General features: G+C 42.1%; 11 protein-coding genes across 14 annotated transcripts; 6 read left to right on the forward strand and 5 right to left on the reverse strand.

Annotated features, from left to right (window-relative positions):
* The first annotated feature begins 48162 nt into the window (after positions 1 to 48162).
* On the forward strand, positions 48163 to 50205 carry jun (Jun proto-oncogene, AP-1 transcription factor subunit). Of its 2 annotated transcripts, none has more exons than XM_080472645.1 (2): positions 48163 to 48314; positions 48515 to 50205. In XM_080472645.1, the coding sequence occupies exon 2, from the start codon at positions 48515 to 48517 to the stop codon at positions 49487 to 49489; it is 975 nt and encodes a 324-aa protein (XP_080328771.1). In that variant the 5' UTR covers positions 48163 to 48314; the 3' UTR covers positions 49490 to 50205. The 2 variants fall into 2 exon arrangements, with proteins under 2 accessions (XP_080328771.1, XP_080328772.1); XM_080472646.1 differs by having other exon boundaries at positions 48560 to 50205.
* A 6597-nt stretch (positions 50206 to 56802) lies between these two features.
* On the forward strand, positions 56803 to 60940 carry LOC308116067 (uncharacterized protein). The gene is made up of 5 exons (XM_080474043.1): positions 56803 to 56936; positions 58000 to 58040; positions 58133 to 58207; positions 59389 to 59578; positions 60275 to 60940. Exons 1-5 carry the CDS (start codon positions 56870 to 56872, stop codon positions 60817 to 60819), a joined length of 918 nt encoding a protein of 305 aa, XP_080330169.1. The 5' UTR covers positions 56803 to 56869; the 3' UTR covers positions 60820 to 60940.
* A 2273-nt stretch (positions 60941 to 63213) lies between these two features.
* faslg (Fas ligand (TNF superfamily, member 6)) lies at positions 63214 to 65220 on the forward strand. The gene is made up of 4 exons (XM_080473945.1): positions 63214 to 63572; positions 64070 to 64112; positions 64212 to 64274; positions 64368 to 65220. Exons 1-4 carry the CDS (start codon positions 63294 to 63296, stop codon positions 64787 to 64789), a joined length of 807 nt encoding a protein of 268 aa, XP_080330071.1. The 5' UTR covers positions 63214 to 63293; the 3' UTR covers positions 64790 to 65220.
* Positions 65221 to 94224: 29004 nt separating this feature from the next.
* On the reverse strand, positions 94225 to 98668 carry LOC308116107 (uncharacterized protein). Its single transcript, XM_080474100.1, has 3 exons — positions 98428 to 98668; positions 96754 to 96796; positions 94225 to 96647 (listed from the first exon to the last, which is right to left on the reverse strand). The coding sequence occupies exons 1-3, from the start codon at positions 98665 to 98667 to the stop codon at positions 96280 to 96282; spliced, it is 651 nt and encodes a 216-aa protein (XP_080330226.1). The 5' UTR covers position 98668; the 3' UTR covers positions 94225 to 96279.
* Positions 98669 to 101473: 2805 nt separating this feature from the next.
* Positions 101474 to 116126, reverse strand: fam20b (FAM20B glycosaminoglycan xylosylkinase). The gene is made up of 9 exons (XM_080472727.1): positions 115905 to 116126; positions 113847 to 114140; positions 112916 to 113163; positions 112743 to 112829; positions 112539 to 112648; positions 108057 to 108228; positions 106156 to 106347; positions 103404 to 103463; positions 101474 to 103313 (listed from the first exon to the last, which is right to left on the reverse strand). The coding sequence occupies exons 2-9, from the start codon at positions 113973 to 113975 to the stop codon at positions 103082 to 103084; spliced, it is 1230 nt and encodes a 409-aa protein (XP_080328853.1). The 5' UTR covers positions 113976 to 114140; positions 115905 to 116126; the 3' UTR covers positions 101474 to 103081.
* A 6672-nt stretch (positions 116127 to 122798) lies between these two features.
* ralgps2 (Ral GEF with PH domain and SH3 binding motif 2) lies at positions 122799 to 196922 on the reverse strand. 2 transcript variants are annotated; one of them, XM_080473266.1, is made up of 21 exons: positions 196659 to 196922; positions 177556 to 177632; positions 175788 to 175918; positions 175346 to 175453; positions 174636 to 174686; positions 166190 to 166273; positions 162284 to 162373; positions 162071 to 162163; positions 159727 to 159853; positions 136533 to 136670; positions 135472 to 135562; positions 135033 to 135100; positions 134687 to 134825; positions 134386 to 134537; positions 133725 to 133779; positions 133014 to 133091; positions 131821 to 131926; positions 129335 to 129427; positions 127655 to 127760; positions 124725 to 124816; positions 122799 to 123446 (listed from the first exon to the last, which is right to left on the reverse strand). In XM_080473266.1, exons 3-21 carry the CDS (start codon positions 175845 to 175847, stop codon positions 123417 to 123419), a joined length of 1761 nt encoding a protein of 586 aa, XP_080329392.1. In that variant the 5' UTR covers positions 175848 to 175918; positions 177556 to 177632; positions 196659 to 196922; the 3' UTR covers positions 122799 to 123416. The 2 variants fall into 2 exon arrangements, with proteins under 2 accessions (XP_080329392.1, XP_080329393.1); XM_080473267.1 differs by lacking the exon at positions 133014 to 133091 and having other exon boundaries at positions 122801 to 123446.
* On the forward strand, positions 138651 to 156816 carry angptl1a (angiopoietin-like 1a). Its single transcript, XM_080473268.1, has 6 exons — positions 138651 to 138963; positions 148896 to 149140; positions 149268 to 149888; positions 153782 to 153975; positions 155103 to 155373; positions 155456 to 156816. Exons 2-6 carry the CDS (start codon positions 148951 to 148953, stop codon positions 155641 to 155643), a joined length of 1464 nt encoding a protein of 487 aa, XP_080329394.1. The 5' UTR covers positions 138651 to 138963; positions 148896 to 148950; the 3' UTR covers positions 155644 to 156816.
* A 1342-nt stretch (positions 196923 to 198264) lies between the features above and the next one.
* On the reverse strand, positions 198265 to 202838 carry coa7 (cytochrome c oxidase assembly factor 7). Its single transcript, XM_080473019.1, has 3 exons — positions 202178 to 202838; positions 201920 to 202060; positions 198265 to 200580 (listed from the first exon to the last, which is right to left on the reverse strand). Exons 1-3 carry the CDS (start codon positions 202281 to 202283, stop codon positions 200135 to 200137), a joined length of 693 nt encoding a protein of 230 aa, XP_080329145.1. The 5' UTR covers positions 202284 to 202838; the 3' UTR covers positions 198265 to 200134.
* On the forward strand, positions 202601 to 213154 carry zyg11 (zyg-11 family member, cell cycle regulator). Of its 2 annotated transcripts, XM_080473017.1 has the most exons (18): positions 202608 to 203072; positions 203165 to 203330; positions 205246 to 205457; positions 205547 to 205864; positions 206017 to 206130; positions 206227 to 206343; positions 206424 to 206564; positions 206944 to 207120; positions 208033 to 208097; positions 208299 to 208398; positions 210164 to 210214; positions 210319 to 210480; positions 210904 to 210951; positions 211041 to 211238; positions 211342 to 211394; positions 211977 to 212074; positions 212661 to 212860; positions 212969 to 213154. In XM_080473017.1, exons 1-17 carry the CDS (start codon positions 203049 to 203051, stop codon positions 212849 to 212851), a joined length of 2235 nt encoding a protein of 744 aa, XP_080329143.1. In that variant the 5' UTR covers positions 202608 to 203048; the 3' UTR covers positions 212852 to 212860; positions 212969 to 213154. The 2 variants fall into 2 exon arrangements, with proteins under 2 accessions (XP_080329144.1, XP_080329143.1); XM_080473018.1 differs by lacking the exon at positions 210904 to 210951 and having other exon boundaries at positions 202601 to 203072.
* Positions 213155 to 216246: 3092 nt separating this feature from the next.
* Positions 216247 to 225034, reverse strand: echdc2 (enoyl CoA hydratase domain containing 2). Its single transcript, XM_080472619.1, has 11 exons — positions 224747 to 225034; positions 224159 to 224226; positions 223914 to 224001; positions 221345 to 221431; positions 221110 to 221202; positions 218878 to 218934; positions 218710 to 218772; positions 218471 to 218595; positions 216845 to 216895; positions 216717 to 216764; positions 216247 to 216520 (listed from the first exon to the last, which is right to left on the reverse strand). The coding sequence occupies exons 1-11, from the start codon at positions 224985 to 224987 to the stop codon at positions 216443 to 216445; spliced, it is 999 nt and encodes a 332-aa protein (XP_080328745.1). The 5' UTR covers positions 224988 to 225034; the 3' UTR covers positions 216247 to 216442.
* Positions 225035 to 232588: 7554 nt separating this feature from the next.
* Positions 232589 to 256292, forward strand: lrrc52 (leucine rich repeat containing 52). Its single transcript, XM_080474284.1, has 2 exons — positions 232589 to 233884; positions 254459 to 256292. Exons 1-2 carry the CDS (start codon positions 233236 to 233238, stop codon positions 254815 to 254817), a joined length of 1008 nt encoding a protein of 335 aa, XP_080330410.1. The 5' UTR covers positions 232589 to 233235; the 3' UTR covers positions 254818 to 256292.
* The last annotated feature ends 14072 nt before the right edge of the window (positions 256293 to 270364 follow it).

Consider the following 270364-nt stretch of genomic DNA (forward strand, 5'->3'; position numbering starts at 1 on the left):
CTACGTACGAAAAAAAGTTTCTGTTGGCTTTAAGCAACTTTGAACAACTCCTTCATGATGTTCGGCACACTATTCTCAATTCAATACAGAGAGATGTACAGGATCAAGAGTCTGCTTGGACTAATTCTTTTTTTTTTTTTTTAACCATATCATTTATTAGTCTAATCTGGGCTTCTGCTGATCTGTGATAGTTAGAGCGCAGTGCAAAGCATGTCGAGTACTTATGCCGCAGCCCAAACGACACTTTAGTGCTGTGGGACAAGAGTTGGGTTACATGGGGGAGGTGAGGCTCACTTCAATTATGTTAGAGAGCAATAAGGAGAGCGAGAGATGAAGAGTGGTGGAGATGGACCCAGAGGAGAGGAAAACAAGTGTGTGTGCGCGTGCGTGCAGTCCTCCTTACAGTGTAAGGTAATTTGACTACTTGAGGGTGGAGGCTGTTGCTAATGTTTTGAAGAGCCTGTATCAGGCTGATGGGGTCTTTTATGATGTTATGGCCATTTTCAATTATTTAAAATTATACAACATTCTGAAAAAAATGTATCATATGCACGTGCGAAAATACAGACTGTATATATCACAATTAAACCAACATTTTTGACAATTAAAGGAGGTTTCTTCTCTCTCTCTCTCTCTCTCTCTCTCTCTCTCTCTCTCTCTCTCTCTCTCTCTCTCTCTCTCTCTCTCTCTCTCTCTCTCTCTCTCTCTCGCTTTCTTATCACTGACACGCTTTCACAGAAACCATTAGAGATTAAGGCAAAAAAGCTTCACTTCAAAAACACACCACTCCTCTCTCATCTCGTTTCTGGAGCAATTCTCCTGAAATCACCGACCCACAAACCCAGAGCCAACCCAGCCGGAACTAAAGCAAACACCAGATTCCCATCAGGGACGTATAAACCACCGTGCGGGCATCCTCCAGGGATTGCTGGCCGACGACCACGCATGGAAAGTATTTAACATCTTTTCATACGGAGAACATTTTTCATTCACTGCTACAAAGCCAGCAGGCGCTGCTCTCAGTGACGGGCCATAAAGTCCATCAATGAACTGTGCAGCTATGGTCGCAATGTGTTTATTTAGTCACACTCCCAGAATGCACTGGGCCCAGAATGCAGCTCGACCAGCCGGAGCATGAACTGCCGTCCAGTTTTGAGCAAGACTTGGGGCTAAACTCGTAACTTACCGTGAAGCAAACGCAAAAGTCTGCATCTGCACAACTTTCACACTCCTGTTGCCGACGACTTCGTCATCATTCAGTTTCCTCTGAAGAGGAGAGAGAAAGTGCAGCTGTATTTTATTATCTACAGCTTTATTTTCATTTGTTACTCACACACTTCAGTGATCACCAGCTATTCTTCCATCCATCTGTCTTGTATTTTGCTTTAAGGATCCTGGGAGTTGCAAGTGGCTGGAGCTGACTTGGGGCAAAAGGCAGGAAACGCTGTGGACAGGTCACCAGTGTATCACAGGAAAAACTCTCACGCACGCGCACACACATATTGGCAATTCAGAGTCATAAATTCCAATAACTAGTTTTTGGAATGTGAGAGGAAACCAGAGAACCTTGAGAAAACACATATGCACATGAGAAAACATGCAAACTAATCACAGGAACTATACATAATATTATTTCATTTTGCACGTATAACGTCTGTATAATAATTGGCATATGTCATGGAGCTACTGTTCCTTACTGTGAATTTATTGAATATATTCACTCTATAATCTTTCTATATTTCCTCACGCTATGTTTTGTTGCATTGTGTATACATTATTATATGTGTGCGTGCGTGTGCGTATATGGCAATATTTCATACTTCTTCAATTAAAAAAAGAAATTTAATTATTTAATGATTTTTTTGGGTGCTGCAACAACTGGAATTTGCCTCACCGTGAGACCGTTTTTTTGGAATATCTAATACAATAGAATCACATTTAATCTAATCTAATCTAATCTAATCTAATCTAATCTAATCTAATCTAATCTAATAAAAAAGTCCCGAAACCCAACACTGACTCGAAACAGGAAGATTTTAACTGTGAGATGAAAATGTAATATTATTATTTTTAATCCCTCATTAATTCATGTCCACTGTGAGGCCAGACAGAATGCTACTCGCTTCTTTTAAAATTGTAGTGGGACAAAATGTTGGAAGATGAAGCATTGCCAAAACATGTTTTAATTACAGTAAAACATTTTCAAGACACACCTTTTGTGTTTTCAGGTTGCTGGTAGTTGCATGACGCAGATCTTTAATTTGAAGTTCATATTGGTTCACTGGTTTTCACAATGTTCATTCAAATAAATGTGTTGTTGCTTTTTTTGAATTAACTTTAAATTTCACCATTATTTGCTGCCCTTCCATGTAAGATATTAAAAGTGAGTTGTCTTAAACCACAGAGCAGTTCAGATTCACATGAAACTATCGCTATCAAACACTCTTGATATAACACCCACAAGGAGCCACTAACTGGTTAGTCACTCACCACAGTGGTCGAAGCCCACAAGATCTACATGTACTATAATGGAGGAACATGGGCAAGTAAAACATGTCAAGGAAACCACTCCCCCTCTGATCGATGCAATCCCCCCCCCGATCTTCATCACAATAATTGTATGTTAAAGTCTCAGTGAAGCATTGCTGTGGAGCATGAACGTTCTGAGGCTTCTCCTCTAGTCTCACAGTCACGACAAATGTCCTCAGGAATTTCACATAAAAAATGTTTTTATTTATTTATTTGTTTGTATGCATGTATGTATGTATGTTTGTATGTATGTATGTATGTATGTATGTATGTATGTATGTATGTATGTTGAGAGCGATTGGGTCAAAGGTCAAGGTCTAGGTCATAAAAAGTTCAAAACCATGTTTTGTCATAGCGCGGTCAGTTTTTATCCAAACTAATGCCAAAATGATCAGTTTTCAATTCCTTAACCTTTGATATTCCACATAACGCCGTGACATCATTACCCTGGTTAGCATTTGGGGGTCAAAAGTCATGGGGGTCACACGGAAATTGTAAAATGTGTGTACATCTGTGTCAAACAGTGATTACATGAAGCAATACAAACGACTATGACAAATGATGAAGGGAGTGGTGTGGTGGATCGAATAACCTTGTAATCCATTGGTTTCCATGGTGACAAATTGGTTGGTTGGTTGGTTGCTAGCGCTCACAAATTTTAATCTGGAATAATTACAGTTACACCACTTTCAGTTATAAAATTGTGCTTTTCAATAAGATAAATAATTTGAACTTTGCTTTTTAATCAAACCTTCTTCTCAAAAGAAAAAACTAATTACAGGAAATTGAATTAGCTTTTTTTTATGTGTGAGATTGCCTGTGACTGAGTAGGAGTGAGACAGCTGGGTGCAAAAGTCCTGCCGCAGCAGCAGAAGAAAAGAACGAATTACATCGGTATAGACTGTGATCAGTCACACCAACTCAACACGCTCTGCAACCGCTGACATTTGAATACTGAGCCCCGTTTCACCCAAATCCACTTTGTATCAGAGCTACCAACACTGAACACACGGGCGGACATGTGAAGGTCGTCTTTCACTGTGAAGGTGGACTGACTGTAGAGAGAATACACATGTTTCTCTTTACTTTCCCCCCTATATGATAAAGACACACATCTGTTTCGTGATGTAATGATTTGTGTCATATAATTCACAGCTATGCTGCAACATACTATAAGTTCAATTCACGATAGGAACAGGAGGCACACACACACACACACACACACACACACACACACACACACACACACACACACACACACACACACACACACACACACACACACACACACACACACACGTAATTTCTGGGAATGATTCTCCAGCAGCAGGGTGCGTGTTTCCCGTCAGTCAGGTGACCGGCTCAGCGCAGGGATCTCCCGATGGTCACATGACACTTGTCTCATTCCTGGCCTCTCCCCTCCTCCCTTTTCCTTTCACTTCTACCAGCACCCTTCTTGACACCCCTGATGTAACATTACACTCCCCTTCTGTCCCGTCTAATCAACAAATTTCCCCTCAGTTTCTCATTATTAATGGACTAAAATCCCCCCTGTCCTTGTGCTTCACCCCCCTCTCCTCCTCCTCCTCCTCCTCATCTATTGGGATTTAATCCACTATCTGTCCATGCTGGCTCTTTGAATTATTCAGTGGAGCGCTTCTGCTGCTCGCCACAATGAGCCATCTCTGAGACAGAAAGCGGGTAAGTAGCGGAGGGAGAGCTCGATGGCGGAGTTAGGAGGGAGGTGGTGTGAGCCTGAGAGAGTGATGGCAGCAGATGTCTGGTCTGGGAGCTTCCCAGGAAACCCCACACTCATCTTCCTCATCCTCCTCTGTGTTCATCCTGGCAGCTCTAATCGCATAACCCGGGTTTATAACTAGCTGTCATGGCAGGTCAACTGGAAATAGACGGCATTCTTGACGACAAGCTTGACCTGATACAGAAACCAGCCGGGTAAGAGGGGGTGTCGTATGTCCTCAGCAGCAACCGTGACGAAGCAAAAATGATCGTCAAATGTAAATAAAAGGAACACTGCAAACGGTGATCATTTACTTCTTTTGAAAACTATTAGCCTGAAGTTCAGGAGAGACCTTGTGTTATTTTAGACTGTCCAAATAAAGGATTTACTAAGCTGAAGGGCTTTAACGTCATGACACGTGCTGACATTTGATTCTGGAATTGCACAAAGTTGTTGGAGTCTCAATGAAGCGTCATTTGAGTCAATGTCTCTTGATCTTTTCATGTAGCTGTACCTTTTTTCTATTTTTTTTTTTCTTCTAGAAATTGGCTCCTTTAAAGGATTTATTGTTCCTTATGAGAAAACTGATACTGTGCAGAACAGGAGTGTCACATTCAGGGGCCACATACAGTCCAGTTTGATCTCAGTATGTCAGGACCTCATATGATTATGACCAGCCGTGGAATAAAGAAATTATAAATGTTCACATTGCAGCAAATAAGTAGTAGTTTTCTCACCTAAGATTTAACTGATACTTGAGTACACGGTCTAAACTACTCAGCTACTTTAGAAATTACAAGTTGCTACTCAGTGTGGCTACACTTTGAAGCCATGTTTTAACATTTTGATTTGCACTTTTGAAGTTAATAAGGCCATCAAATCACAAACAGGTCAATTGGAACTCATGAGACAAGAAGAAGAAAACTCGGGGGTCTGGAGGTAACACATATGCATGTTGGAGGAACACAGTCGATAATGACTAAAGATTTTTGGGGGACAGACAGTGAATGAAGAGATGAAAAATGACTGTTTTGAATGTACGAAGAGAGAGAAGGAGACCACATCCAGATGAAATGAAAACTTTGTTGATATCAGCTTACTTTAGGCTTCAGCTTCAAATCTCATGAAACACATTTCGATAAGCGTTTTTCCGACTGTATTATATAATTTAGATGTTTTATATGGTGATCAATTTGATTAAGGGGACGTCTATAAAGATGTTGTTATAAAGATGTACACTTATCAGTGATGCTACAGCCTAATATTTGAACAATAGTTGTCATTTTGCTCATTTGAATATGTAATTATTGAACGTTTTCGTACCATTCACGGTCGAGAATTAATCCCATACGTCACTATGTAGTTGCAACATATTGAGCTAACCACAGACCATGTGTTTACCATACAGAGTGGTAGAGAGTTCCAAAGAAACTAACATTATAATATGTTAATACGTGATCTACTGATTTTCCTTCAAGAAGCTTTGTGTAATAATCTTTTAATACATGAGACTAAGTGTTTTTCAGAAACCCTCTCAAGTTTACGAAGCTTTATTTGAAAATTTCTAAATATTGAATACCTTACAAATATTTGCAGTGGATTGGTACATTGTACTATTTTGTGTTGTTTTAACAGATAGATGCAGGAGACCACTGCTTTCGATATATCAAACAAGCAGGAGCTAATCTAAATGTATAGTTTGTTTTCCCTTATCGAACTGTTTTGTTGAGTGGAGATTGAACTAAACTGAGCAACTTGTGGAAAAATGTGTATAATGATACTGTGATGTAATGTCTTTTGTTTTCCCCCACAAAACTGTGACCCCCACTGTCTCAGTCTGTGAGGACTCCTAATGACGACACCCCTCAAGAAAGTCCATTTCTACAATGTGTTGCTTTGGAATTGAGCTCACTACAGACACAAATACAACAAGGGATGCGTGCAGTTACCGAACAGCACAGTTTATTACACATTTATTACTCTTTGTGCTGTCTTTTTCTGTTTGAGGGAAAACCCTGTGCCATGCAAATGTTGAGGGGGAGAGGTGGCAGAAAGCCCCTCCTAGAAGCTTCAGTGCTTGACTGAACATTAGTGCTGCTGTGGGAGGTGACACGGTGTCAGGAATCGTACGTTCAGGAACTCCTGACCTTTTTCATGTCAACTTTCTGTCGTCTGACACCTGTACTTCGCCCTGTGTCATCCTGAAACGTGAGAGGGTTGGGACAAAGAAATAAAACAGAAGAGGAGCACTGGCAAGAAGAACGTGTGTGTGTGTGTGTGTGTGTGTGTGTGTGTGTGTGTGTGTGTGTGTGTGTGTGTGTGTGTGTGTGTGTGTGTGTGTGTGTGTGTGTGTGTGTGTGTGTGTGACAGACAGAAAGTGAAAGGGGAATTGAGAGAGAGAGAGAGAGAGAGAGAGAGAGAGAGAGAGAGAGAGAGAGAGAGAGAGAGCACATCACCTTTTCTTAGTAAATATATTTCTCAAGATGATATTGACATAAAATTTTCACCACACATTAGTAACAACCCATGTACTCCACATATATGAAGAAATCAAAAGATAGATGTAAAGGAAGGTGCAAAAAAATGCATGGAAAACCAAAACACCAGCTAAAATCAATCAGTAATTAGAAAGCAATCCTGCCCGTTGTCAGTGTAAATTCATATCGGCTGGTTAAGTCCCATACGGATGGCCTATAAGAAGGTGTGTCATTGCCACAGTGTCACACAAGAAACATTGCATGATGGGTAACGGCGAAGAGCTCTCTCAAGATCTTAATGACCTTATTGTTCAAAACGTATGGCATTAGCTCCAGAAGGATTTCTAAACTTCGAAATGTTCCAGTGAGCACTGTTGGGGCCATGATCCAGAAGTGGAAAGAACATCATTTCACCATAAACCAGCCACAAACAGGCGTGGCATGTTAAAGCTTGTTTAAAGGTTGCTGCAAAACATTTGGACAAGCCTGTGAGATACATGTAGAATATAGTCCGGTCAGATGAGTCCAAAATTTAAGTCTTTGGATGCCATGATACACACCATGGTTGGAGGACAAATGACACTATGACACTGCACATCACCACAAAAATAGCATACCAACAGTGAAGTTTGGAGGTGGGAACATTGTGGTGTGGGGATGTTTGTCAGAATATTGTTCTGGCAAACTTCCCATAATTGAAAGACGGATGAATGGATAAATGCACCCAAATATTCTTGAAGAAAATCTGCTGCCATCTACCAGGATGATGAAGATGAAACAAGGGTGGACATTTCAACAAGACAATGATCCCAAACACAAAGTCAAGGGAACTCTATTGGTTTCAGAGAAAGAAAATAAAGCTGCTAAAATTACCAAGCCAATCACGTGACTTCAATTGAAAAAAAAAACACCTGAGCAATGCATGTGACTAGTTTCTCCACACAGGAGGCATCTGGAAGCCGTCAATACCAACAAGGGCTTCTGTACAAAGTATTAAATCCATTTCAGTGAGTGTGTTCAATCCCTTTTCCCTGTGTCATTTCACATTACTAAACATAATTTATGGACAAGTATGGTTTGATTTCTTTGCATGTGTAGATTACAGGGGTTCTTATGAACATGTGGGGTAAATTAAAAGCACCTTGGAGATGGTGGAGACAGAAAGTGCTACTGAAAAATATACAGCGAGTGCTGCATGAGGTGATGTTTGGGGGAGATAGTGAGTACGGTAATGCCCCAGACTTGGTTATTCCTGTACTATCTGTAAGCCAGTGTGTGAATACTTGTGTACGTCTGGGTGACTCTCTGTATGTGCGTGCGTACGCGCGTGCGTGCGTGCGTGCGTGCGTGCGTGCGTGAGGGTTTTACTGAGCTGGTGTGCGCGTGATGTAGACCCTGCAGAGTCAGTCAGTCTGTGGTGGGGCTGTGGGGGATTCCTCTTTAGTTTTCTGTGAATGTCTGGACGCTCACTGCAGGGAATGGGCGGGGCTGCTGGGTGGGAGAGAGAAAGGGGGGGGGGACATACTATTAGTTACCCTTGATGATGTGAGCAAGTTTTGTGGTTTATAGTTGTTGTTTTTTCTCTCTCTCTTCTCACAGCATATTCTCATTATCAATCTTCTTAAAAAGAAATAAGTAAATGGTCAAACTTTTTAACGATTAAAACCCACACTCATAGACCTGAATTTATTGGGACTGTAATAAGAGGGTTAAGTATCAAATATCAGATAACATAACTTACCAAATCTAACACGAGAGGAGTCATAATTTTTATTTCCTATGGATCGCAACAATCATTAACAATGATGTCCTACATTTTGAAAAAACTTAGGAAGTTCAGAATTGGACTTAACAAGATCTCCTCAGGGTGAAATGTGCCGCGTGAGCATTGGAGGAGAGCTCCATTGTTCAGTCCCAGTAAGGGTAGTCTCATCCGCTCATACTTTGAAGATTCCCTGGTCTATATCGTTTTACTGACTTTTTCTTTGCTTTCTCCTGTTACATCTGCACACCATGAATGGATATGCAGACTATGTGACCATATCTTTTTTTAAAGTTGACTAATCCACCCATAAATCTTTTCTATAATTCTATGTTTACGTACATACACCTGTCACAACCAATACAAAAATAGCCCCTGATTAATGTGGAGAGATTTGATACACTGACATTTAAAGATAATCTGATACCATTTTACTTCAGGAAAAGTGATAGAGAACCAAATGCCCACATGAGTACTACTTAGCTTGTCTTGAATCTGGCGCTTCCCTATTAAGCGCACGTCACCTTCTTAAATTAGCCGATTTTGTGATGCCGTGCTTTATTGATGGCTGCAAATGTGGCTCAGAGATTATAAGTCTTGCGGTTTCCTCCGCTGTGAGAACATTGGGAATGACTTCAAGCTGGAACATGATTGAGAAACAAAGCAATTTGACAAAAATACATGTAATTTGGGTAATTTAAAAAAAATTTCATATCAATGTAACGGACTCTTGTACTTATTTATCACCATAGCTTTCAAAACAGGTCTTCCATTATGTTGACAACAGATAAAGCTCAGCAACTGAATCTTTTCTCATTATATGTTTCAGTTGTATAAGTTTAAGCTGATAAAAAATAAATGTATAAAATATAGTTACACAACTGAAATGTTGTGCAGGCTCTCTGCTGCCACACACGAAGTAGCGTGCATGGTTCTCACACGCAACTTCTGCTATTTTACAGCCACATTCTTTACTGGCTTGTTTTTCTTGTGTGCAATTTTTTTTTCTCCCACATTATCTCTGCTTTATCTCCTCTGCAGAAACCACAGTCACACCCTACCCCCTCCTACATTGATTTCTGCCTTCTGCTGTGTGAAGCCCGAAATCTCCGATATGCACGCTATACCTCCTCACAACCTCAAAGGGCCACTCAGGGGTCAGAGGTCAGGCATCTACGTCTGCTCTTCACAACCTGACACTCTGGACACATGACAGCTGAGACCAGGATGTGTGATTGTGTGTGTATGCTTGTGTGTTCATATGTGTAATTTGAAACCAGAAATAACAAAACCACAGAATGTTCTTAGGAGGAACTGTTTATTTAAATGGAGGCCCGCTGCTATTCGAGCATGTGTGTGAATCGTGTGCATGTGTCATTTTTGTGGGTGTCACACGCCGCTGTGATATTGTGAACAAAGAGAGTGCATGAACACATCTCCAAATGAGTGACAATTTGACACAAGCAAGAGTGTCTATTCTCTGAGGAGAGGGCAACGTCTTTACATCGCCTTTCACGCGATGCATGCTGTGTTTTTTTGGCCAATCTGTCAGTTTGATGCACATTTGCACACAGAAGCCCAGAAGTGACACGCACACACACAAAGAAGTCCTGCTGTCAATCAGTGTTCAGTAAGGGGCAGGAAACAGACAGGCTATTCTGTCCCTTGGCACCGGGCCCTAAACGGCTGTAGAGAGAGCACTGTGTGTCACACGCTACAGATACAGGCGACCCTCTGTCATACACAAATAACTCCCCCCTCGTTCTCTGTCTCTCTCACTCTGAGGGGTTCACTCTCTGACACACCCTCGGCGTATATCTGTATTTACATCCATCTTCATGCATTCGTACACGTCTCGTAGAGAAAACCTGGGATAAAAACCTGGAAGATAAAACAAAGCAGGTGACATAACTGCTTTCTGATACACTTTTAAAGAAATCGGTCCAACCAGAGCGCAATAAGTGGAGAAACCTGAGGGTGAATGTTTGCTAAAGGATGGGATTATTTCAAACATCCATCAGTTTTATTCGCCGCTTCACCCTGTTCAATGTTTTAGGATGCTGGAGTCAATTCCAGCTAACTAAAAGTGAAATAATAATAATAATAATAATAATAATAATAATAATAATAATAATAATAATAATAATAATAATAATAATAATTTCTAAATATTATTATTATTATTTTGTGGTTGGCCTTTATAATAGATGAGACTGTGTGTCGAGAAATAGAGTGTTTCTGCACGTTCTGGGATAGTACAGTTGGTTATAGTTCTACCCGGAGGCTCTTCTCCTCTCTTCAGTCTCTCTGTTCTTTAATATGCTCCAGTTCTTTGATTCACACTGTTCATGAAATTTGTATCAGTTGATGTCATAGCAGTTGTATTTCTGGAGCAGTGGCATTCTGGCAGTGAGCAGAGTAGCTCCTTCAGCCGTTACCTCACATTCCAAAACATTTACAAATACAAACTTACCGACACGCGCACTGCATGAAAACGCAACCACATTGGAAACACAGGAGATGGATAATCGAATATCCAGGTGCAGATTGATCAGATTTACCTGTCAATTATTTCCTCAGGGGATGTGAGGTACTGACTATTCAACTTGGTCTGAACAACAAGGAAAATTTGAAACATGTCTGAAAATCAAAAGAGTCTGGGATCTGCCCAGAGCTAGAAAAGTATCTACAAGTCCAGAAAACAGGTGAATTAGATTTAGAGTGTATTTAGACCTATGTGCAGTCCAGGGTCTGCATTTTGATACATTCCAGTCTGTATATGGCTGCACAGCAATATAGTTAGCACTCTCGCATCAATGCAAGAAGGTTGTGAGTTTGAGTTCCTACGTGGAGCCTGCATGTTGGTTTTCGGAAGGTTCTTCAGTTTCCTCCACAGTTGAAACACATATATGAGTGTGAGAGCATATGTGTGTGTGTGTGTGTGGTTCTCTGTCGCTCTGTGTCCTGCGATGAACTTTACAGTAAATTTACTCTGCCTTCACCCACAGTCAGCTGGGATTGGCTCCAGCGGTCCCAAACACCATGAACTGGATAAAGCTGTAGAGAAAAATGGAGGTACAGGTTCATTCAATAACTAATCTTACTGCCTTAACAACTGTGGAGATGTTCACTCATCTATATCCTGTTTTCCTCCAAGTATTCCATGCAGCTTGTCAGACAAAGGGCATTGTTCGTTTTCTGCACAACTTCTTCCCATTTCATTAAGTGCACTTTAACATAATCCACACAAAGATGTTTGGGCTTTTATGCGGCGCTGTTTCACAGAGACGCCTCTTTGTATGAAGTGTTTACTGAACACAGCTTTTACATCACTGATTTTAGACGCTGTTGATGGAAGTGTGTTTATGAAGTTATTTGAACAAATTTATTGAGGCCTTGAATCAAGGTTTGGCTGTAAGTTGTTGGCGTTTTCTTTCATCCTGTTTGAGCGTCTGTGATGTGTTCATAGAACAAGCCACAATGCATAGCTCAGTGGGGGCCTTTTAAGCTCAGTCTTGTGGACTACAGAGGGTGGTTGTTGTGTGTCATACCAGTCTCCATGCTGCTGTTGCAAGTGTTGAGTTGACACATAACCTGCTGCACAGTACATGGTCCTCAAACTAAACTGACGTAAAGCACCTTTTCAAAAAGTACTGATGCTTTAGGAAAAAAATTCAAACAAACCAACTGATAAATCAATGAAGAGACATTAATAGGCTGCTACAGTCAGGTGTAGTCATAGCAACATAAATTTCCTGAGTGGCTTTTCTTACACACTAAAGGTCCAATTTTCTTGCCCAGTTCTCTTTCAGAAAGGGAAACTACAGTGGCGAAGCTGGCACTGACCATCAGGGCGAGTCTCCCCACCACATCGGAGCCATAATGAGGCTTTTCCTTCCAGAGTCTTCGCTGCAGCCACTCTGCGAACGACCGCAGGAAATGGAATCTTCTTAAAGGATCAAAACAAGTCGAGAGTTGTAAATGGTTTGAGTTTCCGACAAAGACAATGTGCCAGATTCCAGCGCCTTGAGGGACACGGCCATATCACAATGAGTCCTCTGTCTGCTTAAAATGTGTGCACAGGAACACACCCACAGGGTCTCTTTCTCCCTGTCACACTCACCCTCACGCATGCACACATTGTATATATGCATTTACAACCCAGCCCCCCCCCACCCCCCCCTCCCCACACACACACACACACACACAGTGTTTATTAATAGCCGGCAGATCCTGGGAAACAGTGAAGTATTCCAGTGGTTTTCCAGTGGAATCTTTTTCATACCTGTATGTCAAGACTAGTGTGGTACATGCCCCTGCATATCCGGCACTCTCATTGTGTGCGTGCGTGTGCGCATGTGCATGTTTCTGCAGTGTTTTGGGCCTTTAGGCAGCTTTAGATTCAACAGCACTCTGCTTTTGTTTGAGACGAGGTTCAGGAAGGTAATGGAGGATTTCAGTTTTTGCCTATGTGTAGGTGTGTTAGTGTGTGTGTCCGGGGTCAGGCAGCCCATTAGCGAGACATCCCTTGATCTAATTGCCTACCTCCAGCAGCCCCTTTGACAGCTCTGTAATCTACAGTTACTCACAGGAGTCCACATGGTGGGTCGGTGTGTAAATGAGTGTGAGCGCATTAAAGTGAGTGCGTGAGTGCGTGCGTGCGTGCATGCGTGCGTGCGTGCATGCGTGCGTGCGTGCATGCGTGCGTGCGTGCGTGCGCGCGCTCATGCACTTGGCTTGTAAAACAAGTTGCAGATTAACCTCAACACTTCCTCCTGCAATTTATCTCTTGTCACATACATGTGCGAATGTGACACTGAAGTACATGTGTTGTGCCTGCAGCAGGATTTAGTGATATACAGTATGTAGAAAATATGCCTATAAATCTTCAGCGATGCACAGCATGTGAGCAAACATGGAAAACATGATGATGTCCAGCTGCGAAACCTAAAGCTGTCATCAAGTCAGGCCTGAGAATGTTTTACCTCAAGTGACGAAGTATACAGGTTTTCATCATGTAAGACAGTTTATGTATTTAATCTCCACAATGACACAAATATGGAAAGATCTTAAAATGAGCGTTAATTTGCCTGCTGAAAGGAAAGAACAGAACAGAGCAAACAGTTTAGGTGCCAGAGGTAGAGTGAGTACACTTTGGAAAATTTTGACATAAATGGTGTTTATTTGGTCATTTAACAAATTCCCTAAAACCTTTAGTGGCCTCCGGAAGTGGATTCATCAGAACTAGTAAAAGATTGTTATTTCTCTGGGTGCATGTTTAATGCACTTAATGTTTGAATCATAATTTTCCATAAACATAGATATTTTAATTTAATTTACATTGATGAAAATGTAAATAACAAACCAGACAACGTAATGTGACAGACTGATCACTTATGATCTCCTGCTTCTTGTAAGAGGTGCACTTTTCTAACATCTTCCTGTTTACAGCTTTATATACCTCGATTACACAGTTGATGTGTGAATGAACAGGTGAACGTCACTAAAAGTGTAACGCGCTTTGGGGGCTACTCAAGAGGTGGAAAAGCACGATATAGGTGAAATCCATTAACTTATCTGCTCAGCCAGGTTAAGGTTATAATGGCTGATTGTTGCAAGATGCAAGATTTCAAACGGAACAATTTCTCATGACATGCACACATTTTCTCGAACTCCAACACACTCACACATAGTGCTCTTGAAGTAGGAGAGTGGGAGGGGAGAGAGAGAGGAACAAAAAGAGAAGTCAGCTTTTAAGGGAATGCTTTCATCTTTCCCACAGGCAGGCTGGGAGCCGTCTTATCTCTGAGGCTTGGCCCGGCTATCTAAAGTAAACCACAGTGTCTGCAGAAAGACCTAAAATTGATGGTGCAGTCCAGTTTCTCTCTGTTAAACATTAGTCCCAGAAATCCCCCTTGGCTTTGTGTGTGTACATGTATGAGTGCTTACAGCCATCAGGAGATTTCCAAGAAGATAGCACCTGTTCTGTGGAACTGGGAAAAAGACATTCCAGAAAACCTGATGTCTTAGAGGAGTTAGGACAAACAAATCTCAAAAGAGCAGTCCACACAGAAACTTTGAAAGTACCACAAGAAAAGAGGGGCCTACATTCAAATGGATCACACAGATAGGAAGAGACAAAAGACAGATTAAAGAGTGACAAGATGTCAACGGATTTGACCTCTTCTCTTCCACCCGTTCTGTCTTTCCAACACATACTCTTGCTGCTCTGTGGACTCCTTGAAGAAGTTAGCAGTCCTTCGGCTACAATAAGCATCTTTGAAAACGGTTCAATCAGTAACAGAGTTCATCCACTGAACACAACACGCATGCACAGACTCAGTCACTGAGGCACACACACACACACACACACACACACGCACACACACACACACACACACACACACACACACACACACACACACACACACACACACACACACACACACACACACACGCACCTGCATGTTGAAGCAAGTCCACTTCGAAACTTGTATGTCTATGCTGTGCTGAGACATAATTGACTGCCCATCTGCGACGCCGGCAATTAGCTTTTTTTTTTTTTGCTTTTCTTGATTGTGAAACAGAAATACAAGAAATGTGACACAACAACTTTTATGAAAGTCTTCAGGTTCAACCCAACCACTTTCCCAGGGCTCTCTCAAAACATTGTTTCCTAGTCTTGACAGTTCGTACTGTCCGTGTGTGAAACAAACCGCCTGTTTCAACTGGAGACTCCAGCTTTCTGAATCTGTTTTATTTTGCTGTTTCCCAGCAACAGAGCTGTTTCTGCTTACTTCTCTCTCTCCACCCGCTGGCCCCAAATCCTGCTGGCTGCTCCTCTGTGTGTGTGTGTGTGTGTGTGTGTGTGTGTGTGTGTGTGTGTGTGTGTGTGTGTGTGTGTGTGTGTGTGTGTGTGTCACACATCTGCTTTGTATTTTGGAAGATCCTGAAGTTGGCCACTCGCTAAGCCCCTGATTCTGTTACACCAAGACGGTGCAGGCAGCACACGATGGAGGCTGTGGTGGGTTGGGCGAGATGGGTGAAGACGGAGAAAGAGAAAGTGGAGAAACGAAAAAATAAAAAGACAGAAAGGAAAATAAGGATAAGATACCAAAATTTTACAATAAAGTCAGAGCAGCTGGAGCACACGTGTAAAGAATGTGACAGGAGAGAGAGAGAGAGAGAGAGAGAGAGAGAGAGAGAGAGAGAGAGAGAGAGAGAGAGAGAGACAGAGACAGAGACAGAGACAGAGAGGCAGAGAAAGAGAGAGACAGAGACAGAGACAGAGACAGAGAGAGAGAGAGAGAGAGAGAGAGAGAGAGAGAGAGAGAGAGAGAGAGAGAGAGAGAGAGAGAGAGAGTGTGTGTGTTTTGAGTATTATGGTGCTATAAAAGATTTCCAGAGTTTTATGCGGGCAGCAGAAGTTCCAGTGTTTTTGCCTCCTGCAGGGCTGGCCTGAGCTCTCGGGCGGGGCTGACTCACACTGCTCTGCTGGACTGGGCTGAGGTTCAGTACATAAGGTGAGGCTCAGAAAGGATGGGCAGGGCCAGGCCAGGCCGGGCCGGGCCGGGACGGACATGTAATATTGCTGCCAAACGAGGAGAACATCAGAATGGGAAAGCACTGAGGTGAGGAGAGCAAGGAGAGGGGTTAGTGAGTTTGTTTGGTGTCGGTGTGACTCCATCACCTAGTCAACTCCCCTCTGTCTGCCCTTTCTTATTCTCACTCTCCACATCGATATCAACCCATTCCTCTGGGCGTATCCTCATCTGAATAGCCTTCTCACACTTATGCCAGCTAATTATTAGCCTTGCTCTGTGAATATTTATTGCACACAAAGGAGGCAGCGAAGTAGAGAAGAGGTGAGAGAAGGAGTGAGCTTACATGAGAAATGGCTGCAGTCAGTTCACCACTGCAGTGAAACATTTGGCACGGGCACTGAACAATCAAACCTTAGGGATGTGTGTGTGTGTGTGTGTGTGTGTGCGTGCGTGCGTGCGTGTTAAAGTGCAGTGAGTTAGTCTGGCATGAACCCAGAATATCAACTATAAGGTGCTTGAACTTTGGAGACCCAAGACACTGCCAAAAGAGCATTGTGTGCTCATAAAAAATATCATACAACAGCTGCATTGAGTGTTTGCATGTGTGTTTGGTGCACTTGCATGATCATGTGTCTGCATATGAGTTTGAGTGTTTTCAATCAAACTAAAGTGGAGAAGGGAGAGCCAAGAGAGCACTTTAGCTCTCAGATGACGAGTGATGAGAATAGACCCGTAATTACTGGAGAATTCTTTCACTCCACAACTTCAACGTAAAAATTTAACAAAAAAACTGAACCAACACTGATTGTATGAGTGTGTATGTGTGTCTCATTCTCTGTATATTCTGGGTCAAATCTCAAAGCCCATATTCAAATGTCTTCTGACGTGTCAATGGACTATAAAGTAGACATCTGAAGACTTCTGTACTCAGACAAAAATTATTATTCACAAAATGCAAAAAAGATACTTAAGCACAACAAAATAAAACATCATATCATACAACACTGTGGCAAGTGCCACTGAAATCCATCACTAATACCAGGCTTTTTCCACTATTACCAAACATCATGATATAAAAAATCCCATCATAACCTCCCATCTCATCCCCTGTGAAGTCAGTGTCTGTCTCTTGAGTGTCTTTGGGTGTTAATTGACTTTAGTTGTCTGTGTGCTTGTGACATGTGTTGTTGTGTCTAACACCCCTCATGTTTCCAATAATCCAATCGTGTGCTTTGTGTGCCCATTAACCTCATGTGTGTCACCTGTGTCTTCCCCTATTCATACCTTCCTCTCCCAGACATCCTTGTGTTTCTTCCTCGTGTTTATCTCGTTGCGCGTGTTTTTTTGTTTTTTTTTAACCTTGCCTGTTTTTGGATCATGCTCTGCCTCACCCTTCAACCTACCTTACCTACCTTGGACTTTGTGAGACGTGAACCCTTAAATCTAACCTTTTTGACTCCATCTGCTTTTGGGTTGACAACTTTCATCACAATATCACCATATTGTATGGTTCCAATATGACCTGATAAGATATAGACAGACAAGTCACAGTATATTATATGACACATTATGGTATGATACAACATGACTGATTGCAGTTCAGTACAATACTTTATAACATCAAACATATAACATATACAGTATGGGACAATACAGTATTAGACAATAGTGAAGAAAAAACACTTCAGATGTTAAAAACCCAACTATATGTTGATGGCATCAGAATCAGAAATGCTTTTATTACCAGGTACTATAAGAAATGTACATTTCCACAATACAAGGAATTTCTCTTGGTGTAATGGTGCAAAACACAAAATGGTGAACATCAAATATGTGAACTCTAAAAATAATGACAGTCATGATGTGACTAATATGTGTTTGTGGATGGAGGGGTGTCAACTGGGGGGAGTTGGGTCACTGTTCATCAGTCTGACTGCAGCGGGGAAAGAAGCTGTTCTGGTGGCGTGAGGTCCTGGTCTTGATGGACCGGAGCCCTTTGCCAGAGGGGAGGACCTGAAAGAGTTTGTGTCCGGGGTGAGAGGGGATCAGCTGGAATCTGGGCTGCTCGTCTCCGGGTCCTGGAGGTGTACAGCTCCTGGAGAGGTGGAAGGTTGCAGCTGATCACCTTCTCCACAGAGCGGATGACCAGCTGCAGCTTGGCCTTGTCCCTGGCCGTAGCAGCGGCAAACCAAACTTTGATGAAAGAGGTGAGGATGATGGCAGAGTAGAAGTTCACAAGGACATGAAACTTCTTCAGCTGCTGTAAAATGTACATCCTCTGTTGAGCCTTCTTGGTGAGGGAGTTGATGTTCTGCCCCCACTTGATTCTGAATAGGAGTGTGTTATTTTTTTATTGACCTGAATGTATTGTAGATGTCGTAGATATTGTAGATATTGGTTAAGAAAGACACATAAGAGACTTGTGCGAAAATACTTTGGGCTTGTGTTGCCAGAAAACCGATAATGTCAAGTTATACTATCAGAAAATAACCATACAATCTTTAATTGTATGTAGTCTTTTTCATTTCAGATTTGATCATACTGCACACAACTGGCCAACCAAGAAAAGCACACAACACCACACATTGTCCTCAATAAATCAATTATAATTTGCAGCAAAAATAAATAAATCATGGCCCACTTAGCACTCTCCTCAACAACTTTGAACTTATGAGGAGGAGTCACAACTTTAGCACTTGCCCCTAAACTAATCGTCCCAAGCAAATAAATTCATCCATACAAACATTTCACACTTAAATGCATAGGCAAACAAATTTTCCACAGGCAGACAGCATATGCAACATTTATTTGCCCGTTTTTCTTAAAATTTGTTCCCATTTACCCTTCCCCTATGATTTATGTACATATTTTCCCCTGTCTACGTTGTTCGTGGGGCCACAGCCGGGTCACCATAAACATCACGTCTGTATTCTTCTGACTTCACTCATCCAGCACTCAAACAGTCTGAACATGTCCACACATCCAACTCTGTCTCCCCTAAAGCTCAGACTATGGCTTAGTTTAGTGGCAGAAATGTTCTGGTTGTATTTTTAAAATGGTATTTACTGATGTGGCTTTTTGAAGTCTTGAATGCACTGACAGAGACGGAGACACAGAGACTCAAATTCACACATGGATGTGGTTAATTTCCAGGTGGACTGGATGTTCAGAAGGTCTAGTTCAAGACAAAAATCTGCTTTTTGTCCCTTCTTGACCTCAACACACACACACACACACACACACACACACACACACACACACACTCACACACACACACACACACACACACACACACACACACACACACACACACACACACACACACACACACACACACACACTGGTGGGCTAAAAGCCTATGGGCAGTAATATCAGAGACAGTTGGTGTTTTCGCAGCACTTAGCAGCCCAGTATTCCCTTACCACAACAACATCCAATCACCTGCCAGCTCCTGACCTTTGACCTTCACAACAGAGCCCGGGTTAGAAAGGGATATGGTGCATACCGCTGTAGGAAAGAGGGATAGGGTGGTCCACAAGCCACTGAGTTGAAAGGCTATGCACTGCCTTCAGGCAAGAGAGCTCAACAAAGCCTGTAACCTCTCAGCAAACATGAGTGATTAGTGTGGGGGGTGGCTCGGGGCGGGGGAGGCTGTTAGTTGTTCATCGATACACTACATTAGACGAGTACATGGATGACTATCTTTTCATTACATATGTGGACAGATGAACCTCCCTCGGGGATTTCCCCTCCTTTCGCTCTTCCATCTCTGCATCTCAGCCTCCTCCACATACTCCATCCTCAACCACCCCCAACGCCCACCCACCCAACTTGCCCCCGTTCCCAACATGCAAAACACTGCATATCTTCTACCTATCCACCCTGTCTCTCTCGCTCTCTCTCTTTCAGCATATGTTTCATATACTCAAACTTGGTTTTAATCATATCTACTGCATTTTCCTTGGTTGTGCAAATAAAGCATCAGGTAATTGAGCCAGCAGCTTGATGCCATAAAATTGAAAAATCTGTATGGAAAACCTAAATAACTAACTTTTTTTTTAAATTACAGGAGTTTTTGCTTTTTAAAATTTACACACCTTCACTTTATTTAGCTTTCAAACAGTAATTATAAGGTCCTACCCTGCGATGCATTAGCTCTTGGACATGAAAATTAATTAATCACTAAATGGCACTGGATAATAGTGCCGTGTTTATAGGAAATGTATTACGTGTGCATGCATGTGAATATTTGTGTCCAATGGGAATCAAGCTGAGAGACCATCAAGAAAACAGCGATTGAATTTTTGGGAGTGTATTCTCAAACCACTAAGTGGAGTGGATGAGTGCATTGTTTCTGTGTGTGTGTGTGTGTGTGTGTGTGTGTGTGTGTGTGTGTGTGTGTGTGTGTGTGTGTGTGTGTGTGTGTGTGTGTGTGTGTGTGTGTGTGTGTGTGTGTGTGTGTGTGTGTGTGTGTGTGTGTGTGTGTGTGTGTGTGTGTGCATGTATTTCTATTATTGCTTTATATATTCATGCATGCAAACAGTCTTGTTTACCAGCACTGAGTGCTTATCAGACGTAAACATCTCACCATGCTGCTCCCTTTTTCTTTCTCTTGATAAGCACTTATGAATCTGTCCTCTATTCCCTGGTATCCAGTGGAAGATGTAAGGATACTGTCTGGATCTCCCTGAATGTGTGAGGTGGAATGTCATCATGATATTCATTCAACACAAAACATTTCAACAATTCGACAATTGGGACAACATGCAGGCACCAAGTAGAAAACATCCCCACTGCCTGTGAAATAAGGTTTTTCTTTTCTTTTTACCTCATTAGTGAAGCACAAGACTAGTTTGATTTAACTCATTATATTCATAAATATTTGTATTTGTATTTATTTTGATCTCCATTAGCTGCAACAACTATAGCTACTCTTCCTGGAGTCAGCTGCATACTTCTGTTGCACCATCTGTGTCTACATACTAGGTAGAAACTTAGCAAGGCATTATTTAAATAAAAGCACAGGCAACTTCCTGTCTTCTTATCATTGTATTTAATTTTTATCAAAATACATTATTTGCATCAGCATGCGTGCATGCATGCATGCCTGCGTATACATACAGTACTGAATCATGGTGATTCATATTCTGAATCAGACATGAAAGAATCCGTGAAATGTACTTTTCCCTGTTTAGATATGCAATAAAGTGTGTGTGTGTGTGTGTGTGTGTGTGTGTGTGTGTGTGTGTGTGTGTGTGTGTGTGTGTGTGTGTGTGTGTGTGTGTGTGTGTGTGTGTGTTAAAGTTAAGGTTGTAGGAGGTTGGACTGTCAGCTCAAAGCTGCAGCTGTCTGTCTGATGGCCCCTCGCCGTGGCTCCATGTCCCTATCCCAGCATGTCAGAGGGCTATCCAGAGCTAAATGGATATAAGTGAAGGATTAAGCACCTGGACATCACACAAAGCGGCCTGTCCACCCCAACATGAGATGGATGTCATCACCTGGATAAGTGATGTGGGGGGTGAGAGTGGGGGCAGAGAGCTTAGAGCAACAAAAGAAACCGCAGGCAGTAGAAAGAGGTGAGATGCAGAAGTTCAGTTTTTCTGTTCAAGGAAAAGGCAAATTGTTTTCACATTCAAAATCGTATGTTAAATCGACATACAATGATATTTAGGAGGCTGTGAATCAAAACACACAAAACAGGTAAACATGCTGCACATGTCAGAAGTGACACAGAAGGAGAAGAAAGGGGAGGAAAGGAAAGGAAAGGAAAGGAAAGGAAAGGAAAGGAAAGGAATCCCCCCTAGCCCCTCTAGCACCACTTGGCACTACTGTGTGATGTCATCAAGCTGAGGGTCGCATTTTCATGCCAGAGTCTGGTCTTGCGGTCAAGTTCAGCCACAGTAGGATCAGCATTGTCACTCCGTGGAAGATTGTTTGTTATCCCCAGCTTCCTCTTCTCTAAGAGGCCAAAATATTTAAATAGTCAATGTAAAGTAAATGCACAATACTCCCCAAAAAAACCCTGTCAAATACAGGGTGGTTTAAGTATTTCAAAGGGATCACAGAAATAAAAAAGATTGTCCTTCTGTGTGTATATAAGACAAGCTGTATAAGCTCACTGTAAATTTCATAGTAACATCCTCCACTGCACATGAGCAATGACTTGTACTGTCCTATGGACCAATCGTGCCTTTACCGATTCATTCATTAGGTTATAAGGAAGTCTGACATTAACCCTTGAAGTGGTGCTTGGTGCTTTAAGTGGATTCAGTGTGACTATGATAATAGTGCACTTGTCAAATATAATGTACCACTCAGTTTATTAAACGTGTCATGGATACTATCACCTCATCGTGGTATTATTTTTAGTCCAGCCAAGACTTTCTTTGTGGAACTTGTGTGTTGTCACTGTGTGGGTTTTGCTCAGCAGTGCAAAAACATACATGGGAGGTTAACTGGTGATCCTAACTTGCCTTGTATGTATGAATGTGAGTGTGTGCAGTTGTCTGTGTTTGTGACCTGTACAGTTTGTACCCCACCTTCACCAACTATATGCTGGATCAGCTCCAGTGCCCAACTTCCCATTGCTCTGAACTGGATAAAGTAGTATAGAAGATAAATGGATGAAATTAATAGTCACATGGTGGATTTCAAACTGATTTGAAGATGTAGCTATATATGTATGAATGTTAACATAGGGACAGTGTGATGACACCACAATCATGACGTTGAACCTGTCCATCAGTTCTTCCACTGCCAAATACCCCATAATTGTTGCCAGCAGTGATTGGTGATGAGGGAAGCAGACTCCAGTAAAACAGCCTTGCTTTGTTACAGCAACTTCAGTTACGCTGAGAAGGTCTTTTTTATTATGGCGGGAGGGTTCTGCACTTTGAAACGTTAACCTTGCTGAAAAACCTAAATGTCCAACTAGACTTGAGTGTTGGCACAAAATCTTACCACAGCAATGCCGATTGATGTTTACAGTTTTCCATCCAGACCTTGAAGGTGGAAAAATCAACCACGGGACCAGCACTAGCAGTCCAGAGCCAGTATCAGTATTCCTGCTGTTTGCGTCGCATTTATATTTTTGTTTTGTTTCATAGTAAAACTTGGGTTGCAAACACTTACACTTGCTGTAAGCAGGGAAAACAAGCAAACACTCAAGCAATGTTGCTCATACCGTGTAAGTCTGAAGTAACCGTGAAGTAAGTCTTGTTCAAAGATGTAACACCTGAAAGATGATCCACAATATAAATTACCTGGTGCATGTGCTACAGTGTCAGAGTTTGCGTGAAGGTATTCAAGAATGCATGAGCACTTGTCTGCATGTCTCAGTGATGGTATGCACTTTGGTCTCTTCCTTTTTCTATTTAACTATCGTGCTACAGCAAGTCAGGTGAACTGTTATTGACATCTCGCTCCTCAGCTGCTCAATATCAATAGCCAGTGTTTTCCTTCGTAGCTGCATGTGAGAGAACAGCAGGTACACAGTTATGACATCTCAGCCAAATGTAAAAAGTGACCACAGGGTCATTTTTCAAGGTTGACACCATAAAAAACAACAAGAGTTACATGATTAAAAGTCAGCTGAGAGTGATCTATTTTTGCAGTGAGAGCAAAGACTTCCTCTCTGTACGACACTCTGACTGCAGAACAGTGTCAGTGTTGTTGGGCAAACACGGTCAGTAGCAAACTTGTTGCATGCAAAACTTAACAGAAACTATCTACTGCATGCATAACTTATTTGCATGGATGTGTGCATCACTGCACCATGCATGTGTGTTTTTTTTCTTATAAATAGAGGGAAACAAGGACAGTTGTCTCTCTCAGCAACAATCTTGTGAATGTGCACATGGTATTGCGTTTCAGGTCATATTCTACCCTATGTACAGCTTGCTCTGAATAATATCATTTCTCTGCCTCATGCCTTTTTTTTGTGGTGGTAGGGAAGAAAAACTGTCCTCTGTAAATGTTTACCACATGAGAGTCGGTTCAAGATGTGGCTCGAGAGTGATAAACATAAAACATCTGGACACCAACCCAACATCTGCTGCAATAGGTTGACGTTGTGAGGAGAAGACTAATGTTGAATTAAAAGATATGAGTGAAGGACAACAGGAATTTGATGTGTGGGGATAAAATATTGATTTAACTGAAACTACACACTACAAAATAGTCTGTGTATCTTTTCCATGCCACATCACTGCGTTCCTCTTTTTGCCACAGAAAAACAGCAGAGTTTGGGAGTCCAGAACCAAGTGTAAGGGTGGGCCGTGTAGAATAGAGAAAACAAAGCCAATGAGGAGCAGATGTTCAAGAAAAAGCACACACACACACACACACACACACACACACACACACACACACACACACACACACACACACACACACACACACGCACACGCACACGCACACGCACACACGCACACTTAGGTGCAGGTTGGACCTTGGGGGTTCGGTTTAGGAGGAAACTCTTTTTCTAATTTTCCTCATACTCTAATGAAGACTAATGACGGAGCAAGGTATGTGTGTGTGTGTGTGTGTGTGTGTGTGTGTGTGTGTGTGTGTGTGTGTGTGTGTGTGTGTGTGTGTGTGTGTGTGTGTGTGTGTGTGTGTGTGTGTGTGTGTGTGTGTGTGTGTGTGTGTGTGTGTGTGTGTGTGTGAATCTGATGATTGTTCCTCCGTAATCTGCCGTCCGTTCAGTCGACTGATGTTTAAATGAAACAACACACGAGGTGATGGATCATTGCCGCTGCCGCCATCGTCCCGCCATCGTCCCGCCATCGTCCCGCCATCGTCCCGCCATCGCTGCTGCTTCCACCCTAATCATTTCACCTTTTAGCCTCAAATGAGGGATTGAAACGATGACGTTTGTTGAAATATAGTTGCTGCTTAATTGTGTGTCGATCAGGTTTGATTTTATCATCATCCCTTGTTACTTTCTTCTTTTCCTGTTCATCCCAATGCTGTGCTGAGGTGGAGGAGGAGGAGTAGTGGGTGGAGGTGGTGTTGAAAGCTGAGGTGGAGGAGGAGGATGGTCAGTAGTGCTGAGTCAGCTGACGGAGGAGGTGGTTGTTCATTTTCACCAGGGATGCTTCAGTGTTTTGGATGGAAAATTCCATCCCGAATGACCCATCGGTTGCAGCCGCACAGAGCAGCGCTCAGGGGGGAGCTGGGAGGGGCGGCGGTCTTGCCCAGTGAACGTTTTTTTGGGGGGAAGTCATCTCAATGACATGAATCTTCACAGAATAAAGCGGACAGCGCTGGACTGGCAGCCCCACTGATACTGACGGCACAGAGCTCAAAGAGCACGTCTCCTGAACTCAAGCAATCAGCCAAACAACAGATATAATGCTGCAGGTCATTTTGACAAGCAAACTGCAGAACCACACTGGTACCGTTGTCGTGTACCAAGCAAAGGTCGCTGCATGAGTGACTGTCCACCACAGCAAAGCGTCCAGCCTCACAGACGATGGTTGAAGTGTGGTCACACATTGTCAGGAGAAATGTACTGTACTGACTGAAGATCATCTCCAGTCCGTTTCTCAGACTGATGAACACACCCACATCGATGAACTCTCCTTTAGTCACATCTATATCACCTGACACAGAGTTACCAGGAGTAAACTCTAACACCTGCTCATCTATCTCCAGCTGCTTTGGCAAATCTGGGACAGACAGCAGGTATGAAGAATGAGTAAAGATGTGGTTGTCATGCAAAGTCGTGTACAACTCATCACCTAACTCCATAACGTGATCAAGATCACACCTCTCCCACGAGAACACGCTGTTCATCGTGTGTTTGGCTAAGCTGACAGCAGCTATCGCCATGCACTGGACTCCTCCATACTTAAAGCCCTGGTACCCCTGGTGAAACGATCCGCACACCACCTTCATCTGCATAACGCCTGTCCTGTCGTCAGCCTGTATCGCCACGGGAGCAGAGGGAGACTCCAACCTCTCTGCACTAATCAGCTAAGAGTCCAACTCTACTTGTTTGGACTCCATCGCTCTGACCGACCCACCCATCCATCCATCCATCCATCTTCTTTCCCACTTCGTCCGTTTGAGGTCGAGGTAGCAGGATCAAGAGTAGAGAAGCCTGGGCATCCCTCTCTGCCAAAACTTCTCCCAGCTCTTCTGGGGGGACCCTGAGACGCTCCCGGATCAAGCCAAAAATATAATCTCCCCAGCGAGTCCTGGGCCAACCTTGTGGCCTCCACCCAGATGGACGTGCCTGGTAGACCACTACAGAGAGGTCACCAGGGGGCGTCCTAATCAGAAGCCCGGACGACCTCTCAATGTAGAAGAGGGGCGGCTCGACTCTGAGTCCCTCTGGAATGGCTGAGTTCAACACTCTTTCATCAAGATTGACGCCCGCCAACCTGCGGAGAAAACTCATCTGGGCCTCTTGTGACCACGATCTCATTATTTCGTTCATGACTAAACCTTCATGACCATAGGTGAGGGTGGGGATGTAGACCGGTCGGTAAACAGAGAGATTTGCTTTACGGCTCTGCTCCCTCATCACCACAATGATCCAGTACTGTGCCTGGATAACTGCAGCTGCTTCCTCCAGCTTCATCACCATCATCCTCTCCTCCTCAGCCTTGAACTCCTCCAGTTCATCCAGGAACATCTCCAGGTTGGTCGTTGCAACGTCACCCTTAGCCTTCAGTTCTTTTTTAGGTTCTCACACTCAATCTCCTTACGGTCCAAGGCACATTTGAGTGCAAACACTTCTCCCAAACACAGGTCTTGAGTGTTCTTCTCACAGTCACTCCTGTGCGCACGGTATTTTTCTTCCTGATTACGAAAGGCGTGCAGCAGCTCACCAATTAGGTCGTCTCGCTCCTGCACCTTCCGCTCAGTTTCTTCACTTTCTAACTGGAGACTGTTTACCAAGGCCTGAAACTCCTCTTCCATGTCTCTCAACTCTTGGTGGTTGTCATGGAACCCAGAGTCGAACTGTTCTGGTTTGGACTCCAAAGCAGCCATGGACTTCTCTAGTTGAGCCTTGGACCTCTCTGATTTATCCAGGGTCTTCTCCAGGTTGGTCCTGATGGTCGATACATCGTCCTTCAGTTCCTGCAGTTCCTTTTTAAGGTTCTCACACTCGGTCTCCTTCAGGTCCAAGTCACTTGTGAGGGTGTCCACTTCCAATTCAAGCTCATGAGTGTTGTTGACACAGTCCTCTATGTACTCATCGTGCAATTCTGCCTGATGACTCAAGGCATACAACAGCGGGGGGCCCTGGGGGAGGAGTGCCTCCCCCTTTCTGTTAGGGGTGCCCGCTGCAGCGCCGGGGGTGGGTCCTCCCTCTGGCTCCCTCCCCTGGTGGGGCAGGCTGGCCCCTGCTGTCGCGCTCCGGGTCTGCCTCGCTCCCGGATCTGGGGGAGCGGGGGACAGTGGGGCTCCGGATTCTGGATGGACAGTTGACTGAGAGTGACCTCCAGGGCCTGATATATGGGAGGTGTGTGTGTGTGTGTGTGTGTGTGTGTGTGTGTGTGTGTGTGTCTGTGTGTGTGTGTGTGCTCGCACTGGGCCCTGCGGGTCTTAGACTCTGCTGTCTGGCCGTTGGGTGGGATGGGGGCTCCCTACCCGGGTCCCCTTACGGCGCCTTGTTGGGGGGGGGGGTTGTTCCCCGGGTCCTAAGCTGGCCGCTCGGGGGTGGGGTGGGGCAGCGCGGGGGGTCCAGCTGGGCCATGGTCCTAGCGACGGGGGGACACCCTCCCTCAGAACCCTCTCTGCCTTACCTCACCTTACATCACTCCACAATAGGGAACAGTAGGGCGGTGCCTAGGGACGACTTTGCACCACCCAAGATTTTAACCACACCTAGTCACGCAGGGTCTTGTAGGGGTAAGCCGCTTTCGGGGTTCTGTCGCTTGTCAGCGGTAGAACGCCCGGGCCCCCTACCCCCCAATTTTAAATGGGGCGGGAAAGTGGGGGGGTGGATTATGAGGCTCCTGGGGGTGGAGAGTTGACTGTCCTCTGTCGTCATATGCTCAAACGCTCAAAGTCATGTTCCTCTTTTTTTGTTGCCTCTTTGTTAATTCATGTTCCTGCTTCATCTTACTGTCTAGAGAGAGCTGCTCTGGCTGGTTAATCTAGGAAATCATCTTACTGTCTAGATAGAGCTGCTCAGGCTGGTTTAATCTAAATAACAGTTGTAAAGTATTTGGATCAGTGTGATAACTGCAAATAATATATGTAGGACAACAAGGGTATTGTATATTATCCCCTCCCCCCTTCCCCTCAACTTCTCTTCTCTTGTCTCTCTTCCCTTCTCTCTCTCTTTGTGCGTTCCCCCGGTCGTGTACGGCAGCCATGCCAACTTCTAATAAAGGCAGCAACAGGAGGAGACTCCAGGTCTCTCCCTGTTGCAAGAGCAAAAACTATTCTGACTCCGAAGGCTCTCAATTACATCATATTGTTGGCCCAAGCTGCCGAACAGGACAAGGGCAAAAGAAAAAAAAAAAAAAAGAAGATGGTGAACACATTTGATGACAGAGTACTGTCCCAGCAAGACAGGACTTTTTAGAAACCGTTTTGTCCCATGGTATGTGTGCTTTTTGTTGCTTTCCTGAAATCCCACCACATGCGTTCGTGTGTATTCAGTCAGATCCATGATCATTGGAGGAAACAGCTGCATGGACCTGTGTGGGCTGAAAGGGGGGGGGGGGGGGGGTTGCTGATAACCTCTGTCTGCTCGAACAGGAAGCTTGGAGAGAACCTCAGGAAGTTACTCTCAGGACCGACGTACAAAACAAATCCTGCATGTGCAGCAGGAGCAAAAATAAACACAGCTTTCAGGTGCACGAGTACAATGACTCTGAGTTTGTGCATATGCAGTTTGCCTGCAATTTTACTGCGTGGCGCAGTGCACGTGAAATAACATAAGATCAACAAGCTTGTGGGTTAAGGATACGACCAGACAGCCACATAATAACGTGGTGTGTTTTTAATATGTGTTAATATAACACCTGAACAACTTTAGCTACACTCTGACAAACAAACTCATTAATCAATCAGTCAACAGCCCATCATGCTGTTTGCTCTGAATGTTCCCAAACTTTAAGCAGTTCTCTATAAAAAACCCACCGCGGGCTAAGGGAGGGGAAATTGGCACTGTGCCTCTTTTTTGAAAGCCTCTGTACAGAAAGGAAGCAGCCTGTGCAGCTTCATTGTGAGTCCTTCCTGCAGTTCTTGAAAGACCTAACCACGCTGCGTTGAGTCCTCTCCTTGTCAGGAGTTTGTTTATATTGACCACATGCAGCACATGTCAAGACTGCCCAGTCATCCCTGGGTAGCGCATGCACGGTAGTATACTGGCACACAAAACCAGCTTTATTCTAAAATGCCACTGATAGTCCTTTGTCCAAACAAGCTAGCAGTGCATTCCTCACATGCCTTAAGAGTCTTCCTGTGCAAGACGTAAAATATCACTGTCATCACATATTATTTCAAACATTTTTATTCAAGGTGGTTTTAATTTCTGCTTCTGCAAGATCGTAACTGTTGCTGCAAAGCAAAGAACATCCGTTACCAGAAACAGCAGGCCTGCGAGGCGGCTGTAATCGACATGGAGCTCTTTCTGTCTGTGAAATTCATATTCTGCATGAAAGAGGAGAGGACGATAACGTCTCTGAGGCCACGCTGGTTTCACTTCTCCGCTCTGCAAAACCACACACACAGAAACAAATATATCCCCCTGTGCAACCACAATGAAACACAAATGCGTGCACGCACGTCAAAAGCAGGCAGTGGAATACTACTTTGCTGTAACGTCACGCGCCCACTGCTGCCCGTCATGGCGCCTAGACAGATAGAGACAGCGAGGCGCTTGTGATGAGTTGAATGAAAGTGTGTGAGTGTCTGAGGGCTCCTACAGCGACCAGCAGTGACGTCTGTCTATTCTCTTCGCTTCCCTCTGTTTCTGCGTTTTTCCATCCCACATGCTAGACAGAGAGCACAATGGGAAGAACATAAGCTCGAGAGCAGAAACTGAAGACCAATACTTAAGGGAAACTGGAAAAGCAATCATAAAAAAGGAGGGGGGGGGGGGGGGGGGGGGTGTTCAGTTCTCGTGAAATCACTTGCAGACCCAGGGGAAAAAGACACAGCTGTGTTATCATTGGGGTCTGAACTGGCCTGTCAAAGACTCACACATTGACAAGCATACATGCACAATGGGTAATTACTGCCAGTTAGTCCACTCATTTGTTGCTATTACGCCAAAATGACTTCCCCCACTGCCCATTTGAATGCACATCAGTCTGGAAATAGCATTTACATGTGTGGGCTTGACAGACCAGCCTCAATTTAGCAATTAAAGTGAATTTATCAATCTGGTGCATTTGGGTTGCCACCACCTGCTTTAATGTGTTCAAAAGTAGTGACAGCGCCTAAATACAGCGTTTATTTCATTACCCCTGCAAGCTCGGACACAGAGCAGCCATTACTAGGCTACAGGCAGACAGTTGAAACTAAAAATGATGAAATGAGTACTTTTGAGCTTCTGAAAAACGTTAGAACACAAAGACAAAACAAGAACACTTATCAGTGTGTGACGTGCAAAAGACATTTTGCAACGTTTTCAGACGTTAGTTGACTTTCTGAGTGTCTGTTCACACACTTGTTGCATTAGGTCCGGTTAAAATGAACCCGGGTATGATTGTTGCATAAACTGTTTTTATTTCTATCAGCTACTCTTTCCTGTTTCCTTTTAACATTTCCTTATGTTTGTATTTGTGTCTTAAGTGTGTCTTAAATATGTGTTGTATTTTATTTTTTGGGGCCTTGTGAAACATTTCTGTCACCGTTTAGGACAGACAATAAAGTTTATCTCATCTGTGCAGTCAATTTCTGAACTATGAATACTGCAGTCTGAACATTGGTTCACACTCAACAAAAGGAATAATGCAATTAAAAAAAATCTGTGTTGGTTGATTTAAAGCACAGACCAAAGATCTGCAAATAGACCAAACACAGGATGTAATGGACTTACTTTTATAGTCTTCTGAGTGCTAAACAAATATCATGCAATGCTAATTTGGTTCCGTAAACAAATGTGGCGCTACTGAGAGCCCGTTCAAATTTTAAACATGTTTTGATCCTATGTTTAAAAAAAAACAGTGTGACCAACCAGACTTGAGTATGAACTTTTCTTTATGATTTTTTTTGCTTGTTTTCATTTTACCTTAGTCCTAGGCATTGTGAGCACAGTGTAAGACAAAAAGATTGATAACTAACCAAATTGAATTTCACTAAACAGTCTCCTAGAATGTGGATAGGATTAATTCTCTGAGCAATAAAATATTGTTTTTTAGATTTACCATGTCAACTAGACAACTAAGAAGAAAAGTCTTCTTTTTTACAGCAAAAAACACAAACACAAGTGAGTGTTTCAAATTATAAATTTGTAATGATTTTTATTGTTATTTTTCAGTTCTCCAGTTCTCACATTAGCTGGGAGAGTTTGACGGCCAAATCCAAACACAATTTATGTTTTTTATTCTTTCATTGGTCTCTGAACAGTATGTGCAGCACACTATGGATAATTGACTGTCAAATTACCCCAAAGGAATGCAATAATAATTGGTGTATAAAATCAGCTTCCAAATAAGTGCTATAAACTTATTTTTTGGTTTTGTTTTGTTTTTTTAAACCATTATTCACATGCATGTGTTTGCGTGTGTTGTGTTTAAATGTGAATTCTCATTTTAAATGGAAAGATCCCCAGTGGCAAACCACTGTCTGGTAATTGCATCTAAATCAAAACACAGTTTATGTTCCTCATTCTGCCGTTGGTCTCTGAACAGTATGTGCAGAGCACTGCTGACAAATGACTGTCAAATTATCTCATAAAGATTGCTCTAATAATATGTATACCAGATGAGCATCCCAATAATTGCTGTGCTTTTTCAAACTAGTGCAGTCATGTGCGTTACTGAGTTGACATTTGACTGATTACCATTTTTGCCCTGCGACTGAATGACCCGAGTTAAACCCAACTGCCGTAAATTTCACAAGGGGTCTGAATTAAAAGTGCCTGTTTTCAATTAAAAGTCACATACTGTTTTATATACACTTCACCAATTTACTGGGTTTCACCCTAGTCTTGTTTAATGTGAAATAGCACAGTGTTGGAGAACATTAGGCCATGTAATAACGTCTGCACAATGAAACCAGGGAGGCATTCCATACCAGTTACATGCGGCAAGGATCTTACCTGGTGTGGCACTGGGTACTGTTTCCATCAGAATCAGACTTACAAATATATGCCCGTAGCAGAGGAGATCGACAGTAGTTAAGGGTTAGGGTTAGTTTCAGAGCTCATATCCACAGTCTTTCCCCAGATAGAGAAAATACTTTACCATACATCCATACCAAACTATATATCAATCCATCTTCTATACCGCTGTGCAGGGTTGTGGGGCGCTGGAGTCAATCTATGTATGAATGATGGAGCCAGTGTATGGAGCAAACTACGAGTGAGGGCAGGATAGACTCTGGACAGGTCGCCAGTCCATCACAGGCCAAACACACAGAGACAGACAACCACACACACTCACATTTAGACCTAGGAGCAGTTTAGGATCATCAATTAATCTCACATGCATGTTTTTGGATTGTGGGAAGAAACTGTAGAAAACTAACGTACACATGGGGAGAACATGCAAATTCCACACAGAAAGGCCCCTGACCATGACCATGACCTTCTCGCTGTGAGGTGAGAGTGTTAACCACTGCTCCACCATGCAGCCCTACTTTACCAAACCCAGAGGAAAATTCTTTACAGTTGCTCAACACAGACTAGAATAGGATATTAATAGAATAGAAAATCAGAACATCAAATAATTAGGAAAAAAATATATAACATGAGAATATATTAATATTTACAAGGTAAACCTTTAATAAATATCTACACAGTGAGGGGCTTGACAGTAAAAACTATTTACAAAGAAGCAATCAGCTGATCCTGTTAACGAGCTGTAGCTGGTCATACAATGTTTTAAAAAAAAAAGTGCTCCAAAACATTCTATTATGATCTAACCTTTACATGTAAATGAAGTTCATGTGAAGATCTTTCTGGATAAAATACCTTAATTATTCTTCAGGACTTCAGGAGAAGAAGAGGCGCTGAGGCCAGTGGAAGATGCACCCAGGGATGGACTGCTGACGCTGAGTGTGGGAACTTTATTTTTAGCTTCTTCTTTTTTTTAATAAGCAATTTATTTATTTATTTTAAACAAACTCATTGTCTTTTGACCCTCTAAGTATTTGTGTATTTTTGCTCAATCCTGATCCAAACAAACCTGTAGCCTTTGAGGTCTGGTAACCTCGTACCCCCGCGTCCCACCCTCGTTCATTACAGTTGGATACATATAACTTGTTTAATTTATTTGCTGATTATATATTTTAATTCCTTCCATGATGGTGAGGCTGTGCTTCCTCTGCCTCTATTGACTGCACGTCACTGTTCCATACCCAGGTTTACATGGTTGACCTGGATTTGAAATGGGAAACAAAAGGAGCCAAACAAAGGCCTCTGGACATATATTATTAAAACATCCCCGCTAAATTGCATTATGGCACCTTAGAGAAAGACAAATGAAGAAACAAGAAAAATGGCACAGAAGAAGGAGACAGCAAGAAGAACAAGAATGTGGATCGGCCTGGTTGCGTGTTGACCTCAGGTAGCCTGGGAATGAGGGGGCTGCAAAATGCCTCCCAGTATGACTTTCAGCTGTCTGCCAACCTCAAAAATCTATTAAACATGAGTGAAAACAGAGCTTCTGGGAGCTGTCTCAATAACTTTGGAGAAGTCCTTAATTTTATTTTGTGTCTGTCGTAGGCTCATTTGAGTGAGCATTGCTATCTGCATGTGTGCTGTGTTTACTTTACCAATCAGGTTTTCATATTTATTATGGCAAAATAAGACGTACAAGTCAAACAGTTAAACACTGATCAAGCAAAGACATTCTGACTCTTTTGATTAGGAATTACTGTATTTGAAGGGTTGGTTTTTGGTGTTGTGCAATTTACTGGAATTTACTACTTGATTACATTTAATAGTTAATACTACTTCGACGCACAGAGAAGTTACAGAATTGTAAGCTAAAGAAGTTTCTTGTCATGTTGTTTAACAACAAAGTGATGCAAGAAGCATCATTCAGAACTTTGCAGAACACCTCTCCTTGACAGAGATTGATTTATTAACTAATGACAATCACAAGAAGCTGTAAAGAAACTCCATCTTATACTAATTGTGTTTTACACAAACATGAATAGACAAGTTTAAAGAGGGTATACTAATGTCATACCACATGTAACGTCGCAGCTACTGTGAAAACAAGCCACTGTTGATGTTATTCGCGGTCAGGCATCTTTCATGTTGCTGTCGGAAAAAAATCATTTGAAGAGTGATGAGGAAGTGTTCGTCCAGACAGCGTAAGGTTTGAAAAGGAAAACGAGTGAGGCAAAAGCTTAATCTGAGGCTAATGCTAACAGCCGGCCCAGGTAGGATATAATGATAATCATAATAATAATACATCAAACTTATTTAGCGCTTTTTTTCACAGACACTTTACAAAGCAAATACAAAACATATGATAAGAAATTAGCTCCACAGCTGCTTTTTTTTTATTATTACAAAAGTAATGGGTAATGCACCATTGCCAGCTTTCAAACATTAAGCATGAGACCCATCATTTCACTTTTAACTTAAACTACACGCTAAGCAGCAGCTTTTAGCTTCATGGTGTACTTCTTATCTTATCAAATTGAGAGGTGTTGTTTTGACCACTTTTACATGTCATATGAATTGATTTGTATTAGTACAATATTGAAAATCATGTCCCTGTCTTATGATAAAGTGTTAATCTTGTGATTTACAAGTAAAGCAGCATCACACACAAAGGTGAATGCAGATGAAAGGTCACAGACAAATACAAAACTTACCTTTAGACCCAAGTGGGATATGTCTTTATTTTTATGCCTTTTAACTTAGTTTCCACAGCTGCTTGCAATCTCCTTGACACAGGTAAGTGATCAAAGTGTGGCTCAAGGATACCTCCATCCTGGACCTACTGAGAGTAAACTCTGAACTTCCAGGGTGGCCTGTATGCTCACCAACTTAAATTCACCTGCAAAAAGACATCCAGCATGCTTTTACTAATGAATCCCACAAAACCTACCAGGTAATTAAAGAAGTGCTCATCAACTTCCCAGCTAGGGTATTCATCCGGCCAGCATACTTCATTCAAATATACAGATATCTCTGGGCCCCTATGGCCAGACCACCTGACCTTCGACGCCATAGTAATGGTCTGCCTGACAGAGCCAAAACACACAGCCTGAGCAGTCCCAAGGGCCATTCTGTGTTTCGTCAAACACACACACACACACACACACAAACATGTATGTGCACGCATAGTCCCACTGTGTGATAAGAGCCTTAGCCCTTAACCTTCCGAGATAGAGAACGTAAAGTGCAGACAGGAATCCCACTCCTCCATCAGTCAAACAGTGTGTGCGTGCACAGGAGTCAGTTTCGACTGAGACTATTTTCTATTTCTCTCTGACAAACCAGTCTGACTGCACACACACACACACACACACACACACACACACACACACACACACACACACACACACACAAAGATAAACACACATGTAAGAGTTCTAAAGTAGAGAGCTGGATTGGGAGATATTTCTCACGGCCCAAGTACCCACAGATCTACACTGAGCAAATACAGATTAATGATTGGTTGAGAGGGTGGAAATACATTCCACAGAGTTAGCCACTGATTACACCACCTCAAACACAAATTGTGAGGTTACGCACTTATACTTAAGCTCCACCATCACTATCACTTCTGAGAATTTTATAAGAAAATACTGAATGATTTTTAATCTGCTCCACTCCTCACTATTTCATTGAACATTCATTGAAATGGTTTAGTGAGAGGAAAACGTCCACAGTATATATGAATGTCCCCAGTAGCACCCACGTGTATTAAAGAAATTTTTGTCAACAATCACAGTCAAAGCAAATTAGATCATGTAAACTAACATTTGACTTACTGTATGTGTACAGCAATAAATGGAGCTAACAGAATAAAGTCAGAATTAATACGAAACTCCACATTTTGCTGCACATTCAGGCATACATATGTTGGACATACTTGTTAAACGCAGTGAAAACAATAAAGACGAGGGAGCAGGATGCCTCCTAGAGCTCCTGGCATCCATTAACAAGTTACTGAACTGTACGATACAACAGTTACGCCGCTCCTGAATACAAGTGATTGCACCGGTTTCTCAAACTGATTTCACCCAGTGTTTGTGCGACGCATTTGTGTGCCAGGTACCTCATAAATCTCTCAGGCAGACACAATCTGGGACGCCACCTGTGTATCACAAGTCAGAAGTCTCAGATTTCTTACTCATGGAATTGATTGCTTTACCGCAGGACAACGATGATTCAGCTAAATAATGTAATAGTTATCATTGAATCCGCTGATGGTTGATATCAAAGGATAAGGAAACAGAGAAAAAATTTAAATAAAGCAAAGTAGCATAGCATTACTGGAAGGTTCTTATGTTTCATTTTAAGTTAGAGGTCTGGAATTTTAGTGTCGTTCTTTCACAGCCACACTGTACACGAGTGCAGCCAAGAGCAATATAACATAGAACTATAAAAAAATAAAAACAAAAAAATAGTTGAAAACATTGAAGATGCAATGTGCACTTTGAAGGGACAGTCATTCCCTTCCTGACAGCAACTTCTACTAATCTCACTGGTTTACATCATAGCTTATTTCACATCTTTTAATGTCTTTGTTACATTTATAGCACAACTTTGTCCTGGAATCATCCTTTTCTTAAATCACAACGTATAATTGTTCAACCCTGCACTTACAACTTGTTTACCATGATTTCCTATCAAAGATTATGAGAAAGAAGACATGTACGGATGCCCCAGTCTTTTAGCAACTCCGAATGAAGTCAAGGTTGCCTGTACTGCCTGGTGCAAGACTGAAGGAATAAACCAATATGCGACTTACATTTCCATCCTAAGTTCTTTCAATAAGGCTGATGTTTATGTTTATGTTAGGTCAATGTTTAATGTAAACATTAGGATTGTTTGGACAGCTAGAGGAAACTTTGGGCTGGAGGCCTCAGCATAAGGTGCACAGTCATCAAGGGCTTTTGACACATGATAATGATGATTTGTATAGCAGTTTTCCGCAAAGTATAAAATCCATACATAAATGATGACAAAGTACATTTGCATGGTAGTTTTGTGTGTGCGTGTGTTTGTGTTCGTGCGTGCGTGCGTGCGTGCGTGCTGTTGCTGCTGCTGTTAGCCAGAGCCACTTGTCGTTTTCAAGTTCATTTCACCAGGAGACAAAGAGACTATTTATCATGAGCGAGGCAGGAAAGAGAAGAGGGAGATTGTGAAGGGCAGCAGTGAGAGAGAGAGAGAGAGAGAGAGAGAGACAGAGAGATGCCTTGCAGGAGTACTTTCCAAAACAGCAGATTCTGGAATGTTGGTGGAAGGTGCGACATAACTCCAAATATTTGTTGTCAGGTTGGCACGACAACCGGGCAACCAACATGTTTATTAACAAATCCCTACAATGATATCGGAGAGTGGAGAGAGGTGGAAAGAGGAAACACCCAGAGTGAAAGAATACCAATAGTGTGGTGTGGAACAGGAAAAAAAGAAAAGAAAACAAAGATGGTTGAGCAAGAAATAAGTTGCTTCTGAGTTTCAGTGTTGACGTTTCATCCTGAAATGGAGGCACACGTGTCGCATTCATGCTTCACTGACATTGACAGTTTCAGGAAAACAAAGGTAGTACCGTGTAAAAGAAACAAGCTACTGTCACTTAACAATGTTGTTGTTGTTCCGTCACTCAGCCTTACCCAGTGTTGCCCTAAACAAACACTTAAACATCTGGGAGTGCCAAACCCTGTTATGACAGTCAACACTAATCCTAACCACATCTCTCTCTTGTCACACAGAGTGGGACCTCACATTTTGGGACCAAAATCCTATTCGGAACCCCATAGCTTTGGGATCTATAGAGTTTTTTGAGCCAAAACCATTCACACACACACACACACACACACACACACACACACACACACACACACACACACACACACACACACACACACACACACACACACACACACACACACACACACACACACACACACGCCCCCCACGTGTCTCCACAAAGGTCACTGGTGTTACCATGTCTGATACTACATGCAGCAAGGTGATCAAATTATGAAAAGGACAGTGTGGTCCACTGAGTTCACTATTTTCCAGTGCTGGAGCACACCATGGCAACTTTGCATAGCAAAATAGAACATAAAAATAGAAAATCTTTCCAGGTTCTTTTGGCAGTCAGTGTGCTTTCTCCTGATTTAACCAAGAGTTGGTTTAATCTCTACCCAGATTCAGTTTTGTTGCTTTGGTTACGGCCATTACAAGCAGTGGCTCCCGTAAACACAGAACAAAAGTCAGTTTGTGTAAGTTTGAGAGGCGGAGAAACAAGTCAGAAATGTTTCGCCTGAAACAAAAAGTTGAATTTACAGTTTGCCAGTTTATCAAACTTATGGAGTTTATCTGTTACAGAACCCCTTCTTCTGGTTTGACAAGAACCTAACGGGAGCTGTTGTTCTGTGGGGAACATTTTCCTTTTATTTGAACCCCACAAGCCACTTTATATACATATAATAGTTAATTGATAGTATATTATGGGATAAAGAAAGAATGGACAATTTACCTATATTCTGATCTGATAAATATTTGGAATACTAACAAATTGTATTGCTGAATATTTGAATATCAAAAATACCAAATGAATGATAAGCAGATCTAATGACCATGATTGTGAGATGTACAATTTGTTATTTTCGTTGACTCGCTATTATCATATATTTTTGTTGTGTCCACTGCCTTCTGGTATATACAGTATCTGTCTTCTGGTTGCTGTGGCATAATGGAGATCAGAGAAGCCCAGACATCCCTGTCCCACCGAAGCAACCTCGAGCCCTTCTGAGGGGACCCCAAGCTGCTCCCAGACCAAACCATGGATGGAATTTCTGAAGTCCTGGGCAAACCTTGGGACCAATTCCTAGCTAAATGTGCCCGGTAGACATCTAATGAGAGGAGGATGGGGGACATCCAGATTTCTTCTTTGATGACTGAAATTCCATGATCATAGGTGAGATTGGGTATGTAGCCAACAGAAAGCTTTGCTTTATCACAACAATCTGTCACATTGACCTGCATTACAATTTGGTAGTAAGGTCAAATGGTCAATGATCAGATAGAAGAGCATCCCTGCTCTGGACTGTATTCTTGAGACTTTTGTATAAATTGCGCTAAAATCCTTTGTTCAACGGCCAGGCAACCATGAAAAGTCTGATGATGCCCCTCCCAAGCAACTATCATACCACCTAATATTGATCTGTGATCAGGTTTCATGGTTGTCTCAGAGGAGGGTTGTGATTATGTTTGAGTGTGTTCATGTGCACTGCTAAACAGAGAGAGAGAGAGAGAGAGAGAGAGAGAGAGAGAGAGAGAGAGAGAGAGAGAGAGAGAGAGAGAGAGAGAGAGAGAGAGAGAGAGAGAGAGAGAGAGAGAGAATTCCATTTTTACTGCTGCACATATCTTCTTTCATAGGACAGCTCTTTAACAGATTGAATTTACTTGTACTGATCATATATCCTGCAATGCCAGAATATAATTTAAGAGAAATATTCACAAAACCCTGAGAAATATCATACTTATCTTGCTCTATCTAACGGGCCTACATTTATGTTCCCTTCTCCTCAGTAAAGGCAAAAGAACAAACATCCATTCTTCCCTTATTCAGCCTCTCTCTCGCTCTCCCACAGACTGCTCGCCTTAAAACAATCGCTCAGTCCTGTCACTCTCCTCCGAACTCCCCTCCTCCTCCCTCCTCCCCCACCTCCTCCTCTTTACTTTTATATTGCCTCTGAAAAGCCAGGCTAGAATAACCAGCAAGTCCAAACACACCTGACAACCTCCCAGTCACACTCGCTCACACAAACAACACAAACACACAAATGCAGCCCGAGACACACTAAAACAAAAACACGTACACACCGAGTGCCGCTGGTGAGGTTCTCCAGCTTGCAGAGGTAAATGGACTGGAACAGGTTAGCATTGCTGCCTTATAGTGTCCCACCTGTACAAACACCGTGCTTGATCATAACTACACACACACACACACACACACACACACACACACACACACACACACACACACACACACACACACACACACACACACACACACACACACACACACACACACAGTCCTCCATCTGGACAGTTGCACCGCTGGGTTTTAATAGCTATCGATCATTCTCCCTGGTGACACACTCACACACTCGCCTCCCTGTTACAGGCAGCCAGCTGAGGACTCTTACAGGTTCCTGAGTGTACACACACACACACACACACACACACACACACACACACACACACACACACACACACACACACACACACACACACACACACACACACACACACACACACACACACACACGCACACACACACACACACGGGTAAAGTAAATTACTTTTTTGACACTATCAGTGTGTTGTGCGCACACGTGCCATAGTGTGTGTGTGTGTGTGTGTGTGTGTGTGTGTGTGTGTGTGTGTGTGTGTGTGTGTGTGTGTGTGTGTGTGTGTGTGTGTGTGTGTGTTTGTGTAGGTACATTTATGAGAGTCCTGCTGCAACTCACTCTGCCTTTCTTTTTAGATGAGGCTATTTAATTTACATAATGAGGCCCAGACTCACTCTCATAGATTGAATTACTCTGGGACAACAAATAAAAATGCTTGCAGACAAGCACCCCCACAAACATACAAATCCCACTATGTAACCCTTTATGTAGAGCTGTGCTCTCAGTTTGGCCATGATAAAAGAGCATCTGTAACCTAAAATGAGAATGTAAAGTCAGACTACCTGCACTATACCCACCCGTCATCGAATGATGTCATTGTAGTACGGCCAGTGAGTTACGATGTGCTGAAACACTGAAAACCAGGGAGGGCCAATCGATATTCTATATGATTCTGACCAATAAATCTAAGGCGTGATTAGTCCTGGTAGTTAGTGACGATTAATTGTCAAAGCTAATAAACTCTTTTGTGGCTGAGGGTGCCAGAAGGGCTGCTGGGAATCGTGGTTGATTTTATGAGCAAATTAATTAAAACGCTGCCTGAAAAACCCTTGTCAGAGTCGAGCATCAAACCCTCAATTCTGCACTTGGTGAAGGGCGTAACAAAGAGACATCACTCAGGGAGATTCAACATCCATGTCTGAGTGCATGTAATAATCAAACACAATGATTCCTTCCTTTCTTCCAGGTCATAAATCCAGAAAGTAAAGAGGGACATTTGTCATTTAGCCATGTCTCTGCTCTTTCATTATAAAAATGCCTGCCACAGTCTCTTATTAATGTGTAAGTGAAGATAGGTGTGTGCACACGTGTGTGTAAGTGTGACACACATAATTCAGGAAAGATGACAATAGAAAAGTGCCAAACATTTGACTTTACATTGTGCAAGACAAATAAGGGCAAAAAACGAAGTGTACAACAAACTGTTTTAACAGAATAAGTCAAATATGTCCAGATGATGCAGCTTGTTTTTGTTATGTTTGTTTATTGCTAAGGAGAGAAATGTCCGTATTTTTTAAATTATTATTTAGATTCCATGTTTTATTTGAATTACTTGATTGCCAACCAGTGCCAACCTGTTTTCCGTGTTAAGTGGGGGTAATAAAGCCGCGCCCCTCTTCAGGTCAGTTGGTAAACCGAGGACCGCTTTAAGAAACCCAACTTTTTTTTATCAATATTGCTGCGATTCAGCATGTCATGTTAGCACAAACTGTGTTGTGATGTTGCTTTTATAACATGTAGAAATTCCTCTAAATTCTCTCAACTAATTTCTTTAAAATTGTTTCAGATTGTATGATCTAAGAAGTGAATATTCTTAATGGGTTTTTCATTTCAGGAGTCTTTCCACAAGCCCTGATCTTTTTAAAATCATCAGTGACATATGTCTCAACACAGAAAGTGGGAAAATCTAATGCCTTTTCTAAATTACAAGAACGTCTCTGTGTCGACCAGTAATTTCAAGTCTGAGCTCAACTATTTACAGGTGGAGTTCTTCAAGGCTCCATCCTGGGGCCACTACTCGTCAACATAGATGCTCCTACTGGCTCACATTTTAGCTATGCAGATGGCACAATGATTCATATCACTTTCTCACCAGGATACCTTGGTAAAATACAAGCACTGAATGAGTTTATTGAGCAGATCAAACATTGGATGTGCCATAATTCTCTTCAGCTTAAACCCGCAATCTTGGTGCCATCATAAATGACCTGATTCTGAACAGGCATATTGAACCAGTCCTTTAAACAAAAGCTTATTCTCAGGTGAAGAAGATAGTGGGGATTAAAGGACTGATGTGTCAGCAGGACTTACAAGTTAATTAATGCATTTGTTTTCAAGTTGAATATTGTAACCGTCTCTTTACCGGTCTTCCTAAAAAAAAAAAAAAAAAGACAGCTGCAGCTGATTTAAAATGCTGCTGCCCGAGTTCTCATAAACATCCAACAAAGTGGACCACATCAGTTCATAGCTGAAGTCTTTGCAGTGGATTCTTGTCACACAAAGAATAGTTTCCAAAGTATTTCTCCAAATCTCTGAATGGTTTAGGCCTAAAATACATCTCTGATCTTATGTTACATTAGAAACCATCCAGACCTGTCAGTTCATCTGGATCAAACTCCCAGAAAACTGCTTTACAGCAGCAACTGTGACTTCTCTTACACCACGGCTGAAGACCTTTCTGTTTGCTGCTGGCTTCATTAAGAGGAGTATTTATTTGAAGTGCACTGGATCTTTAACTCTTTTTTAAAATGTATATCGATGTGTTAATGTTATCTTTCTTTGTTTTTTGTAGTTTCTCATTGCTCTTGCCAACTGTACATATATGAATACAAGTGAGTTAGATTTTCATTGTTACTAAATGTCCCATATACGTACCTAAAGCTACCTTGCCCTGTCTTTTCTAAATACAATAGTGGATGTTTTCATTATTTAAAGACAGTCAGTGTCCAGTTCAGGAAACTGAAAGACCGACTGGCAGACGTTGGACAATTTTCTCCCCATTAAGTCTGGGTTGTTTGGTTTTTTTTTTTTTTTTTTTGACCTGGTTGACCTGGTATACCTGAATCACTCTATTTGGACTTGCTTGTGAATGATTTCACTGTATTTGCAATGTGTTGATTCAGGTTATCCAGGCTACAATTTTCTAGTCGAAATCTAGTTTCCATCTAATTAGATTTGCTGAAATACCGTTTGCAAAGAAACATTGCACTCACACAGATTCAAATTCATGCACTCGCAACAGTGGCAGACGCAGATATGTGCATGCACGCACGCACGCACGCAAGCACGCACACACACACACACACACACACAGTGTGTGAGCCAGATTACATCTTAGCCAGACACACACAATCTACACAGCTGGATGCTTTTTTCCTTTGTATAACAGCTGAAAAAACATTTGTTCTCATAGGGTAAGACCATTGTGAGTGTGCACGGTCTCATCTCAGAAATTTCAACAGTCTGTCTACCCATCTCTCATTCACTCACTAAACCTCAGGTTTACGTTTCACGTGCTTGTTGTGTAGTGTTTTATCCAGAGAATTGCTTTTTCCCTACTGATACCAAAAACACAACATAAACTTTGCAAACAGTCTCATATTCAAGTGAAAAGAACGGTGGAAGCAACACAATTATAGGCTGTTGCCTGTTTCCATCACAGGGGAAATCCTGCTGCCTGGCTGGCCGCTGATAGGAGTAAGATGAGAGGAAGAGGGACGAGGGAGAACCAGAGAGGAGGAGAGGAAAGATAACAGCAAGGCAGTGTGTGTGGGGGGATAGAAGAGGAGGACATCTGGGAACCAGTCCAGTGGGAAAAAATAGTGCAGATGTAATAACATATGGATGGGAGTAAGAGGTGAAGTTGTACAGAGTCAAAAAAAAAAAGAAAAGTCGATAAATAATCAAGATTACTTGTTTTAATCTCTTGAATAAGTGAATTTTACTGTTTGCCAATCTGTTTACCTCGATAGAGTTGAAATAACTGATTTTATTCAAATGAATTTAGTGCATATTTCATGAAGACAATACAGTACACGACTTCTCATGCATTATATTCAATTTGAGTTCTACTTAGACTTGGGGGGGGGGCTTTCAGTGTGGGGATTGTATGTTCTCCCTGTGCCTGTACATGTTTTCTATGAGTTTACCAGTTTTCATCCACAGTCCAAAAACATGCTTCAGACAATACATGCAAATTCTAAATGAATTGTCATTGTAAATGTGTGTATATACGACTATCTGTTTCTCTGGGGTTTTTTTTTTCATAAACTCAAACATACTTGCAACTTGACAAGCCTGAAATTAGTGTTCTGGTTTACTTTAAGGGGGCCTACTTTCTGTGAGTGAATGGGTGAGTGAGAGATATAATTTTACTGGTGAATATCTGTGAAAGCCACAGAAGCATCGTTAAACGTAAACAACTATAAACTGGAGATTTTAATATGACGCATGTTTTCATAGGGGTTTGTCAGATAGTATAATTTACTTAGCTTTCTAAACTTTTAAACGGCACTGACCTGAAGAGGTAGATTATATTTTACTAGCCTGTTTTGTTTTTATGTAAACTCAGAAAAAAATGACTGAAAAAAAAGAAACATTTTATTTCTCTTGCAGCTGTAGTTTAATAAACATGGCCACTCATATACATGCACTTCAACTGAATACAGCCCTTTAGCCAGTGCTTTGTCATATTTCATTACTCCTTGTCAAAATTTTATTTTCATGTCAAAGGCATGAATACTGGTCAGCACAGAATTTTTAATCTGACTGATCATTTAGTCACGTTGATTAAAGTTATTCACAAAAAATTACACCTATTTTGCTGGTGTTAGTGAATTCAGTTAAACCTTGTCTGCATATTTAGAATTACTAAATTATTCATGTGTAACACTGAACCCAACAGACCATGGACAATTGAAAAGTAGTCATCATCTTTAGTTATGCAATTACATTTTTCCCCTCATATATTTTTTTCAACTATGGATATACCTGATTCAATTGCCTGTCCTCCCTCGGTCTTTCTACCACATTTGAGGACAATACTGAATAAGCACTGTACAACTCGAGTTGACCAAGCCTTCAGGCCCTGAACCAGGCAGCAGTGGGATATCCTCCATTCATGGTAAATAATCTCTTAAACAGCAGGGTTCCTCCACGCTAATTTTCCCATACATTCCTACACAGAAAATGACTTTGGCAAACTACCATGCTGTGGTTTCCCTTTTATATCTTTACGCATGGCGACCAGGAAAGAAAAGCAGACCCAGTTCACCAAGCGCTCCAGTCATATTGAAACATTTAGGGGTTTGTATTAAACACCGTTTGAAAGTATATAAAACAGAATTAACCAAGGTCTGACTTTTGCCATGGGATTTGACTCTGAGAAGAGCTTTAATTTAAATGGGATAATAACTTTAAATGGCATCGTATGTTTTGTGTTTGCCTTTTTCATCTGTTTAGGCATTCAGCAAAGTCTTACATACGGATCCCTGCTGTCAGGTGGAGAGCAATAGACCACCTATGATTTGTTCAAGTGCTTTAATTTAGATGAAAAGATGTCATGAATAGATGAATGAGACAAAGAGAATAAATATTTCAGAATATGCTGCTGGAACATTTGAGTGTAAACAAGCAATGAAACAACTCATGCTTATGCTTCTTTCTCTTATTTCATCCACTGAAGTGATTGTTATAAAACTTTAGCAACGTGAGTGACACTGGCATAAACCGACAGATTTAACGTGTATTATAATTTCATCCACAAAACCCAACAGATCCTGCCCTATAATGTGTGTCTGGATCATAAAAAAGCAAATGTGACATGCATTTAAATAAATAAAAAAAAAGAAAAGAAAAGAAACGGCTTCAAATCAGTTAATCAACCAGTTAGATCAGATTATATCTGACTTTATTGATTGCCATAGTTTGGCATATCCAACAGTACATAAAGGCAACATTAGCAGCCATAAAAAGTCAGACTGTAGTAGTGTTTTATGATCTGGTTCATACTCTTTAGGTGCCTCTTCTGAGCCAGCCAGCGCCGGGGACTGATTTACTTGTCACACAAGGGGGACATTTTTAGACTGGATGTGCTAGAGAGAGTGGGCAGTAAAGCTGGTAGGGCAGAAAATGACCCAGACAGTGAGAGTGCGGCCGACTTAGAGGGGAACACGTAAGACACAACGGTTAACCTCCTGCCATTAAACTAGCAGTGATTTCTAACCAAGGGCCAGGGGACAATGGACTGTACTACACTAATTACACTCTCTGCCATGGATAATACCAAAGGTACTCAATCTTTATGAGGACCAACAGACGTCTGTAGATCTGTCTTTAATAACTTGGAGTTGTAGCGAAAATAAATGGTCTTATTATTTTTAGGTTTTTTGTTTGCTGATGGGTGTTCACAGAAGTAAAATTCAATTTCTGGCGATTTCATCTTTCAAAGGAGTTGTTAGTTCAAATGATGTACCCCTATACTCACTGTATTCCTGGCACATTACAGAGCTTTAGAGCTATATCTGTATTGTTCTCGTGGTAGATTTTTTTTTTATCACCATCAGCATAAACACAACACTCACAACTATGTTTGTGTGATACAAACAACATCCAAACAACAAAAGACTTTTATATCTTCAAATTAAGAAATACATTGGATGAAGACTTTCAAATGTGAGAGCACATATAGAAAAATAGAAGAAACATAAAGTGCTTCTTAACATAAAGGTTTCAAATATTACACTTAAATTTTTCCAGTTAAGCTCAGATTTGTTTCAGTTTCAGATGCCATGGTTCGGCAGCAGAACAGAATAAAATAGAACAGTGATGCATTGGTTAGACCTTTTGCTTCTCTGTGAGAAGCAAGCAGATTTGAGACTGAACCTGAAGCAAATAATGCATGTAAGGATATTTGGTGATACTAAAAGTGGCTGTAGGTGTGAATGTGAGTATGTGAGACTGCCTGATGGATGGATGGATGGATGGATGGATGGATGGATGGATGGATGGATGGATGGATGGATGGATGGACTCAGCTGCTCCCCGCAGCACCCCGCCAGTAACAGGATGTGTCAAACACAGAGAACTCCGAAAGATGGTGGTCTCGGGGCTGGAGAAGAGTATTTGGGATTGAATCCCACCAGTGGACAGGTCGCCACAAGACACTTGACCCCAGAACACTCTAATGTGGTTGCCCACTGCATCCTCAAAATAGGATGGGTAAATGCAGAAAAAAGGACAATCCCCAGGGGGATTTAGATTAGTCAGTCAGTTAGTTAGTTATAACAAAATAATAATTCCTATTGGACACATTTTTGGAAAGCTTGGACAAAACAGAAAATAATACAGAATTGTCGTCATGAGTTCCCAGTCTTTTGCGTGTATTCACTTTTGTCAAATATTCTGATTCTGGAAAAGTTTCTTAGATAACTGTGAACCGAGTTGCATGCTCGAAGAAAACGTGGTCATTTTAACCTCCTGGAATAAAAAAAAAACAGGTGTGCATTACAGTCGTTTGCCGTCAAAAGAGATGGTAAGAGGAGAGACACGGAGCTGCTCTCTCCTCTGCTGCTGCTTCGCGACTGACAGTAAAGCGGCGGGTAACCAGATATTCAAAAACAATACGTCATCCCACAATGCACCAGTCTTACGCTCTCCTTACAACATTACCTCATCCCACAATCCACCGCGAGACTCCGAATCTTTCGGGTGGTCGTCAAGGCAACGCGCCTTATCGGTCGGCTGAGGCACGCCCCTGGCCACGCCCTCCGACCAATGAGAGAGCAGCGTCGTGACATCATGGCTATTTTTAGAGCGGCAGCGGCAGCAGATAAGGTTAGCCTCCACGCTGCTCGGCTCAGAGTGTATACACACACACACTGGCGGAGGAGCTGTACAGACGTTTCTCCTGTCCGACAAGGAAACTTACTTTCATTCACGGACTAAACACTAAAGCTTTGAGAACTTTTACACCTCAGCATTGAACGAGCGGCCATCGGCGAGTTAAAGAAGTAAGTCTCGATTCCTGTGTCAAGAAAGTGCGCTCACAGTTTGGGAGTTTTTCTCTTCTTTTTTTTACGCGCAGAGAAGACGTTTGGAAACCAGTGTTTTCCTCGGTAACCACGAAGAAGAGAAGAGGGAACGAAAAGTTGTTCTGTACAAGATCTTAAAAGCTTTTTTTTTTTTTTGGTTCACGTCTATGTATACCAAGATGGAAACTACTTTCTATGACGACTCACTCAACGCTTTCTCCCAGCACGACAACGCCGGCTTCGGATACAGCAACCCCAAAGCGCTGAAACACAACATGACACTGAACCTCTCCGACCCGACCGGCTCCCTGAAACCGCACCTACGCGCCAAAGTCGGCGACATCCTCACCTCCCCGGACGTGGGTCTGCTGAAGCTGGCCTCACCGGAGCTGGAGCGCCTCATCATCCAGTCCGGTAACGGCCTCATCACCACCACGCCGACCCCGACCCAGTTCCTGTGCCCAAAGAACGTGACGGACGAGCAGGAGGGCTTCGCGGAGGGCTTCGTCCGCGCGCTGGCTGAGCTCCACCACCAGCACATGCCGGGCACGACCAGCGTGAGTGTCACGTCTGCGGCTCAGACCAGCGTCAACGCGACCCTGCCCCCGGTGCCGTCTGTTACCGGCGCCACGGTTTACAGCAGCAGTGCCACCACCATGCGCTCTGACTCGCCGGTGTACGAGGACTTGAACACTTTCAACCCGGCCATCAGCACCGTGTCGGCACCGAACTACACCACCTCTGCCCCAGCCATGTCTTTCTCTGCCGCCCCGCCTCAGCTTCCCATCTACGGCCAGCCCTCCTCGGCTCAGCTGCCCAGGCTCACTGCGCTCAAAGAGGAGCCCCAGACTGTCCCCGAGATGCCCGGGGAGACACCCCCTCTCTCCCCGATCGACATGGAGAGCCAGGAGCGCATCAAGGCTGAGAGGAAGCGCATGAGAAACCGCATCGCCGCTTCCAAGTGCCGGAAGAGGAAACTGGAGCGGATCTCCAGGTTGGAGGACAAAGTGAAGACCCTCAAGTCCCAAAACTCTGAGCTGGCGTCCACCGCCAACATGCTGCGCGAGCAGGTGGCCCAGCTGAAGCAGAAGGTTATGAACCATGTCAACAGTGGCTGTCAGCTCATGTTGACGCAGCAACTCCAGACCTTCTGAAGTGGCGTCAGAAAGAGGACAAGACTGTAGTTGAAAGAAACGGACGCTTCCCCGCGATGGCGAGTGACCGTGCCTCCCCAAATCATGATGGGATTCGGGAAAGATGTGGCGCGGCACTGGCAGGACCGGGGGGGCAGCACCGAAAGTTCCTCAGTGCCACGAGCTCCCCCCGGTGGCGTGTCCTCGAGATGAGCTCGGGACAGTGACAGTAGCCATGAACCGGTGGGGGCATGGCACCGGGAAGAACACCTTTCTGTTTCGTACTGTTTGTCACAGAACTGGACAGGACTGACGTTTTCTTGATTTACACCCAGCTCTGCATGGACTTTATCTTGACCACCAATGGAGAAGTTCAGTATTAGGGGATTTAACGACCTGCAAAACAGACTTTTCTTGCTGAAGCCATAGTGGCCCTCGAAATTGGGCTTGTTGGTAAACTACAAACAGCTGAAAAGTTGTAACAAATGCTGCCTGAGTTCTGAGTTACAGTACAAAGTACGTTTTCTTAATTGTAAGAAGTTAAGTTAGAAAAGCTTCAAGATTTACTTGTTTTTTTCTAAAGTTGTTTAATGGGGTTTCACTCATTGTTATATGTATATAAGATCAACTTGGAGTACTTATGTTTACCATTTGTAATAAGAATACTGTATAATTTTTTTATGTTTGTGTTCTGAGCACTTCAGAAACTAATCAATATTTAAGAAAATAAACCTGATAAAGAAAAAAAACAACAACATTGCCTCTGTTCTTGTAAAAGAGTCTGACAAGGGAAGCAGTGGGTGTGTCGTTGCAGAAACTCAAACAATGAAGCAGGTTGCAACATGTTTGAAGCGCTGCTAGTTCTGAGTACCTCAAGGTAAATTCCATTAGTGCTCATATATTGATCCACGCTAAGTGATTGTGTTTCAGCTGACAAGCTGTGGGCTCACTACTGATGGGAGACCAATTCTACAAACACTATGCCTCACACAACAATGTCATAAACACAAATCTACAAAACGTGACTGCAACCAGGTTGCTTCATTTTACACTAAATAGATAGAAACTAACAGAGTGGCAAGACATTACAATGAGCAATGAATAACAGGCATCACTGCACTTAAACATACCCGTCATAGTTCATCTTCCAAGTTGTTGCACCACTTTTCAACATTTCTTCCAGATCTGTTGTATGTTAAAACATCAATATTGAAAAAAGTATCACTGGGGTTCTGTGAGTAAGTGAGAAGCTTTGTTGTCATTATATAAAACTACAATAAGTGTCACAGTCACATCACAGGTTAAAAGGTTATATAAATATTAATTAAATAACTTGTGCATGTGAATATTCCCAATCAGTGCTGTCCTGTTATGTAAATACTTAATGCCAATGTTGTGAGACTTTTCTTGAACAAAAGAAAAAAAACACTACTAACCAACTGTCAATCATTTGGGCATAAAAAAAACCCACACAAAAGTCAATTTTTTCCACATATGTCAGGTTTGTTACAGTAGTATCTCAATAAGGGAAAGGAAGACCATGTTTAGACAAACATATTCCCACTGCAGGTAAGTGTCAAGATGGGAGCAGTTTAAGATCAATCAATCTTTTACTTCATCCAGTTAAGGGTCACGAAGTGCATCGAGCTGATCCATCACATGCTCACATTCACACCTACAAGCAACAGAGTCTCACCTGCATGTTATTGGACTGAGGAGTACCTCGGTATGTCTGGATAAAATGCAGGCACTAGAGGAGAGGCCCAGCCCGGTCTCAAGCATGACACTCTCCCTTGGAGGGGAAATAACTTATTGGTCCTACATCATTGTGTGTATTTATGATCAAAGTTATCAAGTATCACCAAAGATCCTAATATGAGCTATGTATGTATTTCTAAGGGTAACAGAGGTTAAAACACAGTATACATACACTTAAGTAAAACGGACCATTACATGAACCATATATCCGCATTGGGACAGCAGGTGCATAAGTCCGGACAAGTCCTGTGTGGCATGCCTGGAACGCAACAGGCCGCTTGTTTTTGAGACACTAGAGGGCGCCATTAAGCTAAGGGCGGCTTTACCTCAGATGAACTGTGAGAGTCTCGGGAATCTGAAACAGTAAAAGTACACTGTCATTACAGGCGGATCAGTTGCAGAAACCTTAAGGATACACACACACACACACACACACACACACACACACACACACACACACACACACACACACACACACACACGCTTAAAACCTCAATCATTTGGGAATATACAAAAAAGAAGAAAAAAAACAAAGACATCGGTTTGCGGACTATAGGTATATTACAGGGTTTATTACCATATCCAAATAAGGAAAAGGAGAACTTCAGACCAACACTCATGTCATTATAGCAGAAATCCTTGTAAAATATAATCAAGGCATGGTTTCCAAAACCTTTTAAATATTTTTAAATATCATTATTGCCTAACATGCCACCACACCATGTGAATGGGCTTTATCATAAATCCAGTGCTGGGACCAAATGTCGCAATAATATACCGTTTTAATGCGGCCACTGTGAATATTCAGAACGTGTTCAGAACCGTGTTACATTCGACTTTAGTTTCTTTCTCAAAACTTTCTGTATTTGAGTTGTATATTTTCTGTATTGTATTCCTTTTTTTTTTGGTATTTTCCAACAGTAGAAGTGAGTAAAATCGCAATCCCTACCATGGCATGGATTGAAAATGCAGTCAAATCGACTGCGTTCTTTAAAATATATATATATATATATATATATATATATATAAAAAAAATATGAGAGATTTCAACACGCATAATAATTAAAGACAACGCAGGAATTGACAAATAAGTTTGGTGGTGTCCATCAGTTTGGTCTCTGATGACTCAATGGACATGATCAGCACCCATGTTTTTATGAGGATTTCTGTTTCCCACGTCGATTTGTCCAACCTGGAGCGAGCGGACATGATTCCGGAAAGCGGAGTCCTTCCTACCATATAAGGAGAGGGACGACTCGGAAGATCTACGTCACGACGGAGGAGGCGTGTTTTACGGGAAGTGAATCTACTTTGTAATCTGCTCTCAGGGTTTTACTGAGCCCTGAGAAGTTATAAAAGTGGATGGATTTACTTTCTAAGGGCGCACTAATTAAAACGCATTACTACGGCAGTGTGCAGAAGAGCGGGATTGCAATGAGAACTCTGCATTAATCCGCTCTGATATAAGCCTCACGATGCATGATGTTTATATCAGCACGTGATGTTTGTCGTGGTTCAACATCAAACAAACAGGTATTATAAGAGGCTGCCTGTCTGTTTTTTTTAATGTGTCGAAAATAAAGGTGTGGGAGTATTTCAGGGTTGGTTGCATACATTTTCATTCATAAGACTTGTTTATTGTACTCATAGGTGTCTAATAATTTCAGTAAATTCAAAATACCCATCCTCAGTATGGATAGAAAATTAAGTTATATGTACTATGTACTCAGGAGTTTTATAACATGCAACAAAGTCGTGGAGTTCTCTGCAAAGAACAAGACAATTTAGATCAATATTTATTGTAAGGTGGCCAGAATTGTGAAATAGAAATAGAGGACATTTGAAGCATAATGATCAAAAATCCTTAAACGTTAGCATTAAACAAATAAAAACCTCAACAATCATTTTTAATGTATTTTGGCATTGTTTGAGATTTTGAGCCAATGAGAAGTTCCAACCTCTCGTCCTCACTTCTTGCTCAAGAAAGGCCAACAAAATTACAAAATTTGAAGTCACTGACAAATACTGACATCATTGTGTCCTGTTCTTTCACTCTTTCCAGCTCTGTATCCTTTGCCTATGTGTTTCCGGTTGACATGCTTATGCCGCTGCATCTGCTGCTCTTTCATAGAAACAGCAGCATGTTTGTTCTCCTGATGGCACTATGTGAACAAATGTAATGTTTTCTACTATTTGCACATGTCCTATTGTGAGAATTCATCATACTTGAAGACACAAAACAATATGACTTAAGAATAACAGTAAATGTGAGCTTTTTTCCAACGTGATGGGGAGCTCCTCTTAAGAGACATTTATTTCAAAAGAAAATCCAGCTATTAGCACGTCTTTCACTTTGTCTGTCTTCGTCTTGCTCTCAGTAAGTGAATAGAATTTATTGACATTGCTTATGGCATAGTTCATTTTCTGTGTTTGCATATGCTGTTACATGTTCTCTGCGGTAAGTGTGCTTCTCCTCTGTTTCATGGCAACATGTTGAAGGCAGAAGAGAGGTCATCATAGGTTGCCTAATGGAGTTTTTTGGAGAGTCGGTTGAGGTCAGACTGCCAGGTACAGTTTGAAAATTTAAGATTTACTGTTTATTATTATTCTCACCATTGTAAATCTGTCTAACCTAACCTACTGCTACTAGTTTTATCTTTGTTCAGCTGAAGAAAACGTGGAGACATCTGCTCAATATACTCACTCAGTTTTTATTGGATAGTAGTCTCCTGGTGAGAGTGATGTCAATATGGGAAGTTATTTAGTAATCATACTTTTTTAATTCCCTCTGGGAGATTTCTTTACCGAATCGACCAATCGGTGGACAGCCACTGTATGGCCTGTCCCTTGTGGGGATCGAATCTATGGCCTTCTGAGCAAAGGCCTGCCTCTCTAGCCAATTGGTCACCACTGCCCTATTAGGATCAATTATCAAATTTAATAAGTAGGATTTCTCATCTTGAGCATGAAAACAATGGTACCATGAAGGTTGTGTAAGGGGGGGGAAATAATCTCTTCATGTCATAGCTTTTTCTGATTGAAGCCTTGCAGCACTGCAGGGATTTGACGTGCCAGAGGAAATAATTCCAAAAACAGCCTGTAAAGCTGATTGTGTCATTGGAGGACCTGCTTGAAGACACTGATAGAAACACCGCAGACTCGACTAGCAAAAGCAGCCAGGTTGAACGTACTGCACATGGAGAGGCTGGTTTCACTGCCCTGCACAGATCAGCCAGCAGAGGGCACTCTAAGAAGTTCATATTTCTCACAAAGATCGGTGCCTCCATTCACGTGACCGATTTAGAGGTAAAAACTAGCAAATAGAAAACCTGTACCAGAGTAATGTAGAAGATCTGATGAATGTGAACAGGAAACACAAGAACACGTGCCATCGATTCCCTGGATAGAGCCAGTTCAGACTCACAGCTCATAGATATTTTTGTTTCATATCTTCCAGCAAGTGAAGTAACTACCTACAAACACACACACACACACACACACACACACACACACACACACACACACACACACACACACACACACACACACACACACACACACACACACACGCACACACAAAAGAGCGAAAGTTGTGATGTGTGCTGTTCTGAATTAACCATGCCCACGGCAAACATCAGCCTGATCACATAATTGTTGTGGAGAAAAAAGTTTTGTCCAGATGTGTTGAGAACAAGCAGCAAACTCTCCCAGGGCAGCAAGAAAATAATGACATCATTACTTTTGTCCCAGTTCTGGGAAGAAGAGAAATATCCCTGTTCTTGCTAAGTAATAAAGTCCATAACTGTTTCATCTCAAAGTTATTAGTAAAAATCACTCATTTTACCATTGTTTTTCCAAAATAAAGCAATGAAATGAAATGATTGTATTCTCACGTTAGCTCTGTTGCTTCATAGCAACAACTGGTTCATTTGTGATCCTAACTTGCCTGCAGATCGGAGTGTGTGTGACGATCTGTCTCTTTGCTCTGTGATGGACTGCTGACCTCTCCTGCCTATTCCATTGGTTTGAACTTCATCACCCTGTGACTCTATATGGGATAAAGTCCTATCGAAGATGCGTGGTACATTTTGTGTAGGTTCTGACATAAAAGATTTATAATTTTAAATATGTGAAAAAGAAAAATGGGCTCCCGAGGCTGTTTTTTACTTGATTGTGATGTTTGGTGTTGGAATGATTTTGAAGTATTTGTATTTATGAAGACATGCTTATGTCTGCCTTCTTCTAATTAAAAAAAGGGTGGTTTAAGCTGAGGTGAAGCAGACATGCAATACTTAATAAGATCTGTGGATAAAAAAAAAATCTATAAATTGTGTTGTCAAGATGCACGTTTACCTTTCCTGTTACTCGTTTCTTCCTATGCGATCGAGAGCGTGAAATGGGGCTGAAGTGACAAGTCACTGACTCCAAAACCACAAGTTTAAAAAGGTCATGAAGTTTTGTTTTTTTCACAAAAGGCAACATTTCAATCAGAGTCAGCAGGACCCTTGAAGGGACTTGTATACTTCTGGAGAAGTTCCACCGGTGGTCTTCAGACTGGTCAATAGAGAAAGTGAAAGCTAATATAAATATAAATATGAATACAATATGGATAAAAATCAGTTACCTTTTTCAAATTATTAATTACATAATTTTTAACCCTTTTATTTATATTTTAGAATCTGTTATTTTGCATTTCAAAAGTTCCATACAAGTCTATAACACAGTATAAATGGATTATTCCGGTGTATGTTGGTCCAAAGGATTGTAGTTGTTTTAGAAAACATGGTTACTTCTTGAACTTGGTGATAAACAGAAAAGTCCTTTCACAACAGTATGGACTATATGTGTTTACTTGGTCATCTTTATAGAATGATCATGAGAAGGCTTTCTCAGCATTGACTTGCTTTATTATCAACACCAATCAGCAGACAGGAGTCACAGCAAACATAGTGAACATGTGCGTTTTCCCTATTCCCCTATAACGCACCTTACACTACTGTAAAACATCTATGTTGTGAACTGTCGTAAAGATAAACATTGATTGTGTTTCATATAAGCCATATGAGACACTCCCCCCGCCTTTTTTTTTTTGAATGTTGTTAAAAATAAAGTACAAGAGGGAATTTACAAGAGTTCTAAACTCACAATATAGGGGGAAAATGAAATCATACAGGTATGTTTAACCAGGGAAAAACATATGAGATAAAAGTACACTGGATCAAAAGTAACCTAATTGTATATATTATTTTTGTCTATTGCTAAGACGAACAAGTAGTTTCACGGTTTAATTTTGCTTAAATCATTATCAGTGAACCAACAAGCCAGCGGAAAAGCCGCCACCTCTGAGTCTGGTTTCTGCAAAGGTTTCTTCCTGTTAGAGGGACTTTTTCCTTCCCACAGTCGCAAATAAATCTGCTTGCTCATGTGGATTCGTTGGGGTTTTCTCTGTTAAAAGCGCCTAGACATGACTGTGTTGTATTTGGTACTTTATAAATAAAGGTGAATTGAATTAAACCCTCATGACGTCACTTCCGGAGGCGCTCTCGCGATGAATTGCTGTAACGTCATTGGTTGTTGTGTGTCACGTGGTATTGTTTAGCAAATGTTTTGGTCTGAAGTGTTGAGACTGTTTATGGTGTCAAAATGGCAAGAAACGAAGAGAAACAACAGGGTCGATTGAACAGACTGTGGCTCCAGAAAGAGAGAGAAGGTAAAAAAACACCCAACAACAACAGTAACCTCCAGTTTAACTGCACAGTCAGGATTATTCATCTCGTAAGGAACAGCAGACAGCTCGCTAACTATTAGCTGCTATGTCAGGTTAGGTGATCGTGAAATAAAACTTAATTTTGGCAGAAGCAGACTTCCAACGAATAGAGACTCACGGGGGGCAGGTTTCTGGTGGTTGGGGTGAAGTTCAAACGGGGAACAACTAACATGAAACACGATTCCCTTCACAGTAGTCATTTACTTTCTTCCATCCTTCCATCCTCTACACCACTTCATCCTGTTCACGGCTGCAGCGTGCTGGAGCTGATCCCAGCAAACTATTGGCGAGGACAGGGTACAACATGGACAGGTCGCCAGTACATTACAGAGCAAACAGAGAGAGACAGACAACTACACACATTCACATCCACACTTAGGGGCAATTTAGGGTGAGTTGGTGGTGAGCATTGTCTTTTATCATTGTCTATAATTGTCTATAGTTTATACGAGAACATGTCACCCAATTTACATGCAGGAATGCTTTTCTCTCCAAGAGTGGCGAGGACAAACACAGCTTCCTATACAGACACAGAAACAGCCTGTCCTCAGGAGAGCTGAGAGTGGAGTCGTACTTTAAAGCCCTTTCTATCAGCCATGCTTCCTCCGTAGCCTCCGTTGTTTGAACCAGCAGCCTCCGACATCATTACGCTTGTATGCGTGCAATTTTGTGTTCAAGTGCGGCTTGGAAAATCGCCTTGTCTTCCACTCCCCCACAGTCACAAAGATGCATTTAGTGACCGAAACATGTTTGATTCACAATTCGGTCGGTTGTGCCTATAAAACTACAGAATTCGGTAGCTATGGTGCATGTTTTTGGACTGTGGGAGGAAAACCATGCACACATGGTGAGAACATGCGATCTTCAAACAGAAAGGCCCCGAGGCGAAAGCGCTAACCACTGATCCACTCTGTTGCACATTTACTGCCAGTGTCATTTAAATAATATATTGGTATGAATAGCATTTGTCATATTACCCTTCAATGTTTGGTTTTTTTCTCTATAGAGGGACGCCTCAAAGATGTTCATGAAAAAAGACCCAGGCTGGTAATGACCAAATGAGTACTTCCTATCGATTTGTTAATGTATGAACTATGTGCTTTGCTTGCTGCTTTTCACTGACGACTTTTCTTTCACAGTCATCTCTCAATTCTGCATCTTCTGTGAAAAAATGGATCCCCAGCATCAAAAAAGATATTGAGTATTATCTGCAGGTAAGCTACATGTTTGCAATGTGTAAGATACTGTCACGACCGGAAAAAGGTGGCTTGCCCCCTTCAGGTCGGTGGAGAGCCCTTGTCCCAAGTGGAGGAGTTCAAGTATCTCGGGGTCTTGTTCACGAGTGGGGGGAAGATGGAGCGTGAGATCGACAGGCGGATCGGTGCAGCGTCTGCAGTTATGCGGTCGCTGTATCGGTCCGTCGTGGTGAAGAAGGAGCTAAGCCAAAAGGCGAGGCTCTCGATTTACCAGTCGATCTTCGTTCCTACCCTCACCTATGGTCATGAGCTTTGGGTCATGACCGAAAGAATGAGATCCCGGATACAAGCGGCTGAAATGAGTTTCCTCCGTAGAGTGGCTGGGCGCACCCTTAGAGATAGGGTGAGGAGCTCAGTCACCAGGGAGGAGCTCGGAGTAGAGCCGCTGCTCCTCCGCATCGAGAGGAGCCAGCTGAGGTGGCTCGGGCATCTGTTTCGGATGCCCCATGGACGCCTGCCTCGGGAGGTGTTCCGGGCATGTCCCTCCGGTAGGAGGCCTCGGGGCAGACCTAGGACACGCTGGAGAGACTATGTCTTTCGGCTGGCCTGGGAACGCCTCGGGGTCCCACCGGAGGAGCTGGAGGACGTGTCTGGGGCGAGGGAAGTCTGGGCTTCCTTGCTTAGACTGCTGCCCCCGCGACCCGGCCCCGGATAAGCAGAAGAAAATGGATGGATGGATGGAAGATACTGTCACGACCCACAGCAGCAGGTTGACTTTTCCAGTACTAGGTTGGACCCCTCACATCGGATCCCTTTTTTTCTTTGTGGCATCGCTTCAACAAGGTGCTGAAAATAATAATATCATATAAGGCTTTGCTCGACATGGACAAGATTTGAAGACATAGTTGCTACAGATTTCAAGGCTCTACATTCATTCTCTGAATCTTACATTTAACTACGTTTCAAAGCTTCTCTCCTGGATTGAGATGTGGAGGCTGTGGAGGCCAATTGAGTCATGCGACTGTGGATTTATGACATGGTGCACAAATGGGAGTAGTTGTTAATGAGAACATCATAGTAGCTTGGTAAAAGACAGTCCTGTCTAACATGTGTCCCTGCTGTGATGAATAGACCCTTGTCTATCTCTTGGTGTGCCAATGACCATATTTTCTCTCTGCGTGTGTCTTTCTTTTCTACAGCAATCCCAACTTTCCCATTACCCCGAGAGGAAGATAGCAGAGTTCCAACTACAGATTGACACTTTGGAAAAAGAGTACAAAAGCTTTGTTTCCAAACTACGAGTCCTTGATCCCTCATGTAAACATAAACCGTGGACCCCTCGGGCTTATTGCAAAAGGAGAGCAGACCCACAAGACTCTCCGATCAATGGTCAGTGATTGAGTGATGACTAATCTCCTACACAGGGGGGGTGCTAGTCTTAAACATCACTCAGTCTTAAACCCGCTCCGTTTCAAACAGGGAAGCCCACTCGTAAATTTCGGATTTACAAATTAAAAAAAAGTCACATGACTCTGAGGAGCAGCAACAAAGAAAGCTGATCCAGGCCTGTGTGGTGCTTCTGTCTGAAGGTAACGTGTATGATGTTCTAGACGTTGCTGAGGACTGGATCTCTCGTAGGCAGCTGGGACCATTTTTTTCACATTATGATGGTCATGCTCGTGTGGTGTCATTGATTGTTGATGCGTGTTATTCAGTTTTTCAGAAGAAACTTTGCACATGTTAATGTGGATTTGTTGTGGTTTTGATGCAGATGTCTTTTTAAAGAAAAGAGATTTCATATTTCTGAAGACAAGAAAATGATCTTGATGATCTTAATGATCAGCTTAGGAAGCCCATTGAAAGAACTGGAAGATTTTCCATTGGCTCAAGATTTCTTCTGATTTGTAAATGTACTGTAATTTCAGAGCATATGCAAAGATATGTTTAGAAATGTCAAGTTGAGAAGCAGCCGCGTGACTTTTTTTTTACTGCTGTTACTTTGTCGAGTGAAATGTTCCATGAAGATAACAATAGAAGAAATTTGTATTTAACATTCCAGTGTTTGTGTTTACTTTCATCCAACAGTGAAAAACCCTCGGTGCACGGAGTCACATGACGGCGGCAGCCAGCTGAGTGGAAGTGACACTAACTTTACCAGCAGTCGATTCAGAAGTTTGCAGTCGTCGCTCACTGAAGGACATCCCACCTTCTCAGGGACTCAATGTCGAACATCTCTCAGTACAGACTCCCTCTCTGAAACCTCACTGGGGGTCTGTGCCGTCCAGGACCAGCCGCTCTCTTTTGACCAAACCCGGCTTGCTGTTGCTGCTGCTGCGTTCAGAGGTCCGTCAGTACCAATCAGTTCCTCTCAAACACAGAAACTCTCCAGGCTGTTGCAGTCTGGGCTACCAAATCTTGGTCATTTCCAGTCCAGACAGACGTTACTGGGAAGAGACACAGAGAACAATGAGGCCCCAGCACAGCATCCCACTGTTGGCCAGAATAGATCAGACAGTAAAGCTGAGAGGATACCTGGAGAATCGTCCATTAATGGAATAACAGAGGAGCGGACTGGTCATGTCCTGGGATTAGATTATTACTCTTCTTCGGATGATGACTGTGACACGTGATTGCGAAAGACAATTATACATATTTTCTCTTGACTTTGTATTGTCATTTTGACTATTATTAAACAATGGTATTGTTTGACGTGTCATTTAACAGCAAGTATGTTGCTGATTTGAAACCACCAATGAGGCCTTCTCAATTGTGTTTGCATGTTCTCTCTTTCCCTATATGTTTTTTTTTGTTATAGTAATCCGGCTTCTCACTAACTGAGGACAAGCTCGTTAAGTTAAACAACAGGTTCACAAAGGGGTGAATGTGACTGTATGATAGTTTGTTTCAGCCCGGTCATGGACTAAATCCTGTTCAACCCCACAGTTTTCAACCATTGTTGGCTGGTATCGCCTTAATGGAACCTCTGTTATGCTGTGTGGTTATTGATATTTGTGTATTGGGAACTTGAGATACAAGTAAGTAGTTTCACTTCTGAAAAATCACATAGTATTAGTTTTTGTCTAGTTTTTTAATTGGGGGTTTATTTCTCTAATCTGGCCCTTTCAGAATGGTTACAAGTACTGAAGCAGTCACACATTGACACGGTTTGCTGGAATAACACAATTACTTGCTTACAGTCTTTTGATTGATTGGGGAGGGAAATATAAAATGTGCAGAATAATGGAAGTTGTGTTTCCAAGAAGCCATGAGTAATGTCAGCTATTTCAGGTTGAAAAATTCATTTTAATCTTCCGGCATCTTGCTATTTGTACAATCAGTCATCATGACCACAACTGCCTCCATTATGCACTAGAGGAGACACCGTGAGAGAAACTGTCAGCGATGAAGATTCCTGCTGACTCAGTGATTCATTTGATTCTCATTGTCTTGGTATGATGAGATAACTGGAGCAGCAGACCCCAAAGCGCCCAACCCCACCCCAACCCACTCAGCTGCTACTGCGCGAACCGTCAGCGAGACACTTCTGGGAAACAGACACATCAGCTTGTCGGCTACACGCAGTTTGTGCAGGTTATGGTTAAGGTTGACGTAGTCACCCTTTTATTCAGAGCTTGGTTTTCACTCTGCAGATTGGGGTTTCACTTTGTGTCTGCATGAATATGGACAAACGAAACTTACCTCTCAACTCAGTGGACAGGACCCAGGCTTGACAGTTTCCTATGGAGTTTTCAAAAACCACATTATGTACATTTTCAGGGGTGTCCTGTTCCTGGAGAGCCCCTACCCTGCAGGTTTTAGCTCTCTCCCTGCTTCAGCACACCTGATTGTACCTGGTGATGACAGAATCATTAGATTCAGGTGTACTGAAGCAGGGAGCAATTTACAACTCGTAGGACGATGGTTCCCCCGTCAATAGAATTAGGCACCCCTGAACCATTATGAAGCTGTCAGGCAGAGTTTCATTGTGGCTGCTGCAACCCTGTCAGCTGCAAAGTCGAGTGGTGTCTGATGGAATGGAGGCTAAAAACCACAAAAACCCAACTGATAATTGCAAGCTGACTGTCTTGAATAACCAAAAGCTGAGAGCCGATGTCTCATGGAAACTGTTGCACCGACTTGCTTTGCATCCTAGAACACCAACCCAAACGCGTTCAGAAAGACCACAACGGCATTAACTATTGTGTGAGTGGGGAGGAAGGTGGCATGTGCAGGTTCAGCTTTCCTGTAAGCTTGTCTCTGAGGTCTTCGTTGGGGTTAATTCTCACTTCTCCAGAGCATCAGAGTCTCTCTCTATCAAATCTTCACAAACCTCGAGTGCAGACTCAGCATATGTGCGTTTCATGTGGCAGCAGCAGCTTCTCACCAGCACTACTCTGTGAGCTACTGAAACTGCAGCCTCACTGTTTACAAACAAACTCTGCCCCGTTGAGTTTGAAATGTAATGACCTGAATTTTATGATTAGATATCATTTGTAGTGATGACTTTATTCTACTCAGATTTAGTCTCACAATAATTTCCGCTGCAGTTTTCAAGAGCTACACAGATATGAAGCTAAAACAACCAGAGAGAAAAAAAACCACAATTGTGAAATAAAAGGTTTCCTGCGTAATGGGCTTATTACACGGGTCTAAACTCTCAACAGGTAACCTGAAGTTGTGCAACATTTCCTTTCGTGGAATTTATGAAAAGGTCTTGATCTCTCTCCGGTGGTTACTGAGGTGAGGGTCAGCTGAAACCTCAAGCTTCCTTTCTATTCAGACTCGGCTCCATCACTGGGCAGTGCACAGCACAACACAAATTCAAATGTTTAATAGACAAAGGTTAAGATTTGTTGGAAAGCTTCGTAAACTTTGGAGGTGAGAATAAATACCAACAGATAAAATGAGCTATTGTATGAGTTTTTTGGGGCTTATGGTGCTTGAGATGCACCTTTCAGAGTATGTGTGGGAGGGGTTTGTGGGAGGTGAATGTCTTGACAGTTCAACTTGGGTTCTTTAAGTCAGAGGTGCTGAGACAAGGACACTCCTCCTGTCTGCAGGGGACATAGTTGCACAGAGTCAGTCTCACAGTTGTCCTTGCATCATGAGTTATGATCAGACCTACCCGTTCCCACAGGTGTTCCTGGTGGAGGGAAATGGAGATCCACAGCACCCTCCGCAGGCTCCAGGTCTGATACCCTGCTGGTCCTTCCCACCTGCACAGGAGAGGGTGAGACACCGTGGGAAGAGCCGGGGCTTCATGGGAGTGAGCCCTGGCCTGGCCATGGTGGTCTTGCTGCTGTTCCTGCTCACGTTTGCAGCCCTCGGGTTTGAGGCTTACCAGATCCTCAACCTACAGAAAGAACTGAGGGAAATGAAAAAGGTAAGGAGTCACTTCACAATGCAGAGATGTACAGAAGATGATTACAGCTGTGCCGGGAAAGAAGTAGATCTTAAGATGCTGATTCAGAATCCTGAAAAATTTAACAAATCAGAAAGTCATAAAGTAGTGAAGTAACAATTGAATATTTTTGGATGGGGGGGGGGGGGGTTTACTGCTGCAGGTGGGACTTTTATTGGCGCAAACCTGCAGACCTGACAGACTTGGTGACTGAGGTGGGAGGTGTGAGTGTGGAAATAATGCAAAGTTTTAGTGGATTGGAAAGTTTAATAATTAATTCAGTGTTTTGTGAGGTATACATGTCAGCTCTGCTCTGACATTTAAAAATGCAAACCGATGGCTCAGTTGTTCCGTCTGTGGTCGCTGGTCAGTGGGACAGGATTTCCTCAATCAGATGTGCTCTCAGAGCTCGTGCAGAAGAAAGAACTGACATGCAACAATAACTGTGTAACGTGGTCTTTGTTTCTGCTTCTTTAAAGGTTGAACCTGTGGCAGAGGTAATAACGCCTCAGAAGCAAGTTGGTAGGTCTCCATCATCAAATCACCTCTAAATAAATGACATTTTTCAAACTGATGTACCTGTAAAAGGGAAGGGTGATTCTAAACGAAGACTTGTTTCAGGTTTTTGGAAGCCGGAACAAAATGACGAGAACAAAGACAGCAGACCTGCAGCACACGTGATAGGTAACACTTTAAAAAAAATAAGAAAAGAAAAGCAAGCCTTGTGCTGAGACTTTCTCAGTTCAACAGGTTGTAAAATGTTGTTTCTCATTGCAGGGCGGATTGAGAAAGACAAATTTCCTCACACTTTGCGATGGGAGTCAAAGTCAGGCCAGGCGTTCACCTCAGGAGAAGTGAAATACTGGGTTGAAGATGGTGCTCTGCAGGTAAACGAGACCGGGCTCTACCACATCTACTCACGGGTGGAGCTCCTCCTCAACAACTGCTCGCCTACATCTTCATTTTTTCACTCAATTTTTGTGAGAAGAAACGGAAACTCCCCGCCTCTCGGTCTGATGAAGGCCCACAGAGCTGGTTTCTGCTCTCATCAAAAGCCGCACCTGTCTTGGACCACAGAGAGTTACCTGAGCTCTGTGCATCAGCTGAAGAAGTACGACCGGGTTTACGTGAACGTCTCTCACCCTCATGAACTGAGTCACTCACATAATGGCAACTTCTTTGGTCTGTACAAGATCTGAAGTATCTGAACACCGGATTTGTGTTTCTCAGGAATGTCGAGAGCTCACCTCAACGTTTCAGGCCCAAGTGAAATTACTCATCACTTTACCAAATGACTGGATGAGAGTCTATTCATAAAATCATAGTAACTTATCTGGATAACATTGTGTGACATGCTTTGTGCTGAAAATTGGGATACTGCACATTTAAATTGTTAGCATCTAAATCGAGCACAGAAAGTACAATGGTGGCTAAATGAAGCATTTAATTAATTTGCATGAAGGAATGTTGGCCCTTTCACTGATGTTTGAAGAGTCAGTCAACACTAAGGTCCTAAGTTAGTTGTAGCATTGAAGAATATTTATTATGGTGTGAATCTGACGTTTGTGATGTTTATAAATGGAGACTTTGATATTAATAAAGAAATTATTTAAATACATTTTCAACTTACTTTCAAGACTTTAATTTTCAAAGATGAAAGTCTGTCATGTTAAGGAGTCTATCTTGTGAGGAACGTGAACATTAGCTTTGGTTGTGACTACAGGAAGGTTATTGCATGAAGGCACCGGCTCACATTTGCTCCTGCTTATGAGTTTTATTTCCATATATTCCACTGACGCACACCAAAAGTCTCAAACACAATGATCTGTGAGAAGCTGCCACTTCGATCTCAAAACTGGATTGCAGTTACATTCTCAGGTTAATTCCCGGGTCATCATAGATTTAGAAACCACAGAGCAAATGTATAGTCAGCAGTACTTCTTGCATTTTTTTTCTTCTCCAGTTTAACACCCTCAATGCACCACAAACACGCATCGTATCATTGCATGGTTCGACAATGCGCATGCTGGGCACAGGCGAGGGGACAAGCCGTGCTATGTTTGACGTGTGCTTCCTTCCTGTGTGATTACCGTGAGGGTCTTGCATGTCTGCAGGTGGATTATGGTAGAAGAGTTTGCGTTGGTTTGAATTCACTTCACAGCCAAACAAATTGAATGCAGCGGGGACTTTGAAGAAAGAAAAGAAATCTGTTTAAAAATTTAAAAAAATGTTCCATATATTTTCTCAGTAGCAATTTATCAGATTTTTCCGTGGTTTTCCTATTCGATGATGATTCACTCAGTTGTTGCGTTTTTTTCTTTCTTTCTAAAACCACTGATGTGAGGGCGTTCAAGGTTTTACTCAGCAGCATAATGAAGTTATGTCAATTAACCACATCGTGTTCACCTTGGCTTACTTTTAATCGTGGTGTGATTTTCCTTTAAACGCATTAACCCTTTATTCTAAAACATATCTGCTTCTGATCAAAGCTTTTGCCCCAGGGGAACTGACAAAACAAGTTTGATAAATCTAGATTAAGCAGAGCCGCCTAACTCTAAAGGCAGATGTACTCGGTTCACACAGCATTCGAGTGTGGCTGCTCCAGACAGAAGTAATTATGGCAGTTTCTTTGATGGTGGCAAAAAAAATCTGTGGTCTTCAGTTGGAAAAGAGAGATTAGTTTGTTCTATGAAAAACACTTCGCAATTTGACGGTAGCAGCATTTTGCATGTAAACAAAGTTAACCTTTGGCGAGAAGGATGATTATCAGCCTGTCACATGTACAATAATTAATCCAATTATAGTTGAGCAATGTAAATACTCCTATCTGATACTTGGCCCTATACAGTTTTAATGAGGAGGCTTTGTGACCCAATTTATGATCTATTCAGACTCCAAGTTAATCACACATCAGTTTGCTTCCCATTCCCATCGTCAGAGCTTCGTGGACCTGACCTGATGTTTGTGGAGTTGTACAGGCTCATTTCCTCAGGTAAAGGCCGGCACACACTACAGGATAATTGGGCCAATTTTAGTCCTGATCTCCCCCTCCCCATCATCGGGAGCACAGGCCCGATTGTCAGATGTCTGCAAAAAAAGATAAAAAATCGTGTCTGATGTTCCTGTGGTGTGGGGAGTGTTAAGAGTGATTTTGTCGGGTCCGCTCCTCTCGGAAGGTCTCAGAATGAGAGATCGTAGAAAATGAACATTTTCCATATTTGCGATGAGAAATCCTGTAGTGTGTGCCAGGCTTAAAGCTGTGTGTGTGTGTGTGTGTGTGTGTGTGTGTGTGTGTGTGTGTGTGTGTGTGTGTGTGTGTGTGTGTGTGTGTGTGTGTGTGTGTGTGTGTGTGTGTGTGTGTGTGTGTGTGTGTGTGTGTGTGTTAATGTGTACAGGCCACAATAGACCAACATCACAGCGCAAAGCATTGTGGGACTGAATTCTGACGGTGACCCACTCTCCCAGCTGAGCCAACTCACACTGCTACCAGTACCAATGCAGAGCAACTTATCTTGCAGCTTCAAAGGCGGCCGACTGCAGCAGGAAGGAGGGAGAACATTTCCTCGTCATTTCTATTTGCTTCTAACAGGTTTTAACAGCCTCGCTGAGGGAGAAGCACAGAACTACACAATCAAGAGTACCCTGCTCAGAAGGAGAGAATGTAACATCACTTAATGAAAATAAGAAAAATAAAATAAAACTGAAATAAAAAGAAGAGATCATGTAGATGCAGCTATTGTTGACGAAGACAGCAGCTTCAAATTATCTTGAGTCAAATGCCGGTGTATATGTTATGTACGCACTGAATGAGGATTAATGATTCACCACTTTCTCACTTAAAATCCCACAAGGGCTCATTGACAAACAATTTCTTCTTCTTCTTCTTCTTCTTCTTCTTCTTCTTCTTCTTCTTCTTCTTCTTCTTCTTCTTCTTCTTCTTCTTCTTCTTCTTCTTCTTCTTCTTCTTCTTCTTCTTCTTCTTCTTGCACTACCTAGCTGGCCCTCTGATCTGTTCATTCCTAATCCAGTCCATCCTGGTTCCTCCTAATGAAAACCTCAGCATCTTCATCTCAGCCACCTCCAGCTTAGCCTCCTGTCTTTTCGACTGTTGCACTGTCTCTAGACCAAACTGTGTAGCAGGTCCTCATCGCTGTCTTGGAGATTTTCTCTTTGGCCCAAACAGAATCTGATTCATTACAGTAAGAGGAGAAACTTAAGGTAAGAGCAAATTATGTAATCAGAGTACATTGACTGTCCAAACCTCCCTAAAAAAGTGTCCCCTGGTTTGGCTTCCAAGGTTGCAAGGTTGCATTGTGTGTGTGTGTGTGTGTGTGTGTGTGTGTGTGTGTGTGTGTGTGTGTGTGTGTGTGTGTGTGTGTGTGTGTGTGTGTGTGTGTGTGTGTGTGTGTGTGTGTGTGTGTGTGTGTGTGTGTGTGTGTGTGTGTGTTTCCTCCCACAGTCCCAAAATATGCATATGAGTTTAATTGGTGATTAGTTATATTTCTTCCTACCCCCTTCTCGAACATGTAAAGCACATACAGTATATTAAAATTGGAGTGTGTCTCTTAAACTCTGGTTTAATCATTTGTTCATTCTTCTTTTTACTTTGCTTCTTTTGTTCCAATTCTTTGTACATTTTTGGAAATAAAGATTCATTCATTCATTCATTCATCCATCCTAAATTGCCCAAAGGTGTGGATGTGAGTGTGTGTTTGTCCTGTGATGTACTGGTAACCTGACCAGGGTGTATCTTGACCTTGTTCAGAGTAAACTGGGACCGGCTCCTCCAGCACCCCATGACCCTGAACAGGATTAAGATTGATGGATGGATGGATGGATGGATGGATGGATGGACATTAACAGCCTTCAAAGTGTGAAAGCTATGACAATATTAGATCCATACAATATTAACACTATTATACTAATTGTCAACAATTGAAAGAATTGGGTGAAGAAATACGAGCAAAAAAAACCCAAACAAACTTGGGCACTTCGGCTTTGGGCCATGTGATAACTTTATGCCTCAGTGATGGTGTTTTATATCTGTGGTTTCCACTGCATGTCTGGTACTGCTGTACTCATGGGCTCTTGGAACTGTAGAAACCAATAGACCCCAGCAGAGGGCGCTGTGCCACTTACCTCCACCCTGAACTTTACTGACAGCATTACGTGGTTTCCGTTCCTCTGCTGGGCTCTCTGCCTGAGGATCTCCCTCATATGTAGTGACATGGCATTATCTTGTTGGTCCCTTGTCCCCCTGATCTGTTGTTTATCCACTTGCATCGCTGTGGTGTCTTGTTGTGTTTATCTTTCTTGTCTCTTTGCAACCTGTTGTTTACACACTGGACACAGATATTTCATTTATTTCTTGTCTGATATTTTCACACATATTTGTATTTGTCAGTTCTCCATTAACAACAACAACAACAAACACGATGTTCAATTACTGCTATGATTAATATAATTATGAATATTCATGGTTTACTTTGAGAAACAAGCAGATGTTTTGGGTCATTCTTGGAAACCTGTAAATAAAGCTTCATCTTATGTAGAAACTGATTTTCCAGTAGAATTAACCAAAAAGTTAATCGAATAACACAAGAACTAACAGGACATTTGCAAGCTGTAATGTTTGCTAAATGGAGACTAATTGGAAAAAATTAAAACGTTTTTAGTTCAAAGATCTTATTGAGTTTCATCCCAATTTTTTTATTTTTTTATTATTTTAAATGTGTAATATCGTCAAAAAGAAAAGAGGGAATAGTTTACTACATGAAGGTTTGAAGACCCGCCACGAGAGGCCGCTAAAGGTTCTATCTTCGGGTTGAGTGACAGTTTAAACAACTTTCCTTTAATCACCAGCAGACTAAACTAAAGTTACATTACTGTCTGACACAAAGTGCAAAAACGTTTCCAGGCGGAATTACTTAAACAAACACCACACTGAAAGCATACTTTATAAATCCCTGTGAGGAAATGATCTCCCTTTATTAAACACATTGTTTGGGGCTGTCGGCAGCACGTGGGGAGCTGGGGGTCTTGCTCAATGAGTCAGTTGTGGGGTTTGAACCTGTGAGCCTGTGATTAATGCTTGCTTAAGTCCACCCCATTCAAGCTGAATGTTTTGAATTCCATTCAGAAACACAGATTTTAGTCAGAAAAGTGCTATTTAAACCCAATGCATCATTATTATTATTATTATTATTATTATTATTAAAAATTATTATTGTTGTTGTTATTATTATTATGATGATGATTTTTTTATTATTATTATTATTATTATTATTATTATTATTATTATTATCATCATCATCATCATCATCATTATTCTTATTCTTATTCTTATTCTTATTCTTATTCTTATTCTTATTCTTATTCTTATTCTTATTATTATTATTACATAACGGACCGTGAGCGAAAGAAAAGTGAGTACAGTGCATGAAATATTTAAACTGCGAGATGTTACAAGTCAAAGCATGTGTTTGCTGAGGATACAACAGATATATATGTTTTGCTCATTCACATTTTTTTGAATCAGTACACATTTCAAATATCAAAGCTCCTTTGCCTATAAAGTATCCACATCAGTATTTTAACAACATGGGCAAACAGCAACATATTCCGACAGGGACATTTCACTCCTCTGTCATTCACAATGGAGGTTTAAGATGAAGTCAGCAGAAGTTTTTCATAAATAAGAAAAAAATAATATGCAGCGGTGAAAAGTCGCTTCTCTCTCTGACGTCCCGTTTTTCCATTGCAGTGATCACGCTGTATCAGAGGTTTTGAAACAGGTTTGCCAAAGTAGGCTCTTGCCGTTTGCCCCGAGGTGCAAGGGGGCCCCCAGAGCTGTCTGGTATATTGTCACTATCACAGGTAACAACACAACATGAAATCCCCTCAATGAAATGTTTGGAATGTCCCTAACTGGGCCCCTCCTATAGCTGCTGGTGGTGTCGTGCCACTGCTAAAATCAGGTTGAAATGTAGTTTAATGAACAGGCAAATAAATAAATGAATAAATAAATAAAATGAAAGGAAGACAAAATAGAACATCTTACTTTTGCCATATCTATGCTTTGCCAGACCTTGCCTCCACCTGCCTAAATCGTATTATCTTTAATTACACGCACATTAAAAAGTAGGGGACCCTCAAGGGGCCTCTTGCCTGGGCCCCTGAGAGTGTCCTGAAATACCCTCATCGATAGTTTAATATTGAGGTGGTACAACAGACAGGATAGTAAAAAATAAAAGAAACACACATAGCAGAAACTGGAAAAAAACTGATAAAAATACAATATAATAAAATAGAAATAGATAAATATTAAATATTATCCACACAGTGCATATAAGTGTGGACATGTACAGAATATGGGGGTGGATGTATTGCACATAATAAATACGATACTGAAGTATCTCTCCTTCAGACACTGTGGTGTGTCTCTGTGATGCTGTGTCTCTGTGATGGACAGATTAGAGTCTTATTATCATCTGACACTGATTAGAAATAAAATTAATGACTACAGTCACAAATTAGATTGACAACTGAACAAAACGTTTGAGTCCGATAGTCATTGGAGTCAAACAAAGCTGATTTTGTTTGTTTCCTTTCAAGAGTTCCAAGTTACGGTAAGAATAGAAACACTTTGAAAATAAAAGAGAGCATGCAGATTAGGAAAATCCCCCCCAAAATAAAAATTATAATAAATGTGACAGGCTGCTTCTTATTAAAGAGTGATGCATTTGATGTTTATTTTGGAGGTTCAGACTTCAAACATTCTGGAGTCGTTCATAAATATTTTCGATAGTCACACATGAGGCAGAAAAAATATTGACTGCAACCGTAGTGCTCAGCGTGTGTTTCCTGTTCACATGGACACGGATATGTTGGTGTTTCAAAAAGCTGTTTTCAAATACTGACGTTCTCAGAGTGTAACGTTGTTGTCTAACCGAACGGCCAAAACACAACAAATGTTTTCTGTTTTCATTTAAACACGTTGTTGTGTAGACATGGGCTGAGATTAATTAATGAATAGCAAACACATGGTGCGATTATCCGAGAATACCCATGCATATAGAGGGTGAACGTGCAAACCTGCACAAAAATGACCCCAAGCTCAGATTTTAAAGTTTGTTTCTCATGAGGTGAGAGTGCAAACCACTACGGCGTCACGCTCTTGCCTTTACTTTTAAACAGATAGATTGTTATCTTACTACCTTTACTGTCACCCCCTGAGAAATAATGATAAAAAAGTTTTGCTTTAACATGACTTCATCATTCCCATTTTTAGTGTTTCGTTCAGATCCACGGCCTGGAGACTGCCTGAGGTGTTCGTGCAACAGCTATGTAATATCAGCAATTTGCATTGTGGGAAGGATTTTAGAATATATATAATGCAGAAAATAAAGTGACTGAGTCACTGAGGTGTTGGGGAGATCATCAGAACAGCTACAAGTCTCAAAGAATGTGGTACTAATAACCCAATGGTACACGGGCGCCCTCTAGTGGAGCATACATGAGGGGTAAAGAGGTGCTGCAGGCTGAGTTCAAGTCCCAGTTTTGTGCAAAGTTTCTCTGTTTAGCAAAAACAATTAATAGATGATCCTCCTATCAGGAGTGAAACTGTCCCCTTCTGAACTGTCTGATTGGGTAAGCATCAGGTCGGTCATCCTGTATTTGGAGAGGTCAACATTTAGGTGTTACACATTGTAAAGAGTTTGACATTTATAGCCTCATGACACTGAAAATCCATGCAGACATATGATAAGGTGTGCACAAATGTTTACATTATCAGTCTGTTCAGGAGAGAAAACATAGATTCAGAGAGAAGTCAAAAGTCACTGCTGCAGCTGCTGTGAAGAAAATAGTTTAACTTTCCTTCCTTTGGTTTTCTGTCAGCTTCTATCTATCTACACATTTCACATCAAGCACACCTTAATAAAAGGTCACCAGCTCATCCTCACCAATCAAAAGTCCATTAGTCACAACATATTTTGAGATGAAAGGGCCCTCGCGACAACATGAATCATATAAAACAAAGCTGCTATAAAACTCAGTGCTGGAATCCAAAACCTGACGTGATAACTCATCATCCAGGTGGCTTCAAACGTTTTCAGTTGTGTAGAACAGCTGCTGAGTGGGAGTCCCTTTTGGTTACAAATGACATTAAATGAAATGTTAAAAGACGAAACACTGAGCTGATGGGAAGTCTAAAGTGATGTGATTGAAATACTTGTGATTGTGAAGAAACACAATAATAGCCCTTGAATCATTATACAGTATGGTAAGCAGGTAAAAAACTAAACAAAAAAACCAGACAAACAAACACATACACATACACATACACATACACATACACATACACATACACATACACATACACATACACATACACATACACATACACATACACATACACATACACATACACATACACTTACACTTACACTTACACATACACATAGTTTACACAATGTTATATAATATACATGAAGATTGCAGCTGGCTGAGGTTTAGGCTTCCCTGAGACCTTTTATTAAAATTGTTCCCTCCTTTTCTCACTCTTTATACATTCATATTATGTCAGCACGTCATGTTATAGCCATTATATTATATTATTATATCGTGTCTCTCTCCTGGAGTCCATCACTCTGTTCTCTGTCTGTGTACTCGAATGTAGAACTGTAAGTTCTTCATCAGCAGTCAGACCATTTGCTTGCTGTCTAATATCAATATGGAATAAACTCCCTATGAATAAACTGAATTGAGTTGAATGAATGTTACTGCATTACTGCAATGCCACTGCACTTGCGCGTGAAGAGTACACTAAACGAATATCTTCAAATTAGTGGCATAGTTGCAGTTATTGAGGTTTTGTAGGTTTGTTACTTGTTACTTGTTACTTTTGTTCTGATTTCTGTAGAAATGTTGAGGTCGTCCCTCGTGCTCCTGAGCTGACTCAGTTTTATTCATTATTCTAAGCTGCTGTCTCTGGTGAAGACCAAATCTTTCCATTTCACCAAACTCAGTTCTATTGGAGGTGGAAGATCAAATTAAACCTCAATTATATCAATTGTCCTCACAGAAACATTGAAGATGTCCAACTGTAAGTCACACCCACAATAACCCGTATAATCAGGGTCTGTCCAGCAATAAACAAGAAACATTGGATTCATAAGCTTTGGAAGACCTCTCTGTTGCTGTAATCAGATAAATGAATCAATGCAGGAGTCAATTTATTTATTTATTTATTTTTTTTACAAGTAGCAAAGTTTTTATTTGCGTTAATTTGGAAATTGTGTAATGATCTTACTCAACTACTCATCTCCAGGACCTTGGACAACAAGGTCTTTACTTACATATGTTACGTATATTTTATCCTCACTCTGCCTGATCATATGCATGCATTTTAAAAAAAATAAATAAAGATTAATTGAGGACAAACTGGAAAAATGAGTTTGTTTGTTTTTTTAAATTTGTAACTCTTCAGTGTTTTTTTTTATACAACCAGCATAAAACATTGTCATTATTTTCATGTCCTGTCCTGTCCTGTTGTGTCTTGTCTCATCTGGCTTTGTTTACATTGTCTTGTCTTCTCTTGTGTCGCTTTCTTCTGAATGTCTTTCCTTGCAGATTGTCTTTTCTGGTCTGGCTTTGTTTTGACTTGTCTTGTGTTGTTTTGTTTTGTCTTGTTTTGACTTGTCTTGTGTCAAGTTGATTGTGTGGACTTGTCTTGTTTGTCTCATCTTGCCCTTATCTTTTGTCTTTTCTCGATTTTCACTCATTTCATATCGCATTTGATTTATTTCTTGTCATCCTGTGGTGGACTTGTTGGTGTTTGTAATGTCAAGGTCCTGAAGACTGATCTTGTCCACATTTAACTTTCATGTCCACTATTCAGTCGTATGAATAGTTTGTACATGAATCAGTGACTGAAGTCCTTGAAGTGGTGGGTCATCTCTAAATCAAACCATTTTCAAATATTTGCCACTCACTAATTCATTCATTCATTTTCTTCAGCTTATCCGTTTCCCGGTCGCGGGGGTGACAGTCTGAGCACTGTCACCCAGATCACAATGCACCGATTAAGAACCTTCCTGCAGATGGTGAGCCCACTCACTAATAGTGAAATTACTTTGAATTACACTGATGAGGAGATTAAAATTTTCTAAACTTTATTTGGTCAGCATCAAACGGGGCTTTTTCACCAGAAAACAGTAACTTTGATGATATGTGTTATGATCGCTGTCTTATACGCTTCATTTTTTATATGGAAACATTCAATTTGTAAATAATCAATACAAGCATGAGGAAAATACTACGATCAACACACTGGACTTTTTATGCATTAAATGTTTGGACTCCAAACCAGATTATATTTTCCCACACGATAAACCATTTGAAACGAACATCGTTCACATATTTGCTGGTTTTACTGATGTCGTCAAACAAGCAATTTTCCATCATGAGTGATTTCTTGCAACTGCACTGTACAAGTGGGTGTTCGACTTTCCAGATGTTTGTAACAACAGCGGGGGGCGTTTGCAAAATTCCTATAAAAATTCTTAATTGATCGTTCAGCAAATGATTCATATTGGAGTTTGAGAAAACAAGGAAAAACATTGTAGGAGCCTGGCAAGATGATATAGGCATTATTCTATATAATACCAGAGTATAATAGGAAATATACACAAATATTTAGTGTTTACCTGCGGGATTTGACTTTTTATCTTCTCACCATCATTCCACATTGTTCATTCCAAAGCGAACAAGCTGATCCTTCGTACCAGGAGTTAAAGGGCTCATCTGAAACTGAGAGCACAACTTTCTCCTACAAAATGCTACAAGCCATCTATCAGTTTCAGGGACTGCACCTTTTTGCTTACCGTGTGTTAAACGACAGCCCTCAGGGGGTCCACCACTGTTTATTATTTCAGTCAGCATGTGTGTTCCTGGAACTGGACAATATGCCTTAAATTATTATAAATTGCTCATAAATGCTTAAAGCATTCAGGTTGTTGCATGCTGGAGAGGCTCACAGATACGGGCAGAGAGTATGTGAGGGGCCTTCCCCAAACCCTCATCACTTTGTGTGAGCCTGCTTGGAGGAGGTGATTCTGAGCACAGCGAGCTGCACACAGGAGCCCACTCATGATGCAAGATAAAGTGTGGAGGTGAGATAAACAAGACCTCTGTATAGCTGAGTCTGCGTGGGGGAGTCCCCACTCCACATGGTGGGAAACGTACCGATTTCTTTTCATCTCTCTCCTTGTTTTTCTCTTAGTCGGTTCTACGCCCCCATCTCTAATGCTGAACTCTGTCTGTCATTTCCTCATTTTCACCTCACATCTGCCACATAAACACTTTCTTTTATTTAATTTCTTTTTGACAGAGAGCTGTGAGGTGTTTATCTAGGTCTCAGTCACCTTCCCCTCTTCAGTGTCCCTCTGACATGGTCTTCTCTGATGTAATAAGCAAGGTTCAGAATGACTCAGCCAGCAGCAGAATGCTCTTACACACAGCTCTCCCTTACCACAGCCATCGCAGTTGCAGTTTGGGGAGCACTGTACCAAAAACTGTGTGTGTAATGTCCAAGAAAAGTACCTATCTCCTCCCTGTGTGAATGAAATGGAAAGTATGAATTTACCAGAAATATAGGTTGCTGATCATCGGATTAAATCAACTCTAATTAAAAAAAAAAATAAAAATAGCTATGCTTTTTTCCAGGCTCATCCTCAGTGAAAAGAATCATGATTGTGAAATTTGAAAGGCATCACTTTTTTTAAAAATTATTTCAAATCATCCATGGCTGTGGACAAAGCTACTTTAGTTACTCCCGAATGGTTGCTTTATATCGTAATGGCAAAAATACATACTAAAAGAAGCACATTGAACACAACAGTAACATGGTGCTGTCACCCAACAGAAGGGCTTCATAACTGTCAATAACTGTTAAAGAAATGCACCAGCAAAATCCGGTTTCACCTTCGAGCCAGCCATCGCTTCACCTCCATTCGGTGATGAAAGTTTCAGTGAGATTTGTTCAGAGTGGGTGGCTGGATTTACCCTCAACGCTGTGGGGATTATAGTCACTGGTAACGTTCAAGTGATTCATCCAAGAAAGAAACTCCTGCATGAAACTCTACGACTCTACTGCGAAGTTTTCCTGCCCAGCGCTTCTACTTGTATATATTGTATTAATTGATTTGATATTTTATTGTATTTGATTTTATATCTAAATTTGCTGCATGTTGGACCATTTTGATTACACTTCTAACAAACTTTTCTCCCGGAATTGATGAAGTATTTCTATTGTATTTTATTGTCATGTAAAGCTGAGATTGGATGTGGTAAATTGTTTTCTAATTGTCATTTGTTAGATTGATATGTTCTAGGAGAATGTCAGCTTAGTTTTTATCTCCTGGTCAGAAATCAATGTGACTTGTTTTGCAAGGGGCTGTCTGAAGAGGGATTTAAACCTGCAAACACAAGTTCCATAATCCAGCCCCCAGGCCAGCTCTGCTTGACCAGTCCTCAGGGAGTCTGTGGGTAATTATCAATCAAATGAAAATTACTGTATGAGATACATGCAATACTAGCAAGCTATTCTTGGATTTATTACATTTTAAATGGTCACATTTTTCAAAATATTGGTCATTTTTACAATATTGTTTGTGTCTAGCAATTGCTACTTCACAATATTGGTGTTTCACACTGGAGGGAAAAGATGGCTTACGAAAAAAGTTTATTTTTGTTTTTCTGATTTACTGAACTTTAAATGTAAATAAATGTAAGCATGATTTCCAGACAAAGACTGGGAAAGGAAAAGTGATGCAGAGCAACAGGAGCTCACAAAAGTTGTGTGGAATAATGGCTTTCTATCAAGAGATCCTTCTTATTGAGCAAAATTCAAGTCAACTTACATCTTGGCCCCCAAAAGTAGTGCTAATTGAGATATTTAATTGTCCACAGCTGCTTTAGACCATCACTGCCCTTTGTCACATGAAGGCTACAGAAAGTACATGGTGAAATGTGTCCAGTACATTTAAGCCACGTTGAGGAACAGTGGGGAGGTTAAGGGTCTCGCCCACAGTGGTGACCTGTCATATTTGATCAGTAATATTGCGGCTGCGGCTGGGTTGGGGGGGTGTACAATGTTAAGTGATTTCACATTATTTTAAAAAACTTTGAGGTTGCTTCAATTTGCATTTGGAATCCCTGGAACATTTAGGAGATCAGAGAACAGAAAAAAGGTTTGATAACTACCATCCAAACAAAGAGCTGCTTGTGAATTCTGAGGAAATTCCTGTTTTGACATCATGGGGCCACTGACAGAAATGAGCTCGGATCTCAAAAAGATTGATCTTCAGACGGTGGTGCATCTATGATGGTTTCATCTGCAAAAACAACAAATAATATGTATGTAGGCAGAAACATCAATGTCCCGCTCATTTGTCACACCACACCTCCCCCGTTTGCATGAATCATTCTGGCACTTTGGTACTTTAGGGGTCGGTTACCCTTGAAAAATGCCACCAGCTTTTTTTTTTTGTGCTTCAAAAGGAGTTTCTCTGACCCACATGATTAATCTTACAGGAAGCTCTTCTTTAGCACTTTTAACAATTTATAACAACATCCAAACTTCGCTGACTCACACTATCCTCTAGAATCAAATAGCAATCTCCTCTTATTAAAAGAAAGAAGTTTAAATAGACTGAATCTCTTTGGGGCAATTACCATGAAACAGCTTGATTATGGGTAAGTGGGAGGTGTAATAAACGGGCATTTGCAGTTGCTTGTGCCCCCCCATACACAACATATCACTTCTCTTCTTCCATCGAATGAGAGTGAATCAACTCACTTCTCAACTCAACTGAAATATTAGATGACTCTATTAGTCAAGCTGTAACACGTGGGTCAATTGAAAGTCCATTTATGATGCATCATGAGAACACTGAAACCCCTTTCAACAGAGACGAGCAGCGATCAACAGGAGACAACATGAAGTGCAGGAGAGAGCCGGACCTGCGTTCAATTCTCAAAATATTACTTTCAGACTGACTCAGTAAAAACTGACAAAAACATTCGTAAGAAAACTTTGATCTACCTCAAATCTGAGAAAACAGCACAAGAAAGTAACTCGGTGAGAAAACCCCGGACGAGCCCGGGTTCTTTAGTTAGTAAAGTAACTGGATTACTGACTAATCACTATTAGTGGACCAACACTGCAAGGGACTGGTGAAATAAGCTGCTCATGATTAGTAGCCAAGTGAGTGAACAAGATCTGGTTTGAATCAATAAAGTTGCTTTGAAATATCTTCATTTTCTGCATGTGTTGGTCAGGAAATGTAACTTCTTCTACTTAGAAGGCACAAGAACATGGAGCACAATGTGCTGAATCCACAATCTTCCACAGAGCCATGAAGAAGTGACGGAGCGGCTCGGAGACGTGAGCTGAGGCGTTGATTTGTGACTGGTTGAATCTGTGGAGCAGAGCGGCGGTGCTGCACATTGGTGGAAGGCTGACAGGAATGGTGAGGAGGTTGTCTGACCAGACTGAAGGATGAAGAGGTGATGAGGACGTGATGAGGAGGTGATGAGGACGTGATGAGGACGTGATGAGGAGCTGAAGTGCTCTGAATGGCTGAATCATTATTATCTCAAGAGCAGTGAGTGGAGGCTTGTTAACCAAGGAAAAAACGTGGGTGGGAAGAAAATTGCACAAAAATGTGACATTAAAAAATAAGTTTAGGTCCGATTATTATCAGTGAATAATCTCTAAAAGAGATGGAATAAAAGTGGCTTATTGAAATTACAAAATTTTGATTCATTTACAGATTTCCGATGGACATGATGTGAAGACACGCTGCTCATTCCACAGATATGTGAGCGGTTGTTGTTCTATAGATGTGACATAAGTGTGAATGCACACTGATGTGTGAGAAGAAAAACTGAGGTTCCCGTTGGGACAATCAATGTTTTTTAGGTGACCTATTTCAGGATCCGGCATTGGTTCGGGTTATTGTAAAGTAAAAGTAAAGGTTGAAGTTGGGCAAATTGCAGTTGCAGCTGTTTTTAAGAGGATGTCTGAAGGAAATTAATGTAAATTAAAGTTTTGTTTTACTTGTTTTATGTTGGGGCCAAAATGCTTTACCCCATGTTGTGTCACGTCAATTAAAGATGTGGTTTGGGGGTTTGGTGTGAGTCTGGGACTGTGTGACAACCAGTTGAGTTTGTTGTTGCCGGTTCAGGCTACGCATTGCATCTGTAAGAAAACCCTGTGTCTGTGTGGTGAATATGTGGTGAATTCAAAGCGTCTACGTGGACACCTTGTTCACCTGCCCTGAGCACCAGTCGGTGTCACAGAGGAAGTCAGCTGGCCTGTGTGGTGCGGTCTCGGTGTGTCATGACGGAGAGGCTTATGTGTCACAGCGGAAAAAAAGCTGAGATATCATAGACCTGCTGTGTTCCAAACTTCACCACCCCCGGCAGAGGAAATATAGAGGTAATGGATGATGGTGGGGAGCCTGTAGGCGGACACTCTGCCACAGTGGGGGGATATGTAGAGCTGATGAGATGGGCAATCTAATGGACTGTGGTAGCGATGGAAAAATAAATGGCTTGGTGACGTACGGGAGCTCACCACAGATTCTTCAAAGTACCTAGGAAGGGAAACGTCAACTTCTTACTCCTACCTTTGTGTGTTGGTGCGTTGAAATGGTTGATGATCTGCTCATTTAGCAAATATGATGTGTAATAGATAAACCCTATAAAAACTTGCCCTATATTTTTATGTCTCAACTCAAACCATATCCTCATTGTATTATAATATGTGGCGCATTCACTTCAGTTTCTTGTATTTGTGTGTGTGTGTGTGTGTGTGTGTGTGTGTGTGTGTGTGTGTGTGTGTGTGTGTGTGTGTGTGTGTGTGTGTGTGTGTGTGTGTGTGTGTGTGTGAACGTGTGTGTGTGTGCGTGTGTGTGTGTGTGTGTGTGTGTGTGTGTGTGTGTGTGTGTGTGTGTGTGTGTGTGTGTAACATAAAAAGTGGAAAGATGCTACACTGGATGGATTTTAGAATTTGGTGATTCACTTCAATGCCGCTGTGTTTGAGGCTTCGAAAAATGGTTTAAACATGCTTGTAACGAAGCTGCTCCTGTTTCATTTATTGTGTAACGTTCATGCAATGAAGTCCACCTACAGATTAATAATGACATCAAAAATGATCTTCAATTTTATTTTTATTTTTAAGGAATTCTTTGTCATCTCACGAAAATGGCCTCGATCTGCTTCGAGGGAACGAAAGCTTATGCAATCTGAATCCAGTATGACATGACAAGAGGAAACGAATCCAACAAGGACGGGACTCTTCATTGACCACACACCTTTTACTGTCAGTCTCACACAAATATTTCTGGGGAAAATGACCAAAGCCTCTAAAGATAGAACAATGTGACTGGAAACCAAGCAGTAGAATGTTGTGTTGTCAGTTACATTTACTGAAAATCCATCCTGAAACACTGTGTTGTGGTAAAACACAGCTATACTTCTGCTTTTTATCTACCGAGGAGCCATCAAAATCCTGAAACATAAAATATAAACACGTCATGCACACGAACAAACAATTATATTTTGACAAATCTTACACTCTCTGAGGATGTAGCTTTAAAAAAAAATAATTTAAATACAAAATTGGAGGTGAGCCAAGAGTTTGATGTGTTTTTAAAATGCCTTGTAATATTTTTTGTATTTCCGCTCATCGAGAGCTGTGGTATGATACAGTACTACTGTCTATGACACTGCGACTGCTTGTAGCTGCAGTATCAGGATTTGCCAAAGCTCACTAAGACAAACTGCATCTGTCAGAGCAACAGGACTTTGGTAGTTAACCAAATCAGAGACGCTATAATGAATAAGCTCAAACTCCACACTCAAGACCTTCTGCGAGTGCGCATGTGTTTACATATACTGTGTCATTGTAACATTTGGATCAATTTACACATTCATCCCAATCATGTCTGCATAACTGATGCAAAATGATCTTTTATGCACTTTTTGCGTCTGTCTACACCAACAAAAACGTTAAAGATGCTCTACCATAAAAAATCTTTATTATCTAAAAAAAATAAAATCTAAATTATTATTATTATTATTATTATTATTATTATTATTATTATTATTATTATTATTAATAATAATAATAATAATAATAATAATAATAATAATAATAATAATAATAATAATTATATCTTGCTAGAAAGATTGAACTTTCACACATTCCCATACACAGTGGTAAAACGTTCCTCTTGCTTCATTGCACTTGACACATGTATCAGGGATGTAATAATTAAATATGTGCAATTTGACTGGGGTTATGTATGTACGAATCAGCCATTTATACTGAATCCGTTTCAAAATGTTGTCAATTGTTTGTTTCTGAGCTTTCATACACGCTCTGTTCCAGTCTTGTGGTATTTCCTCACCTATAACTTCCACCCACACACATAAATACATCATTTTCAAAACTGATTAATGTTCAAATATTTATAAGTGTAAAACCAAATGTCGGTCATATTTGATACAATAGGGTTGTCTGTATTTCTCCTCAGCCATCTGCTGAATATAAAAACCGGTGAAGCGGTAATCTAGGCCTCAACGAGCAGGATTCCAGGTCCATCCAGGCAGGGGTGTTTTCAGAAGAGAAGGAAAACATAATGGACTGCAGCTGAGCTGCCAAGTAGTACCACTGGAGGTTTGAGCACTGAAGGCCTCCACGATCACATGAAAGATACTATATATTAAAGATAAATGTAGTCTTGTATGTTTGTTTTGCCAAATAAATTTAGTAAACAGTCTTCTAGTTCTAGTAAACAAGCAAGAGGGAGGTGGTCGTGGGATATTGGCATTGAGGCACAATGTTCATTTTTTGGGATATTTATCTGCCAATCATTGATATTGGTGATGATGCCCATAGTTCCAGAGACGAGGTTGTACTTTCCTGCAGTGAGTCATAGTTTATTTGAGATTTTTTTTTTTTAGACCCAAATATGTGACGTTGTCTGTGGAGTTAAAAGGAGAGACATTAAGCATTACCATTTATGCTCCACTTGACCCTCCGAAGTTCCATAAATAGCTGTGGTACTATTGCAAGAATAAACAGTAATGGAGCTAGAGGGCTTCATGTGGGCTTCGAGAACACATTAGTAGTTGAGTCTCCTGCAGTACATCCTGCACATGCCAATCTGACCCATTTACAAAATCTATCTCCAAAGCCAAAGTGGCTCAGTGCTTGGAACACATAAGGCCAGTCAACAGGGCCAAAGGCCTTTTCCACATCAACTGAAAGCAAGGTTGTGTTTTTCGCTGTACTTTGACTGTGTAAAATATTCAATACTCGCCTGACATTACGGAACCCTCGTCTAACTTGAATAAATCCATTTTGATCACCTCCCACCAGCCAAGGGAGTCGACCTCCTGACCTTCTTACAAGAACATAATATTTTTGTATCTGAATTTAGGAGGCTAAGTGGCCGCATATCTTTGCGTTTTGTGTTTGGTTTTGCCGGATTTGGCAGCGGTGTGATGAAAGCAACCCTTATGGAAGTGCGGAGGAGACCTTTCCTGAATAATTCCTGAAACAACTCCCAATAAGGGTGTCAGTAGTTTGCATTGGAATATTTTCTATAGATCAATGGGAATGCCATCAAGGCCTGGCGCTTTTCCAGCCCGCATAGAGCCAACCACTTCTGATATATACTGTTGTGTTATTTTTCAAAAATAGGTCACTGGCTGACCTTATAAAAGTTCCCTGGTAGTGATGAAAACATTTTGCTTCCGTTTTGGTTTTGACAAGATAAAGCAGGGCCGCCGGGGTGTGTGTGGGTTGAAGCTGCATGGGGCAGGAGAACCAGAGGTGTTACTTCTGAGGTTTCATCATCATGATGATGACACGCATTCTGCATTAAAACTTTCACTTCCTCTTTGCATAAGAGAGATTTACAGCAGGTACTATCAGCCTGGAAGGCCGTCACTGAGTGTGTGGGCACCAACAAAGACTGAACCAAACAGGGGTTGTTAAGTACATTAACAAGGATTTGGGGATTTTACAGATAATTTACGGGTTAAAAAACAAAAATGAGTAAAATACAGATCATTGTGCATGGAAGCATTTTATCTGCAAAAGTGGGATGTGAATGGAGGGTAAAAGGGTGATCATGTCAAAACGAAGATGATTTAGTGAAATAGTGGGTTATTGTTATGGTTATGTCCGCTTTTCATTTAAAACAACAGCTTTGTACTCAGTGAGCAAGATAAGGAGAGTCTTTACTCATTCAATCAGTTTTAGTTTGTAGAATATGATCTCCCTCTTCGTATCTCCCACAAAGATGACTCCAGATTCAAAACAATCTCAATACTCTTGAGTCTAATATTGAATAGGACACATTAAATGATTCAATCCAACCTATTGAACTAAAACAAAAGAACAATAATAATTCAAATCACAAACTCTAATACAAAGTGGCAATAATTTTATTTTACAATATCAGTGTTCCAACAGATGTGCACTGCTCAGTGAGTGAAACACTGACTACAATATCACTTATATACAGCGGTGAACCAATGACGACAGTGGCAGCTGATAAGATACACAATAAATACAAGAAATGTCACAATTCAGAGCAGTTTACAGAGAAAATGACAACTTTTGATATGAATTCGACAGCTTTAAATCTACCTGGTTTTACTCTGAGCCATTAGGGATTTAAAAACATCAACAAACATGTGTATTTGATAGTATTTACAGAGAAAAAATTTTAATAAAAAGGATTTCCCTTGGTGGATTAGAAAGAAGCTGCTGCTCTGCTCTACAGGAGAAGCGCCATCATTCCTTTCCACCCACGCAGTCCTCAGTGGACGTGACACAATCATGAAACTGCTTCACCTCTCAGAAAACCAGATCAAAAGCACAAATAGGGGGCCCAGTGAAACTGTTGAACATGCAATGCGACAGGTTTTAGGAGTACAGTAAATGTACCACATGCATTCATGAATTCCCACCAGCAGTCTGTGTTTGGAATGACTGAACGCAGCCTGCTCAGAGTTCATAGATATGGAAAGAGCAGTCTGTGTGGGCACCTATTGTTATTCTTATTCTGGTGTTATTTACCAGTTTGGCAGTATCAACAAAGAAAATCACCGTCTCATTGATCATCATTGGCTTGATCTCTCCTCTGCTGATGCTGTTGGTGTCCATCAGCTCGAGAATGACACTTTCTTTGGAGGCCTTTTGCCTCACCACTGATCCGTATAACAGGTAGCTTGCAGTTTTATTTGCTATGAAGATGTCGTATGTTCTGTCTTCACTCTCTACAGAAAAGGTCAACACATTTTCTATCAGCAAACTGAACATTTCAAATGTGATGCAAAGTTACAAAAACAGACAAAACAGAACCTTACTTTTGAGTTCGTATGTCATCTTGATTTTTTTCACCAGCGAAGCCCCCTGTAGGCAGACAGATCACATTAGTTTCCATACATGGCCATACAGAGAGAGTAGAAATCGCTGCTCACTCTCTTTCATTGCTTGTTGGATGTTTACTCACCTGGTTGCAAGATGTGAAGTAATGATATATGAAGCCGGCCACCAGAACCACAATGATAAACCCCATCACTGCTAAAGCAGCGATGCACTTGAAGTGGCCATGCGACACTTTGGGTTGTTGAGAAGCACCGGACCTCTGTGTTTCCACCCTCACCTCCATCAGTAGCTCTTTTCGTTCTGCCTGATGCTCCGCCATAATGCGCTCTGTGATACCTGGTGTGTTGTGACTGCCTAATATAGCTCATCTACCCACGCAAAGGTAAAGTGGGAATCCCAAGTTAACCTCCTCCCCCAACAAGTGAGAACAGGGCGGAGCGAGGGAATCCCTCCACGCCTGCACAACAGGTTTAATAATTACACTGAACTACACTACACTGTTTGAGTCTGTGCCAGAGGTTGTACAGACCTGAAACCTGATAGGTGTATTGAAAGTAAGAGGCGCTTCTTTCAGCATGTGAAACTGTAAACTCAAAAGTTCATATCAAGTGCGATGTTTAATTGAGTGAAAATGCAACAAAAGAATCATGGATTGTAAAGATTGGAGCCACGGTACCTTAACAAAAGTCACTCATGCACAGAGAGAGCAGACAAACGTCACCCTGAATGTTTCTGGATGATGAATTAATGGTGTGGGAAAAAGTTTGTTGCTGGTAAAGTTGATTTTATGTTTTTCAACTGAGATTGGAGATGTCCAAGGAGGTTGATTTTGGTTTGCTTTGCTTTTTTTTGTGTTAAAGTGTTTAACCTGTCGCTCAGATGAAAATCTGAAGGATTTCAATGACTAGGTTAGGGTGTGCTGCAGGTTTACAGTATATTAGTAGATGCTATTGGGACAGGTCCGAGATGCTGTCAGTTGGTGTCCAGTGAAAAACAATGACTATTCAGTTAAATTTATCTACATCTACGTGTCCCCATGTGCACACCTATCCGAGCTATAACTCTGTGATGACCCTTCAACAATACATGGACAGAGATTAGCAACTTCAGGATGAAGATCTTCATTTTTCCTCATTTAAAAAAACATTTTGTTTCTGATTAATGTGGGCAGATGTCGATTTGCTGAACAATACTGTAGCACCTGATGCTGCTGCATTGTCATCTCTGGTGTCTGCTCTGAATTGCTGTGTTTTAGTTCATCCCACTCACAGTGAGGGGAATTGTCACAGCAGCACAGTTGCACGAGTGAGACCGTGTATGCTATGTGTTTGTGCAACCGGACCAGTTTCACCTGAGTGCAGAGGTGGGAGAACACAAAGCCTGACAGAAACACAGATCTACACAAAAACCATAAAGACAGGAGGTCAGCAGTCTCCGTCTGTCTTTCAAGAGAAACCGAGTGCTGTTACATCACTGGTGTTGTCCCACTCACCTCTGGAGAGATCTTGCATCAACACTATTTTTGTATATCCGTCTTGGCTCCAGTCCACACTACTGATACTGTTGAAAGATATTTTCAGAGTTCAGCGAGCACACACACAGTGAAACACACCCTCGCCCACGCTCGTGCTTCTACAAGCGAGCATCAGGACTACTACGTTTACATAGTCCAGGAATTTCCTTGTCATCTGTGTGTGCTTGTCCATGCGTGCATGTGTGTGTTGTCAGCGTTATCCTCGCTGGGATTCAGTTTTACTTTGTCTAATTCACTTTGTTGGATTCATCAAAGGAAAGTATGGATAACCAGACAATTCTTTTACAGTACTGTCACATGATGTGTCCCCTTTCTAAAGCGTCTCCACCGCAGGCAAGTGACCAATGGAAAGTTTCCATAAACTTGCTCCAGGTGAGAGGCTGCAGAAGTCAACATCCTGTGTGGCGCTCGTATAACCTGCCAGTTAAATCTAAGAGGTGTGGCAACATGTAAAATTCCCCTCCACTACTGGAGAGAGTAAACTCTGTGACAGCGACTTTAATACGACATAGATTTCAGGTTTAACGGTCAGAACAGTGTTTGTGAAACCAAACCAGTTGTAACAAAAGTGTCTGAGGTATTTATTGTTTGTGGAAAACTTTCCTTGAAGAGTTTGTTTTTTTGTTAAGCATTGACCCTGTTAACTGTGACAACATACGAGAGACATAATGGTTCACCATGCGCCTAAACTATATTTTCAAGCTTTACTAAAAGACCTCAGAGAAAATTCACAGACGTATTGAAGGAGGAAGTGGTTGGAGATGGTTGGTGTTACAGTAGAGGAGGCGGGAGAAAGCGCAAAATGAAAAGAAGAATAAAAACAATAAGATCAAAAAGCCTCAATTCCATTGAATACAGTAACTTTCTCACCAAATCTACAGGCGGAAGACGCTTTACATTGCACAGGGTGGACAAAGTGTGTGATCAGGCAGCGTCCACCATGCATGGCGATTAGTTATTCTGAGATGACCATGATTATCTGGGAACCCAAACACAATCAACTGTGTTTCTTCAATCTGATGAAGCTTTGTGAGGTTTTTACATGCAGCCTTTTCAATCGATTAATGGGCTTCCAATAAATACTGATTGTTTGTTGAATGTTTTCCTGTCACCTCGTGGTTCAACTCTTCGGTGACTGAGCGGCGTTTAGAGAAGTGGGAGCAGTAAGTTTCCTCTATGAAGCCCGACAGTTGGTTAGGTCCACCATCAACCCAAAGCACAGATTTGCGAAGAGTTCCGATTCTCTCAGTTTATTCTGAAGACTTGACGCTGAGATGTTTCTGATTCTTCCCTCTGAGAAGCATTGCTGGTGACGTTGGCTCGGCTGAGCCACTGTCGGTGGTTGATTCCTGAGACTGATTAAGACGGGTGGACTTCTTGTATGGCAGAGTGATCTCCTGGTCTTCCCTTCGTGAGACAATCCCAAAGAGAAACAGTGTGTGCGCAACATTTAGTGTTTATCCTCTCAAATATTTAACTTCCATGTTGACCGTAGGTTATTTTTTCATAGGAGCAACATTTCTGCAACAAAGGAATTGAAATACATCAACAAACATGAATGTCACAACAAATGTCGAACAAGGTGAGTTCAGTAAAAGCAAGGAAAATATAAGAACATCACAAAAGGTAAAGAAAGGAATACATGAGTTGAGGATGCAGCGCAGCGTAAATGCTGAATGGAATAATATGATAGTTGATCTGAATTCCCCTACTCACTGTGACAAGTTAGAATTAAATTATATAAGTATAATTACAAGCCACACCGGATAACGTCATAAAACAGGTTTGTCAATCATGTGTGAGAGTTTCATCACCACTCACAGAGACAAGAATACAAAGCTGACAGATTTGTTTTTGTTATTGAGTATCTTAATTTGCTGACGACATAATTTTCAGTTATTTATATCCATGTGAAATTATAGTTCGGCAACAATATACGAAACTCCCACCTATTACAGTTACAGCGGCACGTCAAACATTAACATTAACAGACATGAATTACAAATAATAGGATTTACTACAGGAATCACAAACACGCTTCCATCCTTATTTAAAAACAAAGAACACCGCAGACACTGAACATGAACGAAGTAATCGCTCACCGCTACATTGTTTTGTGACAAATTCAACTTATTAAGAGACTTTGTTATCTGGATTGACAAACGCAGACATTCACAATCCTTGATAAGTGTCACTACGAAGCTGGTTATCACCTCGCTCCATCAGCCCGGTGTTTTCCCACGGGGAACAGTGTGTGCTCACATCAAAGGGTCTGAGTTTGCAGCGTCCGACCAACACAGACAAACTCTGCAGAGCAGCTGATTTTATGATGGAGGAGGAAACAATTATCCTTCAAATATATGAAGAATTCAAACGCGTCACTTCTTTTTTTTCCCATGTGCACCACACCTTCACATGCATTGATTATTTCTTGATTGATATCCCGCTGATTTCAACAGCGTTGTCTTGCTCTTATGCTGTTATTGCTCTGTCGAACCACGCTCCAGTCCTGATAGAACTGCCAATAAGAGGCTGCCATAACATCTGACCACCTTGGTGCAGGATGACTTGTCTGCTGTCAAATGAAGATTTTGTCACTTTCATTAACCAGCAGATGGATTTCTTTATAGAACTTAACAACACAACGGTGGTCGCAGCGTCCCTTCTTTGGGAGACGCTAAAAGTTTATCTTATTATATCTCATCCTTTTGTTTTGTGCTCAGGAGACCAAAACCAGAAAGATGTGATGATAAAGAAATTTAACTAAGCAGAAAGATTCATGATATTTATTGCATCACAACATCACCAGATTTATATAAAGACCATATTTTAAAACAAACTGAATTTGACATTCTGTCTACCACCCTCACTAAAGAACTTGAATCTAGATGAGCTAATTATGAACATGGAGACAAAGCACACCAACTGTTGGTCCATAAGTTAAGACAAATATCAGCGTCACATCAAATACCAACAATCCAAACCCCTACTGGTGTAACCGCTGATCCCAAACAAATTATTGAGCATTTCAAAAATGTTCATTCCTCTTTTTACTCTAGCGAACTGCCCAATTATCCCCTTTCTTCAGTACACTGGGTGTTCCCAAGTTTGACTTCTGACATTAAATAAACCTGTTACAACTGAGGAGCTTGACAAAGCGGATATTACCGTGCAAACTGGTAAACGGTCCTGATGGCTCTCCAACTGAACCCACTGATATTTCCCCCAAACCCTTGACTCTCACAAAATGCATTATATCTGCTATGTATAGTTTAACATTTTCACTCTGTCCCTAATCATTCCTAAATATCAAAGAAAATTGAGAGGAGGGTCTGGGAGAGAAGATCTCAGAAGAGCAATGGGAGTTAATTCTCACCTGGATCCCTTCCTCCTCAATCTGGGCAAGATTCAGATTAATTGGCAGTTCACCATTTTGAGTACACGTCACCAAAGCCAGAATCTACGATGATATACTGTAGATCCCACCAGCAACAGATGCCATCAGGCTCCTGCCACACAGGGTCACATGTTCTGGTTTGGCTCAGACGTGCAGAAGTTCTTGTCTGAAATCTTTGTAATCATTGCAAAGTTGTGTCAGCATTCCAATGAGACCGACGGCTGTATCAGCTTGTTTTGGTATTCCACCCACTGACATGCCACTTCCGCAATCCCAATAATGATTTAGTGAGCTGTCATTGCCCGGCGCCTAATTTTACTTTGCCGGAATCACCTGCACGCCATGCTTATTCTATGTGACTCAGACATATTTTGCACTTTGTAAAGATGGAAAAAAATAGTGAACTTAGGACACAACTGCTAAATCCTATAAAATCTTTGGTCCCTTTTTCACTTTCATTTGGGAAAAGGTGCGAGTTGAAGAACCATGACGCACACGGTTGGCACACTGTTCACACGTGCATCTCACAATTATTATTCCTATTTTTTTGGTCTGCTTTTGACATGTTTTACATTTTTATTTACCATTTTGGTTATTTTCATTTCTCTGTCTGTAACTGCTTTTTGGTTTTATTTTCTCTTGACTTCTATCCTACACTTGTGCCAGTGTGTGTGTGTGTGTGTGTGTGTGTGTGTGTGTGTGTGTGTGTGTGTGTGTGTGTGTGTGTGTGTGTGTGTGTGTGTGTGTGTGTGTGTGTGTGTGTGTGTGTGTACATGGACACGTGAACGTTATGCATAAAAAAAACTATTATTTGCCCTTCACTGAAGTGACTCACTGCACCACTAGACTGTTTTTTTGGGGGGTTTTGTTTTGTTAAAATAAATTGTCAATAAACAGAGGTATGAAGAAAAACAAACAATTACTAGTAATCGTGTTTGCGATGCACTTCTCCGTTTAACCTGCTTTTCAGCTTGTAGACGACCCGTCGGATCTGAAACCATTGAAATTGAAACCACGGTGAAGAGTTCACTCACTTTGCCGGACACCTCTGACATGACACGAACCCCACCTGAGTTTGGACCCCATCGAGCAGCCACAGCAGCTTCACTTTGTCTTTGGTGGTTTGTTCTCATCACATCCAGCAGCCCCCATGAACCCCTGCATGGATGGTGGGAAAAGTGAGGTTGGGAATGATCCAACCTCCCAGTGGGAAATATGCATCTGAATGCTGTGAGGAATTTCACACTGGGAAGGTTGCAAGTTTCAAACAGCAAGACTGACCGACTCAAATTTCAGTTGTTCTGGTAAAATTTCTAATAATGCACTTCCATGCACAAATTATATATCATTAAATATTAAATACTGTTGGAGGTCTTGAGAGTCGAGATTGGAGACGTGGATTGTCTGTTATACTACAATTCCTAAAACTCCCAGACATTTGTGATAAATAAACAAAAGGAAAATACGACAAAAGTAAATAAGACCCAGCAGTGCGACATGTGCGCTCACAAAGTTATATGAAACTCGCATTAGATCACACGGAGTTTCTGTGAGTTTGCATTTTTCTGGCAGTTTTCATTTCATTCAACTATCTGTTGTCCTTTGTACTTCCTGTGGGTCCAAGGTTTCATCACCGTGAAGTTTCAGAGTTCAGAGCATGCGTGGATGATAAAAGAGAGTCTGCAAGCTCAGGTATACGATACTACAGACCTCATTATCTAATGGAAATTCAACAGATATGATAAGGCTGAAGCATTTGTTGTATTTATTGTATTTTTACTGTGCTGTAAACTTGCATCAGTGTAATGTTGGCCTCACGTCTCATGTAGAAGCGAGTATTTTGTGTTAGTGGATCATGCACATCATAATGTTCTGTACCGTGTTGTCAGTGGTATTAACAGATTTAGATCATAAAATGCTATCAAAGTAGTGTTGCATGAGCAGTTGTGTGTGACTAAGCGTAGTATGTCCTTGAGTTAGTGGAGTTTATGGAGGTTCTGAATGTTCAAGGGAAAGAAATGTGAAACGAATGTAACAGTGTGATAAAATACAAGGATAAAATGGTGTCGCTTTTTTCAAACCACAAGAATCAGTGTGTACAGGAAGTCTCAAAGGGAGCTTTTGCATGCATTCCCTGTTTGTTTGATTGTGTTCAACATGAAGTGAAATCACAAATGTGGCACCATGGGGTCGGACGTGTTGGCGGAGTGAGATATCGAACAGAGCAAAGCATCACAGCAAATTAATCTGAATGTTGCAAAAAGGAGAACGCAACATGGAGGACGATTTGTCAAACGTTAAAGTTGAGGGAAAAGAAGAGCAACAGAAAATATTCAGAATGGAACCAAGAAAAGATACGACAGAGAATCTTTGTAAAGCTTGTCAATAAGAGTCTCGGGGGGCCAGCTCAGGAAATGCATCCTGCAACAATACAAGCAGCATTTGTGCACATTGTCTTGGTTTTGGTCTTTTTTTCAATCATTTTAAAATTGTATAAGACTTATATAACACTTTTCCACCATATCAACAGTCCTCAAAGAGCTTTACACTGTTAATCCTATTCACCCATTCACACACACACGGAGGCGGCTGCCATTCAAGAAGCTCACTTCATCAATGGACTGGGCATTTCTCATGTAGTTTGTGACGGAGTGTCTGGGTCTGCTGCTGAAGCCTCTACACGTATCTGTCTGCAGTACGAAACAGCTAAATTGTTTGTTTTTAATCTGCTTGTTGGGTCTTGCCTTTGAATGACCGCCGCTTTCGATGATAGAAATACGGAGGCATAGGAACGGGTTTGATTGTCTTGTCGCATGTGACTGGATCCAAGCGGATGTTTAGAAGTCTGCCTCCTTTTCCAGGTTGGAAAGTTTTATTAAACAGGTTTTGCAAATGACAAAATGAGGAGCGGTTCATTATTCACGTGGTTACTTTCTTCACGGGCAGGTACCATTAATGCTCAAGGCTCGACTCAAATGCATTTCTTCTGTCACTCTGTGTGAAACTAAACCATGCGAGACAATAAAAAGGTGACGTTTGCACGGCCGTAAAGTTCACAGCTGTGAAGTTGTGTGCAAACTTTGCCTGATAAAGTTTGTTTGGGCTGCAGGTTTTTTGTTCTGTCTGGTTTCAATGATATTGACACAGAAATGTTTGCTGAAGAAACTGCTGACCTGCTGGGACCTGGGAAACTTGAAGTTAGAATATTTCTGGACTGCAGTTAGAAGACAAAGGTTGTTGCACCTGCATTAATTAGTGAGTCCATACATGCACACAACTTCTGGAGTCGTCAGATGATTCAAGCGATCATGTAAACAAGATTCATAAGACATGCATTAACAGACAGGCAGTTTTCCACTGTGAGGAATCAAGTTGTGCGATTTCTTTACTCTAGGCTATTTTTTTTACATCTGCACAAAAACAAAAAAATCACGAGAAGAGTTGATGTCCTCCCAATGCGAGGGGAAGACAAAAGACAACACTCCGCTGGAGAGGACACAAAGTGAGATTGGACGGGAGAACACACCACCTTGCACGTGACTGCTGAAGTAATTTGGCGAGACATTTTGAACTCCAGTTTACACCCAGTTTAAAAATGAACCTGAAGACGTGGGGGGGAAATCTGAGCAAGTTTAAACCTGACCGATTTCCGGAATAAGGAACAATAGGTTTGCCCACACATTTTAGGTGAATTTTCCAGAAACACATTGGAAAATTGGTTGCGTCTCGACATATTTTTGTTGGAACGATTTCAGGAAACTTTCTGCCTTTGTTTCATTTCTGTTGGGCAATCTTTAACAGACACAGTCATGATGCACGCCTCGCTGCCAGACTGTGTTTACCATTAAAGAATTTCAAGAGGTGAGCCGTGATACTGCCACCTGAAGGTCTCGAGAGGACAAGCCGCTGCTCTAGGTCAGGTACCTGTGGGGCGTAACCGCGACTGTTGCAGAATCACTTTCACTTCTGGTTCAACACCATTAAACTGTCAGGTAATGATGATGAAACTGTTCACTCTCACAGCAGGGAGACACAAACACATTATATCTGTCTGCGGTATCTATTGTCAGGGCTTATTGATGTTCTCGTGGGAGCATTAAGAGGAAACAAGATGTTTTTCAATTCTACCTTCTACAACCATTGAAAACACAACTGATACCTATTTATTTTTCCAGTGTTTGAGTGACTCAGATGTGAGGTTCCTCCACACAAACACACATTTGAGTTTACGCGCTGTATAAAATGCTTTATTACAAATTCCACCAATCAGTGCAAACTTGTCAAAACAACAGAGCAGATGCAAAACATCTGTCTGGCATTACAATCGTAACAACAAGGATTTTTAAAATACCAAAGGTTTAGGTGATACAGCAGTAGGAGATCGGACAACATTGGCCCAAGCCTGTTAGCTGCATGAAAATCAAGAACGCACATAATAACAAAAAGTGTGCCATCAAGTGAAAGTGTGCACACAATCAAGAATCCGTCTTCCCACTTCACTCAGAATCTCGCTGGTGTTCTCTCCGATCCGTGTGTTTAGCCTGAATGCAACATCACACTAGGACAATCAGTCAAGTGACATTCAGTAGTATTCAATGAAATAAAACAAAAAAAAACATGCATGCACACACACACACACACACACACACACACACACACACACACACACACACACACACACACACACACACACACACACACACACACACACACACACACACACACACACACACACACACACACACACACCAGAAATCTCTCTCCCACATGCGACTGTTGTAGTCTTGAAGTCCATGTGAGGTAAGAATGTTTGCTGGCCTCATGCTGCACACAGACAAGTTTATGGGAGTTCAATCAAAGCACCAGAGATGAAATGCACCGAGACAAAATATACATTCATTAGGTACAAATGATACAGTGGAATAAAATACAAAAGTACATCAGTCACAATGAAACAAAGTACTGAAAACTGTACAAGTGAGCAGTGCAAACACTTCTAAATCACTTTAACAAGCAGCATCCCAGAAACCAGAAAGGATTTGTAAGATTATTTAGAATAATATCCAGTTAAATACTTAACAACTATAAATTTGTTCATAAATCTTGACAAGAGAAACATCAAAGAAAAAAATATTCTCTTTGTTCACTAGATTTTGCTTTAAAAAAAAATACTTAAATGATTATTTAAAGAATATTTTGAGCTCTTATCAGCTGCGAAAAGGTTCACAGATGCTCAGTTCAGTGTCATATCAAAATAACTCCTTTACATATGAGGAGTCTGAAGCATTACAGCTGATATTTATCTTTAAATAAAAAATTGAAGAGGGGCAACAACTTGTATTGCTTCATCTGCTCACCTGTAGTGAAAATAATTTAATTTGTGTTTATGTGCGCAACAACAAAGGGATTGTTAGATTATTTTGAAGGGCACCCATTTATATACTAACATAATCAAAACAAACTTGTTATTGAATTATTTTTCTTTACGTTAGACGGTGCCATTTTTAGGAATTTGAATCATTCACCCATTAAAATGGGTTATTTTTAGACTCCTACTGTTAAGCTTTGTTTCTCATCTGTCAAGTCCCAAAAGAGTTGAACTGAAAAATGTCCGCATTTAAAGTTCATTGATTTTTGATTGATTTGATTTTTCTCTTCAGTGGAATTTTTCTTTTAAATAAGTTTTTTTAAAGTGGAATTCAAAGATTTGTGTTTTCAGTCATGTGTTATATTCAATAAGGCACTGATGATCAAAGTTGTACACCAGTGAAATGACAATAAATAACTTCATCTTCAGACGTCTTACTTCACTGGCTGAACTGTGATGAGCGTTCGATGTTTCACAGAGCAAAGTGAATCAAATAATTATTAGATAATATCACAGAATCTTCAATGGGATTCTGGAGGAAAAAAAACAAGTTTGTCACTCAAAAATGATAGTGAAGCCCAACATTGGGTCTTCTGTGTAAAAATAAAACTCTGGTTGGAAAAATAAGTTGGTCTGACTTGGTCTCACTTTGTTTCTATAAATATCTCAAGTAACAAAGTCACCGTGGATCATCACCACCAAAATCCCCATGTTGGCTTCTGCCCAGATCTGCAAGGCTCAGTGCTCTTCTTGGCTGCAGTAATAAATAAAAGGCAATAAAAAAGAAGGAAGCCATGCCATCAGTGAGACTCAGTCTTGCTGTCGCAGTGTGAGATGAACCCACGTGCTGAGCTCTTTTCCTCATTGCAGAAAAACACCGACCTTTGTCTTCTGGGAACTTTTACAGGCTCTTTATCAGTAGACACACTTTTCCCCCTGCAGGTACCTAAGGCCCACAGTCATATTCCTGATCTTGAAACCCTCTCTGGAGGACAGGTGCACACTGGCCAGCTGCTTCCTCTTGAGGTAGATCATACTGTGGAGCGCCCTGCAGACCTCGTGCGCAGGGTCCAGTGTGAACGAGGCGGCGGGAGCCTTACGGTCCGCCGTCTGCAGCGCCAGTGTCCCCGTTCCATTTTGGCTCAGGCTCGTGTAGCACACATGCACGTGCCAAAAATAGAAACCGGTGCATTTGATGGCGATCTGGTCTTTCTTGTCGGTCAGGTCCATCAGATAACTGCTGCCAATCTGACTAAACTGCACGGTCGCGTTGCTCGAGGTTGCTGGAAGATTGAAAGGAAAAAGAGGGAAGTGAGAAAATGAGTGAAACTCATTTATCCTGGTCTTTGTCAGGAAGTAATGCAAGAAACTGAAAAGTTCATTTCTTACGTATGACGGGGCTGAAGCGAATGTGTACAATATCTTCAGATGCCTGGAAAGAAAAAGTGTCATTAGTCCTTTATGTCTATTGACCTTCTACTGCTGCCAGTATGACAGTACCATCAGAAGTGCGGCTCAGTCTAAATGTTTTTGAAAGGTCAAGCAGATCTGCTCTGAGATCCGTTAACGTTTCACTCTAGGAGGCACGAAGTTTGTTTGTCTGCAGCGGTTAAGTGATGTGGAAAAAAAAAAAAAAAAGCAGGCTGATAGAAACCAGGGAAAGTCTCACTGTGGGATGATTAATATCAGTAGTGAGAGTAGCAGAGCAGCGATGAACGGCTCAGACTAAAAGTAGAACAAGTGTCAGTCATTAAGTTACCATCAATATACAGTAACTATAAACACATGTCTAAGTCACTTATTCAGGTCAGAGGAGATCTGAAGAACTTCTGGAACAACAAAACAAACACAGTGAAAGATGCTTTCCATTCATTCACATGTCTTTTACCAGAGATTGAGAGCAACTCTTGAAAGTAAAAGCATTTCTCACTGAGCCTGTAGCTAAACATCAGATTAGACATGAACTTCAGTCCACATCCCAACAATAATTCGTTCAACTCCAGTTTAGTGATGCCCTGGTCCTAGACGTTGGGTTGGCGTGCTCTGGAGGGCACCGGAGAGCTTCAGGTTTTTTTAAGACTGAGTATATTGGAAGTGTAATGTGGATGGATTAAGACTATTAAATAAGCTTTTGTACAGAAACATATGTGGAACAGTTGCATAATGTTTATAAATATTTGTCAAATATTTAAAATGAAGGAGAAGGAGGAAAAGGAGGAGGAAAAGGAGAAGGAGAAGGAGAAGGAGAAGAAGAAGAAGAAGAAGAAGAAGAAGAAGAAGAAGAAGAAGAAGAAGAAGAAGAAGAAGAAGAAGAAGAAGAAGAATGCTGTAATACTCTGATGAGCATCTCTGCTGAATGTCAAACATATAACCTGACGTTCTGCTGCTGTGTCTAAATATACATTTTTCTATACTTCTTTCCTTGGTCAAAATTCATATAAGCGCAACACAGATTGTTATCATAGAGAGGAAAAATTTACCGCAATAGTAGCATCCTTTTTTATTTATGTGGGCGTATTTGAAGAATTGCAACTTGTTTTCCTTCAGTCTGCAGCCCTCTGCCTGAGCACATGTGTATCTCCAACACACGTGGAAACAAAGCTGTTCTGAAGAGGAGGTTTCCTTGGTAGAATTATATATAGACTCTAACTGAACAATCATACCTGCCTCATCATCATCGTCCTAAAATAAACAATTATAAGAATGTCGCATTGAAGGGGGGAGCTGACACGAGTAAAGAAAAAAGAAGAGGTAACTTGAAGGAAAGTGTAGAGAAGTAAGGTTTGTGTTCATGAGATGAATAAATCCTCACATCCTGCTGGTCTCAGGGTTCAAGCTGACAGCTTTAGTTACAAGTTGCATGACAAAGAGAAAATTGTTTTAAACATACAAAGCTCGTCTTGTCAAAAATAAATACAAATAATGATAAGTCGATCTGTCCATGATGTCCTCTGCCTTCACACTTAGTTTGGACCCGCTCCATGATGGAGATTAATAAAGCCGCACAGAGGATGGATGTTCGGTTAACAGGTCGTCCCTCAGCGCCGCTCGCGGTTTACTCACCTGCGTCTGAAAGTCCCGGACCTGCGCCTGAAAGTCCCGGTAAACGAAGAAAGTGACCACCAGACAGACCACCACCAGCAGGTTCTGCACGGCCACCACCACCGCCAGCTTCCCGATGCGTCTGTTGGGCTTCACGGCGCGCGCCGCCTCAGCATCCATCCTGCTCCGCTCCATGAGCCCAGTGCGCGCCCCGCGAGACCCGCGGGGTTTTTTAACTGCGCTGTCACGAGTGGGCAACATGAAAGGAGGGGCGTGACTGGAAAGGAAGCGCTCATCATCCACGCTTTGTTTTCTCTGTTTGTGCGGGCAGGTGGGCGGGTGGGTGTCCTGGGTGCGTGCAGGCTGCGAACACGCCACGAGCATTAAAAAAAAAAAAAAAAAAAGGCGCACCGCGATGTGATTGGCTGACGGTGTGCGTCGTGGCGCGGCCGCTCACCGAGATGCTGCCGCTGGTCCGCAGTCCGAGCGGCGACCTCCCACACGGGGATGGCTTCTATCGGGGTTCAGAGGAGCCTGATCCCGCAGAGGGAGGTCTACTCAAGTCTGCGAAGAAATGACAACTCTGCAGTTTCCCCCGTTACCAACTGATCCGTCCCCTCCATTCACTTTCACTCAGATAAGCGTTGCGATTATATTAAGACTACGTGTAGTCTATGCAGAGTATAACCTTTGTAATTAATCTAATACTTTAGAAGGAGCCTGGCACTGTAATAAATGCCAGAGAAATGAAAAACGGTGTGAGACGCACGCGGCTTAAAAGAGGTGTAAATACCAGAGAGCATCGACAACTATTCTTCAGTCCACCGTCGTTGGTTTGATTGTTTTCTTTATAAATTTGGTCTCTGTAATAAATATTCTAAAGTTGAGATTTGAACTACGACTATTTGATGTGTGTGTTTGTTTCTCTCTCTGGTTCTGGAAGTTCAACAGCTTGTAAATATTGATGGCTTTTTCCATCTTAGATATAAAATGTGTTTGATTGTTCGAACTCGTTTCCAGCTCCACAAGTTATCAAGCAGATATCTTTGTTTTTTTAAAAGTCGGCATTCTGCCTCTGGTTATCTGATTTAGACGGAAGCCAACCAACAGATCGGTGGAAGTGGGTCAATCTTTTTTCCTTTCCCCTAATTGGAACGTGGGTCAGACGTTTATTCATTTTGATAGAAATATGAGGCTAAAACTTGAGCTTTGTTATAAGTGAAGAGGGAAACATTTTAGCCCAAGTCTCATGTTCTATCACTAGTTCTAATGGACTTTTGTAACTCACTCATTTGTTCATCAGAGCAGGAGACACTTTTTGTGCTGCAGAGAATCTATAAACTGTTATAATCTATAATCTGTTTTCTACTTATAAAGGTGCTTCATCTGTGTTGCACTGTTTCAGACACGAGTTTGAATATCCAAGCTTAAGTTACTTGACAACTGCCAAACTATCATGCTGAGAGACTCCAAAAAAAATTAAAAAAAAATGGTTTGAAATCATGGAACTAAAAGAAAAAGGAAGATAATAAATACAATGACTAAGAAAAACTGGACTTGATGTGAATAAAGGAACATTCTCGGAAACGTGTTTTTGTATGAGATACTTGCTATAAATGGTACATCTTATCATCATCACCTTCAGCAAGTGTCTCCTGTGGACATTCCCCTTTCATGGTTTGTTTTGTTTCTTGAACTTTTTTTTTTCTCCTCTTTTGACATAAAGTTGCTTGTTTGCCATGACATCTGGTGAAGATGTTCACATAGGAAACAGAAGAAAGGGGAAATCCACACTCAGATAGACCATGAGGACTCCACACTCTTGCTGTGAGGCGTGACACCATGAGCATGAGCTGGGTGTAGTGGTAATAATGGATGGATGTGGGCTGTTGATAGCAATGAGAACAAAACTGCTTCTACCTTCTTAAATTGCAGGAAAATGCGTACGTGAGTGTTAGAAGTTGATCGTTGCACGTTGCACGGATCAACTTGAGAGAAGCATCACACTGATGAATTCAGTGTTCTGTCAGAAACATGACGTGAAAGTAGTAGAAACAAGCTTGTCGCGACATGCCCCGGCAGGATGCTCTTCATCAAAAGGTTCAATGTTTTGGGACGTGTCCCGTGTGAAACACTTGCTTAGCACAAATGAAACAGGTGTCCTACATCACCCGGCGTGTTGCACCTACACAGCCACAGAATGTGACAACAGCAGCAGCCAGCTGAGTGCAAACATCTGTGTGTGGGGAAGGAAGGGGAGGTACCGGCCACGTGGTTTCACAATGGAGCCTCCATTCAGCAACTCAGCAGAGCACCAATAATCCCCACTGACACCACAACTGCGGTGTGGTGAAAGCTGACCGGCAAACAGAAAGACGGCTCGGATGGGGAAATCCATAACCTCAAGAAGAAACACTGGGACTCAGTGGAAGGAGGGTTATACTGCTTCTGCTCCCCTCTAGTGTGGGTGTTGTTTTGTTTGTCTTTGATGGGAGAACCTTTACCCATGGGACTGGGCTGAAAGTTTGCTTCAAATGACCTTTTAGTGAGAAGTTGACAGTAAGATTAAGACATGTTTCAGTTCATGCAGGCGATTTCACACCAATAGAGGAACAGTGTCAACCACATAATCACCAGCAGTGTACATTATGTCTGTACGCTTTACATGGAAGACATTGACTTAAACTGTTTCCCTGCAGACCACTCGCCTAACCCAAACCAGTCCAACCCTCACAGAACAGAGACTCACCCGCACTTTGGTTTGAGTTGATGTGGTAACTCCACGAGCATTTCCTCTACACATGTTTAAAGTGGAACCAGACTTTCATCAAAGGTGTGGCCAGAACACAGGCTGACGTGTGGCTGAAAAGTGTCTCTCCCAGGGGTTACAAACACCCGGACCATCAGCGCAGACGAATGACGTGGAAATTAAGAGGACATCTACTGCAATTTTGCAATAAAAGAAACAGACTTGGAACTTGCCGCCAACGTGGGTTGCAGTTTTACCAACATGACTTTGTAGACCTTGAAGAAACAAAAAAACAAAAAACAAACTGACAATGATATTGTAAATGTTTTTTTCTTAAAGCAAAATTGAATATACATCAAATCCTACTGCTTGCAGAAACCTCATAGCCTGAAAACATTGATCTGAATGGAAACAAATATGCAAATCAAAAATGCAATATTTGAGAAATCCCCCACACAACCTGTGACGATACTTACCTGACTGACGTCGGCCTGCTGTCGCTTGCATTTTGGATGAGCTCAGTCTCTGCTGCTTCTTCCCGTTATCAGTTTATCGGTGTGTTTCTATAAATAACTGCCGGCAGTCACAGTTCAATGTCGCGGGCGCTCGTGCAGTGGAGCGCTTGCAGTTGAGAAAAGCTGAATTTAATCATGACTGAGCGTGTTCATGGGATTAAAAATCTGATAACTGGCAGCAATCCGACGATCGCTATAAGCAGATCTGATGTGCTGACATGGACTCTTTCTTTTGGGATGACAAACGTACATAGTGACACAAGAGTCAAAACTTTATTTCCCAGGAAGCTGTTGTGTCACTATGTACGTACGTATGTGATGGCCAGTGTTGAAACTGATGGAGGCCCACTCCACATCGACAGGCATACGTGCATGAAGTGTGTTGTGGAGACAGGTGTGTTAATCTCATATTAAAATAGCTGCGATTATCTGATGACGTAAATCAATATATGCGGTCGATCACTTAATGGAGGCAGGATTTCACATTCTTCATACCAGGGCTGGTAAAAATATTTTTAAGAAGTAATTTTTCTTTTCTTTTAAAAAATGTAGAGAACAAATTAAATAGATCATAGTTTAATGATGAAGATGAACCCACACACCCAACGTCTGTGTCCCCACTCTTCAAGTCGTTCACGTCAGTAGCTTTTCCTATTTACGGCACAATATGGCAATCACCCGTCATTCACACACGTCACACAGTCCGTCCCTCACTCGCGCACGCACGCACACTCTTAGGTTGTTTTTATATTATAATCCACAAATCTATACTCTTTTGTCCCATAAGTCTATCACTATGAAGGTAATTATGTACACACAGATGAGACAAAGCTGAATCAATTTTCTTTTTCTTCCAAAGACAAATTTGAATGAAAAGAAAAGAAAATCAGGTTAAAACAATCTTCTGTTGTTTCTCGGACTGTAAGCTCCAGACAGCCTGAAACTCGGCTTGGTGGTCTCTGTCGTCAAACGTTGGATACATTTCTCCCTCCGTGGCTCTGTGTGTTAATCTCTCCGAGCTCCGTCCTTCTTTACTCACTCCGAGGAGAAAGTGTGATGGGAGAGGAGGACATGGCGCAAAGGCAGGAGCAGCGTGGAAACCAGTAGTAAAAGACAGAAGGATTCTTTACAGTAGATACTGTCCTGTAGTGCACAACAATCCTGAGACAAAGTCTGTGTAGTTGAAGCTGACACATTTCCAACGCAGTGATTCCTTGGAGGACGACTCCTATTTAGTCAAAGAACAAAAATGGGCAAAGTACCGACACATACGGAGCCGCTTGGTTCCACCCAGTCGACTCATTTGCTCCCCCTGCACCTCCTTCCACACCAGAGTTTATCCGTCTGCTCCCTCTCAACCACCGAGCTTGGAAAGTGAAGTCCTGGCTGCTTTGTCCCTTCCAGCTTGTGTTTAAGGATGAGGGAGGTTCATTCGGTCCTCTATTAGCGTGTTGTCCGGGCCCTGCGCCTCCATGCATTGCTTCACAGTTGCTATGATTCCCGACAGACGCCGATCCAGAGCTGCAAGGTGCGGCTCAGCCAGAACCGGGTGGATGGGATCGAATACCAGAGCCTGCCGCATGGCGGAGCTCAGAGCTCCGCCTCTCAGCAGGTTTAATCTGTTCCACGTGGACACTCGAACCCTGAAGGAAGGAGCGATAGAGAGAGGGAGAGTGATGACGTAAGTGTCCTTTTACACTTTTATTTCCCAGTTTTTGTCTTCTCTGACTTACATGCAGCACTGATAGAGAGGCGCGAGGATGCTTCTCTCATCCAGAGCTGCATTCCCGAAGCTGAAAAGACACAAAAAGATGAGATTAAATAAACTGAATGAATGCATTGAGCTGGACAAGTAGCCGAGTATGAATGGTTGAGACAGGCCCTGTCCACACGAGCCAAAATGATCTTTTTTCTCTCCGGCATTCTTAAAAAAAAATCCCGTCTACACGTCACTATGAACATGGCTCAGCACGATGTAGTACATATGCCAAGCCTTTGGGGCGCGCTGTGACTCACCAAATACAACAAAACCGCAGGAGAAGACATGGAGAACACAAAAACAGAGAAGAAGACACAGAGAATACCCCTGCTCGTCTTCGTACTGGACAAAATCCAACATATCGGCTGAATAAACCGACATTACATCAGTAGCTTCAGCAGCATGACCCGGAGCGGGCGGTCCGCCATTGTGGACAGGCCCTCACAGATCTTCATTAGATGAAACAGTAACATTCGGGCGGGACTGCTCTCTTCAACAGGGGGCGACAGGGTCATTTCCCTTCAAACTCATTTTTAACAAACCGACAAAACGATGATGGCAGCTGCAGTGTTGTATGTGGTTCTATGTAAATAAAGTTCAGTTGAATTGGGTTGGTTTTTGCCTCCGTCAGTTTTATGGGCGGTTTCATAATTTGATGGCAGTAAGGTGTGTCTGCATGAGACAGCAGGTGATTTCTCAGGATGTGCTCACACCGGTGAAGTTTGGTCTGGTTGAAACAAACCCTGCTGTGACTCCAATATGAGAAACAAATATATATATATATATATATATATATATATATCTACAACCAAACAGGACGCGTTGGAAAGCTGGTCTTGATCGGTTTGTAAATCTACTCTATCGTGGTTTTATTAAAGTCTAATTGAAGATCTATGCTGAATTAGTTTCAGAACACAGAATTGTTATAGAAATAATGTTGCAGATTAAATATATTTCGTTTCTTTTTTTTTTTTTTTTAACCTTGTCAATTTCTGTTAGATTTATCTTAGTTTCTTTGTTTCAGAGCAGGGAGCCAAATGGAAGCACCGCTTTAGGGTCAAGGAGCCAGAATCTACTACTTCAAGATGAACCTGAGGCCAATTTCCTCTTGGGTAAGAATCTGGGCTTAAATATTAACAACCCACCCCCGCCAACAAACTAAACAAAAAACAATAAATACTGAGCAAACTGTAGGGAAATTTTGATCGTCACCTTGAACGTGCGGCTGGAGTGACAAAGCCAAGTTGTGTAAAATGATAAACCAGTTGAAATTGACAGTGGTAATCAGCATGTCAAAAAAGCTCTATTGATTTTGTTCATTTTTCCAAGTAAAGCAGTTGGTCTCTGACCTGCTCTAACCTCATCCTGCCCAGTAGAGAACATTACTTAGAAAACGTTCCACTGTTTGGTTTTGGTTATCAAAAACAAACCGTCTTCAAAGACGAGCAGCTCGACATCCTCACTTCATGAAAGAGGGAGTTCACCGTGAGTCAGCCCATAAACAGCTTCAGCAACACGAAGTGGGCTCTTGAAATGGAAAAACTCTGGGAACTGTCAGATCGAGAACTGAAAATATAATGAAACTTAATAAAAAAAAAAAAAAAGAAAGAAAAAGAAATTACTTGTTGGAAATGATCCGAGTGCAGTGAGGATTTCTAGAACTAAGTGCAGACTTCCTGTAAGTCAGTGCAGCCGATTCATTTCTCAGGTCAAAGTTTTGAGCAGAATCGGTGATGATATTTAGCTCAGATTGCTACTTACAGTATAACGACAAGGGAAAAACACAGCGCTTCCTGTTGTAGGAAAATATTAAGAAGGTAATCTGACTAAGTTTAATGACATTTTTGGTTTTTTCTTTAACATTTAGAAAATAAAGTGAGTTCGGTAGTGTAAATACACTAAAGGGTTTTTAGTGTAAGCTTTTCCCCGAGTTACAGTATTTATTGATTGACAGATTACAGAGTTCTCTTCAACCTTTCATTCAACAAATTCACTGTATGTGATCACTTGTGCATCTATTTATGTTTCCTTATAAACCAACAATGATGAATTGAAGAAAATACTACAATACATAAAAGGCAGCTAAAACTCACCGATAGGAAAAGTGAGTGTAGAAATATCCCGTAACGTCTTAACATCGTCAGTCAACACGTGATTTAGAGAGAGCGCGCTATAAAGGGTTATACTATTTACTACTGCTAATAATGTAATAGTATTTTTCAGTTTCTTTTATTACGATAGCAATTACTATTATAATGTGAGACTGATTCTAATTTATTAAGAAGTCTTCACCGTATGAAGAAATGGAGATATCTATTGGGATTGAAGTTCGATTTGAACTTTGTAAATACTGTACGACCAGATACGACCAGTTCCATAAATACTGAAATTAGATCTGAAGCACTGATGTTTGCATCAGTGCTTCAGATCTAATTTGAGAGTATTCACATCAGGTTCTGGGTGTCTTCCACTTTCCTAATGGAGTAAAGATAATTGGACAAATGAATATACTCACAAATTAAACTGTCAGTTTTAAGCCGGAGCTCTTGAAACCCCTCAGTCACTGGTAGTACCCTGATGGTACCTGTAGTTACCAATAGAGTCAATTCTATCGGTTAATTTCACAAATTACCGTAATGATCGTATCAGAAACGACGCATGTTGACAACAGTCACGCCGGGCACCTGAGATCAGGACGTTCTAAAACACCAGAGACGTTCACCGACCTCTTTGCGTTGTCGAGCAGGATGAGCATGCTGGCTCCTCCGTCGTCCTGGAAACTCTCGTAGTGGTGGCGGTCCGCGTTCCCGATGAGATAATCAAAAATGGCCGTGTCGATAACATCCAGCAGCCTCGGCCCGGCATCGTATGGGGACATCTTCTTCACCGCCTCACAGTAACTCTCATCGTATTCCCACCTGGAGGATTAGCAGACATGGAAATGCTCAGAAGTCAGATCACAAACTCCGTCACACTAAATACTCCCTACACAGACACAGTTGAGAGTCTTTGAGGAATACTCAGAGGATCTCAGAGGAATACTGTAAGAATCTCAATAACTTATGCTGGTATATTACAACCCAAGTCACAGACCTGAACTGAATCAAGAACCTTGTTAAATGTCGTACTAGCTGATCATTTCTTCTGGAATCCAGACAAAAAAAAACAAAAAAACAAAAAAGAACTGTCTTAGATGACTGATCTGTGACAAAACAAAAGTGACCTTTGAACTTCAGAAACGCCCAAAAAACCAAACTCAGCAGGGAGCATCATTACCACGGGGTTTTTTCAGTCACACCACAACTCTGCGTTCACATTTAGCTTCAAGTCAGCAGGTGCACTGCACTTATGTGAAATTCTGTCAAATTTCAGTCCTCGGTTATCCTTTAAAGTCTGTGTTTGCTGAATATTTCATGACCAGTGAGACGGGATTGTCACGACGAAGGCAAACTCTCTCTGATGATCTGTCAATATTATGTGCTGATGGTTTTCTCTGCCCCGACATGAAAGCACCTGCATGCAGAAAACCTCTCCCGACGTGTCCCGGCCAAATTCATTTTGAAACCACAAAGAAAGCGAAGCCTGATCTGTTGCATCAGCTCAGTTTTTTCAATGATTTTCTAACTTCAAAAAATAAAATTTGGAACGTCTGATGCAACTTCTAATCATCCGCAATGTTCCTAAAGAACAAGTACTATCGATTCAAATAATAACTGGAGTGTCCATTATCCGTTATCGACACTATATTAGCAGGGATTCTCTGTGGTGAATCTGCTGAAATTTTACAATTGTGCTGCCATTTCAGTGCACACTCGCCTGTTTTATTTCATTAGAGATATTTGTTGCTTCCTAAAATAATAAGTAGAACTATTTTACCAGTAACTAAAAATAAACAGAACTTGCTACTGGTCAAAGTAACCCACGAACTAACGACCACACTGAACAAAAATCTAAATGCAACACTTTTTTGCTCCCATTTTTCAAGAGATGAACTCAAAGATCTAAGACCTTTTCAATATACACAAAAGGCCCATTTCTCTCAAATGTTGTTCACAAACGTGTCTAAATCTCTGTTAGGGAGCACTTCTCCTTTGCCGAGACAGTCCCTCCACCTCACTGGTGAGGCATATCAACATGCTGATTAGACGGCAGGATTATAGCTCAGGTGAGTCTCAGGCTCACGAACACAGATTCAGACTAATTTGTGAAGAATACTAGAAATAGGCCTCTTGTTTGCAGGGAAAAGCTCATGAAAAAATGGGAGCAAAAAAACCAAAAATGTTGCATTTCTATTTCTGCTCAGTGTTTATTTACTATAATGAGGTGGACATAGCTTTGACACTCAGTCATTAAGTTCAGCAGGAGTTGGTTGGAAGTGAAATATTATTATTAAAGTCCAGTATTTTAAACAGTAAACGCTCACTTCCACACGCGCCCACGAGACTTGTCCGATTACCAGGATCACGCAGAACTTGGCACAACACCTGTTCTTAAGAGAGCTAATCATGATCAACACAAACACAACCAGTACTTCAGAGCCACGTCAGAAACAAATACTCATTCATGTCGCAATACGTCAACCAACGCCGGAGACAAACGACGACTGAAACGGCAGCTTCGATCTCACCTGGCCAGTTTTCCTTCTCTGTATGTGCGTCCCCAGGGGTGTCTGTGCTTCTGCAAAGGCCAGACGTCGGGCAGCCAGAGAGTTAAGGACCCCTCCATGATTTCCCCCTCAGCACATGCTGGCTCACTCTCTCGACAGTAGTAACACTTTCCATAGAAACACGTATTATTATCTGGACAGAAGAAAAAATAATACAAAAAACAAAATTAATCACAAATGAATGTGCGCTTGTCTTGGGCTTTTATCAACACAGTTTTCTAATAAGCTGCAGGATGTTTACTAAGTTTTTTAGGAGGAACAAACAGTCAGTAATGAAGCATGAAAACACTGGGCAATGACGTCTTCACACACGGAGCATGACGAGCATAGAAAGACACACCTGTACTTTGTTGACATCATACATATTCATGCAGTTGGCTTATTTGTTCTGACAATACTTCTTATTATGGGCACAAGCAACAAGTTTTTACATTTGAATAATAAATAAGAGAAACGGCGAAAGTTTGGTTCAATTACAAGAGGCTGGATTTCATTTTGAAACCATCCGTCTTCTAACCTGAGAGCAGCCACAGCTTATTACTTTTGCTCATTTCCAACTGGCTGTTGATAAAATATACAACAAACACGGGCTGAACGTAAACTCCAGCAGAGCGTCACAAGGACACAAGTCCCACGTTCACATATGAACTTAATCTGGATTATGGTTACTAAAGGCTGAAGACTGAGCTGAAAGGAAGGAGGCAGGTCAGGGGAGCAGGAGGTCGCAGGTTTGAATCCTGCTATGGTGGACCGATTCCCTCAGTTGTGTCTACGAGTAAAATGCATCACTTATTTTCTGTGAAATCTCCAAAAGCTGGTAACCACAGAGAGTTTCTGATCTTTGGTGTCCATCTTTTTCTGACATGACTACCTCCTAACCACAACCAGTCTATTCTGGGTCAGCACGAGGATTTTCTGTGGTCAGAAGTTTTTTTTACTCAGTCATTCATCTTCACTGTCACCTTTGCTTGGTTATGTGGTATTTGATTATAGGTTATTCTATAATTAATTATGATGGTGAGTGCAATGAAATATTCCTATTAAAACTGAGATCAACTCATAAGGAGCCCATTAATAATATGACAGTCAAAAAGGAGGTTTGCTCAGAGATGGACTTTCTGACTAACCTCTTGTAGTTTTCTTGTTATGACACGACAGTGTTGACCACTAGACCAACATGGCAGTACGCTTTGAGAAAACACTTTCTATTTTACTAGAAAAAAAACGATTCTGCGGCGGTGCTGAAACCTGGTCTTTGAGCTCCTCTGTCACGCATGTATTTGCTTCTCCCTGCTGACTGTAATGAGTGACTTGTTATCAGGGCCGCCAGCAGGCGCACAGCTGGAGCAGGAAAACCTTGAAAATCAGCAGGACTTTGGCCCCGAAGAACCATGACTTAGTTCTTCCGTGCTCGATCGTCCAGACTGTATGATTTTGTTTAACCACGTTCCCAGCTGAATGAGATTTTTATACCAAACAAATGACAAAATCGAGCCTCTGCAAAATGCAAGCGACCAAATATTGTACCTTAAAGGTATTACATTTTAAACAGATTTCAGGCATCAAGGGCCTATTTCAGTGTTATTTCGCAATAAGCTGCAGTTAAATATAGCCATTTCAGAATGAAAATGAAAGCTGACACTCACAAATACAAACATAAAGAACAGGAAAAACCAGGAAAGAGACTAACTGAGCGGTTGTCAGTTTGTGAGCTCATACCAAGCCTTCTCTCAGATATTTTCCACATGAACGCCACCATAATGTGTTTAGCAACAAACGTCAACTGAAGAATTTACAAGTGTGCTCACACTACGTCTATGCAGGTGTGCACTCTGCTCGCGAGGCTGCAGCACCACCGCCTGTAGGGTTTGTTTAACCAACGAGTGCAAATCAACTCAAGATCTTAACTGAACAATAAGCTACACACACACACACACACACACACACACACACACACACACACACACACACACACACACACACACACACACACACACACACACACACACACACACACACACACACACACACACACACACACACACACACACACACACACACACACACACACACACACACACACACACACACACACACACACACACACACACAAAAAGGTTTAACAGCTGTGCAATTTGATGGGCAGTCCAGTGACGAACGCCTCCACTTACAGTTTGTTTTTGTTTGGCGTTCGTTACATGTTCACATGCTACCAAGCAGATAGGACCTGTACTGATCCCACAAACTCTAAAGTGACACACGACTTTATGGCTGTGGAGGCGACTATCAGGAAACATCTCCATATGAGCAACTGTGTCTTTATTAATGCGTGTTAATGATTTGGTGTCTTCATACGTGACTATGGCACTTAATGGTCTGGAATGTTTCTGTTAAAAGTTAAACATTTGGTTATACGTTTCCATGGATTTGGAGGATAAAGGCTGTGGGGAGGGGGTTTGTGTCTTTGGCTTTTGACTTCAAGCATCAATATTTGTCCACAGTCTTAGACTCGAACTCAAATCGAGGATTACTGTACAACCAGCTGTACTTCTATCCACGGCCCGCACAAACAGTGTCGCACAAACAGGAAATACTGCATAGTTTAACCAGTTTGGAAATATGCTCAAGGGGTTAATTCTGACACTCCATATCACAAAGGCTGAAGGCAAAGAGACAAAACATACTGGTCAAATCTGAAGCAGGTGAGGCCTTGTATTGTAATGTGCATAATTGAATTGCACACATTGTACTTGTCAAGTGCTTCGTCTTTCATAAAGCCAAGTCTTCTTTGATTCATTTGCAGTCAAGGCCAAAGTGGGCTGGTTATTCAACACTTCAAAACCTGATTCAAAGTCACAGAAAATGTCATTGATCAGGTTTCACAACTTGGTTCCTCGTGTCTGTTTAGCTGAACTTTATGCATCATCGCTGGATAGAGCATTTGATATCATTGCAGAGCTCTTGCAATATATTTTTTGGTGTTTCTGCTGTGGAGTCTGCCGCCTGCAGTCTTGTAACTCATCTTTGCAATAAGACGGAAAGATAGCGAAGAGCAAGAATCTCAAACTCGTCTCAGTTCAGGGGCCACTGACAGCTAAAACATGTCCAGTGAGCCAAAACAGTACAATGGTGGCAACATTCCTATTGCTTCCGACTGCTTGTCCTTTGTTTTAAAGCAAAGGTGGACGAGTATTCAATTATCTTTTTACAAAAACTGAAACAAAATGAAGTTTCGATGAAAAACTATGCAATTTCAACATTATTTCATTATTAATGTAAAATTACAGTAGAAAAATGTTCAAAAACTACACCCTTCATTTGCAGCTATTATTTTCACTCTAAATATTGTTGAGATCAAAACCATTTAAAAAAACAAACTGCACATTGAATTTTATTTAGCAAATCTTTTGAAAGAATGAATATGAAGATTACTTTATAATCTTTACACATTTGCTAACCCAGAATTATCGTTCAGGATGTAGAATACATGTTTGACACCTGGAGGGTCTCGTTTCAATGGCATTAAAGGTCCCATATTGGACAATTTTCCAACAATTTCACGTACTGTAGGTGTCAGAGGTCCAACAACATTGTATTTAAAGTGTATTTCTCCAAACAGCCTTGGTCCTGAATTTCAGGGAGTCTAAAAGTCGCTTCCGTGAGCTCGATGGAGGACAGGCTGTTTCTGTGTCTCTACTCCAAGCTGTTTCTGTCCACATCTTTCTCTTCCACTAATATTTATGTTGGCTTTACGGCTATGGCTGGTAGAAACGCTGTTGTTCAACCAAAACAGTTTGTACCAGAGTCTGACCCAGAAGGAGAGGCCACTGAAATAGTTCAGATTCTGCAGCTGCAGCAGGACGTTTCAAAAGATTACTGTGTTGTTACAGTTAATACTGTTACGTCTGCTATCTGTAGAGGTATCTGTTAGTTTTTTCATATTATACTGAATTTAGTCAGTAAGTCATTCATCTTTGTAAGTTTTTATCTACCTGTGAGTATCCTCTACAAGAGGGAGTGATTATTTCCCCTCATGAGGTCATGAAGGGAAAATCTTGACATCGCCTATTTGGGAACAAATTCACTAAAAAGTGAAGCAAGCGAGGGAGATGACAGACTTTCTTCACTTCTGGGGCCTTATCTATAGGCTGTGTGGACACAGATTACTGTTAGAAAACCATTAGAAAATGGATTTTGAATAATATGTGACCTGTAAGGCACTTTGTATGAGTTGTCCTAGATTTAACATGATCTTATGAACTGGGCCACACCTACAAACCATATATCAATATCTACATCAACTCAGTGTGCTGACTGAGAAAGCCAAATAAAAGTGAAATATAAGGAGGTGAGACAGAGAGTGTAAGTGCAGCTGAGAACCGAACAAGTAAGAGAGTCAACATATGAGCAACAGTGGACAAAAAAACGGCAGGAGAAGCTCACTGTGTGTGAGGAAAGTGCTGAGCAGCTGGTCTGTAGCCACTGGTTTGATCTCTGTTCGCAGGTTGACGTATCGACCAACTACCAGAGGTGCTCTCCTAAACCCGAGGATCCTGCAGAGAGAAGGGAGCAACAGTGCCCAGAGGATTAAAACAAATATATTGCACCACTGGGAATGTCAAAACTCGGAATGCTGCGTTAACACACCTGTCTAGGTGAAAAGCAGCCACTTCTGCATTGTGCCTGTCATAACCTGCATACGGCTCCCCTTCAATTACATAGTCTCTCTTGTATCTGAGGACGGATGAAAGAAACAACATTAAAGAATCCGTCGGAAGTCATAGAGCATAACGCGTAATTGTATTTTCTAATCTTCTCACCTCTTGGGTTTGAAGACCACTTTCTGTCCTCCGTCCAGAACAAGCAAAGCTTTGAGCTGTGTGCCCTTGTAGCCCACGTCTGCCCGTTCTATCCGGGCAGTGCTGAGGGCGGTGAGCACGGCAGCCAGCTCTGGGGTCTCCTCGGGGTACACCTCTCTGGGGCCCACCCACTGGCTCGCTATTTCCCATGGGGACTGGAGGGTGTGTGTGAGTCGAGCTCCCCGAGATAGCGTAAGACCAGCTTCCATCTGTTGGTGAATTAGAACAATAAAACTGTGGGAAATGATGTTGATGAAGATGGTCTAAATACATTCTGCCACTGCTTTTTACAACTCAATACCAGCTTAAGACTTTGTACATCCTGTCAACGTCCCTGTACGATTTTAGCAAGTCTTACGGGAAATGTACCTGCGACACTGGGTGATGCACATTTCTTATTCGTTGAAACGACACAGTTTGACAGCACTGTGTCACCCTCTAATGAATGTGAGGTGACAACTACAGTGAAACATCATTAAGGAAGAACAATGACACCCCGGTATTTCACTGGTGCCAGCCGGAGATAAATAAAGAAATAAACAAAGGAACCAAGAATGGAGAAATTCTTCGTGTTGTGTCTATGAACGGAGAAATGGAGAGGTATAAAAGAACAGAATGAATGTGATCTACAATCATACTTTTTTTTTTTTGGTGTTGCAAATATTCCTGCTCCATTTTTCTTATCTGCAAATAGACAAGGCACGTAGCAGCCAACCTTTGAGCTTCAGCTCAATGAAGGATAGGAAATATTAATTATCAGTCCACCTTTGGTTGTCCGTCATCCTTAGTCTCAGACGGATGAAAATCACAGCGTACAACCCCTTAGTCTCATCTGTGGTGTTCATTTTTGAGAAAAGGTTTTAACAGAACTTTGTAGACATTGCACCCTAACCTTGCGAAATGCTTTGAAGTCCCGTCGGCTGGCCGCAGAACCTTCACCTCCATCCAGCAGGAAGATCTTGGCCAGGCCCAGCAGGAGGAGCACGGCACACAGCACCACCATGCGCTGTTTGAGCTTCATCTCCACGCTGACCGGCCCCCTCCTCGCCCGACGCTGTGTGTGTGCCCCGCAGTGAGTCCCCCCTCACCCCTGATGCATGGCCCTTGCAGGTGCCCGTCACCTACCCACACACAGGCCCGCCGTTTTCCCCGGAGCTACAATCCGACCACCGAGCAGACGAGTCACCTAGAAACGGAAAGAGCAGGACAATGAAATGAGAGATCCAGAGGACCGGGGGAACAAGAGAGGCATGAAAGACTGACTGTCAATAATGTGTGGTGAAAACTGATTAATTGGCTGGTTTGTTTCTCTCCAGGGCAGAGGATGACCCAGCGCCGCAGCTCAGCTGAAAACTGTCCAGCATCAGTGTGACTCGGTCTGCTATTTGTAACGTCACCACTACAAAGCTTTTCCAGAAGCTGATTTTTGAAATATACGGTACTGTGCTAAAGTTTTTGGCTGGTGCAATATAGCGCTACTTATCCATCATCTAACTCCAGCTGGAAGGCATTTTGAATGGCTCCAAATTTATTCTGCTGCAGAGAAAAACAACACCAAACACACAGCCAAGTGTTTCAACTACGCTCAGCAAAAAGAAGAACAGGGGGTCCTGGAGGAGGTGGTGTGGGCCCCCATAGTGTCCTGATCAGAACATAGCAAAGTCTGTCTGCATCTGCATGACGAGAGGGACGCATCTGACCCACAATGCATCTGCAAAAGATCCACGCTTCGTTCTCAGAGGCGTTTTGAAACAACTTGCCTGTGTTCTTCCAAAAACTGTGAAGGCAAAGGGTGCTCATACATAAAAAGTGATTTATCTCTCAACAACTCATTTTGCAGTTTGCAATAAAAGATGAAAGTCATCTAGCCAACACATCCGGTTTTAGTTTTTTTTTTTTTTTAAAGCGCTCCCGTTTTGCAGCATCAGCCTAAAACGTTTCACCGACACTGTCGGCAGTCTGGTGAATGTAGTGGCCAGCTCTGTTGGGAGAAATCCCAGGTTCAAATCCAAGCTTGAAATCTGCACAGTCTGTCTGTGTTTGAGGTTTTTCCAGGTGTCCACTGACATGCTGTTGATCTTGAAATGGGGACGTTGGCCGTCTCTTTGCGAGAACTCTGTGGTGGACTGGACATCAGTCCAGTGTGTGTCCTGCCTTCATCATCTGCTGGCCTCCACCCACCGTCCCCGTTACTTGGATACAGAAAGATGAATTAACATGCATTCAAACTTCCACCAAGTCAGGACAGTGACACATCCCTCTGACCGACTGGCAGAAGTCCAGTCGGTCTCTGGCCCTGTCTGTTTCCAGGGAGGAGATGATGGATGAGATGATGGACACACCGTCCTGCTGTGGTGCAGGGGGGGGGGTCAACTGAGGTGGTGGACCACCTTCATGGTCCGGACACAGATAGCCTGAACACCCCCTCTCTCCCTCCCCACGGGTGTTGCTCTCAAATCCCCATCTTCATCCCGGTAAAAAAGCGGCTGTGACGGGGCGTCACTGGGTAGAGCGTCGGTAGTTAAGACCACCGCCACGTCGCCCACCCCCCCACACCCCCCACCCCACTGACGGTGGAAGCTGCCGTGAACGTCCTTAATGTCTCAGACGGTGACATTTTGACTAGAAGTGAATCTTTTTTTTAACAAGTTTGGACACGATGAAGGACGTGAACGCAGCCGCGCCGGCGGAGGTCTGGCCACGCAGGCAGTCTCCTCTCCCGGACAATCGCTCTTTCATGAAGCCTTCACTCCCGCACCGACAGCGCCGAGCCCGCGGGAAGCCCCCGGAAAGCCGCTCGCCTCCGCCAAGCACGCCCGCGTTAATGTGGCCGTGTCAGAGCGGACCCGGTGAGGTCTGTGCGGACGGATGGAGCCGCTCGAAGCGCCGCACACCTTCCAGTGCGCGTTAGCTAAAGCTCGCTAGCTGCGTCGTCTGTTTACGGACTTACCGCGTCCGCCGCTCCGCCAGCGTCCGACCGCCGCCGTCGCTCTCCCGCAGGACTCAGACTGGACGTGACACAACGGCGCGGTGCTGCACGTCCCGGGGATGTGTCATTTTCTGGAGGTTCTTTCGGTGGCTCCCTTCCTTCCACCCTTTTCCTCGATTCCTTCTCTGCCCCGCTGCCGTATTCACTTCCGAAACACTTCTTCCTCCTGCGCGGCCTGGAGGCGGCCGCCAGGGGGCAATGTGGCGCTTCTGTGTCGGTCAGTGGCACCAGGGAGCAGGCTGGATGAGAGTGACGTGTGGAGTGTCCACCTGAGAGTGGTCTATGGAGGAGTGTCCACCTGCAGCCTTTAAGCTGGGGTGGGGGTGCACAATATAATTTTTTAGGAGAGGAAGCAGTGAATCACTAACACTACAAATAAGAAGTGTTGATGATGCACACACTTTATGAAGAATGATTGAGCGTTATTTCCTATGAAGGTTGGGCCATGAAGGTCATGTTTTGTCTGCGTGCATTTATTTATTTGTATTCACTTATATAGTGTCTTTCAACCGTGAGAGCAAAGCACTTTTCATTGTTCATCACATTCACCCACACACCATGACAGGAGCTGTCACTCCAATGGGAGCAGTTTGGGCTCCAGTGACTTGCCCCAGGACACTTCAACATGTGGACAAAGAGATGGAAATCGAACCTGCAACCTTACAATTGGGAGATGACTGCTCTACCAACTGAGCCATGCGTACATACATACATATGTATGTGTTTTATGTATGTGTGTACTTTACCATGTATGTATTTTACCAGCATTTCTCAAACAATACTCACCCGAATTGCATGAGATTTTCAGGGATGATTTGTCATGGATTAGATTTTGGGACGTTAACGGCTAACCGTTTCTGAATAAATCCCAAAAAGTTGCGGAAAGAACGTGTCAAATCCATGGTGACAAATGTGGCATTGGCAAAGGTATGTGCTCTACCAAGTGGCAGTTCTAGTTTCCTGTGTAAAAGCAGATCTGTGGTATTTATTCACATCAGTAGGTATTGAATCACTTTCTACTTTTAATGAAGTATTTTTAACAACAAGATTTTATTTGTAACTGAGAACAGAAAAGGCCACTTGAGTACAGTTTGTCAGCGCTGGTTTGGGTTTTAAACAAGACATAGCTGTCTGTGTGAGCACTGTTTTGTTTTTAACCTTTTTTTCCACTTTAACTCCCTTCAACCCCCATTACTCATTCAAATGAAACAGTAAAAAGATGCCATTGACGTTTAAAGAAGTGAGAATGTTTTGACATTTTCAGACTTTGTGATTTAAGCAGAGATAGAAAGAGTACTGATGATTCACAGTCACTTACAATTACCATTATATTGCTTTAAATATACAAATTATAACTGAAAGTACTTAAAAATACACAAATAAATGTACAAAAAGCACATTTCTGACACAATGAAGTGTATAAAAAATACAATAAAAGCAGATGTGAATTGTATAAACAGAAGATAAGAAGTGTATAAAAAGATATTTGTTTAAATGGAAAATTAAAACTATTAAAACTATTAAAGCCCCCAATCTACTATAATTATCATTCAAATATCAAATTGTAATTTGAGCATTTGTATTTTGTAACTTCCACCACTGCTTCAAGGGAAAATGAAGATGAAGTTTAGTTAGTAACCTTTCCTTGAAAGAAACCACCCTTTCCCCTTCTACAGCCTTGTTCATTGTTTCGTAATGAAAGGTTGACACAGGTAATAATCATCAGTCTTGCTCATGTTGATTTTTGCCACACTGTAGCAACACTGAGCAGGATATATGTGTTAATATTTTAGCTCCTTTGCCGAATAAAAGCAGTAAAATCTCTTTTATAATAAAAGTACTGCAGAGTGAGTTCTCTGCATGTAATCCATCCCCGAGAAGCAGCCACTGCGCCGCTACACCCGAGGAGCTTCTTTAGGGTTAATTGCCTTGCTCGGGGTCACTGCCTGTAGTGGTGACCTGTCAAGAGTGGGATTCAAACCCACCTCTTTGACACACTTCGCCACTCTTCAAGTATCTATATTTATTTTTGCTGCACTCCTGTTGGAGACTCCTGCTCTCTCTCCCCGAGGAGCAGCGCCACTGAGCAAGCTCCCCTTTGACCAAGAACAATATTTTCCTGAACGGACTCCACGGAGGAGACGCAGAGCAAACAGCTGTAAATAACATGCAGCACGTTGGAAAGAGGAAGTCACAGCTATGTAATGGAACGTGCACCAGATTAATTATCACAGGTATCTGAACTTGCTTCCAATAACATCCAACAACAGGACCAATGTCGATCATTCTGAGTGCCACAGGAATGTCATCCTTATAAGGCCAAGAAAGTCCAATCATATCCCAAAGGTGTGACTGTAAACAGGCTTTCCACAGTTTCAAAACTTATGATTTTCATATTCTGCAGTATTACAACAGCAGCTTTGAATGAATCACATTAGCAGGTTTAAACACAAAACTTTAAGGAGTTGGATTTTCTAATAAAACTATTATAAAGTATTGCAACAGCTGTTTTGTCCAACTAATTATTCCATCAGTACATTTGGTAGTTTATGACTGGATTGATGTGTTTTAAAATGTCGTCACATTTGAAAAACAAAACCTGGAGGGATGTACAATCCACAAGCAAAATATATTCCGTTCCAGTGAGGACTGGAGAAACCCCCCAAAAATTATTAAACTTGACTCTTATTAGAGTCACTACATCATAAGTTTAGATTTAATTAAACTTCAGGTGCTGTTGAAGACAACTACTAACCTGATGTTTTAGGACTGGGCGAGGCAGTAATGCAAACTGCTACATCACCTCACATTTTTAATATTTCTTTTTTGTTGCTGTAATCATCCATCCATCTTCTGACCCACCGATCCCAGCTGTGTTTGGGCGAGCGCAGGATCCACCCTGGACAGGTCGCCGGTCTCCCATGGGGACAACATGCAAACTCCACACACTGCGTACTTGAACCCACAACCTTTTCGCTGTGAGGTGAGCGCGCGCTAACCACTGTGGCCCAATTGTAGTCATACAGTCACTTGTGATTTTCACATCTGCCAAGGATGAAATAAAATAATCAGCGCATATTTATGTTTGTATGTCTGTTTGCAAGATTACATCAAAACTACTGCAAAGATTTTGTCGAAATCTTCACCACAGATAGACGTTAGGCCATGGAAGAGTCCATTTGATTTTGGAGGTGAACTGGATTCTGGATCAGGATTTTATTTTATAGGCTTTTAAAGATTACGTCAAAACTACATGAACCTTTGGCGGATGCCAGAAATCTCTGATTGATCTCGTCTATAACTCATTCAATAGATTCAACTGTATTTTGTAGTGCTTATAGTTTTGTAAAGATTTTATTAATTGAATGTTGGAAATACTGGCCTCTGGCAGCAGTGTGTCTTTTTCTATTTGACTTATAATTGTAAAAAAAAAAAAAAAAACTGCCAAAAAAAACTAACTAAGCTTAACAAAGCAATTAAAAAAAAAGAAAAAAACCAAGCAAGCTTTAAAAAAAAGATAAAGTTGCTGCTCATCCTGAGTTGAATTAACTCGGTGGGCATTGAAACGGTAAAGACCGAAGTGGACGGTCATGTGATGCGACGTGAAGAAGTGGTAAACACAACAATGAGCATAAAACAGATGTGTGGAGTAAAAAAGGGCAGAGTGTTTATTGGTTCTCAGTTCTCACACTTGGCAGCACATCACTCTTGTATGAGGTCACAGCGCCGACCACAGTCATGACACAGACACGCACAGAACCAGGTAAAAGGGCGAAGGTCAAAGGTCGTCTAAACATCACCCCGTCAACGTGGATGACTGGAACGTAGGCGGCTATTGTTGTTGTTGATGTTGTCCTTGGTAAACAGTGAATGATGCCTGACTTGTGCACGGGAGGCACATATTCACACTGGTTTCACTTCTCCACCAAAATAAACCAAAAAAAAAAAAAAAAGAATCTTCATCTCAACTGTTCAACATTGTTACATGACCGTGAAAAACACTGAATTCAGAAGGTGATTCACTCAAAACAGGTACAATTGTGCATTTGCAGCAAGTGTGGTCAGGTTGAGGGAAACAATGAAAAGTTGTACTCTAGAAAAAAAAACTAAAAAACACTTTTCATTCATTTGAATTTTCTACTCTCACCAAAGAAAGATTATCAAAGGGAAACGGTGCGAGTAGTGATTGGCTTTGAAATTCAAAAACATGACTCAAGTGAAACATCCCAAAATGAAATGTGTTCCAATATTTCTGACCATACACTATACAGAAATGATGCTAAAAATAGAACAATGTAAACTCAGGTTACAGTGAGGTTTTTACATGAGCTTTTCATGAAGAGAAAAAAAAGTCAGTTTGTCATAACCAGACATTTCTCAAAAATGAATGAACCTTGAAAGACGTCCCCCAAAAGTGCTCCTCAGCTCTGGCTGGGTGTGAATCCCTAAAACCAGAGGATCCACACGTATTTCAATACGTTTCCATTTCATGTGTGTTTCTCATCACCATCAGTGAACATCAGATAAAGCAAATAGGGGAAATTGTTTAGGACGCTGCCCGTCAATAGAGCTCAGCTTCTTCTCTCCAGTCATTCAGACCCCCCCAGAAAACTTCAGGCTTTAGTTCTTGCAAAGCCTTTTAAATCATTGCAAGGCGATGTCAGGCGTTCCTGAAGGTTGAAAGAGAGTAACGAGCATCCGCAGACAAACACAGGCAAACTCTCAAATCATCCACCACTACCTCCGTCTCACAGCCCTCTTTCGATTTCTGACTGATCAGCAGCATTTAAAGACTGCTCGTCATCCATCCAACTTTTCCGATTACCCCCCCAACCGACGTGTGTGTGTGTGTGTGTAGTGTGAGCTGGTTACTCTCACTGCTCAGCAGTGACGGCAGCCTCGGGGGATCGCCTGATCCAGGCTCGATTTACAATGTCTTCAAAAAATATTGAGCAGTACGCACAGGCACGCGCATACTTGCAGTGACCGTCTTTGGCTTCCTCATTCATTCCTCCACAGGTTCATCCACCATCACGTCTCCTTTAGGAATAATACAAAGGACTGAGCATGTCTTCAACGACACTGAGCGGAGTCTTCCTCAGCAGCGAAGTTAGATTGTACGTTAGATTGTGTTGAGGGCCATTTTAATACATGGGTGTGTTACTATGGACTGGACATAAACCTGGAGAGAAGGGCTGCCTGCGAAGCACTTCAAAGAGGAACCGACCAGCACGGATATGTTCATTGCTGCATTCCCTCGTCCAATATTGAGTGACTGACACTCGTTCTGACTTCAACGTGATGCCATGAACAGACGGGACAGTTGCTTCCATGTACTACAGTTCCTCCTGAACACAGTACATGTGGAGCAGTGTGGGATCTGTGATACCGGGATAAAGATTGTGTAAACATACAATGTAAACAGCTGCTTTAAAAGGTCGATTTAAAGTTGATTTCAGAAGAGTAAGTCGCCACTTTCTTGCCAGTGTTTTTACAAAAACAAACGGCAACAGCCTGTGGCACACTGAAAACTGTCCCAGGTTTTATGCACTGAAACATCCTTTTGCCTCCACTTGACAAAACTGTAGCTCTCACCCCCTTCTAATTTTATCCTTTAAAAAAAAAAAAACAAAAAAAAAAAACGGTGATGCAACTTCACTTGGCACTAATTACAACCAAGGTGCTTATGCTATTTTCAAATCAGATACGACATTGTTGAGGGCCTAAAACTGACATGGGTCCTGGTTAACAGTACAATGGGGCAAAATGGGGGAAGGAAAAAAAACAAAAAAAAAAACATGGGAAAAATAAAATTCACGTGTACACGAAAAAAATCTGAATAAATGTTCCATTAAAGAAAAAAGAAAAATGCAACAAATAACAAAAAAGTAACATTCGAATGTAACAGACAAAACTACATTGTCGTGCAACCATCTACTACATGGTAATACTGTGAACTGCACCATACCTCCCAAAAAGGAAAAGAAACTAACAACACAAAACAACACAAACAAGATTTAAAATAGACTTTGTATGGCTCCAGGTAGCTTTGCGAGTGTCTGCTCCAGACCACAGGCTCCAACCATGGTAAGCAACGAGGAAGGGATAAAATCACGTGTCATGAGTTCTTGTTGCTTTTAGTCGTGGACTCTTTCACAGTTTCAAGTCTTTAGTGTTTGGTGTGTGCGAGTCCGGTGAACCGAGCGTTGCCTCCCTGAGCCGGCGGAGAGCAAACGACACTGGAGAACAAAGTGATGCAGAGCTGAAAAGTAGTACGTCCTGTTTACCCAACCGTGAACTTGTCTTAGCTTAGATCCTGGGATTATCGTACCAACAGGGAACACGGACAACGGTGTCCAAAGTCCCCCCAACCAATGCACGCACTCACACACACACACACACACACACACACACACACGTACAGAGTTAGTATATATGACAAAAAGCAGGGCTCAGTTCTGTTATAAAAACATTCAGAAGGAGTGGGAGTTGTTTCTGCTGGAATTGATTGCAAATCAGAGCCCTTACATTAAGAATGATGGAATCAAATAGGTGTGTGTGTGTGTGTGTGTGTGTGTGTGTGTGTGTGTGTGTGTGTGTGTGTGTGTGTGTGTGTGTGTGTGTGTGTGTGTGTGTGTGTGTGTGTGTGTGTGTGTGTGTGTGTGTGTGTGTGTGTGTGTGTGTGTGTGTGTGTAATCGAGTGAGTTTAAGCCAACGTGACTGAAGAACTAAAAAGTGTGACTCAAGTGACTAAAATGTGTTTCTAAACCCTCCACAGTCCAGTGGGTCGTTCCAATGCAAGTGTCCGTGTTGTGATTGTGTGTTCAGTCGAATAAAAGCTGGAAATCTTGCATTTAAGCAGGGACACAAAAACATTGTTTACTAACTGGGGAAAAACAAAACAAAACAACCCAGCAACAATAAAAGTGAATATTGTTTCCGTCCCTTTAGGGACAATTTGTGAGAGAGAAGAAGTCAAAGGGGCACCACCGAAGTGCCCAACAAATGACGAGGAAGCAAGTGGGAGACAAGAGCAGTGGTGCAGGTCCGTGTTCAGTAGTCAATACATCCAGACAGTCAATTCCACCCACACCACCTCGCATTCTCTCACACACACACACACACACACACACACACACACACACACACACACACACACACACACACACACACACACACACACACACACACACACACACACACACACACACACACACACACACACACACACACACACACACACACACACACACACACACACACACACACACACACACACAAAAAGCAGGGTACTCTGGTTAAGGCAGTGGTGGCAGGTGAGGCTGCAGTGAAGCCAGGGCTAGAATTGGAGAGTCTGCAGTCAGGGCTCATGGCAGTGAAAGCTCCCACTTCTGAGTCGGCGCTCCTCCTCCTCCTCCTCGACTGGTTCCTCTGCCGCCTCTCCTTCGCTCAGTCGCACTCCCCAAGCAAAGGTCACTCAAATGACATCAGATTAGCTGGCACCTGTACGGAAAACAGAGTTATGGTAACGTGCGCCTGCTGGTTTTGCTTTGATAGTTGCGGGATTGCATTTAGCACATTTTAAACGTATCTAACACTTTTAAGACTTCACATATTCTAGTGTACAGAAAGGTTCAATTTCAGGGTTTGACACTTTGGGTGTGTTCACACCTCACATTTGGGTTCAAAGGAATCCTGCTACGATTGCTGTTCAAAAGTTCAAAAAGCAGGTCTGATTGGATTAACCTCAATAAAGAAAAATTTTTTTTTCTTTGAATCTACAACTGTACATTTTTTTAAAAATATAACAAAGACTTGTCATCACACTTTACATGAAGCTTGCATTTTTCATATTTTTGTTACCTTAAGCCAGTGGTTCACAAATTGGGTGGGGTGCCCCCTAGGGGGAGGTCAGTGCCATTACAGCTCAAGGATATGATGACCAACATAATCACTACATTAAACATTTACAAGGCCACTTTTTATCTGGCTGTGTAAAGCGTTTCACAGTGACAGCTAGTGCGTCAGAGTTTTTTGTCTCGCTGTGCCGCCTGCTTGTGTTTTTAAAAGCCATTTTTGCACAGAGAAGCAATTTTTAAAACATGTTGAAAAAACAAAACCGTTTTAAACTTTATTTAATGTGTTTGATATAAATTTCAATAATTTGAAATATGCCCTCAAGACTCTATAAAACTAAAATTAAACAACTTTTTTTGGCACATGCTACTGCAGAGAATCAGAAATGAACAGAATCCCAGTAATTGAGAATGTATGGCAGTGAATGAGTCTGTAAAAACTTGATAAAAGAAGGTCTTGTTACTGTGAATGTGCTCCGGTGCAATTTGATTAAAGTCTGATTGGAGTGTGGACGCAGACCAAAGAGCGTGACACCGGACAAACAGCACTGACTTCAGAAGCGCCGTAGCCGATGCAGTTTATTGGAACCGATACATCTAATATCACATTTCCTATTGCAATCTTTACTCCTTCACACATTTTAAACACGAGTCGGGGACTTTGCAGAGGGTGAAAACCCACAATAATCCAACATACCATGTGCAAAGTTGTGGATGTTTTGATGCAGAATAAACTTCACAGCAGCAGTGCACAGTGCGTTTAGTTTACGTCTTTTCAGTGCGAAACGAACAGGACAACAAGAGCATGAACTCCAGACTTAGGAAACAAACACTACCTTAGTTATGGTGGTTAATGTTTTATTTAATGAATCATGTGATTAAGTGGACTCTATAATTATTGCTGTGTGTGTGTGTGTGTGCATACCTGTTGCCTGTTGCTCTGACAGGCTGCGCTCAGATGTTTGAACCAAAGCAGAGCGTTCACTCTGTTCCCGGCCTGGTACTTGTAGGTGTTACCTAGGCAACGGAGACAAACAGCAGGAGATCAGCTCCCAAGTCTCCCGTTTCCACCTGCAGCCTCGGCGGCCTGGAAAGATGGCTGAAGCCTCGCTTGACCTTGGCTCACAGGACCAAATGAAAACACAGTCGCAGCGAAAAACTTCAGATCGACGTCAGATGATTCACAAGCGTGTGCTTCAATAACTGAATATAAATAAAATAAATAAATAAATCCCAGATTTAACTAGCAAGCAGTGACTTAAATTTACAGGGATGGTTTGACCCTTTGTGACCGAGCACTAAAAAAAAAAAAAGCATCAATGGCAAATAATACATTGAAATCACCTAAATATGTCTCTTAATTCATCTTCGTCTTTAGGCTGCTCCCTTCAGGGGTCGTCACACTGAATCTAGGAGCCACCGCCTCCTCTACTGTTACCCCAACCATGTACACCTCTATGTTCTCCTTCACTACACCCATGAAGCTTTTGAGGTCTTCCTCTTCTCAGCTTCATCGGAGCTGTAATTGTCCTTCTAATTGTGTTGTTCTTTCTTTAAAAAAAATAAAAATAAAAAAATCATCTGCTCTTTCACTCTTGCAGCCGTCCTTCTGTCACACATCCGCCCGGACACTCGTCTCCACTCACTCCATCCTGCCAGGACTCTCGTTCCTGTGCATTGCTCGTGATGGTTAACTCCAGGCTATTTTTCACCTGCGCTCTCCTCTCATAGTCCACAGAAGCTCATCGGTGATTCAATGTATTGTCTATCACCTGTGCAAATCAGGAAAGTAACTATTAAATGGGTTTATCAAATCGACCTGTATATTCTAATATATTGCCTATAAATGTAGTGACACAAGTCTTCCTCTGAAATTCACCTGAGACGTTGATAAATAACTGTTTTTTGGAAACTGTTTCTCGGCCGCTTGAAATGGGCCTGGAGATGCCATACAAAACAGACTACACTAAATAATGTCTACAATTCAATATCGCTCATTCACCATGGATCTGCTGGTAAGAGGCCTTTTGTGATGATAATGAAAGCATGAAGCTGCAGTTTTTCAGTTGCTCGGGGTAAAGAGCGATTCTATATAGAAATGTCATGTTATTACACTAAAAGAAAAAAAATTATTGATATAAAATGATATTATATGAAGGTGGTGACATTGTTCTGATGTGTGTTGATAATGACATTACAATCATTACTAAATGCTGCCGTAGTGGACAAAACTATATATTCTATGTATTACTATTTGCAATATAACAGTAATATAATCCGGGACTTTCCTTTAGTTTCTACTGAACATTGAAAGTCAAATTATTGTGTTGGTCTGAATATAAAACAGGCTTTTTGTTGTCTAAACGCAGGTCTGAAAAAGTGGCGTCTGTGTAAGCAACAGCCTGAGGACAAAGGGTTCTGTAAATTGTAATCCAAACTTTAACCAGGAAACTTCTGAAGGTCGATAGTTGCATTGCTAACCGCGAATTGTGTCTAGGTCCCGTTACTGGTGTTTTAACAGCAGTTGTGTAATTCCATGTGTATTGATTGCCTTTATACAGAAAATAAAATTCATTTCTTCATTAAAAAAATAAAAAAATAAAAAAGCTTTCAAACCTTTTGCCAAAAATGAAAGCGGGGGTGGTCTTACAATCAGAGTCTTATATTTGGACCAATATGTTTTTGTACAACTCTATGTTCGTGAAAGAAAGTACTCTGTCATTGAATTGTGACGTTTTAGAGTCCTACAATACATAAATTGCGTTTACATTTTGAGATCGGTTTTATTTCTTTTGCATGATTTTGGAGCTCCCCCAGCATCAACATCAATTCATCAAAGAGAAAATGAAAGCAGGATTCCTTCGTGGATGTATTACATAAAACGACACAAACTACATAACCAGATGGAACAAACATGCTAGAAAGACATAACTTAAAGACAAAATGTCCACTGAAGAGACGTCTTTGACAGAGCTATCGAGAAGCCACATCCCTGGAAGTGAACCGGAAAACACTGCCGACAGAGCAGATTCACATCAGCTACAGGTTCTCTACAGGTTCTCCACAAACGGCTTCATTTAGGAGGACATTTTTGAAGTTACGGTGTCGAAGAAAAGCAGGTTTGAAGCAAAGGTTAGATGATATGTCCTTCAAAGGGCCAATTTTCACTTTTATACCAGATCCACAGCACATTTCAGATCTTTATATTTTTACTTGAATTAAAAGTCTTACCTTTCAAATCAAACTTGATTTAAATCACACTTTTCAGACATTCTTGTAGCACAAAAACCTTTACAGACATTTGAGACTGCCGTGAGACTAGCAAGACTACTAAAATGAAAAGAAATTGAATTAAAACATTGGCTACATCATGAAAATAAAAAGTTAGTAAAATAATCAATAAATTAAAAGCTTAATTAAAGAAGATGAGACTGCTTTTAAAAACACCAACAGTCTCTGAGGCCCTCCGGCAGGCTGTTCCACAGATGTGGGTCATAGTGACAGAACAAGGCCTCACGTCTTTGATACTTGTGGAGGGAAAAAAACCTCAACATTTTATCAGTTTATTTTCGCCCACAAGTGCAGTTTTTGTACTTATTCGATCTCTACTAATTTGGCACTAATGAAAACTTCACTTCAGATAAAGATCTGATGACTGCTGCGAGTGCACATGATGGTCATGATGGTAAAAAGACTTAAACTTGCCGAAGTTCACACTGGTCACCAGTACAGGTCACTTTTGAACTGTTCTGGTGGTCTACTTTCAGAGTCTGCTCATTTAAATCTAAATCGCCGTTGTTCTGCGCGTGTGTGTGTGTGTGTGTGTGTGTGTGTGTGTGTGTGTGTGTGTGTTACCGTGTTCAGAGTCAGTCAGCAAGAAGACATCAGGATGCTCGTGATCGTCCGCCATCATCGCCATCAGACCAACCACACACACACTCTTACTGGATATGGACTTGAACTGCAGAATAAAACCATTATTAGACATTCCTTCTATTAAAACTTTAAAAGACATTACAACATGGGTTTTCTGTGTGTTTCTCCATATTGTATGTGTGCTTCACAAGGTTCTCATTACCCTATGTCATCGGGCTCATTGTTCAATGAGTGCTACCATCTGTCTGTTCGCTTGACACGCACGCACGCACGCACGCACGCACGCACGCACGCACGCACGCACACGCACACACACACACACACACACACACACACACACACACACACACACACACACACACACACACACACACACACACACACACACACACACACACACACACACACACACACACACACACACACACACACACACACACACACACACACACACACACACACACACACTCTAATTGTTCGTCCTGCCTATTTCTCCTCCCTGCTCTCCTCTGAGCTTCTGTACTGCTTCAGTGCATGTTCTTGTCAAATACCCATCCAGCCAGCTTTTTTTTTTTTAAATCCTTTCAAAACCCCTGAAAAAAAATGTGTCATCGGCTGATTTTCTATTCTCTTTGTCTAAGGTACAAAGCACACAGAAAAAAAAATTTGATGAATCATTACAGGATTTCCTCTAAGTTTATTTGGTAGTCACGTCTGTCATGAGACAGTAGTGGCTATCATGCGCAGTACATTTTTGAAAATTGTTTGCATTAGGATCATTTTGTACATTCACTCGAACTTATATGAACAGCTGGAGCTGAAAAGGAAAACATCCTCCTCTGTTCAAGCATGCAATGCCTTTCTAGCTTTCCATCACTGAAGCAGAGTGAGAGACAATGAACATTTTACTTTGGGAGTGTCAAACTCATTTCAGTTCAAGTGCAACCTCCATTTCCATTTGATAACAGGGCCCAACCATTAAATGACAGCATAAAACCCTTCCAAAAACACCCTGAAAACATTCTCCTTTGTTTAAGTGCAAAGCGGTACTTTGTGTTCTGCAAATGTTCATACTTAAAAAACAAAACTCTCAACAGAACCAATTATGGGAAACCAGAATTTTCTTCTTAAAAATGTTCTGAAAATTCTTCTCATCACAAAAATTCTCCTCAGATTAATCTTGGTACAAACGTCATGCATGTTTTCACAACTTAAATCTCAATGTATGGATTGTGTGTCTACGCTATTTCAGCAGCAAAAAGTAGCTGGTTTTCACTGTAGCCTCTTGTTGAAATCGGCAACTCTGGGTCTAACTGTTGTGTATCTCTGGTATTCTTACTAAAACTGTGCCCTGCTCAGTGGGAAAACAAAATATAGATACGATATATAAGATTTAGATAAGACGTAGTAGTTACTTTAATAGAAAATTTCCAGTAAGACCTTTTCACTCATTGTAATGCTGCTGAAAAGGCTTGAAAATACTCCGACAGGCTTGTTTTGGCTGGTGGACCATATGTTTAACACCCCTGTTATACATCATTAAATCAAATTTCTTAGTCACTTCTGAATAGAACCGTAGGGTGACACCACTGCCTTAATCAGAGGGTGGTGTGTGTGTGTGTGTGTGTGTGTGTGTGTGTGTGTGTGTGTCTCTCTTACATGTTTTCTCTCAGTGGGCTTCAAGGACTTGGCAGGGTAGTAGTAGAGCTGGGTTCCACAAAGAGCGACCCAGTATTTGGTCCAAGATGCCACCTGGAGACACAAAGGGAAATCTGCTCACACTCTACTTCAATCAGATTGAATCAGTCAAAGGTATACAGTGTGACTTCAGTATTTTAAGAGATAAAGGTGGAAATACAATGATGTGCAGCGGGATTTGTTCAGAACTGCAGGTAACGTCCTTCTGCAGAAACATATAAAACCATCTGGTTCTTGATTTAAGGAGACGTCATCAGCCGGACAAAAGCCAAAACAGCCTTCAAGAATCTGTAAGGGGTTTCTGAGCAGGAAGAAACAATATGCAACCATGCATTAGATACCACGGCCTGCACAATCCGCTAGAAAAACCACAATTTGATGGTGTGGGATGAGCTGGACCACAAAGCACAGGAGGGAAAAGCAGGCAACTCATGCTTTGCATATGTAGTAACTCGTTCTGCTGGAGAAGTGACCAGTGTCTGATGATACTGGTGAGGCTATTGCCAGTATTTTGCAAAGTGTCATCGACACAGGGGCAGCTTCGAGTAACTCAAAATCCTAAACATATTGTTTGACACCTCGATGTACATTGATGTCTTCAGCGATGTTGCAGCATGCACGTTCACAGTTTTAACTGGCACGGCACATATACCCTCAGCAGTCACAAAAATCTCAATAATCCGGATGATCCAATGAGCCTCCCACATGGCTGTAACCCAAAGCTTTGTAGACATTGTCAACACCACTATCAGAATGTGAAACAACATTTATTAAAGTGACTTTTACTGATAACAGACCAGCCAGTGTAAATATTTGAAAAACTTTCTGATCTAACAGGATTCTCCACTCAACTATCTTAAAGGTCGACAGCAAATGATTGAAAAAAGAGAGAAAGTCTCCAGCATGAGGCAGTTATGATGGTGATGGATTTGGTGTAAGCAGCAATGATCCATCCTCATGTCAATGGTTCAGGCTGCTGCTGCTGGAGTGCTTTCTTATACTTATGTGTTCATGTTGCTCACCATGTCCATCTCCCTGAGAACCACGTTCCAATAGTTTCTACCAGCAAAGTAACACATCAAATCACAAAGCTGCAACCATCAAACTGGCTTAACAAACAACAATGGACTCGACTTTCCTGCACTGGCACAAACCTCCAAAAGAGCACCTGTGGAATGTGAGCAAATACACCACCCACATTATGAAAGTGCAGTTGATTCATTCACGAGATCTGTAAGATGCCGTCACATCAATATACAGCATCTCTGTGACATGAATGAACAATGAAGGCAGGTTTGCAAACAAAAAGGGGACCAATCTACAAACTTCCCATTTTATTGGTAGTAAATATGCAACTGCACAATGACTCTGTTTGTATCTTAACTTATAGTCGTCGTTGTGTCTTTCTTACGTAGGGATTGTTAATGCAGCAGCTGCACAGCGGTGTAGTGGTTAACACTCTCGCCTTAACAGTAAAGATGAACCCAGATTGAATTCTGTGTAGAGTTGCATGTATTCCATGTCAAATGTTTTCTCTGGGTATTCTGATTTCACAAGAAAACAAGACAAGAAAAATTAAGATGTATGCGCCCGACAGTTCTTTTTCACAAAATTTGTGTTGAGATTTTCAATATATTTGTCACTTTGGCACTGGGAAGAGACATGAATCATGATCACTCGTTTCTCTGACATATAATTTTGAGGATATGAGTATACAGTGTCTCAAAAAAATATATAATGCACAGTGCACCTAATGCCTTAGTTAATGAGACTAGTAGTCTCGGTTTTGGAACAGCATTCAAGTAAAAAAGAAGTAGAAAGAAGGTGATTTGCAGAACTAAAAGGCCTTCTTGTTTGTATTTGATTAGGTGTTTGAAAAAAAAATAAAAATTAAGACACTAGTTAATAAACTAACTGCAAGGCTGAAAACACAAGTAAAAGGAAAGTAATGGGATGAGGCGGGAGGAAAACACAGGAAAGGAAAAGAGACCAAGTGAACCCACTAATTATTACTCCTGGTGTGGAAAGACCGGCCAGAAACGAGGAAAAATAAATTAGACATGTTACATCATCAAAGACTCTCGTAAATCAACTACACTTCCTATGACAGTTTCAAGCTATTTTAAGTCATCGAAAAGCCTCAGATTTGTTTCCAACCAAAACAGAACAGGATAATCTCTGTTCAAATACGATCATGGCTTAGAGAGGATAAGGAAAACAAAAGCATTGGGTGAGAAAATCTCACAGTCAGACGGCAAAGAACCTACAATGAGTACAAGGAACAGACAGAAACAGAGACGTTCTGTGGGCTGAGGAGTCTCTGAGGTCCTATCTGTGTTTGGCAGGCAGACTTTATTGCCCATATGCCTCTGTACAGAGCACATGTATATATGAGCAGCACATGGAGGATCGCTAGTGTATGGTTCTTGATGCGTGTGTGTTCTTACAGTTGGTTTCTTGCCCTCTTTGAGCATAGTCTTCCGTCTCAACACCCCCTGCACTGTGACCGCTCCGGGGTACAAGTGAACTGCAAGCTCCTCCGACTCAGCAGAGCTAGGACAGGACAAAGACAAACATTACATAACCACAACTCTACAGATGAGGAAAGAGACACGTTATCATGCCAGCAAGGAACACTAAGTAAGAGAAAGTAGATAGCCTAAAAGGAAAGTCAGATTCAACCTGCAAAGCTCACCCATGACTCACCCTGCTTCATATGCTTAAGTAACATTTTTTTAAACTACACCCTTTTTCCTGTCTTGTTATGACAGGAGTGGATTTCACAGACATAAATCACAGCACTGATATCTGCAGAAGAAAAGCAGAGATGGACAAGGTGGTGTGCAGATTGTGTCTGTCTGGAGGATCAGAGCAGGAAGCTCAGCTCAGGAGCCCAGGGAAGCCTGGTCGATCACAAAAAAAAAAAAAAAGAGAGAGAGGAAAAACCCAGAGAAAAAAAGTGAAATATGGTGAGACCATCCCTGAGAACTGGCTCCAAATATCCTGATGAGACTGTTCTTCTCTACTTCAGGCATGGGGATGTAACATTTTGTTTCCAGTAACACATGGAGCGCAGTGTGTCTGTGGAAACTCATTTCTAGCTCCAAGCTGTGGAATACCTTGGAAACTTATCACAAGGAGAGGTCTAGGTTGACTACAGTCTCATCTGGAAAGATGGGGCAGGGACCACATGGTAATCCTGAGAGCTTTGTTAAGTTTTTAATAAAAGCCCATTTAATAAGGTGCAGCAGCTTATTAAATTTTTTCAATATCGCCATGTGCTCTCATCGTTCCAGATTCAACCTCAGTTGTCCTATCTGTTGAGTCAGCGCTTTAACCTCTAGCTAGTCAGGCATGCAAGAAACTCAAGAAAGAAAGAGGTAGTTTATAGATGGTTTGTATGAAACTTAATTATGAATAATAACCCCAAACAGTGTTTTACCCCATCACCTGGATTGGTGATTTCACCAACACACACACACACACACACACACAGATTTAAACCCAGCACTACACACACTAAGCACCAGCACACATCAGTCCCTGGGTAGCGACTTAGGGGCAAAGAGTGACGGGAAAGAGAAGTAGTTTTTTTCTATTTGGGTTCAGATCGAGTTGGTTCCGGTCAGCGTGGGTATACCTGCTGGGCCTCAGGACTCCTCTGTAGGGGATGCGGGCCACTCGTGTCACTGGGCCCAGAGAGTGATAGAACCGAGTCCTGTTCAGAATGGGATAAGATAGGATAGGACAGGATTGGGGGAACGGGACACTGTTAAGGCTGTGCGGCTGTTTAACTCGTTGCTTTTGTTCTTCCCTTTAAATTGCATGACTTAGGGCTTGATGGGCTGCAGTCACTTGGTTAGAGGAGTTATGGATGGATGCGTGTTCGCGGGGTTATTGAAGAGTTCAAAGAAATAGTGTTTTTGCAAAAGAGGTTAAGATGACTTTCAGGCCAAAAGATTCTTCAGCTGAATTTTATTTTGGCTTTTTTCCCCCTACTCAGATCCGGTGAGTATGACTCCATTAATTTATTGGCACAGGGGTACTACTGGCTAGGGTACTTAATTTGTTAAGCACTTGATACACTTCAGGCAGCTGGAGAAGCAGAAGCATATTCACATTTTTGTTAAGAGCAGCAATGGAGAAATGAGGTTTGCGATAAGCATGGCTGCACATGGCGTGTTTGAGTGAGCTTTAATGGCAGATGGTTTTGCATTACTGCCTCTTGAAGCAAAAGCTTTGAAGATGAGAGAGTCATATCAGGGTGGAATTGTTTCAGGATTGTTTTTGGTTTTTTTTGGATATGAACTTGATGAAAAAGGCACGGACGACATGAATGCGTTAGTGTTACCTTTCAAACGCTGGCCAGGAAACCTCTTCACTGAGCTCGGAACCCTCACTGCTCCCTGCACATAAACACAAATCATCACAAACTACACCACTTAACAGAACCAGTGTTCATAATTTTTGTTTATTTATTTATTTATGCGCATTATAATCACAGATGATATTTCTAAAGATGAACAACTACCTTCAAAGTCTTGCAGTACAAGAGGTTATTTGGGTTATCAATTTCAGAAATGATAAAAATGTAAAAATAGAATATCTGAAAAACATTATATTTGAGGTAGTTTCAGTTTGCTTTGAAGCACAGATTGTGTTATAAAGACGTTGAAGCAGGATTGATGGCCTATACTGCAACCAGCCACTGGGAGGCGACGCTACAAATATCCTAATCCAACGAGTAATCCTCTTCTTTATTGTATTAAGGGTAAAATTATCCCAGATTTAAATTATTTTTGAAAAGGAAAATACTATACGAGAGCTGTCATGTTATTTCCTTGCAGCTCTAACCAACTGTATAAATGCCGCTGAAATGTTGAGTCTTGAAGACGTCTTACTCTAAGGAAAACCAAACTTGGTGACGGTCTTCAACTTTTTTTTCTCAGCAAGACCCACTAAACATTGAATGTCTTGTAGACGGCATTTTGGCACTTGTGTTGAACTCTTACCAAGTGAAATACCACTAGACAGAGTTGAGCTCTCTGCCTGACCTCTGGTGGGACTGTGACTCTCCATCACACTGTCGTCCAGCAAATGGCGAGAACCAGCATTGGGAAACGTAGCACTTTTGAACTCTACTGTATTCATTTTATGGATAAAACTGTGGGAACACAAAACAGCAGATTAGATGTAAAACGTTTTTTTTTATCTCCAGGTGATTGATATAAAACGGTTTCCATCCACACAAGAAAAAACCAACTGTTCCATGTTATTCATCAATCCACAAATTAAAAATAAAAAGACACTGACTTGTAACCCAGGCTGTGGCACTTCCTGTGTCCGTAGGGCAGCAAGTTCCTGGGGGATGGAGGAGTGGCCGGCACTTTGGTTCCTTCAGCTGCTACCGCGCACTTGCGGCCGCAGAGGGGAGACGCCGACGCTTCCTGTCCTGTAAGCAAGAAGCAATAAAATGATGGTTTGTAGATTTACAAAGGTGTGTTCAATAAAAAGAAAAAAGAAAACCAGAGCTTAAATGCATGAACCAATTTGAAAGCAGAAGTTAAGAGTTCACGGAAAAGCGGGAAGAATAAAAAGAGCAGAGACGACTTTCAGGGTTTGTCTTCTACTTTTACAGGAGAGCTATACTTGAACCTACCGACAAGATCCTCTTTGGAGGCGTTTGCTCGTGGTGTGCTGGTGCCTGGCTCAATCTTCTGTGACAACCTTAGAAAAAACAGCAATGAGAATTTCAGATCCTAAAGTACTCTGTAGTTAATTTGTTGTAGTTTTGGCAGGAGACAAGATAGAAAGTTCGGCCATGTGTGCAGGATTGATGATGACTTTGTAGGGGAAAAGCTGCAAAGCACATGAGGAAAATGGAAGGCCAGTGAAGAAGTTCATAGAAGCAGTGAAGGTAGACATTAAGGCGATCACAGTGAGGAAAAGGATACAAGAGACAGAGGGGACCGGAACAGGAAGATTTGACTTCGCATTGGAAAAATACTGAAAGAAAAAGATCCAATGGACAACACAGATGTGCATGGAAAAAAAAATAAAAAATTAAAACATTTAAAAAGAGTGTTTGTGTTTCTTACCTGTAATTGTCATCCTCCACAAATTTCTGCAGCTCCTCGATATACCTGACTGAGTTGAGATACTTCTGTACATGAGGCAACACTGGTATATCTGAAATTATAAATGAAATTGTTTTCATGTGTAACCAAGTCACAAGGCTTAGCGACATACTGCATTATATCCCTAAAGTGAAAAATGTTATTGTAAGTGTAACAATTAGAAAACATGTGCTTAGGGCTCATCCTTCAAGAGGCTCAAAGGCTGGTGAGTGTTGTAGGGTAATAGCTGCATCACATGTATGTGAAGTGTTTTATATTTAAAAAAAAAAAAAAGACATTAATTAAAAAAATGGACATGTAGTTATATTTAATCAAAGAAACATAAGAAAGCTGCACTGAGGAATGCTGTAGTACTTTCCAGACCAGAGGCGCATAATTCCCACAACATGAGAGTCTATTATTCTTGTGCTGACGTCTGTGAGCTGTAACGTTCAGCATGGTATACAAAAAAAAAAAAAAAAGAAAGAAAAAAAGCTACACTAAAATGCTAAAATGAAAGAAAAACACCAAAGGTTAAGGAATTTTGATTGTTCTGAATTGTTCTTGGAATTATGAACATATTTTTGAACACGTGTACTTTTCTATCATCTTTCACAAATAGAAAGTTACTATCCCACAGTGGGATCTTTTTGATTGGTAATCAGCAGAGGTGAAGGCGACGGATCTGAGCACATTTTATCGATTTTCACAAAAACACACGGAGTAATTGATGAGTAGCAGCAACTCTTTGTTATTGTCTCTATGGCAACAGGAATTTAAGTGGTCAGACCTTTTTCCCAAACCACTTTATTTCCTCCATCACATGATGAACAACATGAGAAACCAGGACAGAATCCTGACTCTGACATGATACTGATTAGCTGACATTGACAGAAAATTAACTCTTCAAGGGACTACAACCAGTTTGACCTATTTTTGTGCATTGTCAGCACAATGAACTACATTCATGAAGGAGATTGTGATTCACTGGAATAAATGAAGTAAATGGATGCAGCTGTGACTGCGTGCTGTTCAAGTCTCACCGTAGGTGCAGGATCTCTGCAGGTCCGATATGATTCTGAGAATGTTGTTGATTCGATTCGATCTCTGTTCGTTCTCCAGTATGCTGTCCGTGGAAGGGTAGGCTGAGTCTATGTATGTCAGATCAGACAAGTACATCCCTGGAATGAAGACACAAATAGAAAAAAAAGATTTAGGCAATAAATTTATAGAAATAAACCGCACGTTTTCCTTGTGTATCCTTATTTATTGAGCCAACCCAAGCCAAATGAGGACAGTAGCCATCTGCAAATAGTGTTTGTTTTCTTACTGGAAACAGAGAACATGACGGTTTTCCTCATTAGACAGCTATCATGTGGACACATACAAGGCTGGACATCCTAACAGCGCCAGATTTCCCTGGATGCCTGATGCAAGTGTCTTCCAGATGTGGGATTTCTGTGTGGAAACCAGCTGATAACTGCCTGGTATCCAACAGGCTAAAATAGACATGGAATACAAAAGAATTCCCACACCCACCTATTTGCATACTCTACTTAAGTTTGAAACATGCTCTGGCAATCTGAACTTCTCCCATTGGAGGCAAATTACTTTTAAAGCGTCTCGAATAGATGACAGACCACGAGCCTTCCTAACTCAAGGTCGCCTCAGTTTCCTCGGTTTCCTATTCTCATCGCGTCTTTTTTTGGCAAATTTGAGGCAAAGCTGAGAGCCCAAGTCTGTCACTACACAAATATTAACATTAAGAAACAAATCGGGGAGCAGCTTCCCACCACTTTGAAAAGAGAGATTAACAACTTTCAAGAGTGAAGCTATGGTGTGTTTTCTTTTCCTCTCCACTCTGTTCACTCTTTCACAGGCCAGGGTGGAGATTGAGTGCAGATGTAAGAAAAGTTATTACACAGCGATTACGCGACACCTATCACATCCTTTTTCCTATAATCACAGACCTTTATGCATGTACATCTATTTAACAACAGTGCACAAGCAGAGTCCAAACACAAAACTGCAGGAGCAGCTCCAGCAGATTAAATGGGCCAAGCCTCATCTTCAGCATAATGCTCATATACACATCTGCTACACACACATAAAATAGTAACTAATTGAAGAAATGAGACGGACAAAGAAAGAAATCCAGGGTGATAAAGAGAAACAGTTTCAAAGCATGAGGGGATTCTGCTCCGTTTGGGGGGGTGGTAGAGGGGGCTCGGGGGAGTGTAAGAAATGAGGAGAGGAGACAGAAAAGCAGGATCCCGGTGGCTTAACTGCTTCTCTGTGAGCATGTCGGGGATAACAGCTGTTAGTCATGCACAAACCCATACAGACTAGAACACCCACAGACAGATGTGAGCCCAAAGAACCTGTGGTTAGGGCACACAGACACTGTTTGTGTTTATATGTGGAAAAACTCATGGGAAGAGTCAGGGCGAGAAGAACCAATGCAGGCACAAGGGAGGAAAAGTTACACTTCTCCATTCAGTTTTTTCCAATCACTCCCCCCCAAAAAAAATCTATCTGTTCATATCACAGGCAACCCAGCATATTAATACAACCCATAGGTAAAAAAACATTTCTCTTATGAACCCTGCATTACTCAGGCCAGTTCTGTCTGCATGTCTCACAGCAAATCACTTTTATCTGCCTGCCTTTGTCCCCGACTCCCATGCATCCATCTGTTCTCTCCAGGAAAGTGCTCAGAAACCACAGCCGCATTATAATCAGCTTGTCCCTCTGCTACAGAAGAAAGAAAAAATAAGATGGGAGTTGAGAGTTACAATCGAGGACAAAAGGGTCAGAGCATGTGCTGCAGACAGTTCAAACACCTCCTGAAGTTAAATGGGCTTCATGTCCTTTTCCTCAACTCACTTCTTGCCTACAAGAGCCATGAAGGCCATTGTTGCGCACGGGGAATTTAATGAGGCGGCTCTGTTATTCTCTTTTTCTGTCCTGTTTTTCCATCAGAGTGACATCAGAGGGAGGCAGGGCAATACCAAAAAAAAAAAAAAAAGGGAAAAAAAAAAAGGCAATCTCCAACACCCACTCCCTCATACCCCTTCCCCTCCCATCTCTTCCTCCTTCCCCTCCCTCTTCCAGTCTCCCCCATCCTTTGTGAAAAACTCAAGGCATCAGTAGTTTGCACTCAGTCTGTTGAAGTGGCCGGCTTTTGAACCATGCCCCAGCCGGAGCCCCGGAACAATTAAGTCCGCCGAGAGAGGCATATCCGAGAGAGGCACATCTTTGGTGAGCAGGGCCTCAACTCAAGCCTCGTATTATAAAGTACAGCTACAGGACCGAAGGAGTGAGTGGAAGAGGAGCACCTTGGCAGACTGGGACAAAGAAGACAGACAAGAGAAATGAGTCCTGAGCACTGCAGCTCGGTGAAGACACAACACAACAGGCACGTGAAACTATAACTGCAGGAAAACACCACTCATCACCACTGGTAACAAAAAGGTAAATGTCTGAGTTAATTCAGTATTTATTTCCTTTTTCTGGGTGTTTGTACATGTCAGGAAGGCCGTGCTTTGCATGTGGATGTGCTCCTGTGTGTGTGTGTGTGTGTATGAGTGTGTGTGTGTGTATGAGTGTGTGTGTGTGTGTGTGTGTGTGTGTGTGTGTGTGTGTGTGTGTGTGTGTGTGTCTGGACAGCTGTGAAAGCTCTGGCTGGGAGGCTAGAGTGTTTTGGAGGGTTTGTGACTGGAGGTTTGGAGCTGTAGACAGAAACATTTAGAAACGCTTCTTTGTCCGTTTTTCTTTCTTTCTTGCGTCTGAGGAAGATGCACAGTGTGCAGCATGCCAAGAAGTGGAAATACATTCAAAATATGCAACTGTGTATCAGACCAAGGAAGAGATATAAATGGACTGTAGGAAACTATTTTAATTACAGAGAAAAATTAAATGCGGTCGGCAATTTGAGCATTTCCTTTAGCTTAGGCCAAAGCAAACGTCTGATACTACAAAACTAGTTTGAACAAAAACCCTAAAATAATGAAAACATGCCGTCAATGGGATCCATTCATTTCATCCTGAACATCCCGAGTTCTAAACTTTGTCTGAAATGTACACTCTGTCCCACCTGAGGTGAAACCGAAAGCTGCAGAGAAAAGGAAGAAAGTGAAGAGAATGTAAAGTAGGGCATTCCAGAAAAACACTTGAGGGAGGTTGATCTGATCAGAAGGAGAGATTCAAGCTCTGGAGCCAGACTTGTTTATTTTTTCTAGTCTTTTGGTTTCCTAATACAGCAACATCTGAGCCTGGCAGCTATCTGGGGTGCAGGGATAGAGCAAAGTTAACCTGCTGGAATGAAGGTTAGATCGGGAAGATTGCACATAATGAGGTGATGACATGTCTCTCAACAGTTGCTTCTCCTTCTTACGTATGGCGGCTGTTGATGTTAACAGAAATGTGATTTTAGCTCAGGAAATCCACAGAGATTTCACAAGAACCGCTCACTGGGTCTGTTGGGTGGAAAACATTAAAATACGGCGTAATTCATCCCTAACCGCATCCTCTGTTAACCACAGTCCACAGACATAAGACACATGAGTTGCCACCATGTCATGATAACAGACACTTTGAACACTAATGACATCAATGTGGTTCACATCCGTATCGCCAACTCACAATTAACTACAAATGTTGTAACTCAGGTACTGGTCTACTGGTGGGATCTGTGGAAAATATTACATGTAGCACAAAGGCACATCTGTGAATGCTGTAAACGATCACAGGAGACATGCAGAGACCTTCAAAAAGTCTGACGTAGAAGGCAAAATGAGAAAACAATAAAAGGCTAAAAAAAACACATTTTAAGAGCTCGCTCGTTTTTCTTTTAGAGTAATAAATCAAACTATCAATACCTCTAATAACTCAGGCTGCAAAAAGGAAAAAAGGGAACCTGAAAAGATAGAGACGAGGCAGGAGCAGCTGTGTGATACATATCCAGAACATTCCTGTGCAGCTGCGCCAGCACAGAGCCCTCGAGTTCACCTGAACCTCCAGTGCACAGGGGACAGGCTGCAAACAGGTCATTACCAATCCACACATTAACTTACCATTCTCTTAACCTTCACCCCAGAATCCAAATCACAACACAACATCCGTTAGATGTTTAAAAATTGTAAAACTCTTTGGACAAGCCAATAAATAACAATTAGGTGGCGCAAGCTAGAGTTGTCAGAGAGAATTACCCGCTGCCCTCCCCCGGCCCACTCGTCACAGGCCATGTTGTTACGCAGCAGGAGATGGACAGCTTACCCAGCGAACACCAACCAGCTGTGACTTTTTTTGGGTGATGTAATGGCATGTGTCCAGTCTTATCTCACCGTTTAACATGGACCTGTGTGTCAAACAATTGCAGACCCAAACGTGTAACGGACAGCTCAGCTGATCTTATCTGTAAAACACAGCCACATAATAGGAGGCGAGCAGCAATAAATCGGCCCATACAACCACAAGCTTGTCCAAAAAACACTACCCCGGCACTGCTGTGGTTAAATGCAACATTAGCATAATAAGTCTGCAAAGCATCTCTTAAAGCTCAACCTATGATTGGGGGAAACACGGTCAACCATTGCATATGTGCATTGAAGAAGGAGCTACTAATAACAGACAAGACAAAAAAAAAAAAAAAAGACAGATGAGGCCACTGCAGAACTCGAGAAGAAAATCTGTAGCTGCACCGTGAAGCTCATTTAGAATCGCCTTAATGAGAGCTTGGACACAGCTGAACAGACAGGTCACCATAGGTAGGAGGAGGTCAGAGAGGAGGTCGAGATAAACAGAAAGGAGAAGTCGAGGCACGTAACTAACTAGAACCTGTGTGTGCGTGTGTGTGCTTCCTTGTTGATTCACTTAATAGAAAGCATGTGTAGCCTGACATATGAGATTATGGTGAGGTGTGACAGAGGAGAATTAAATACCAAGACAGAGAGTGTATGCGTGGTCAGGAGTAATCTCCTAAATCAGAAAAGGTTCCTTGATCCAGCCAATTGAAATTTTACATAAAATCTTAGCTCCTTTTTTTTTTTTTTTTTATTACTCCTGGCTCTCCGGTCTCTCCTGACCCTCCTCCAGCTCTTTCATGCTGTGTGAAACCAAAGAAGTGGCATTTGTTTTAAGTCAATCTTATTTTCACAATTCAATAGAGAAACCAAATGAATGGATGAAGTTCCAGCAATCCATTAGAATGGATCATTTTCTATTGTCGGTCATATAAATAGTGTCACTCACAGGGTTTTGAAGCACAAGAACAAATAATACACCTGTGTCTGTGGACAGTGTTGTGTTTGTGGTGAGGTGCTGGCTGCACGTCTGTTTTGCGATGGGGGAAGTAAGAGGATGGGTGTCATGGAGTGATGGAGGAGGTTGTTGGAGAGTCGAGAGCCCTTATCTTGACAAAGTATGACAGATTGAGAGGGACAAACTTGTATTAATTCCATCTCCCTGGGTGCCACGAGCGTAGGAAAAGGGTGTTTGTAACATTTATGCGTGCGGTGTGAATAAAGAGGAAGAGGGAGAGCCCACTTTCCACAAAGGCCAATTGATTGAGGGGTTGTAGAGCGGACGAGCGGCGGGGGCGGGGGCTTTGGTAAGAGGAAGGGTGGGACTGCACCCTAATCCCACATATAGACCTCTGACCCCAACATCAGCCCACATGTTTAGAGTTTCACTACAGAAGAAGGAAAACAGATGGGGGGCCTGCAGGGCCTCGGGCTGGGGTGGGGGTTTGGGGGCTCGCTTCTACCAAGTGTGGCATCATGAGAGGCTCAGTAGTTCGGGAGCAGCAAGAGGAAAAAAGCCAAGTGTTGACTATATTCCAGTCTCATCATATGAAATAACCACTTAATCTAACATAACCTGGACAAAACATTGTCATACTATCTCAAGCAACAATCCCAATAAGACAATCTTTATTTACGATCTTGTAATCTCATTTTATTTGCATTTTTTTCCATCATACATGCCCTCTATGTGCAACGTTTCATGAGAGGATACAAAGTGATGACTATCATACAAAAGTATATTTTATGTTCTACAATAGCAGCATTGTTAAACCGTTTGCTTCTTCAGTTTTTTGGCAGTGGCTTTATAAGTTTTCCCATATGGGTTGTTATTTTTATTCGTGTGTGTTTAATAATATCAGAACTTTTACAGCTTCCATACTGTAGCTGCATTTCCATCTATTCAGCCATTCACTTTGACTTTGTTCCTGCCCTCCATGTGGTTCGATAGCTTCTTGGCTGTCATTTCCATTTGTGGCTCTGGGAAGTGGTCATGAAAATGTGGCTGGTTATATCATGAATAGATAAAAGGTTAGCAGGAGGTCGTTTCCTGGCTGTCAAATAACAGAAGCGTTCACGCAAACCAAAGCTGTTTGTTGTTGCCGTTTCCACAAAATCCAACAATTCTTCTTCACTCAGCCCCAATTTGTTTTGATTTCCACCCTCCTTTTTCTACACCAGCATTTATGTGATCTGCTTTTTGGGGGATTTTGGGTTTCTTGTGCTCAAGTCTAAAGACTAGATGGAGGACGTAGGATGGAGATCCTGAGACTGGGAAATACATTGACATTGATAGTTTAAATGTTTTATCAAAGCATCTTGCTCTTGTTGGTTGGACTGCAATCCATCAGGCTACGGGCTGACACATCAGAATTGGTGAATCCATGAGACATTTTGGGATCACGAGCTCAGAAACCCACACAGCACAGAAATATTTCTGGCAGTAAACGCACCTCACAGTAAATTTCAGAACCGCTTGGGTTAGGATCATCTTACACTCTTCATACAGGCAAAGTCTGGAGCAAAACACACATCTGAATAAGTCATAATCACAATCAGCTGAAATACAAACGCATGGGAATTATGCATGTACATTAACATAGGCTGAAAAATGCAGTGAAGATGCTGCATAACACACAGTTACTGTTCTTGTTAAAACAGTGACCTCTTCACTACCATCCAGTCCAAAAATACCAGACATGACACAATGGGGTGTTTGCCAAAACAAAAAATGTAAACTGGAGACAAATGAGTGACACATGGAAACGAAAAAAGGGTGCATTCAAATACAGTGAGGAGCGTGGGTCATATGCATATCTAGAAGCATTCAAATCCCAAAACACACCGAGTCCAGTTAGGCATTTAAAATTTTGAAAAATGAGCGACTCAGATCGTAGCTTTTTTGTCTTAGAACAAACTCATAACTTGAAAACTTTAAATTTAGAACCGAGCAACATAGAAATGTTGCCGATGAATCGGAAGAAACTGTTCATCATGGTGTGACTGTGTTCTCCTTGAAATTACTTTAAATATTCCAAAACATGATTTTCTGGGGACAAGATGTTGGCAGCACCAAAGTCTGAGAAAAAATAATCACTTTTATAATAAAACAAATGGAAGCTGAGACAAAATTAATTTCAGAGGGTCCACACATGGCACACAATTAGTATTTACAAAATGAACATGAAACAAACGATCAGCCAACAGGCTTGACGGCTGACTGGCAGTCACTCAGTATAACAATTGAAGGTTAGATTTCCCCGTTTCTGACCATCTTAATTAAGCATGTTGCTCCATGAGTTCACTAGTTGTTTCCTCTCCTTAAACAGAAAAGTATGATTTCTGTTTCCTACAGTCCTAGCCCAAAGCTAATCAGCGATAATATAAAACATTGGCTCACTTACTACCACGGTGTAGTTTTTTATTTTTTTGTCCAATATGAAATAGTTACTCCTCTTGACTTTATTGTGTATGTGTGTTTGCATCAATGAGCTGTATAATTATGTTGGCAAACAACTGTGTGAGTGCATTTTTGTGTGTGTAAGGCAGACCAGAGATCTGTCAGCAAGGGACTGAACTCTTCAATTATTAATAGACAATCGGCTCTCCTGTTCAAGTGAAAAAGAAGAGGAGGAGCTACTCATCTCAAACAGGAGAACATAAAAATAAAATGACAGCGTGTCAAGGACTTAAACAGAGATGGTTGTGTCTTGCTCAAAGGAAAATTATTCATTTTATTAAGGAGTGCATGAGGTTGAAAAGAGGAGAGGAAGCAGGCTTTATACTGTCTGCCCTCACACTGCTCCAGTAGCTGCACTAAAAATAAGATGGCCCATAATGCAGACGGAGAGACAGACGAAGGAGAGTGACCACACTTTACGAGACACTGTAACACATTACCGATTATTACAAATTATTTTTGAAGAGAGGACCAAGCAGTGTAATAATAAAGGAGTCGACACTGTTGCCAAAACAAAACGCAAGCAGAGTTGACAGCAGGATGTCCTTTCCTGTTCCCAAACAGTGCTTCTCTGGTTTCAATCCACACAGATGCTTTAGAATACACAACTTGTTTGTCAGTATGGCAAAACAAATCAGAAATTTTGTAAATCCAATCAACATTAAGGCAAAAATTTGTTGCGGTGTCTTTTATTTGGTGCATTACTTTCGGTCTGTAACTCTCACATGCTTTTATTTAACTGCAACAAAAAAAAAAAAAAAAAGTGGGGGGGGGGAACGAATATCAAACAGATAACCATAGAGAAAGGAAAGTATTCAAAGAAGTTGAAAAAGGGGTTTGAGAGAGAGAGAGAGAGAGAGATAGAGACAGACAGACAGACAGACAGACAGACAGACAGACAGAGAGGGAGAGAGAGACAGAGAGAGAGAGGGAGAGAGAGAGACCAAGAAAAGCAATTCAACAGAAGGAAAGCAGTGCAAATCAGTCAGGAACAAAGCTTTCAGAAAGTAAGCGTAGCATTTCATTTCTCACAGGTAATGCCTCAAGTTATATTAATGGTACCTGGCTGTGAAGGGAGAAACGGCCATGACCCACTTTCTACTACTATTAGTCTCTTCAATCTATTATTGCCTGCGCCACTCGTTGAAATCCCTGTACTTTGTTTGAGCCTCGCTGCCTGATGCTCCTCATCTCCATTCTGTGTGCAGTAAACACAGTCCAGTGCTCCCTCATGTCCTGACAGTGAAAAATATATCTCTAACGACACACAATGTTACTATGATACAGTCATACATTGGTAATTCAAGCACATCAAACATGTAGCACATGTACAGGTAATGCAAAAGCAGTCTTATCCAGTGTATGGAAATAAAATAAACCCAAACACCTTTTACTGCTGCTGTGCACTGACCTCACATTAGCTTGTCACAACAATAATCTAAAGAATCCATAGACTGTGAACTGTTACATATTGATTCTTTTTTGTTGAATCTAAAAAATGCCAGATGTTCTCCATCGCCGTCTTAAAGCCTCCACTATCTCTGCCGAGCGGGTACTGCTGGACAAACGCACTGCTGTTCACATTGCTGCAAACTAGATAAATCAAAATGACCGTTTTCCTACAAATGCACCCCCCCCCCCCCCCCGTTCACAGAAATCAATCCAGATTTCCACATAATGCAAAGCTTACTCACATGTTGAAGATAACTATAGGATTCTCAGGCAGGTATCGAGAGACTATGGACCCCAGAGAGTAGAAGCTCTTCCCTGTTCATCTAATTTAGCATGACATTTGGGAAATTGCCAGCATGGTCAGGAAAGTTTGTAGTGGGACAAAGGATCATAATTACTTTTTAATGCAAGATGTTCTCTCACAGTCTCAATGTTTCTTTTTGTATGTGTGTGTGTGTGTGTGTGTGTGCTCTGATGGATAGGTATACTGCTTTCAAGTTGTGCTGTTGATATCGAACATCAGCTGTCTAATTGGGGCGATTCACAGTGTATTTTTTTTTTCACAGAAAGTATCCAAGTAAAGAGGTTCCATCATATTGTCACTGACCAATATCAACCTTCTCTGGGGGCCCTCCTCCAATTCAGGGCCTGAGGCATTTGTCTATTGTGCCTCCCCCTTTTGCAAACGCTTGTTTGCAGGAAGTGTTTTCCTGCCACAAGTTAGCGCTTTGTGCATTCTGTTAATAAGCTCTCACAGTATTAGAGTGGTTCAGCAGTGTTTAGTTTAAGTTTTGTTTTTTTAAGGTTAGAGGAAGAAATAAAATAAAAAAGAGTGCTTTGCTTGTTTGGAAGAAACACTTCAAAGTTTGTACTGTCACGAGACGGGGGTGACCCCTCAAGGCTAGCTCAAATGTCTCCGATTTATTGTGGTTCCATGAAAGAGGCTCAGCCCCTCGTACCCAGAACCTCCATCAAGGAGGAAATCAGACTCTCAAAAGAACCTAACGAAAGAATGCACAGAAGGAAGCAGAGACTTAAAAGGACGAATGAGCTGGAAAAAAAGAAGGGGTATATAGATGGTTAATGGATGAGCTGTAAAGTTGCCTGTCATGTTTATTCCACCTAAACTGTGCGAATATGGACACTTCTGGGGGAAATGACAGAATAAAATTCCCACCACAGTTGAAACAGTAAGACAAAGTGCAGAACTGTTACTGCTGATGCTGCTGTTAAAGTCATTAGCAGCTTTTACTGAGGTCAGCTAGGATACAGTACCTGGTTACGCTGTCAGACACACCGGCTGCTGGAAAAACACACCACCATGAAAATGAATAACGTCTTTGGATAGTCATGCACACACAGTATTCAATCATGCAGACGGACACACACAAGTTTACACAGACCATCAGGAGTAAATGCACCACACACACACACACACACACACACACACACACACACACACACACACACACACACACACACACACACACACACACACACACACACACACACACACACACACACACACACACACACACACACACACACACACACACACACACACACACACACACACACACACACACACACACACACACACACACACACACACACACACACACACACACACACACACACACACACACACACACACACACACACACACACACACACACACTCATACAGTTGAGCCTTGCCGCAAGAACTGTAATCCTGTCCCCTCTCAACACAGCTCCAAGTGACAGAATTGCCAAAATTCCCAAAGAACCACAATGGCGTCATACGAGAGACACACAGACCCGGGCTTCAGGGTGGAGGGAGGACTTAATGATGTGGCACTGAGTAAAGCCCAACTGTGAGAAGAGATGGAGCGGATGAAGGGGGTAGACGGTTCCGGCCTTGCAACAGCTCGGGTGTTAAATGGAGCAGCGTGTGTCTTTTCTGTTTGTGCTCACATGGAAAACAGCAGTAGAATCAGGAGGGAAAAGATCGAAGGCAGGGAAGTGTCAAGAGTGACCCCTCGTATTAGGCGCGGTCGAAAACAGCCCTTTTTCTAATGTTATCTCTGGCCCCTGTAGTGACTGTCTGCATGTGCATGTGTTTGTTAAATCCTTCAAGTGAAACACAAATACTACCTCCAACCTCACATCCCTGTTGGCGTTTTAACCTGCCTCACAGGAAGCTTCACTGGAATTTGGGGTCAATGGGTTGTACTTAAGGAGGAGGGATTGCGCAAGTAGGCAACAGTAGCATGGGGGACAACAAGGTCAGATCCCTACAAGAGGGTGTGAACCCATTCACAACCCAGAAACCAGAAGCTTTTAGAAAATTATTTAGGAAAATAACCTCCTTGGTCATTGGAAGTGATCCACAACAATTATGTTGCCATTGACATTTACAATATCACGTGGATGCTTAGAATTAAGTAATGCCAAGGCTCTGGCGCTTAAACCTGTGTTTAAACCAGTCTAGATGGTTGGGAGTTAACTTAAAAAAAAAAGAATTCCCATTTGTCTTTTTACTGCTGAAGGACAAAAACTCACTATTCGGTGCAAATTATAGATAAATAAAAGCAAAACCAAACATTTTGTAGAACCTCTCTAGTCTTGTAAGTTATTGCTGGGGAGGACAAACTGTTATTAGAAAAAGAGTTTTTGGGCTGTTTACCAAAGACGTATTGAGAGTATTCCTGTAGTTCAGAAAATACCTATAAGGTGCTTAACTCATGGGAATTTAGGTAAGAAATTCCACATTCCAAGGTTATGAAAGATAAAGTGCATGAAAAGGCAGGCACTAAAGATAAAGCAGCAGCAGCAGCAGCAGCCATGCATCAGATCTTAATAACAGGACCTCAGAGAAATGGGGTGTTTGTCAGCAGAGGAATGAACAAATAAAAATGCAGATTGTGCCCAGTTGGCTGAACAGACAATTAGTTCTCTATATCAAACTTTCCACAAGAGCAATATTCAACTGAGCAATGACGTGATAAATCTGCTACTGCACATTTTCCTAAACAACACTGATTGTTTGTGGATATTTCAAAAAGTTGCAATTCCATATTAGGTAAAATCCTATGCTGACCTTCTCTGGCAAGGCACACAAACATCCCTGCTGTGTTCATTCTGTCTATTGGTTGTTGTAAACACAGAAGAGGCTGTTTTCCAAAATCCTAAGGTCTTGTATTCTTGCAGGGAGGCGTGGAGGGAGCACCAGTGAGTAGTTCATCTATCCATCAAGTCAGCAGCAATGCGCCGGCTGATGTGGAGCCTGTGTGCCCTGCTCTGCCTCTCCCTCTGGGAGGAAAGTTACTGTAGGAGCCCCAGGGAAGCCCGGAGGACCAAAGAGCCTTCTCTCCAGAGGAGTAAAAGAGCTCCTCTGGATCCTGACGCCAAAAAATGTTCCTATACCTTCCTGGTGCCTGAGCAGAGAATAACTGGTATGAAGGATTACAAAAAAAACAAAACCTAATCTTTAATATCATGTGGCCCTCATATTGAATGCTTTCTTCTTGTTGGGTAATTGTTAATATCCTAAGTAAATTAAATCTGTATGTCTGCCATCAGGTCCAATATGTGCCAGCACCACAGGCCCAGAGCCAGACAAGGACAGAGTGACCCGCATGGACATCGCAGATGTACGGGAAGTGCTGAACAAACAGAGGCGCGAGATAGAGACCTTGCAGCTGGTGGTAGATGTGGATGGTAACTTGGTCAATGAGATGAAGCTGCTCCGGAAAGAAAGCAGGAACATGAACTCCAGGGTGACCCAACTCTATATGCAGCTGCTGCATGAGATCATCAGGAAAAGAGACAACTCTTTAGAGTTGGCCCAGCTGGAAAACCGTGTCCTCAACGTGACCTCCGAGATGATGCGACTGGCCTCGAGATACAGAGAGCTGGAGGCCCGCTTTGCCACAATGGCTGGGGTGGTCAACAACCAATCCATTCTCATCTCTGCACTAGAAGAGCAGTGTCTGAGGACGCTGGGACGCAGTGAGCTGCCTGCTGTCCCCCCACTGGTGCAGGTGGTGCCGCAGAATATTCCCGTTAACAATCGTTTCACCAATGAGATACAGAGAGACAATAACAACCGGGCCTTTCCCCGAGGTTCACGGAGGGACACCCCAACCGCAAGCCCCTTTGGGATTGATCCCCCACCACCACAGGGCACACTTACCTCTGATGGTATGTATGAATTTAAAAATTATTGGGAGAAACTGGATGAATGACTGTAAACTCAGGAAACATCAATAGACATGAGATTAGCAGGAGGGAGACTGACCAAAAAAACAATAACATGCCATTGTTGACATGTCTGTCGTTTCTCCAATTCTGCTTGATAGTTAGAAACACAAGTACAAAACTACAATTAGCAAAGAAATGCAATTTATAATACAATTATTTGCAACAGTTGGTATTCTGGTGCGTTTGGCTCATGGCTGGCATGCTATAACAGCTGTGAAATTATACATTCCTAAGGACCCACTTGGCCGCCTGCATTGGCTACGTAGAGCAGATGCACTAAATTAGTAGCACGTAAATTAAACCCATCTTAACAGCTGGACGCTGAAGGGGCTTCATAGAATGCAAAATACATCATACCTACACTGCAAAGCTTCATTCACATTCGAACCATGCATCATTTTCTTTTTAAGGCACTGTGAAGTCCAAGTCTGAAGATTTCTGCACAAAACCATCCCATCAGATAAAATTCTTTCACAGAGATGAGGTTGCACACTGCTATTTCCCCCCATAGATTGGCTAATTTGGACATCTGAGAGAGATCATCTCCAATATGAAACAAATTTCCGAGGGGACAGTGCTACTTGGAATCGTCTCCTTAAACTTGGTCCTGGCTGTTGTATTAAGACGGGCAATTACAGTGTGGCGGGGAATGTTGACAGGTTATACAAAACATGTGAAATGAATGAAATCATAACATAGAGGGAATAAAATGGGGTCTGTTTAAATAGTGACTCCATTGAAGGATTCAGTAGAGTCAAGTAATCTGATTACTTAAGGGATATTTGGGAGAAGAGACATTTATCAAAAAATGTTGTTAATTTAAGTTACTCCATTTATTTGGACATATTCTAGAGAAAACTGTTTATCTTAATAAATAAAGGTTAAATCCATAACTTTATAGTCCACCTCTGGATTCTAATTGGCTACTCTTGGTGTAGATTCAACCATTTTTTGATGAAGATGCTCTGTCCAGTTTATTTTTTACCTTTAAAAACTACATGGTGAAACATTACAAGAAAAAAAAAACACAAACCTGTGAAGTTTTTTTATTTATTTATTTTTTTTAAACACACGGACCCTGAATTAAGAAATCCACTTATCACTCAAAAAGACCACTCACACAAAGCCTGTCCTCATGCCAGCTTAATAGATTTTCACAAATGGGGAGAAATGTGGACATATAATCCATTTAGGTTCAGGTGCTTCAGCTTGGGGAGCAATATGATGCTGTGGTTCCAGATTTGGTCTCAATCTCAGTGAATATTCTTATTAGAACAGGAAAAGTGTGTAGCTCCAGCTTATGGAAAGCCAGACTTCAGTATTTAAAATTGTCTGAGAAAAGGGCAATGTTTAAAAAAAAAAAAAAAAAAAAAACACAAAGAAAAGAAACCATGCTTTTTTTTTGAAAAAACAAAAAAAAAACTTTTCCTTTTTGTTTTCTGGTCTTGCCTGTTAGATTGCAGTACCGTGAATTACGAGAAAAAGCAGCTTAATGTTGATGACATGTCAGTGGGATGAAAAAGAATACTGGGACAGGTCCACACAGGCACTGCATGCTGCTCAGACAGCAGTCAATGAAATTCAGCTCCTCTGAGCTGCTGCCATCTTCTGATGCAGAGCCCCAATAATGACAGGCTCATTTCATGCTCGATGAGCACAGAAGCAAAGCAGCCATATTTTAAAAGTGTCCCTGGTGAAAACACACACACACACACACACACAAGCACATACACAGGGGAGATGGAAGAAACCACGAGGCGTGCACAATGCTGCTTGTAAATTCGCAGGAGTTCCATGAGTGCATAACCTCCAGACAGTGTTACTGTAGATATTTCAAGTTGTTTATTGTGAGTCCTCCACCGAACTGCCCAAGTCCACACTGCACTGTAATATTACTTTTGAAGTGGTTCATCAAGGCTTATTGAAAAGGCGGCTTTTATTTTGTAATCTTTCTCTTCCACTGAATTTATCCACATCATTTGGACGTCATTAATAAGATGCCCCTAGTTATTAGGAACCAAGAAAAACAACAAGAAACCAGAGTTGAGTCACAAGCGGTGGTGGCTGAAGCCTCATCCTCCACCACTTCAAATGGACTGGAAAAAATGAAAACATTTCTACCCTTCGGTCACCATATTTACTTAATGTAACAAAGGGCAGCTGTTCTTGCAGAATTGACAGTCCTTTAATTTCCATTTCTCCATTTGACCTTGAGAGCTCATTTAAAATGGACATATCTTACAGCAAACTGTGTAGGTCTGATTGACGGCACAAATTAAGAGTCCACCTCGAGACTTTAATTGGCTCTCCTCCTTGTAGCTTCGGCGCTACAGTACACACAAATTGCTCGACTACAGTTTGGTCCAGCTGGACCATTTTTTGACGAAGACGCTCTGTTTATTTTTGTAACTTTACCAAGAACCTGGCGAAGCATTACAGGAAAATAGCAAACCTGTGTGGGAGGTTTTTGGAAGTTGACCCTAAATTAAGACCTCCACCGACCAAAATCCTTTAATACAAATAGACCACTCAACACAAGGCATGTCCTCATGCAGGTTTAATATATATTAACACAGGAGGAAAAACGTTGGAAGTATGATCAGTTTAGGTTCAGGTGCTTCAGCTTGGGGAGCAATACATTGTTGTGGTTTCAAATTGAGCCTTAATCTAAATGAAGGATCACATTAGAATAGGAAGGAAAAGGTGTCCAGATGCAGCTTATGTAACTCCAGACTTCAGGATTTAAAACTGCCTGAGAAAAAGAGAGATTTTCCAAAGAATGCCAGCACAATTACAAATTTCCGTAAATCAGATTCTAGCTGACATTCCTTCTGTCCTTTTTCCTCATTTTTTCTCTTGTCTGTCTGATTAGGATTCTCACACACATACTTTAAAAGCACATTGTGGCAGGGGCTCTCCCGATGGGTTATTCAGAGCAGCAGCATTATTATTTTAAACACTTTGTCTTCTTTTGGGAAATTCAAAAGTTGCAGAAATGTGTGTTTAGCTTTTTGCAGCTGGTTTGTCAGATTTTCAATATCTGTAACATCTTTAACAACACTTGCTCAGACTGTATGCAATAACATTTCTGAGCCGTGTCTTTTCTGGATAAACTAGTACAGGTTGAGTTAGGGTTATGTTTTGTTGTGTTTCCACAAGGACAGACTCCAATCGACTCCAGTGGGAAGGAAAGGAGGGTGACGGCTTGCTGCTTTCATTAGTAATCAATGGTGCTACCTTGGTTTCACAGATACAAATAAACTTTACTGATGTAGCTCAACTATACAGCAACCACTGTTGTTTGGGCTTGCAATCTCGGTTGCTGTTTGTTTATATATCTTAGCCAACTTGTGACATGTGTGTGCGATCTCTCCAGCTTATTTGTCAAAAATTTGTACATTTACAGCTTCTATTCTTATTTTTCCTGAAGAGATGGTCTTTCTGAATCTGATTAAAAACTCATTAAAAAAGATTTTCAATGCTCAGGCCCAGTGGGACTCGGCTGACGTCTGAAGCACTTCTGTCCCTGTAATTTCTTGGAAATCCTGGTGTATTTGCTCATGGAGCTTAAACTGCCAGTGATCCGGAGAATGGGTGGGTTTAGGAAGAATTAGCAGCTAAGACATGCAGAAGACACTATGCCTTAGCAAGGTATTTTCCAGCTTTTTGTCTTGTTATCTTTACTAGTTAATAATAGTAGTTGAAAAAAACCTGAAGAATATTAAGAAAGCAGTTGATGTGTAAATATCAATAGTGACTTCATCATTTGCTTTAGACACATTCGTACAATTCTTTTTTTTTTTTAATTCCTATGACCATCTCTCCAACCTTAGGTCCTTTCAGGGACTGTTACCAGGTTCACCAGGCGGGTCACACCACCAGTGGAATGTATCTACTGAAGACTGATGGCGGCGACCGCTTGATCCAAGCCTGGTGTGAACATGGCCTCGACAATGGAGGCTGGACCGTGCTGCAACGGAGGAGGGACGGTTCCGTAAACTTCTTCCGAAACTGGGAAAACTACAAAGTCAGTTTGTAAACCACCTACACACAAAGATTATTAACCCACTACCACCTGAGACAGGAGAAATATGTAAAAATTCTATTGTTTACATGCTGCGCTACCAATGGAATCCATCATGAAATACACACACACCTTTAAGAAGATAAAAGCAGGTGTCGCTTCCACCACCATGACAACAATCTGAATCCCATTCTTAGAAAGACCATAGAAATCTTGGCACTAAATTGCTTGGGGCTTATCGTCTCCTCGGTGACCCGTTACAGTGGTTCATTTTGGGGCCACTAAGCAAGCACTTGCTCCAGTAGTATAAACAGCTTTGTGGTGGATTTCCTCACGCTAAAATTGCAGCCAAGAACAGTATCCAGAGACCTACATACAAATATACACCATCACAGAGGCTCAAGTGGGCTGAGACAGAGAGATGCAGCTCTCCTCTCAAACCCACTGGTAATGATCTCTTCATCACTTTCTTCCAATGTGCCAGCCTTGGTAATAGATATATGATGCAGCATTAAAAAAAAAATTGGTGTTAAAATAAATGAATAAAATCCCTCCAATTCTCTTTACAACCAAGAGCAGAAAGTGACACGGACACACAGCCAGGCAAAGTGACTCGCTTCTGTGTTCTCTGTACGCTAAAAGGCAAACGCAAGGGTTTCCCCTCAGGCATAAAATTTGATTTTCAAGTCAATACTGGGATGCTGTTTGGATCAAAGACTGGAATGTGTTTCTGCAGCAGTGCACTCGGCACAACACTCTCCACTCAGCCGCAGCAAACTCCTCCCCGACCCTGCCACTGAACTAATATGTTGAGTGAGAAACTGCGGATCACAACTTTAACGAATTCTCATCTCAGTTGGAGTTCGATTTAATTTCTTTCTTTCTTTTTTTTTTTTTTTACTGTAAGGATCAGATCCCTTTTAATGCAGCACTATGTAAATTAATCTTATTAACCTCACTTTTTCCTACTGGGTGCTACATGATTCGTCTTCACTCGCCACAAAACATACCAACATCTCTTCTCTCCACAGATAACAAGAGTCTCTAACCCACAAATGCAAAACAATCCTGCACGACACCACAGTGCAATTGAACTTTAAATATCACATTTTGTTGCTTGTACTCTACAGAAAGGCTTCGGGAACATAGACGGAGAACACTGGCTCGGGTTGGACAACATCTACAACCTTGCCAAACAGGGTAATTATAAGCTCGTGATTGAGCTGGAAGACTGGACAGGAAAGAAGGTGTACGCCGAGTACAGCAGCTTTCATCTGGAGCCAGAGAGTGAGGGTTATCGGCTGAGGCTGGGCACCTACCAGGGCAATGCCGGAGACTCTTTCACCAGTAACAATGGGAAACAGTTCACCACGCTCGATCGGGACAAGGACGCCTTTTCTGGTACGGAAATGTGTTGACAGTCAAATACTTTGGTTTTTTTGTATTTTGTATTAAGCTGTTCCTGTTGTCATCTCTTCACTAGGTAACTGCGCTCATTTCCACAAGGGAGGCTGGTGGTACAACGCTTGTGGTCAGACAAATTTGAATGGTGTGTGGTACAGCGGAGGGGTTTACCGCAGCAAATTTCAGGATGGAATCTTCTGGGCAGACTACGGAGGCGGTTTCTACTCCCTCAAGTCGGTCCGCCTCATGATCCGACCAATTGACTAAATCCTGAATTGTAGCTCCCTTCAAATGCACCCCGTCACCTCCACTATCTTTGTTCTAGTCATAAAAAAAGTACTGGAAAAGCACAATCAGGAATCTCTGCTTTTGCTCAACTTCGCCTTGTGCAAGACAGCTGAAGAAGAGACAGTGGTTTTCGTTTATGGCAAAATGATAACGACTCCCAGCAGTCTGCATAGTGGCTAGACAACTTTAATGAAGACTGATGCTGCTTACCTCAGTAAGTACCTGCTCTCCTCCACCTATCACTGTCCATCATATTTGGACACTGATGATACATCGAGCACCTGGGGGCTATCACATATTACGCTCACGTGTCCCCTTTCTATTCACTCCTCTGAAGACTCATTATGTCATAAAGGGAAATGGTCATTTACTAAAGATTTCTTCTGCGCAGCTATTGGAGACATATTAAAAGTAATTTTCCCCATACAATGGGGCAGTGGATGTACTGGGATGATTAAACTTAAAAGCATGAATACTGATGCAGTTCAAAGTTGTGAACACCTGACAAACCGATGTTTTACCTGCTGTGTACTTATTTGTGGGATTTGTCTGGACTTTATGGGGGTTCCCATGCCCAACCACCTTCCAATAGAAAGTGATGTTGTGCAACAATATGTTTGTCCAATGTGCAAATGGCTGGGCTGGCTTTGGTATGTAAATATCTTTACCTTTATTTGTGAAAGTTAATTTAAGAGGTGTGATTCTACTCAGGCCAAATGTTCACAGTGTTGTCACTCTTCCATTTTTTTGTTATTTATCAATGTATTTATAGTAAATATAGTCAAAGCCATTTTATATCTGGCCCTGTAACAATAACAGTTATTTTTTTAATCCCATGTAGAGACACGTCAGTACCTGAAACACACATGTGGCAGAGATAAAAACCCTGAGTGGATATTTAGTTGACTTGAGGATGGAGCACATGTGACATGCACTGCCAGCCATCTGAGAAAAATAAAATATTTTATAAACATTAAACTGTGTTTCGCTCTTTGCTTAGTATGAGATGTACAAAGTGCGATTTGGATTTCAAACAAAAGTGGAAAACAGGTCAAACATGTGCCAAGTTCATTTCAGTGTTTAGTCGGGACGAGACCAAAATCTAAAATTAACATTCTTTGATCCATTGTAAGTGCAACCCAAGCCATCAGTGCACTGAAGAAAATTGTGAAGATTTAATCATTTAAGCGTGTGAGCACAAAAAAAAAAGACTGTCTACACTGAAAGATTGCACTTAAAAATATATCGCATCATTCTATCTGAAAGAATAGGAAAACTAAAAGAGCAACGTGAAGAATACGTGTAAGGCAAGTATGACAGTTTTCATAGGCAGGACAGAAATACTATATACTATATAATAGACAAAAAAGCTAAACAGGGACAAACAAATTAGGTAGAATGAATCAGTGAAGACGATAAAACGCAAGAGACAGAGTGGACAAGAAGTGGTGCATTTCCTCCACAAAATATCGTTAAACTTTTCTTGATCTCAAGACTCTGAACCGTAGGTAGGACTTTAAGAGCAGACAGAAGATCTATAAAGTCAATGGAGCAACACATCGTAGCTCACAAACTCATACAATAGGCGAGTTATCAAAACTGACACATGGCCTTTGTGCTGAGACTTTTCTGGGATTTGTTGCACTAACTTCTGACACACACAGGACCATCTTTTCAGGAGCATCTTCTACAAACCAGGAAAGAAAATAACTTCTCAGCTTGCTTGGCTCTCTTATCTTAGGCCTAATTATTTATTACGAGTGTTTTCCTTGTGATTTTTTATTTTTTTTTGCAAGGTAGAGTTGATGCCTTACAGAAACTCGACAAGTCTTCCCATCAATTCAAATCCTCTTGTGCTTTTTTTGGAAGCACTGTGGCAGAGGCTTCCTAAAGCACATCTAGTTAATGTTTTCTCCTGGCAAGTTTACATTACATTTCACCTTGTCATTTGATTTTGAATTGAAGTAGATCAACATCTACAAAGAAAAGAAGCAAAGAAGCCGATTAAAAGAACCAATAACTAACCTTTAAAGTTAGAAACTAATGAAAGCTTTATATCAATGTTTCTTCTCCAAACAGATTGTAAAATAGGCTGTGAGCTCCGTCAAACCACTGGATGCACTACAGTGCACTATAGACGTCGTAGCAGACCCCGATTATGTTGCTACTGCTACCGTGCTGTTTTCACGAGCCGGACACCATGAAGAAGGTGAAAGGAATACGAGTTGGGGGAAACACTTAAAGCATGTGTGTTTTGTCATGGTGGAGCCACATGTTTCTATGGGCTCTTTGTCTCCATATAATTTGCCGGAGAACAGAAGCAAAATTAACTGAGCCTTCAACGGGCCGGCCCAGTGGTGAACGCAGACAAGTGGGGGCTGTGTCTGGTGAGCCTAATAGTAGGTCAGAGATCACACATGGAGGCACAAACAGTACACTGTAGGAAGAAATTCTGAACCGGGCCACTGTAGAGCAAACACAAGGATCTTTCTCCAAATTCGTTATCACCAGAGATACTAATCACACTCAAAAATATGCAAATGAAGCAAAGGATCAAGATAGAAGGTCACAAAAGCAGCACTTTGTACGAGTGTATCCCTCCTGTTGCTTACTTAGCACGTAGAAAAACACACATGGCAATTTAAATCCTGTGCTGTGGCTTAGGAGCGCAATTTAAGCCTGGACCCCAATTCAACAGGTCCTTTTATTGAGCGAACGGAGACATAAACGCATGCACCAACATCTAATGAGAAACAAACCCTGACACGGCCTTACTACACAGTAGTTATGGTTTAGGGAAAAAATGTCAGCGAACGAAAGAGTGGTGATATTGTGTGCCAGTTTAGTTCCATCAAGAGCAGGAAGATGTCCAGCTGGACACTCACTACATGTCACATGCAGTCATTCACAAGCTTGCACTTGTTTAAAAAAAACAAAAAAACAAAAAGCAAACTACAATACATGCAAAAGTAACTCCACCCTAACAAAGGGCAGCAAATCGCACATCGTTCTAAATGCTTACTCAGGGGAAAGTTTTTCTTTAGATCTACACAAATGTGCACGCACAAGGAGGACAGACAATTAATATGAGAAGCGTGTGTTATTTCATGACATAAGCCATTTGTCTCATGGATGGTCATTAGGTCCGGATATCAAAGAAGGAGCGCATCGGGAAAAAAAATAGGGTGTGCTGAAAGCTTCTTTAATGAAAAACAGACTGCAGTGGTGTCTGTTTGTTTGCACATACTTTAGGGTCTACGTTCGAATCACGCAGCAGTAGCTGCGAGAACAGCCCGATGGTTATAATAAAAAAATAACATGGCTTTAAAGATCATCAAAGTAATCCTGTCAACAGTGAGTCAAAACCAGAACAAGCAGGACAGCGATAAATCCATGAACATGGGCATGAGTGTTTTCTACCCAGGAGGGAGTCCTCAATGAGGTCATAATGTCGAGCACAAATAAAAGTGAGGGTATAGGAAGTGAAGAAAGGAAAAAGACTTCAGTTATTTCTAGCTTTCTTAATGATTAATGTGTTTGTTCTGAACAAATGGAACTTTTAGAGGTTTCATAACTGAGCCACAAATTTATGTTTACCGTTCGCTCCTCTCAAATCATAGGAGCAAGGAGAAGTTAGAAAAAGAAAAAAAAAAAGGGGAGAAATAAACGATGGGCTACAAAGAGGTGACAGCTACAGTGGAAACAAAAAGTTTACTGGAAAAAACACCAAGAACTGGAAGACTTACAAACAATGAAGCACGGCTGCATAATCTATGAGGTAATGGCACTAAACATACAGAGAGAGGCCGCTTGTTTTGTTTTTTTTAGCTCCAGATGCCTGTCATTAGTGTCCACTTTAGTTTGTGAGTAGCTAATAAATCTGGGAGGCACATCTTGGGGCCGGTCAGGGAGACCCTGAGAGACCCCGTCGTTATTGTGTTTCATTACAGTGTGTGTGTGTGTGTGTGTGTGTGTGTGTGTGTGTGTGTGTGTGTGTGTGTGTGTGTGTGTGTGTGTGTGTGTGTGTGTGTGTGTGTGTGTGTGGAAGAATGAGTGTGTTACCTAGGTATGGTATACAGGAGACCATGCTCTGGCTGTTTATGTAGTCTCTCAGGCGTTTATAGTTGTCTTCTTTGGACATCAGGTAATCGAGCCGATCAAATGTCGCTTTATCCTTCCGACTCAGTAACTGTGAGGCAAATGGGGAGAGAAAAGTGGAGGGAACAAGAGCAGTGCATGATAGCGTGAGAACGGTTAAAGAAAACATCAGAGCTTTGAACGATTTAACAGACACAAACTCCGCAGACATCTTTAAACTCGGCTACAGCCAGGAAATACAATGTGACAAACAAAAAACCTACACGACTGTAATTAAATCTTCACAATGTAGCACTGTCGCAGATGTCCATCACCGTGATATCTTTCAACGCCGGCAGATATCTCCCTAAACACCTTGCAGGGAACCTCCTCATGTCTGGCAAACATGTTTACTCCCACTTGAGTATCCAAATGTCAAAGGTCAAGATCACTGTGACCTTGTATGTGTGTTCCCTCCAAGTGAAGCCGCTCTCTGAGGAAAACCTTAAAGCAATGACTTCACACGCCACAAATGTCATAGATTCACATCTTAGTATTCATAGTTAAAGACAGTATGTTGTCATCTGTATCCCATTCATGTGAATGAATCATACAGGAATGATTCAATTTTTCAATCACAATTTGCAAGGTATATACTCTGTAATCAGATGAGGAATTATCATCTTTGCTGGTTGACAGTTCACTGTAGTTTCACTGCAAGACAAGTCAAATGCCGGTTCATATTGGGTCATTTGTAGGTATTTGTATATAGCAGGGACCATGTATACTTGTCAAAACCCTCTGTGCCACATCCAAAATGCCTTGTCATTTGTTGAACTGATGGCACTCTGGTTACACCAGGGTCAACAGCTGAGATCAAAGCACAGAAGAATGTAACCTTCCAGTTAAATAACGACCGTTTGCAAGCTTGTGTGTGTGTCTGCTTGTCCATTTGTGAGAGTTACAAATAGTTTAAAACAGACATGTTAACCTAAGACAGCAGCATTAAAAGCACTACCGGCAAATGACTGTGAAAAGAGCAGAGAGCATAAATGATTGTGTTTGTAATGTGCTTGGCATATTTTTTTTTTAATGTGGCTATGAGTCCTTATTCTGTCAATAACCTATTTCATCTAAGTGGAATCAATAAATTTTTAGATGAAGACATAGTTTCATTGGACTGAGGTTAAGGTTAAATCCATATCTCACTAGGAAATGACAAATAAACAATTTGTGAACCTCAAAACATTTCAAGATATTTTGTAAACTACTAAGCAAATTTTGTACAAGAGTTACAGTACAGGATCTTAGAAATTTGTCACCTGGTTTTGAACATGTTCACGCTTTGTTTCACCAATCAGACTCACAGTCAGTGCAGATGTCGCAAACCGGTTTCCAGCGATTCAATTTCCACTACCAAGTGTGAGAAATGAGCTTCCAGGTTGTCAGTTGGTCTTCATGCAGCAGATTCTGCGGCTTCTTCTATGATCTCCATTTCAACAGATGTCTGCTGAATCCTCAACTCTCTTGCATAAATCTCACGCGGCCCGTGCACCACATCTGAACTTCCAACGCAAGTGAAATGCAATTGCCAAAAATTGGTATTTTTTATCAAGCAAACCTTGAATGTTAAATGACATTCATGTGGAGATCAGGCAAAGTGTGACCCAGTTTTACCTGGAGTTCAAACAACATTAGTTCTATATTTTCAGATTCCTACACATTATTAGTCCCCGACTAATTAGGAGTTGTAACAGACCAGTGAGATAAAGGCGGCTGGTTAAGGTTAAGGTTAAGGTTAAGGTTAAGGTTAAGGTTAATCATTACGATTAAGTTTTGGAGAGTTTGCTCAACAGGAGATGAAGGCAGATATGAAAATCTATGCATGTGTGTATGGGGATTAATTGGCTGCCGAAAGTTGTGGACCAGAGATAAAGTGATTTCCCTCATTACCTCAGAGCATCACTGAAGTACTATGTAAGCTCCACATATTCACTCCGAACACTGGCAGACTGATTCTCCCTCACATATTGGGGACACAAACACAAGTCTACAGTGAATAATGACTTCAAAATTTCCCCATCTCTAAATACTTAGCCATCTGTAAGGAGATTTGGGGCATTTGCTAGAGTAAAGAATTGTAACCGCAACCAGCTCTAAATTAACTGAACCATGGAATTTGCAGCGAATACAGTCCGTTAGTGGACCACTTCCCTTTTCGTTATGTTTTTCCCCAAAGAGCCTTGGTTTAATTACTTTGTATTTTTGTTCAGATTTCACAGATTCTAGTGATATCTGTGTTTATTCACAGCATTAATCAAATACTCACCGCCCACGTTTTGGTGAGTCTGAAAATGGGGGCACTCTGTAACCCTGACACCACAGCCATGACTGCATGGAGGTTGTTAATGTCACACAGTTTCTGAAAAAAAAAAAAAACCAACAAGATAAACAATCATCATCAGAACAGATAAACATCCATTATATTAATGTTAAATTGAAAGTATTTTTGCCGACGGTAATGTAAAGGCGAGAAGTGTACCTTGGCAGTGCGAATATACAGACTCAGCACCTCAGCTCTGATCTTCAACGTCTGTGCATGGAGGATCTCGCGTACTACCCAGAAGCTCGTCTATGGAAGAGACATAAACAAGAACGGTGTCACCAGGCAACAATCACAAATTCACAAAAAATAAATAAATAAACATAACATGATGGAAAACTCACATTTCTCAATATGCTAAATTACCCAAAGAACAAAGGGGATTTTAAATATGCTCCGAGAGAAGCAGTGAGATTTCCTCAGCTAAATCTGAGTCCTGAGCCAAGATCTGCAGAGGGTCCTGGCAGCTCTGCGCTGAAACCGGTATAAAACTGAGAAATGGAGCACTGGGAACACTGCTACATATTAGAGTCCATTAGAATTAAGCTTTTGAGGAAAAACAAGACATCCAGAGGAAAATCTGTTTGAGTCCAGCTGATTACACAACAGATGCACACCATAACGTTCAATGTGTCAACTGAGAAAAGAGGAGGATTCGGTAAATGCGTGTGCGTTTGGAGGACTTGGCCAGACCAAGAGTGATGCTGGAAAGCTGTCTCTTTAGGGACAACCCTGGTAAGCCAAAAGTTCTGATTACACATACACACACAGACAAGTCAGTGAATCAATCACGTCTTAAACTCTCGAGACCAAGGGAATGGAAAGAGGAAAAGGGAGAGGAGTGAGAGGAGAGAGGAGGTAATGGGAGGGGAAGTTAGCTTCAACACCACAGGGCTCCAAAAGATTTTCAGAGTCCACAGCTGTCTGCACATTGTGTTCTGATAAGGACTGATCATCGCTGTTTTCTCTTAACAAAGACATTTAGATCGTTTGGGTTTTAAATTCGCTTTTCAATCTCTTGTCTTTGCTTTTCTCTGGCCCACGAGGTCAAGGTGAGGTGAGGCAAAATGTGTAGCCCAATAGGATTGTGAGCCATGTTTTCTGTAACCCTCAAGTCAGAGCTGGATGAACAGAAGACTTTACATTTTCTCAGGTGTATTTCCCTGGATCATGATGGATTTCAACAGTAGTGCAACAAGTGTGTGTGTGTGTGTGTGTGTGTGTGTGTGTGTGTGTGTGTGTGTGTGTGTGTGTGTGTGTGTGTGTGTGTGTGTGTGTGTGTGTGTGTGTGTGTGTGTGTGTGTTTTTTTATAACATTCTTGATGTGCACGGATGCTAACCTACAGCTGTCTCTGCCTAGTTTTTCCTGGAAATATCCCAGAGACTTGTTTTGATTTCAGGGAAGAGGTGTGGAGCAGAAGAGTGGAGAGATAAATTCATCCAGCAGATCATTCTTTCTATCACATTGTGTTTGAATAAACTCATGATATACACACCCAAAAAATGTACAATCTATAAGTAGACTACATGAAATAGAGCCATATGCTTTTAATTCTCACTGTGAAGTATGACTGAGCAACGTAGGAAGTGAAAATTAAATTAAATGGTAGAAATGGGGAATGGATGGACTATATAGCACTTTTCAACTGTTTAAGCAATCCCAAAGCGCTTTACACAATTAGCCACATTCACACACACGTTCACATACCAATGGAGGCAGCTGCCAATCTATCTATTAGGAGCAGTTTAGGGTTCACTGTATTGCTCAAGGACGGTTCTACATGCTTCTAGAATAGAAACTGCAACCTTCTGATTAGGAACTTTTGTAATGATTTTTTCATAAATGTCGTCATGTCTACCTTCACTGTACAACATAGAATGCTTTCCAGTAATTACCATAGATGTTTGGCTATAAACAGACCCTAATCATATGACAACCCTTATTTCTTGGTATGAGGTTTTGCAGATCAACCCTTTGTCTATATGAACATGTGAATTCAATCTTTTAAAATAAAGATATTAAAAACACTTTAAATTAAACAACTGACATTAACATCTCTCAATTCCACTGATGGGGTGTGGATATATGCATGTAATCGCACCCAGACATGCGCACCAAAAAAAAACACGTTTAACATTAACTTTTTTTTTTTTTTTTAAATTTCTCAGATATTTCATGTTTACCTACAGTGTTCTATACAGTCTGTAGTGTCCTCAGCCAATTTCCTGCACAGATCTACCTCCTTGCTTTTGCTCGGGTTTCTCCTGTTGCCCCCATCTTCACTGTCATCCAAAGTATTGGAGATGCAACATTTTAAAGCCACTGAGCAACATCCAGCACCTGGAGCTGGCTTCACTTTCCTCCGGTAAGATCACTGAATTGCTGTTCGTTGCATGCAATTGGCAATTGAGTCTGGACCGGTCTGCACATCGTATTCAACATACGTCTATTGTTTCTTGGCATAACACTGGGAAGTGAACATTTAACCTTGAATATAAGAAGATCCCATTTTTTCCAGAAAAAAAAATCCTGTATTAAATTGAGACTAATATTGTTAAAAAAAACAAAAAAAAGATTGGAATTCAATACGGGAACAAAACTAGAGTTGGCTTTGCATTTTGTTTGATGCAAGGTTTGTTTTTTGATGCCTGAGACCAGTCCAGATAAAGCATTTCTACAATTCCCTTTATCTACGGAGCCGAGAACGGAGCATGTGTCTCTGGTTTCCAAAACTGTGTAGCATTGACATCACTCCTGACGGCAATGCTCCAGACAGGGCAGTTCACAAGTGTGTGAGTGTCTGAGTGAGAGTGCTTAGCAGACAGGGTCGAGTCTTCATGGATCACATATTATGTCCTGAAGCAAAAGTGATGTCTTTGGGACTGTGTTTATACACATTTCAAGGCCTCCAGATGGGGTGACGAGGCCCCAGTGTTTCAATAATCATAAATTAAATGGAAGCAGACAGATTCCCCCATAAGCTGATACTGTAGCTGTGGAAGAACCAGTTTAATGACCTGAGGGAAGAAAAGGAAGGGACAGAAGTGAAGGCTCAGCCAATGATTGGGGCAATCAATGGGTAAATATACACAGCTAACAGAAATGTTGATAGAATTCAGGGTTATTACTGAGTGAGACAACCGATTTTTTCATGAAAGCCTTGGATCCCTTTACGACAGCACAACAAGCTTGCAGGTTGCTCATTTGCCCGTGCACAAAACCAAATGCATTCATCACAATGTATTAAATAGACTGGGCACTTCCTTTCTGCTCCACTGGCTCCCCGAAGCATAGTGCCAACGAGTCTCGGCCTGAAGGAAGACCATGGGTTCGGCTCGTGCAAAGGAGCTTTCTGTGGCTCGCTGCCCTTTCCAGTCTTACAATCCAAAAAGCTCATTTTCCTTGGCTCCCAGCGGCTGACTGTGAGCAGCTAACTTCTTAAATCACAATCTGATATTTGCTATACATGGACAGGTTTCCACAGCAACACATTCTTGTTAGATCATCTGATATTTATACGAGAGGGCAGTTAAGCGGGGTCTTAAAGAAGCCGGGCAGAGACACTTAAAGGGGAATGAATCGCATAACTGCTCTTTGAAACAATGCCCACGGCTTCCTGTAGATAATGTCACAGGGCACGGAGCTAATCGCTCGCTCTCCTCCACGTGCACATGACTAATTTCATGAATGTCAGACTCCAGGCCTGCGAAACAAAAGAAAGCTGCCTTTCTGAAGACCTGCTTCACCTTGGGGGCATTTATAATGGACGGCTAGTTGACACGCAGTGAGGGAGGACACATGGAGATTATTAAGGACTGCCACGATAAGCACAGCCTCAAAAAACAACCATCTCTGGGAAACCTCGGCTGATGATTTGGAGGAAGGAGGAATCAATCCACATGATGGAAAAAGGTGCTGTAATCCCTCTCGATTCTCTGACGGCCAATGCTCATAAATTTAAAAAAAATGCAAGATAGACTGTTTTCTTCCATTCCCCATGTTTCCACGTGAGACTGGAGATCGCACTGAATAAGCCATGTGTGGAAATTGAGCGCGTGTCTCACCTGGTTGAACCTGCGGGTGAAGGCCACAACATTTGGTGCAGAGCTGTGCTTCTCCTTCTTGTTCCAGCCACAACTTGACAACTCCTGAAAAAAATAAATAAATAAATTTAAAAAAAATAAATAAATCACAGAAATGTTACACGTCCACTGAGTTGAAGGATCAATGCCAATGTTCAACTGGATGTATTTAACAGTCTAGTCAGAGGTAACTCAGTGGGAATTGGAAAGGCGGTACAGAGCGGGATGTGATAAGTGAGAAAAGAAGATGAGAAAGACAGAGACGTCCTAAAGGCTCAAACAGTTTGAAGAATGATTGCAAAAATTAAATAACCTTCTTCCCTATGGATCTGAGGAATTGACACTAAGTCAATGATAAATTGGCCTTTAAGGTATAGTTAGATTAAAGAAAAAGCATAAAAATTAAAATTCATTAAAACTTTGTCTACATTCAGGGTAACAGCACATGAATTTTTTTTTTTTTTTTTTTTTTTTTAAATGAAATACCAAAAAAAAAAAAAGGTGTTAAGAGTGACAGCTTATGGGCATATGTCCCTAGTTAACCGTCAGTGCACAGTAAAACCGAAAGGATACGGAGTTTGTAACAAGACATGGATATCCAAGTACCTAGTTACAAAAGTAAAGGAAGATATACTAAAAACTGATTCAATATCATTTAAAGAACATTGACACTGAGCAGCATTAGATTCAATTCAAAAGCTGCCCCTACACGTGTACCTATTGTATCCTTCTCAGACCCCTCTGGAAAATAGCTGAAAACCCCTGTATTAGAGCATCATGAGCTTTTCTATTTTCATTTTTTGGGATGCTATTGTTTTGAAGATCAATGGAAAAGAAAAGTCAATGTGCTTAGGACTGCAGAAAAACAACAGTAGGAAAGTGAAATCAATTCAATTTAAGCTCTAAACAGATAAAGCAGAAAAGATGCAATCAAACAGGCAGAATAGAATAGATGTGAATGTTTAGATCGTACAAAAATGTGATGGCAAAAAGATTCAGAGTAACAAAGAAGCTGGTTCCTCTGGCGTTTCCACTGTACAAGGAGTGCCCCACTGCACAGTTGTGTTGATTCACAAATTCTCAGATATAACTAATGTTCATCACATCAATTTACCAAAGTGATGTCACCCAAATAATTACTTTGCTCGCCAGCAGGCAAAAAGCCTGAGCTGTTTCATTTACAATGACACAAAGCAGAGAGGAAAGCAACAAATCATCACAATTCTGACATTAGAATTAATGCGCTTGTAGTTTTTGCTTTGGAAATAACCCAGATGATTTATCAAAGATTGAATTTGTATATTTTCTGTCAAAATCCTATAAATGATTCATTTCTGTAACTCTACCAACGCAAATCATACAAAGTATCTGCAGCTGAGGAAGAGTGGTGATTTTGGAACTTGAACAAAGACATTTCCAACAATGCACAAACAGTGATTACTCAGAGTACCAGGCTGGACTGAGTTTGGCCTTCAGCTGTTGTCCTCAGGGGTGAGGTAAAGACCACACAGACGCTGCGAGAGGGAACCCAGTTCTTCCTTTGGCCCCTGCAGGCTGTCCACAGGCCAGGGACACTGACATAACAGTAGGAAAAAATGTTGCGCAAGCTCTCCTCCTAATCCCTGCCAGCCCGGCTGACATGGGATACAATATGAAGAGCTGAATCAGGCTGCAGTCACCCCCCACCCCCACCCCGTGGGGCTGTCTGGAAGCAACAACTTCCACCCAACTGCTCACGGCTCTCTAAACTGGATCGCACCAGGACGACTTTGGGAAAGCAGAGGTTGTGCTCATTCAAAGTTGTGTATTCGAGCTGTTCAAGGCAGCCAGCGGGAGGAAAGAAGCAACATATCAAATACAGATGTTAAAAGCAGACATTCATGCGTGGACGAGGTAATGCCTTTGGATCCTTGTAGCCTGAGTAAGGATGAGGATACAAGGAGAGGGAAAAAGGAGTACAGTAGAGCAAAGACGGGAATACACACTTAGCTTGTAAAATAGAACACAGTGGCCAACCCAACAGCGTCTCTACGAAAGGTTTATCAGCCTAAGAGGAGGCTGCTGTGTGTTTAGGCGAACTGTCCCTGTCACAGGAAGAAGCTAAACCAGAGGGCAGGAGACGTCCCACGAAGCCTCGAGCCCGTCTCGCCGAGGAGAACAAGTCGTTTATTTAACATCTGTCCTTTTCAAACAAGTGCTTCCCTTCATCCTGCCACCATGTCAATCATTCCCACTCGCCTCTTCCACACAACTCTGGCGAAGATTCTTAAAATAAAGACGTTCCAAACTTAGCGGGAGACGGTCGAGTTTGTGTGTCTCGCATCTCCGACCGACACTCGGCCACCCAGGTAGGCAGCACGTCCCAGAGGATCCACACGGACAGTCTATGTGCCCCACCTGCAGCAACATACCAACCACCAATCTCAGAATCTTCAGCACCAGACCATCTGAATGAGCTGTATACTAGAGTAGCACCACAGGTGGAATGTGGGACAACCTGTAGTGGGAGTTAAAGATCACACTGGGGGGGGGGGGGGGTTGCTGCTTTGAAGTTGTCAAAATTTGACTTGCACGTGTCAAAGAAAACAACATGAAATGATGACAGCGTCACCTGGTAAACTGATAATCACTACCATCTTGAAGCTTAGAGTGTTTGTGTTTGGACCCTCTCCATATATTGAAAGGTGAAGTCATTTAGAAAGTCTTAGGTTTTTTCAGTTCTCAAGTTTGAACCAAGTGCAGTTTCCTCTTGTATCCAAGCAGCAGGGCGCCGATCAACAGCCTCTCCAAAAACCTTTAAGGTTTTACTTCCTTTAGTATTCTTAAGCTTTTACAGTCTCGTTTCGCACTCTGACATTACGAACTGCTGCCAACGTTTTTGTAGAAAAGCTGACAACAGTTGAGCGTTTGGTGAAAGGATTTGACGAGGCAGCTCTGGAAAGTCGAGGGTCTTAAACGCTGCAGTAAAAGGGCGAACTTATGGAAAAAATAAAATCATATTCTGACAAACCACAGACAGATTGTCATTTCCACGCGCTGGTCCGACTGGAACACATTTTCATTTAGGCGCAGGTCTAAAGAGCGTAGCGAGAATGTATATTTAACAACAGGGCTATAAAACAAGACATGATGTAAGTTCCTACACGTTCTATTAACAATTTATAACTAAGGGAGAAAAACAAGTGTTATGAAGCCGCAAAGAAAACCATTACTATCAGTAAGGACAAAAAAAAAAAAAAAAAAAAAAAACAACTCAAATATAAAATGACAATTCGTATAATCTCATAATCTCTCTGACCTCTTTTTATAGGCTTTGTTTCATAAAGACATGAATAAAATGAAATAACCAGCTGCAGCTCAGCCACAAATTGCGATGAGCTCATGTGAGATACCACAGCGAGGCCTTTTGTTTTCGTCTGCATTGTAAATGAAAACTGTGTGTGAGGATCCCGGGGAATATTAGCTGCAGGCCACCGGCCAGCACAAGAAGGGCTGATAAGTACGAGGAACAGGATGGAAAAGCAACAAAAGAATGAAGATGAGGATGGAAGAGAGAAAGGGAGACTGAAAACCACTGGCGAAAAAAGGACAGGAGATTGGAGTGAGAAGATTTATTGAGGAATTTCCAGAGTTGCATCCATCTGTGGATTAATGCATTTGGGTGCAGGGAGATGAATTAATCCGATGGGATTTTTAGGGGATGTCACGTTTATGGTGACAGCGGTCAAGAGAGAGTTCTGCCTGCGCTACATCTGTTCTGGTAAAACAGGACAGAAACAAAGCAGAAGGATGAAGCAGAAGAAAAACCATCCATATATTTTGGTTACAGTCAGACGGGTCTGAAGTACAGAGTTGGAAAGGACTGCAGCGGCCTTCATTACCCTGCTGAGAACATCATGGAAAGAATTACCTTTGCACGAGTTTAGTACCTGTAGTCCATATAATTTATGAGTTTCTTTACAGTAGTACAGTAAACTCTGATCATGCATGTAGCTCAACACAGATATTGTACATTTGTGAAAGATCCTCATGTTAACTTACAATAAATCGTATGTGCTTGTAGAAAATGTTAAACTCACTAATGGATTAAATTGTTTTTGACAAAGGAAAAAAAATTGTTTCAGTCATTTTTACAGAATCTGCTGCCAGAGCATTATTTTCTCCACCTTCGACCATGATGAATGAGTCTGGACCATCTCACTGACAAACTGAGGGGTACAAGAGTTAACCTCTTGAGTTTTGTTGTACATAAGTTACTATCGGATAAGACACAATGATACTTTTTTTTTTTTAAATGCTTCATGAGCAGCCTGTCCTTCTACGAGAAGATTTTACAAGCCTAACATTCAGGAGGATAGATATCTCACAATCAGTGCTGGAAGACATCATGCCTGGAGGCAAGACGAACGCAGGAACGCACAACGGTGCCTGCCTCCAACTTTAACTCATCATCATCTCCACGACTCGCATGAGACCCTCAATCTGTTCGTAGGCTTTCAGCTCAGACATGCGAGGATCTGACATACTTCTCACTGTACGTAAAAGTGCAATCCGATAGCTGTTCCCAGAGAGATCAACCAAAACTCCGACAGCCAAAGCCAATAAATTACTGACTTGGCCGCTGTCATGTCTGTATGCTAAAAACAAAAGGCAACCTGCTCCTCTGCACAAATCAATCACCTTATTTTCCAAACATCCAGCCGCGTGTCTGACTATGAAATTAGGAAAAGAAAAAAAAGAAGAAAAAAAAAGCCTGCAGGGACAGCAGAAGAGAGGAAGAAGAGACAAAAATCTTCCACTGGTGCTCTGCACACGTCTTCCTTCTACTTTACACATCAGCTCGGTTTCTCCGTCAGCTGATGTTATTACAAGCAGTTATGCATGCCGGCACGCTCTCCATAAAGCAGAACCAGTCCATGTTGCATCCCATCTATAATCGCTGCTTAGTACATTCAGATGAGGGAAACGACTGGCTCGCAGTTCCTCGTGTGCATCACAGAGACATCATCTGGGTCTCGGTGAGCCCTCCTGTCATTTAAATGCCATTTCACTTTGCAAACCAACAGCCAGACACAACTTATATTCATTCAAGGGTTGTAGATTAAACATCAGTCTGTTCTGCAGTATTCATTCACTCACTCCCAAAAAAAAAAACTAAAAAAAAAACCTAAACTGTAGTGTTCCAATATATATTGCCTACAATCTAAATAGAGCATACAACTGAAGCAGTGACTTTCTGGCTGTCCATTTTGTCCAGATGAGGGTCCATTATGTGGAGGAAGTAAATTACAAGAACTCTTGCGCATGGCAACAACTTATGAACAGCATAAATAGCAGCTGTGTTTACATTCCGTCTGTCTCACAATGCAGTGCCACAATGACACTTGTTTAAATCAGGTTTTTGACATTTCACGAGGCCTTTCTGATAAAGACAAATTCTCTCCTGTCGTGCTACGATTCTCCCACATCCCTACACCAAGGGTGTCTGGGAGAAATAAAAGCTAGAGGAGGCGAGCTTTGCTTCCTGCTCACAGAATGTTGGCCAGACGTTCCATCATCTTCTCACACTGTTCTTGGTGTGTCCATACACAATTCCCATGTAAACTTTTATTCCGATCGTGAAAGACAGCGATCGGTTTCTTCCTCTTCCAGAGTAGTTGGCAGGACCTCTCAGGCTTCTCTCCATACATCTGCTCCATGTCAGCATTGGAACATTCGAGTTAATGAGATCCCCTGTTTTAGTACAACTGCATATGGGGGAACTTTGCCGGCTCAGGCGAGAATATCTTTTTCTGTGTCACAAACACATGTAAGTTCATAATTGTCACCCTCTGCCTCATTCTGATGCAACTCTGGCATCAAAGCATCAGGTCAGTTATGATGTGTTTATAGAGTGAGAAAAATAAAGTCTAAAACACCAACAAGTTTTTACTGGTTTACGGTCATTTCGGCTTTGTCAAGTCATCAGTGCATTTATTATGGAAATGACTGCAGCCTTGGAAGAGCGAGAATGACTGCTGATTTTAGCGCTATGGAATAAATATGTATTTCTACACATGGTCAATCTCAATAGACCTCTTTGCAATGTGTATGCAGTCAAAATAAAAGAAAACATTCTAAACTAACACGGTCCCAGACTGGAAACAATTGTGATAAATCTGATGGAAAATTTGACCTTTCTGCAGTTTGTTATTACCCCAAAAAAAAGCTCAACTCGAGACCATCTGAACAACATCTGGATGTGTCAGGAAGCTCTACGTTCACTCCCTAAAAACAACCGAACAAAATGAGATTGACAACATATCACATCACACAAGCTGACACATGTTCTTTTATTCCACTCAATCATTTCAGCAGAATGACATCAAATCAATCAACCATCAATCAATCAATCAATCAATCTTTTGTACAAATTTGCCTTTTTATCTTGAACGTCTACAGGAAGATTTTTCATTTATTATTATAAAGCCCCTCGTTTTCAACCACATGTGAACTCATTTTGGTTACACTTTCTTTAGAGAGGTTAAAAGGCAAAAACAATATTATACAACTCAAGGCATTAAGTCAGTTATTTAATATTTTCCCATTCAGGCAAACACATTGAATAAGTAGGCATGCATGTGCACACACACACCTGCTTTTCCCATCATGTGCCTGCAAAAAAAAGACTGACAGCAATGGAAACTCTAGCCGAGTTCCTTGTCGATGTAGTCGTGTACTTTTCTTTTTTTTTTTCCCTTCTTCTTTCTTTCCAGCAAGCACTCAGAGACAAAAGCACAGCAAGAGCAGAATAAAGCTCTCTCGTCTGCCCTGCCACCTGCCAGGTCACTCTGCATATTGTTCACTTTACTCCTTCTCCCATTCCCGCCTGCAGCCTTCATCGCCTTCTGAGTCGGCCCCCTCAATCAGCTCTGCGGCTCCTTTACAAACCACTCACTCCCCCCCCCCCCCCCCCCCCCCCCTTTCCCCCGCATCACTCCGCACATCCAGCAAACAAACCAAGACCAACACAGTCTGATTAAAGCCATTTAGGATTTTCAGTGTGAATCTTCTTTACTGGTCAAACTCAATGGGACATTTGAAACCCTCACAAAGGGCGGCAGCATCATTATCTGAAGACATCGGAACATGGGTTTAAGATCACACTGTAGAAGAGTGCACACTGTTGGCGAAGACGAGCAAGCGTTGTGCATTTGCAGTCAAATAATTCGGATTGTACCACACGACACCAGGCTGCGGTCTGTCTGCTGCTTTTCTAAGGCCACAGCAGCCAACCTTAAACACGGGTTATCCGCGCCTGCTGTCAGGAAAGATCCCAAAGAGGACAAGTTTAAGATTAGGCTGGCTCTCACTGAGGCCACAGACAAGGTGTACGAAAATAAGTGAGGTGCAGCAACATTTATATCCAAAAACTATTATCTATGAATGTATGGGAGCTCAAATCGCAGCTGTTTCTATTGGAAAAAAGAAAAGAGAATTGGCACAGAGATCATGACCATATGTACACTTTGTATTTTTCTCTTTACCTTTCTCTGTCAAACAGCGAGAGCAGCAGACGAAAAGAACAGTTTGCATATACGACGGCAGAGTAATAAAGTCTGAGAGAGAGAACATCTTATTAGGAATGTTTGCATCTTTTCAGACATGCTTCATTACTTCAAGTTGGGTTAAGAGTCAAATGTGTGAAAAATGGCTTGAACTCAAGCTTGTCCTAAACCCGACAACCCATGTTATCCCAGCCTGATCTGACAACACCCCAAAGAGCTTCTTGTCATGTCAGGAATGTTTGGCTTCCCCTGTCTTTAAGTGCCCCATAAAGGCAGAATGGGGTTGAGGTCAGGTGACGGTGGAGGGAAGCCCATGAGACTCAGCACTCTTTGGTCTTTAAGTAGTTCTTCAAAGCTTTGAGGTGTGTTCTGGTTCATTATCTTGCTGCAGCATGAATCTTACTCCACAAATACATAAAGCAGAAGGGTGGAGCAAGTTTCTGAATGAGACTGCTTTTAGTCCCATAGGCACGTTTTCAACAAAGTGCTTACATTACACAAACCTCAAACTGTGATGGGAGCACGTCGTCTGGGTTTTGCCTCAGGTGAAGGCAAACAAGTCAATGCAACCTAATAGTTTGTAAGAAGGAATCAATTCTACAAACATGTTCTAGTTCAGAAATGAACAAATAGTTGTAGTGTTTAAAATATTACATTTAGGATAAAGTTGTGTTCTGAAATGTTTGCACAAATAAATGTTTTCATGATTTTTTGGTTTTCACCACACTTTGATTTGACATTAGTTTCATACATTACATAACAAACAGCCTGAACACATTGCAGTTGTTGTAAGAAACGCAAGGAGTCCACTTGATTTCGCACGATGTCAGTTTGAAAGGTGAAATGCACTTCTAATGGCTAAAGGTGTCACAGCAGCTCACCTCTGGCTGGATGGCTTTGAACACAGGAGCGTCCATGAGTGTAATTTGACCCTGAAGGGAACCAAACAACAGTTGTTAGACGTGCTCTGCTCAGACTGCAAACATACAAACATCACCTTGTCACAATTCCCAAAGTGCCTGCTGTCATGCAGCGATTCTGCAGAACAATAAGACTTCAGCCGCTGGAACATTGCTTTTGTAACACGGGCTTTGTGCTTGTGACAGCGTGCAAGCCATTACTCGCAAGACTTTTTATTTTTATTCTTTATTTAAATAAGGCAGCAGTGAGAGAACACAAGAGGCCATCCTAGACAGACAGAGCCCTCTTGTGGTTGAATTGGAAAACACTTATGACCAACATGAGAGCATTTCAACATCATTAAGAGATATTACTCAACCCTTTTCTTTGATTTGTAAAATAAAGGACATCTTGGACATCACAGATGACACTGGTTTATTAGAAATTAGAATTTGCCTTCCACGGGTAACTTGGGGAATTCAATCAGAGCCTGCTTGGCAGTGCCGAGCATCATCAATTATTACTGAACCAAACTCTGACCCCATTTCCTTCTCTGTCATCCCATCTCCTCCAGTCTTGAGTCAGCACATCCCATTTTTGCTTGCTGAACTCTTCATTTTGAAATACTCACCCACAGAGATTAAACACATGGAATGACAAAGACAAGACACCCGAAAAGAAGTAAACTTACGGCATATTCTTCAGGAGTGACCTTCAGCACATCGAACACAACAGCATCAAAACTTTTCTTCAGCTCCGACGATCCTTTATCACTGAGAGATTCTGAGCTGCTGCTCCTCTGCAAAACAGAGAGACAAGCATGCACGCACAGTCAAAACTGATGGTTGTGTTATTAAAAAAAAGAGGTTATCATACAGGGGAGACAGATGAACTATGAAAGAGGGGGGTAAACAACTAGTGGTGTCACTACAGAGCTAAAAAATTACAACAACAAAAAACACTTAAGGGTGTATCTACCTTCACTTTCAATCAGAAAAACAAAGATCTGACCGTGTTCTGTCACCTATTAATCCTACACTAAACCTTTTAGCATTGAAAGATGCTCCGAGCATCACACACACGACTTCATCGAAAAGATCCGGGTTAGATACAACAAGTGGGACTGAACTCACCTCAGAGATTGTTGCAGCGGTGTTGGCGATGCTTGGCTGGCCATTAGGGAGGTCCATCATTCCCACATCCACTAGCTTTAGCGCAGGAGACCATTCATCATTCTCAGCTATAGCAATGCCTGCCTGGCCCTCTGAATACACACACGCACACACAAAATATTCCACAGTTAGTGAATTGTGCAATACACCTGCTTCAGTGTTATGATCACCTGCAGTCATTTGTGTAAATACCACCACCTAGTGGTTGAAACACGTTAATCTTCATAGCCTCTCTCCTACCTCATCGTCACATGACAACAAAATGCACCATGAAAAAAAATAAGTTGAGGCTGAATTTGAGATGATGGTAAAAAGCATTGAGGGATAACGCTGCTGCAGCAGGCCTGCGCACACCATATGGAAGTACACTCTCACGGTCTGTCTTCATTAGGCTCCAGAGAGGACAGGACAGAAGGAGCTTAGGCTGAGTATTTGGAAAAGAGCTTCTGTGAGAAGGGTTTGGAGTTTGTTAGATCCACAGCACTAAACAGCTTACCTGTCCTACTGCCACTCAAGGAATAACCTGTTCAGGCCACACTAATCTAGTTAATGTTTTTATCCATTTTCTCAGCTGGCTAGAAGCTCAGAATACACACATCTCAAACCGTGAGAATGGTAATTGATTTCGTTCAGTCAATGTCATTTTTCTTAAAAAGGAGTACAGATTTTATTTATTGAGAAGTTCTTTGATGGCTAAAATAAAGCTGTCATATTAATGCTTTTCTCCTATCAAAAAAGATGCTTACATTAAAACCTGCACATCTCTGATCCTGGCCTTTTCTTATTACTCAAGCATTTGGTTAGGGAATGGATCACAAATATTAAACTGTGTCAATCTACAACAAACAGAATCAAATTTCAGTTTCATGTGACATCTAATTAAGACGATAATTTAATGTGCCTGATCATTCTTCTCTGCCTGGCACTGAAAACACCTCTGAGACTATTCTTTGCCAAAAGCACACAGAGAGACGGTAATGAAAAATAAGGAGCAGCCTCAAATACTGAGGGCCTGCAAAGGCATCCCTTGTGTGCTTGACAATGTGGGCCTGTGTGCTTGTCCGTGTGTGCGTGTCTTTACTGATGGCCTCAAGCTTAAATGGCCTGTGCTTAAAGAACCATTAGTTGCCTTCCACAGTTGCATTCTGTCAAACCAAAAGCACATGCTGGTACATCATGTCTCGTCGCATCACACTGTTTGACAGCAGAGCGCAACTGTACAGGAAGCAGTAGCTTGTCTGTGTTTACAAGTCAATGTCTGTTTTTTTTTTTTTATGAAATCTTAAATCTGTAATTACCTAACATCCAAGCCTAATAAATATAGTTTGCCGTATTCATCTGAGATAACCCAAGGATTTATTAAAACACCACAATGACAGTGGCTACATGCAAACGCACAGGTCACACACACTCTTAAATATTCTGTTATTATTAAGCACATAGACAAGCTTATCTCATGTACCTGCATAATTGTATTTTTTTTTTATTTGAAGAAAGCTGATAATTTTTCATAAATAATTCAAACATCCACTTGAGCTCAATGAGTCCGATTGCATCTATGATTCTGTACCATCAACAAAAATGCATTACTTTCTCCTACAACCTAATGTAAAGGACTGTAATCATAAGGGGATTACAGAATGATTAACACATGACCCTCCAGGCACACATGCACTTGTGTGCCTTTTCCAAAAACAGCCCGTTCTGGCAAATACAAGGGCATACTTACCAGATGTGTGTCAGATACACATAGTGCTATCAGTGCCGGTCTTTCTTTGATGCTCGCTCCTTCCGTCTCTGTGAAAGCTGAAAGGACAAAGGAGAGGGAGAGAAGGGAGAGACAGTCAGGACGGCAGCAGGATTGTTCCGACTGTGAGGAAAACCCACGCAGCCCGAAGTAACAAACACAACCAGCCTGACAGCTGACTTTATTTGAGTGGGTGCTTGACAAATCAAACGGGCACTGCAACAACATGACGAGGTTCAAAAAGCAGCTTTCTCGTGGAAACTTTAGGTTTGCGATCAATGAAACGTCAGGACTGAGCAAACGGTGGAGGAGATTAATATTCCATAAAAATTCCCCTTTTGGAGGCATGATGGTACCATGGCAGAGACCCTTAAATAAGCATTTTACATTTTATTATATAATCAGGTTTTATCCACAAACATTATCACTTTATAATTTCTAAATGTATCATTCTACATTGGAAAAACTTTAACATTGTACTGAGAATCGTACAATAACATTACATGAAATCTGTGGATTCATTATTCCATAATATCCTAAAACTTAAAGTGAAGCTTTAAAACATGTAAAGACAAGAGACAAAGCAGTTCACGTCAACCCTCCATCCTCTTTCTTGCTTGGTAGATCATGTGAGGTTTCCAAAGTTCGTGACCATAATTGAGGATGTGGATGTAGACCAACCGGTAAACGGAGAGCTTTGCCTAGAGCTCAGCTCGCTCTTCAATGGACTTCAACAGTCCATTACGGCAAACCTTTCACTGCAGCTGAACTCACAGCCCGTCATTCTATCAACACTGAAAGGGACCTCAAGTCAACATTATATTTAGCCTTGTTTTTATTATCTTAACACATCACTATTTATATTCTAATACTGGAATCATTTACATTTTCAACACTCCAGGTCATAAAACTAATAGTGGAGGGCAGTACATCGTAGTGGTTAAAGAGCCAAAACATTTTACTAAATTTATCCTGCACACAATTTTGTTTTTATAACAATGATATTTGTTGTGCTTCATGATCATATCGGCTTTATTACATGCCATTCTATTATATATGCTACAATGAACAAAACTACTGGTGCAACATGAAACTGAACAATTTGGAGAAGTATGTTTCAGCCAAAACGTATCTCAATCTGAATTTGACTTGATGAATGTGAGCCAGGAAAAAATAAGGAAATGAATGGGTACACACTGTGCTGGGTTTCAAACTTTTGGTTTATTAAGCACAAAAAAGGCAGGTTTTCTTTGTTTTTTTCTAAAATAAACATTGTTGCTTATCAACTTGTGTATTTGCTGGTATGACTTCATGAACTATATAGTCTGTGCTAAGTACTATTGTTTATACCACTGGTATCTGCCATCATATGCCGGATGCAAGTCTTGTTTTACTCTGTATTGCTTACATGACATTGCATGACCCACATTGGCCAGTAGGTGTCTCACTATCCCAGTAGACAAATGCCTGCACGTTCAGCGTGTGAAGACCACAGTTGTTTTTATGCTGCATGCTGGCAAATCGTAGATGGCCTTTAGCCCTCAGTTAGTGGCTGTTCCTCATCCTCTCCAGGTTGTTATTCTGCTGCACAGGGATGCAAACCTTACAAACAAAAACCATAATAAACCTTTGCTTATCACATGTATTTTTTTTACTTGTTTACAGAAACCTCATCTGACTGTCCAGAGATTTACATAAGCGAAACAGCTATAATAACATCTCTATGTATGTGAAATTGAAAGAGGCCATGCGCACATCTGCAGTCTGTGTGTTATTGTCACATAGCAGAGTGTTGAACCGTCTGTGCCCTGGGCCGTGTAAACAGCTTCAGGTGACAGCAAGTTTCTGCTCGTCTGCTGCCAGTCACATTGTTCACTGTTTGAGCTGCTTGTCAGTCTTGATCCTAACCATTGTGGCCCTGTTTACGCTTAACTTTGCTACTACTTTTAAACGCCCACCTCTGGCTCAGCTACTTCAAAAACAACGGACGTCATTTCTCTGTGACAGGATTCTCTATTAAATCCTAACTTGTTGAGCTAAGCTTTCCCCTCTCGATTCTTGGCGTCGCCGATGCACCTCCGACAGTGAGCTGAGCTGGAGTGTGTTGTGTTTGGTGACATAATCCCCTGTGTTTCAGTCCTCGTGCTTCAAACCCAAGGAATGTTTAAATGCTCAGCTGTCACAACACCATGCGCGCAGAGATAAGGCATATAGATGTGTGTATTCTTAAAAAGCTAGGAAGAACAAGACGGGCTGACAACGTTTTCAGCATCACACGTATAAGACTTCAAGAGGATGCGGAAAGGATTAGATGAGGAGGTAGAGGATAACAGAAGAAGAGTGACAGAGTGGAGCGGCTCAGGTTGGAGCTTGTACAAGAGGAGGCATTGTTTTGAAGATAAATGTGACTCATTACACTGCATAGCAGGTGCAGTTGAATCAGACCTTTCCGAGTCGGCTGCCTCTCCCTCTATTCACGATAACGGCGGCCTTTTGACATTTGCATGCTGTATAGTTCACTCACAAAAGGCACTGGCCTTGCTGCAGGGCGTAAAGTGTTAGCAAGGGCTTTCCGAGGGTGTCGTCATGCACATGCCAGTGTATCTGTGCATGTGACAACACATTCCACATCCTGCACTGACCCTTTACATTCCTGTCTCCACTGGGCCCGAAAATGGATCCACGCCACCTTCATTTTTTTGACATGTCCCCTGTCCTCCTTGAGCCACTCATCTCCAGGACATTCTGTTCCACCTCAATTCCAGCTAAAATACTTGACCCATAAAAAATGTAAATATGATCAAACAAAATAACACGACTATGATGGCCTGAAAGTAAAGTGTGTCAGAGAAAGCAGGCAATAGGAATATTTTAGTTTGTTTCCATTTGTGGCAGCAAAGAGAACAATAAAACTAAAAGATGTAATGATTATTGAATTTGATGAAAATTAAAACAATTCATCTGGTAATCAATAAATCATTTCAGTCATCTTTTTTATTATTATTCATGAGCATGGCAAAAATGTAAATAACAGTCCTGGAAAATTGATCAAGTGCAAATGTACTGGATGACATGAGGTCTGAAATCTCAAAAACTTCCCATAAGTCTTCTCCTGACTACCATCTGAAACTGCTGCCCCCCCCCCCCCGTTCTCCAACAGCTTCTGTTGGTTGCTGAATTATAACAAAACTGCGGCAGTGCTTTCCAGAAGGCCCAATATAGTGGCAACACTAAAAAGTTTACCTTTAAAGACAATGTGCAACACACTGGTAAAAGACTGAATCTAACTTACTTTTCAGTTTGTGAGCAAACTCCTTCAGTTCTCCCCCGACGAGGGGCAACCAGACAAATGCATGAAGCATTTCCTCAAGTATGATTGGGGAAAGGTCAGAAGCTTGAGGACTGTGAATAGAGGATCACACATGGGGGACTTTAGAAGTCGGCATCAACAGAGCAGTTGTGACAGCTCTGCCAGTCGCAGCCTGAAGCTTTGCAGGCTGTCGTTTGACTCATAAAGCCTCTGAATCTGAACACATTGTGTGAGAGCACCACAAATGTCTTTCACCTTCATGTTTAAGTCAAATACTCCTCCCTATTATGACAACCTGAGAATCCCTGCCTCCTCAATGGATTATACATGGAAAACTATTTAGTAATGACTAAATTTGCCACAGAAATTTGCAGCACCCCTTCTTCCCCAACGTCTGTAAGCTGCGAACACCTTACAGATGCATCATGCAGGCAAATGCAGGACCTGGTGCATTTGAAATTGTGGCGCAGATGCACCAAAGTCAGAGGGAGCCAAAGTGGGTCAGTGTCTTGAGCTGAGCAGTGAGGGATGTGACAGGCAATTAAGCTGTGCCCCCGTCTTCTCCTCTTAAGTACACACAGCGCACACACTCTAAAAGATAACGTTGATGGTGTAAACTGTCAAACTGCTGATCTGTCACATATTTATGAAGACCAGTTGGCCTCAATGCCATTTGAAAAACAGACATCACACTGAGTGAATCCTGTAATCTGATCTCGCAGCTTTGGCATATTAAAGAATGGTCTGGGTCACTGCCATTTATACAAAAGTGGGCCTGTAACCAAAGAATCATTTCCCACTTTTATGAACGTTTTTCTGAAGCTTGTTTTAATCACCGCATATTTGGTCAGTGGTGTTGAGGTAATGTGATTTCCATCCTCGACTGGATTGAGATTCCCACTTTCTCTGGGCTCTCATCAAGCCTCCCGGGGGGGGGGGGGGGGGGGACGACACACCATTGATCTGGAGCTAAGTGGGGCTGTGCAGATTGCACACACCCTCTAATAACCAGCACGCGCACACTGTAACAGCTGTGTATCACAGCAGTTCAATATACACTGCTCTCACTCAGGTTGGCTGTTCAAGCAGAGGTTGGTGGTGATGCCTGCAGAGGGACACTGGCGGATAAGTCGACATGTGTCCCTGCCGAGGGAACATGACTAACAGCCCCTTCGCACCATCACTTAACATGCCGCTGATGTTCAGCACCTCCTGAAGGTCAATATGGTGACTATCAGTACCTTCATGGGGGTTTAGACTATCAGGGGAGGAAAACAGTAAATGTTTTCACACATATATCTGCAGAGGGGAGAGAAATCAAAAACTAACCACTCTACAGTGTCCATGACTCAAAACAGGAAGTTACAAGACAATCATTTGTCCTCAATGTGCTCAGCCTTCCAGTCGAAGTCTTCCAGTCTGCTCACAATGTGCCTTATTTACCAGTCACTTGATGCAAACAAAGCAGAAAGCTGCTGAAGGAAGCCATATCATTTCACAGTAAAAACAATCTTTCAGAAAATCAATAGGCAATGAACCCAGTGACACAACAGATGTCTCCATCCAGCAATTCAACCACCAGTACTTCACCCTCAGATCAGGAAAATATTGGGCTATCCGTGACCACCTTCAGGGCCCCAGCATTCACAACAAGTCCTTAAAAAAACAAGAAATAGCACAAGGCGTTCACAACTATCCAACTATGCAAGTGAAATTATGTACTTGTAATTGTGAGAAATGCAGTGTATAAAACCACGTGACTGCTAGTGCCTATCCCTCATGCTCTGGCTGTGATGCATCTGGAACTTTACAATGGAGACCAGTGTTAACCAGCAGCAGCTTACATAATGTGTATAGTCTTATGCATAACACATTCTGGAGTAAATACCGTACATCCCCTCTGGTATAGTTGTGTATTCTAATATATGTAAATGTATACATATCACATGCACTTGTAGTTACTTCACAAATAAAACCAATACAGTTTGAAGCTTCTACTTCTGTGATACCAAATGAAACAGTTTGAATTACAGTGGCTCCCATGCAGAGGATGGTTATCAGTTTTACTATTAGTAATGACACTTGTAGGTCCCAGGTTAATTTGCACAACAGACTCCAGTCATCAATCACCTTAGGTGGCATGGATGCCGAGTGTGGTAGCAAGGCTCCATCCAATAAATAAGACTGACACATTAACAACAACACTCCTGAGTAATTGACAACTGATGTTAAAATAAATTGTCAATAATGCCAGATACATAAAAGTGTAATGTGATAATATACAGCATAAGTCAAGGTGGCAATAGTTTACTTTGGAGGACTGTAAAGGCAAACAAAGCATACTGAGGCTGTCAACCTTTTGAATGTGACCACTGCCACATTTGATTAAAATTACAACATGATGAATAATTGAAGCTTTTTCTCCATTTTCTAAAGCAGAAAAATTGAATTTGCGCATAAATAATGTACCAGGGTCTGTCTACTGCTGAATCATATACTGTGTTGAAATGTAGGTCATCTTGTCCTGCCCAATTGGCATCAGAATGTAAAGCACAAGTAGTCACCTAATTTCAAGCATACCATGGATTTCCACGGGTTCTACAGCAGTGTTGTAGAAGCAGCTTGCACTGTGTGGTGTGATTATGCTTTTTATAGACGCACTTCCCCATCTTGCTCTTTCTCCACTTCTGCCTCGATCCTTACATCTCTGCAAGTTGATAATTAAAAAGCCAAGCTTTACAGAATGGCCTTGTCCCCCACTTCTGTCTCTTATCCTCGCACATCCCCCCCAGTGACACTGGCATACTTGGTATGTACCAGTCCCAAACACCTAGATAACGCCTACAGTCTGTACTTTAAAGTAAACCAGCTCGTATACACAGTTATCTTAGAAATGAATCCACACTACAGCAGCTGCAGCTACTTACAAATACAAGGCCCAACTGGTGCCTATAACAGTATCTGCTTATCCATCAAATGAACTGAAGAGAGGCGACAGTGCCAAGCTTCCGAGTAGTGGCATGTGGCAGGGCCTCAGAGTGGCAGGCTGTTGTGTGTGTGTGCGTGCGTGCGTGCGTGCGTGCGTGCGTGCGTGCGTGCGTGCGTGCGTGCGTGCGTGCGTGCGTGCGTGCGTAGCCGAAATGGGAGCAGGCAGACAGCCCAGTTACACGTTCAACTCTTCTGCTGGGGCCTGTACTTTCTGAAAATAGTGACGGGTGAGTGGTGGAGAAGAGGGAGGCAATGAGGGGGAGGGAGAGGGGGAAAGAGGAAGCAGAGGAAGTGAGATGCTGGCAACAGCACTTTTGTCTGTGGTCACTCGCTGCACGGACTATTAACAAGGAAAGGGCAGGCTAACAATGTGGGGCAACAGAGCAGTCAGTCAGAGCAGTAATGTTAAGAGGAAGCTGATATGATCTCTATGGCTTCCTCTATGAGTCTCTGAGGATTGGCACAAGACTAAACCACAGCCGTAAAACCTTCCTTTGAGGGACAAAACACAGACACCTTTAGGCCAGAGGAGACACCATGTGTGGGATATCAAGAAAAACAAGATATATCTATCGGAGTGTGTGCTCATGTGTGCACAGATGTGTAAACAAGAGATAAATGTCAACATGGCTCAAACAGCTGCATAGCGTACTGATCAATAGCAATTGAGCGTTCAGGAAAACATAATTGAAGCAAAATTACCTGCCTACGACTGCAAATAAAGAACAAGTTGACTCAAAACAGACTTTTCTTTCTTCTACCCTCTCCCTTTTTGAGCCGTCTATATTCCAGAGTTTGTGTCTGGTTTGACTCAGATCGGCAGCTGTGTGAACAGTAGAATCAGTGTACATTGATCCAGCTCATCGTCAAAAAGCCATTATAACTATCATGCTGCCTTGTCTAAGGAAACACAGACGCCAACAGATAAAGATGGTGTCAAACTTTCTGCAAAAGTAGCTCTCAAATGGACAAGGGAGCTTCTGCTGATGTGTGGTTGAAAAGGGGATTAACAGGGACTATGATTTGACCTTTGTTTACATGCCGTTACCATCACAGCGTGTGCACCACAGGGAGAAGGAAGGACCCTCATCATTTAAGCCAGAGGGGTGGTAACTGTTGAAATAAATAAAATGCTGATGCACCACAGGCTCCAACCAATTAAATTAAATGGCCTAACTGGTCTGGTTCAGTGTGGAAAAGGCTACTTTGACTGATATGAGAGGATATAAATTCCTACAGCATCAACATCAGTTGACTTTAATACATGTATGCAGTGCAGAAGACAAATGAGGAATAATAGCAATCAACATTGATCGATATTGATCATTAAGATGTTTTAATAAAAAAATAAAAAATAAACTTGCCCAAACTGTTAGTTGAAACACCAGTCAGGTTACAGGCTGAAAGAAGAAGTTAGTTTTTTTTAAAGTTTGAAAGGCTTTAAGAAATATTTTGATCACAACCACACATTTAAATTGTATAAAAAAAAAAAATTTAAAAGAGCGGCAGGGGCACTAATGGCAACAATTACTAAGGGTTACTCTTTAAACTACAATCTGAAGCAAAAATTTAATTACTGTAGCAACTCCAGATTACCAACAGTATAAAAATACCTGATGAAATAGTGGTTAGCTATATAAAATACATTTTTAATATGAGGTTAAAAAAAAAAAACTCAAAATAACACTAAAAAGATTGTCTAACTGCTGAAATAACCATCTGCTTACATTCAATACACAATGAGATGAGCAGATTATTACTGTGTGTATGTCTAATATAGAGCCTGAGTTAATCTCTTCCGCAGCATGCCGCGAACCTGTTAACCTGCCTTCATGGCAGCCAGAGCTAAGTGGGTTAATTAGCTTTGGTCATTATTTGGACTCATGCTTACTTAACACAGCAAACAAATCAGACAGATTCAACATTTCTTTTTAAGAATAGACGCAAATAAATTGCAGATCTGTAGAATTACTCACAGGGTTCTCTTCTTCTTCTCAGGTTGTCTGCTTTTTAGCCAGCAACATGTTCATTTTTTCATTCCCATTTGAAATGATATGTTTGGAAAGATTATGATCCGTCTTTTTGTCCAGTCATTATACATGATACAAAAGATGCACGAACCAGTTTAACTATTGTCAAAGCATTTGTTGGCCTTTTAACTGACTTTACCCAAAATGATCCGTCCCATGAACATTTACTCAATTAGAGTTTATGCTCCTATACATCAATGAAGAAACATGTGGTATCTGAGTAAAACATCTGTACTTGTACCCATTTCTGTCACTAACACAATAGCACAGCCTTTACCAGGACGAGATGCCGGATGAAGCCTGACACAGCAATACTTTTTAGAGCCATGACAAACTTCATTTACCAAAACACTGTCAATCTGCTCACATTTAGACTTCATGACACATCCCAAATATTTGACCCTGCTCTGATCAAATACAAAGATATAAGGTCTGAAAATGTCTCCAATCACTCGTTGCATTGGATTACAGGCGTACATATTGGCGCCATATAGCAGCTCCTTGCTTTGTTATTATTCATCTGGACACAGTGAGCCTTAAGCCAAACATAGACCGAAAAAAATGTTTCAATGGTAGTTTATGAGGTGGAACGAGATAAGGGGCCCGCAGAACTAAAAGAAAAACTGGAGCTCTACTCTACACTACAGTATTGTCTCACCATTAAGTGAATTCCCTCAACTCAAACCAGATAATGTAAGCAATTACCTCATCTGCCTCAGCCATTATGTCCACCTTCTTGACCCAGACGAGCTGCGCACAAAGCTGTACCTAAAGTCTCTGTAGAGTCTTGTAAAGCAAATGCTTGGTCTGCTTTCTACTGTCAGACTAATATCTGTGTGTATGAATAAAAAGTGTGCGTGACTACGTCTTCAGTAATACAGAGAAGGGGAAAGCTGTACAGTTTGATTTGAGTCACTTTGAACTTGCTTAACAGAGCAAGACTGAGGTAACAGGCTTCCCACACAGCTTAACAAATGATCTGACACACTCACACGGCAGCACGCATGACTTCCTCCAACATGGCACTGCCTTGTCCCAAGGGTCAAATAAATCAGGTAATTACAATTAAAGACATAAGGCCGGAGTATTCAACAACATTTTATTGTCAAATAACATGGGACTGAAAATATAAGCATGACTGCCGATATAATGTTCCCTCATTTACTAAATAAAAGTCACGCAGATTTTTAAAATATATAAAATGTGAAAGGTGTGCATGTTCAAATACAATGCTCAACTTGAGAATAATAAAATAAATTCTACAGATAATAAATCTCAACACATCTTAACAAATGAACAGTTAACTTCTGGAGAAAGTCTCACTCTCTTCGCCATATTCAACTCCCCCATGTTTTTCCTCTGCGAGAAAACCCAGCTCTTGCTTGTCCTGCCAAGATTTTAAAACTGGGCTTAAATGGAGTCAGGGCCATTCTCAGACACATGTGGAGGTGCTCATTGGAGAGCCGGGAACGACATTTAGTTTTGATTATGTTCATCGTGGAGGAAGCTGCCACGCGGTTGTGTGCGGAGCAAAGCATGGTCAAGATGTACAGTATCGGCCTACTTTCTTCAGACCTGGGAAAGTGTCTCAGTGAAAGTGGAAGCATCAGTTCATACAAACTGCTCTTTCAGCAACACATCTGAATAGAGATCAACCAATTGCAACTGGAGAGGCACAACATTTACTTATTTAAAATGCTGTGTGACTTCCTATGAGAATCCCTGACATTCGTGATGAGAAATGGGCTCTTAATGAACATGGTGACTTGCTGAACAAAGCTGAAGCTGTCAGAATGGTTGCCGACGTTTACGATCAGCTTCTTGAGAAAGTCAACAAAAGAAGGTACATTTTGCGGCCCCTGAACCTGTTCCTACTTATTCTCTGTGATCTCATTTCTGATTGGAGTGGGTATGTCTGTTCAAAACCTTTATGCTTTGTCTCATGATGCAATTTTACATCGGTACTTTAAATAAGTGCAACAGTTTCCGAGCAAATGAGCCACACAGGTTTAGTGCTTCTATTGGGAAGTCCATCCATCCATCCATTCATCTTCTCCCGCTTATCCGTTTCATGGGGGTGGCAGTCTGAGCACTGTCACCCAGATCACATTGCACCGATTAAGAACCTTTCCTGCGGGTGGTGAGCCCACGGGAATCTAGTGGGAAGTACCAACAGAAATGACTATTTTCACTGTCAACTTATTATTTTGGAGAGCGCCATTTGGTCCGTATTTTTCTTGAACTTTCTCCGTCTCACGCATCTTTTTCTCTCCCTTTCTCCATCCTTTATCTTTCTTCCCACTCTTCTCATTTAAAACGTTAGCCCTCACATCTGTCTGTGCTGTAGAATCTCAATGTTTAGCCTCTGAATTACAGAGACTGCATTGGCTGCATGGCATCACGTGTGATGACGTTACTTGCATGCAATTGGTCTGTCTTTTTACTCATCCACTAAACCATTATGGTAAAGACTGATAAAGCTGTGCTGATTCAAAAAGAAGCACCCTGCAGGTCTTAAATCATAACTGCTGTTGTGGCTGTAGGTAGATCCAAGTCTGTACGGGACAACGTCTGCCTGCTAGTGACCCTTATTAAAGCATTTCATCTTTAAAAACAGGAGATGATTATAGGTGTATTGACTGGGAGCAAACATTCATAGTGCAGCCACCAACAGAACCACGAGGACACAGGCCTGGGGCCAGTCACAGTTTATGTAGGGCAAGATGAATGCCAAATAGACGCCACTTGTATGGCCTGAATTAACCACTTGTACAGTAGCCTGGAAAAGGTTCACACTGTTAGTCATATTCACTCTTTCACTTAAACATTCCCACATCAATGGCAACAGCTGCCATGCAAGGTGTTTGCACACTATTGGGGGCAACCTTGGGTTCAAGGTCTCGCTAGATGACAGACGCTTCAATACATGTGCAGGCCCAGCAGGGACTTGGAGGAAAATTAGCTCCACCATCTACACCGGCCCCATAAGAGTGATAACCGCCAAGAGTCTGAATTAGTCTGATGAATTAGATGCTTTGAAAATCTGAGAAATGGATGGTAATTTGCCAAAAGACACATCAGCAAATGAATGGCCCTTACCCTTACCAGAACAAACACATCAGTGTTAAATATTGTGACATGCAGGTGGGTTTATTTCAAAGCCGATTTACTAAATGAACACATAAACATTTGCTACAAGACTACGCCCATCCAGCAATTTTCTATCCTGCTTTATCCAGTCTGCACTGGAGTTGATCTCAGCTGACCAAGAGTGAGGAGAGGACACACCCTGGGCAGGTGTGGGCAAACACAGAGAGAGACAAACAATCACACTGGTGACCTGTCCAGGGTGTATCAGGCCCTCGCCCATAGTAAGCTTGGATTGACTCCAGCGCCCATGATTCAGGATTAAGCAATATAGAATATATGTACATTTGAAGAGAACTGAGAACGTTGTTTGAAATATCACTAACTACATTTATTTATTCCCTATGAGATCTACATGATCTATGAGATCGGAGGGATTTCACATTTATAAATTTTACAAACCCAATGAGTAACACAATCTGAAACAGTAAAAGGATGTTTGCAGCTCAGATGATGAAAACATACAAGACACCAATAAGACCCTGTCCGACAATTTCTTTGTCACCTTTGGTCCAGTAGATCACAGAACTATCGCCCTAACCTTGTCAAGACAGACATTACATGCACAGACAGCTGTCTGCTCTGAGAGTTCATAAGGTCAAAGGTGATATGGGAAGATAGAACATGACACCAATACATGCAGTGACCATGGAGAAAACAAGACGAGGAAAAGCAGAAAAATAACGCAACGAAAGATAAACTCAGCAAAACAGAGTACAGGTAGACTTTGTTGAACTACGGCATGGTTGTCTATCCTGCTAAAACGGTTGAGTGTGCACTTTTCCCATCTGATAGCAGCTATGAAAGATTGATTTTTTACATCTTTCTCTCACAAGACAGAACAATGTTACACTGTGTACTTTTTCCAGTTAGGAAGTCTGTGAGAGACGGCGAAAAAGAGAGGGAGAGAGACGGCGAACAGAGCCTGCATCCAATGGATGAAGAGCAACAGCTGAGACCGGAGAAACAGCTGTATCTTTTCAAACCTCTCCCCCCATCCCAGCTCTCCCTGAATGAGCCCCTCTCACCCCTTCTCTGATCCTCCTCTCCCACAGCGCAGTAAGGCCAGGGGCTAGTGTGTGTGTGTGTGTGTGTGTGTGTGTGTGTGCGTGCGTGCGTGTGTCAGACATATAACTGGTCTGTGCCTCTGATCTCTCAGAAGACAAGTACAGGCAGGATCCATGTGCTACTAAACATCCATTCGTTAACTAAAAATAGGAAAGACATTGTTTCCAGCGGCAATGTAATACACACACACCCATTCTTTTCCCAAATCGTTACCACCACCCCCACCTTTGGTTTCCTTTTGTCTTATTGTCAGAATCTGGCAAACTTTCAGATTATCTTCCCACAGGCAAAACAAACTCAAACAGTTAATAAAGTATTCTCATTCTTCCATGCAAAGAACTTACTTCATTAATATGTGACACACATCAGAGTTATTCTCCCTCAACCTGATTTAACAGAATGACTAAATTAGTATTTATTATTATAGAGAGGTATTGACTATATTAATGGAGAGTACATAAACTATAGCAGCGAAAACGACAGCAACAAAAACTGGTGTGCATAACATGACTAGATAATAACAAGATTGAAAGTTGGTGATGTAAAGTGTGTAATTGAGGGCATGTGCTTACACGTCACTGTCTGCAAGTAGAGACCGAACCTGTGGGAAAACCAACAAAGGCAGCAGGAAATGGATCGTCTCAATTACTCACGTCTGAATTGAATCTGTGAGAAGCCACCGAAAAACATATCTGCCTGAGATGTGAACCATTGCCATTTTTTTTTAATTAAAGAGGTATTAAATTATGAACAAAAAGGCAACGGCTAGAACAGGTGAGGAGTATAAAGGGCTTTATATTGATTGTATGCTTATGTTCAAAAAGCCTGCTGTGAGCCTGAAAAGTACAGGTTGGGTTGGGATGGAGGGAGTACAAAAGAAAACACAGAGAAGAGGGGTAAAAAAAAAAAAATTAAAAAAAAAGAGAACATGGTGAAGGAATCATGTTTGTCTGTATGTGATCTATTGTCTTTGGCTAGGTTCCCCGTCGGGTTCACAGATTTCCATGACATAGCCGAGGCTCGGCTCTCAGTTTGAATCCTGAGCCAAAACACTCAGGGTTCAGACAGATAGATGATGCCGTGTTGCAAGACCAAGAGTCGTCTCAAGCACTGATACAGTCCGATGGAACAGGACAACATGCAGGGGAAGTGGAAGGGTGAGGCTCCTGTCTGTTTATATTCAATCCAGCCAGGGGGATACTACATCTTTGTCCTTAGAACAAAACATCTCAAAAACAGTCTAAACACGAAGTCTACGGTTTTGAAAATCTGAACATTTCACTGAAAGCATGAGCACACATGCTGATCACATGTCGGAGGAGAAACAATCACAAAGCTTGTGCATGAATCTGATTATCCTTCTAATGATGAGATTGACCGGATATATTTTGATTTCATGGCTATGAACTCCCTATAAATTGTGCTATGAGAGGGAGCTTCTGTCCTTTCTTCTCACATGACTTAAGCTTTTAATATCCAGTTGTTATCTAAATATGTATGTCTTTGACGATGCATAAGACAAAGGTTTGAAATGCTGGTGAATCCTATCACTCATTTGATAGTTGTAGAGCAGAAGTCCTGTGGGTAACAATCCAATAACATCCCCGAGGCCAGACTGGATCCTCTGGCAGGCCGGTTTTGGGCCATGAACCATATATTTGTCACCGCTATAAGCTCATCTAACTCCACCTGAAACATTCACTGTATTTAAAAAAGGACCTCAATGAGTCAGATTAAACTTTGTGGTCATGAAAATCAATGCAAAGCCAGTATGAGATTGTACATTTACTCCTATTATTAATTTATATACAATTAAAGCACACCGTGTTTGATATTCACCCGTGTGTTTTTTCTTGTGCCTCCCCGATCATTCAAATGGGTGCGTCACCGGGTGCATGAAGGACACGCTCCCTCCCATCGGAGGGGCACAGCTCAAGAGCGTGGTGGAATAAATATGCCATGTTCAAACTTTTGGTCAAAACATGTTTTTCACCATAAAAGGTCTGAGGGTTATTGTTGTGAGACGTATACGTGCCAAAACCTGACAATTGGAACTACAGAAAAATGGGCATTTAAATGCATCCAAATTTGAAGGTTCACATCAGAAGACCAAAATACTTCCCTAAGATCACCCAATGATTTCTGTCAAAATATATAAACTATATAAAACTTTCAACTCTCTTGTCAACAGATTCAATCCTAAAACGCTTTAAGTCTTGGGGTTGGCTCAATGTGTCAGGTGAAACAAGACTATAGTGGCTGCCATTATGCACACCTTGAAAGCTTTTACTAGCTGTCCTTAAACTTTTGAACTCAAACACCTACACCTTTACACAGCAGCCTCGGCTAAGACCCATCCATGGGTGAGCTGGGGTAACAAACATACTGCAGGGAATAGTTGACAGAACAAGGAGGTCATGTCAAAAAAATTGATATTTCAACACTGGTGGTAAAGATGGCATGTGCCTCAAAATGTTGATGAGACAGCCAAATGCTGGACTTAAAACTAATACGAGGATGGTTAATTTACAACGTAAGCGCTATAATAATTTCATTAGACTTCACTGTCATGAGACGCGTTGCTAAACTTAATAATGCATGCTGCGCCTGTACCAAGCAGCTTATTTAATACCGTTTCCACCTTCAGCTTTCAAATAATACAGAACAGCATCAACTGGCTCATAAGGCAGCAAGTTATTCCCTTCCAACGAATGGCAGTATGAGTGAAAGAGCAAAGTAAGGCAGATGAGGTCAGGATAGATGTAGGCAAGGCAAACTTATTTATAGAGTAGCATTGAGACACAGTGTTTCACAAAGAAATAAATTAAAGCAAGGCGATTAAGAATTTTAAGCGATTAAGAAATACATTAAAAGCTCTCACACAAACCTTTTTCCATCTAGACTTTCTTGCTTCATCCCACTCTTTTTCCTCATCTGACTTCAACCCTCTCTGCTCCTGCTGTGTTTAACCCTTTCTCGGAATCTGGAGTCCTCCCTTTTCACGTTCTTTAGACCGCTATACAACACTTCCTCTATCAACCCTGGTTGGTGCACTATCTATTCCTTTTCGACTTAAGTGGAGCAACCTCAACCCAGTAGTTAAAAATTCAGTCTCAGCACAGTCAGAGAGCCTGGATGTGTCCAAACTCACTGTTGGGAGTAACCCAACTTTGTCTCCTGCACTTCCCCACCCCAGAAAATCACTATCTTAAGAAGGTTAAATAGTGAAACAACACTAGTGATGTAAAATGATAAAGCAGCAATATTTACAAAAAGAAAAATAAGAACAAACACAAGAAAGAAGTAGGAAGCTGGTATTGATCTTTTAGTGAATGTAGTATTTCTTGATGCAGCATAAAGGATCCTGCCTGGTTATTGGAAAAGTGAAACAAGGCAGGACTAAAATAGTATCAGATCCCACTCACAACAAGAAAGAGAAACTCAGAGCAAGCGTTACACAGAGAAAAGCGTCAGGGAGAGAGGTATACAGGAGTCCACTGATTGTGCAACTCGGTGTGTGAGCCACTCCCAACAACATTTAACTTTGAGTTAAAAATGCTCTCACAGACGTGCGCGCATGTGTGTTTTACAGGGATTCAGCCATCAGCCAGGAGAGACACCGTTTCAGTACAGGGCTGTCTGACTGTGGCCTCTACGTCTCCCAAACACGCGCTGCGATTACAACACAGCAGGAACCACATGCCAAATACCCTCACAACAATAAGAAGAGACAGTTTTGCACCACTTCCTCAAACGCTCTCCTGTGTACAACATAAAAGGCGTGTTGCTCAACCTACGCAGTGAACCATACTGCCTACCTCTGAGATTTCTGAAGTGAAAGCTGGGCCGTGCATTATCCCAGAGTCTTATCTTCTTCTTGCACACGGTCCACTAGTCAGGTGACAGCCAAGCTTGTTTCTGAAACACCCACTTCAACAAACTGCCGGCAACATTAGAAGCACGTCACGTTCTTTAAGTCCTTATCAAGCACTCCATCATAGGCAATACTGCTGTCACTGTTCAAAAACAGCTTGTCAAGTGGATAGGCCCGTTTTCTCACACCGAATGGCTACAGAGCTGAGGCCGAGGAGGCATCAGAGGAGGAGTGTGACGACATGTGACTTTGCAGTTCCATCTGTGCTGAATGGATGTGCCAGACATACGCATAAAGTTACCCTAGCAACCGAGCAAACAGCGCCGGTTGGAGGTCACACAGACACAAATCTCAGTGCAGCCAAAAAAGCTTCAATAGTGAATATAAAAGTCACTAGAAGCCTGTGAAATGACTGCTCCCGAAGCCATACTCTATACAATATCACACAATGGAGAATCCTTTTGTGAGAACCATGTGGTGAACATGATGTAATGTGGAGCAGAGTAACACAATCTGAGAAAGACCAGGGGTAGCAATTGATGACGCAGAAGCCCTCCAGTGTTTTATCCCTTTCTCTTGTAAACACACGGCTCTGATTCTGAGAAGGGAGTTTCATTTCACACACACAAACACACAGATGTAATCTTTAACTAATCACATTTGCAGGCCTTGGACAGAGCAGTTACACCATGGGGGTGAACAGATGGGCCCACATACATGAAGCATCTTTGTGATTAGGTAGGCCCAAGAAGGTGGAGGTAATGGGGAAGGTTCCTAGAACGTAGCTGGGGCTCAAATCGTGCCCCCCACCTCGACTTAAACTAAACTTGTAACCTTGTTGTAGCAACCGTCATCATGTGGATGATGCAAACTAATTAAGAATACAACTGCTATACTAACCAAAAAGTCCCGTTCAGCAAACCTTCCAGGCGTTTACAGTTTCTGTTGGCAGCCAACAAATATGCAACATGACGTCTTTGTGTACAGTAGAGAATGAGAGATGGGGGAAAGGATTGATTCTAAAATACACAATGTTGAGTGCTGCATTTGTAAACAGGCCTGCAGATGGGAGTTGTGTCACTTAAGACCAGTGCAAAGCTCCCTGCAAGATAGAATACTGAATCAACTGTATTTCATTGGATTACAAACTAAACTCTGATACTTGGACTAGGTTTCAGATGCAAGCCATATAATAGCAGGAAATCTGGATGGATGGATGATATTCTCCAAGCCATTTTCATCACAATTCACTTGACAAATGTATCAATTGAACTGTTAAAGACAACTAATAAAAACAAACAAGATTGTTCCAGTCTTTTCTGCAAAACAGGACACCACAGCACTGCAGAGGCGTGCTAGTCATGAGCGCGAACCGGTGACCTCTGGGTCACAAGTTAAGTGTTGAGAACAGCAGCTCCACACAGCCACACTAAATATCGATATGGAACATTCCTTGCAGTCCTTCAAAAAGACATGCAGACCTGAGCAGCAGCGAGGACACTGAGCAAGCTGGACAGGATCCTTGAGCAGAGGGAGGTTTTCTTCAAGTGCAATTTGATATGAAAAGATCAGCAGTTTATATACTTACTGACATCAGATTCTAAACACAAACCATCACAGCTTCATCTGGCCCAACACTTTCGTCATGGACTAAATCCTGTTTGGCATGTTTGTAATGATAATAATTCTGTATTAAAGTCATAATATTAGTCCTAACTACATCAACCTGAAGAGTAAGTAGACTGTTGTGGACGTCCTTGGTGTGTTTTCCCTAAGAGACACCAGCCAGTTGAACGTGTGCGACATGTGTCCACCCACAGGTGACAAAGTTTGCTTTATTTATTCATTTCATGACATCAGGGTGGACCGCCGGTGCCCTCTCTTTGCCAGACTTCTACCTAAGCCCACACCGCTGGAAGTTAGATTAGGCTCCAGCCAAAACCAGATATAGGCCACGAGCTGTTCGCTGTATTGTTCGTGGGTGAACCCACGCCACACCCAAGCACTCCCCGGAGGGTGAGCTGTGCAGGGGGTTCACCGCCAATGAGCGATCCGGGAGCGGAGCGCCCGCACTGGGGCACGGCTGCAAAGTGAGCTGCGCGGGGCGAAACGGCACCAACCGGCGACACAAACACCCTGGTCCCGAAATAGAAGCTTAATGTGCAGCGACTGAAGCCAACAAGAGTGGGAATCACGAAACGCAGCCTCGCGCCCTGCCCACACTCCCCTCCACATCGCAGCAGGTCTCTCTCCTCGCTAAACTAGCTCGACTCCTCTAGCATTGCGAAGGGAGCGCATGATTTATGATCGCATCCAACTCCGCGGTGCCTCTCCTCGCCGGCGACCCCGGTATTCACGTGGGAGGCGGATAAAAACCTAATCAAGGGCTGAATACACCATCAGCAACGTGCGGTCTACATTTCAGCATCCCGGAACCCGGGTGTCCGGGGCCCAAGCTTATCGCTTCTGATAACGTCTCCGTGGCCCTCATCCTGCAGCTTGGACGCCGATTGTAGTGCGATGAAGGCGCGTCCTGCGTTTGAAAACAAACACACCCAGCCATCTTAGCGCTGCGCTAGCTAGCTTCCGCCGAGCTAAATCGGGGGGGTGGGGGGGTTCTCCTGCGACGCGATAACAAACTTTAGTCCTGTGACGTCGCGCGACTCACCGAAGTGCTCCGTTGTCCTCTTTGTCCGTCCGGGTATTCCAGCGGGCACATGAGAGGACGACACACGGCTTGACTGCTCGCAGGCGGACGCTCGGGGCACGACGCTGCGCCTCTCAACAGCTGTGCTGTGTTTTGAATGAGGGCTGAGCGGAGGAGAGGCACGGCAGACGGGCGGAGCTTCAGCCCGCACATCAACCCACTAAACCACACCAGGGTTCACTTTTAGCCACTTCGTGCAGGCGCGTTGTAAACGTTGATATATCTGACGGGGTCGGTAAAAAAAAAACCCAAAAAAAACAAACAAACAAATGTGACAGCTGGGACTCCTGCTCGTCTTGTCTATTGTGGCACCGGGCTTCAGGTTAAAGTGCCCGGTTCGGTTTGAAAAAGGGCGCAAAGTGCTCACGTGTGTTTACGACACCCTCTTGCGGTCGTGTGTGAGTACTGCGTGTGAGAAAGTGAAGTGAACCGTCAGTGGAGTTCGCACTTTGTCCTCCTCAGGATGAGCGCGTCCTCCGGGACCTGGGTCCGCAACCTTCATTACCAAAAGAGACGTTTCATTGGACTTTCCACCACCTAGAATTTTAGTTTTTCACCTTAACCTAAAGTGAATGTCAAAAATCATGTAAATAAAATAGCTTTATTGCATTCATGTTTCATTGCTACGATTTATATACGTTTTGGGGTTATTTGGTTTCAATTTGAGCAATTTCTCTTTTTTTTAATGAGATTATTCCCATTTTAGCAATTTTACGCTTCTTGGCTATTCTAGCCAATTTAGCTATTTTAAATAGCAAAATGAATAGTATTTATATTCATTGTCCATTTCCTAATAGTCATAACAGCTTTATCCATGTTAGCAATTCTAATCTGTGGTGATTTCCGCATTTTGATTAGTTTGATCTATTTTATCCTTAATTTTTTATTATTTTTTGGCTATACTGGCTGTTTTAGCCATTTTACCTTCTTTCGCTGTTTTCAGCCAGTAGATTAGACTGTTGTTGGTTTTTTTTAAAACATAGTGTGTATGCACATAGAAATAAAAATCAGAGCAAAATGTTTATTCACATAGAATTTTCCGAATGTTTCAGAGAGCCACTATGGGGAGCTGAAGAGCCACACTTGTCTCCAGAGCTGCAGGTTGCAGATCTCTGCTCTATACCATCCCAGTGTAGGTTTACTATTTTACCAGAGGGTCAGTCAGCGACCTTCACGATCAAACTGAGGAAGGCACATTTCTGAAACAAGTCAACCGAAAATGCTTTACATCATCACGCCTTAAGCAAAACAATATGAGAACAGTGAGAAACCACCAAAAAAGAAAAACAATAACAATAACTAATTTCTATTCATCTTCTATTTACGTTTTTTTTTTTAATGTATTTTCAAACCCTAGAATTTTACCTAAATATTTATTTATTTATTTTTATCTTTAAATGCCTTGCTCTGGCGCCAGTGTTTCCCCACTGCAGATGTGAAGTAGCTGTCCTGCTGAGTTCATTATTAAATGATCCCTCCATTAAACTACTATTAAACCGACCTTTGCAAACGGGACAAAACCGGAACATTTTAACTGATGGACTGCAAACATCACAGGAGATTGTTAAAACCAAAGACAAGACGTCTGTGTTTATTACATCACGCCAGTCTTTCCAAAATCAAGCCAGTCAGAGCAAAAGTGCAAATAAAGAGAGACACAAATTCACGCCCACACCTGCAATTTAGTGCCATCGGTTCGCCTGATACACATGATGGTGGAGTGTTTGACTAAACTGGACATAAGCCCAACCCAAACCCACACAAAGGGAGAACATGTCAGCTTCATACAGATAGACCTGCCCTGAACTTGAACCCACAACCTTCTCTCTGTGTGCAGAATACACCACTGTGTGGGCAAAGCTCATAACAGGTGTTTGATCCATGAATGGACCAATAAATGTCCTGCTTCAATTAGAATGGGTATTTAAACCGTCCTCCTCATCACGCTGTTCACATGAGACCAAGGCAACGCTAAAACAATTGATCTCGACAGGATGTTTTCTGGAAGGAAGTTAACGCCGAGCATAAAGTGTCTTTGAGTGTCATCAGCAGGTTGAACAGAGACAGAGAGATGGGAAAAGTCAGAGAAAGGCATGGAAGTGGGCTTCCTTTGGCCACATCCCACATTGATGACTTCTTCATTGTGAACAGTGACTTTTTTTGTTGTTTTGCACCCAACGAACCCGTAGCTTGTTGTTACTAGCTTTGTCAGACATTGTTTCTCTGCGTGGTTTCAAAGCAACTTTAATACTTTAATTGGTCTAATTGATTTAATCTCAGTGGTTTACAATCTTTAAAAACTGCATTGCTTTCTTTGCACTCCTACCACCAAATGATTTGTGGAACTGAAAAACGTATTTACTCTTCAAAATGCAAACAACTAGTTTTGCTTTTCATCCTGCTTTTGCTTAAAATAATATTTATGTTGCATTACTGAAATTGAAGAGCTCCAGTCTAACGACATTTTTCAGTTGGATCAATAGGAGATGTCAGACTGGTCGGAAAACCTACATAAAGAAAATACAGTATTATTAAATTAATCGGTAATAATTTCATTCAGCACAGAACAATACAGGTGCACATGCATGGAAGGAAGGAATTTGATTGTCTGTCCTTCAGTTTGTCCAGAGAGTATTGGAATTGGGTGCCGTGCCTCACAAACTGTGTTCATTTACATCTAATTTTGCCACCTATAACAAAGCACTAAAGAGAGGGTGAAGAGCTGGATGTAGATTGTGAGCTGAAGGTTGGAGAAAACGGACTTATCTTGATGTTGTAACTCAAAACTCTACAATTAGCTAACGATACCTGAAGTTTTTTTTAAAACAAAAAGACAAAAACAGATGCGTCAGAGGGGGTTATGACTCCACACCACAATTTTTGTCATAAATAATCCACACTGGCCATATCTCATAAAGATATAACAACCACTGATAGTGTGGACTATTAGAACTTCAGATCTGATGTCATTCACTCTTGAACCTCAAAGGGCGTCATTCACTGTGAGATCAGATAGTAACGTTTTTTTCCCCCCCGACAGCAGTTTAGCTGCACTAATAACGTTTCGAATGGGTTCATACACATTGACATTTGAAAAATCAAGTACATGATAATGTGATGACAAATGCCAGATGCCAATCTAATCCTGGATTGCAGCTTTTGCTTTCAACAAAACCTGGAAGAAAAACAAACAACCCAAAACAGTACAAATCAAGATAGTTTTATTCTCTTACATTTACAACTGTGAAGATCCTCTGACTCATATTACTACTGCTCTCTGGCGTATACCATCTACAGCCTGAAACATTCCGTCTATTGTAAAGACAAACACACCTTTAAACTTGTTTCCAGATGTTCACACGGCCATAGATTTGCCGGACACAACGTTTGGAGTGAGACCAACTGAGACAAATGAGACTCTAACAAAGCACCCAAAGTCACTCCCCAAATTTGAGCTGTCTCTCTTTCTCTAGACCGTGCAGCTGCCTTGCTCGATTCTTGAGCTCCTCGGCTTTCTTCTCATCCTTCTCCGCGCCATCCCCAAGTTTGTACATTCGACTTGCGTTGGCGCAGCCCCACACATGTCCCAGCTCACAAGCCCTGTTGGCAAACATCAGAGCGCGCTCCATGTCTGGGGCCAGCCCTTTGGAAACGCCCTCTATGAACATGGCACTCAGGTTGAAGCAGGAAGGGGCAAAGCCACCCGCGCAGGCCTTCTCGTAGTACTGCCGCGCCGTCGTGGGGTCAGGGCCTCCTTCCATGGCTCGACCATCGTGGGCCAAGAGACCGATGTTGTGGCAGGCGTCCACAGATTTCTTTCCTCCAGCACTGCAGGAACGCATGAAGCAGGAGTAGGCGGTTTTCAGACACTCCGTGACTCCACCTGGTGGAAGAGATCAGAAAGACAAGCTGGGAACTTGATTCCCCTTCTCCTGAGAAGTAGAGTAAAAAGCATTCGAAACTCCTTAAAAACGCATCAATCGATAGAAACCTGATTGATGAGTAATTTAGCCTCCATCCAGTCATGATGGCATGTTTCATTTTGCTTTTGCATTTTATGCCATAGTATTAGACTCCTCTGTATGCACATAAGTGCCAAAAAGCATACCTTTCTGATATTATATTCACTATTTTATTGCACCAATTCGACTTGACTTTGCAATTTTAAGATTTAGAAAAACAATCTACTTTATTGTATCTGGGGAGGAGTGCACCCATTGTTAGACCAGTTGTCTTATAAAAGCTTCATTCCAAGCCGGGACCTTACCGTTTTAAGTTTGCATGTTCTCCCTGTGCCTGGGCTTTCACCAGCTACTCTAGCTTCCGCCCACAATCCAAAACAAAACTAGGATTACAGGTGTAATAAAGATTCTAAATTGACAGAAGGTGAAATTGTGTGTTCTATCTCGATGTTGTAGCTGCGTGACAGAGGATTGGTGACCTGTCAAAGGTGGGATTAATTTACAAACTAATTTGAACAAAGTGAGTATAACAATTGAACAGATAGATTAAGTGACATGAATTCAACATACAGCAAATAGTGTAAGCCAGATGTTTCTGAGGGTCATAGACTTATAAAGAAAGAGGGAGCCCAATTGTGTTTTAGGCAAGTCCCAACAGAAGTGAAAACGACATTACGGTACTCCTTATATCAATAACACAAATGATAGCATGGATAATTCTGACAAAAATTAATTTGAGAAATACAGTAGGTGGGAAAATGACCATTTTTTTACAATTTCTCCAGAGCTTAATACAAATAACTGCTTTAAAACATAACCTTTGGAAAGAGTCTTTGTATATCATGTTGAAAACAAAATTTCGATGAAATTTTTTATTTTTTTTTTGTCTTGAAAGTGATTTCAGAAACCTTGTGGGCAACACCAGAGCTGACAGGGGTCGCCTGCTCTAAGTTTGTCAAAATATCAATTGCACAATGTGTTTTAGTGAATCAGACACGGGACAGGAAGCCATAGTGTTTGTTAGAGACATCAAGGAAAAAATGTTGGGTAGGATATAAGAAGTAAACGAAAAGGAGTGACAGGATGCTGATGTCTGAGTTTAGGCACATCTTGCTATAGGCAATATAAACAGCTTCGTAATGTTAAAAAAAAACAATCAAACATATTACTGTAAATATTAATGTAAAGTACCACTTCTGACTGTTTAATTGCTGCACATTACTGATTTGACAGAGAGTAAATGAGGGTGCAACAGCCAACCTTTGCCTGTGACGTGGTAGGCTCCAATCTTATAGCAGCTCTCTCCAAACCCATAGGTTTCACAGTTGTGTTTGAGCACTTGTGCTGCATACTCGTGGTTTTTCTTCACGCCCTCCAGGTAGTCAGCGAGTCTCTGACACCCTGAGGAGAACATGTCAGAGGAGGGTCACACAAAGCATTAACATGTTCAGATCTGCAGCTGGGGTCCAGTGGGTATTTCAGCGCAGGTCATCCGTTCACACTGCTGTCAGCTCTTACCTTCAGGATCCTTTTCTTTGTAGCACTGGAAGCTGTACTCCACCCCCAGGTTATCCAGAAACTGCTTCACCTCTTTCTCATCTTCAAAGTTTATCAGTCCAGCCATGTCCCCGGTGCTGTTTTACCTTCACAATGTAAACACGTGTTGAAGCCTGGGCTCCCTTCATCCACTAAGACTTGACCTTGGCGAATGAGTTTAATAACCGATGTTACAAAAAGCTTCTCCAGCGGACAGAAATATGGTGAGATATATGACTGCCCCTGGTCGCGAAGACGTTAAAAAGGTCGTGCCACAGCTGCTCGTGTAATATTTATCCCCTTTTCTAAGACAGAAGGACGTGGTCACGCTTGTCCACTTCTCATGCTGCCTTCCTTGTTTTGTAACCCTCCCCTGCCAGCTTCCGTAGCCACGCCCCCTCCAATAACTACTTCCTGTGTTGTGACCTTTGTTTACTGTCTATCTGGTCGCTCCAATTAAAAAAAAACAAAAAAACATTTTCGCTCTCTCGTTCTTGTCTTTATTGGATTTCCAGCGGCCGCCGGTGTGAGTCGATATGAATTCCGCTGCGGATAGCGACTGTCGAGGTTTCTGCGCGGGGGCGACACCTCCACGGAGGCGACAACAAGTGAGCTAGCCCGCTGCTAACAGCCGTCGAGTTGCGAGTCGCCCGCCGCGTCCTCTCGTTTTGTTCCGTTTTCGTTTCATTTCGGTGGAAGACCGGTTAATAACTGGTTATTCGAGTGTCTGCGGCGGGTTCATCGCCGCCAACGGGAAAAGAGGGGCGCGACGCTGGAAGTCGGTGCTGGTGAATTGTACACCTGCCTCCCTCCGTCCCTCCGTCGCAGAGGATAAAACTTGGCGACCACAGCCATGGCGTATAATTTCACCAGCACGGTAAGTTTGGCGTCAGGTGCATTAATCCGTGGCGCCTGTGGATTTTTCTTTCCAACTGTTCACGCGACCCGACGCGCCGCTTGCTTTTGCAGGATGACGCGTCGCCGGAGTCTCTGACGGACCTGTGCCTGACCTGCGTGAGCCAGAACCTGGAGTGTTTCTGCGTGAAGCGGCCCGACGGCTCGCTGTGCTTCAGGGAGGCTGTGCTCTTCCCGCAGGAGCTGGCCGACCAGCTGCTGGCCAAGATGGCAACTGAAGGTAAAAGCCCGGTGCCGTAAAAGTCCATTTATGATGATGCTATATGAGAAGCGAGCTTGTTTGTGATCTGAGGTTCGCGGGTTCGAATCCCGACGCTGTCCCCTGAGCAAGGCCCCTGACTCCCTGCACTGCGGCAGCCCTCTGCTCCCAGGATGTGCAGTTCAGGTTGACTGTAACGTTGGCCGAATGCAAAGTGATCAACATGGTGATGACAGTACAGCTGTTCAGTCCTGCGAGACACAGCATCAATCAAAGAGCAATGCAATTGATAAATATTAACAATACCATAGCAGAGAAACTAAAACACATGCAGCAAGAAAATGAAAACAATGACTATGAGAAGGGTCTTTTTTTTTTTTAATGTGTCCCCAAAAGGTGATTCAGTGAAGAGCTGCACCTTGTCAGACACATTTCTTCACACTTGCAGTGTTCCGCAAAACCTCAAGCTCCTTTTCATGTATTATTATGAGTTGTTAACTATCAAAATGTTATTACAAAGGGATCTCACGATGTTCATTTCAGTTTGAATCATATACTGGTGGCCTAGAGGTTGGAGAAAGGTATTTGGGATCCGACAATTGCAAGTTCGATAACTACATCACTGTGGGCCCCTGAGCAACACCCTTTCACCGTAATAGCAGCCCACCGCTACTCGTAATAGGATGGGTCAAACGAATTAAAAGAGAAATAATTAGAGTAATAATTAGAGTAATAAATAATTTTCCTGTGGGAATAATAGTGTATTTCCATTGTATTCTATTATATACCTGTAATACAACATAGCCATCTATTGGCACTTTCACAGGTAAAACCAAACAATCTAATATAAGCAAGCACAGACAATTGTTGAGAGGAAACGCTTTTAACAAGAAGAAACCTTCACAAGCAAGCTCAGGCTTGGCAGCTTTCCAGTGCACCAGTTAGAGGTTATGGAATGGTAAGAGAAAGAAAAGACAAGACAGAGGTGGAGAACAACAAACAAGTTGGCATCAGACAGCAAGTTAGAAGACAACAGGAGGCAACAAGCATCATCTTCCAGGTCCACTGTCGGATCCTGCAGTGAGGGACAGAGAAGGGAGAGGCATAGTGTTAGTTAGATGTTATGAACATGTAATGGTGACATATGACTGTATTAGTGAGAGAAATTAGTAGAGTTGCTCAGTATATTCAAGGTCTCCCAGTTGTCTAAAGCTGTGGCTCTTACTCAAAAATATGATCTAGTTGTAAGTTTTAATTTTGATCTTAGATGTGGCGGATGTCTTTGTCTCACTAACATCTGTGTGGAACATGGTTCACCAAGGGAGCCTGACATTATTCACACGTCTGTGTGGGTGCAACAGTTCTGACAAACACTCTGGGACAAACCATGTAGAGCTTCAGAAGTAAAATCACTCCACTAATTCTTTAAAGCTATGTTAAAGAGGGACTAATGACTTTCTATTCTATTCCAGTCTTTTCATCATCATATTGTTGTAAAACAAAACTCAAGACTCATGCACACACATTTCTGCGTTACCTAAACCGATCCTGGGTTGAAGTAAACAAAGACAGCATTGTGCTCCAATCTGTGCCGCCCCACTCTGATGTTGGAGGTTTAGTTTATTTTTTAATCTCGATCTAAATAAACCGTGCGAGGAGAAGGCAAAGCTGCCGGAGCTTGTACAGTGGTGCACTTGTGTCAGGTCGTGTGTGGAAACCTAAAAAAAATTAATACACGTATCCAAACATTAAAACGATAAAAAAAAATAATGATAATAATTTGAAATCAGGGAATCTTTGAATGGAGTGATATGAGTGTTGCATCATTTGCTTTCCAAAGGGATTACTGGCTTTCTACACACGTCGACACTTCTTATTCAATCTGCAGAAAGTACCAGGGATTTAAAAAAAACCACGTGGGTAAATTTGTCCACAGGTCTCCTGAACGACAGCACCGTGGGAGTGTTCAGGAACTGTGAATACTTGCGGCTGAGACGAGCCTGCATCCGTACGGCTCGGATCTCTGCAGAGGCCTTTCAGAAAGCCTTGTGTCCTCACAGACTGTTGGAGCTTGATGCTTCAAGGGTCAATGCAGACCTGACTATTCCTGATATTCTCCAGGGCCTGGCCACCAACAGGCACTGCCAGGTAAAGCAAGAGTGAGACAAGTTTGATTACTTAACTACTTTTCTACACTCAATAGTAAAAAAAAGTTTTTCTCCTCGCTCGTGTCACAGAAGTCGCTCCAGCGACTTTTCCTCACAGGTCTCACCATGTCTTCTCTGGAGGAACCCATCTGGTATCGCTTCAGTTCTCTCCAGGGCCTGCGCTCACTTTCTCTCGCCAACGTAGACTTCTATCACTCCGGATTAGTCGACGTGTGTTCCCTGCCTCGGCTGGAGAGCCTCGATCTCTCAAACACCTCGATCACCAACCTGAATCCTCTGCTGGGTCTGAAGGAGCGGCTACGCTCTCTCACGCTGTACCAGATCAAAAGGCTGGAAATGAGCACTTCTCAGATACTGGAAATCCTTGGCCAGTTCAACGTATTGCAGGTCAGCGGAAAGTTGAAATCGAGAATGCTGTGAATCGACTGCTGAATCTAATGCGTGTAAATTGAGCTTTAACCAAGTGTGACAACCTGCGTGATTTCACAAAACCATGCTTGTTTGTTGTTGTGGTAATTGTGAACACCCCGTCTCCACAGCACCTGGACATTAGTGACGATAAGCAGTTCACCTCCGATGTGGCTCGGCAACTGCTCGAGCAGTCGGGGATCCTGCCTGCGCTCGTTTCTCTGGATGTGTCGGGGAGGAAACAGGTGGGTTTAGAGTCTGATGCCTCTTTTTTATGTAAATTCAAAATGAAGTCGCAAGACTTTACGACAAAACACTTTTTTTGTGTGTGGAAATCATAGGTGACCGACGCAGCTGTAAAGGCCTTTGTTGATGAGCGACCAGGGATGGCCTTCGTGGGGCTTCTGGCTACAGATGCTGGCTTCTCAGACTTTCTCTCTGGTGAAGGAAATCTAAAAGTGGGTACAAATAAGTGAGTGTATTCTGAGCAAAGTGATTGGACATGGAGACATTTGAACCACCCCGTGTGTGCCAACAGGTAGCAGGAGAAGCCAATGAGACTCAGATCTGTGAGGCTCTGCGACGCTATAGTGAGAGAGAAGGGTTTGTTAGAGAAGCCCTGTTTCATCTGTTCAGCCTGACCCACGTCATGGAGAAACCAAGGCACGACATCCTGAAGGTAAACATTGTTTTGTTATATTCGCACAATGTCCGTGTGATTTTATCATCAGCGATTAGGGTCACAACTACGACTTCCCTCCGTAAAAACACAAATTTTCAAAAATGCATTCGGGATGTTTTTGTCAAATGTAAATAACAACAAAATGCAATGATTTGCTAATCTAATAAATACATCCTCTATAAACTATATGAGCTTATGAGATTTACGGGACATATCTGTTTTTTTTATTAACAAATCGCCCCATCTTCTTCCAGAATTGTGGTTGTACATTTTGTCGTACTTTCATACTATTAGTGCCTTTGCACAATTCAAGAACCACGTCAGTCTTCTGCAGTGTACAATATATTGTGGATGTCCTTTATTCCTTTAATTCCAGCTGGTTGTTGTGGGTATGAAGAATCATCCGGCCACCCTGAATGTACAGCTGGCCGGCAGCGCGTGTGTGTTCAACCTGACAAAGCAGGACTTGGCGGCGGGGATGCCCGTCCGATTGCTGAGTGTCGTCACTCAGCTTCTACTCGAGGCCATGAAGACTTTCCCCAACCACCAGCAGGTAACTTTGTGTGGCTCTTGCCCCGCCTGAAAAAATAATAATAAAAATGGTACTCATGTGATACAGTCATGTCACTAAATTAACTGTTTGTCGTATTTTTTAGACCATAATAACTATGAAAAATACCTCCGCAATAAGAGTTAGTAGAACTGTGAAACTATACCCTTTGTATTGAGTTTCTAAAATCCTTTATCAGTGTTCGTAGTGAGCTGCTGGAGTTTGATAGGAAATATAACAGAACCCTATAAAACTTGCATAATAAAAACTGAGCAAAAGACTTAAACATTTTAAAGCAATTCTGATTTGATAGTCCTGAGATGAACCCGCCTATCCCCCAAGCAGTGTAGAGTCAAATGGTGTTATGATGTTTGCATATAATCCCCACATGTAAACTTGCCGAAGCACAAAACACGCAAAAGTAACTGCAATTCAGTCCCGAGGGAGAGTGAAGTTTGATCAGAGTTTCAGTCTCGGGCGAATCACTTATTGGCAGGAGTCTGCAGCCTATAGGGGGCAGTGTGTCCATAACTAAAGCTCAGAGAAAGAACTTTGAACAACCTGAAAATGTTCATGGAATCTGCCATAAAACCCACAAAAGCAGCTTTTCCTTTCTTGTTTTGTTTTAAAAATCAAATAAATAAAACCTTTAATCTGTCTCATTACAAATCTGTTGATGTCTTTGCTGAAACCAAATCCTGGAGTCAAAGTTGGGCAATCTGTCAAAGTGGAATTTAAAATGATAATTATACTGGAGGATTAAGACTCAATGCAAACAGAACATGCAATGTTTTTATAGTAGATTTAACGGAGTGAGAGGAAGCAGGTCTGATCTTTTCCTGTTCTAACGTCACACTGCGGTCAATTATTGATGAAATTGAACACTGAGGCCAGTTTTTCTTTGTGTTTTTAAAGCTGCAGAAGAACTGCCTATTGTCTCTGTGCAGCGATCGAATCCTGCAAGAGGTCCCGTTCAACCGGTGAGAAAAACGTCACAAACTGCGCCATATATTTCACGGTGGTTTATTTTCAATTTTCAATGTTTAAAGACTGAAACTGTAAACGATCTTCTGTAACGTGCAAAACTTGTTAAATGTTCAATGACTGCTGTGATGTCGCATTTTCTGTCAAAGACATCATTTCTGAAGGAAAAACCCTTTGCCAAACTTTTCTTTTGAAAGGTTTGAAGCTGCTAAACTGGTGATGCAGTGGCTCTGTAATCATGAAGACCAGAACATGCAGAGGATGGCTGTTGCGATCATCTCTATACTGGCTGCTAAGGTAGATGTGGATGTCGTCTTTATCATCATGGTTGGTGTTAATGTTGAGCGCCAGCACTGTGGTCAGACCGAGGTCTGTGTTCTGGCCGGTCACACATCGAACCATTTTGTCGTTTACATCTTTCACTATTTCACATTAAGATTAAATCGGTGAATATTGTTTCATAGAATGCAGTTTTCACCAGTTGAAAGACGTGTGTTTGTGCTGTATTTAATTGTCAGGTGGTCTATTCATAGGATTGTCTTTATTTTTCTATATTTTATTATACTATTTATTTACACATTTATGTATGCCTTTTACTACTTTGTTGTTGCTCATTTTAAGAAATGACACAACTCCATTTTTAATTGAAGCACCTTTTTTTTTTTTGGACTATATAATGACTTTCAGTGAATTTCAGAGTAAAAGCCTTTAACTGCTATATGTGAGTGAATACCTCTGTTCATCAATGGATCCCAAAGAATGTTGACTAATGTGTTTAATGATATCAATTTTATTAGGAATAAATTAAAGAAAGTCTTGAGTTTTTGTCCCAAACATTATTAATGGAACAATCTCGTATAAACAATTAGAAAACTAAGGATTAGTACTTTTCTTATGAGACACTATCGTGCGTGCCCGCTGCCGCTTAAAAAAAAAAAAAAAAGATACCTCTGTTCTCCACAGTTAAAGTTTCACTCACTTTGTCCTCAGTCGCTCCTTCATCAGCTTCTGTGAATTTCACCCTTTCACCCCTCCAGTGTTACCAGCTGGGATTTGCAGTGAGCCCATTTACATGACCATAAAAGTAATAAGTAATAAGACTGTTTTAATAATCGTATCACATTAACATGCACTTAAGTGACGTAATGAATTGGAAGCGTTGGGTCATATGTTTCAGTCCATTATCTGATTTCTCTCAGAGTGCACCTTGTCGAACATATGATCTGAGCGTCGGCTCTCCTAGTACGGGAGCTAATGGATGTGGAGGGTTTTCATTTCATCACAGCACAAATCTCCTCTTCGCTCCAGAAGTGCGTTTGAATGTTACTTCAAAATCCCGCAGTAACATTCGAAGCTTGTCATGGTCCGTTTCTAATCTGTCTCGCCAACCTGTTCCTGCTATACAGACCTAATGACGTGACCCAGCGCAGTGGGTTTCCTCCTAAACTCTGGAAATCCCTTCAACATCACGTCATGAACAGAATGAAAACCATTGAAATAATAAAATAGACTAATCAATTTGATCACGTGTATGGATTTGGACAGATTTATTATTCTTTTGCTTGTTCGGCCACCATGTTTTAAAATATTCATCAGGTACCTTCTCTGAATTTGTTTGTTCCTCTGATGTGAAGTGACCGTCAGTGTCTCAAAATGCATCATGAATTGCTGTCATCTTTTGCTTTTTATCCATTTTGCTGCTGTGACTCAGCAAACTTCCTCTGTGCAGGATCGATAAAAACCTTTCACACACCCTCCCTAAACTAATGGCCCAACTTCTTTTCTGAGCAAAATGATTTTTTATTATTTTTTTTACTGGGCCGGCTCTTGATGGCGCTTGCTGCCTCTATCCTTTTTATACCACGACAGTAGAACGTCATATATCCAGAGTGTGGCTGTTTTATTAAGCCCTTATTGTATTTTTAAATATCACACAATCTAATTTCAGTTTTATTTAGTTTTTTTGTTATTTTAATATTATTAAAATTAACATTATATCATCCTTAATGTTAATCTTTCCCTTGCAGTATTATAAAACGAGCTCATGATGTGTGTGTTGTAGTTGTCTACAGAGCAGACGGCCCAGCTTGGAGCAGAGCTGTTCATAGTGAAGGTACGTTTCTCATCTCGGCTCAATTCCCCCAGTTTTTACTTATTGACTGAGGGGTGGAATAACAATGCAAATCATTTTCGAATCTCACTTTCCTTTCATTGCAGCAACTCCTCCACATTGTGCGTCAGAAGGCAACCCAGGGTGTGGTGGATGCCACCCTGAAATTTACACTGAGCGCGCTCTGGAACCTCACCGATGAATCACCGACAACCTGCCAGCATTTCATTGAGAACCAGGGACTGGACCTATTCATTAAAGTTCTGGAGGTACACGCAAATGCCAACATGCACATGCAAATAAATATTCAGCAGCAGAGAAGGAACAGCTTGCAGCGGGTTTCTATAGGAGTTAATCATCACACTTAATCATGCGTTCCTTGATGTAAGTACATGTGCCTGTGGGGCAGGCTGACTCACTGTTTGTGTGTGTGTGTGTGTGTGTGTGTGTGTGTGTGTGTGTGTGTGTGTGTGTGTGTGTGTGTGTGTGTGTGTGTGTGTGTGTGTGTGTGTGTGTGTGTGTGTGTGTGTGTGTGTGTGTGTGTGTGTGTGTGTGTGTGTGTGTGTGTGTGTGTGTGTGTGTGTGTGTGTGTGTGTGTGTGTGTGTGTGTGTGTGTGTGTGTGTGTGTGTGTGTGTGTGTGTGTGTGTGTGCGCGCGCGTGTGTGTGTGCGCGCGTCCCCTTTTCTCTGCAGTCGTTCCCTACTGACTCTTCTATTCAGCAGAAGGTTCTCGGCCTTCTGGTGAGTTTATTACCCTCCACAAAGCGCCGAGTTGAATGAAATGCACATGTCAAGGCATCGCCGTTGCATCTTCACCTTTCCTCTTACAGAACAACATCGCGGAGGTGAGGGAGCTGCACGGAGAGCTGATGATGCAGGGCTTCCTGGACCACATCTGCCCTCTGCTGCACAGCCCTGACGTGGAAGTCAGCTACTTCGCTGCAGGCATCCTCGCTCATCTGATGTCACGGGGGAAGGAGGCCTGGGTGCTCAGCCCCAATCTTTGGTCCCTACTGCTTGAGCAGCTGGTGAGAACTAACTGTAAAAGCAGGCTCTCCAAATTGCAGGACCTTAGTTGGACCTGATATTTTCTTAACCAGATATACATTTGATTTCTATTTGCATCTCTAGCATGATGTCATAATGAAGTGGCCACCGCCTGACTGTGAAATGGTGGCCTACAGGTGAGATTCAGCTTCCATCTGTTAGGTTATTCATCCATTTATCCATAAATACTTTATCAGGAGCACATTTGCAGAGCTGAAGAAAATCCCAGCTGACAGCGGGGAACACTCGGATACACTGACCAGATAAACGCAGGCTTTAAGTTTTGGTGATATTCTGTGTGTTTCTGTGTTTGTCCAACACGTCTGTCTTTGGATTGTTGGAAGAAGCCAACAACAACTGTACCAACAGCGCTCCCAAAATAGAGCACCAGAAATTAGTATGCTCGCACATTCAGCTGACCTTATGGCTTTAATCTGATTCACCTTGTTAAGCATAATTATTTTTTGTCAAATAACTTCAGGCAAAGCCTGTTTTTCATGGAAAAAAAAGAAATGCGCCTGTCATACTCACTAGTAAAGAAACAAACAATGACATACCAGGAAAATTAACTTGCCACGTATTAAACATTATTATTTTTATTTTGTCACAGTAGGGATAAATGAAGGTTATAATTTTATTCAAAATGTGGATTTTAAGACATCACCCAGTTATAAAAACAGTCGTCAGACATGCAGTCAATATCGCTTCTCTTTCATCAGGTCATTTAACCCCTTCTTTCCCCTGCTGGAGTGCTTTCACACCCCCGGTGTCCAGTTGTGGGCCGCCTGGGCCATGCAACATGTCTGCAGCAAGAATGGTAAGTGCGACATGTAGAAATCCAAACATCTACATGCAGTTTAATTTCAGTGCCAGCAGCATCAACGAAGCCGTTTCATGTGCTTCTGTCAAAGAGCAGCCTGTCGACTTTGAAGCATTGGTCTTCTGCATTTTCTTTGCCGATTCAGATCTGCTTTTCCCTGATTCAATTTCATTTAAATACCATTAAATATAACACACACATCTCACGGTAGGTTTACATCCAGTTAAAATACAGGAAAAGGTCCAATAATCCCACATAAATAAGTATTAACAGTGGCAACAAAGATCATTCTTTACCTGGAAGAAACCCACGTATTCACGAATAAAATATCAATAATGTTTTACAATTGCTCTTTTGTGTTGCAACAATAGTACAGAGTTAAAGAAAACATAGATAAAAACATTTGCATACGATATAGAAAATTGTATAAATAATAGGAATTGATATTCACCCCCATATAAGATAAGAACTGCCAATAAAGATGGTACATTTCTATGTTTGCGTTATTTATTATTACCTGTAGCCAACCTGTTTACCTGTTTAAGAGGGTTTATGCCCCCCCCCCCCACCCCCACCCCCACAGCTCCTCGCTACTGCAGCATGTTGTTGGAGGAAGGCGGCCTGCAACAGCTGGAGCACATTCACAAACACCCACAGACCCACAAAGACGTCAAACTGCTGGCTGAGAGCATCTTGGAGGGTCTGCAGCGCCACCGAGCTCGCACCGGCCAGCCAGCAAACGCATCCACCAGCCGCCACCCGCCGCCTCCGTAACCTCACGGGGTAAAGAGCACACACACACACACACACACACAGGGCAACTCATGAAGCCACTGCCTCGGGTAATAAAATGGCTGTTGACCAGCGTGTGATTTGACTTTTGTCCTGCAGAAAAATCGAGATCAAGAAGAGGATGTCGAGCCGTGTCCCACAAACAAAGCGGAAAAACGCACAATAATCCCAGAAGAATAAACAGGACAGAGACATTGCAAACTTTTGCACACACTAACCTTATTTATTATTTTTTTTTTTGCATTGTTTAAAACAATATTATTTCTGTGTGCTGATCCTATATGTAAAAAAAAAAAAAAAGAAAAGAAAAGCAAACGGAGGGGTTTTCTGTTGAGCTCAACATGACGTTTTGTTATTTCCGTTCTTGTCAGTTTGACATGAAGGAGACTTTTTATTAGATTTTTGTACCAAATTCATGTCTGGGAACATCCACAAATCTCAATCAGGACAGAAACCCCCTCTAGCAGCTCGGCTAAGGGTCGACCCCCCCCCCCCCCCCCCCCCGCCCCTCATTTGCTGCCGAGCGCTCTTGGTTGTCTAAATTGGTCGACCAGCTCATTAAAAATACGCATGATGCTGCCGCGAGCTCAAGCATGCTGGAGTTTGTCTGAATGCTCGCGCTGTTCATTTTAGGAATGCCGGCTCGTTTGTTTCTCGCAGTGTTTTATTCACTGAGACCCGCTCCTCCAGGTCTGCAATACTACTGTAGTTCTTCATTTAGTCTTTCATCAGCTGAAGCCTCTGAGTTGATGTGACGGGACACTTGCCAAGGGGTCTGTTCAGTTTGTTCAAACGTAACAGATATTAAGCTAAATCATGAAGAAATGACTTCTCTTTTGAGAGACTCCAGTGCACTTTTCTTTATTCTTCCTGTCTTTTCTATTTTGGGTGCGAGCATTGGGACGTCCTAAATGACGTTTATCATTGGAGAAGCTGGGAGTACAAAACACTAGAGTTTACACATAAAGGATCACTGTCGGTCATATCTGCTTAAGTGCATATGTACTTTCGTGGACTCGAGTGGCTGTGATGATGTGGTAGTTATCAGAAATGTACAGTTGAATTGAATTGCATCCTTTTTTTTTTTTCCTCTTTGAGAAGTTGGTGTATATATCAGTATGTTATGCTTCCCAATTCATCCCGATGTCTTAAAGACAGAGGCAGCACTTCGGTGTGAGCATGCGCGTATGTACGTCTGTACAAGTAACTGCATCTTAAAAGAGTGTATGTAAATTTAGATAATGAGAGAGAAATGGTTCATCCTGCCCTCTTAAAAGTAAGTAAGAGGGCTGGATGAACTGGTTGCATGGAAACGAATTTATTGTAAATTACATGGGTCCTATTTTGGTTTGCTTTTCAGCTGATGTGATCATGAACTGAGGAGGGAGGTGCAGTGTGGGAATCTTGTTTCCACACAGACAGTAGATACATTTTTCAGTATTAAATGGTTTTCCCCTCAGCATTCTGTAATTCATGCTCATGCCATATTATCGTCCTATAAGGTTGTATTTATCAAGGTATGCTTCTACTATCCAGAAAAGTCACATAGCACTAATTAGGACGACTTTCTGTGTGGGCGGGACCAACGTCACAGATGTAATTTTGTGTCAGGAGTCATAGCGATAAACACCTTTTTGTTTTATTTGAGGCCAAGTAAATTGTAAAAATCGGAACATGTGTGGATCCCTACATGTGTGTGTTTACAAATTGTTATATTGTACTGAGCTGCTTGATGATTGCGACTGCTGCCAATGAGGCATCAGCTCATAGCCTTATCATTTTCTGTTGATGTTAATGATGGAAACCTTCCTCGCCAAGCACACGGCCACGACTGAAAGTCAGTTTCAAAAACGACAGAGAGCTGTATATGTTGTTTTTTTTCTTCCTCTCTTGATGACTTGGATTGTCGTGTTTTTGCGTATCACCCTAAATAATGGCCAGTTTAAGTTTTTTAATAACAATTTTAATTAATATTAAATTAATTAAAATTTTATAAACAATGTTTTATTGGGGGGGGGGGGGGGGGGGGGGGGTTGTTGTTCTTAAAAAGATACTTGTCTGCTATGACTGTGCCATGTTGCCCAGAATTGTTTTCAAGTTTGGAAATAAAGAATGTACATTGCCATAAGCTGAAGCCTTTTTACTTTTTGTTAAAAAAAAATCTTCTCAGGCCGACACCATTTCAACAGCCTTCAGCTTACATGTTTTCACACATGGGATTTGATTTGGGTGATTACATTTCGACATTTTATTTCAATAGTGGACACGTGGGCCTCCAGCCCTTTTAACACTCAAAGATGTTTGTCGAACACGACCATGTTTAATCAAAAAAGCCTTGGAATTTGTAAATATTCAAAGTATCTGTGTGGATAGAAGAAGTCTGTTATGGAATAAAAATAGCCACAGGTCTTATTAAGCGCGTACTTAAATTGAGAAGCTGAATGAGGCAACGTTTCTTCAAATCTGACCACTTCTGTGCAAAGCGCCTGTCACTATAATGCTTACTAGTTTCTTGAAAATCAATGGAAACCAGATATTTTTATGGCTTTATTAAATGCCCCAGACTTGCATGAAAAGAGGACATGTATGAGGAAAAGAGGAGATTTTTAACTGTTAGGGATAATATAACTTCTACATCAGCACCTCTGTTTTCATTGTCATTGTGTCATATTATGTCTGATACTCCCACTAAAAAAAGTGACAGTTGAAAGCTAAAGTTACCTTTTTAATGGAAAAAAAATGTCCTCTTTGTAATTTGTAGACTTCATAAGGTGGGATAGGATTCTCCGTTGGGCTGGATTTGACAGCCCTGATTTAGAGACAAACATTAATGCATTTATCTTCAGTAGACTAGAAGACTTATACTCCGCTTACTGGTCTAATAAACAGTCGAGCACACAACTGTTAGTGAACTTAAAACCGCGTTGCTCCAGTCCTCACGAAGAGCAGAACATTTGAACACAACGATCCAGTTGTTCGGTGTTTTCACACTGGTCTCCTTCCTCTTGTAGAACTGACTTTAAAATACTGCTACTAGTCTACAGAGGTCTCAGTACTTTAGGCTCGGTCTACATTTCTGATCGGTTGTGATGAACCATCCAGACCTCTCAGATCACCTGGCTTAAAACTCTTTTCTCTTTCCAAACCAATCATGTACATTCAGGTTTTAATTTTTAAGCACAAAAACGTCTGGGAGACAAAAAAGTCAGCAAATACCTCATAATGTCAGACTAACCGGACCCACCCCACACCCACGTAGGGGGTTTGTGTCGCGCCCCAAACTTGCGTTGGAAGTGTAATCAAGTCAAGAGGCTAATAACAAATTCTTTGTCATTCTCTACTATCACACTAGGCTTCAAATGAACATCAACGCCTTTCGGTTTCGTCGTGTCGATTGCAGACAGACAACAGCGAGCGCTCACATTTATTTACCTGCTTTATTGACATTGGCTGGGAGGTGCAGAGACAACCAGTGGATGTTAATTATTTATTAGACGTGATGCAACGCAGAGCAGTGTGCTTCTGTGAGACCATGTCTGTGTGACGAAGGAATCCAGCAGCTACTTCCAGTGTTTATTCTCCAGTGTACTGTGGAGGTCTCTTCTCTATGAAGGCTGCCATACCCTCCTGCCGGTCCCGGGTGGGAATGACCTGGAAAGAGAGGGCCAGTAAAGAGCACAGGGTCATCTGACGTCCAAGCAACCATGGTTTGTTCTAAAGTCTTTATTTTTTTTGATCAACAAAGCACCGACTATCATCCGTCCAGCTGAATCATAAATGCGGTTTAAGGGGAAAAAAAACAAACACCTTCAGATATACAGTAAACAAATAGGAAGTATTTGCCTACCCGAGCATAACACATCCTCTCTATGGCCATTGCTGAACTGATGTCAACCTGGAGGAAAAAACATTAGTACTGTTGCAGCTGATGTCAATGACTTTAAAATGCCCTGAAAAATGTGGATCGCATTGTACCTGGATGCCTCTGTTCATTGCTTCTTTTGCCATTCGCACAGCAATAGGAGCCTGGGAAACAGAAACAGTAAGGCACGGGATGCTGTTAGTATAAAACTCCAGAGACTACTGGTCGTGAGAGTTAGAATTACTGCAGAGAACTACTGGCAACCCAATTATGAAAATGTGTAAAACATGTTCATAAATAAGCATGTGGAATCAAATGATTGGTGGTCTGGATGGACATAAGTATTGTCCCATATCAGAAGATAAACCATCCATCCATTAAATCTTCGATACAGCTCTATCCTGTTTAGGGTCGGGGCACCAGTATGATAAAACCAATCATTTCTTCAAATTAAATCAAGGACAAAAAAGCATTACCTGAGCTTAACTTTAATAGTTATCATGAGTCAGCGTGATTTAATCAATAAATTAGATTTAATGAACGAACAGTGACATCTGGTGTGTGAAGGTCAGAAACTGCTTTCACCTTGTACCATACACTCATCCTAGAAGCACTTCTTGGGGAAAGGCCAACAGCAAAGTGTCAAAGATGATCAGTCTGACTCTGCGTTCACATCGGCCGTCCTCCTGACGCTCCCTTGAATCTTACGGATACAGACCACTGGAGCAGTACCACTGATAGTGTTGGGGGCAGTGTTGAGTGGATAACAAATGGCAGAATTGTTCAAAGAACGACTGTGTGACACCTCAAGGAGACTAACGGCCTCACAGACCACCACTGCCTCGGATTCTTTCCCTTTTCCCTCAATGTCAAGGTAAATCATTGGAGGCATCGTTCACGTTTTCATCCTCTGACTATAACACGACTCTACTTTTCTTCTTTTTAGAAATAAACTAATTTCTCTTGTCCTGTTCGGCAGCTAAGGAGTAAAATATACGACTGAGAGCCTTTTAGTGCCAGAGCAGTTTTTGCTTTAGCCTTTATTGACAACCTGCAAGGCTGCTGGACACCACCAGTGTGGGAACGCTCACACAGGGAGGGGGAAGGCCGATTTCTTGGAAATCCTTTAGCTTTAGGAAGTTTGATAAGAACCTGCTTGAGAATCTAAGAGGTAAGGCAGAAGTCTGATGATATATATGTCAGTCAATCACAACGGATATGTCCTGTCTTCCTAGAAGCCACGATAACGATCAGAAAAAGATTTAAATAAGCCAATTACTCCCTTCACCCTACTTGGCTTTGAGGTTAGTTGAAATTCCAGTCAATCACTCAGTCCAAGCGTGCACATGTGTGTGCATGCGTGTGTGTGTGTGTGTGTGTGTGTGTGTCCTATTTGTGGTCCATTTCTCCACTTGACTGCCACTCTGGCTCTGCTGACTGCGGGCATCTGAACTGGAGTGAAAAAGATGTGGAACGACAGAGGCCTGGAGAGAGGGAAGAGAGCAGGCAGAGGGAAAGAGAGCGAAAGGTGGGAAGAAAACACCGGGATGGGAGGAAGGGGGAAATAAAAGAGGCAGACAAGAAGCAGAAGAGATGGGCTGCAGCACAGATGGATGGGAGAAAGCAGGGGAAAGGGTTAACAGAGCAGCTCCCTGCCTGGAGGAAGAGGAGGAGGGATGCATCACTATCTGAGCTGCAGCAGAATGAAAAAAAAAAAAAAAGTTTATTTGTGTTCTGACCTGGGGCAGTATCTCTCTGGCCAGGCAGAGTGCCTCTCTGTAGGCAGCGTCTCCTGTCTGGTTCTGTTCTACAGATCTGTTTACGAGCCCCATCTCCAGCGCTGTCTGCCCTCGCACTCGTCTACCTGGCAACAATCAGAGAGTCGGGGGTGATGCACAAACAAAGAAAAAACAACTCTTCGCTTGACAAAAAAACACTCTGCACCGAGAACAACATGTCAGCGTCTCTGTAGTACCACCTGTGAAGATAAGCTCTTTGGCCAAAGTGATGCCCACCGTCCGCGGCAGCCGCTGACTGCCCCCTGCAGGACAAACCATTCAAGGTCAACCCTCCGCAGCTGCTTTGTCAGTCTGCTCAGACACTTAGTGCTGTGTAGGGTCACTGCTGTGACCTTTGTCCATCTCACCTGCCCCTGGGAGCAGTCCCCGCGTCGTCTCAATCAGACCCATCTGTGCCGAATGTGCTGAAACACACACACACACACCCACACACCCACACACACACACGTCTAAAGACATGTCTTCATGTAAAAATTTCATTATTTATCCTGTGAAGACCCAAACGACTCCATAGTGACAAGAGCCAGATAGATAAAACAGGGTCATGGAGCACACGGACAGACGGACGGACGGAGGCGTTATTTGTCTATACCTTATGGGAACAATATATTGACTTACATTCGTTTCCCGCAGACTTACTCCAAACTCAGCTGTAACTACCACCACTTTCCAAACTATAACTCTTAAGACAAACTTAACCAAACCACAGCATGACAGTGACGCATGTTTTCACCTAAACATTGCTGTTTTTATGAGGACTTCCATTTTTGTTTCCAGGATGACATGATCCTCCTGTGTTTTAGTGTGCAACGAGGTTTAGTTAGGTCCCCACTGGTATAGAAGACCAAGGCCGCGCGCGCGCGCGCGCGCGCACACACACACACACACACACACACACACACACACACACACACACACACACACACACACACACACACACACACACACACACACACACACACACACACACACACACACACACACACACACACACACACACACACACACACACACACACACACACACACACACACACACACACACACACACACACACACACACACACACACACACACACACACACAGAGGACAGTTGAAGGTCTTGGCTGCTGAGTGCCATGAAACCGGGCCGGGCGTAAAGTCTGACTGATGTTTCTGTCAGAGTATTAGACGCAAACACCTGCTCACCTCGCTCGCCAGTGCTCGACCAATCACAGAGTTTCCACGCGGAATAAAAAAAGCTCATGTTTAGATTAGACTACATGAACAGCTGGGTAGATGTGTCTGGCTGCAGAAGACACCATTTGTCCCCAGAGCACATCAATAGATCATTAACACTACAGGTGAAAAACATTTAAAACATTGACTTTGCGGGGAGACCAGAAGAACTGTTTTAAAATGCTTTAATTTGAAATAAACCCAGTAACATTCAAAATTCAATTTTTTCCATACTGGTTTCGCTTTATTTACTTCCTGAAAAATGTAGAATAGAATTTTATTTTTAGTTTACATTTTGCTTCTAACATTTAAAGCACTCTTAACGACCAGGGTTGGTGTAGAGAGCTGTTGGTCTCATATCATCCCACCAGACCGCTAAGTTCTCAGAGTGCCGGCTTAAAGTCAAGAGGTAAGCGGTTCCAGAGTCTCACATTTAGGATTAGGCTTAAAACTTTCCTATTTAGTAAAGCTTAGTGTTAAGGCCGCTAAGGCTGGCTCAGAGCCATTCTGGATCATTTTCTAGTGAAGATGCTATAGGTTAAGACTGCTACGTGATTTTCCCGAATCCAATACATTTCTCTTTTATTCTCACTCTGCATACACTCATATGTCATTACATGTCACTAACCTATGTATCTCTGCAGTTGACTGCGCTCTCTCCTCTGTGTACCTTCCTGCGTGATCTCTGACAGTGGAACTGAAAGTTTGCAATATGCGCCTCCTTTTCTAATCAAATGTGCAGCGAGTGGACAAGCTCGTCTTTCTCTGTCCTGTCTTACTATCCTCTAACCAGAACTGATTCAGCAGAAATCGTCCACCTCTGAAATGATTCACTCCTGTTAGCAGCACAACCGGCGGTTAAAAATTAAAAGAAATTTATACGTTTTCAGAAGCATGGTTTAAACTGGATTTGTACCTGTATAATATGTTTAGTGTATGTTACTGAGAAGTCTTCAACCTCAATAGGGTCCTCAAAAAAAAAACTTATTTTCAGTATCTCAACGTACAAATATGAGCGCCACGTTTATAAATGAGCTGAAATGTGTTCTTTTCCTCCTCGACTTCTCAATCATTTCTCGGATTGCCCCCTAGGAGTCCCGAGACGCAGGTTGAGAACCACAAGTCTAATCCACACTGACGCAGTGAGAGAGCTGCAATGGCCCTAAGTGGAAGCTACTATTCACCACCGACCCCGCTTAGACTCAACAGCTGATCTGATATGACTGGATCGGTGACAGCTGTGAAGAGAACATGACATCTCTTTTCCAACCTCATTAACATCACCTGAAGGAAGAACGACGACAGTGTGGTGCAGACTCGAGAGTTCAGGGTTGATGGGTGAAGGTTCAGAAGTGGCTCACCGGCAGTGCGAAGGTCACAAGCCAAGGCGAGCTCCAGCCCGCCTCCCAGGGCGACTCCGTCCATTGCTGCCACGGTTGGCATCGGCAACATCGCTGACAAGGCATTCATAGAAAGAGAGGAAAGTTCACTTCAGCTCCAGCACGAGCAAACTCAACGTGAAACAGATGTGTCAAATCCTTTTACCATCCCTCCATCCATCCATCCATCCATCCATCCATCCATCATGTTTCCTACCTATTTGAGTCATGAGAGATCGCAGGCTGTGAACAAACAGATCAGACTCACTGTTGTCCATGAGAGCTCTCTCTTTCAGGTCGGCCCCTTTGTAATAACACACACAAATCAAAAGGTATTAGGTATACATATTTCATGTTTACTTTTTTTTAAAGGGCTCATACTGAGCAAAATTTACTTTCTAATGTTTTCCAACACTAATATGTGTCCCCATACCTGGAATGACGCCCCAGAAGTTAAAGTCTGTCAACTATCTCCCTGGCTTGTTTCAGTTTTGAAAAAGTGTGTTTTTCCAACGAGCCAATCAGAAATCAAACCCTATACAGTGTCATCGGGGGTTTAGCCAATCCCAATCAAGGTAGGCCCTCCCTTTGACTCCTCCCACAATTATGCAGCTCTGCTCTGGCACATGGCACCACAAGAGGAAGTACTTCCTCCTCTTCGCAAGATGGGCATGTGTGGGCGGAGCCAGTCCAGCTCACACAGACACAGCAGATTCTGAATGCAGCTCCTATGATCCAATATTCAAATGGAGGGAAATCAAGGAAAAGCTGGATTTAAGGCAATAAACTTTGAAAATAATGTTTTTGGGCCAACGAGACCATGTGAAAGTGTTGAAAAGCTGAATAATAGGAGATCTTTAACTTTTCATCTGCTCCAAAACATTATTTTGATGTATGTTTCTGAGGACGAGCGATGATTGGATGTAAACCGAAAGAAGAGTAATAGTTCCTAGCATGCCTTCTTACGTGTCTTTCTTTTAGCAAGTCAGTAATTACGTTTTTACAAGAAAGATGGAACTAATATTTATTTTATGTACAACATACTGCTACATACTGGAACTAAATATTTTAGTCAGACGTTGCACAGTGAGTGCAACAGTTGTAAGCAATAAATACAGAATGACCATCACTTATGAGATAAAATCTTCTATGAGGTAAATAATAAGTCATCAAACGCTCAGTTTCAGGAATCTCAACCGTAGTTGAACCAACATTTATCCTGCAACAAAGGAATCAACTTGAAAACGTCAGCACTGCACGAGAAAAGACATGTGTGACATGACAGCGAGAGTTTGTAGTGAAATATGTGGAGGGTCTGTTCAATCCCACAGGATAGAAAATGACCGAGGAGACATCTGTCTTTTAATTTCTTTCAATAAAAGAAACTGCTGTTCCTGATTTGGTTCACTGGGGTTTGCACTGTTCCCACTACCAGAGAAAGATGAAGTACAACAGTGACTGTGAACCGCAGCCTAAGAATCAGTGATGCAGCAGTGAAGTTTAGCTCCTTTACCGCTGCAGAAATCATGTTCCCTTACAAGCAGCTGGCGATTTGGCCAACATCAGTCCAAGAGAAAGACTGCAGAAGTCAAGATTGTGGATCGTCCGGCAGATTGGTAATATAAAGCACAAGCTTTAGCCATTAACTGTATTACTGGATGTGACAAAATTATTAGAAATGAGAAATAAGAATATAAGAAAGTATGGGCTGTATTTTGCAGCATAGGGCATTGTTACAAATAGTAATGGTTCATTAGGTCAGTTTGTAGCAAATGAAATAAAACAAGTTTCACACCCCTGCCTCATATCTTAAAACCAGGCCCGTAAATATTTTTGATTTTCATTTGCATTTGAGAGTAATTAGTTCAAGAATGAGACCCAAAACCTAAACAAATGAGACAAGACCACATAGAAAAGAAATGAACGGACAGAGCAGACATGAGGCTGCTCACAGAGGAAAAACACCTAATGAATGGGATGCCTGTCACAGAAAGAACAGGCACCATGTGAATTAATGTGAAGTAGATAAAAACTGATGACCGAGCAGATTCATCGCTGCGAGACACACTGAGGACGTCCTCTTATTTAAGAGAAATGTTTGATGTTGTTGGCTCCCAGAACAGAGACAGTTGGTACCAACCTCCTTAAAGGTAGCTTTCCTTTCATACAAATCAATCTTTTTTTTGTTGTTTTTTTTAAATTCTGAGAAAAAGCAACTTCAGTGTTTCAGCTTTCAGCTATTCTAATGTAGATCTGTGGTTCTCAATGTGTTTGGTGGACTTCCAATAAGAGCTTCATTGAGGGTGTCGAAACAGGGAAAAGCCCGGGGTCAGGAGGAGGCCTTCTCCTGCTGTGTTTTTCTCCTTTTTTTCTATTTTTTGAGAAGAAACTGTGATAAAAAGAAATAGATTGAAGGTAAAACTATAACTCATTTTGTGACCCTAGTGATTTCTACTACTCTACAATGGGCACAGGAAGCGCCAGTCTGTTTTGTCTATGGATCTGAAATGCTGTTAACCATTACATTTTATAATGTGAAAAAAAAATTTGGAAATCAGGAATTTAACTATAAATCACTACTTGAGACAAAACATGGAAGAAAGTACGGACAGGAGCAGCGTTGCAGGGGTTCATTCACACAGAGAACCACTAAAGTATTTGTTCAGATTAATTGGTGGCTGAATGCATGTGCTTCAGCCATCTTCAACAGTCACATATCTTCACCGCAGGTTTAGAATCATAGATTACATTCTCGGCAGGCTGCATATGGAACAGAAAACACTCACCTGCACAGAAAACACTTGGTACTAAACTCCTGAAAATAACAACACGCACCGATGAGTCATCAGGCAGGGACGACACCAGCTCCCTCATCTGCACACACACACACACACACACACACACACACACACACACACACACACACACACACACACACACACACACACACACACACACACATACACATACAAAAAGTTTTAGTTTGGGCTCTGTGTGTGTTTTTGTGCATGTGATGTTAAGGACAGCTCACCTGTGACACAAACACATGCCCAAGAGCATTTTTTGCTTCGTGTCGGCACATCAACACCTCCACGATCCCTGAGAAGAAAAAGAAATAGACAGAACGTTTGAAACAAAAACAATCTCAGCTTTTGGGTTCTTATAGTTTGCTGGTATTTAATGGCCGAGAATATACAAATCTGGTAATGTTGTGCATTCTTTTGACTTTTTTTCAGGTCACATTCGTACAGTATGTCGGACTTTGTGTGTGTTCTTCTTCAGCAACACCAGAGTTTTGACACTAAAAGAGGAAACTAGAATGTAAATTCATTAATGGTCTCACATATAGCTTGAGCATGACTCTCCAATGGATTTGTCTCATGACAAGTAGTAATTTTAGGTTGGATACATTAATTCCTACAGTTTTTCATAATATAAGACTTTCTTGTTGAGGACTACTGGAATCCATAAAAAAAACATCTGATGAATATGTGAATAGTAAATAGTAAATAACGTTGGCACGTTGGGGCCTGATTTGGTCCGGGGGCCCCAGTTGTCCAGTGTAGTGTGTATCCATGTTTGTCAAACAGTATAAATCTACACTAAACTGTGTCCCTACCATCATCAGCTCCTTGTAACCGCTTCAGATCCACCTCTACGGGACCCGCCGCCTCAGCGTGCTGCATGCGGCTGTGAGCGCTGCTGTGCCCCGGTAGAGGGGCGCCTCCACCGGACAGCAGTGGCGCTCCGCTCCGGGGGGTCAGAAGGGACGGTGGTCTGTGCGCTTCCCGCAGGACCACCGCTCCGCAGCGCCGCAGGGAGCCGCTCCGGGCGGTCAGCCTGCAGAGGAAGCCCGTCATGTCCACTGTCGTAGTTTCCAGACGCAGGAAGGCCCTCCTACTAAGTTCAGAGCAGCTCCTCTTCCTGTGGAAGGAGGGACTTACTTTCTCAACTCACTGCCTCAAGCCGGCTGGATAGTTATCCAACAGTTATATCTGTCACGAGAGTAATTCACGAGTTTCATTAACTTCTTTTTTTTTTTTTTTTTGCATTTTTTATTTTAAATATTAAACCCAACTTAAAACAATATGTCAGTCCCTTACATTCTGCAGGAGAGAGTTCATCTCAAAGAAGGAAGTAGGCAAACTTTATTGATCTCCTGCACATAAGAGGAAAAGTGCATGGAGTCTGTTCACTGTGGATTTCTTAACCAGAGTCACGCAGAATAATACAGTATGTCAACACACCCGAAAAACTTGAATGATAAACAACACAATTTTGCTACAATAGCTGCATTTTAACTGATATCAACACTCGTGACTTTTTAATATAACCCAAGTGTGTTTATACTACAACCCAATTTCAACTCAGACGTATAGTTTGCTTCAGTTTTCACAGCTTAACGTGCACCTGCATATACAAGAAGCACAGATTGTTTCATCTTTCTTTGTCCTCGATATAATAAAATCTATATGTAATGTTCTGCATGTTTCTTATTTGCTATGCTCTGTTATCATAAGTAAACAAACTTCATGGGCTCTTCAGTGTAAAAGAGTAGCTGCCAGCCACTCTTTCTTTCTTTCTTTCACCCAGGCAAAGGCCCACTTGTACATGTGTCTGCCTGGATTTCAGTCTCAAAATGTCCCATATCAAATATGATTAATAGTATGTTAAACCTCACCGGTAAGTTCAACAAAACTACATTAATCAGTCAAATGTTATTGAGACTAAAGAATGTTCTATTACTCTCAGCCAGTATTAATGGTAGATCCAACTCATTATGAAACTAATCAAGGACAATAATGACAAATATCAGAAATACAGGGGGAAATGCTAAAAAAACGTTTTGCTTGAGGCTGCAGAACAGTAAACTTAGCAACATAGCAGATACTTGCTGACAAAGTAATGCTTGAAGTTCAAATATAATAATAACACAGAATTTTAATATCTCACCATGTATTTCCCATAAAGAGATTCAAAATTGTGTTAATTGTTCAGTTTGCTTTTATTCTCACACATAGGTACATCCGGATCAAAACAGAGGATCCTGTGGATAAATCTGCAGCAGGAAGGGGCCTTCAAATGAATGAGTGAATAGTACCTTTGTTGTCATGATATAAGGTGCACGTCCAGAGTGAGTCTAAAGATGAAATAGTGTTTGAGGACAGTTTGCATTTGCACTATGAATTTTAAGGTCTTTTATCAGAAAGCTAACATTTTTCAAATAGAGAAAGAGGAAAAACTTTCGTAGTTGAGTTCCACAATATGAAAAAGAAAACAAAAATAGCAAAATCCACTGTATCTTACCATGACCTGAAATAAAAAAGATTAAAAAATAAATAAAATGCCACGCATGCATACACACACACAACCCACAGTCTCTGGCCTGCTGTCCGGCCTCTGTGGTGTCCAGCCTCTGGCCAGACAGGGCAGCTTGTTGAGGTAAGGTTTTTCCATCAGCCTGCTCATGTCTAGTCTGACCATACATTATTGAGCAGGTCTTTACAAGTTATGCAATTACTTAGACAGACAGAGGCTCTGATGGCACAACAGTCCAAGTTAAAAGAGGCAGGTCAGTGTGTGTCTCCGTGGATATCCATGTGACCCGCACACTGTAAAAGAAATTGACCAGTTATAGAATAATATGAAGTTTAGCATTAAGTTCCATAATGTGATTACATTCATTCACGTTGCTGCAGCAAATTCTGTGTCCACTTGGTTGCTGTCGAGCTTTCTTTACACCTACTAATTTTCATGAATGCCACTGGTTCTGTGCAATGAATTTTATTGAAGTGTAATTGAGTTGTAGATTAATCATGGGTGTAGAGTGTTGCTGGTTGTGTGTGCTGTGGGGGTGACGGGTCATGAAGAGCGACACTGAGCTACCCTCCCAAACTGCACAAAAGGCAAATTTTTATTCACTTAAATTTGACCACTGAACAGCGACAAATTGTGAAATGAACTAAATAATTAGGAAGTGGAGGAAATAGAGTGACTATAACAGGTAAAATGACAAGCATTCAAAATATAGATGTTCAGTCTAATGAAGCATATTTGGGAGACGGTGAGACAGACAGAGACTTTTGCATTAGTTTGTAGCTTCTGTCACAGTTGAGTGAAATGTCACCTGGTAAATTTGGAGTGAGTTGTCCAGATTTGATTTCAGGCAGGTTTGCATTGCTGCTCTCATGTGTGCTTCAGGATGGAAAACTGAAGGAAGATGACCCTGGCTGTTTGAGTGTGGGTGACTGAACCTGAGCCTTTATGGACTCTGACCAACCCTGATGGGCAAGATAAACTAGTTAGACAAACCTCTCAGCAGGCCTGGACTCTGACATAAACACAGGGATGTGTTACCTTTATTTTGTTTCAAAGAGGAGTTTTTATATCCCTCAGCCTGTTTAATCTAACTATTTGCATCAAACATTTCCTTGTGTTAACTGCATATGTACATCGAGAAGACTCAGTTCCAGGAGCCTCAGTCACAGTTTACCTGACGCCAACAGCACAGCAATATCCCCTCCAGTCCTGCAGGGGTCGCCCTTGCATCGGGGGGCTTTTTGGGCGGAAGGTTGCAACTCGTATCAATAAGGACAATTACTGATTTCTTCCTACTTTGCACTGTCACTGACAAACCTGTGTCCAACACAACACACGCCCTCTACTACATCCACATTTAAGATAAAAAATCATCCTCTTCTTGCCCTCCTGTTAGAAGCAGGAGTTGACCTGATGTGGCGCGACACATGACCCTTCAGCTTCATCCTCACTTGGGCCAGAGTTCTGCACGGAGTGTCCGAAGCAGGGCTTGACTCAGAGAGAGTGAGTGTTGTTCTGTTAATGAAGATGTCAGTCATAAGATGTGATGACAGTGATCTGCTCAGAGCGACAACAATGTGCTTGACCTTTGTGTCTGAGGATGCACTGTAGTACCAACACACATTTCTTTTTTTCTAATAAAACATGGGCACCCTACAGAAGTTTTCACTCTTTGCCACACTATTGTCAGCTTTTAAGACAAACAAACAAAAAAAACACCATTGTGGTCAGGAGCAAAACGAGACAAACTGGCACAGACAACAGAGGGACAGGGGTTTAAATACAGTGGGAAGGGAGGACACAGGTGAAACTCATGACACAGATTGATGCTCACAGAGGGAGGCCAACAGGAAGTTCGAGTGCATAGAGACGCATAGGACAAGACAGGAGGGTTGAAATAAAACAGGAAGAGAGGCAGTGACGCAGACTTGACATTATGCGACACAGGGAATCCTGACAGAAGGTTGCACAGGTTGCATGGTTTTCCCCCCACAGCCCAAAAACATGACTTTTGGATGACTTGAGTGAGTGGGTTTCAATTTTCAGTAAATGTGAGTGTCTGTACTAGTGTCTTTCACTGCCTGCTTCTTCTGTGATGGAATGGCACCATGTCCATGGTGAACAATGCCCCTTAGCAAATGCCATCTTGGACGGACTCCGGCCCCTCGTTACCCTAAGTGGGATATAATGGTTAATTAAGATGAATGGATTCATTAAAGTGTGTAATAGGATTGATGAATGGGATATTATCTCAATGGTCATATAAATTATATATAGAGTTCCACTTTATAACTGTATTTTTAATTCATCCAATTAGGATTCTTTGATACAACCAGGGTAAATGGAAAATTCTCCATGGGTGCACAACATGCAAACTCTACACAGGAATATCCCAGCTGACTGTGGCTCCCTGAGCAAGGCCCTTGATTTCCAGCACCTCCCTGGGTGCTGTACTGCCAGCCCACTTCTCCTCGAAGTCGTACAGGTTAAATGCATCCTCCCAAGAGCATTCAAAATATATATAAAATCTCACCTTTTAGTTTTACAATGATAATTTTCCAAACACTACGGAAAAGTATTCAGGGCCCTCATTGGGGGGAAAAAGGGATAGGAGGCAGATTTTTGTCGTTGAGTTAAAGTTAAAATGTCAAGAATAAAGTTGAAATGCAATGTTGAAAATATAACACAGTTGTCACTATGGTACCATAAATTAAATGTTTTTATAGTGCATATAAAAAAAATGTTATTCAGTCTTTAATCAATCTCAGATGAATGTTCTTTAATCCATATTGTGCTATTAGACCATAAATAAAATGTAGTATTAACATCATTCCATCCCTGGAGCATGCGTCCACAAATCTAGCCCCCGTTACAGAGGCAGTTAAGATCGCTGATAGATGGTTGTACTCTTTGTTCAATTACATTAGAATGATGGAGTCGGTTATCTGGTGGAAAAAAAGGGCAGTAGACTTACAGCCTGAAAGATGGAGCAGGATGGGGGAAGAGTTACGACCGCGGCGCTCCATGAAGAGAGATGGAAGAGGAGTTATGGCTGCACAGTGGAGAGGAGTACGGGGAAGGAGCTGGGCCTGCTGTGGATATACTCTGCTGTTTGGAAAAAGTTTCACTTGTCATGACTCGGTCCAGTGATCCCCCAAAGAAAGACTGTGAGGCAACGGGTGTGAAGCCAGCGTGAGTGACACCTCCCATGGCAGAGGCGGCCCTCCCCTCAGGTTGGGTATCAGACAGGGCGGTCTGACGGTTGACAGCTGACACTGAACACACAACCTTATTAAAAAGTAACAATGTTTCAACACTCGGCGCACACACACACACACACATGAACATGCCATGCACACGCGTACAACACACACACTATCACAAATGCAGGTGACACCCATGTGGACGAGTATAAAACAACAGACCGATGTTGTGCTCAGAAGACAACACTCGAACTGTCATGTACCCTTGAAACAGGCGACAAAAAACATTCAGTCAACTCTCTGGGGTCAACCTATTAGCACAGGAGTCTCTCTCTCTCTCTCTCTCTCTCTCTCTCTCTCTCTCTCTCTCTCTCTCTCTCTCTCTCTCTCACACACACACACACACACAAATGCAGGCACATGGATGTACACACTAGCCCCTTTGGAAGCTGACACCATTTGGAGCAGTCAGGGAGGAAAGTTACATTAATGATTCTGATCGTTGGGCTTTACCAGGGCAGTTATCTGCGAACACGATCCAGCGGGGCCATTTAGCCCGCAAAGCCTTGACAGAGGGAGCAGACAGGCTGAAAGAAACCGACACTGATCAAATAGGCTCATTTTTCTCCAGGCTGCTCGCTGAAGCTTTACTCCAATAAGGCTACATCAGACTGGAGACGGATAGCCGCGTCTGACCACCACAGCTCAGAAATGAAAGGATGTTGGAGTCAGAACTGTGATATTTTTTCAGCTTGTTATACATGTGAACCCATGAAACTGAGTCTGCTTGTGTCTGCTGGCCACAGCTGCCAGTTGCTTGCTCAGGCTGTTTTATCAAGGGCAGAATTAGAACTTTAAGATATTTCACTGCATAAATCAGAGAACGGGTAAAAGTGTTACGCTTCATTCTCTTGAGTGGATGTATTCTACATTTGCGATCATCAAACAGCCCTTTGATTAGTCATTTATCTTTACTCATTTACAGCAGGCGGGACCCCAGGACACTGAAATTAATGGTGAGAAGTGTATGTGATAAAACCGTGAATTCATGTTACATTCCCTTTGAAAAGGTGACACACTTAAACACTGCTGCTACTGAGAAACGTGAGAAAATATGTTAAAGGTAGTTGGACATCGAGAACCACGCGTCTTAGTTTCATAGCTGCATTGAATAGAAGTGTTTCCCCATGAAAGTCGCTTAGAGGTCATTTGTCTTTGAACAGCACTTTCATCACACTCAGTGGACCACCTTAATGTAATTTTCCTGCATTTCGTGAGCTTTGGACTGAACAGAATAGTTCAACGTGTTGGAAAATTTGTTTCTTGGCTTTCTTGTCGAGTAATAGATGAAAAAGTCAATACAGCTCTCAAACAGGGGCACAGAATAGGACTTCTGATCTAATCCTCTCAAAGAAAGCCAAAAAAAACCCCAGATTTGCAAAAACTGAATATCCAGAAAAACAGGATTGGGACCAGTCTGTTAGTCAAAGCGCTATTCAAAACTGATTTCAATGCGATCCTTTTAAGATACTCTTTTGTTTTTTGTTTTTAACCAAAGTTGACTTCATATGATACGCCCAGGTGAAAGCTGGACAAAGGTAATATTGTTGTTGTTTTTGTTATAATTTGTCAACCTCTATTCACATCATGCTTGCCATGGATGGATGGATGGATGGATGGATGGATGGATATTGTAAAAAATATTCTTGATGCTTATTATTACCATGCAGTACCATGTATCTGTTCGTTCTATAGTTGCCCCTGTGCCGTTTCTTTTACTCTGAATCATCCTGTTTGTGGATGTTAGACATCATCCCACCTTTGTGAGGATTGTTTTCCTAATAAACAACAGCATAGCAATACTATAGATCACACTTGGCATTTTTTTTGGGGGGGGGGGGGTAATCGTCCTTGCCAAATTTTGTAGTAAAAAATAATACAATATACATATGGACAAACGCATAGTCCAACACTACTGGAGTGTATCATCTCATGACTCCCATCACGGAGTTAAGTTGTGACCCAAGTTGATTGAGTTTAAACCCAGCAGCTCTGAGGGCATAATTGTTTACATATGAATGGTTTATCCTTTTAATTGATTTAATAACTATTAATGTATTCAAGCTTCAAACATTCCCACGAGCTACTTGGCACAGTCTTCAAACTTTTTTCCTATTCATCCCATCCAAGACACTAACTTCACCTGTCTGTACATGTCTGGATGACAGTAAAGGGGCTTTGGCAGCAAAGTGGAAAGAAGTGGTTCTCAACATCCTGTCAGCCTCCTTCCAAGTCTGAGACAAAAGTGATGCATGGAAGAGGACACGTGAATGCATGACTTCACTGCCTGTCCAAATTAAAATTTGACAATGCCCCCCCCCCCCCCCCCCCCCCCCCAAAGAAAAAAAGAAAAAATGAATAACTGAGCACACACAATCCAATTTGGATGCATTAAGTTGTCAACAAGCCACTGGGGGACAGAATGCAGAGAAATTAGCCAGTGGACCACATGAGGGATAAGGCCTGTTAAATCTCTGCATGGCTAACAGGCTCCTGCTTTCAGGCAAGATTATGATTGACTTGTTTTCACGCACACACTCCCTCACACACACACGCACATGCTTTTTTTTTTTGTTTTATTATTATTTTTTTTTACTTTCGCAGACGCTTTTGTTTCGTGGACGTCTGGTTTACGCGAGAGGGCAACACCTGGTGACGTCATTGTGGCAAATCATCCGTGATCAACTCGCCCACACGTGTGTGTGTGTGTGTGTGTGTGTGTATGTGTGTGTGTGTGTGTGTGTGTGTGTGTGTGCGTGTGTGTGTGCGCGCGCGCGAGGGGGAGCGTGTGCTTGTGTGCAGCTCCGCAGTGTGAGCGCAGGCTGAGAGAGAGGGCGCGCGGAGCGAGCGAGCATCGCTACAGCAGCGCGCGGAGCCTCAGTCACAAGGAGACCAGCGGAGAGGCAGCACGCGTTTCTCCATTGCGCTCACGAGGAGGACGAAAGCGACCCTATCTGGTGGACAGTAGTACGCACGAGACCCTCTGTCACACTTCAGACAAACCCGTCCGAGGGAACGTGAGAGAGCGGCGCGCGTCTCTGCTGAGAAAAGTCGGGATTCGGGGATTTCTTTGCGCAGGTCGCGTGGTATTTGTTTGGAAAAGTAAAACAAAGCGCACTCTTTGTTGGAGACAACTAATTCACAAAGATGAGACACGCGGAGAGCGAGCGACAACATTCACTGGTCCCGTGGTCTTCTCAGGTGGGACAAGGTCCGGCGAGCTGTGCAAGTCTCAACAACCCGCGGGTGCGGTGAGCGTCTCGCGGTCACCTTCTGAAACGATGTCCCGTGGCGACGTGCGTGGCGCCTCGGCGTGCGTGTGACTGACGGACCGATAGTCTTTCCGAGAGAGAAAGGGAGGCTGGATATAAACAGCAGCCAGCTTGTAAGGCAGCCGCAGCCAGTCAGTCAGCGCAGACCCCTCGCCTCTCCCCCGGATCCTCACACCCATGCAGGATGCCTGGAGCGCGCCGGGGAGTCCTGGTCCAGCTCAGCCCGAGTTCATGACGGTCTGGGCGTCCTCGTCATGCGTCTGCTGCCCGAGCCCAGTGCCCAGTCCCTGAGACTCCTCTTCCTCTTTATCTTCGTGATGGGGGTGACTCCTTCCCCGGCTCTCACGGCCGGCTGCCCCGACAGGTGTGTGTGCGACGACCAGCTGGTGGTCCAGTGCGCCGGGCAGGATCTCACCCAGTTCCCCAACGACCTCCCCCTCGCCACCCGGCAGCTAATCATTTCCAACAACCGCATCGGGGACCTCCCGGCGCTCCAGCTCAACTACCTGTCCGATCTGGTGTATCTGGATTGTAGCAACAACTCTTTGACGGAGATCTCCGAGTCCACTTTTGGAAACTTGCGCAAACTTGCCTACCTGGACCTGTCGTTCAACACCCTGCTGCAGATCGAGGACCGGACTTTCGGGCCGCTGGCGTCTCTGGTGATGCTCCGGTTGACGGACAACCCGAGTCTGGGGGAGATCCACCCGGATGCCTTTGCGGAGAACATTGCTCTGCAGGTGCTGGATGTGAGCCGGAACAACCTGACGGCTCTGAACATCAGCAGCCTGATCGCCCTGCCGGCGCTGCGCTCTCTGGGGCTCAGCGGGAACCCCTGGAGGTGCGACTGTGACACGGAGGACCTCTGCCTGTGGGTGCAGATCGAGGGCTTCAAGTTCCAAGGTGAGGATGGTCGGGGTCTGAAATATCCTGTAATACAACGTATTTTGTGTGATTTTTAAACAACTTTTAAAGCCTTCTTGGATGGACTGGTGATGAGTTTGACTTCTATGAAGGGACTGACCAGGCTAATGTATTTAAAAAAAATAAAAAAGGAAACACAAGCTGTATTCACTCTTGGGTTCTTTTGCCACGTTCTCCTTAATGTGGCAAAGGAACAGTCAGACCTCTTTGTGGTGGTCCCTTGTGGACTTGGCTCTGGAAGCAGTCAGCTCTGCTCAGAATTGTCTTTTCTCTGGCAAATCTAATTGTTTCTCTGCAAGTCAAAGATGCTTCAATTTCTCAGTTTTCAGTGATTCTGATCACTTGGTCAGTTTAGGTCTGATGGTGGGCCACAACCTGCACTCTTGCCTTGCTTCCACTTTATTTTGTGGATATTTGTGCATTCTTCCATGTGCAGAGAGAGAGAGAGAGAGAGAGAGAGAGAGAGAGAGAGAGAGAGAGAGAGAGAGAGAGAGAGAGAGAGAGAGAGAGAGAGAGAGAGAGAGAGAGAGAGAGAGAGAGAGAGAGAGAGAGAGAGAGAGAGAGAGAGAGAGAGACCTGCACTAATAGGTTAACCCCAGAGTGTGAGCAATCTTATGATTTTATTCTTCCTCCTTATAAGTGCTACACCGTCAAACTGCATGGCACCACTCAATAGGACCTCAAGCTGACCCCAGCTTGAGTTACGTGGGAAGCAAACGCTGCCTCAGCTGTCTATCTGTTAAATAGTGACTGACTTGATTAGAGCGACCCAAGAAATGACAAAGAATGGGACGTGTGACCTTTCCAGAGAGAACAAGTTCAGCCGATCTTTGCAGGTAAATGTTAATAGAGCTGAGCTCTGTGTGCAGGTGAACTTGGAAAGGCTTGTAACAATGAGTAACAATGTGTCTTACTGTCAGCGTTCATCCCATCGATCCGACTGCATTGTCTAGTCCAGGTCCTGAAGGCAGAGATAATGCTGGGAGGATGATTCTGTCCTTTTGTGCGTTTTCTTTTTTTTTTCTTGCGAGTTCCTCTTGCCTGAACACACTTAAATGAACACACACACACACACACACACACACACACACACACACACACACACACACACACACAGCACGCCCCTGGGTGTGCTGGTGTTTCTGCCGCTGTATGCTCTGGCCCCCGCAGTCCAGATGTTTAATGATGTTGCTCAAAAAAGCTGGACTCTCATGCTCCCACTAAGGACAGAGTGTACGTCTGTGAAGTGTTTTGTGAGGGTGACTCACTCCACTTACGCGTGAGTCAGCGTGCGATGTGGAGGTTAGGGGAGACCCTACGGGTGGAACCTGACGGAAACAGCAGTGTTCAACAGGCAAGGCGCTCTCGAGAAGGGGCCAGTCGATGACAGCAGGTCCCCGAAGTTCCTACGCACCTTTATGTTGACTTTCCACTGAAGTACACTACAAAACTGTCACACACGCGCGCATGCACGTCTTCTAACACTTTAATCCCACCATGCACCATGTGCTTTACACAGACACATTCATGCAACAGAATCAAAACACGTACTCTGAAAGGCAGAGAGACTTTTGAAGTGCAAGCGGCACAACATAGCACTGGCTGTTGAGCCACTGTGCTTTACAAGCACTTACAGATGGACTGATTTAAACCTCAGCCACTAATAAATCACACCACTTTGCCATCAAACTAAACGTTACAAACACGAGCAAGGTAGATTGGACTGATTCACTATCTTGACACATCAAGTCATTAAGGACTCCTTCATATTGCTGTTCACCCTGGAGGTTAGGATTAGTATGCTAATAACTCTTTGAATCTTGTCTTGTGTGACAGTTTTTTTTTTTTTTTTTTGTCCTCGTACTGTTTCTGTTTGAGCACTCGTGTTTTAATCGTCACACCTGCGTTCAAGTGTGAGCCACTCAGTGTGTCTTCCTCTGCCGGGTATTTGTCACTTAGAAAAGCTGACATGACTTGACTGTGAAAAGCCAATCCTGTTTTCAGGAAAGTAGGGTTGGCAGCTGTATTAAAGGTTTTTTTTTCCTGGATTTAGGAAAGAGAGAAAGATAAAGCCATAGGCAGACAGTTTTTTAATAAAAGCAAGGAAATAACAAAATAGTAGGTAAAAGTTATGTCAGGCAATTTCTGTCTGTGTTTGTATCAGTGTACACATAAAATAATAATAAATGTTTTTTTTTTAAATACATGGGGAAAGTCTTGCAATGCAAGTTGTATTAATATAAATGATCATTCAAAAGCTTAGCATTTCATAGATATATGTGTTAGCCTTGATATATAACTACTTTCTCTTACTAAAATACATACTTAGAAACTCATAAATAATCTTAAAAAAAAACACTAAGTCACTAAAACAGTCAAGTTGTACTTACTTATGTTCACTGTAACTTTTCTGTTTTGCCTAATTGTTGGACAAAGCTACTGGGCTACTTTCTATAACCGTGGCTGTCTTAGTTTTACTGCCCTGTTAATGCCTTATATGAGTACTCATTTACAATAGCTGTGTTCAAACGTGTATCTGCCCTGACTGTGTGTTATGTCCAGTCTGTAACTTATAAATTGAAAACCTTTCCTAAATCCTTGGATACATCTAAAACCAAATCCACAGATTCACTCAAATTTTGGATTTGTTTAGGATTTTAAAATACCTATTGTTCTTTGGGCTACATTAAAAATAGGCTGTTGGCATTTTATTCAACAGCATTTATGAAAATAAGATTGGGCCATGGGGGGAAAAAAAAGGCTTTATTTGGGTCAATTTTAAATTGCAAGTCATTTAAAATTAATGCTCCAGGTTGTTTTAACGAGTTTATTACCTGGGGTGTTTGTGTCTTGGTTGGTTGAGTGTGGTTGTTCTTCAGCCTGAAGGTCATAGGTTCCCTCCCCAATCATCATGGTCCATATGTCAGCGTGTCCTTGAGCAAAACCTCAAACTGCTCCCTGTGGCTGGATAGAGCGCCCTCTGGAGTGTGGCAGCCATGTCCTTTGGTTCCAAGAATTCTATTCTATTGGACCGACAGACTGGATTTTCTTGTGTGGTCATACAGCTGTATATTCCTCTTGGGAGGAAAACTGGACTCATAGGCATCGTATGGATACAAATTCTCAACAAGGGAAAGAAGAGTCAGCCAATAGCGTGTGGCTTTTTGCTTCATCCTGCTGCAGAACGAGGAGAGGAGAGAGAAAAAGCGCCGCACGGACACTACAAACAAACACCAGGCAACGTGGTGGAGCCTGTAATCACAGATCAGAGCCGGAGATTCCTGTAGAAAGGAGTGGAGTGAGAAAGGACATGGAGGAAAATATTCAAACCACAGAAGAGATAAGATCAAATGAGAAGTGCTCAGGGCATCACAAATAGTCCTTCAGCTGCCTTCATACACAGTATAGCACAATAAATGTGGCTCAGGCTCAAGTGAGCTTATCTCCTTGATTTGAAAACGCCACGCACATGAAAATGCCTATCTAGATCAGTTTATTTTACAGAAATATGGGTTCTGTAGTGAGCCACGTCAGATATAAGCTTTCAAACGTTTATCAGAATCTTATTTTAAAAATTTGATTTTTGAGATTTTTGCACGTTTATGTTGTCTTGACACAGTCATACAGGTGTTCGCAAGTTTCCTTTATTACTCGGAGTGCTTGAGTACACACATGCCAATGTTTTAACAGAAATACCATTACTAAATATTTTGCTTTAAAGTTGAGGTGGGTCATACAGGAAAGCAGAGATCCAATCCATCTCCACATCAGAAACAAATTCACCGCCAGAACAGAAAAACAGCAGGTTGATGTATTTTAAAGGTAAAGCAGAGCTTTACCCACCTCCCACACCTTGAGAGTCAGACTCACATGATTAATTCTAAAGTCACAGTCCCGCTGCACCGTCACCGTCGACCTCCCAGCAGGTATTCATTCTGGTTGATTTCTGAATTTCCTGCATTTCCAGACTGAAATCGATTTTGATGGGTCGGATTTGACGACGGGTGTTTGGGAGTTACGGTTAGAAGTTAGAGGTTTCTGAACATGACGTACCTTTATTATGGTATTGCAATTTATTTTAAGCACATTACATAGTTTATGTATGATTATTTATATGTATTCATTATATTTGGATAATATTATTTGCCACAATACACACATAGTTGACATACAATAAATATCCCACTTTTTTTCACCTAAAATTTGATTACATTCCTAAATTCCTCAATTACATCCTACATTGTATTACATCATTCATTTATGTATTTATTTTAAGAGTTTTGCATTTCAACTTTCTTCAGGCTTGTCTGCCAGCCCATTACAAAGATCTACCCCACACCCTGAAATTCATTCAACATCAGTGTTGTTATTACATTAAAAAAAAAAAGAAAACGTGTCTTTTTAATGAACATCTACAGATTTGTGTTTCAGTTAAATTTACATCAACTTCACATAATATTTATTGGTGTTTAATTTAATATTTTACAAAAAAAACATCACTGATTGCATCTCCGTGTTAGCTCTGTGATAGACCTGTTGAAAGTGTAACTTGCCGGCTGTTGTTAATATTTAAAATCTTACATGAACTTGTTACTTTTGACCAAGTATGTTGCAAAAACCACCATTTCAAGCCTTAAGAACTTTTTTTGTTCAACATCGGTCTGTATTATAAATTCTCTGTATAATTCCATGTGCAGGGTACCCTCTCCGCTCTCGTCGTAATGGAATTTCAGCTTGTTGAACACCCCGCTGCACTCACCGTAGGTCGATTTTGACAAGTGCCTCAGCTAAATACACAAAATGTAAGTGGCTTGTCCTGCCCTGGGCTTGCAGAGTTTGTAATGTTATGGCACCAGTGTTGGGGAAAGTATTTCTGGCTGCTCGTCAGTGCCCTGGACAGCTCACAGGCCTGAGGCAAAGAGCCAAGGCAGGGGGCCACGCATGGGGCAAGAGTTAAATATTCATAAAAAGAGAAAGCGAAAGAGAGGTCAGGGGGTTCAAAGGAGACCGAATGAAAGAAATCAGTGAGTTGTTTTTTTTACAGCAATTGGATTTGATTCGCTTTTAATGAAAGTGGCTTCTATTCTGCTTGAGAGATGACACAAGAGGACAGGCCAACTAAAATGGCGTAGCAAAAGAAAAGAGGGCAAAAAAGATGAGATAACACAGAGAGGAATGAGAAATTGGGCAGCGTGATTAAAATGACTTCGGATGCTGCAAAAAAAAAAAACACGGAGACTATCGAGGAGTTACCGATCGTCGGCGTCCCAGATCTGTCAGTCAAACCCATTAAAACATTCATTATGACAAGCAAGCATCGATTCAATTTAATACAGGTACATGATGCATTATTTATCAGCTGGAACCCTTCCTCAGACCCATCTGGTGTGTAGAAGCATATCAAATTCAACTGGTGTACTCATGTAGTGAGACTTGTATGTATTTTTATGTCTCGGCGCATTTTGCAGTGTGAGCTCAGAGGCAAGATTGATGCGATGCTGGCGTGGGTGTGTTTGTGATGTGATCACCTAAGGCACGGAGGGGAGATAGCTCAGGTGTGTGTGTGTGTGTGTGTGTGTGTGTGTGTGTGTGTGTGTGTGTGTGTGTGTGTGTGTGTGTGTGTGTGTGTGTGTGTGTGTGTGTGTGTGTGTGTGTGTGTGTGTGTGTGTGTGTGTGTGTGTGTGTGTCTGACCGATATGCAAGCCAAGAGAATAAAATTGGAAAATAGAGCGGAGAGTGTGAAGATGACGGGGCAAAACTGAGAGAAAATAGAAGGACACAGTTGAAGAGGGGACCGGGGTGATAAAGGCGGAAGGGGAAACAGGAAAGGAGAATAAACGCAAACGTGTCCGAGTGGGATTGAAAAGTGGAGGTGATAAAGAGAGTAAGACTGATGAGAGGGACAGATAGAGAGACAGGGAGAGTGAAGGTCATTTTGCAACAGCTCTCTCGCTCTCTCTCGCTCTCTCTCGCTCTCTCTCTCTCTCTCTCTCTCTCTCTCTCTCTCTCTTCACTCATCCTCTGCCAGAGGAAGAAGGGATCATATGGAGAAATGATGGAAAGGAGGATGGTGGTAATCTGACTAATGCCGTATTTGAGAGAAGAGGAGTGTGAAGGCGTGTGTTATTCAGCCCAAGTGGATGTGATGAAGAAAAGGTCAGCTATTCTTAGTCTTCGCCAACCCCAGTATGATGCGTTTAGCTGGCTAAACGATGAGATACTCAAGCTTCGCCGTGAGAGGAGGGGCTCCACAACATCTCACTCTTTATATGCTTGGCTCCTGTATCTGCCTTCTTGTGAAGATATAACAACAAACCAGGGCAAAAGATTTAGCGGAAGTAATATTGCAACTTTTCCTTCCTCTTGAAATACACACTTTAAAGTCATTTTCATGACCTATAATAGGCAGTCGTCACTTTTTCATTCAAACTCTGCAACTTGACAACCTGCTTTGGCAATGTTAGTAACCAGATGAAATCATTGTGAAGAACCATACAAGTAAGTACAGCACACAGTCTAGTCGTAAGAGTCATGTGGAGATACATGAGACATGGTATAGTCTGCAAACAAAGACATTGAAAAGTATGTCTTACTGGAAGAGAAACAGCCTTTGGTCAGAGGACTTGTATAAAGGAATAACATTTGCAGATGTCTTCACAATCTAAAAATACTTTTTCTTTTGACTGTAGTTAAGCTGTTTTTTCACGTGTCTACAGTTGAGAATTAATTTGAAAACAAACATCTGTACTTTTTACTCCTCAAAACTCGTGAGTGCGTGTGTGTGTGTGTATGTGTATATATTTCAGAAGCTGCTTTATCTTGACTCAGTAGTTTCACTAAAGTCTCTTTTTAACTGTATTTTCCTCCAATTTCTTCCACCTCTGCTTGTGAGAGCAAACAGAAACGCCGGAATTGGGACTTTAACTGTTCTGTCTGGTGTTGTGAACGCAGGCTTTGTTGCTGTAATGGCTCAGTGTCTGCAAACGTGATAACTCGCCAGCGAAGTCAACTAATTGAGCTACGATCTTATCATTTTGAGCAATGTTAAAAAGTTGCTTCATGCTTTGTTGATCCAGGTTTTTTAAGGTCCATGATGAGCTGTTCTTTGTGAGCGTCATCAAAATGTCCTAACTTGCTTTTAGTTAGCAGCAAGTAAATTTACATTGACTTTAGAAATAAAACATGTTCAGTAGTTACTCTCTGACTCCGTTTTTAAATGATAATAAAACTTTTAAACTTTTAGTCTTTTCATTTTGAACCCAACAGAGTTGCACATTCATTTGTATTGAATCCCAATCGGTTTCCTCTCCTATTGTTCAGGTACGACCTGGATTGATAGAAACCACTATGAAAGTTTCTCAGTAAAGAACACAGACTGCTGCTGTGGATAGAGATTAGTAATTAGCATCCCTCAACCTAAAAGTTTTTTTAGTTTATGATCCGCAGATATTGAGCTCAGTATTTTTACTAAACGTGTAGTTCATCTTCATGTGGGATATAAATTATTTTAATTACATTTTGAGAGACACTAGGTCGATGGCCCTGAAGTCTTCCACTACCAGACAGGCTCACAAAAACAAATTGTACTACATTTATTCTGACTTCCTAAGTGTAGATGGCGAGCATATTAAACTTACATGTGACTGAGCTGAAATAACTGCATTCAGCCAAACTTCCAGCTCATATTTCTGAGGTCTTTGCACCAGCAAATCACAAAATCCTTGTGTGCTTGGAAGGCTTGACTGCGAGCAAGAGGACATCTGTACCCATTATGATCATATGTATTCATTCAGATGATTAATAGTTGCCTGCAGTTAATGCTCTGTGATTGAGGGTATTAGAGGAGGCTTGTGTCCACAGCTTTCAGCCTCCTCCTCTATATGAGACTACAACCGTACTGATTACCATATGCATTGGTATAATTAATCTGCTTATAAATAGCTCTGTTCCCAGTTTACAGGACGGGCTCTCTGCCCTGCAGGTTAATTCCTCACAATTTTGATCATTTATGTGGGTAATCAGAACGCACTGTCGGCACGCGGGGATGTGAGTGAAAAGCAGAAATAAAATCAGCGTGTTATTATCCCTGTGTGTTTGTGCACTTGTGTTGCCGCCCCCCAAAAAAACTCTGACATTGGCATTGTGTCGCTTATTGCTTTTTAATGCGTGCATGTCAGATAGGCAGGAAACACGTTGGAGGGAAACAGTGTGAAGTTCATGAAAGAGTCAAAGATTTCTTTTCCGTAGCATTTCGCCCCTACATGTACCCCCTCCTCCGGAGAGACGAGGAGCCCTCTTCTCTGTCAGTGTGTCAGTGCTGAGCTCGGAAATCATCCAGCTCCAGATTTGACATGGAGATTGTATCATCCAGTCACAGCGACAGCTACTCACACAACACACACTTGTCATTACACTTGTCATTACAGATGCATCTGCACACATAAACACTACTATTCGTGTTCACTGGGTTCGCTTTATCGGGGCCCCTCTGTCGAAGAATATCTTTTGGCTCCGTCATGAACTTGTGTTGTTAGTGAGTGTGAGGCCAATGAGATGAAGATCAGCACCTACAAGTCTTGAGTTCATGTTCATGGAGAGACAGCATCATGTCCTCTTCAGGAGGGTAGACAATCTCCTGCAGGTGGAGGAGATTAAGTATCTCATTATCTTGTTCACAAGTGATTGAAGGAGGAATCACGAGATCAACTTGCGATTCAAGGAAGCTGCAGAAGGCATGCAGCCACTCTGTGGCACTGTGTTTGTAAACAGGGATCTGAGAAGTTAAAGCAAAGCTCTGGGATTACTGGTTACTCTCCCATCCTCACCTATGGTTGTGAATTTTGCTCGATGACTAAAAGAGTGAATTCAGCACTTCAAGTGGCTGAAATGAGTTCAGCAGGCTGGCGGGCCTCGCTCCATAAAGCGAGGAGCCCCATCGTCTGGAGGAGACTCAAAGTAAAGCTGTTAATCCTCCACACTGAGAAGAGTGAGGACAGGTGGTTCGGGTATCTGATTAAGATGCCCCCTGCTCGCTTTTTGTTGGAGTGATTTGACTGGATTGACTTGTGAGCGGAGTGAGTCCCACTGAAAGAGCTGGAGGAAGCTTCATGAGACAGGACTTAAGCCTTCTTTGGTCACGTTTTGCCACCATAAACCCATTGTGACGAAGTCAGAATGAATAAGGATGGACGAATGGATACATTTCCATCTTCACATTTCCTAGAAAGCCGTGTCTAATGTGAACTTTTGGCAAAGACCTCTCCTGTGTCCTCAGTTCATGCCTCGCTACATCTGTGGGTCGGCAAGGCGCCATGTGAGTATGTTCCTCTGATTGCTGTTGTTTATGTCCTCCAGTATTATATTCATCATCACAGCTGCCGGCCTTGAGTGTGCCACTAAGCTGCCAGGCTCTGTTTCCAGTCACGACCTGCTTCATTAGATGGCCAGCATCGTGTCACACTAACACCACTGACCAGCTATTATCATAACATGGTGACATCACAGCAGGAACGAGACTGGCCCTAACACAGAGAGGACAGACAGACGACCGCCATGCTCTGATTTCTGTCCTGCTGCTGGTAGAATGAGAAAGGACCAGAGAGCAGTCACATCCTACCAGCTACAATAACAGAGTGTTAGAGCAGCCCAAGATGAAACATTAGTTGTAAAGATTAATGTTGTCTGGTTCAAGCCGGACTATCTCATCACGAAAGGCCAGAGGGTTTGGTGTCCTGTATTAATCTTACGCTTCGGGATCTTCCAGCTACTCCTAGTTGAAGATGAAGAAATGTGGTGCAGACAGCGTGCAAAAGGGCTGCAGCAAGTGTCCTGAAACAGCTAGAATTAGACTGCTCATTCAAGCTATGCTGCAGGAACAAAGACGACACATATCTCTTTATCTCTGTTTCCCAACCTCTTTCTCTGAGTTTCTCTCTCACACGTTCTCACAAACTGGAAGATCTCGTTCGGTTTAGTCCTGGAGTGTTTGACTCTTTCCCAGATTTATACCGTGAGAGTGGAACATGTAAAACTGAACAACTTGCATGTATTCCCAAGTTTAGACTATTAGAATATTATTTTGTAAAGATGTTTTTTGTTGTACATGGTGCTATAGTAGTTAGTGATCTGTCTCACAGTGAGAATATTGCTGCTTTAAGTCCGTGTTCGTAGGCCTTTATCTGTGAAGTATGCGTGTTCTTTCTATGTCTGTTTATCCTTTGATGGACTGTTGACCTGTTCAGGATGTACCCTGACTTCACTCATTGTCAGGTGAGATCAACTCCAGCCCTCCTCTATCCCGAAGTGGATAAAGCAGTATAAAAGCTGTATTTTGGTGCAAGTGTGTTTTGACCTGAAGGCAACTGTAAAGGATTTACTCCCTGCCATGATGACACACAAAACCAGCGTATTTATACTAGATTATTGTAGGACTATTGAACGAAGACACACAAATTCCCACAATACTGGACTATAAAACATGGAGTGCTGAGGGCTGCATTACTGAAGATGAGATTTGGTGAAGGAAATGGGGACTGTGAAAGACAGCGACAACCACTGAAAATGTCAAGGGCACTCTGCCAGACTGATGTCTGTTTTCCCAGGCTGAGTGATGGGATGAGTGAGAAAACGGTGGCTGACAGAGAAACAGACGGTGAAGAGAGACTGAATGCACAGTGAATCATTGCGGCTGCCACTTAGTCCTGTTTTCCCAAGTAATACATTATTTTATCTATCTCTGATTACAGCAAACAACTGTGAGCTTGTTTTAGGATGAGACTGCGGCCGTTGAAGAGGGACACAATACTGAAGGAGGTGAAAGGATGAATTCTGCTCTTCATTGCACTTTCAATCTGAACTTGTGACGCAGATGCTCAGTTAAAACCTAATGTACCACAGCTATGACCGAAATCATGACAGTTTAAATATATATTTATTTGTTCCACAGTGAAGGCACACAGTTTTTTTATTTTATTTTATCACTGATGGCCTGTTTTTTCACTTGCTTTGTTCCGATCTATATCTTTCATTGTCAGTTGAAACTCCAGCAGCTGCTGTTCAACAAAATTTTTCAAAGGGCACAGCCTGGATTTCTTTTACTGGCTTCCTGAAGTCTTTGAAGGGTTTTATTCATTTTGGACTGAATTGAGATGGATGCAAAATAAAATGTAAACCCTAAATATATTGGTGCACCTCATTAAAATTGTTCTTAAAGCGAGTTCACAGTAGCAGTTCCCAACCCGAGGCCCATTCGCCACTGAGGAGGGGCACAGAGATTACACACATGGTTGATGGTTTTCCTGCTTTGAGGGTATCAAACTTACATCTGAGCATATCAAATAAAACCACATTATCCACAACAGGTTTTTATCTTGTGCACTAGTGTCCTGCTTCAATGTAATGTGTTACCAAAGCCCAAAAAAGATGGGAGAGGACGTCGTCAAGCTAATCTGGGGGATCCAGAGCAAAAGAAGGTGGTTTCTACGTGGGTGGTTTTTTTTTATGACCTTATTTTATTTATTTATTTATTTATTTATTTATTTGTTTGTTTATATATATATTTCAAACAATATCAGGATGTAATGGAGCCTAGATAAAATGTAGTTATCAAATTTGACGCATTGCACACATCAGCCAGTGACAATCATATTTTTTCATTCAGAAAACATTTGACATGGAATCATGTCAAACTCTTCACACTAAGGTGTGACTTTAGAGTTGACATTAATATTTAAAATGAATCTATTTTACTCGTTTTGCCTGATTTGTTAGTGAATTAGCTTAAATAACTATAAAGGGGAGATAAATTTGATCCTTCATAAGGTAGAAATAATTGAGCGGAGGGATGGATGTGTAGACTATCAGGAACGTCTCCCCCCGCCCATCACTCGCAGCTTATTTTCCCCTCGGCACCACTGATTCAAAGCATCAGTTTTGCATGACTCACACTGTGATTGAGAACTTGAAATGTGCTTTCTTGTGTCCTGGATGAGTAGAGTAATCATGGTTGGATGCACAGCTGTAGTAATTTTCACCTGGGTGTAAAAGACTTTTGAACTCTACGCTCTTCTGCCAAGTTCTGGCTGAATGTTGTTTTAGAGATTTGTTTTTAGCTTTCATCACACTTCTCTTTGAGAGGAGATCAGGCAGCACTAATGTGCAGCCAGGAACTGTGAAGATGGTCAAAATTGTCACAAGAAGCATGAACCAGTGACCGAAGAAGGAGAAAAGAGACCCAGAAGCCGGAGGACTTGTTTGCTGTTGTAAGTGTATGTGTGTTTGATTATGCTGTATCCGGTTATGAACAATATAGTCTAACTGCACGTACACGGGGGGCGGGGACCTCACACCTGGCTGGAGGCAAGGTTGGCAAAGTAATGAGACGGAGCAGATCATCCAGCCGGCTCAGACCATCACAGATGGTGACTGAGAGTGATGAAGAGAAAGCCATGTGAACCGATACGGATACAGGCTGCGTCAAATGTAGGCCACTGTTGTTAGAGTCGTATAAAATATAAGATAACATAAGAAAACAACAAAGATAAATGAAGTAACAAAACGCTATTAAACCAAATGGCTTTGAAAATTCTTAATAAGAACTTTAAAACTGGAATAAAATTCAGCCATAACATTATGGCCAGGAACAGGAGAATTGATTAACCCTGATTATATGTTCATCCACGCTGTTTGGGCGTGGAATGTATCAGGTAGCAAGTGAGCATTTTGTCTTCAAATCACGGACAAGATGGTGGCACATGTAAATGCAGAGACCCAGTGCTCCTCTATAGTGAGCAGCTACATATCGTGAACGACTTATACCCAAAATAAACTTAGCAGCCCACAACAACAGGGGACTGGCTGGACCCTGGAAGGGTTCGACTCGTTCCTGGAGAGGATATGCTGGCGTGAATGGACAGAGATGGTGCAGAATCCCATGAATACCCTAAATACCCATTATCAGCCTCCCGTCGTCCAAAAACAATAGGTACTGCAAGTCCTGCGTGGTATTGACATCAGCAAAGCACCTGGACCGGATGGAGTACCAGGGAGGGTGCTAAAATCATGTGTCCGGCAGTATTCACCAACATTTTAATGTTCGCCTCAGCAAACCACAGTCCCCACCTGCCTGAAGACTGCCACCAAATTCCCTGTGCCCAAATCCTCTGCCATGAATAAATGATTACTGACCTGTGGCTCTGACACCGGTAATCATGAAATGTATTGAGAGACTCGTGCTATAACATGTCAAGGCCCATATCCCACCTGTCAGTTCGCCTACAGGTCCAATAGATCCACAGAAGATGCCATATCGATTGCCTTCCTCACCGCTCTCAGCCATATCAACGCCACCCTCGATTCCAACACCCTCATCAAATTTGCAGATCGTTGTGGGGCTGATCAACAGCAGTGACGAAGCACCATACTGGCAGAAGGTCTAAGCAATGGCGGCTTGGTGCTGTAACAACCACCTCAACCTGAACATCAGGAAGAATACGGAAGTCATCATTGACTTCCGGAAGTCAAGGACCGCACTGCACTGCACTGCACTCAGCCCTTAACATCAATGAGAAAGAAGTGGAGCAGGTCAGAAGTTTCAAATCCCTCAGACTTCACATCTCAGAAGACTCCTTCCACCTCTGCTGAGAAAGTTTTATCACTGCACAATAGGGAGTACTGACCTATGGATGTACACCGTGGTATGTGAGCTGCACAGCATTTGGATTGTCAAGACAGCTCAGTGTATCATTGGCTCCCCACTCCCATGCTTAGAGGAGATGTAATCTGATCTGGGATGACCCCCACCCCCAAACACCCCCCCCCCCCCCCCCCCCCCCCCCCCCCCCCCCCACACACACACACACACACAAACACACACACACACACACACACACACACACACTCTTAAGACATTCTGTGACTGTGCTATTATGGCTGCTACGAGAGATGCTGCCAAATGCAAGTTCATTGTATTCCTATATAATGTCAATAGCTTCTTCTTCTTCAAAGTTGATGTGTCCATATGATACAGAAAAAATGAGAAAAACAAGAGTCTCAGTGAGTTTGCTGATGACCAAATTGTGATGGCTACTTGTCTCACCATCATGAAACTTAAGCTCTTGTGGGTTTTTTCCACTATGCAGTTGTCAGTATCTGTTAGAAGTGGTAAACCACAGACAAGGTCATGGGATTATCAATTCCCAGTGAGGGACATGGAGGGTTAGGGTTAGCTCATGTGGTCCATTCAAATGCTCTACTGTAGTTCACACTCCTGCTGAAATGACAAATGTTCAAATAACACAATGCATCACAGTCTGTTTCCTTTGGGACTGTGTAGCTGCAGACCAGTCAGAGTGACCACGCTGAGCCATGTCCACCATTGAAAGCACCAACAATGGTCATGAGTGCATTATAATTGGATCATAGAGCTACTGAAGTAGGTGGCCTGCGGCCTGATGTATCGGGTTTTATTTAAAATCATGTCGATGACCAAGGGCACAAATGATTCAAGGGTGTTTAAAGGAACGCTATAACTTGGAATTTTTGACTATCAGATGTAATGCCTGAACAAGTCCAATCCATTTAGACTTCACCTTGCAACTTAAAGGGCTTAAATGACTGCAGGAGAAATAGTGTAGCGCCCCTACATTTCTAGGAAGATGGAGAGAGGGGATTCAGACAGATTCCTTCGCACCCACATCAATAATGAGCCCAGCAGAAGATGGTTTTGAGATAGCTGAAGCAGGCTGGTCTGATCCTACAGCGGCTTAAAAACTTATACAGAAGTACCATCGAGAGACCCCCTGCCAGGGCTGCATGGTGCTTTAACTGCAGAGGACAGAAAGGATCTGTCCCGGGTATTGAAGGCCACCACAGAGGATTGTCAGTGCTGAGCTCTCCGACTTGGACTGAGTGTATGTATGCTGAGAGCGTGTAGAGGAGGGCATAGTTCACCTGCATGGACGACAACCACATAGGACTTTTCAGTGTCTTTACTGATGCTTTTTTACTGTATATGTGAAGTAAGACAATCATCTGTATATTGATCGAATTGTGTTGTTCTGTTTGAGTTGTTTTTTGAGTGACCGTTTTTCTGCGGCATTACAATGATAAATATCCATTATATGTTGAATCCCCGACAAGCTGATAACATCTCAGTGCCAGATTGTAAAGCTCTTAGCTGTAAAAAAAAAAAAAAAAAAAAAAAAGGAAACTACACAACATTAGATGGCTTATTGCTGCATTTCTGATTACATGCCTTTTGAAAGATATAATTGTGGAGAGAAAAAGCTTCCAGTACAGGTTATCTAATTCATGTCATAAGGCCGAATCATTTTCTCTGAGAAGCAAGAACTGTTTTCTCTCTGCAGGGTCTCCAGGACAAAATTACTTCATTTTGTTTTCGCAGACCGCTCCATCATACTGAGCAGGACGGCTCTTCAACTGTTTTCACACACAATAAAACAAACAAGCTCACTTCGGTAATTCTACCTGTGTTATAGATTTCATATTGATAAGTTACTACTTCTTTACTTTATAACACATTATTTTGTGTAGTAGGTACTTATTACTTTGATAAAAATACTGCTTAATGATATGTGCTTTCTTCCAAGAAACGGCCCTTCACCCTACTTTTATGTATTATTATGCTGTACGTCTTGCTTTAGGCATACAGTATTATCCATAGGATTTTTTTAATACTGTAAATAGACTTTGAGTTTGAATTAGGCATTTTTTTCTCCCGAGATTTCTTCATATTTTACAAGAGTATGATCAATAACTGTAGAAAAGACTGTGGTTTATACTTGGAAACAGCCTCAAACTGATTTTTTTCTTCCTATTCACACTTTATAACACATTCCAAAATATAGGAATTATGCAGGGACGAGAAATTAGAATGGCAGTTTGAGGGAAACCTCAGCATGTCCTTCTGAGAGGCAGTTGAAACTGGAGTATGAGAGATGGGTTGGATATTTTTCAGTTGATCTGTTTCTATTTGAACAACTGCGCCACGATCTTAGCACATCACCGTTTACTAATCTCAATAATTACTCTCATAATGTTCAATGCCAACGCAATAACTCAATGCCTCATTAGACTCACTTCCTAATTTCATCCTGGACAGTGAAAGGCGTCAAATAAACACACGCACACACGCACGCACGCACACACACACACAACAGCTATGTGCTATCCTGTTTCTGAAGAGGCTCAATCTATTACTTCAACCAGATCAGCAGACGTGACACAACAGAACCCCAGCTTTTATTCTTAAGGACACCCCACCTCCCACCTCCAACCCCCCGAACCTCCCCACCCCCTCCTGAGTCTGTATTGATCACGAACCTTATTGAACACTGCAGCTATACTGTGGAAACTCTCCCCTGCAGAATTGTAGAACATTTTTTAAATGTCTGATGGATAGTCACTATGAAGCTGCAAACACAGCAAACCAAAGCAACTGAATGACTATATTAATCAACCCCTGTCAACTTTTGACTTCTGTTTGGAGGGACAACTTTTTTTTATGGGGTTAGGTTCACACACATTAATTTCTTACTGGCTCACATATAAATATGTGCTTGTTTATTGTTTAGGGGGAAAAAAAAACAATAATTGTAAATGTAAATAATTGTAAATGTGTGTACAAGTTACCTCAGATAAAAAGATGATTGGGCGTAGACTGAAAATAGATATTAATTGGGAGTCAAAACAAATGTTTTCCAGTTTCTTCCTTGTCATTTTTGAAAAGAAACCATGTTAAACAAGTTTTGAGATCAGGTAAGAACTAATGCATCATTTTAATAAAACAGGATGTTTTGGAACTTGCTGTTTAATTAAGAGTAATGCAATAAAAGTAACATGGACCATTCAAAAACTACTAACAGGTACAACATTTTGAAGGTAATAGATACAGAATGACTGTAACTTTCTAAATGAAAGCTTTGATTTTGATCATTTTGTGATGATTTTTAAATAGTAGTGGTAATCACTTAACAAAAATTTCAGTATCGGGAGTAAAAAGAAAAAAACAGGGCCTGGCATTAGAAAAAGCTGGCCTGAGATTCGAGTCACAGGGGTGAGTCTCACGCTCAATATGTGAGAGTTGGCAGTGCAGTATTCATCCGTTACTTCACTATCATGAACTCAGATCTGATAAAAGCACATATAAACTCATGCAGCCAGAGTAAATTGTTTGAGTTTGCCATAACACAGTTAACTGTGTTATCTCATTCAGTCGAATTTGATTGAAGAAGAAACCTATAAAATCATTTAAAATGAGAATTAAACAAGTTGATGGTCTCTGCTGAGGACATTGAAATTCAAAGAAAGGGCAGTTCCTCAAACATAAACAACTGCAGGCTTAAAATGGATATCAAACAGCCTTAGCCAGTATAATTCTGATATATGTATCCACTTTGGGGACAGAAAAAAGTACCTAACCTCTGGAGAGTTTGCTGCTGATTGTCTCCAAAGTTACAACTGAACTGGGAAAGAAGGATTTCAAGTTTAAGACATGAAATGTATGGAATAATTACAGAATGATCTTCAACTAAAAATCTTATCTCCTTCAGAAAGTTGAAAGATTAAATTCAGGACTGTACTAACTCTCTGCAAGAAACCGTTTCATGTGATCTTTTTAGTGTTTTAGCTATGAAAACAGTTTATATATTAGAGTTTTTAATGTTCAAATGCTGTGTTTGTTTTTTAATTCCTTTCTGTTAGGAAAGAAAGCTCAATAAGAGATTGTTGAGCTCAGTGGGACCTACCTGGTAAAATAAAGGCAGATTTGATCAAATAATACACAGATGGTAACTTACGGTGTTATGAAGGAACACAGTCCTCTGATTGTAATGTTGCCAGATGCTGCTTTGACAGGTGGATGAAGGACATATTTATTTCATGATGTGGTTAGTTACTTCATGATCTGTAAGAGCTGCTGAAACTGTCGGTAGCAGCTAGTAAACTTCAGTTGTCGTTTTGAGTCTCACATAAAGGAATCTTCCTCCTTCACCCATTTATCCGTCTTCTATGTTGCGTTATCTAACTTAGGCCTGCGGGGATCTGCAGTGGACCTCAACTGAGTGGGACACTGACGGCTACACCCTGGACAGGTCATCTGTTCATCGCAGGGCAAAATCCGAGTGACAGAAAATGATCCCACATTCACTCCTGTGATACATTTGAAGTCACTAATTCACCTAATGTATGGGTGTCCACATGCAAAATACAAAAACCTCAATAAAAACATGCGGGTCACGCATAAAGGTAAAGTATAATAACTGAAAGTCTGCACTCACTCACTATCCTGCAGTTGTTGTCAATGTGTTTCACCTGTGTCTTCCCCTTCCTTAGTGTATTTGTACTCCTATCCCTCCTACCTCAGTGCTACATTGTCATTATACTTTGTGTCGTGATATCCCACATTTCCCTCGTAATTACACATTACCTGTGTTTCTCACGTTGTTTTGAACTACTCGTGTTTATGGAGTTTTTGTTCATGTTTCGGTGTAGTTTTTGGATTACCCCATCAGCACACCTCCACCTCAGTCTAAACTGATATCAAAGTTGACTTCTTGTGTGAGTCTGCTTTCGGGTTCGGCCTGTGTGTCGTGGCACCTTTGCACCAATAAGTCTTGTTTCCCAAAAAGTGCTGTCTTCTTCAGCTCGAGTCAGTGGTGAAACTAAGAAGCACTTGGTATGTGGGACACAACTTGGATGCCTCCAAACTAATATTTACATGTGTAAGCTTTACAAATGCAGGCATATGGACGAACATGCAAACTACACACAAAAGCTCGGGATCCAGTGGGGAGCTATGGAGGTAGAAAGATGCTGCGCTGGAAAGCCAGAGAGGGGGTTCATGGATGCAGCGAGGGAAGACATGGAGAGGCGATCGGTATGAGGGATTAGGATACATGAGACAGAGAGAATCGGAAGAAGATGATTTGCTGTGGCAACCCCTTTGAGGAAAATCCTGAAAGAAGCAGAGCCGTTATGCCGAACCCGGGCATGAAGGGGACATCCATTGGCAGCACAGTGTAAACTTTAGTCTGCAGTCGACGTTGAAAGTGTGTTAAATGTCACATAATGTTAAATAATCCCACAGTTTGAGGGTGTGTGAAGGCTTTTGGTTCCCTTGTGAGTGTGTGTTTATGTGTGTGAGCCGGTCTTTTTCCCCAATACTCCTAGCTCCCTTGGCAAGTATTTTAAAAAGTATAGATCATATTCAATCATTCTCGTTATCCTCCCCCCATTGCTCATTTCCACGTTTAGACCTTTGGCTTCATTGGTTGATGACTGCAGTTTAATTAACACTTGTAATAGCAATAATCCATCAGAAAGCACCACGGCAGCCAGATACCTCTCTCATCCTTTGACTAACCTTCTCTTTGAGCGTGTGCGCATTGCAAATGTTCCTAAAATGCTCCTCTTGTATTTGTTTTCCCTTTTTCTCCATTCATCTTTTTGTGCTGTTATCTTTCTTCCCATTGCTTCCCGACTTCCCTCTTGAAAGGAGCTGTCTCAGTCTGCCTGTCTATCTCTTGTTCAGTTCTCCCATCTCTCATTGTTCCAAACTTGGAAAAAAAGCTTCCCTTTTTGAAGAGTACAAATGCAATTAAGCGTGCATGGAAGTGAGGGAGCAAAGGAGCATGGGAATTTGCAGCCGTGGTAAAGTGTTGTGAGCTGATAGACGCAGGAGCTCACTGTATCCTGCTTCCCTCTTGTTTTTGATCGCAGATGCACACAGAAAAAAAAGAAAGCTCTCTCCTCCACCTGTTGTCGTTTTAAACACTCTGCGTTCCTACTAATTGAAATACATGAGGGTGCTGTACTATATGCAGTATATGCTAATGCAGCAGAGTCCCTGTAGCAGCATGAAATCGTGCAGGAGAGCACTACTTCCTGAGCAAAACATCAGCTCCTGCTCGGGGCTCTGGGGTTGACCCTGACCTTTGACCTCTTGTTTGTTAAGCATCAAACACAATCAACAAATGAAGTGCTTGCTGTAGCTGTTTCTACCTGCGTGTGTGGTCTGGTGATTATCGTATTCCTCATTATGAACGGCAGATGTTTTGTCAGAGAAAACACTCATCTTCTTATCTCACCGCAGCTGCAGTCATTTGTTAGCGGTTGATAATGTTTGTGGGGGAGTGGGAGGGTCGATGTGTCACGCGTTTGTAGTCAAGTCGTTTCACCTCGCTGTGCATGTGTGTGTTCAGCATATTAATGTTTCCATGTCCTACACACCAAAGACCCACATATATTACTCAAGGGAAATCTATGGAGCCTTTATCAGAAAGGTTATCACTGCATTGTTAAAAGCTATTTGGGTGGATGTGAGTCCGAGCTTTCAATAGTTACACACCCTTTTCTCTGGAGTAATTACCTTTTCTTTTTTTTTCTCCTTTTTTTACCCCTTTCGCTCTTGATACTCTGCCCTTCAGTCTAAACCATATATACTGATTACTCTATGCCCTCTTTCACACTACATCTTTCCTCATTAATCTCCTCTCTCATTACTCTTTCTTTTCTCGTTTTCTCCTCCGCCTCCAGACGAGGGCCAGACGGTGTGCCACAGTCCCCAGGAGCTGGCGGGCCAGCGGCTGGCGGAGGTCGGCATGCAGCTGCGGGCGGACTGCCACCAAGGCCTGGGCTACTGGGACTACCTCTTCTTCATCGCCATTGGCTTTGTCATCTTCTCGGCCGGCACGGTGTCGGCCTGGGTCATGGGTGTGCTCATGGTGCTGTATGAGCGCTACAGCAAGCGGAAGAGCGAGGAGCTGGACAGCGATGACGAGGACGATAGGGGACGGATGGGCGCAGGTGGTGGAGGTGGAGGAGGAGGAGGAAGCGGAGGAGGAGGGGGGAACCAGGGGAATGGGGATTTGAGCAAGCCTGGCATGCAGGTGTGATGAACAAGACGAGAGGAGGAGTAACACGAGGACAGAACAAGAGAAGACAGACGGGAGGAACCAGAAGTGATGAGAGGCATCTGAGACCAAAGGCTCAGCAATGAACTCTGATCTGCCTGTCTCTCTTTGCTACAGATTTAGATATTGCAATATGCTTCTTAACACGGTGGAAAGTGAGTGTGTGTGTGCATGTGTGCGTGTTTGTGTGGGTGCGAGCGCGTATGTGTGTGTGTGTATGAGAGAAAAAGAAGCAAAGACAGTAACAAGAATGACGATGCCTTCACTTCAGGAGAACAGAATGACCTCTGAGATTATTGAGAGCAATAACCCTACACACACACACACATACACACACACACACACACACACACACACACACGTTCACCTGCTGTTTGACTGTGCACAGTGCTTGAGCTGGTTTATCAGAGTGGGTGGATGTTACCTGCATACTATGTAAAGCGCGCTTGAGTGACACCCTAAAAATGATGACCATAATGTGAGTGACACACACGCACGCACGCAGACAGACACACACATGCTCACCTGCGCACACACACACACACACACACACGAACACACAGTCAGTGCATCGGTGCAGATTACACAAACAAAGGTATTTGGGGTCACAAAGGGAGTGATGCCGAGTTTCTATTTCCACTTAAAGTGGAACTATTAAGTTAAAATAGCATGACTTTCCCTGATTGCTCATTGAAATAGTCATTAAAAAAACGTCGCCGTTTCCCTTTGAAAAAATCTAATCAGGGCACGCAAAAAGACAGTGCTTGGGTCAAACCAAGCAAGTCAACAGAAAAATATGTGAATGTACATATCAACAAGGAACTGAAATTCGCATAAATTAAAGATAATATAAAAGCTTTACGTGGTACTTTTTAAGTTAGGCTAATACATTCATAGAAGAGATGGTCTCAGTGTACTCCAGTGAGAAGAAGACTGCTAGTGAAGCCTCTGTCTCACTGAGCTGTGACACCTTCCGACTTGATGGCGCGAAAACAAAAACATAAAACGCCTCCATTAGAGGTCAAGATCTTTTGGATCAGACATACATCCTGAAGGTGCTTTTGTCATTTTGAAATGACAGAAACTAACAATTGATGAGGACTCATAACATGTTTTAGATATCCACGATCACTACGAGATATTGTTCCCTCAAAAAAAGGTATTTGTTGCAGTCCAGTGAGACAAAGGGATGTAGGAGACTGCTGCTTCATGCAGGCCTGTGTAGGAGATGACCAATTCCGATGAATGTAAACACATCCGTCTGAAAACTGCACCAGTCACCTTTATAAAGTAACCTACTTTCTCATACTAAAGTAGAAGTGCACCCTGGGGGCCGTCAGTACAACGTGACAGTGGTTACAATGGTGTGTGCTTCTGAGGATAACCTGCGTAAACCCAGTGAATTATCTGGACCGTAATGATTTGTGACACAGAAGATAAAAGCAGAGATGAGGAGTAATTTTCTGTTGAGACTGTTTCATTCTTTTCTCCTTTTTGTGTGACAGATTTCATATAATGTCCATGAATTTGAACAATAGGAACCTGAATCGCTCTCCCTTATGAAAAGTGAAATGGCTAAAACTCTGATAACTTACTGTGCTTTCTACCCAGATTTTTTTCTGTCCTCGCTATTGTCAGCCTTTTACTGAGCACAAACCCTGCACCCCTTGACATGATTGTCCTCCTGGTTGTGTGTCTGGTTGGGCCACAACAGGTTCTAAAGGAGGGTGAACGCTGTGTGAGTTTGGCTGGTCGCAGGCAGGAGCTGAGCAATCGTGATGATGTAGGTCTTTCTTGATTAAAAAGAGTTTATACAGTGAAAGAGTTCAACGATGGCAGATTTCACAATCTTATAACCAAAGATAGCTTGAAGTCTTCACCTGACAGTGTCCCCCTCCCCGCTTTGTACAGCTTGTAGACGTGTGGGAGTAGTAGAGGCGACCACTCCTCGTACATGTATTGAGAAAGTCACACTATTAACTCTGACATCACACACCGCCTGATGTAGGAGTTTCTTAGGATTTAATAATAGTTTCGTTGGTGAAGGCGGTAGGCATTCATGGGCATAAAAAAAAGAAAGCATAACCAGAATGCAAGAGAGCATCGAGACGGACACACTGTCCTCTGGTCTCCTAATAATATTGTTATTCTTGCAAATTGACATATCTCGTAGCTCTCGACACATCTGATTTACTGGAGCGTGACATTGTGCAAGTCAAACTTAATGAAGTTTATGAAAATTCTGTTGCACGTTGTCGCAGGTAACAAATGTATAACATGCTAAGAAATACTTCTAATTATTTTATTATCACATAATGTGAAAGAGTGCATAACTTTAAAATCATAAATCCTGCCATCCAGTCTGACTTTAGTAAGAGTTGTTTTGAGATCAACAGTTAATGTGAAATATTCATGTTAAACTGCTCAGACATGAGCGAGCTAAATATAAAAAGCAAGAGACGGTCTTCAGGCGACCAAAAACAACAAAGCCAACAACATCTTTCACAGTCTTACCGTAAGCTCATGCAAATTTGATCTTATCTGAGAAGAAGTCACACTCTGAAAAAAATCAATCTTGCCTAAACAGCGATTGTCAAGTTTCGACTCAAAATATCTTGTTACACTAGACATGCACCTCACAACACACTTGAAACGGTCGTGTTGGGCATTGCACTTTATTTTCACTGATTTCAAAGTGTTTTCCCACTAAACACACAGGTACTACAGCTCAGAAAACCTTTCCTTTGTTAGCTGAATGTGACTCCTGAGTGTGACAGGAAGGTTCTACTAGAAGATAAATAAACATTCTTAAAAGCAGTAATTTTCTGAGTGCTATAAGTTTAAGTTTGTTACTTTGTAGTTGATTTATTAGTCAGTTTCCAGTTCCAACCATTGCAATTTGTTTTCTTTCATACACCACTCCTATAAGCGAATGGAAATGCAGTCACTGATACCTGCTGCTGTTAAATTGTGACGTTAAGTTACTCCTAAAGGTCCTTCCACTATGAAGACAGCCAGAAGAAGACTACCTATAGGTGCACTAAGCGACTCGGTCATATCGTGTGCGTCCTGTTCTTCCTGACACAATTGCCACGGTGGCAGAAGTGGGGCAGGTTCACAGCGACTGGGCACGAAGACGGCGTCAGGGTGATCGAGTCAGACACATCTAACTATGACTCCATAACATGTGACTGAACACCTCACTCTGTTGACCCTCGTGTTGCAGTTGTGCGCACGCAGGGAGGCTGCGTCCCGAACCCCCAACTGTCAGCGCCGAAGTGGGCCTCTAGAGGAGTAGTAGTAGTAGCAGTGTTCATGTATGCGTGACTGTACGTGCTTAAGTGGGGCAGAGCGATCACAGAGCATCTCTGTGAGCAGCATGGATGAGTGATTCACGAGCACAGACCATCCAAAGCCTTCCTCCTCCATCCTGCTCCGCTTCCGCCCTGTCCGTCACAGGATGGATCGGCAGTGAGAGAAGACAAAAGACAAAACTCCGGATAAAGGTGGGGTGGAGATGGAGCCGGGTCACCATCTGAAAGCAGGAATTCATCGTGAGTGATGTGCTTAGCGGGTTTTATTGAAGGACTGATTGATAGCCAGGCTTTTATTCATGTTCTGAGCTGAGTGGATCCAAATGCCCTGGATGAATGGGTCTGGTTAAATGGTAACTCTTCACAGGGCTTGGCGGAGCACGTCACTGTGTGCGCTTGTGTGTACATGGCTGCTTGTTTATGGTCTTATAAGGCTTGGTTTATGATCATGACTGTATATCTTGACGTGGACGCAGTTGAGTTATAGCAGGTCTTTTCTTACAATAGGAGGACAACTTGTCAGAATCCGTCATGTAGGAGCCTGCAGAAGCACACACACACAATTCCTCACTCAAAACATCGAAATCAGTTCACTATCTCCTCACACACACACACACACAGACTTGCTCACATGCACAATAAATCTCAAGGGCACAGCTAAAGTCAGAGCCGCAGGCCTGAGAACATTAACACTCCTGTTTTGGTCTCTCTTACCATGCATCGCTACATCCTCTTATCCTCCCCGCCTTCCTCAATCTAACTCTGTCATCAGCTTTCACACAACACCAGCACGCGTTCAAACACACAGACGCACACACCGGGACCCATCATTTATCTGCTAAATCTTCAGGCTGTCATTATCGGATCATTTATTCAAAGGGAAGCTTTAGAGGCCAGTGGACTTTAAAGGACCTGCAGACTGCTGGTGTCCATCCGTCTTATGTTACATCGCACTCATGAAAAGACATTTGACCTACAAGAGCGTGACCTTGTGGCTAAATACCCGATCATATCCTTAAACAAAATGCTTCCTGTTGGGAGTTATTCTGCATGGTTGAACTGAATGTCAGTTTCATGCCGGTGACAAGTTTAGAGCTGTTTAGCAGAGACAAAATGTGAGTCCTTTATCGGCAGTAGGTCAGAGGGCAGGGGAGTCAGTCAGTGTGCCAAAAGGATGAGGTGTGTGTGTGTGTGTGTGTGTGTGTGTGTGTGTGTGTGTGTGTGTGTGTGTGTGTGTGTGTGTGTGTGTGTGTGTGTGTGTGTGTGTGTGTGTGTGTGTGTGTGTGTGTTGGCGTTAACTCGTCACAGGACAGAGCCCAGGACAGAGTAAAAATATCACCGATCTAAGAGGGCATGTGTTTGTGCACACGTGTAGGTGGCAGCGTCAAAGGTGTAATATTATCGACGTTAGTTACGTGTTTGATAGTGAAACGGGATGTTTTTGCTTGTCTGAGTTCAGTTTGTGTGATTGCATCGATCGTGTCCTTTACAGGCTGAACGTTTCAGGTTTTATAGTCAAAACACGTGAAATGTTCTGTTGTTGCTCTGACTATCATTGTCGGTGGGTCATATTCAGGTTGTGGCTGAATCAGATGAAGGAGCAGTCAAGCGCCTTCTCTTGACATATCTTGATTTATATTGTCTGTGAGTGAGCATGCTCACAGTATGCATGTGTTCCTGCATTTCTGTTATCATCGTCTTTATGAGGCACAAAAACTTGGCGCTTCACTTCAAACTTTGTGAGACCCACAATTTCGATTTTTTTTTTTTAACCTATATTTACTGTTAAGATAATGTCTGCTATACCACTGAGAGATGTTTGGGATTAACCCTGACTCTAACACAAAGAAGAACCCAAAACTGTACAGATTAACACTTAGTCCCTAAAAAAAGAAGCAACATTTCTCTTCTTTCAGATTTACTAAAGACACCCTTGAATTGATTGATGTATACCAGTATGTCCAGCTGGGAATCAACCCTGAAAGAGTATGAAAAAAGGCTTCATATTTCTAATCCGTCTGAACATCAGGATCATGTAAAAGCAATATAGAATGAGCTGCAGGCTCACAGGACTTAAATAAATAAAAGCACCAAGGTCATTTTGACCTTTGCCTAGTTTTACTTTTTTTACAAAGTTAAAGCGCACTGATTTACTTTAATTTGAGGGTTAGGATGGTCGCAGGTTTTAATTAAGTTACTGATAATGTAAGAGTTTGGGTTTAGGTACCCTGCAGTGCAGGCGAAGGTGAGGAGGAACATTAATTTGATAGTAAAAACCCCATAAAGACGCATTACGTGTGTGTGTGTGTGTGTGTGTGTGTGTGTGTGTGTGTGTGTGTGTGTGTGTGTGTGTGTGTGTGTGTGTGTGTGTGTGTGTGTGTGTGTGTGTGTGTGTGTGTGTGTGTGTGTGTGTGTGTGTTAAAGTCCTCGGCGGTGACAGGACCACATGTACAGTCTGGTGTGAGTCTCCAGGAGGTGATTCCTGATGCAGGACGTTACACGTTGGCTGAGTATCGTCTTTATTTATTTGTAGTCTCCTTTGAATTTTCGTACGTATTCTTACATCAAAAGCCAGAAATCTTTATTTATTTTTTATGAGAAGTAGATGGAAACTCGCTCTGTGGGACTGTTTGTTGAAACTGAAGACAGAATTAGCGGAACACGAGGTGTCGAGAGGATTGGTGGGAAAAACTGCGGAGAGGTGAAAGTACTGGCATTATGTTCAGTTCATGTTTTCATTTGAACATTCAGATCCGTGCAAGGAATTAAACTCCTTGGAGGTTTTAGACTTCTATACTTCTGACTTGATTCCTTGTGCACGCTGGCCGGGGTCCGTCCAGTGAAGTGACATCTGACTCACACGTGTTCACTCGCCACACGCTCAGCGGGCAACCGGGACACGGCCAGGGGCTTAGAGCAGGAAGCCCGGGCTCGCTGCACAACTTCAGGGAATGCACGTACAAATGTTTTCCCTCCCCAACAACTCCTCTTTATCTGCCCTCACACCCTGCTCCCACCTGCTTGGCTCACAGCACTCCACCCTTCCATTTTTCTCTTCTTCTTCTTTTTTTTTTTTTTCCCACACTCCCCCTCCACTTCACTTGTGCTGCCAGCTGCTCAGCAGCTCCGCTCACATCACTGGCAGAGAGCACGCTCTAATCCCTCACACGGCACTCCAAACTCTGCCCGCTGGATCTTACTGCTTTGGCACTTCTGAAAGCCTCTCACGAGGGACGGCTGCAGACAGACAAACGGACACCGGGGACACTGACAGGCTTGCAGACAGACGGACAAGACAGAAATGGCAAAATGTATGGAGTAGTGGGAACACAAAACCCCAGAAGCACAAAAAGCAATGCAAGAGCCAAACATTTTTGAGTTCCTACAACCATCACTGTGTGTGGGGGTGTGCGTTCAGCTTGTGTGTTCGGTCTGATCTGATCCTGTTATTTCTCTGAGGGCGATGTTAGAGAGCGAGCACAAAGCACAGAGACCATCTAATGCAATAAGTCAATAATACATCCCATCATTGCGCACAGACACGACCACACACGCACACAGCACAAAATAGCCTTCCAGGGGAATAAAACATGAGTGTTTTCTTCTTTGTAGATACTTCCTTTTTTTTTTTTCAAACCAGTTTGAGATTTAATATTCTCGCATATCTGCATACGCTGTTCCCGCAACTAAAGGCAGGGCTGCTGCGAATGAGGCTTGTAAGTAGAGATGCCGCTCTTCATCTCATGTACCTCGAGAGGTGAAATCCATGTGTGGAATATTCAAATATAACCAGGCGGAGGTGAAGAGTCAGAATCAACAACTGTTTATGCATCACTTTCAGCGTGACCCTACTTTAAGAGCGCGCACACACACACGCACACACACACACGCACACGCACACACACGCACACACATGCACATGCACACGTTTACACTCCAGCATGAAAGCCTTTCTGTAGATGACATTGTGTAGGAGCAGAGGAGAGTGTGGCTGTCAGCAGGATTCCCTCTGCCTGCTTGCCCTTGAATGGCATTAAGAGAAGCAGTAGTGAAGAGTATTGGGGAGACGGTTCAAACCATAAAGGGAAACACAAAAGATATCGGCACACCTCACCAGGGAAAACGCTGCAATATGTGTCCACCTGGGTCTTACTCTCATGAATGTGGTTCGTCTGACCAACTTTAAAACGACCTCACTGACTACAGAGATTATGGAAAACTGGCAAATGAAGATTTTTTTTTTTTAATTAAACCCAAAAAGCAGCCTCATAGTCTGAAATGGGTACAGAGGCTTCCTTCGATTACTTTTATATAATGTGCTGCACCAAGGAAATTAGTAATAATGTCTCAGCTCCTGATCAATTGTGTGATATCTTACCTCACATTTGTTCTTTCAGTCGTCTGCATAACGGGTGTATACTGGTTGACCTTGGCGGAGCAATTTTCCGCTGAGGGTGAAATGTTGGTCACCACATCTTCTTTCTGTTCGTAAAGACAAACAGTAGAGCCTTGTTTTAACATTTTGAAATGGTGTTTTTACATTATCCTGTTAGATGGTAGATCTTACTTTTACTCATGTGTCGGTAAATTAAATCCTTAACATTGTAAATTTGATGTTAAAATCAGAGTTGGAAAAAGTACTGCAAGCTTGTGCTCAAGTACAAACACTGTTACCATGCATACTGAATTACAGACGAATGTACCGTTTTTTACAAATACTCCAGAAAAAGTGCACTTGTCAAAAACTACCCAGACTATTACTTAATTTGTTTAACTACATGTAGTTGTATTGGCAATAATAATAAGGTATCAGATTATTTAATAATTAAATTGCATTAAACATGCAATTTATTTATTTAATTCCACTTAATGAATTAAGTTTAAGCACATTCCTCAGACAAAGTATTTAAAATGACAGTTTGGTCACTTGTTTTATAATCAAAGGTAGACATAAAGCAGGAATACTCTCAGTCAAAATAAATAAACTGATTATCAACAAAAATGTGGATCATGGGAATTTTCAAAGTAGCGTAAAACTTACATCATGTGTGACGTACTAGTATTACTCTGTATTTGTAATTCATTACTTCCACCCGTCTGTGTAATATGTCCACAATTTCTGTTACGATTTATTTTCAAAAATGAAGCAAATAACAATGAAGAACTGTAAAAAGTAAGACGTAATCATGTAAAGGATTACTTTTCATCACTGGTCTCAAACTAAGGTTGAGTTGACACGAAGCACAAAAGTTAGAACGAGTCAGGGTGGTCACAATCGTGAGAATACGACCCACACATAAAATACACATTTCCTTTAATATGGACCTTTATGTGAAAGAAAAAGAGGAAAAACAAGAAGCTTTGACAAATGATGTCTTTGTTAGTAGACGTTGGGCCGACTGTCCGTAGGTAGCTGGGCTCACATGGAAAAAAATAGTCAATGTAAGAATAGATGTCCATCCAAAAAAATGTCTGCATAGTATGAATAAAACTCAAGGTGACAGCAGTATATTTATATAAATCTATATTTGTTAGCTTAAAAAAGAAAAAAAACAAACTAATCTGCAGATGAGCCAGAACTATAGCTGTAGTTCTTGTTCACCGACTCTAGGTGGAGGTTTAAGAGGCTGCGGACGAAAAGAAGTGGTGTGTGTCAAAAAGCAAGCACCTTGTTCCAGCATGCTCGGGCTGCGAGATACAGAGCTGAGACGCAGACGTCAGAGGTCAAAGGAAGGTTCAAGACAGATGTTTATAATTACATGGACGTGACACACGTTTTCTATACGTTAGAGGCACCACACCATATGCACTCACTTCAAGAACAAAAAGAACAAAGCAACACACAAAGCAGCAACGCACCTGAGGGTCTATGACCTATATTACACGCACACACACACACAGACACACACACACACACACACACACACACACACACACACACACACACACACACACACACACACACACACACACACACACACACACTATCTTGGTTGTCTGACTTACAGTAGCTCTCCTCTTTCTTCTAGTGTCTCATCTTTGGCTTTACACACTCAAACACACACTTGGAAACACACAAAACACCAACAAACACACACAAACGCTGCACACGCACACACAAAAACACATATGCACGCACTCATTCAAATACACACTCTGTCATTGTATGAATCTACACAGAACTTGCCTCTGTATGACTAGCGGTTCTGGCTATTTAAAACTGCAGTAACTTATATTAAGTAACATTTTATCTTTTACTATTAATTAAAACAATAGACTGACGTTTAACCCATGTTTGTGTGTTCTTTATTTCCTGGAAGCGTGCCCACTGTGGGTCTTTCCTGTCTTCTGTGTCCTACAGTGATGTGAAAAAGTGCACCTACTATGTCAGCATATTTGTGTGGAAGGAGGGCAAAGAGGTGATTGATTTAGCCTCTGCACCAACGCCCTGGCACAGGAGATGGGAGCGACGGAGGGATCGGGAGAAGGAGAAAATGCTTAACGATGTTCCTGCAGCTTCACACAAACAAAGCCGACTCTAAACTACCATCACTTCTTTTAGATTATCCCGCTCATCATTTTTAAATCCCTTCGCTTTTCCGCCTGCCTCCACTGCAGCGCCAGTGTTTCTCCCTTTTTTCTGTTTGCCGTTTCCTTTCCACTCTGCTTCCCTCTCCTTATTTGTCTTGTCGTTTGGCCTCCTCTGCTTTACCTCCCTGCCTTTATCTCCTCTTGTCTTCTTGGCAGGAACAGTGGTTTTATTATCCAGCGTCACCTCTGCCAGGATGGGTCAGATACTGCAGTGGAGCCGTCTTCACTTGGCATCTAGTGCAGGGAGAGGGAGAACAAAAAAGACGCACAGTGGAGGGGAAAGAAGGAAGGAAGGAAGTAGAGAATGACACACAAGTGGAGAGTTTCTACATCTCCCGCACATATAAACCCAAAAGTGTGAAAGTTCTCCCCGGCAGCCAAGCTAATGGTGTATAATATTTGTGTGTGTGTGTGTGTGTGTGTGTGTGTGTGTGTGTGTGTGTGTGTGTGTGTGTGTGTGTGTGTGTGTGTGTGTGTGTGTGTGTGTGTGTGTGTGTGTGTGTGTGTGTGTGTGTGTGTTTAACGGTGCGTCACTGTGGCCGTGGGCTCCCTACGAAGGGGTTGGTAGACCAGACATGGCACGCCGATGCCAGAATGCCAGGCCTGGTCTCTGCTGCCAGCTCCGAGGAGCCTCAATCGATCCTGACAGCTCAGTGTGTCACCAGGTCACACTGACATACTGAGGCAGAGAAAAAAAACAAAAAAAACCCCAAGAGAAACACGAGCAAGGAAACATTTCAGCTGCCCAAAGTCTGCTTCTCTCTCTCTCTCTCTCTCTCTCTCTCTCTCTCTCTCTCTCTCTCTCTCTCTCTCTCTCTCTCTCTCTCTCTCTCTCTTCACATTTCCAATGAGGCTCACGCAGCAGTAAGAGAACAAAATGATGTCGCCTGGAGTGCGACTGTCAGTCTGGGCTCATTTAGAAGCAGACGCTGCAAAAGCAACATCATCAGAATTTAATTTGGATAGTTATGGCCTCCAGTTTAAGACGTAAATAGGAAAAACATCTAATCTTGGGAATTCTTGTAATGGTTCAGGATATAGTTCCTATGTCTAATAAGCTTCAGTTTACACATAATAAATCTGTAACATGGAAGTTTTGCTGATTTACATTATGGGGGAAATACATTTTTCCCATGTGTGTTACTTTTTGACAAACTATCCACAGACTTAAAGGACTGCAGGTGTTTTTCGTTTCCAAAATTTGGACCAAATGTTGAAAAACAGAAATTAGTAAACATCATTTTAACGTTCATCAGCGGGAACAGGGTGTTTTAGAAAACCAGCTAATGCAGCAGTTTTCTGGCTGACAACCCAGCTTATAAAGAAAACTCCTGAAAGAAGAGCATTTCCCCACACCCCGCCGTGCAACGATTGGAGGAGGCAAACTTTCACGGTAGCTGATAGACGATTGGGACGAAGAAGTCTGTGCCTTGTCCAGCAGAATGTCAAGAACACAACACTCCCTGATGAGAAGTGACTCCCATGTATGTCTGCCAGGAAGTAGGATCAAGATGATGTACGGTTTGGCGTGAATACATTACCTCCTCGTAAAGCTGAAGTTTGGGTCATCAACACTGGTACCATATGATTTTTAAGTGCCCGCGTTCAAAGACTTTATTTTATTTTTTATTTATACAAGAGCAGTTTACGTGATAGGAATCAAAGTTTATGGAAGTTTCACTCTTCAAATCGAACTTTTTTCTTTTGTTTTCTAATCTTAAGGACATCTGCACCTAAGGCATAAGAGAAGACACCCAATTCAAATGTATTGCAGCTCTTCTTTTTTTTTTACACGAGAAGGACTGTAAACATTGTTTTTGTATTTTCGTTCATGAAAAAGTTCAGTTTGATGACGAGCCGAATGGCTGAAAACGCTGCAGTTTGCATATAAGGCCATGAGTTGGCGCGTTTTTGTAAGACAGCATAGTTTTCTTAAGAGAAGCGACTGCTGATCCAGACGCTGGTGAACTAACCTGGAGTCAATGTACACTTTGTTGGAGAAGTGACGGTAAATTTAAAAGAGGGATCAGCACAAACATATCGAGATATGCCACAGCTGTCATTTTTAATCTACTCACCCATGTTCAGAAAAACTATTTACTACAACCATAGTGCCCATGTGCAGTACTTTGTGTTTCATAAAAGTGCTTTTTTCTGCAGACAGAGAGGAATGCCGTTTCTTCAACAGGAACTGTTTTTACAAACCTAAAACACTGCTGTCCTCTAAATAACCAGACAAAACGCAACCAAAGAGAACCATTCTCACTGGAAAGGGAGTATATAAGGAGGGTTTTGGTTTTTCTTTGGCGGTGAGAGCAGGCCTCTCCTGTGACCACATCTTTTAAACAGGGCACGGCATACATTTTAATGTATTCTCCATTATAGAATATGCTACACTTAAAACAATTGTGTTTCCTTGTGTCGGTCTCAAGTCATTGCTTTTGGTTTATCCAGCAGCATATTGTGGCAGGATCTATTGTGTCTATTGTTAATGTCTCATTTAATCATTGAAACAAAGCACAAGTTTGTATTTTGCTGAAATTAATATAGGCCACTATATGTTTTTTAAGAAAGTAGTTGAATGAGAAATTCAATAAACAGTTGCTGCCTCTCCTTTTCTTACTTTCTTTTCTTATTCTGCTTCTTCTTCTTGCACGGTGTACTGCACTGAGTTGTGCAGTGATAGCGACACTTCATACAAAAAGTCAGTGAACATTTCATCATCACACCAAACATCAATCACTTAGCTGGCTTTGAGCAGTTTATTGACTAGATATGCTGAGCAAACATCCCCAGCAGACATCCTGACCTCGACCTTCTGACCTTCTGACCTGCTGACCTGCTGCCTGATGGCAAAAGTCCCTCCAGGACTGAAACCGTGAACTTGCAGACAAAAAAAAAAAGCAATGACATGATGTATAAGTGATTGTAAAAGAGGATCCTCGACCGCTGCTTTGGACCCACAGCAAGACAAGGGAAGAGGACGATAGGCGGAACGCAGGAAACGTTCCACTTTGTTCAAACGTAACCGTGTCACATTGAATCGATGCTCTCCTTCGCTGAAGACTCAGACTCAACTCAGGTCTGACACTGTCTGTTGAGTTTGTTATTCCCTCAGATCTGATTCTTTAAAGAAAACCCAAAGATCTCAGTGCTCACTTCCCCTCACATCCAGCAGGCTGTCAGGGGAGGAGCCTGAATCTGTGCTGAGCGGCACGAGAAGGTGAACCAGCCAGATTAAACCTCAGAATAGCAGTGCACTTCTCCTCTAATAGAGCTCATCTTCCTCAGAGACGAACAGCTCATTACCACAGGATTGCCCCCAAGGACCCACCCCCCACCCCACCACCCCCACTCACTCCATTACCAGCTCTGCACCCCTCCCAACATGACCTCCAACCTAAAATTTAGCCCCTCCATCATGACGCATATCTGCGTGAATACCCCCCCCCCCCACACGCTTCTATTAAACTGCTATTCTTAGTCAAGTTAAAGTAACTCCCAGCCCTCCTGCTTTTGTATTTCACCTTCCTCTTAAGCGTCATCGCTGCCGTTAAGCCAGGCATACAACTCCTCCATCGTTCAGAGCCCACCCTCCTTCCACACACACACACACACACACACACACACACACACACACACACACACACACACACACACACACACACACACACACACACACACACACACACACACACACACACACACACACACACACACTTTGTCTCTGCTCCCCTCTGTCCCCTCGCTGGATGGCTTTTGTCGACACCTTTCCTGATTTGGAATTTTTTGATGAGAATTCCCCACCTCAATCTCTTCTGTTTCCCTACTTAACCCTCCCAGGGGCTTCCTAGATCTGCACTGACTGACACACACACACACACACACACACACACACACTGACGCAGACACACACACAGAAATGACTGGCTCATGCTCGCTGTGCCGCACACAGACGTGCACGCTCACGCGCTCACTTCGCTTTAGCCTTAATGAGGTCTCATCATGTCTTTTACTCTCGCTCTCCTCCTCCTCATCTCTTTTGCCTTTTCTCATAGTCAAGTGTCACACTCTTTATTGTTGTCATCTCTTGTGATGTGCTGGAGTGTCTAATTAAAACATTAGCAGAGACAAACTCCGTTCAGAATCCATATCAACATAATGATCTAGTTCCTTTTCAAGGACACAGAAAAACAAACTCTAATTAGCGCCGGCGTGTTTGTGTAAGCGTAGGTCAAACTGTCAAGAAGGGAGCGGAGGTGCTGGTGTTTGAGTTGTCCTGCATATTGCTACTGCAGAGGATATCATAGAAAACACGTGAGAAGGCCTCACTATGAAAGAGACGACCTCCCCATGGAGGTTTTAATGATGCTGCATGAAATCATTAACCAAGATCATTGGTGGCAAAAATACTTAGATTTTCTTTTTAAGAAGTAAAGATACTAGTTTACAATAGACACTGATAAAAGTAGAAGTACTTATTTAAGTCAATTATTCAATTACAAGTATTGAAGTACTGGACTCTAAAATATACAATAATTCAAAAAAAAAGTTTACATATACTGATGGGGGAGTTTGTCAGATTGCATGAACATACGGGAATCTCGGATTTTCAACATTAATGGACGGGATGAGAAAGGAGGTCAGCCAGGAGGCTTCATGGACAAGGATGTCCGTCGATGACATTGGTGTCATGAGATGAGATCAGCTGGAAATCAAGCTGGAGAAATGGAGGTTTGCACTGGAGAGAAGACTTATGAAGGTAAATAAAAACGGGACAGAAGGTGTGTGTGTGTGTGTGTGTGTGTGTGTGTGTGTGTGTGTGTGTGTGTGTGTGTGTGTGTGTGTGTGTGTGTGTGTGTGTGTGTGTGTGTGTGTGTGTGTGTGTGTGTGTGTGTGTGTGTGTGTGTGTGTGTGTGAAAGTAGTGAAGGATGACGTGGAGACAGTTGGCAGCACAGTGGACGAAGCTGGGATAAGACAAGATGGAGGCAGATGATTCCGTGTGGCGACCGTGACAGGAGTCCTCGCCAAAAGTCATTGTGTTGCAGTGGGGCGTTTATTATTGCATTCATAACTTTGTAATGACTTATTTCCAACACTGTTATTATGTAATAGATTTGGTCTCCTGGTTGAACAACCATTTATTCATTAAAATGTGTACAGAATGAGAGCAACCTGTTCAATCTCAGGAAAATACCAAACATTCACGCTGACCTCGCATTTTTGTCAAAACACAAATAAAGGATAGATTCCACACACACTTTTCTCAGAAACTGCTGCCTCAGCACTTTGCAAGGTTGGTTATAGTAGCTGCACTTGTATGATGGATGGCCTCAAGATCCTGCTCCACGCAGAGGTGTAGTCTGACTCCTCTCAGGAGACACTGAATGTAGCCAACTAAAAACCCACTCGCATGAAACAGTGCGATGGAGCTCGGCGGGAACAACTGAAGGCTTCAAGACGTGCAGCAGTTTGGTTTAAATGTCTTAAGTCAGTGCGTCTATGGAGAAATGTCCTTTGAAACACTTGTGCAATGCTTGTGTTTGTTTTGGTTACAGGAGAATACGACACAAATTTAGACATCGTCAAAATGGCTCACACACACACACACACACACACACAC

The sequence above is a fragment of the Lipophrys pholis genome (assembly GCF_963383615.2).
Source record: "Lipophrys pholis genome assembly, chromosome: 10".
NCBI classification, from domain to species: domain Eukaryota; kingdom Metazoa; phylum Chordata; class Actinopteri; order Blenniiformes; family Blenniidae; genus Lipophrys; species Lipophrys pholis.

Bases quoted from the DNA above. Each gene is read 5' to 3' on its own strand.
- jun (XM_080472645.1), top strand. From the start codon at position 48,515: ATGGAAACTACTTTCTATGACGACTCACTCAACGCTTTCTCCCAGCAC.
- LOC308116067 (XM_080474043.1), top strand. From the start codon at position 56,870: ATGGCAAGAAACGAAGAGAAACAACAGGGTCGATTGAACAGACTGTGG. The intron at 58,041-58,132 runs GTAATGACCAAA...TTTCTTTCACAG, and splicing joins ATGAAAAAAGACCCAGGCTG to TCATCTCTCAATTCTGCATC. The intron at 58,208-59,388 runs GTAAGCTACATG...TCTTTTCTACAG, and splicing joins ATATTGAGTATTATCTGCAG to CAATCCCAACTTTCCCATTA.
- faslg (XM_080473945.1), top strand. From the start codon at position 63,294: ATGAGTTATGATCAGACCTACCCGTTCCCACAGGTGTTCCTGGTGGAG. The intron at 63,573-64,069 runs GTAAGGAGTCAC...GCTTCTTTAAAG, and splicing joins AACTGAGGGAAATGAAAAAG to GTTGAACCTGTGGCAGAGGT. The intron at 64,275-64,367 runs GTAACACTTTAA...TTCTCATTGCAG, and splicing joins ACCTGCAGCACACGTGATAG to GGCGGATTGAGAAAGACAAA.
- LOC308116107 (XM_080474100.1), bottom strand. From the start codon at position 98,667: ATGTTGCCCACTCGTGACAGCGCAGTTAAAAAACCCCGCGGGTCTCGC. The intron at 96,797-98,427 runs GTGAGTAAACCG...TTTTCTTTCCAG, and splicing joins TCCGGGACTTTCAGACGCAG to GCATCTGAAGATATTGTACA. The intron at 96,648-96,753 runs GTAAGAAATGAA...TCAATCTTCCAG, and splicing joins TCGCTTCAGCCCCGTCATAC to CAACCTCGAGCAACGCGACC.
- fam20b (XM_080472727.1), bottom strand. From the start codon at position 113,975: ATGAAGCTCAAACAGCGCATGGTGGTGCTGTGTGCCGTGCTCCTCCTG. The intron at 112,830-112,915 runs GTGAGAAGATTA...ATCCGTCCTCAG, and splicing joins GTGGTCTTCAAACCCAAGAG to ATACAAGAGAGACTATGTAA. The intron at 103,314-103,403 runs GTAAGTCAGAGA...TCCTTCCTTCAG, and splicing joins CCTCTCTATCAGTGCTGCAT to GGTTCGAGTGTCCACGTGGA.
- angptl1a (XM_080473268.1), top strand. From the start codon at position 148,951: ATGCGCCGGCTGATGTGGAGCCTGTGTGCCCTGCTCTGCCTCTCCCTC. The intron at 153,976-155,102 runs GTCAGTTTGTAA...TGTACTCTACAG, and splicing joins GAAACTGGGAAAACTACAAA to AAAGGCTTCGGGAACATAGA. The intron at 155,374-155,455 runs GTACGGAAATGT...TCTCTTCACTAG, and splicing joins GGACAAGGACGCCTTTTCTG to GTAACTGCGCTCATTTCCAC.
- ralgps2 (XM_080473266.1), bottom strand. From the start codon at position 175,847: ATGATGGACCTCCCTAATGGCCAGCCAAGCATCGCCAACACCGCTGCA. The intron at 174,687-175,345 runs GTAAGTTTACTT...GGTTCCCTTCAG, and splicing joins TCACTCCTGAAGAATATGCC to GGTCAAATTACACTCATGGA. The intron at 136,671-159,726 runs GTAACACACTCA...TCTTCATTCCAG, and splicing joins CTCCTGTATACCATACCTAG to GGATGTACTTGTCTGATCTG.
- coa7 (XM_080473019.1), bottom strand. From the start codon at position 202,283: ATGGCTGGACTGATAAACTTTGAAGATGAGAAAGAGGTGAAGCAGTTT. The intron at 202,061-202,177 runs GTAAGAGCTGAC...TGTTCTCCTCAG, and splicing joins CAAAGAAAAGGATCCTGAAG to GGTGTCAGAGACTCGCTGAC. The intron at 200,581-201,919 runs GTTGGCTGTTGC...CTCTTCCACCAG, and splicing joins CTACCACGTCACAGGCAAAG to GTGGAGTCACGGAGTGTCTG.
- zyg11 (XM_080473017.1), top strand. From the start codon at position 203,049: ATGGCGTATAATTTCACCAGCACG. The intron at 206,344-206,423 runs GTGGGTACAAAT...GTGTGCCAACAG, and splicing joins CTGGTGAAGGAAATCTAAAA to GTAGCAGGAGAAGCCAATGA. The intron at 210,481-210,903 runs GTACACGCAAAT...TTTTCTCTGCAG, and splicing joins TATTCATTAAAGTTCTGGAG to TCGTTCCCTACTGACTCTTC.
- echdc2 (XM_080472619.1), bottom strand. From the start codon at position 224,987: ATGACGGGCTTCCTCTGCAGGCTGACCGCCCGGAGCGGCTCCCTGCGG. The intron at 218,773-218,877 runs GTGAGATGGACA...TTTGTCCTGCAG, and splicing joins GGGACTGCTCCCAGGGGCAG to GGGGCAGTCAGCGGCTGCCG. The intron at 216,896-218,470 runs GTCAGAACACAA...TCTGTTTCCCAG, and splicing joins CCAGAGAGATACTGCCCCAG to GCTCCTATTGCTGTGCGAAT.
- lrrc52 (XM_080474284.1), top strand. From the start codon at position 233,236: ATGCGTCTGCTGCCCGAGCCCAGTGCCCAGTCCCTGAGACTCCTCTTC. The intron at 233,885-254,458 runs GTGAGGATGGTC...CTCCGCCTCCAG, and splicing joins CGAGGGCTTCAAGTTCCAAG to ACGAGGGCCAGACGGTGTGC.